Source organism: Melozone crissalis, unplaced genomic scaffold, assembly GCF_028551555.1.
Source record: "Melozone crissalis strain CALT ecotype California unplaced genomic scaffold, PUWL_Pcris_2 ptg000034l_1, whole genome shotgun sequence".
Classification (NCBI taxonomy): Eukaryota; Metazoa; Chordata; class Aves; order Passeriformes; family Passerellidae; genus Melozone; species Melozone crissalis.
Window position 1 is genome coordinate 8,844,205 of NW_026535812.1, and position 247,874 is coordinate 9,092,078.

The 247,874-nt window shown below is 43.3% G+C and overlaps 5 protein-coding genes across 8 annotated transcripts; 2 read left to right on the forward strand and 3 right to left on the reverse strand.

Moving 5' to 3' along the window:
* Positions 1-27,529: 27,529 nt before the first annotated feature.
* Positions 27,530-100,681, reverse strand: PAX3 (paired box 3). Of its 4 annotated transcripts, XM_054282734.1 has the most exons (10): positions 100,597-100,681; positions 99,589-99,824; positions 98,105-98,234; positions 97,314-97,448; positions 82,597-82,605; positions 50,594-50,793; positions 40,450-40,615; positions 39,145-39,359; positions 28,091-28,337; positions 27,530-27,564 (listed from the first exon to the last, which is right to left on the reverse strand). In XM_054282734.1, the coding sequence occupies exons 1-10, from the start codon at positions 100,679-100,681 to the stop codon at positions 27,530-27,532; spliced, it is 1,458 nt and encodes a 485-aa protein (XP_054138709.1). The 4 variants fall into 4 exon arrangements, with proteins under 4 accessions (XP_054138709.1, XP_054138711.1, XP_054138712.1 ...); XM_054282736.1 differs by lacking the exon at positions 82,597-82,605 and having other exon boundaries at positions 50,594-50,799; positions 98,105-98,231; XM_054282737.1 differs by lacking the exon at positions 82,597-82,605.
* A 13,937-nt stretch (positions 100,682-114,618) lies between these two features.
* On the reverse strand, positions 114,619-128,874 carry LOC128941075 (zinc finger protein ZFPM1). The gene is made up of 2 exons (XM_054283000.1): positions 128,796-128,874; positions 114,619-115,983 (listed from the first exon to the last, which is right to left on the reverse strand). The coding sequence occupies exons 1-2, from the start codon at positions 128,872-128,874 to the stop codon at positions 114,620-114,622; spliced, it is 1,443 nt and encodes a 480-aa protein (XP_054138975.1). The 3' UTR covers position 114,619.
* A 2,169-nt stretch (positions 128,875-131,043) lies between these two features.
* Positions 131,044-164,446, forward strand: SGPP2 (sphingosine-1-phosphate phosphatase 2). The gene is made up of 5 exons (XM_054283057.1): positions 131,044-131,253; positions 145,123-145,281; positions 155,405-155,584; positions 157,740-157,829; positions 163,158-164,446. The coding sequence occupies exons 1-5, from the start codon at positions 131,044-131,046 to the stop codon at positions 163,698-163,700; spliced, it is 1,182 nt and encodes a 393-aa protein (XP_054139032.1). The 3' UTR covers positions 163,701-164,446.
* Positions 164,447-171,156: 6,710 nt separating this feature from the next.
* On the reverse strand, positions 171,157-206,162 carry FARSB (phenylalanyl-tRNA synthetase subunit beta). The gene is made up of 17 exons (XM_054283048.1): positions 206,083-206,162; positions 205,028-205,083; positions 203,946-204,100; positions 203,357-203,429; positions 202,959-203,074; positions 202,412-202,562; positions 201,585-201,693; positions 199,274-199,344; positions 197,901-197,962; positions 197,756-197,807; positions 196,172-196,233; positions 195,550-195,757; positions 195,046-195,126; positions 191,983-192,075; positions 191,038-191,155; positions 185,731-185,883; positions 171,157-171,418 (listed from the first exon to the last, which is right to left on the reverse strand). The coding sequence occupies exons 1-17, from the start codon at positions 206,138-206,140 to the stop codon at positions 171,267-171,269; spliced, it is 1,770 nt and encodes a 589-aa protein (XP_054139023.1). The 5' UTR covers positions 206,141-206,162; the 3' UTR covers positions 171,157-171,266.
* Positions 206,163-207,185: 1,023 nt separating this feature from the next.
* On the forward strand, positions 207,186-227,624 carry MOGAT1 (monoacylglycerol O-acyltransferase 1). The gene is made up of 6 exons (XM_054282753.1): positions 207,186-207,363; positions 216,094-216,272; positions 216,678-216,879; positions 219,417-219,591; positions 223,021-223,220; positions 226,121-227,624. Exons 1-6 carry the CDS (start codon positions 207,270-207,272, stop codon positions 226,273-226,275), a joined length of 1,005 nt encoding a protein of 334 aa, XP_054138728.1. The 5' UTR covers positions 207,186-207,269; the 3' UTR covers positions 226,276-227,624.
* The last annotated feature ends 20,250 nt before the right edge of the window (positions 227,625-247,874 follow it).

Sequence of the window (247,874 nt, forward strand, 5' to 3'; positions counted from 1 at the left end):
GCAACAACAAAAGGGGGGGGTCCAGGGGAGAGAATGTGAGCTGTTGTGGGTCCCATTTAACAAGAACTCACAGACTCCATGGATTTCCAGGGCAAGGATCAGCAAATCTGCACTGGGGGTTTTTTGTTAATGTCAAACATAACTATAAATTTCATTTTATTTTCTCTTCTTTTTTTCTGTTTCATTATGGAAAAATGCTGCTAGGACTAAAATCAACCTTTTACAAATGCCACTGGAATTCTATCAAAAGTTTTAACCAAGCTTTGGTGGATGATGGGATTGGTGCGATTGCTTGAACTTCAAAATTTCCATTGTGGGCTAAATTTACCCCACATACTTGGTCGCCAGACCACATTCCTTTTTCTGCTTTCATTTCCATCTCTCATATCATCGCTGTACTTGTCCTTGAATATTGTTGCAATTTTGTAATAAGTTTCTGTGGCTTTTTCTTAGGCCACTACTTCAAAAATGTATTTTTTGTGGTCTCCAGCCCAAGATGAAGCAGAACAGGCAGGATTCCACACTCACAGACAAACCAAACACTGAGCACAGAAGCTCATGCAGAGGCTCCACTAAAGTCAACAGAAGCCACATGTGGCCATTCACCTATGACTTTGAAAGTGTTTACCTTAATCATTACTGGGGTCAAAGCAACATAAAGGGCCTGCATTTTTCATAGAGGAGCTTCTAGCAACACAAAGGGAAATGCTGAATGTGTGACAATGACACCTACTCGAAGTGTCTGCTCAGATGCCACTGAGCAGCCCCTCACTGCCATTGCACTCAGTTACTGCTCCTCCATCCTTAATAGGGTGTCTCACAACTCAAGTTTCCTTTCAGCGTCTCAGAATTTCCACTCAACTTAGGATATTTAAACCAACAAGTTTGGTTGACTTCTGGCCTCAGTAGTACTTTTGTTTCATTTAGGTTTTTGAAGAGAGTTAGAAATTAGGGGTTTTGTGAGGGAAAGAATAAAGGAAAAAAATATTCTTTTTAACATCTGTTCTTTTGAAATCCAGATAATTAGAAAAGCTGTATTGCTGAGTGTTATTTGTCTGCTGTTGTTTTTCCTTAAATATTGTTAGCTATTTTCCATCACTTCCCATAAAATCCTAGGCCAAAATATCACTCAAAGCATCTCAGAACTCGTATGCTGCTAAAAAAGATGGTATCTTTTTTAGCAGCACGCAAATTTTCCTTGCAGGAATAAAAAGATTGTTCTGCTTCTCACATGTGTGCACAGGCATAACAATTACAAATTAATAAATTGAATGAGGTGATATTTCAAAGGAAATAACATTTGTAGTAAGAAAATGTTTTATTACCTTCACTCTCTTGAATTGGGTCTGTTTTCTGAAACCAGAAAAAGGTTAAATGCACATCTCCAACAGGAGAGTGGTTCTTACTTAAATAAATTGTTCAATAGTCAGGAAATCTTGCTGTCTTGAGATGGATCCTGACTGATACCGAGATCCCCATGTTACAGTGTGCCAGCAGTGGGAGGGGATTGAAAATTAATTAAAGTGAGCTTCCTAAATTGATTTATCAAAAATGAGCAAATTAACAAAAGTAATTAGGAAAAAAAAAATTAATTTTCCTTTTAGTACAGTGTTGAAGCTTCTTGAAGGTTTTGCTTTGACAGGACTTCCTACACTCCCTCAGCTTTTCTGTCAGGGCTCACCAGGTTTGCAAGTGTCAGCTGTAAAGTCAATGGCAACAATACCATATAATAATAACCATATAAATAATATAATAATTAATAAATACCATATTAATAATATAATAAGAATAACCACTCAGGGTCTGATCTGCCAGCACCAAAGCCTGACTGCCCCTGGACATGTGACACATCAAATCCAAACCTGTCATTCAGCAGAGAGGAAAGCTTCCTCATCTCACTGTATCCTGGCTACCCGCCATGGTTTGCAGCACCAGCATAAGGGGTATTCCTGCAAACATGGAGAATTTTGCAGTGAATTTAGAGTAACAATCCCTTTCCACATTAAAGACACACATCTCTGCTGAGTGACAGGCATTGAGTCTAGTGGTTGTTTGTCTTAGCTGTTTCTTACTGACTTCTATCCCAGCTCAGTCACTTAGATGATTTTCTTACAAATTTAAAACACAGAGAGCATCTGAAATCTCTAAATTTTACTGTCTATCTTTTGTTGTTGAATTTATGAGAGATAAAATTAAAAAAGCAAACTTAGTCAAGCCATGAAGCAAAGAGAGACATCAGTTACAAAGATTACATCACTGGCTGATTTCATCTTCCCAAAACCAGAGTGTATTCGATTGAGTTTGATGTGCCAGGACCAGAAATTGGGAAATATATCAAAACAAATATTTAAAAAGCAAATACACATTGTTGCTCTGAGATAGGATTGTTTAAAATATAAACAGCTATGCAAATAGGAAACACATTGCCTGGAATACATGACATGCAATGCACAGTAACCAGCAAAAGGAAAATTGGGATTTGGATCCTCACTTGCTGCTTTGGCATTGCGCATTGGCTGTACCCTTTCCACATGAAGTAAAGCTTTGGCCCAGATGTGAGAACAGATAAGGTGTGACTGCTCTTGGGCAGTATTGGAAACCTACAGTGCCCAGGAAAACTGCTGGTCTGCATTTGTGCTTTCCTGCCTTGTGTTTTGTTGTTTGTTTTTTTTTTGATAAATTATGATTTCTTCTCTCTGCCCAACAAGATTCCCTCAACTCCAGCTGAAACACAGCCTGAGATCCACAGTGCATCCATAGAGCCAGTCAGAACAGCAGGACCTGCTATCATTGCATTAACCCCAACTTCAGCTAGTGACATTGCTGTTCTCCTGAAAAAAACAGTCACACGAAGGCAGAGCTGTAAAAGTTAAAGCTACTCAACCCTTCTCTCCACTGTAAACCATTTCTTGGGATTTAAAACTCTGGAAACACAATTCCTTTAGGCTCTGTAAATAAGGAGGTGTTGGCATTGTGGAATGAACCGGAGGAAACCAGGGAAAAATTCAGGGTTCTTTTAACTGCAGCTTCCTTGGAGCTGTGTCTGATGGGCTGAGCACAACACAGGTGACAGTCTCAGAAATGTGTGTTCAAGCCTGATTTGACTGGATCAGCACAGAGAGCCCAAGACAAGAGCTGCTAGAAAGTCACTAATCTCCTTTTCTGTGCTGCCCACCACTGTAGCTGATCTCAATTGTCAGGATGAAAGTGGAATCATGAGTGTGGTCAGGTCAGGGTAACTCTGCAGTGAAGTTTTATATCGGCATGTACCAAAGTCTGCTCCAGAAATGAACATGCTACATGTGCATTAAAGGAATTTGACAAGTTGATATCACTCAACTCTTTGAATTAAGCTGTTGCCAAAAAAGAAGGCAGCACAAAGCTAAACATGAGGCTGTAGCAAGGGACAGACAAAATTTATCCACCCATCACACAGCTGAGTTGAGAAACAAATGAACACACTCAGCAAGGAAAGTAAACAAGGATGGTCAGTTCAAAGAGCCTTGGATCCATGTTTGTGAAAGAAACCAGAAACTGCAGGCACCAATTGAACTTGTTAGTTCACAGTGCTGATGGATTGCTTGATTAGATTTTTTCCGGGTTAATAAGGGCAGGCCTCAGTGGGTCAATAAGCTCCTCACTTGTATATTCTAGTGGGAAGTCAACTAACAACATTAGACAGTCAAAGCGGGGGGGGGGGGGGGGGGGGGAAGAAAAAAGTGATTAGGCTCTTTTGTTCCTCAATACCTGCTTCCCCTTGCCATGAGGCTGATGTGCTGAATCTGCAGCAAAGCCTGAATGTAAAACTGTGGAAGGGTGAAACATTTCGTTTTGACCTAAGCACATTTGGGTGGTATAATGATGAAAGACAAGAAGTGAAAGTCAAAATGAAAAGCAAGGAGACAACTGAGAAATGTAAAAGCCCAAGGTCTTCACCTCTCTCCCTTTTTTCTGAGCAATGAAAAAACAAGTCACAAAGAACATGACACCATTCAAAAGAAACATGTCCCACAGTGCATCGGGGGAATCCATTTATTTTACTGGAACCTTGCCTGACTGTAAATGGACAGAGTGTGAAATCAAAGCAGAACTGCAGCAGAAGATTCTCAAGAGAGACCAAAAAGGGAGAATATGCAGAAATCATTTACCTAAGAGTGATCAAACAGCCCAAAACTCAGACCTCAGGACAGACATCCTTGCATCCTCCTTGGAGACAGGCCAGAAATAACTGAGGAAAGGAGAGACTGAGGCAAGCAGGCTTCACGTGGGTAAAAACCAGCAGAAGGTGCATCCTCTGGCACAGAGGGTGAGGAGAAAACAGGCACAAGAGGGGAAGGGCTGAAATTTCTCTCTGGTACAGAAGGAATAGCAGGTGGTAGACACCAGCCTGATCCTTAGAGGATGAAAAAAGGAAGTCCAGGCTGATTTTTAGGGAGAGGGGCACTGTATATGGCTCTTCAGTGGCAGAATCTGCCCCTAAATTGAAAGTTGAAGCCCAGTCAGGGTAAACAAAACTTTTCTAACTGAAACCATCTGCAGTCCTGGGTAACACAAATGGACTAAACAGATTGCATGGCTCACAGAAAGTGTGAAACTGCAGGGATTTTCAGAGCCCCACCTGAGCCAACACTTATCTAATCTATTCTTAAAAGATTCCAGAGAAGAGTTTTCTTACAATTTTCTGTTAGCAGAACTGCCCCTCATATTGGGAAGATTTTCAGAATATGCAAATCTTTCTATTAAAATCAGAGAGCAACAAAACTTGACATTCACAGTCTAAAATTTTACAACTACAGTCTAATCACCCAATCAGCTACTTTTAAAAGACTTTGTATTAAAGGAGGAAGCTCTGTCTTTAAATAAAACTCTGTAAAAAGTAAGTAGATTCAGTAACCACACTTCCACAGTTGATTCCAACTTTCTGTAACAAGGAAAGTGTTCCTGGAAATATGATTCTTATTGTTACTTAATGTTGATGAGTTACTCAACCAAAACTAATTAGTTCTAGAATGGAAAAGTTGTACATGTGAGTTAGGCATGGTCTGTGGAAAAAAAAAAGGCAGCACTGTAGTAGATTAGCTCTCCTTTGTGGAATAAATGCAGAAAAGGCAAACAGTATTTCTGGAGTCTGCAAAATCCATCTATGTACAACTGTGCCTTTACCTTTGCACTCTTTATTAATACAAGGAGAGTGGTCATTGCAGTGATTTTTTAAAGGGCAGGCAGCAAGAACAAAAGAATTTCTTCCTAATTTCAGAACAGCCTTTGAAACGAACGTTTGTGAAATGTAGGTCATGTCCAACTTGCCTTTATTTAACCTGGGCATCCCAGGGCTGGTCTATTCAAGTGATTTATGCCAGCAGGTAGCAACAGCCAATTCAGATTGGTACCTGCTCTGGCCTTGATCACACCATTGACTCCGTTCTATTTCAACAAAACATGCAATAAGTTCACAATATTCTGCATTTTGTCCAATTATGGTGGAATGAAGAGGCATGAAACCAGGCAACAGCTAATAGATATTTAGTAAACCCTCCTGTAGTAAAGATGCACTGTCAGCCCTCAAGAGCTAAGTCCCTACAAACCAATGATCGACCTTTCAGAACAGAAAACCAGATTAATTCCCCAATTAATTGCTGCATCTATTCAGCTTAGTATATAAAGAAATTATGACTATGAAGAAATCTCAGATAAAAATAATCTTCCCTTCTAAGTGTTACATACTACTGCTTGCTCTTTCATACGTAAAATTCCTTCCTATAATTTGATAAAGTGAAGTAAATAAATGTTAGCCTACCTGGTCAGCGGGCCAAGATACACCAGAAGCTGATAGACCAGTCTTAAAATAAATTTTTATATAATTCAGTCTAAATGCCTTCAGGAAGGCTCCTATTTCACTTCATTAACCAAAGAGAGTTAATGCTAATCCTCAGCCTTACTTGAGCACTTCTGACTGAACTGCTCAGTGCAAAGTACAAGACCCATCTAAATTTACCAAAGTAGAAAAAAATAATTAGGGAGGGAAAAAAAAACCCACATCACCAACAAAAATTTTGTGGAAAATCCAAAATCTGCAGTTCAGTCATCAAGATGATGATTCAGGTTAACTCCTGTACAGTGCCAGCAATGAGGGGATGCTTTAACTCAGAACAGTTTCTTGCATGTAAAAACATCATGGGAACTGCAAGGAAACATTTTATAAATGGCAAAACTTGCTACAGGCAGAGTCATCAATTGGCAGCCTGACCCCATCCAGGGACATCTAAACCCTAGAGGGAGATGTGATTCAATAAGTTCTGAGTTACCAAACCATTGTTACAGCAATTCTTTCTGGCCCAAAAGTTTTCCATGTGTGGGTTTTCCACTTTTCAGCAGGTTTGAAAGGTTTTGTTTTCATGGCAACCTCCCACAAGGGCCAAGGGGGTGAACACTTCTATACTCTCTCACTGCAAGGAAGGAGACAAGAGAATTTTTTTTAAAAAGCCCAAAAGATCTGGACTGGTTTGGCTAAATTTAAGCATGGTTGAATTACATTACATCATTGACTCACTGTTAATCAAAGCAAAGTTTCCCCAAAACAACCAAGAGAGATCCCTGAAGCCACAGCTCTGTTTCGTCAAACACCAATTCCAACATGAAGCAGCATTGTTTGAGGGAGGAGTGAACACAAATTTAAAGTCCCAGAGCTTAGCATTTTATCCAGCAATAACATGAAATATAGGAACACCAGGACTGAGACATGCAAACAAGGGTAATGTCCAAGTGGAGGAAACTGGTGAGGAACAAAGGCTACAGAAATTAATCCTTTTTCATCAGAAACTAATGGGATACAGGCAGAGAAAGAGGCCTGCACATCCAACTGGCATTGAACTTGGAATTTGGAGACTTTTGAAAATGCTGACTGTCCAAACCCAAGCTCAAAATAAATTGAAGAAATTTAATTCAAGAAGTTCAAACAAACAAAGTACAGATTCTCATATTTTTAATTTGTGCAAATGCAGAAAAACACCGTGAAATTAATCTGTTCTGCAGTGGGTGGTACCCAAGTCCCCAGAGCTTTGAGCACTTTATGACCAGTCTTTCGGTAAATTACAAAAATTCAGCTCACAGTTGGCTAACAGGTGTCCTATTTTCTGACTGAAAAATGAATTAGAGATGAAGGAAAGAAGGAAGAGCTGAGACTCAGATTAAAAATAAACTAAGTAATAAGCAAATAAGTTGTTCTTGCAGGAATTTATGGAAAAAATGGAAGTAAATAAAAAACAATATCCAAAGTTTTTCTTTTCTTTCCTTTCAACAAAAGCCACACACAATTTAGAGTATCCCACGTACAAAACAGTTAACTCACTGGAAGTGAAGGAAATGTCTTACAAAAATCAACAACACTGGACAGATCCTCAGCTGGTGCAAACTGAGGATGCAAGGTTGACTCCAGGAACAGGAGACTGATTTGCAATAGATGTGAGTGTGTGAGATGTGAGTAAAATGATAATGGACACAGCCCTCTAAATTTTTTTTCTACTATTCCTCTAGTAGGTATTTATAAAGAATGGCATTTTTGGTCTATGCTGATGCAAAATTAATGGTCAACAATAGAACTGCGAGATTCAAAACTAAAACAGATCAAATTCCTCCCTCAGTCACACAACATTAACTGAAATGACAAATGTTCTGGATTTGGAATCCTCATGCTGTCTGGTACACATAATCCCACTTATTGTCTCTCTGCAAAGTACCAAGTATTTCAAAATAACGTACCAAAAAAAGACAAAATTTCCGCTAAATGCAGCATAAGAGAGTAAGACAGACACAATCTCTCTGAGGCTACACTGTCCATTCCAATAGAAATTTTGAAAATTTAAATCAAAAGAGGGGAAAATAAAGTGGTTCATAGACAAAAAAAAGCCAACTAAATGGGCCCAATGACCTCTTGATTTTCATTGGCTCCATTGTGTGCAGCAAAGTCCAGCAATCAGGTGACAATAAGAAATGAGGATAATCAAATCCAGTTAATTGACTGAATAATCAATAGCCAGTCCAACTTCAGCACACTTGACTGGTGAAGAGGTGGCAGTGAGGGCCCAGAGTGCTGCAGTGGAGCTTTCCCATGAGCAGGGCAGGGGACAGAGGTTTAAACCTGCACAGGGGAGCCAAACCAGCAACACAGCCAGCTCTGGCACACATAACCAATGCTTGCCAGGATCTCTTCATTCCAGAGAGGACCTGAAGCAACTCAAATCTGATAAAAGACACCTAACCAGTAGAATGTGCAAGCACAAAACTGTGGTCACACACAAAGAGGCAAAAATCCCATCCAGCCAAAACACCTCTTCTTTACAGAGTGTATAAATTTTAATCACAAGTCATGCCAGGACATAAACACTCAACTGAAAGAGAAATCTGTTGTTTAAACAGCTCTTGAGAGTGGCTGAGAATATGATTAGAAGTGTTGGGATGTTTATCCTTTCTTCCAGTGCAGTTGTGCAGTCAGACACAAATCATGGGTGATACCTGTGTGATACCTCCCACTCATCCTATCCAGCTCATTCTCTTCAGCTAAAGCAAATTTGTTTTCTGCATGGCACAATGGTGTAATTCAGAGCTGACACAACATCCTGACTACAGCTTTTGTGATAAGCTTAAAACACTAAACACACTCCAATGAACACATCGGCACTTCAGGTGTGCTCTTCTGAGATTGGCAGCATTTAATTTTGACTGCAGTAAGTTTCAAGAATGAGCAGCTGAAAAACTTTTATTCCCTGAGATTCTTTTAATGCAGAGTTTGCCTTTTTGATTAAACTCATTGATTTACAGCTTTCTGTGTAGTTGTATAGTAACTGTGTATAAGAAAGCAGTTCAAAGTATGTCACATGGTGCAGGACACAGATAATTTTTAAAGCATTAAAATACAAATAGTTATTAAAATGCTGATATAAATAAAGATTTATTAAAGAAAAGCACTACCTGTCTACCAGAAGGGATATATTTAAGTTTAGGTCCCAGCTAGAGATGTGAATTTGGATTTAGTGTGTTTATCCTTTAGGGTCACTAAGAAAGAGGAACAGGTGAGAGCTGCAGCCTTGCCCCTCACCAGCCCACTCTGCTCAGGGCCTAAAGTTGGTTGCTATGAGCAACTTCCCTGTGCCAAATTTAAATGGTTTTCACCCTCCTCAGATGAGCTGATACCAATATAAAGCTGTATGAAAAAGCTGGCTAATATCCTCCACATCCTGATCTTGCAGCAACGAAACAAATCTACACACAGAAGGATACAGGATCAAAGCATACAGCTGAAAGTTAGAAAAACACATTTTTCTTTTTTCCCTCCTTCCCTAAAAATAAAATTTAAAAAAAAATCTTTTATAAATTCTACACTTAAGCAACTTGAGAGGACAATTAGGGGAAAAACAGTTCCCATTTAGCTCACAATTCCAAGACTGGAAGCAAATTTCAGCATTCAGCAGGGGAGTTTTCTTCAAATGACCACAAAATGAGAACTGTCATTTTCTAGAGAGCTCCTGTGGAAGCCAGGAGCCCTGCCAGGCTGACAGTGCTCAGTGCTGAGGACAGATTACACTCCCTCTCCTCCAGCCCATCGGGATCAGCACTGATAAGCAAACATGAGAGGAGCCATGCGAGGCTCTGACAGAACCACTCCACTGCAATTAACTCCCTCCCTCAGTGCACAGCAGTCTGCATGAATCAGCAAATACCACAGAGATAGAAGAAAGAAGAGACAGAAAGGGTTTTGACAGAACTTGTGTGTATAAGTAAAACCACATGACACTGCATGACCAAGCTATTTATGTGATTATCTAATGATTCTGTGCATCAAAAACTTCCAAAGATTTCTTCAGTAAAAATGCTCTGCTGAAAATAAAACTAATACAGCTTTACTTAAAGCTATTTTATTTAGAGGGAAGCAAAAAAAAAACTAGAGTCTTGGCATTATGTCAAACAGATTTTTTTCCCTTCTCCTAAAATTCCTGTGGAACTCATTGGTTCATCAAGATCACTGGACCACACAGCTTTTACATGTTTTGCTGAAGCAAAGCCCATGCTCAGTGTGAGGAGACTAGGAGCACATTACCCCTCATGGGGTGTCCTTTCCAGATCACAGATTTGGATCTGTCTGTAAAACCCCCAGGTTTTATAGGTTTTTTCCAGGGTCTAACCACCTCCCAGTGAGCCTGGGCAGCCACACCATGAGCTCAACACAGGTTTGACTCTGTTTCCACACTGACACCTCAGTGACTCTAGGCAAAGGACAAAGCCATCACTCAAAAGCTTTTGACACTTATGCCACCAAAGTTACATTCAAGTTTAGTTCTCTTCAAACACAGAGGTAGGAATTGTGTAATCAACATGCAATACAAGGTAAGGAGTGCTTAGGGCAGAAAACAAGGACAGCTACCCCAGCAAACATTCTGGGCCTGACCACAGACTTCTAAATGAGCCAGAAGAAAGCACAATTTTCTTTTGACTTATTGAATATACATTAAGCATTTCCTTGTACACACAAGGACACCCAGCCACATGACCTCAATTGGCAGAATATTTTGTGTTAATTTTATGACCCTTTAGGTTGTCCTTTGTCTTGGGGGATGAAAGCAAATACATGGCAGGGAGGGGGCACTGTCATCTATATTTACTGCAGTTTCCTGTGCTAGGTCACATAGCATTCCTAGGCTGCAAAAAAAGGCTCTGTTGTGGAGAATTTATAAAACAAGCTGAAGGTAGTGTGCAGTTATACTACAAGAAGTTGTCAGTCAAGGCTTGTTGTGCCTTCCAATTTTTTAACTTGTTTTAGAACAGCCAAAAAAGATGGAAAGTCTCCAACTGTGTCATTCTGTTATGGAGGAAAAGAGTCTTTGCAGGGCTCACATTAATTTGATTCAAAACAAGCCCCCAGAATTTACTTATTCCCAAAAGTATCAATTCTATTAATTTACTAAGCTTACTTACATGGCAAAGGATTTCCTATTACACATCCCACACAAAAAAAAGAAAAAAAAAAAATCAGGCTATTTTAGCTGCTAAAGTTTGTAGTACAGATTGCTGCACTTATTGAGTTTCCCAGCTCAGGAGAACACAGCAGCATGTGTTCAATTTCCAGCATGTGCTCTCCAAGCCTCACTGCACTCATACACATGACTGACAGAAGATTTCAGGGTAGACTTGTGTGCTCCTCTGAATCCAGGCCAGAGGTACTTGAACAATTCCACAAAGTCATTTTATGTCTTCCTGTGACAAGAAAAGTGTTTCCTTACTAAAGATCAGGCTCTTTTGGTCTGTGCACACAGGTATGCTGCAGATGAAGAGCCAAAAGTTTGCAGCATCTGCCGTGCTAACTAAACAATGTAGAGACATATACAGTGCCAGGCTTGCTTTAGTTCAGGCACACAACTTTTCCTGCAACAGCAGTTCCTGCCATGAAGGACTTTGTGCATTTGTAACTACAGCAAAAGAATGCTTAATGTCTACAGCTGCCTACAGGCTGCAGGAACACTTGGTCACCCAAATGTATTTTAGGCTCCACGTGGGTGCAGAGAACTTCATCTGTGGAGTTCAGAGCTTTAAGTAGTCAAAATATACCTATAAGATTCTGCTCTAGATGTAGCAAACACCAGAACTTACACAGCCAAATCAACATACTCCAGATTTACACCAGGATGAGGGCACCACAACATATCTGCCATTCCAGCTGATTCAGCTTATTTGTCATTCAAAGGAAGAAAAACACTAATACAGTAAAATGTGCCACAAGGGTATACACATAGTCAAATAAAATTAGAGAAGACACTAATATTTCTCTGCAGGAGTTTCATCAGAAGTAGACCTTTTTACAAACCAGTCTAAGAAAGCTGCAGTGCTAATTCACAAAGTCTGGGTGGAAACTGCAACATGCCTGCATTTCAGTGAAGCCTTTCCTAGAGTATCTCAAAATGCTCAAACTAAATTCAAAGTGGACTCCTCCCCAAAAGCAGCCCACACACTTCAGCTGCAATGTGTTACAGAGGGCCACAAGAATTAGCAAAAAGTTGGGGAACTAAAGCAAGACCCATGATCTAAGTGGTTTTAGCATGTTTCTTACGAGCAAGGAAGGAGGAACAAGAAGGTTCTTAGTGAGATTGCCAGATGAGTGATGCTAATTCAGAACACCAGTAAGCAGAGAGAGAAAAAATATGAACCAAACACAATTAATGAATCCCTCTCTTCTTGCAATGCTAAAACTTTTAAACGTCAAGGCACTTAATAGCATGTAGGACTGAGTCTCGATACCACAAACAGCTCTCTTACTCCATTTCCCACAGGCACCACAGCAGTAATGCCCTCCCTTCCCCAGCGCTTGGCCTGGAGCATTCTGGTTATCTCAGAGGTGTAAATCATACTTCACAGCCCAGAGCTCACCATTAATGGAGTTATTTTGGCTCTCCTAGTCCTGTTTCACACCCCACACACAAAAAAAACTGGAGGTGGCTGTAAAGGAGACTGACAAGGTTACACATCAGAGGGTTCTGTGAGCTCTGGAAGCACTGCACTGGTTTCATACACAGCAGACAGAATGAGATGAATAATTCTCACTTTATAGGCAGTGGGTTAACTGCCTCAGAAGTTTCACATCATGGTGTGTGTGTCAGTTGTTCCTGTCCTTGCTACCCTCACCACCTTCTGTTTCCAGAGCAGGCAACCAACATATCATTCTATGGAAGCACCAAAATGGCAGTGCCTTGTCACATAGCCTTCTGCTGAGAGAAGGATATGTACTGTCACAGCTAAGACACACAATACACAGAGTATCACCATACAACTTCAGAAAGCTTTAACCCACCCAGAAAAATACCTTACCTCATCAGAAGGCTTCAGGCTTCTACCCACACAGAGGAACATCAGGTCACCACAGAAGGCTGCAAGCATCTGCCCTCCTTGTTCTTTAGCCCAGCCTTTTATCCCCTGCTGTTGATGCACTGCACCTGTGTGCCCCTCACTGTGAATGCACTGCACCTGTGTGCCCCTCATGGTTCATGCCCTGCACCTGTGTGCCCTCTGCTCCCTTTTGTGGTTGGTCAGTGCCCCTGGGCACTCCAGGGCTCGTTATCTCCAATAGGAGTAACCTGCTGCTCACAGCTGTAGCTCATTGGGGATGAGGCTCACACAGCCCCATCCCAATCGCCACAAACTGTGTGCCTACAATGTACCTTTTAACCTCCTTCTTTATGCACACCACTGGTCAGACAGGGGTCTTGCTTGTCCTACAAAGATGGCATTCAACTCCCAAGGCTGCACACAGATTTTGTGCCACACTTCCAAACCTAAAGCTTCTCCAGCAGCACCTGGTTCATGGGATAGTTGGGAGGGCAGAGGGATGTGGCTGCATTGAAGGCTCAGAAATGCTGTCATGGCTGAGGATCTGCCTATGGAGCTGCAGCATGGAATTGTCCTTCTCATGTGTTACTCATAAGGTCTCCTGGGCAGGGATGAACAGGCTTTGACACACAGAAGAAAAAAGGCCAATAATGCCATCAACGTGTCTAACATTGACAAAGAGACATTTTTACTACTGCACAGAGATAGGACAGGAAAAAGCTTCATCTCATTCACACACACACACACACATGCACACAGGCACAGGCACGAAAGATTTAAAATTGCTTGAAGAACTTTCGGTCTTGTTGTTAAGCGAGCTGTGAATGTTTCCAAAAAGCCTAAACTCCAGACAATGGCAGCACATTGCGAAGAATGTTTAAGGGATTTGGGCAAATCTGATAATTGCTTGGTAAGACACAAGCAAAAACAGCTTACAGAAATAAAGGACATGGATTTGAAGAAAGTTTCTTTAATTTTTAAGATTATATAGCATACAGTGCAAAGAATAAAAAACACTGACTACAAGATCAAAACAGTAAAAAATCTTCTGTCAGGAGAGCACATTTACCCAGCCTTTCAGACCACAAAAAGAAGCCAGAATTCTGTGCTTGGAAGAGTCCATCTGCCCATTTGCTCCAAGCCCTAACAAGCCACTTAATTCAGAGTGATTTCAATTTCACATACTCCAAAGTCAGGAGCATGATGTGAACACAGATATCTTGAACTTTCGTTTTTCCACTCCAAACTCTGTAGATGGAGCAGCCAGGACACGCATAACATAGACCAAACAGTGATTTGTGCAAGAACTGCAGCTCTGCTCTTGTTAATATAGTCAAAACCATTTAAATTGGAGTTGGATGGATCGAGCAAAAGTACATCTGTGAACATTTTCTGGCCTGTTAAAAGCTTGTGTTCATCCCTTCTACATAAGTGTTCTGCACACATCCCACCCTTGCATTTAGGGAACAGGAGTGGCCTCTGCCTCAGATGGCCTCTGCTTGACCAACAAATCCTTGAGGGCTGAGCGAGTACAACTGTGAAAGCATCATCTTATTCTTCTTATTCTTCTTCTTATTATTATATTATTTTTATTATCTTCCTTATTATCAGAGACAGAGCACTCTGAGCTGAATCAACACCTACATCTACAAACATTCATGCTGGTAAGCAGGAAGCAAAATATTCATTTTATGAGAAGGGGTTATTCATAGCATCAACCTCCCTGCTTGCACACTCACCAGAACACATCCCACCAGGAAACAGGAACATCTGAACATTTAGCCCAGGCTGAATAGATATAAAATCTTTCTCTGAATATTGAAAAAATTAAAAATCTACACATCCCTAAAACAGTTCATACATAATCATGAACACCACACACTTTAGAAAAACCAAATCCTTAACCTTTTAATTCCACTAGCACAAAAATTTAATACATACATGGAAATTTATTTGCCCCACTTTGGCTTTGTATACATAGTAAGGAAAAATCAGAGCCTACCTACTGCCTGGAAATGATTAGCATGCTCAGAGAGGCTCTGAGCAGCCAGGGGCTCTGTGGTGCAGCCTGTGTGTAATGTATCCAAGCAGTTACACACAGGATACAAGCGGAGAGCATTAATGGGAGACCTTGGCTGAGGGGGACTCACGTTAAAGGCTCAGAAGATGAGCACGTGTGCTATCACAGAGCAGTGTGTCATGGCACAGGCAGGATACCACTGAGCACTTCAGCACTGCTCTTTTGTATTAAACACAGCAACATGCTCTGTATCAGAACTCTTCTTTTTTCAATACTTATTAAGCAGGAGAAAAATTAATAAATCAGATGTAGGCTGATGTGTTCAGCACAACTCTGAGCAAAGCTTGTGCAATATTTTAGCAAATGTTTACTGCAGACACAGAGAAGCCCTTCCCATGTTAGGTTTGTGATCAGCTGTATTTACCATTCTCTACAAATGAAATGTACACTTCAATTAGAAACTGGTGAAGAATAAATACATACAAAACATGGACAAGGCAAGGACTCTAAACTCCCTGAACACACAACCTGTTTTTCCTCTAGATGCATTTTAATTACATTTTGCAGATGTTTTTTTTCAATCTTTTGCCATAGCATATGAAATTAATTTTTGAGGGGAGGGAATGCAAGAGGAGCTTTTCTATATTTACATGTTAAACAGTATTTGCTGGTCTAGGCAAAATGCATTCTGCTATTCCAGGGAGGCACTTCCCAGGGATACTACACTCCAGTTCCCAGGTCTGAAGGACTCAGAAGCAACAGCATTCCACCGGAGTGGGTATATGCATAGTCCTTTGTCTTAAATTCAGGGTCTCTGTGTAGGATGGATTCCTATTCTTGTTGCACCAAAGCAGAAGCAAAAGCCAAAAATGTCCACTTTTCACCCTCATTTTAAAGTTTATAAGATTTCTCCAAAATTTAGAAAATATATATTCCAGCAACAAATGGATTACAAGAAAACAAAAGACAGAAGATTCTTTTTCCTTTACCTATTCCAAGCAATACTCTGCCCTATTGTGAGGGTAACGGTTGAGCCAGATAAATGTGTAGATCTTCACTTGAGATCTTGGCAGCAGAGACAGCCTGGTGCATTTTGCAGAGTATTTTGGTTTAAGGAGTTCAAAGAATACTTTCTTCTTCAAAGTCAAATTTCATCACCGCTGGCCGGGTCATGTTCCACTTCTTATTTCGATTCCTGTCCTCGATGAACTCCTGGTAAGGATCTTGCTTTGAAACCGCTTTCTTCGAGCGTACATAACCAAAGAAGACAGTTAATGCCAGGAAAGAGTAAAACAACATGACAAAGAGGATGAAGAAATAGGCGTTGTCATATGGTTTGTATTGTGGCTCTTTTTGTTCTGTAGCATTTTTCCTCGTGTCCAGGTTCCTTTCCAGAAGTTGCAGAACACATTGCGAGATGAGAGAAGCTAAAGCTGTTCGGTTCATTTTGGGGAGTTCAAAAGCATGTCAGAAAATAGAGGGGAGTGAGCATCCAGGGGCCCCAAGTGATGCTTCATTGAAGTGGGACTCTGTCCACCGGCTCTGGCAGAGTTGGATCTGGCCTGGAACCATTTCCTCTTTTGGTAAGGAATGCTGTTAAGCACTTATTGGGTCTCAGTCATTTGATAATGAGGCATTTGGCTGATAAGCCTGCCTTGTCTGCCTCTGAAGTCTATGAATAATAACAATAATTGAACAATAACAAAAACCTGAGACACTCATCTGCCAGAAAGTTTAAAATGTGTGATTTAATTTTTTATTCCCCTATCCCCACAATATTTGGGCAACAAATCTGCTCAGGTTACAAGGGGAAATGACTTTAAAAGCACCAGTGGGGGTTTAGGGGAAGAAGAAAAAAAAAAGACATTTCAGTCAACTGCTATCTACAAGTCGAACATGAAAACTTAAATTTGTACTCAAATTTGACAGCCTTGGAGCTTAGGTGTAAAGTTGAAATTTTTAATGTGTTTGCATTGAGCGTTAGGACTGGTAGTCTGTAGCTGTGTGCTGCCAAAAATACGTGCCACACTGGAAATATTCAAGAGAGCAATATCCAAAGAGAAAAGAACTGTTTATAAAGTCATTCTGGAATATGAAACCTCTGACTGCCACTGACAAGTGGACTACACTGAATATTATCAGACAAGGAGCAAGGAGGTTAAGTCTTCTCCAGTGCGGTTTGTCACAGGTCATGTCTACTTGCATAATAATAGCAGAGCAGTGCTCCGTGGATTCCTGCTTCCTATTGTGTTTTACAGGCTGGGTCACTCTAAAGTAAATTGTTGTTTTACAAAGTAGTGAAACCTTATCTTGCTACAAAAAAAAAAAAAATCCTTACTGCCACAAACGACAATACCAGCTGTTTCTTTCTGTGATCTGAATTCTGGGGAATAAGCACCATGACTTTGAAGTGGAGAGCACATCACCAGACTAGCAGTTTGCCAACTCTGCACTGTTTCTTTAGGCCTGACCCCCTGAACTGATTGTATGATGACTAATTCACATGCTAAGATTGCAGTATATCGGTATCACTAAACAGCCTGCGTTTGTCATTAAGGGTTTCTTGTAAAAAGAAAGATGAAAGTGAAGTCTGTAATTTTATATGAGCAGCAGACTATGGTATAAGTACATTTAGAATATGCAACTTCTAGAAGAAATGCTCAGATCCACATTTTAACTCTTTGTTTTAAAATCAGCCCTTAAAAAAAAAGAAAATAATAGGAAGAAAAAAGATTTTAAATTTCAATAAAGAGCAATGCCAAATCCTGTTCTTGGCTGGGGCCAAGTTATAGGAGAGATCTAATTCACCTATTCTTGTTGGTAAAGGAGAAGAGATTCAGGGGACTGAATCTTGTTTTGAGGCAACAGAAGAAAAATTTTATCAGCAGTCAAACTACAAATAAAAAACATGCATTAAATTAGTATAAAATATTCAGGGGAACTATGCCCAATTTATATTCATATAACTGGAAAAGGATTTTCATTTAGGTTTTGTAACTTTTCCAGAACTCTCTAAATTCTTACTGTTTGTTTGTTTTTTAAGGAATTTGCTTCAGTAAAAGAAGCCTGCAATTCTGTATAAATTAACTTGGACACATGTTAATTCCTGTAAATTTCTTGCCTGCTTGAGAAACACATAACCTCTGTTGGCCAGTTTCTGGGGCTTTTGAGATTGGCAAAATAAAATTTAAAAAAATTAAAGGAGGTTTTGAGGGGTAGGACACCCCAATGGAGTCAAGAATTGAGTGACAAAAATCCCACCAGTGAATTCACAGTGGCAGTTTTGGGTATGCAATGAAAAAGGAATGCTGTGCTTTTCCTTGCCTGTTAAAACAGCTTCACCTGATTCCTGAGATTCATACTCATTATTTCCTAGAAATAAGTATTTTAACTCATCTTATGCTATGCAACGCACTGGTATTCTCACATATCTAAGCAGTTTTTTAGTGCTTGACAAAAGGCACAAAAAACCTTCTTTTCTCTAGCATTCAGACAGTCAGAACCACATCAGCTTAAGCCTGGAAGATAAATTACTATGCTAACACTGGGCCATGCTGGTATCTCCCAAACCCAGAATCCTGGCCCAACAAACTCAGTGCGACACATTCCCTGTCCAAACTGGGCTGTGACATGCCGAGGTCACCCAGAGGAGAGGCCACTCAAGGCCACCCTGAGCAAAACTGATCCTGCATGTCACCAGCTCCATGTGGCTGCTCCCAGACCACCTGGGAAAGGCTGCTGCACACACGAACACTTACTTGGGGTGGTAATGGTGGCCTTTGCAGGGAAGGTTTAAGGGGTTTGCATGCCCACAGCACAGCTCATCCCCTCCAGACTGGGAGGAGCTGCTCAGGGTGAAGCACAGAGCTCACCTGTCCTGCTCTGCTTGGCCCTCCTGAAACGCCCTTGCCCCAGCACACCTCCACCAGGAGCCAGGTGATGGGTCCAACCCCTGTCAAAGGCAGATTCTACTCATCTAGAGTAGCCTGGTCTTATTTTAGCTTGGGGTGGTTCCAGACACTGTTTCTGCGTCTTGTGTTCTGCTAGGTTCCACAAACAAACAGGGCTTTTAAAGTTGCTTTTTCTCTCCTTTTTTCACCCTCCCCCCAAACAGTTAAAAGTACATAATGGTGCTTTGAACAAGATCCTAAAGAGCTATTTCCATAAAGTGATCCAATTCTTTTTGGAGATGTAAGTACATGAAATTCTTCAAATGCAGGGGGACAATGAGTGAAGATTAAAAAGAAAGTAAAAGATTAAAAGGAAAAGACCATAAGAAAAACTCAAAGGGGGGGAAAAGATCAAAAAAGAGGATTAACCATGTTACTTGTTGTTTTTCAGAAATTAAAGAAGTATGGAGGATAAGGAATTTGTTTCCTTTTGGCCCTAGAAAAATGCCAATTATGGTAGCTAAATTGCCAGGATCACATATCAGTATGCTTTGGAAATGTGAGAAATGGATGGGAAATATAAACACAGGGCAATAGCTTACAGTTATGTTATGAATTAAGCCACAAAAATATCAAGATTTAGTCACTGAACAAGCTGCCAAAGTTAATCTTTCCTGATGATCTTGAGCAGAATCAGAATAGAAGTAACAGAACTGTAGTTTCACAGATTAAAATTGCCTTGTTCTTTGCTATCTCTGGGTCCCCACACACCTAAATTTTCCACTAAAAATCAAAGGAAAATGGGTGCACATGGGCATAAGATTTAGCTCCTTATCTATTCTGTGTAATATTTTTAGGAATTTTTTTTTTATTTAGCAGTAAAAAAATTAACAACTCCAAGTTTCTCTTTGGCAAGAGCGCTTGTGATGTTATCCACACTAGTAGAGATATTTTCCTTTACATGGGAGCTTGACAAAATGCTCCCTTCCCGATCCTTCAGCTATGTGGCATTTATGGAGCCCTTTATGAATAAGAATTACAAAAGGAGGCGTGTAAAGGTTTCTGCCACAAGTCTGATGCCTGTCTAAACCCCAGGATGTATTTACAGAATCTTCAGGGTTATTTTAGCCAAACCAATACCCTTACTGAGTCTCACAGGTGGTTTTGCTGTGCTTGGTTCTCAAAGCAGGGCAGGCCAGCCCTGCAGCCTGTCCCTGTCCCCAGGGTCAGCACCTGGCTGGGACAGGCAGACACCTCTCCCCTGAGGCTCCACCACTGTCTCAGCACAGCAGGCACAGTCTGGGTCATGGCTGGCTCCACAAAATGCTCTGGAACCAAACCAGGCTAAGGTGAAGGCTCACAGGAGTGACAGGGCAAGTGCAGTGACAGAGTAAACCCCCAGAGAGCCTGGTCCCCATCATTGCTGCTCCCACATGGATCACCTGGGACCTCTGCAGCACTGGCACAGCCCTGCCATGTCCCAGCAGCACCTGAAAGGGATGGGGGTTTAATTTTCACAGTGCTCCATGCACCAGGAGCCAACTCCAGAAATGGCACATGCTGTTCCCAGCCATTCTCAAAGGATAGACTGAGGCCTGACCCAAGGCAGCACCTCTGGGAACATCTCTGCCCTGGCTGCTCCCCTCAGCCACCCCTTGCTGACCCCACACACACAAGAAAAATGCACTTTTAGGGGTCACAGCACCATCTCCCCTCCCACCTAGTAGACAGCAACACCCCTGTGGAAAACTGAATTTAGGGGCTAACCCTCAGCAGAAAAATCCCCTCAGGTTTCTCAGAGGATTCTCAGCAGGGCTCCTGCTGTCTCTGCACCCACCCACGGGTTGAGCCGGGCTGTTTCCTGCACATGCTGGCACCAGAGACTCCAGATGGCCGCCACACACCGAGCCCAGCCCAGCACCCCCAGCCCAGGCCTCTGTGTGTGCCCCAGGCCCAGCAGGCCACAGGCCGCTCTGGGCACTGGCTCTGTGCTCCCCTCACAGCTGTGAGGTGTGGGGGTCCTGGTTGTGGGTTTCCCTGGGTCTGGATTGAAGGTACTTGAGACAGGAATTCATGTTCTGACTCGGGTGTTTATTATTTCTTATCAGTAAAAACGTCTCTCTGCTGTGAGTTTGGCAGCTCTTTATTAGAAGGCACAGAATGGCCAACAATCTCTTGGTACAAGGTCTTTTAAGACTAAACTGTCCAATTAAGAACTGACACCTAGATTATTTTCCCTTTTAACCCAACAACTGATCCCAAAGAGCCTGCAATGAGGACTTTTCTGCTCAATTACAAAATGCCACCCAAACTCAAGAAGAAGGAAGAAGCAGCATGAAGAAGAAACCCAGGACAACACCCTGTGCCCTCCATCTTGCTTCCACCCACAGCACACTAAAAATCCCAAAACCTAAATTTCTCACCAAGTGATACACCTACACCGCTCTCTATAATCTATTTCACGCTTTTGTGTGTTCCAGTCTATCTTGAAGTCTGGGAAACTTTCTCCATGAATGAGGGTCAAAGTCAGTGCTGCCCTGGGGGTCAGGGCACCCCAGAGCAGACAGAGAAATATCCCAGTGCCCTGGGTTTGCACAGTGAGGGCCGTGTTTTGGCTGCTCCCCACATACTCTACAGTTATCCCCCTTGACCCCATACCATCTCAGCCCATGCCTGGCATGGCTGCACTGCCCTGCGCTGCACTCAGAAACCCTTCTGGGCTCTAAAGGAGAAGCTGAGCTCCACCTTGCCTTTTCACACACATTCATCATCCCCTTTTTCAAGTCAGGCAGCCATGACTGTGCAAATATTTCCCTCAGGGTTCAGTGCCAGGTGAAACAGTGATGTGACTTTTTGGGAGTGCTGCAGTTGGTGGTGGTGCTGCTGGTCAGAGTCCCTGGGAAGAGCAAGGGAAGGAGAAATTCTGTTGAGCTGATGCAGGCACTGGGATAAAATATGTGGCTATTGGACATCTGCAGAGTGGCAGGACTCAAGTTTGTTGGAGAGCCACAAGGGAAAGGGATACAATGAGGAGAAACCATGATATTGAGGGCAACATGTGTCTTCCACCACCTGGAGATGGGGATGGTGGAAAAAGGACTCAGTCAAACACTGTATCAAGAACCCCACAGAGGGCCAAGGCCCCAGTGATGCTGTATGGCTCATGTAGTGCAGAACCAGATGGTCCCTGCAAGCCACACCACCCCCAGCCCTGACAGACCCTTCCCCAGGATAAATACAGCCAAAACAGCATTTAAAAACACTCAGGAGATTTGTACCCTTAGTTGATTATTCTGGTACTGACCATGGGGACACACATGATTGTGGCTCCAAAAACATTTCTTCCATTTCTGAATTATAAAACATCATTGTTTGAGTGTGCAGAGTACCTGTAACCATCAGCCTTTTAAAGCTAAAATTTTAAAGGTACGTACATTTGAGATCATTATGAATAAATGCATATATATATGGGGAGAAAAATGTTTGTGCAAATAAAACTGAGTCTGTGAGGAAAAAAATTGGATAATTGTTCAGAGCCATGAGAAGAACTGAGACCATAATTGTGTACAGCATAAGCAAAGATACCCGTGTGAGCACTGAAAGGAGGGGAGTGTGGGGAGAAACAAGTAGCTTAACATTTGGTTACGGCCTAAGGGACAAACTTTGCTGAGGATGAAGACATTGAATGGTTAATAAAGTTTCTGAACTGTTTCCAATTCTCAGACAAGGAAGCAATAGTTCCGCTCTTACCAGCAACTGCTCTTTCATATTTGTGTATCGAGCTGGCTTTATTAAATTATTCAGCAAAGGTCAAATGTGATGTGTCTTCCTAGTTTTATTATGATTTTTCATGACATTGCCTGAGTAGCTGAATAATAAACAGTGCATATCAAAATGCTGCAGTGCCCAAGCTGTCCACAACCACCCTGGGTTAATCAGCCACCGGTTCTGAGGCCATGTAAATGCACTAAGCAAAGATTTAAACTCTGTGTGAACACTGCAAAGTATTTTTGTGGGAACCACAATGGCAAAACAGAGCCAAGCACTAGCACTGTGTGCACATCCTGATTTCGAAGCCTGCTTATATGATAGATACCTGCCAGTTTTGAACCTACTAATCCTCTAGCTGTAGCATTTTGCTTTCCAAGACTGATGAGAATTTCCCAGCGTGTGATGAGCTGCCCAGAAGTGCTGGGAGTGAAAATCTGACACATCAAATGGCCTCTCCCCTCCATGACCACAGAAGCAGACTGCAAGTTGTATTATTTTACAATAGACAAATATCTTGAATAGGTTCAAATCAACTCATGTGCTTCTTTAAATAACCCTAGGACTCTCCAGTTGCTCCAGGGAATATCTAGATGTTATTGGAAAAGTGAAAATAAATTTAAAATGGGATATTCTAATCAGGATTCAGGTTTCCTTGCAATTAAGCAGAACATTGAAGTGAGCAATACAAAAAAGTTTATAAATTCAAGCTGTTCCAGGTTTCTGATGGTCACATTGATATTGCCTTAAATTAATTTCTTCTTATTTCATAAAAAGGCATCTTCTAGTAATCCACTTTATAGACTTTAGGCCAGAAGACTTTATGGATAGCAAATGTTGAGAATGTTCATGGTTACTAAAACAGCAAAAATGTATGCTTTACACATCAGCAGTAACCAGAGATAATGCATTTCCTAAATGTGCAAGGATAAAGCCCAGAATTCAGACATAACAAATAGTTTACATGCTGCTGTCTGCCATACTTCTGAGAAAATGCAGACATCCTTGCTACCAAAAAATATTAGTAGCATGTGATAATTTGGGTTGGGGTTTGGAATTGCAATTTAAGCAGCTTTATATTTTTTCATTATGTTTAGAGATACAGGTTACAGACCTGTAGCCAGATATTTTGTGTTTGAATTTGCACAGACCTTAACCTAGGAATTAAAAACCTAACTCTAATACCACATAGGTACAGAAACAGATTTCTGAGGACAGGCAGAACCTGTTTGATAGTCAGCTATTTTTAGTGAAGATTTGTAGATTGGGATAGGCATTTTGTGCCTTTCAAAATAGCCCAGAAAGATACTCTGCAACAGCATTTGTTATTTGGATAGATTTTTGAGCAATACTGAGTAGAAAACCCTGTGAGATTATTGGAGAAAAATGTTTATTTCTAGCTTTTATTTAAACAAGAAACACTGAAATATCTAGGGAAAAGGATAATAGGTGTCATTAAAAATTATTCTTTTCCTAGCTCATTCATTAATGCCTGCATAAAGGAATAGCAAGAGATACTAAAGTATGGCAAAGTGCATATACTAGGTATTGTGATGGGAGTAGAAGTCATTTCTAGATAAAGGAAGACTTAATAAATTTAAAATCATGGTTGTTACACAAAGAAATTTTTTTTTATGAAAACCTGTCTCTCAAAAGCTTCCCATTCTAATGAGATGACAGACAGTTGGTTAAGCAGCTGTGGTGATTTATTTCCATCTTGTAATATATGCACACTCACACACAGAAAAATAAGAGGAGGGACCCTGGGACCTGCCCTTTCTGCACTCATGAGTGGGGCTTGGAATCCATTGCTGTGAGCACATTCCTCCCAGCTTTTGCATGGCTCTTCTGTCAAATGCAATATCCATGGCAGGCTCATTCCCCTTTGACTTTCTGAGCATTCAGGATTCATATCCCAAAAGCACATGTAGTTCCCAAGAACCTCCTCAGTCTTGACAGTGATAACAAGAAGGGATCAACAGCTCCCAAGTTATCCTTATAGCTCTGTCAAAGATTTCTGCAGCACATAATAAATCAGATACTGCTCTGCCCAGGCTCCTCCCTTCCCATGACAAGAGCTCCTCACAGTTCTCCACAGCATGGTGTGACTGTGAGAAGAATGGATGATTTTCAAAGAATCATAGAGTGGTTGAGGTAGGAAGGGACCCTAAAGATCATCCAGTTCCAACCACCCCCCATTGGCAGGCACAGGGCCTTTCCTCCCTACCTCTCTTATTTCCAATCTCTCCTGCTCTGCATTAGGCTCTCACACAGGAAAGTGCTTGGGGCACCCTTGAGAAGAGGATGGAGCAGCCAAAATGCCCAAAATTCCCTAATGTGAGGTCAGTGAAGCACCTCAGTGGGATTGAGGGGATGGGGAGAAATCACAGCTCCCCCAGCCCTGCAGCTGCTGGAACAGCAAAGGAAGGTGACATTTTTCACTCACCCTGCGACAAGGGTACGCTCCTCTTGGAAAGGAGCACTCATCACCCAGTTCCAAACTGTGCAAGCAAGCAGGATTCTATCCAGTGGTCTACAGAAAAGGATTGCAAGTGGGAAATAGATGGCCTTTGCAGCAAGGACGTGAGGGCCTTGCCAAGGGCCAAGTCCTTGGAAGCAACATTGAAAAAAAATCATGAAAAAATAGCAGTTTGGAGCAGGGAATAGGTGTTAATAAGACAGTTTTAAATTTCAATTGTCTCAGAAGTTAAAAAGTGTATCAGAGAAACAGAAATTGCAAAGGAAAAAAAAAGAAATCTCCTTTCCCCTTTTTAAGTGTCCTCTGTTCAGGAAATATGTTCCTTCCTTTTCTGAGGGAAAAGGGCTAGACTTAAAAGAACAAAATAAGAACAAAATGCACACAGAAAAAAAGGCAGAAAGGAATTAAGGTGGTTACATCCCCTACAAAATAGTGAGGAAATTAAATGTTCACCAAGCCTAGGGTGAAGTAAAATTCCCTTGCCCAGTGATTTGGCACTAAAATTTACTTCACCAATTTTGAAGGGTCTTCCTCATGTTACAAGCAGTTTGTGTGTAGGCCTATTAAAAATTCTCGAGGTTTCTGAGGAAAAAAAAATATAATTCAGGACAGATACCACCCATAACCAATTACAAAGTCCCTACATTTTCTGAAGCCATCCCAAGTTGCCCTACTTTTGCTGGGTTTAAACCTATGCTATTCCCTTGGGCTTTTCTCTTGTAGGGCAGATGCACTACTGGTACCCACAGCACTCAGTAAAAGCAAAGTTCTTTATCTCACCCACAGCCAGGCACACACAGAGTTCCACATGGCACACAAGCAGCACCTGGGCACAGAGGCTGCCCAATGCCCCCCCAGGCCAGCATGTGTGCAGAATACACTCATATAATGAATACAGGCTGCATCGAAGATAACATGGTTTATTTCTTCATGATATTCAGATTAAAATGTATCAATGTATTTATCACAATACTACATTTTAGGACAAAATCATCAGTGCTTTGAAAGTCTTCATAATGTTTATTCATTATAAATAGTAAATATTTACTGAACTTTTTACATGAAAGACATTTGTTTTTTGTTTTCTTTTTTTGATTTTTTGTTTGTTTGTTTGGGTTTTTCTTTTTTTTACAACACATTTTGTTGTAGAGGCTGCAACACAAAGATAATATTTCATTTTTCCATCACCCTTAAGACCGTTGTGTGAACTAACCTCTGTACTGAACCTAGTCTAACTCACTACTTCATAGTCCTTAACTCTAAAAGGAATGTATTTGTGTTCTGCCTCCCTCTTTGTTCCAAGAATAGAGAGAAATAAATAATCCCACCTTCCATTGTCCTCTTCCTGTCAACATCACAAAACACAAATTTATTGACATTCTAAAATGTCACAATGCAAACTTCTTGTAAACCTTGGTTCCTATAATTATACTGTCTATATTGGATATTGCTGTATAATTTAAACAGATGTCTCAAATACAGGTCCATCTCTGTCTATGTCCTGTACAGCACTAAAAAACATGTAAACTTAATAATTTCTTCCTATTGTTTCCTGAAGATGACCTTTAAATCATGATTAGCAAGCTGGATTTCAGTAATCCAGCAGACTGCAACATTTCTGTATTTTATCATCAGGAATTATGCACTGCAAAAATAAAAGTACCTGCAAAAATATAGTTCTGATTCTATATCTACGACTTTGGATGATCCCAAAGTTTGTGTGAGGTACACAGTATTGCACATTGCTAGGCAGTTATGAAAAATCAGTCGCGTTGTTGGTGGGGTTTTTTGTCTCCCATATTTGTTTAAAAAGGTAAAACACACTGGGAAAACACATACAAAAAGGTAAAATCTGGATTTCATGTTACACAAGATCTCCTCTCTTGGTAAAGCCAAACCTGTGAGTGACATTTATTGACAAGGTGATTACAAAGCACAGCAAGGTAACCAATGAGTTGCTCGGGAAGTCTTTCACACTTATCCAGCTTCCTAGGGACTGTGGCGTTTCCTCTTGATGGCAATTTCCAGTGTGTACAGCGAGAGGCTCTTCCAACCTTGCTTCAGAAACTGAGCTGTTTTAAAGTTAGACTAAAGTCAGCACTGGATGTCAGATGAGTCAGAGTACACAGAGCTCAACTGCTCTAAGTTTAGTTTCAAAATGTTCCATTTGTCCCAATCAATGCACATTAATTTCAACAACAACAAAAAAATGGAATGTTTGCCAGGCTGTGATGTTAAATACTGCTCTGTTTTGTATACCCACTCATAATGAAGCATGTCACATTTATTCATTATTGCTTTTGGCCTTTGTCTTTCTGTATAGCTTTGTCCAGCCTTCAAAAGTCTACTAAAAGCTATGACTGGAGAGAATATAACAAGCTTGTTTCTCTCAGTGGGACTGCCCCAGTTTAGGCTGCACCGTGTTGAGAAGATCCCTCATATCCAAGCCTTGGAGTGAAACCGGAAAACAAGACCAGCTTTAACTTGAAGTGGACAGTTCATTTATGCAATATCTGGCTTCAGATAATGAAAGGCACCTGCAAAAAAGCAAAAGAAGCTTTTTAAGTCATGCTGTGACAACCTCACAGCATGGGGCCATGCCAACTACAGGTTGACAATGTCATATTTAATACTGATATATCAAAGGAAAGGGACTAATATTTTTATTCCTAGGACAAGTTTGACAAAACTCTATGTATCTGGGATTATATACTGTAATGATTCTTGAGCTGACCTCATTAAGAACATGTGTTTCTAATAGTGGAATGCCAGCGGTTATTTCATTTTGGACAACTCTTATGTTTTACCTAATGGCAATCAGGTTTCATGTCTCAACAATTAATAACATCAAGATGTTGTTGACATCACTTAAGAAAATAATTATGCAGCAGAAATCCCGCTCGAACAATCAGCTATCTCACCAGTGCATGGCTTGGAGGAGAAGTAGCAGTGAGCCCTGAGGATCTCTGCTCAGAACTCCCTTCCTCACAGACAGACACACAGACAGACAGCAGAGGCTGTGGGCAGCTCAGTGCCCTTCCCAGTGCAGTGTGCCATACTCACTTTGGCCGTACTGGCCGTACTGGTAGCCCGTGACGGGGTCCATGCTGTATCCCGTGGTGCTGTAGGTTGGTGGGCAGTAGGACTGGGATGTGGGCAGGCTGTCTAAGCTCTTCATGTGCTCTAACCTCTGGCTGCAGCTGGCTGACACAGTGGTGGTGGGCTCCAGGCCCCCAGTGAGAGGGGACAGGGCATAATCAGTTTGGGGCTGGTGAGGCACACCACCGTGGTTAGTCAGGAGTCCCATTACCTAGAAAGTAGAAAATTAGAAAGAGTTAAAATAGATTAAGAACTCCATTGCTTACAGAATCACAGAAGTTTTCAAATCTATAATTTGATTTCCTAAACCAGGTAGACTTGATACTTGAACTGTGCTTTGAGTAGCTAATCCCAAGAGGAAGCAGAATTTGGTTGCATCATCCACCAAAAGAAAATCTGATGGCTAGCAAGCAATAAGAAGTGATACTGGGGCAAATAAGGAATAAATTTTTTTTTAAACTTCTATGGTTTTAGCATGCCTGATCCCAGCCCCAGCTGGGAGTTCTGCAGATGTTATTGCTTGAGGATGAAATTATAAGAAAATAAAAAGAGAACAAAGTTTAACCATGATGTCCTGCATGACCTACAAACATTAAAAGCCGTGAAAAAGCTGACACAATTTTCTTCTCCAAGATCAGCAACCATTACAGTGAAATCAGTTTGGAGCATATCCCAGTAGCACTGCTGGTGGAGGTAACAAAGAACACCACAGAATCCCGATGTTCTGGGGTTGGGAAAGGGGCAGAGCAGCTATACCCCCACTGCTGCATGCCCTGTGAGCTGTAAAGAAGTGAGTGTGCAAGAGTAAAGTGCTGGTTATTGTCAAAGCAGTTACTGATTCCAACATCTGAGTTAGAGGACACAACAGAAAGGGTCAGGCACTCCAGAGCAACTTCAAGTCAGCTGTGACTCCTTTAATAAACTGCTTCTACAGGGACAGTTACGAAATCAGTAGATGGAAAGAGTTTAGTGGAAAATACATGCTTGTCCCTATAAAAGCCCAGCCCCCCGGGCCATAATTTCCAGTAGAAGAGCAAGAAATAATTTCAAAAGCATCTGCATTTTTAAGCACAAAACTACAGAGAAACTTGTTGTTCAAAAATCTCTTCCGCTACAAGCTGGTTAACATTTCCTCTCCTGGTACACCACTGTAGAACATTTTAAAAATATGTGTATGACTGAGATTTGCTTACTTTTTGCTGAATTAAAATTGCACTTCAGAGCCTGACAAGCATTCTGCAGCTTCTAATGGATGGGTGACATACAGCTTCTGCCAAAACTGCATATTGTGATAATTTACAGGCTGTTCTTGCTCCAAAAAGGCATTACAATTATCTGACATGTGCTATTTGATAATAATTTTGATTTGCAGCAATTCTTGCCATAAACTAAAGAAAGTTTTTTTAAAAATGGAGTCTATTTTTTATAGACTAAATTAAACCTCATAAAAACAGATCTGTTTCCTGAGGTTCTGATGCTCCTCCTGAAATTGTACTTATTTTCCATCACAAACTAAAAAGTATTGTTATTGCAGGGAGCTTGTGTTTCCAACTCTGAGTTGTTTGCTTTTTTGTTGGCTTGGGTTTTTTTCTTAATAAACAGCTGAAATATGATCCAGAGATAGTGCCTTGGGTAGGAAAGATGACCTACCCAGTTTTTACACATCTGATTAGGAAAAGAGCATGAGGTAGAAACAGAGCAGCTCAAAAAGAGAAACCCAGATCCCTGCATTGAAAACTCAAAATATGTTTGCATCAAATGCACCCAAGATATCTCACTGAAAAAAAAATGCTAAGAAAGAAGTTCAGTTACTACACATAGCACTGGAATGTTCACTTTTGATTCACTGGGCTGAAAAACATGAGTTTAACCAGTGGTATTTGCTGAATGTTTCACAAACTGAAGTATTCATGCAAAAACAAATTACAAAATATATCTAAAGACTGCATTCAGATATTGAAATCTTATGACGTTTAAATGGTTTTTTATAAACTTTTGTTTATAAAAACAAGATGAATTTGGATTTAGGATGTAAGATATTTTCTATTTAATTCAACAAATACAGTCAATGCCCAAAACCTGTTAAAAGATAATATCTTTTCTTAATAAATAATAATAAATATATAAATAAATAATTATAAATAATAATAAAGATAATAATTGTGGTTAGTAATAAAACAACTCTGAAATCACCACAGACTGAAAAATCATGTTATCTGTACATTTTGTGCCAAAACTCCCCAAAAGTTAAAAATACTGGGCTCTCAAGTTTTTGTTCTAATAATTCGTTGTGAAAACTTTAAAATTTCTATTATTTTAGCAAGCTTTTCTCTTTGAGAATTTCAAAATATTTTTCTTATAACTTTGGAATTTGATATGGTCCAAAATGTAGCATGGTTAATGACCTGACATGCATCAGCAGGACACAGCATTAGAACCTATGTTCATTCCAGTTATATTAATCCTTGTCCTTTGAAATTAACACTGGTAGAGTTAAAAGAGAAAGAACTAAAAAAAAATAAAGGGATAACTTAAACATTTACATTGAAAATTACTACTTTGGGAAATATTTATGTTGGCAGGAGTATAATGGTTTTGACTACGGTTTAAATTGCACAGGGGTTTGTCAGAAATCTCAAGTGCACAACCCTTTGCATTGCCGTGCAGGGCCAGTGTGACACCGATATTTGCAGGACTTCCCCACGTTTTGCTCCAAGTTCAAGAGCAGAGAGAAGGGGCTGGGCTGGGCTCATGTCCCAGGGGAGCTCCTCTGTGCCTCAGGGCTCTCATATCGCTGCCTTGGCTGCCAGCACTTTTAGAACCAATTTCTAATTTGGGTAAATGACTATTTTACCAACTGCGGATTTCAACTAGAGGTTTGTTTCAATTTAATGTTTTCAATAGAATAAAACCCGAGACAAAATTTGGACTTTGCCAGCAAAAAGAGTGGGCTCAAAAACTTTCGGATTGGAAGCTATTTTAAAATTGGAGATTTGTCTTGGAATTTAAACTGAGTCCATACAGAATCTCAAATGTCACTCGAACATCAGTAGCAACTCTATTTGGATTGAGATTTCTTTTCTTTGGCAAAATGAAAATTAGCATTTAGTGAGATTTACTTTAACTTTTTAAATTAGAATATAATTAGGCATAATTTTATTAAGTGGATGTGCACCTAGTAAATATTCTGGAGCAGAACTCGCTGAGCTGTCTGTCTCTGAGCTGGAGGAAACTGAAGTCTGAACAGTAACCAACTTCCCAGAAATATCTTCCTCAGAGGCCTTCAGAATCATCCTGCAGTTGATTAGTATCTAAATAATTCGATTTTTGGTCATGTCTGTTTTGAAAGCTCCAAGGGAAGTAGCCCCAGGGCAGGAGCCTTTGCTACGGTATGTGCCATGACCTTCTCACCCATACAAGGAGTTACAGGAAGGGCATGGCTAACTTTCACCTAATCAATTAGAAATCCATTAACGGGCCATGTCTGCAAGTTGCTCAGCATCCTCAGCTTAGCTGCACAGGAGACACACAAGGATCTGGATTTCGCAGCTCACATCTTCTGTGGGTATGAAGCAGAATAGTTCCAAGTAAACGGATATGATTGCTTTATAATAGTTAAGGTAGAAAATAAAGTTATTCAATCTCTATACCATCCAAATTACTGGAAAATATGTGCTTCCTTCTAAATCACTTTGGGAAAGCTAAATTAGTAAGCATCAGCCTCACTGACCCAGAATCCAAGGGCTGAGCTAACACTGCATTAAAGTGATACAATAATTACTCTATTTCTTTTAGAGAAAACTCTCATAAATGCAAAAAAAAAAAAATCCGATTTAAGTTTTTTAGCTACATATAGTTTGTTCTCGCCTTTTACAAAACACACAGAGCAATGTTAAGGCACAGTCTTTGTGCTTATACAATAAAATACAATATATAATTGATTAAATCACTCTATTAGAAAACAAAAGTGAAATTAGGAATAGGTACACGGAACACCGTGGACTGCTCCAACCAAAGTCTGCAGGAAAGTTTTTAGAGAACACATCTGAAGCAACCCAAAATATTCATTAGGACAAATCCCTTGCTGGTGGAGTCAGCACAGAATCACCAGCTGAGGGTACCATCGAGAAAGAGAACTCGAGGGATGAAAGCCTTAAAGGCATGAACACAATGTCTGGTCCATTATCAGCTGCTGGAAATAATTCTATTATCGCCAAAAGAAAGGCCATTAAACTACATTTTTAAAAAGCTTATTTTATTGAAATGAAGCATTCTGGCTATTAACATGGTTAGTATTTGAGAATGTAGGACCCTCCATAGGCACAATAAAATTCTCATATGTTTTAATTCATTTACGCATGCTTGTGTTTAATATGCTTTGTGACCATGCCTGCAATTAATATGATTTATGAGAAAAGAACATGTGCAATATTTTTTTGGGTACAGTGATACTATTTTTCCCCTCCTGTGAATGAAAGATTTAATGAAACAGCTCAAGGAAAATGGTTGGCAGTTAACATATTAAGTTGAACTGACAGAACCATGAGTAAACTTTAGCACCGTTAATGATATCCTCTTATCTGACCCTGACACATTTGCAGCATGTAATTTACAGAAGCTCTGTCCAGGGAATCTTGACAAATGCTCCTAACGATGTCAGGGCAATGTTCCATTCTAATGTAAAACAGATGTGGGTCAGATACCCTCATTCATCACTAACACTGAAAATTTTAAACTCCTTCGGAGATGAATGGCATTACCTGCTGGTAGCTCTCTTCACTGTAGAGAAATCTCTCAAAAAACAAAATATTGCATAAGAAAGAACACAAAAAAAGGATTGTTATCACTCACTATAATGAGTGGTTTTAGAGGATTAATTACAGTTAATTAGCTATATGGATCTATAGCTATAGGATCCTAGAACCACACTGCTGATTCATTTTATATATATGAATATTTCTATTGAATACAAGAAACCTGACAGAAAGCAATTTTTTGCCAAATGGCAAGACCTGGCAACCACATACTTGGTTAATCAAAATAAGAGCAAATCTACTGACTTTGGACATTGATGATCTCACACTCTGCATACTCATATCAATGAGACCTGATACTGATTTCACACCACCAGGTACCACTGGTACCTACGCTGGAATTAGAGAAGGTGCACTGGTGCTCATTTAGGATAATTAAGAGGATAACTTGATTCTTTCATCAAATACATTTTTACCTACAGACAATTGCCAATTTTCAAAGCATTATTACAGTCTATCACAAAACTCATGTCTTTTTAAAGTGCTATATCACAGAGTCCCAGAACTTGGTACATCACGAAAATAATTCTAAGATCAGCTAATTCTTGAGCCCCTGAAAGAAACCAAAGATCACTGAAAAGGCAAAACAAAGCTCAAAGATGAACATATAATTTATGAATATATAAGCATATCTATGCGATTAAACATCTCCCAGCTTTTTCAGGCAGCCCCAGAGACTGGAGTCTCGTGACTTTAAATGCTCAATTGTGGCAATATTACTCAAAAGAATTCATAACAAGCCTAAATTTGGTATTAGGTTGCTCTTTGCCTGTGTACTCTCCACCTTCTATTCAGCCCCAAACACAAAAGGAGGATTCTGGCTATTCTGAACACCAGCCCAGCTGTCACTAGCTCAGCTCTCACACACCTTCCCTTAACAATGGGGATATATGGATTTGTTATGGCTGAAAGCAAAACAAACCAAAAGAGAAAAGGGGGACATTCAAAAAGATACAGTTTAAACAGTCACCTGTTTATTTTTCTGCTATATTAATGTATTTAGTAAATATGTTATTTACAAATATATACTTCTATAAAATATAGAATATTTTATATAAAATGAGTATATAAAATAAATAATAAATATAAAATAAATAATACTTGTAGTTATTTTTTACTCACTAACAATTACAATACTATTGAATCTCATCTATTTTGCTCAGAGAAACAAAAAATAATAAACCCCATTGTCTGAACTTCAAATTTAAAAAAAGAAGAAAGAACAAAAACTTGTGGTCATGAAGATTATATCATGTGAATTAACTTTCTTACTCACTAAGGAATCCATGCCCTGTCTCATGTTCTTGGGTCAATAAGCAAAGAGCTCTCGAAGCCAAGTGCATCGTGCCAAAGATCATGAGCTTCTCATTGCTGTGGGACTTGAACCCAGATGAAATGTTTCTGTGGGCAACCAGCTCAAGGTAATCCAACAGAAGGTATGGGGAAAAATATAATGAATTAATAGTTGCTTTTTTTCATTGCTCTTGTCCCCCTTAATGATGGAATGAAAACTTTTAGCCCTAGTTCCTGTGGCTCCCCTAAAAACAGAGTTAATAAGACAATATGAACATATCTAACTGATTCGACAGCTGCCATCAGTTCCATACGTCAGGTTAATGAAAACCAAGTGCTCTCAAAGACTTTAGAGAAGCCCATTGCCTAAGATCCACCTCACCAAAAGGAGTTACAGGGTAACTCTTAAACTCAGGCAGTGAAATGTTTTGACAATAGAAGAAAGAAACCTTGAAAGAGCTTGCCTCTTTACTACTGTTCATGGAAAAGTTTGGGATTTTCTTATCAAGATTATTCCTGAGTTCCAGGTAATGGCATGAAACTGCAAACTTTGTTAAAGACTGTTATGATCTCCTACACAGACAATTCAATATTCAATCCACTTCCCATTTTCAAACTGCAGCCTTTAAAGCTACAGGTTTGATTCAATTATGGGGGAGAAGGCAAAGAAGAGGAAACAGTAGATCTGAGAAGTTTTCTAAAGGACAAGGAGGAAAAACAATTATGCCTAGCAGGAGACAGGTTACACATGTTTGTTCTTCTCCTGGTAAAATCTTAAAACTGAAGTGCTGTTTAAGCCTGGATTATCCTAGGTTAAACAGGTTAAATATCCTACAGGTTAAGTATCCTAGAAGTTAAATATCCTACAGGTTAAATACAGGAAGCACACAAACTCACAAAGCAGCAATCCCAGCAGAGTATTGCTGCTCCACCTGGATCCACAGCAGCCAGAGCAGCACTCTCCAAACCAGCAAACTGCCTGACCTGGTGTAGGGCAAACTCTGCTGGTCTCACACTAATAAAAAGCACATGAGGAGGTCAGGGGATGCTGATGTACACCGGAAAAGTCTTTTTCCTTATCTTAAATGAAGCAGTTCAAAATACTGATATCCTGTCTTTAGAACAATCTGCCCTTCACCAAGGCCATCCACCTGCAGGTGGGAGACAAATGTTTCTGCAGTCACTGCTCTGCTTCAGAGCAAAAAGCCAGTGATGGCCACTAATCATAAAGTGCCATGCCAATCCAAAAGCATGCCTAAGTCCTGTGTACATACATTAACATCCAGATATGCTGTCCCCTCATAATTCTGAGTTAAAAAACATTTGTTAAAAGAAAATTCACTGAGCAACTAAAACCTAATTTGAAAAGGAAATACAATATTGCCATAAATGTATTCATGAAAGGCAAGAAGCTGCATAATAGGCATAGAAAACATAAAAATATGCAATTTACATATATTACACACTAATAATCTCTTTTCTGACATTATATTTAAAGAGCCCTGGCTGAGATGGCATGCTTGCAGTTGAGTTGCTTTTTCATGAAATACAAACACTCCAGGCTGCCATCTCCCCAAGACATTAATCCCTGACATTTTTCAGCAAAAGTCAACCCATTGCATGCCTGCAAGACAGAGGTTCTCTCACCACATCCAGGTAGTAATGAATAAACCAGATGAGCAAGGAGAATAATCAGCCATCTGAAGGACAGCTGCAGATCTTGTCTTGATGTTAAAAAGTATTAAACGAGGCGGAACTCTTTCTGTTCTCTTATATTTTTAAACAAGATCAACAACTTTTCAACACCCGGCTTGCAAGACAGGTATGTAGTGGAGCATTTTTCTTCCTAGAACTGAGAAATATAGTCCCCTCTCATGCCAAAATTCAAGGCCAACACAATAAAAATAAAATAACATCACCCTGTGTGATGTTGGTAGGTGTCTCTGATTGTCTGCTACCTTCATCAGTGATTGCCTTAAACACCATATTTGTCCATCATATTCGAGAAAAAAAGTCAGAATGGAACCATTCTACATAGAAAATAAAGCTTCCCTGGTGTCTGTGTCAGACCCCCATTTGTAATAAATTGATGACAAAGAGGAGAGAGAGGTTTAAGTCTGCTAAGAATATGATCCTGTGTATCTTAGTATTAGATTTCATTCTGTATTTTCTAAGGATGGGGTTTTTTATCCACAAAATATTATCTGGGCTTCAGACAAAGCCCCCCTTCCCCCTCCCTGCTACAGCCACCATAAATTCAGTTTTAGACTCAGTTTGTCAGGAGCACTTGCCAGCAAGAGACACATGGATGGGTGGAAACATTATGTTAATTACTCACATACCCAGATTTATTGTGGTCAAAAATGCACTGGCTAGTAAATAGACCCTCTCTCTTTCTCATCTAAATTCCATGCACACAGGCAGGGCAGTGCATCATGCCCACTCAGCAGGAAAACTCCTCTTTCCCTTTTTCATGAAACCCCAAATGCAGAGCTGGCTTTCAACTTTACCTTACCTCAGCCTCTGTTCCAGCACCTCAGGAAGAGCCCTGAGGAAGCATGGAGAGGGGATGCACAGTGCCACACCCCACAACTAAGGGACATTTCACACACCAACATTGTGATCAGCAGCTCAGGCTCCTTTGGGCATCAAGAGTTTCACTGGTTTGCTACAGTCCCACAATTTGTTGAACACAATTTACATGTTTCAGGCTGTATTACTGCTTTATATAAACACAAAATCTGAATGTGTCACTTTATACATCTCTACCTTTTAGGCATGTCTCTAACTCATTCTTTAGGCACCAAAACTGATATGGAGGAATTGTTGGCAATGCCACATGAATTCAGGTCTGGGTTTTTAATGTGTTTTCTTGATGGGAAGATTTTTAAGATCTGTTGAAGGTAATCATTTAGTTGCCAAGAAGTTGTTCCAAATCTAAATGGATATAAGTAATCTCCTCTATGCACTGAGCAAGGAAAGCATGAGGTCAATTTTAAAGGGGTCAGCATCCCCTAAACCCAGCTGTACCTGTTAGTAGAGCTGCTGGACACAGCCAGAAGTGCTAAGCACTGGGTTAGAAAAAGGCTTCAGAAGTCAAAGGAAAACAAATAAACAAACAATAAAACAACAGAAGTGTCCTAGGTAAAGACAGGGCTAGGTGTAAAAAGGACAGAATCTCCTTTTGATTACATCAAACCTCAAATCAGCAAGACTTTGGCAGGAGGAGACCTGGCCTCACATTTTTGTCCCATTTCACCCAGCCATCACAAGATTTCTTTGCTGTTGTTGTGCTCCACTTCTGCGTCACAGACAATAAAAGCTTTGTGAAAGGGGAAAAAAGAGATCACATTTTCCATAGCCAGAACCAACACACATTTAAACTGACACTAACAACTTATTTTTATGGATTAACATTGAAAACCCGATAGATAATTATGTCAAAAATGTGGAAGTCTTGCACACTATGAAACTAGCCATTAAAAAAAAAAAAGAAACAACTAATATAATGTCATGGATTTTGATGAAGTTTACATTTAGAAATCAGAATTCTTTCAAACAAAATCTATTCAAGTTGTTAGAAGTACATCCATTTGTTTTTCTGTTGGCATTTTTTTCCTGAGGTTTCAAGCCATGAAGTTTTGTACCACACTCCATGCTATAGGAATCTGTGAATCTTAATTACATTTACCGTTACAAAAAAAGGGTTTATGAACTTTTGCCTTTGGGCAAAAATGTTTATTTCATTGCCTTTGTTATTCATTCTTTTCAACTCCAGAGCCTTTGAACTTTTCAGCTGCACAGAGTTATCACTGTTGCACAGGAACCAGGAACTGCACTCCCGAGATGCAAACCACAAGTTGAAGAAAACGAAGGAGGCAAAGATATACGAGTCGTTATTTTGGCCACCCTTTGTGCCATTAAAATCTCATTTTCTGCCTATTAGAATGCCCTCTCCCTGCTTAGGCAGTGGTGATAGTCAGTGATTAGTGTGTAATTGAGTATAATTGTCTTTTCACTTTTCATTTGTGTCATTCTGAGCTTCTCTCTGTTTTTCTAACCACTGAGAGGAAAAAAGGGTAGAAAGCAGATAAAGCTGTTAAAACTCTCACTTTCAGCCCTGAAGAGATTCCTGATTGTAATTATAGATTGCATCTTCTTTGTGACTCCTCAGAATTTAGTGGACATCTCTTTCCAAGCACCTGGGCAAAGCTCTTGTTAATAAAATAGACTACCATCTATTCAAGCTTTAACTAATAATGTCAGCTTCAGACAGATGCCGTGTGTAGGAAAATGTAACCAATCTTTTGACACTCAATTATCAAGGCAATTTGTTAACCTGATTTCCTTAAAAGAGCTCACGCAAATTAGAAAAACAATTATGGTATTCATGCATTTATATATTGCCAAAGAGCAGTAATACTTCTAATTTATGTATTTATAACTCGATTACAGCTCATCTCAATACACATTGCTCAGTCCTTGGAAGTCTTCTCATACAACTTGCCCATAATTTTCCTGGACAACTTGGTAAAATCTTGATGATGTTATTTTAATGAGATATTTTATTCACAGAAAAAATACAAGCTCTGTTTTCTGTACCTAGCCACGGATCTGCTGGAGAAGAGCAGTACATTACAAATGCTCGACAGTTGAATGCAAACATGAAGTCTGCATGATTCCATTATAAATCAGTTGAAATTAAATATAAGCTATGACTCTTTATTCAGCCAGTAGAAAGAAAAAAAATTAAAACAAAAAAAAAAGGAAACTAGCAAACTGAAATCATGTGGCTTATATAAAGAATACATTATGGTTTAAATTTGGCAATTCATTATACTGTGGCCTGAGGGAATAGACTCTTTGGTTCTGGTATACAGCAAATCCTCTGTCTGGAAACACAGAACTGACCTGAGGTGAGAGGCCATTGCCAATGGCAGGGTTCATGGGATTGGAGGGCCCGGACGGAGGCACAAAGCTGTCTGTATAGCTGGAAAATCCGTGCCTGGTGCTGGGCAGGCAGTAGGCAGAGCTGCTGTCGGGGTTTGAAGGGAGGCTGCTTTGGTGTACAGTGCTTGGAGGGAGAGGCTGAGGTCTATGGACGGTGCTGCTTGGATCAGACACGGCTGGAAGCAGAAGAAATGTTGATATGTTTTCCTCCTTTATTGTGGCATAATAAGTTCATTATGTGAAGCTCAGCTTAAGAGAACCGCATCAGAACCTGCATCTAAATACTGGTTAAGTAGAAAAGTAAATCTATAATATTGCTGGATATTTAACCAGCCTGTGAATTTATACAAAAAATTCTTAAACAGATTGTAAATATCATAAACAACAAGCATGCAGTTTTCAGACAACCCTTAGTGAGCACATATTGTCAGCAGTATTTTTTTAATATGTCTATATATAAAAATAAAGGAAAATATTTACTCATAGGACCAGCTTTCCCCTCTTGCTCACAGCTCAGAAACCCCACCATGGTTTGTATCAAGTCAAGAAATGGATGGGAAAAGCCCTGGGCTTTGAAAAATTCAATTCAAATTCAATTAGAACCTCCACCAAGAGTTAGGATGCAAATCTCAAGGAGGAAGCAAGAGGACACAACTTCTTGTATAAAATATCACTTACAAGGTTTTTATTTAATACTAAAATCTAACAAAGCCTACATTTGAGGGTCTGTTCCCTCCCACTCAAATCCATCAAAGATCACAGAATTTCTGACAACATTAAGAAAAATTTTTACCCTGCTGAGACTGACTACTGACTGATGTGAAACAAGGTGGTCTGAATAGCTGTTTTTTCCACACCCACATAAATATTCAGAGTATTTACAGAAGTTCCAATGCTCCATCAATGATAGTCACAACAAAGACAGAGTGCACCTTTCTCCTTCTACATCACACCAGACGTTTCCAGCAAAGGAGGCCAGTGCAGTGACAGGACAGAAATGAGTGTCCATTGCTTTACCAAAGCTGCATGTCTGCTCAGAAGGTGATTATTTCTCTGGAGAGCACCCTTCCCATGGAACCACCCCTTTCTTGTAGCAAAACAAATCTCAGTTCTTACATGCTTAAAATAAACAGGCTTGCAGAGTCCTCCCTGAGTCAGACCATAAATTAGCCAACTCATTAAAAAAGAAAATATTTCTACATTAGATGAGCACAGGAAACCCCCCCAATGACACTATTTTAACCAAGTACCTGTGGGCTACTGTACCTTGGGGTATGGAGGTGGGTTGGTAGGAGGGCTCAGAGAGCTGGTACGTTGGCAAAGTTGGCATGGCACTGGGTGGGAATCCTCCAGGGATCAGATGGTTGAAAGCCATCAGTTGGTTGGCTCCTGCCTGCTTCCTCCATCTGGCACGACGATTGCTAAACCAGACCTGCAAATGTTTTAAACATGAACATTTGATTTCTGCTCATTTAGTACAGATGTATCAGAAAGAATGGCATTGCATTTCAAACACAGGCAGTGTCTGAGATGAGAGATGCAGAAGATGCACACTGAACTTAGTGCTCCTAGACAAGAAAGTTGCCCTTGGCACACATTTCCATGGTCCAACAGATTCAACACAGGAATTCTGATCCCTAGTTTCCTCTCAAATTCATTCTCTCCTGAGAAAAAAAGCTGTCTACTCTTTCAAGCTTTAGTGGTTTTAATCACTATCATTACTGCTCCAGATTTAATGACAAAGGAGAAACTCCTCCATTTAATCTAAGTGCCAGTCAAAGCTATTTCATCTGTACTGTATTGTCTTTAACTTGCTGACAAGTTAGTGGCATCGCTTAATGCACTGTTAGAAGGTGCACATACTTATATATTGGGATAATATATTATCCTAATGACCAACAGAACTTCAGGCTTTTAATTAGAAAAATACAAGCCCCATGTACAAAATACACAAATCCCTCCCAGCAAGTTTTCATCTGTTCACATATGTACAAAACAGTAGGTCAGAACTTCAGTACTAGATTAGCATTTCAGAACCACTTTGAAATCCGTTCCCAGGACAGCACACCAACCAGATGGGGTTTGGATTTACGGGATATTTTAGCTATAAATCTCCTTTTCTTCACATCATTCTCAGTTTGTGTTTTAAGCTTTCCAAGTCCTGCATAGTTCTTACTACATCCAAGATACAAAGAGGCAAGACATCACAAATGCAGACATAATAGGAGTTGCAAAACACATTAATTGTTAATTTTGATATTATAACAATTTCGCACATCACAAATTGGAAGGGCAAAGAGTGCAGGAGTGCCTGGAGAAGGGTGAGGCACATTGCCTTGTGGGGTCAGAGCAGGCTCCTGACTACAGCTCTCAGCTCCATGGTGGAGCACTGAGGGAAAGAATGGTTGGTTCAGGTAACAGAGACTGCACACACTTGTAAACAAGCAGCCAGTTGCTCATAATCCTACACCCTGAAGCAGCTCTGGTGCTCATCTATAGATACAATTCATTAGATAAGACCTCAACTGAGTGTTAATACCTGATAAAGTAGATCTGCAAAGCCTGTAAGGCAACCTGGCCTGAAAGCCACTGAGGCACATTAGCTGATGAGGCACTTATAGGTGTGTTTGTACAAGATGGGACTCAGATCTGCAACCCTTGAGCAAGCAGCCCTTGCTGGCTTATGAATCAGGCCTCACAGACTGGGATTCTAAGTGTAGCACCATTTATAAACCATGAGTGGCCCTCACACTAGAGGGCAACAACCTTTTGGGCTGCACTGTGGGCTTCTCCTCTGCTTGCTATTTCATGACAGGAGTGGTGGGACTCACTGGGCCATCTGGTTTCTGCCATAGGCCATCTGTCACCATGTAGTTTGCTCTGACTTCATCCTCTTTTCAGAATGAGATGCTCAGCTCACACAGCTGCCTCCTCCTTTGGCTGCAACATCTACTCCTCAATTATACACTCCCACTCCAGTTTAAGATCTAGGACAGAGGGATAGGTGGAGCCTGTGTTCTACGTCACAAATCCCCCTCTTGTTGTCTTGCTGTACATACTGACCCCCCTGTCTCCACATGAACCATTTCTGAAAGCAGCTGCAAGGGACAAGGCACCGGGGTGGAAATGCAAAACCTGCCATGAGCAGTAGCTGAGGATGGGTCCAGATTCAGCCTGTAGAGCAAGAAAGGGACCTTCCTAAAGATCCAAAGAACACTTAGGAAGGATAATGGAGGTCAAAGAGTGACCAAGGAACAGCAAACCCTTGTTGTAATTAGCTGACCCAGGTCATTAACTCTGGCTTTTTGCCTTGACACTCTCTCTTCTTCAGGTCAAGAGGGTTATCTCATGATCTCCAAGTGCTTTGGGAACAAGAGCAGAACTACGCTACATGAATAGATTTCACTCAGGAAAGTGAGGTAACAAGATTTTATTTTCTCTACAGATAAGCATTTGCCTTCAAACTCCAGATATTTATTAAAATGAGTCAAATCCCAAACTTTAATTCAGTAGTAAGCAATTTGCCTAAATGACAAGTTTTCTTTTTTTATTTATGGTCAGATTTTTGGCTCATTTTGTAGACTCACATTTTTTCCACAACTGCAGCTGTGTATTAAACATCTCTGAAAGGAACAGACTCAACAGTATCAAAAAGTCTGCAGCAGCCACACAATGGACATCCTTGCACAGAGCTTTGTTGCCACCTGGAGCCCCATTATACTTAGTGGGACTCTGCAGGGGTGCAGAAACAAGGCTGTGTACTGCCACTTCAGTCCTGTGTGATTGGGATGTGCCAAATGAGTGCTACTTGATGGGCACCCTGGTCACATGGCACTGGCACAGTCCTCTGGCACGGGCCTCTTGCTTACCCTGGTGGCAGGAGGGCAGATGGCACCTGACTAGCGCCAGAGTTAGTCCAAAATTAACTCACCAAAACCCCTTTAACAAGTTCAAAACTGCAGAGGAAGCCTTACTGCCACTAATACCACACAAGTTCATCACTACAGAATGGTAGAGGCACATAAGAAAACAAAAATAAAAAAGCCACCAAATCAAGAAAAAGTTACTAAAAAATAAATAACTGAAACCTAAGTGTTTTATTTACATTTTATGTAATACTTATTAAAATTAGTCAAATCCCACACTTTAATTGGAAGCTTGAACAGAATTGTGAATGCTGAATTCAGAACATATTCAGAATGTCATTTTAACTAAAATTATTGGGGTTTTTAATCATAATATTTCCCTTAGACTATATATTTCCCTCAGTCAGTTGCCTTGATCTATTTCAAGAGTCCAGAATTTTTTTCATTTCTTAAATCCTCATGTAACATGAAAAATTCATGTACAAGTCTACCACTAAAGAAATCTGGAAAAACTTTGCTAATCTCAAGCCAAGATATAAAAATAAATTCAGTCACCACAAGCCAGTGTGTTGGCTTAGAAACATATTGTAAAAACCTGGGGGAATATTTTCTTTTGTTTATACATTTCCAATATGATTTAAATGCAATGTCCCCTTATGTGCAACAGATTTCAACTTCCACCAACATAACAAAATTCTCATCTTATGAGTGGCCTTTTCAAATATAGCAGGCCCCCATAGGATGCTCCTTTCTCCCACAACCTCCATTTGAGGGGCACAATCATCACCTGGCTGCAGGGATGCTTCCAGTACAGAGCAGCCCCTGGAGGAGATCCCAAGAGTCATCCTGTGAGAAAGTGCCACCCTGCAGTGGGCACAACAGAAATCAAACTCTAAACTATCTAAAAATGGACAGAGGAAACACAGCTTGGCTGAGGGACCCAAGCATCCAGAAACTATGTCTGCACAGAAGCCAAGTCACACTCACTGTAGTGAGGCTTGGACTCCTCGGTTCCTATGTCACTTTCAAAGATGGAATGTAAATGATCCAGATGATTTGGAAACAAACTTGAATCTCAAAGTCTGGCCAACATTTATAGATCAAAAATAGAACTGAAGAGGATGAAATGCAGAACAAAAGGGGGGGAAAGCAGCACTTTAAGTACTGGAAGCTCCAGTTTTCCAAACACCTGGGACTGGACTGACCAAAAAAGAAATCTCTCTGCCACAGAACGTAAAAAACTGTATTTTGCACCAATGTAGATGGATAAGGTGAACTAATAGGTTTCTTCCATCTCTATTTCCTTATATTTGGATCCTGCCTCTTATTATCATTTTTTCTTAAAGCAGTTTGCAATGATCATGCCAATATCTTATTTTGTTGATCTCAACAGGATATTCTTTAGAAGATGCATTTATTCACTTGGGAACACACTAGTGTAATTAGCCTTGACATTTCGACAGTCTGATCATAAACACAGAGTGCTCTATGTGCTTTTAAGGCAAAAAGATCTCTGATTCAACAGGGAAAAACATTCAAGATGTGAATGTTGCAAAAAACCCGTGAATATTTTGTTATACAGAGTCCTGACCATTGCAAGCACCAGTGCCAGAAACACAAAAGTCGAGAGACTGATATATTGTTAATGGCACTTCTAACTTTAGATGGATTCTAGATGGGGGGAGGGAGGAGTTGGTTTGTTTTTTTCCTCATGATATTTTTCATGGTAACTGCCTCCCCCACCCTACTATTCCCCACCTCTCCCTTCCCACAAAATTCATGTGTTCAAAACAAAGTCTGACCATCCTGGAAGCCAGAGTCGGCAGATGTTCCACCAGGGAAAGAATGTGGGCTGTGCCAGAAGCAGCAGGGGTGCCTTGGGAAGGGAGGAGGCTGAAGAGGAAACTGCAAACACAGCTGAGCTCCACCAGCCCAGGCAGAGCTGACTTTGCTACCTTTGCAAAACACAGCAGGGTGACTGCTACAGACACCTCCAGGGTCTGCTCCTGCAGTCCCTAAGATGCCAGGCCTCCCTTACTTCAGCAGCCCTTCAAGGGCATGCAGAGGAAATAAGTTTCTTATCCTCCCTTTTCTTTGTTTTTGCACTAGGGTGAGTTTCCATCCTGGCTCACCAGGGTATCAGTACTGTGAGCTGCAGGGAGAGCACTGCCAGGGAGCAGCCACAGGATGAAGAAAGAGTAGAAACAGAATTGCATTTTAGCACAACTAGTTGAAAAAATCAGCTTGACTGTGACATCTGCACACCCCCAGCCTCATAGGGATAAGGTCCACTGCATACAGATGCACACCATGCTCCCTCACAGCATCCCAAAGCCTGCTGAGAGCAGCCTGCCATGGCCACCAGAGGGAATGTCACAAAGCTGGGGCTCCCTGCCTGTCAAAGCCTGCTCTTTATGGGCATGGGAAGTGATGCTGTTCAGGACACTATGAGTTATCAGTGTGCTAGAAACCAGTGTTCTTTGAAAACATACAGGGGGGAGGGAGAAGAGAATAAAAGGGGAAAATATACCAAACAAACCCCAAAACAAAACAAAGAAAACCCCACCAAAAAAGAATAATCCAAAACCAAAGAAAGTCAAAATGAAACCCGACACACCACACACAAAATAAAACAAACAAAAAAAAAAAACCATAGACTAAAAGTCACTAGCCTGTGCCAAAGGGAATAGGGACTTCCAACCACCTCCCAATGTGATCCAACATGCTCCAATCTCTTAGGTTTCTTTGAGAAAACTTTGACTCAGTCCTACAAAAATACTTCTAAAACTCTGCAGCAGAATAGTTCTAAAAATGATTGAGTAATAAGCAAATTGAGCTGTGTATTTATAAGTTAAAGTGACACTAATTAGAGCCCTTAGGCAGCAGGGACCAGAAAGAGACAATCAAAATCACATCCCTCTTTTCCTTTATATTTAAAAATGGGCCCACATATGAATGCAGTTGGTTAATTTACCCATAAGAATTTCCCCTTTAGAGGGGAGGAGGGACCTGCAATTACAGGGTTATCTACTGCAATAATACACACAGCATTTTCTTTCTTTAGCCTTTTTATGATGCAAGAGATTCAGTCACAAGAAAAGGCATCAGAAATCCTCCAAAAAACCACATTAGGAATAACTAAAGATCTGATGAAAGTGAGCCTTGAGTGTTCTTGAATCCAGCCTGCATTCCTTTGCCCCATCTTCCCATAGGACTGGGCAGTTCAGTGTATGCTCAAACCATTTCAGAGGTTTGAGCAAACTAAGACTTTTCTTTGGCATAGATTCCCCCTCCCCAGTGATTTCTCAGAGAGTGCTTTTCACTGTTTTCTACTGAGAAAATACCACTAAAGCTGAGAAATTGGACTCCAGAGCTTTTAAACTTTACTGCTAGCCCAAGAGTCATAACTTCTCTCACCTTTCCCCTCACTCCTCTCCAAACTCTTTCCCTCCCAGCACCACAGTGAGGCAAAGAAAATAATATCCAAGCGCAACACTTAAAATATATTTTTTTAATAATTCTTCTTCTAGCTACTCGAGACATCTGAGCTCTTGGGACTTATTTGTTGAGGTTATAATAAAGTTTTTACAATAGCTAACGAGCTGATTACAAGCTCGACATGGGAACATTCAATTCCATGCTAGTAGCCTGGAGAGATGTGCCTAAATTTTCAGACATGCTCTGTTGATAAACAACTTTTTTTTTTAATATGTCTTCAAGCAAATCAGTTTAAAACTGGGATTTGGCTGAGAAAGAACTCTTCAGGGTGGGAAATAGTCATGATTCAGAATTATTTCTGACTTGCCCTTCTTTTTCACCATTATTCATGGACAAAAAAGAATCCAAACAAATTTTTCCTATTTCATTTTGGAATTAAACAGGGGAGCCATGTGCCAGCTGCTTCTCACAGCAGGGCCTCCTGCCCCAAGGATCCATACAGCTGGGGCACTCCTTAACATGGTCCAAATACAATCCAATAAATGCCCCATATTTCTGGCAATTTGGGATGCCTGCCATCAACACACAGCCCCAAAAGATTTGCCAGCATGGCCAGCCCCTGTTGGCCAAGACAGGTTCCTGGCTAGCCACAGGACAAACCTGAACCTTATTTAAAAATCCTCGGCCAAAAGATTGACGTAAACACTCCCCACCATCGATCTGAAACAGGCCCAAGCTGCTGCCAAAGCTTGCCCAGTTTGTCTAAAACAAGCCTGCTGTGGGAATCAAAGGTGGCCAGAAAAGATACTACCCACTTCATTCCTGATGCCGTAACTCCACAGCTCAGAAAGACCCCTTGATCTACACTAGAGATAAATTCACTTTTCCAACTTGCCTTCAGATTCTCAGTAAAAACAGGCCACAGACCTTAAGGGCCTGCACTGCAACATAATGATGGTTTTAAACTGGACAGGTAAAGTACTACAATTTTTGCTCAAACATGCAAATCTTTAACTTCACATTCCCAGAGTATCACTATTTTTTTTTTATTTTTAAAGGAAAGGTCCTCCTTTGGGACTGTGCTTATCTTTCTGAATTTTATCTGATAATCTCACAAGACCAAAGAATTCTCCTCTTCCTTCTGCTTCTAATGTGCAAACAAGAGCAAGTGCCTTTGGAAGAGGCAGCAGAAGAGGTTTTCTTGGCTTATATCACATCTAGGTTCAAACACTGGGGGAAAAACTCGATGGTCCTTGAGTGGAAAGGTGCTGCAGGAGGAATTGCAGGGAGTATTTTAACTCATTCTTACACCCAGGGTTGAAATATTTGCCATGATTACAGTTACACATCTCGTGACTCTTACAATGTAGAGTTTGTTGGAACACTTCTTTCCCCAAAAGCCTTTCCTGTTCCCATGATTAGGTACACAAATAACATTCACAGTGTAAAGTCTGTTTTCAGTTGCTTGTTGCTCTCAAAAAATTCCCCTTAGGGGCTGACATGTTCTACTCTTGATCCCAGACCAGAGGCAAGTTTTTTCCTCCACGTCCAAGCAACCAGGTTAGAAACATGCATTTGGTTACCCTTCAGCAGTGGGAAAGTGAGGAAAACCACAGTTCAGTGGTGTAAGACTCTTCCTTTCACGAGAGTAATAGACAGCCTCAGGGAACAGAAGGAAAGGGGAAGCACAGGGTGACAGAGTAGAGAAAACAAAACATGAGATGCAAGTACTACACAGAGGGACTGAGGGAATAGCAAGGTTGATCCAGTTGTTACCAACTAAATAACTGCCTAAGCAATATAAAACTACTGTACAGAATTGGACCTTACAGCTCCAAAGGAAATAAATAAATAAATTTCTGGGCTTAGTTGGATTCAGGCTGCAAGAGCCAGCTCTTTTAGATAATGCTTTATTGGGAAGCAGTCAAAGAGACCTTTGTGTATATATCCATATAAAATTTGGTATCTCTGATCTCTATCATAATGTTACCAAAAAAGAAGTGTGACTAAGAAAGCCTGAATGCTACTTCAGTATGGCTATCCAGCCCTCTCAGCCTCAAGTCTCTCAGGGTTATTTTCTTTTCACAGGTCGTCTTTTATTTCATGCCCATAATACGTGGCTATTTTAAGGGGCTATAGAGAGGTGCTGAATGCTGATAAGGCAAATCCTGTATCCCTTAATCCACTGCTAAATCATTCTGCCAGCCTTCAAGTGTACCAGACAGATGGAGTGCACTAGGAAACTGCCCACAGGCTGGTTACTTCAACCCCAGCTCATCTTTAATCCAGAAAGGTTTTGTTCTGGTATTTTAATCATTGATTGACTGGGAACTCTCTTCCATGCTGGGTTAGGTAAAATATCCATGTCAGAGGTACTGGGGAATTCGTGAGGCTGTAGATCATACAAGCGGTGTGAGACAGGATGCGTCTCGAGGGAACCAAGGAAGCCATGAGGAATGCAAAAAGTCACAGGGTTAAAGCCACATTAAGACAGCTGTTATGTTAATGAGAGTTCTGCTTTTCTTCTAGCTGTGGGTCATTGATTTAGAAAAACATGAACAAGGTCTTTTTCATTTTATCATATTTTTCCACTGAAGGTAACATAGACCAAAACATCATCTCCGAGATCCCATTCGTCTTGCTAACAACACTTGTGAAGCAAGTTATCTTTGTTATGTTTGTGTGCAAATGATTCCTGGGGCTTGATTTGCTCTTACCTGGCCCAAGTCTATCTATGGAGCTGTTTTGCAAGCAATTCACTCAGTAAACATGTTAAGAAAAGAGTCATGCACAACTGAATTTGCCTTCCAGACAAATTCATCCACACATCTGATTTTCTCCCACAGTCATACTAAACACTTACAAGAAATGTGGCATGAAGTTTTCTGCAAAAACATTTAGCAGGTAAAAAGTCTGAGCCTTTCAAGACAGACACTCAATAATACAGCTGTGCTGCAATAGGTGTGATTGTCTTCAAAAGTCAGAGAGGTGTTTTGTATTGCTTATTTCAGTTTGCACAGTCTGAATGTCTCAGGCTGAGTTTCAAAGGTCAAACCATAATAAGAGTTTTACCAAAGAAACCAAATTCACCTGTATCCTTGGTCAGACCACAAGTCACCACTCATTTCTCTTCCTTTGTTAGATCACATGTTTCAACATCTTGCTTGTCACCCAACCACATATTGGCTTGGAAACACTTGCAACTCAGACTGATTTAAAAGGGGCATACTTTTCCCAGCAATTTGTAGATGTCAAGTGGTGAAAGAACAGCAGAAGATTCTGCCTGTAGTATTAAACTTTTCACAGCATATGTTTCATTGATATCAAACAGGAGAAGTCCTAATCAAAACTTGAACTCTGAGGTGCAGTTTATTCCAGGATAATTTGGCAGCTATTTTCCTAGGTTTAGACAGCTAAAAATCCAGGCACATACTTTTAAAAAAAATTTAAATCAACTCCATGTTACTGCTGTGGTACATTAGCTTGCTTTAGACAACCCAGATATACACGAGGCTGTGAAGACTTACAAGTTATTTGAGAACTTATTCTCTTTTGAATTAAATTGAGAGTGGGGATAAAAAAGATATTACAGAATTTATACCAAGTCAACTTCTAACCAAAATCTAACCTTAAAGTGAACTGTAGATTCTGCACCAGGCATCTTTCTGACTTGCATGGCTCTGTAGACACATTTTCCTTTAAAAAACGTTTTTCTCTCTTTTTTTAATGCCTGGAAGACCCAGACAACAACAGATGAAATCAGTTATGTTACTATAAACTGGCTGAGCTGTTGTATGCAGAGTGCTGTCAAGTGCATAAAGCAAACAAGTGGAGATATCAGACTTTTTTTCTTCCTCTTCAAAGATTCTATACTATATTCATGGTAAGTATGGAACAATTAATGGAAAGACACAAAAGTTTTTTCAAAGCAGTTCTCTTAAACAGTTAAAAAAAAGTCCATGTACAGATGTAAAAATTCTACAGCTGTAAAGTGTTGCTTCACATTTTCCTTCTACTGTAGAGCAGGATCATGTAGGAATATAAAAGGACTCACATGCTAACAGAAAAGAAAACTCCTTTCATTAGGCAGCTTGTATTATACATACCTGGACACGAGCCTCTGTGAGCTTGGCTCTTTGTGCAAGTTCTTCCCTGGTGTAAATGTCAGGGTAGTGTGTCCTCTCAAAAGCTCTTTCCAGCTCTTCCAGTTGCTCTGCTGTGAAGGTTGTCCTGCTGCGACGCTGCTTTCTTTTTAAAGGCAAATCTGGTTCAGAATCAATGTCAGAGCCTTCATCAGACTGAGGTGCTGATGCTCAAAAAAGAAACAAAAAAAAGGCAAAATTAGCTTTAATTAAGGAGAAAAAATGGCAAAATATTGAATCAATCAATGACATCCTTTCTTATCTGTCTTGGACCAAAGGCCCCTCACAAACCCTGAGTGAGAACTTGAGAAAAGTCAGCAAGAAACAAACCACATACAACATGACCATGTACCAGGAAAGAGGCTCAACTTTTACAACCAGCAGTTTATAGAGAAATCAATATGGAAGCTCCTGGACTTCACAGACATGCAGATAGGGAGGTCACAGACAGGGCCAGACAGATCCCAGCAGCCCTGCTGGTTTCCCCTGGCCATCAAGTGAACTCCAGCCAGAGCTGAACTCAGAGCTATAACTGTGAACGCAGCACAACCTCTTCCAGTACCCAACCACACTCACTCTTCTCTCCAGTAAATGGTAATGAACCAAAAAAGTAGAATTTCAAAGCCAGTCTTCACTTGCACCAGCTGCTGTCCAGGCAACCAGCATTCCTTCTTGCCCGAGTCTTCAAGGGAAACCACCTAAAGAGGGCAGACACTCCCCAGCGATGCTGAAACTGCTTGTTCAATGGAAATACAAGCACTGCTGCTACTACTTCAGCAATGCCAAAGAAATTATTGATACAGACATTGATTTAATATAATCCTTTTAATGTAATTTATTTGGAAGCAAACTGTTTCTCAAGCTCCAGCTAAAACCCCCCACCAGGTTCATTTCTAGCTATCTCACATTTCCAATTTCACTCAAGCTGTTTGAGCTAATAAATACAGCTAATCTGTTTATTTAGAGCATGAGAAACATAAAGTGCTTTTTCAGACAATTCAACTGAAAAGTTTATTAATTTCTGCATACCAAAAAAAAAAAAAAGAACAATTACTTCTAGACCAGTGGCTCTTTTGTGAAAGATGTCTTCATTTTCCAGACAGCATCAATATCTTGGACCCCGCATACACAGACATAAGGAAAAACTCCTGTGGATCTCAGCATCAATATACTGAACAAACACCAGCTCCCAGAGTCTTGTATTTGCAGCGAAGGTTTGTCCCAAGACTGGACTAAAAGGTTCTCATTCTTGAGAATATTTTTCTCTAGAACAAAGGAGAATCAGCACAAACATCCTATCCTAAACAGTTCAAGTCCAGTCCTTATTAAATAGGCAATCTAGATTATCCTAAAATTAATATTATACATTGTCTGAATTAGTGACAAATTCCAAATCTTCTCAGCTAGGGCCCCAAGTGACACCTGTCTTCCTCAGCAACTGCCAAGTCCCAACCCTGCAGGATGGCTCCACACTGTCATCCAGGAGCAAAAAGAAATATAGGCTATTTTAAATGTAGTTCCCCAATGACACTCTGTGATACAAATCAGCCATCTTAAGCAGAACAGCTCTTACTGCCCAGCTGGGCTGGAGGAGAGCACACCAGCCACACTACCAGGGTCACACTGGCTACCACTGCACTCTACCCTTACCTGATGGGGAGAGATCTGAAACAGAGCTCAGAAATGTCCCTTTTGGAGAGAAGTTCTCTGACAAAAACTGCCTTTAATTGTGTACAATGAGTTAAAAGAGAAGGAAGTTGTCAGGAAGGTGTCAGGAATACTTTCAATGCTCTTACAGACTCCACATGTATGAGTACAACCTCTTCACACATCTATGTATTTGCCTATAAAAAGCCAGCTTAAACAGTGCATTTTAAAGGGGATATTTACTGCTGAGTTCCTAAAATGAACTCCCTCACCAGCTGAGGGGGAAGTATGAGGAGACATATCATTAACTTTTTAAAAATGTTTTATAAAGACTTAGCAAAATCTTGACATGTTTCCCTATGCTCTCATTCCTTTCTGCAAAAGAATGTAGAACTAAAACTCCAACTTCATTTCATTTTCACTTTATATTTCATTAAGCAGTATATGAAAGGCACAAAGGTAAACCAATTGTAAAAAAACAACTATAGTACCTAAGAGTCCAGAACAATACATGTAATCAAGGGCAAAAATTAAAGAGAAAATAATAAAGTAGGGAGAAAATGTATATAACGTGTATATCACATGAAACTACTTTCATATCTATCTGTTTTCATTGACATCACCTTTTGCCAGGCCTGGCTGCTATGTGCAGGTTTATTGAAAACACTGGCTTCTTTTGTCTTATTTGCCCTGTAATAAGAAAGTCAGACAAATATAATCTCAAAGGATAGCTACATGTCTATACTAGAAACTGTACTGTTCTTATTCCTCACAAAGTATTCTTAAATATCACTATCATCAAGGAAGCCTTCATTCTTATTTTTTTATATTAAAATATGATTATTAGACTTTTGTATAGTGAGAAGGTTCAGAGTACTGGCTAAGCACAAAAACTGGATATACCTCAGCCTTTAGACAACCAATATATATATTATATATGTTCAACAGTCACAGTGCATTGCCCTCTCTCTAAGCAGTATCTCACTAACGTTTCTACTGACTTCCATGATATACAAAGATATTATTCAGCACTGGCAAAGCTGGTGATATTTTAGCTGGGTTATTTCTATATCCATCACCTCCACAAACACAAAACATGCATATCACTAACCTTTACACGTGTCCTACTGATCCTAATTTTCCAGCCCCTCAAGTCATAAATAGAAGGAGACTCACTGCCATGGGAGATTGCCTGGCTGGGCTCCTTGGGATCACCAGAACCCCTCTTACTATACAGCTCAAAATAGAAGAGACAGCCAACAGCATTATCAGCTGCTGAGCCACAAAGAGTAATTTTAAAAGGAATTACAGAATTAAAGAGAAATTATTTGTCCCTTAACTGCTCATGACCTATCTGGTGGCCTAAGGAAATGCTGCATGCCGATTATCGCCACAAATGCACAACCCCACTGCCCAATGTCACAGGCATTTGGTCACCTGGAGTTCTGCAACCATCCCTTTTCCAAACACTGTAAATAGACACATGGGGCAAAAACCCAACAACAAAATGACACACAAGGGGTCACTCTGTGGGCTGTTCTTCCTCCCAGCAAGACATTTCATTTGAATAATTAAATAACAATAACATGACAACCATTTAAAGCCCAAGCATTAGGGCTGCAACAGAGTGCACCTGACAGAGGCAGGCAGAGGGATTATCATGGAGAGGTTATCATCTGTGACCCAGGGAAGCAGAATCTCTCTCACAACTCTTCACACTCTGTAACATTTTTTAATAACATATTACACACAGTCTCTGCCTCCTAGTCTAACAGCCAGAATGAATTATGTCTAGGTAGGGATCTCACTAAAATAAGGCAAATTTAAAAAATTTAAAATAGCAAAGGCCAGGGAGGGGTTTGGTAGCAGTTTATTAGCTAGCTACCCGCCACACACCCATCTTCTCAGTTCTTTATTTAAGCAAGATGATTTTAAAGGGTCTTCCCCCTTGCAGCTCTGGAGCTCCCCGGGGTGTTCATTCTACTGGCCCTGGGGCTCCCCGGGGTGCTCTCTGCCAGCCTGGGGCTCACTGGGGTGCTCTCTCTGCAAGCCCTGGGGTGCTCTCTTGGCTGGCTTGGGGCTCCCCAGGGTGCTCACTCTGCTGGCCTAGGGAGTTCATTGGGGTGTTCACTCTGCTGGCCATGGGGCTCGTTGGGGTGCTCTCTCTGCCAGCCCTGGGGCTCACTGGGGTGCTCTCTCTGCCAGCCCTGGGGCTCACTGTGGCAGCAGTGGCTGCCGTCGCCCGTCTGATCCCCGCAGCCATCGCGGCCGAGGCGAGGCGAGTGACCTCCTCGTGTTTGCTCGGGTGCAGGCAAGGGGAGTGCAGTGGGGCCGCCACCCCCACACAAACCCACAGCAAATGACAAATGACACTTTCTCTTTGTGATCTTTGGGATTTTTGTTGACTTATTTGGAGGCTTTTGTTGGGTCCTAAGAAATGGCCTGTGGCTGAGGCCTATTGGGCCGATTTCCACGCTCCATCTGTGGTATCCATCAGCGGGGCCTTTGCCCGCATTCAGGGCTCTGACACCTGCCTGGCAGGATGCGGGAGGCACAAAGGCGGCTGCCGTGGAGGCGGGGGCGCTGGGCCGGGGGGCTGGGGAGGGCAGTCGGGTGAAGGGGATGCACAGCAGGGGTTAATCCAGCTCCCCCTCCCCAAACCTCCGCACCTGGAGGCGTCCCTCCAGCACTGCCTCCTCCAGCAGAGGTGAGGGTCTCAAACAGCCCTCCTCACACTGAGGGGGACTTTAGGAGGAAAGGGGAGGGAGAGCAGCAGAAGTGCCCCAGGATGGGGGTGTCAAAGGCACCCGAGGCGCTCCCCAAACACACGGCTGGTGCTGGCTCCCCACCGTGGAGCAGTTAGGCATTCCTGCCTGCATCCTTGTTTGTGTTAGGGTAGGCTTTCAGCAGCTGGTTTTTAATAGTCAACAAAACAGAAACACACCAAGCATCCTTTTCTTCCTCAAAATAAAGTCCGCAGGAAGATAAAACAGCATCCTTATCCCTCTCCTTCCCTCTCAGCAGTCCTGTTTAGGGGCAGGCTCTTATATCCATACAAAATATAATGAAGGTTCTGAAGCACCTCTCCCAGCACATCAGCCCTTCGTTTTTCTGTGTTTGCCTGAGGAAACATGACGCCAGGCTCCCCCCCCCACCCCCCTCCTCCTCCCAAAACCTCACTGTCACAGCAAGGAGCCATTAAAAAGAAAATACGCCCTGCCAGGTCTGTGCTAATCAAACCAGGACAAATAAACTCTGACACTCAACAACTCCCCAAGTGCCTGCAGCCCGGGGAGGAGACTACAGATTAGTTATGAATATGGCAGGCAGCAGGGGACGAGCTCAGGGGTCCCGAGTCACCCCACAGCCACCTGTGAGCTCTTTAGACACAACTGAAGCTGTGTTTATCTAAGATAAAGCATGCTTCAAGGAACAGGAGAGCACCCCCAAAATTTAGGTTCTCCCCCCAAAGCACTTTTGGGCAAGGTTACTGTTACTCAGAGCTGCAATTTTACCCGATTCAATGTTCATTTTCTGTGCTTCAGCATCCATGGGATAAGAGGACAGAAGGGAAATTTGGACACCCTAAGTTTCACCCTATTAAGTCACAGCCCAAAACTTATCAACTGGACTCCTTTTCTTTGAGGCGAGAAACAAAATCAGATTTCAAGAAACAAAGAATGAAACAAGAAGCCACAAGACTTCTCAGATGGGTTTACAATAAAACACGCTAATGCTGCTGCTACATGCTTCTTTTTTCCTATTAAAAGTGAAAATTTAGGAATCAGCAAATATATAAAGAAATTCTCAACCTTGCTAGAAAGCAGCAGAGTACCTGATACAATGGGAAATATCCACGTAGAAGAATTGCTTTTAACCAGTTCTACTGGCATTTTCACTATGATATATCAAAGAAGGAGAAATGAAACCAAAAAGAAAGCCTCTGTTCTAGACAGGAATATCGCTCATCTAACAGGGATTAAGTCACACTTCAATTACTCCTTTGAAAACCGCTGCTATTTGTAAAGGGCATACTTACAAAAAAAAATTGTAAATGACTTTAACTCCACAGGCACTTAAAAAAAAGTCTGCAGTGAGAGAATGAGAGAAATGTTGAGAAAATATGTTGCTACTTAAGTAAACTCGTTAATAAGAGCAATTAATCTGTTGCTGGAATTGGAAAAGATCAAGCCCATATCCTGTGAGCTCTAAGCTGAAAAGTCAGCACAGAAAGGAAACAACCACCACAGCAGTGATAAAAGTGATCTTCTTGAGAAAAATGGATGGTATTTTTATTTTGTTTGGGCTGATTCACATAGAGAAATGTGCTTTGTACGGCAAAGTGAAAAGGAAAACAGTAGCTGCAGTAAAAGGAAAAGGCCAACAGTGACTTTTATTTACAATTACCAAGAGACAGGCTATTATTGACCATATGTGCCACAATCGCCCTCCTTATCATGGGTTGGCCATCATGTCCACTGGGAGCTGTTAATGAACTGGGTAATTGAGCTGCTGACATGTGTTACCAAAACAAAACAATAGGAAGAAGAGACAAATGAACATTTTATTTGCCAATCAGAGTAGGTTCCGCTTTTCAGAGAACTGTGCCTAAGTAAGTGGCTGAATACATAAAACAGTGCATTGAAGGCAAGCAGATGCATGCACAATAATGGTTAACTGACAGCCTATGGCCCATCTGTGCTTAACATTTTGTTAAAGAAATTACTTGACTTGCTAAAGAGACAAATCATACAGCTGCCCCAAGTGCTGCATTATAAGAGATAAATCATTAGCTAAACTGTTTCATGCTTAAAATGACAATGCATATTAACAGTTATGCAGGGACATTTTGTCAGCACAGCTTGATGCAGTTATAAGTGACAAAAAATGTGACAGCTCATAGCTATTCAATGATTTCAACTTAGAAGAGAATGACAACACTGTGAAAACAATTTCACCGCATAAACAATAGAAAATTCACAGGCTCTTCTTTTTTAAAAATATATTAAATTTTTTTTTGCAATGATGAAATAATATGGAAAAGAAAAAAAATGCACAGTGTCTAACTGTTCTGCACCATTAATCTGCTAGCATGTACTTCATTCAAAATCACAGAGCATCAAAAAGGAACACATTCCATTTTAAATATCAAAGACTGCATCGCCAGCACTAAGAATAAATGGCTAATTCTCAACTGTGCATGAAAGGATAAAGAATTTCTAGAGTGAAAGGAAGGGAAAAGGAAACTGCAAATACAACTACAAAAATCTCTTCTTATTCCCCCACCTCCTCTGCCAAAAAGAGATTTGCTTTGTTGATACAAGTAATGCTAAAGTACTTACCAGCTTTGCATGTGAGTCTGATCCCAACTTTCATTGCTGTAAATTTGCATTGGGGGATTACTACTATTATTACTATTATTGTCATTATTATAATTATACTTATTATCATTATTTACATTACTATTATTAATTCTTATTACTTACCTTGAAAACTAAATATAAAGGAACTGCAGTTAGCACTTAGATCCTATGTCCAGGGAGTACATACACACGTATAAAAAAAAAAAAGTCAAATAAATACTGTGATTTGGTAAAAGTCATGTAGCCTGTGGGAGGTTTCCCTGTGGTTTCAGAAGTTTTTACTTATATAAGGGTTAGCTCAGGTTTAATGACTAAATAAAATTTAAGTCGCTACAGTTTTCCCCACGAAACCAAGACTTCCTCGCTGACTGCGCAGAGTTTCCATCCACTAGCCTCAAAAGACTGCTCTGCTGTTTCTAGTGGTACACGGGCACAGCCGGATCCAGGCAAGCTTTGCCCCTTGCTGTCTGTCTGTCCGTCCCTCCTTTCCCGGCGGGCCCGGGCAGAGCGCAGCGAGCGGAGCTGGCGCTGCCGCACCGAGCGCGCCCCGCGCCGTGCCCGGCCCGGCGCCCCGAGCGGCTCCGCAAAAGCGGCAGCACGAGGCAAAGGCTCCGCTCGGGGTTTCCCTCCGGGAGCTCACGAGTGCCCACGTCTGGGGGCTTTTCCAGCCCTTCCCACACGGAGCATCCCTGGTAACGCTGAGAACTGTGTGTAAGTGTTGCGGCATGTCGTCTGTTCACTTACGAATATCAGGACATTTCAAGGAAAGACTTCCAGAGGATTAAAGAACTTTGCCTCCTAAATTTTAAAAAACTAAGGAAACCAAATAACCTCATTTGGATTTATGTTTCTCTCAAGAAACTTTAATTTTAGGTGATATTTTAATATAAGACAGGGAGACCTAGGAGGAAAGTGAGATCTCTTGCAGAAATCCCACAACATATTAAGAAAGGATTGGTATCATGTCTTCAAGCCAGTATCAGCTGATGGAAGAGCTGATTGATAACCAATTAAGACTGAAAACGTTGAGTATCCTGGGAGATGGAATTTGTCAGCTGAGAAATTAAATAAAGCAAATAAAGGAGTCTCTGGATAAATAATGAGACTGTATTAGTGAGTTAAAGCACTGCAAATAATTGAGTTGTCAGCAATCTCTCAATTGTCTAAGGCAATGTGGATTTTTCAGAAGAAAAAAAATCTATAAATTATATTTGCCTCAATCCTTTGCAACAACACCATGCAAACAGAACTCCTAAAGTTATATGAATTGATCAAACTACTGATCACACCAAGATAGAAAATGCTTACAAGCATTTTTCAACATCAGCTCTGTATCTCTTCACTACTTCCACTTGTAGTAGTGCTAAAACATTTTTGAAGAAAACAAAAACTGTACAGATGGCTAAAGTAAAAAAAAAAAGAATATTTTAATAAACCTCCTATTTGTCTCAACTAGTTCTAGCACCTGAATTAATAACATTCTTGATTACAAAAAACACTAGCAGAGCAAGCTGTTATAGATAGCTTCATCTCCATGCCATGATTACAGTCCTCAAAGTCTCAGTGGGAAATCAAGTTTATCATCTTTTCTTAAACCCACAGCTGCAGCCAGACTGCCCCTCAAGCCACTTTTACCCACTACAGAAGTACACTGAGTATTATGACCATCTCTATTTATCGCTTTCAGGACTAGGAATGGCCAAAATATTTCCAGATTTTTTTTTCCTTAAATAGAATATTGGTTTTTGTCATTGAATACAACTCCATTTCCTCTAGAAATCACTTAACTCAGCAGGAGACTTTTGTGAAACAAAACTAAAAGTACTGACATTTTCCCCTCCACTTTTCAGATTTCAGTCAATAAAAATACCTTATTTTTCACCAAATATTTTTCCTATGATTGATTTCCAAAGGCACTACCTACTCCTGCAAAATACTTATTTTCCAGCCAAAGCTGTTAGTAACTCTAGGTCACTTCCATCACAACTACATAAGAATTGGGGTGCTGACCTCAAAATCCATCATCTTCTGTCATGAAACCTGGTCCTACTGGGTATTGAGCCCTCCAGTCCCACTGGTCAAAGGCAGCCCCTGCCTTTATGGTTGTTGCAGTGTTTGGGATAAAAGGACCCTACAACAGGATAGCAGCAGGGTGCTCCGTACCTCTTTGTGTTACTCCCTGTGGGGTTTCTCATTCCAGTCCCTACTTTGGGTGCCAGCATGGGGGGGTGCAGGACTGTGCCCAAGACTCCCTGAAGCACACAATGCTCTTTCATTCATTACAGTGCCTGTGATGCTGTTACAGTAATTACCTTGAGTCCATCCAAGAACTGGTCACCTGCAGGTGCTCCTTGTTCCTCACCCTGTGAGGTTTGCATGCCCATGAGCTCCTGGCATCATCCGTTAATTACATTTCCTGGGGACTGTCCTCTACCAACCTCACAAAAGCTATTGGAGCTCACAGATGTCACCTGACCAGAGCACTGCCATAACACAGACACTAAACAAACACAAGAAAATAAAGCACACACACAGTGCTTTGAGGACATGGACCCTGGCTTGCTAATAATGAAGCAAGGTATATACAGATTGCTATCTATTCCCAAGAAACAGGGGGAGCTTCGTTTCCAAAGAAAACTCACAATTTTTCAGTCCAATTTAAAAAAACAGAACAAAGCCCCCACCAGCTGATCTCAGAGCAGTCAGTAAAAGGGAGTGATGGGCTGTGCTGGGCTGCAGCCAGCCCACAGCACCTTTATAGCATGGAAAATGTGCCTGCTGGGAGCCACTCTGGATCCAGTCTCTACACCACAGACATATGTAATTCCCTCACATTTGCTCTCATTTACTGCTTGTTGACAGATGCTGATAAATGCTCTTGAAAACCTGCAGGAAAGATGGTTGCTGGTGAATGCCTAATGGCAGAGATGTCAAAAATTATTTGACTAAATATACACATACTTAATATCACCAGCTTTGAAACCTCTACATATATTAACCAATTTATAACTGTCTCTCTGAATTATTTGCAGTCCCAAAACTGAAAAAGTAACTCTGCACCAAATTTAGTGCAATAAACACACTGGCTTCTCTTAACAGTTCACCATACACATACAGCAGGAGTGGCAGGATGCCTGTTGATGAGTCCTGTAGGCTTTGCTTGGACACTAACATTACAAAATATATGTTCACTCATTTCCTTTTTTTCTGCTCCCACAGTGTCCCTACAACACAGGCATCCAGAATTCCAATGACTTAAAATTATGTGATTGTCTAAAGAGAGTATTTAAGTGATATACAAGGTATAAAACCATTCATACAACTTATTTGCTCCCTGCCATTCCCAAAAAAAGATATTCTGGAGAATCCAGCTCTACATTCCCAGTATTAAATGCAAGCCACATTGTGTCAGTGGTCTTTGGATCTACCCTTGAGACTCAGATGTAGCTCTCACCCACCCTCAGGCATCAGGAATGTTCACACTCAGAGAACACAAGGTTTTTACTTTAGTTCCTTTTACCCAAACAGGGAACCCAATGGAAAAACCCTGCAGGTTATTTTTGGAGAATGAAGAGGAGCTCACTTTCTGATGATCTCCCACAGACTGAAAATCAATGGTTTCATTAAAATTGATTATTTTACCCTCCAGAAATAGGGCAAATTCTCAAAGATAACAGTGAAAGTGGCTCCAAATCAGATTTGCAATATTTAAAATTAGAAGGGAAAAATTGCCAAAATACAAACAGATGAATCCAGAAAAGCTAAAATACAGTCTTTCATCTCTGTAAAATCAGCTATCTTAAATTGTTAGGCTGTAGGGTTAATTGATAGCATCTATTTAAAGGCTCTCCCTGTTTCCCCAGAAGTCCTCAACATTTCAGTGGGAAGCAGGAGAAGGTCTGGGAGAAGCTTCATGTCATCAGTAAAAATCCTGGCTCCTGCTGCATCTTGCCTTTCAGTGCTCTGGCACCACACAGAGTTCCTTTTTGCTTCCACTTGTACTCAGCCAACAGCACCACAGCCTACAAGCACTCTTATGTGCACTGCTGGGTATGCAGGAACATCAGAAGTGAGAGTCCTAAAAGCTACATCACAAAACACACAACAAGAGAGTTTTCTTAGGTGGGAATAAAAGTAGTCCTCCTTGTTTCTAATTTCTCCTGAAAACATCATATTATAGCACATTCAAAACCAAGAGGTCTTCTCAAAAGCAGACTCTGCAGAGTGCTTGGCATTTTCCTGCCACCATATGAAAACATAATAGGTCCTAAAATGGAAGCTTGAGTAGCTCATCTTGTAAATCCAGACTGAAAGAGAAATACCTCCATGATGAATACTGGAAGAACATCAACCACTAACACACAGCCTGCCTTCTCTGCCTATGCAAACATGCAGCACATATTTTGCTGGGCTTTTCTAGGAAGCTTAGAAAAGACAAGCATTCAAGCCCAACTGAATTTCAGCAAAAATCATGCTCTTTCTTTTTATTTGACAGCAAATTTTTAAAATGCTAATTTTTTCCTTCAATTCATACCCTATGGATTGTGAGATGTGATTCTCTGCCTGCTTTAGGTCAAACCCTGCTGAGAGCCACATCAAAGTGGTTAATACAGATTAGGAAGTCAAAACTTGGCCTGCAAGCCAGCCGGACAGAGCCCGAGGAGGGGCCTGACAGATGCCCCAGATGCGTCCAGGGGGAGGCTGCCAGAGTGAACCCTGCACAATAGCAGAGAGACAGCAAAGAATAAAAGCTGCACACTGCCAGCCAGCCTCCTGTGTCTGCAAAGGAAAACCAGCATCAACGGACAAACCAGCTCTTGGCAGCTTTTCTAAGTGGCTTCCTTTTTATTGTTAGACAAGCAGGACAGGGAGATCCAGGGTCCCAGGTCTAATCCTGCCCAAGGGGATCACAAAGCACAGAAACAAATGCAAGAGGGTTGCCCTGTGAGGGCAGTGGACTTTTTGCCTTCGTCTACTGTTGGCCAAGTAATCAATCAGTGTTCCTCTGTGCCTGGTAGCATATAAATGTGTCTTTGGGCTCAGAGCAGAAGCCTAGAACATTTGTTGTCTCAACAGACATCAAATGAGACAGGAATTCTAGAGGGGCTTTGCTACTGTGACAGCTTGCCATCACCTGCTGCAGTTTCTGGGTACCAGTGAGCTGAAACCAGTGCTCATCATAGAGCTCAATAGCCTCCATCTCTACTTAAAAGTCTAAACATGTCTGTGCACCTTCATGTGCTTACATCACTAGGTCCTTTTCACAGAGAAATCCAAGAGTTGTGTTGGTACAGCTCCCAGCACAGTGGCAGTCCATGAGTAGGGCTCCTGTTTACCATAAAAATACAAATAACAAGAAGTGGCTGAGTGACAGATGGCCTGGAAACATTTCTGATGTTTTCAGTGACAACTGCCTATTCAGGCACTCCAATCAGACTTTCCAAATCACAGTCTAAGGGCAGTTGCAAACAATATTTTACAAACAAACTTTGACCCAGGCTGTGTTCTGATGAACATCCACTTAATTCTAACATACATGATCACATATAAATGGATTAGCTGATATGTGCAGTGGAAAATTTCACAGTGAATGCTCAGATTGGGATCTTCAAAGAAGAGCCTGCACCTGCCATTAAAATTAAATAACAGTCATTCTGTTCTGCTCAGGTACTAGAATTTGTATTGCCAAAGTCCTTGCACTTTTTGAAAGTCACCTTCAACTTGAAAATTGTTTTGCAAAATTCAAACATCCAGAGTTTTGGGTTTTTTTCCTGACTACTCAGGAAAGGAGTTTGCAAAAAAGTGTTTCAATCCAGACAAAATCTCATCCAAGCTTCCATAATTTGTTTTGCATTTTTAATCCCATATCACTTCGAATTATTCCTATAGTGTTCTATATAAGACACGAAACCACTAGAAGTGCCATTAAGATTTTTTTGGGGGGGATCTAACCCAAGAAACCTAATTACAACCAGGGTCTGTGTAAGGAAGGGTCTAGACCATCTTCTGTCTAACTTTCAGCAAGTGGGACATCATTGCCTGCCTCTGAACAGTAACACATTTAACTAGAAAGACAAATATCAAGCATCTTTGACTGCAGGAATGCCATTGCATTGGAGACTTCCATTTTCATTATAATCTGGGACCATCAAGGTTCAGTAGGAGGTTTGTGATCTTTCTAAGCAAACCTGGACTTCGTTTTGAATAAAAAATGGGCCTATTTATGGTTTTGCATCAAAGTCATGTGAAATGTCTGGTTTTGCATGGATTCAATTAGAGACAAGCCTAAGGCACAAAAAGTTCAGATCCTGATCAGGATCCAGACCCACCCAAAGCTGAGGGACATTTAGACTGAGTGACTTGGTTCTTGTCCATCTCTGATTCCGCACGAAAACCAGGTGGGACTTGCAGCAAACCCCCGATTTTTCCAGCTTTGCTAGCTTGGCATGCCAGCAGCAGCAGGAGGGTTCCTATGACTTCTGATGGGATCTGAAACCCATGAGACACTGAGTCCCTGCAAACCAAAACTGTGGCATCTTCCCAGCTCCCACAATTAAGCTTTAAGCCATAAGAAAAAAGAAAAGCCAAATTAACAGCCCTATTGACAGTTTTATAGACCCCTGAGGGCTCTGCCAACATCCAAAGACAGTGGGGCTTTTCTAAATTAAAGTGAATTAGCAATCAAGTTCCTAAGAAGGATTCATTTAATAACTTAAAGGGCATAATTCAAAACAATTTCAAAAGTAATCCCTTGACTACAAATCATTCTCTGTACAGTGGGAAAATGGAACATTGTCATTCTGATGCTTGTCTTAATTGGCATTCAGTTGTTTTCCTCTTTTAAAGTTATTGTTTATTATTTTAGTGGGCACCATCTTGTAGTAAACTAATGCTGCCATAAGCTTCATTAGGAACACGATAAACTCAAGTTACTTGGTTAATTTTTTCACCAGAATTAGAAGTAAATTTGATTGTTAAGACACTGAAGGAAGCAAGATTGCCACAGTCCTCCTTAGCCTTGGAGTTCATGAAGACACTGAACAAACTTTTAGCTTTCTGAAATCTGTGCCACACGTACAGCATGGTTTCAGGAGTCTGTTCCCATGACACAGCTCACATTTTTTAGCAGAACTATGTCAGGACCAGGCTCTAGCACAAAGTATTTTACAGAGTTTCAACTCTCAGTTTAGCAGAAAAGATATTCTCACAAAGTTAAAGTCAATGCCACATATTTCCTGAGAGCTTATATCAAACTCAATGCAGCTACCATTAGAAGTGACGACTTACTGACTCCCAAAAAGCCGTTCTCTTTAATGTGATTTCCTGTGGTAACACACAATTCACTGGAAGGCCTTTGCACCTATTTAGGAACAGGCAGACTTTCAAATTAACTTCGGTGGAGCCATGACAGATTATAGCAGCAAAGGTTCAGCTGCTCTGCTTTTTGGGTATGTTTCCAATTGATGTCATTTCATGCTTTCAAACCATGGTTGCAACTTGGTGAGAAAGGGAATATTTGCCCTTCTCTTCATTTCACATTTCTCCTTCCAAGCTTTCTCCCCCGCCTTCCCAATTCTGTACTAGCGGAAAAAACCCTAAAATCTAGTTAAAGTCTTTTGTGAAAAATGGAAAGAAAGAAGGAGTCATTTGTCTTCTAGAGGGAGAGGCATGTGGTCATGGCAGTCACTCAGGATGCTTTAGAGCGGAGACCAACAGAACAGTCTAGGAGACCAGTAGCTCCTTCTATATTTCCACTCTTCAGAAGGTTCAATGAGTGCTTGAAAAAAGACAGATCATAAACCAACCAAACAAAAACCCAACACACATCCCAAAATAAGCCCCAAGCATCTGAGTTTTACTCTCTCACACTCCAAACACCCAGTACAGCATAGCTAAACCGATGAAGTGGAGGCACTTGGAGGACCTAGAGAGGTCTGGTTGCAGCTTTTACCTCAGTGCCAGGGAAGCACACTCCCTTCCTAATGCAGGGACATGCCCTGCTCATAGCAGACAGGACAGGCACTTTCTCCCTTACTCCCAACCAGGAATTCCATCCGGAGTCAAGAAACTTCTAGCAAATATTATGTGCTCCCAAAAAAGTCAAGTTTTTTCCGACTGCCAGGATCCAACAGGAAAAGCATTTTGTCTAAACAACATTGAAGTTTGTTACAGCTCAAGGCTTTTTCTTAAGACTTTCCTCATATATTTTACCAACACAAAATTCAGAAAGATTTAATGAAAAACTTAATTAAGAGGCTGGGACTCTCTGTAATAACTGCACTGAAGAGCAGCAAGTACATGACTGTTTTCCTGAGCATGCCAAGGCTTTCCATTATGCTGATGTCTCTGGAGCTGAGGACTTTCTAGTGCACAACATGTGTACTAAATGCACAATTCAGGTCTACAATATTCACACTATACAAATAAAGGTCCAACAGATAATCTCTCTTCTGTCACCTCTTGTCACACTGGTTCCCAGAAATACTCCGTTATCATTGCACATTATATTCCAATCGCCATTCAATGCAAACATAATGGGCTTTAGTGAACACTCATATTTATTATTCCTACAACCATGCCATTCTCTTCCCCTCCCAAAGCATAAGCAAAGTTGCACCGTTCAAACACATCTCTTTAGAAAGTAAGGCAAAGTGCTCCTAAAGGCATCAGAATAACAGTTTTTAAAAGAACCGTATTCCATGTTTTCTTCTTTCTTTTGGCCTGTTTCAATGGGGAGCATCTTAGCGTGGAACTAAAATAAGTCAACACCACGCAGCACAAAAGATTGCAAGGATTTTCTGCAGCATGGGCTTGTCAAAGCAAGTAGGCAGCCTTTGTGTGCTCCGGCACAGCAGGAGCATTCCTCCAGGTCTGAGTGGCGGAGCGCCCCCGGCCACGGCTGCCCTGGGCGCCAGGGTTCCCACACCCAAGGCGGTGGGAAGAGGAGAAAGCAGAGCTGCAGAAGCAGCGTTGTAAATGGGATGAACTGGTCAACACGCTTCTTAGGAAATCCATGGCTTCCAGGAAGGATCACGTGTAAAGATTTACAATACCTCCACATCAAAGGGTTTGACATTGGCTATACTGGTCCTTTCAAAAGAAAGACGTGTCTGTCCCCTATAGCATCAACTCTGACTCAGGCAAGAGTGCAAAGACATTGCTGAGAATCCTACATGTCCATACAAAAATTAAGTTTTATCTTTGGATTTTAAAAAGAATTGAACAAAAAATACTACCAAGGATAATTGAAATAAAACTCCTATTTCCCTTTGCTCCATTAAGGATGCTCAATTTAAGTCTTAGTCTTGCAAAGTGTTCTGAAAAATCACCAAGTTTTCACAGTTTTTCTATTTTCCCTTTACACCTTGCACCAAGGCAGCTTTAAGGATAACGCCTGTGTTAGAAGCATGAATGGATGACCCTCCCGTACACACTGACCCAAAGATAAACTTTGACCTGATGTTTGCTAATAACACTTCTTCTTAAGATGCCTTGTTTCTTTTATGAACTTCTGCTTGACTCTAGGATCTAGAAGCTGACACGCATTAATATACATCTCTGGGTGCCCTTTGACTTGGCCATCAAGACCCTTTGACCCCAGACTTGATTCCTAAACCCTGTCAATTGTTTTCAAGTGGAAAAAAACTTATTTTCTAGTAATAATTAATTTTAGACATGTTTTATTAAGCATTTCTTGCCTCTTTTAAACTTGTTATTTGAATTTGAGTAAAATTGTTTTCTTCATTTAATACATTTCCAGATGAAAAAAAAATAAACCTAAAGATACTCCTTTGGAGTTTAATCTTTTGTTTGCAAGCTTTGTAAAACTCCCAGTAACACTCAAGCACTTTGACATTACAAAAACCTGCCCATGAATGATAATATATTCTAAAAAGCTTCCTTTCATGCTTTTCAGGTTAGTCTGTGTATTTCTGCAGCTTCACAACTTTTTTCAGATCACTTTATGGCATTTTTCAGATGCAGTCCCACCGCCAAAAAAGCCGAAGGCAAAACTTCCATAGATTCCCATGTCAGCAGGATCCAGCCTTTCAGCTGAGGCACTCAGAACCACTTTCTAGCTAACACTTGGTGGTTTTAGACTTAATTCTTGGAAGAACTTTCAGAGTCTACAGGAAAAAAAACAGATCCATTCATACAGACATGTATCCCTCCCCTCTGTAGCCTCTGTTCTTGCAGCCATACACACACACTGTGCACTAAAAGGAGAGACTGAGGAGCCCACAACCAGCCCATCCCCGCCAGCACAGGGCGTGCTGCTGCTTCCTGGTACATTCAGAGTTGGAAATTTCTAATTCCTGGAATCATGTTACATTATGGCAGGAATTGCTGCACTTCTGCCTGTTTTACATCAGGCCTGAGAGACTGCACAAAGGGAACGAACACTTTCCAGTGCTTAGATGATGTATCGAGTGTACGTTGCGCACACAGCACTACAGCAACCAGCATCTGTGAAGGAGCATCAGCAAATAAAAGGCCTCCAGTCACCAGAAGCCCTGGGACACAGCAAATGAGGGGTTTTAGCAAAGCAAAGAGACTACCTGTTATTTTTGTTCAGAAAATGCAGTATACCCTCATATTCTAAGAGCTGGCTTTGCTTTCTTGCTAGGCAAAAATATTTCCCAAAAGCTCTGAGAGAAAAGCAGCTGAAAATTAAGTTTTGTGTTTATAAAGCTAAATCCACATAGCACAAACCAACACTCACTGAAGAAATGAAAGATGCTGGGCACATCAGGTACTTGCACCAATGAGGAAAAACAGGCTCTAGTTAAATGGAAAAGATGCTCGGGTTCTATCTCTTGCCATGCAGCTAAACTAGACTTCAGTTAAATTGGGTGGCGGAATAGCCAGATAAGAAATTTTATGCTTTCAAGCATCCAACTACCCCCTGAGGGATGCATCCCAAGCACCCACCTCACATCTTAGGTCCCCTGGCTGACAATCCGGAGTGGTTCAGGGCAGTGTCCAGCCTCAAAGCACACTCGTCTCATGGACAGAGGGGACTCAGTCACACACACAGCACCTTGGAAACGCTACCAGGCAAGCAGCAAAAATCAAGGATTGGGCTTTTTATTCAAACCTTATGCACATCTGAGAAGACCTAAAATGTTCTTTCCTCCTTCCAAAAGGGCAAATACCCGGGTTTGGAGCAGCCTTTTTAGTGTTTGGGGTTCGATTGCTCCCTTGGATCAGGCAATTGGACAGATTTCTGTAGGACAAAACCATGAGTAAGACAACTGCAACAAAGAAAAAAAACCTGTTCCAAGCAAGGCCCTGGCTGCAGCACCTGTCCCACCAAGGCATGTTGCAGCCAGGGCCCACTTGGTTTGAAACCAAAATCTAAGGAGGAAACAAAGCTCCCCAAAACTCATGCACATGAGATTTGGGCAGATATCCCAACTCTCCAAGTTTCCACAGAAGAGGGTGTTCAAACCCCAAGGGGTTTGCAATATGTTCGGATAATAGATAACACATGTCATGGGACTTCAGTGCTTTCTGTTTCCTTTTGTCAGTCAGTTGACTCCATCCAGCCATCCTTCTTTTGCTCTGGTCACAACATGAAGACTACTGCTTCCTTTTGCAATCCTACCCTCCCAATTTTACCTTGGCAGAGCCCATTGAGCTGGTACGCTATCCAGCAGGAGAGGGAACCACTCCTCTGGGACGTGCACTGACCTTCCTTGCTCTGGGCAAATACAGCTACCCCAGGGAGTGAGAACAGTGCATTTTCCATTTGCAGCAGAAGAAAGAAGTTTAGATAATAACGAAAACAGCTAAAATCAAAGGAGACAGATGATGAGAACAATGAGAACAACCCACTAGCCAACTACACCTAACAGGACTGCCATTGCCACGGATCCTGGTCCAAGTCCAGCTGGAGATACAGGCAAGGCAGCTTATACCAGCTCAGGCTGTATGCTCCTTGTAGGAACACTCTCTATTTTCAGCTGATGAAATAATACTTTGTCAGTCTTGATATATTCAGAGGGACCCTTATAAAGCCTTATCCCTCCTGCAAGAGGAGGATCTTTTAAAACTGATCTAATATAATTTATGGCTTTGACTCCAATGAACTACAGCTAAAACCCTATGGGCATCAGGAGGGACCCATACAAAACAAGGGTCATTGGTTCTGTACAGTTATTCCAGCTGGAATTCTTAGACAGTGAAGTGTTCACATGGTGCCATTCTTTCTATTACTATGTAACTTCAAAACAGTGCTATGCCTAACATATACGAGAACTCCTCTTTCTTCTGCTCCTAAAAAAGAAAATACAGTGGCCACTATAAAAGAAAAGATGATATTTCTTCTTGTATGATGGCAAAACCCTTCATACAAGCACAACCACACTGAATAGCCTTTTAGATTATTTGTTAGACTGAAGTTCAAAGGAGGGTGCACTGTAGCCAGGAAAAAAAAAATAGTCCCTCTGGTTAAAATTTAGCATGCAAGATCTCAACAAAAGTGATTTTTTTTGACTGTGCCAATGCTTTTGTTTTCTCAATAACAGCAACAAAAAATTATTTCTTCCTTCTCCTCCGCAGCAAACCATTACCAGCTGTTGATGGAGTATTTTTTTAACATGCGTTAAGTCATATTGTATATTGTCCATTTCATGTGTGTGGAGCATTTTTTGCTACAAATCCTTTACCATGTTAAACCAAGTGCACCACCCAAACTTGCTACACAGCTTAGGGCTTGCGAATACAAGTGGGATCCCACCAAACAGGACCGTGCTGGAGACTGAAGCTACATTTACACCAAGGTGACCACAGCAGAACCTGCAAACTGATGCAAACCTGTGCAGTAGATTTCACCAGCACAAAGCAACAGCCACTCTTTCCAATTAAAATCCATTCACATTAAAAACAGGGGGGAAAAAAAGGAAAGATAAAAATATCAAGACCAAAAATGCACCTCCAAGATGCAAGTAGCTCGGTAATGTTGCAAAACTTCACACATTTCAAGATGGCTCTTGCCACACACTTCTGCTCATATTTATTTACAATCTTTTGTATCATCTGGATCAAGGCCAGAACACTTTCTCACATTGCAAATTCATTATTATTTCCTTGTTTCAATAATTTGACAATTTATTGCAACTATGAAGATAAGTTCAGGAATCTCTTCTTACGCCAGGACTTTAAAATATGCCTGTTTATGGGCACATCCATTTGGGCAAATAAAACAAAATGCTTTTCATGTGCAAATTCAGGCCAGTGGAAAATCAAGCCCCATGGGGATAATTTGACCAACAATACCAAAAAAAAATCGTGAGGCAAATGTGAAACTTTGTCCTTAATTTACCCTGTTAGGGCAAAATAAGGCAGGAATCTCATATACCATGTGCGCTACATCGCTTAGGTAAAACAGCATATGCTAAGTTAGGAGAGTTGCAGTCTTGGCTCTTAATCTCATTGTTTATTGTGGTTTAAAGTCTGACCCTTCACATTATGTGTGGTTTAAAACTATATTTGGAGGGAAGATTGAAAACGACGCTCCAAGGTCTGTAAATGTGTTTGTCTTTAAGGTTTGTTCCAGAGGAAACCATGCGTGTCTTAGCTCGCTCCATAAGCAAACCCTTACACGATTTTAAACATGCTAATGCTCACATTCTGCATCTCAGGTTAATCGAGAAGGGTTTTTTGTTGGTTTTCTACTAGCAGCTTGCCTACAATCCACCAACCCACCACTCTTTATGTATATATGTTGAATAATTATGAAGCTGTGAGTATTTATCACCTCTTCTGAGCAGTAAGCAGAAAGAAATACAATACTATTACTTCCAGCTACTGGCTTTCCCAAGATAATTAGGTAACACAGTGGACTGAAGCCTTGGTTAGCCCAATGCTGTTCAAGTTAAGTGATTGACATGCCTCTGTCTGGCTGCTCTATTAACTGTTTCATTTTGTTGCTATTTGCAGTTTGCTTGGCTAATACTTCGAACAAATACAGACTGTTTCTTTAGCCCCTTTTTTCTCTTTGACCTTCTCCTGCCCATTTTCTTTGAGTCACTTCAAACTGCCTTGAAAAGGCCTGTTGAATGTGCACAGTCCATCAGAGTCCCAGGTTCATCCCATTCCTTGCCCTGAATGCTCTACTTCAAAGATGGGCCGCATTCTTTAATTGCCCTTTGAATTAATATCAAAGGGTCACAATGCGAGTGCCAGAAGAGAAAGAGGCTTTAATGAAGCAAAGAGCTGCCATTCATTTGCAGATAAGCACGTTTTTATGCCTGACTGGTCACCATGGCTAAATGCTGGGTGAAGAGGAGGCAGGGCAGGCAGCGAGGCTTTTACTTAAGTGGTGATTAGTTCAAACAAACAAGAGTAAACAAATAAAAAACAACGCAAACATCCCCACAACAGAAAATAAGTTAATATGGCTGAATGTGTTAAAAAAGCATCAACATCCCATTGTGTTCATAAGACCTTAACCCTTGGCAAAATGCTGGGGTTCAGCTCAGGCTCTGCTTGCTTCCCTTACCCTCCACAAAAAAACACTTCGGGATTTAAACTTTCACCCTTAGACTCAGACCAAAGAAACAAATTGTTTTAAATTTTTTTTTCCAGGGTTATAAAGAAAAGGAATCAGCAAGTTAACTTTGCTTTTTTTTTTTTTCTGAGACAAAGCACATTCAGTAGTTTGCATTTTAGTGCCTAAGGAATAAAAAAGTCTTTACTTAAATTATTACAGATTTAAATTTTCCTAATTAATTCAGTACTGTGTTAAAATGTGCAGCTGTTCAACTTTCTTAATTGCCTAAAGGTCTCGAATATTTTGTTTTAAATTACAATGCTTGGGGATTTTGTCAGGTTAACTTGATAAGTTTTGATTATTTGAGACTTAGGAAGCTGCACTAAGAAAACTTGTTGAACTTCTTAATTCTGCCTATGAAGTCTATTTTCTCTTTAAAATAGCAAGAATACACAATTGAAATGAGAAGCTTCAACATATAATATAATGTAACATAATTACAGCCACAATGCAAGTACATAGAAACAAGAAGTTCCCAGGTGTCCTCTTTATAAATTCTGACTTATTATTTATAGACTCAGACTTCTCTTTACACAGAAATAATTTACTTAACAAATACAAGGTTGTTTCCTTGCAGAAGAATTACTCCCCCATGAAAGAGGATTAGCTATACTCATAACAGTGTAAAAGTGACTTATGAGTGCATTCACACCAGGAATTGTGCTGGTATCTCCCATAACTAAGAAGGCTGTAGGAGTACAAACAACCTGGAAAAAACACAGACCACATTTTCAGCCCCGCTTCTTCAAAAAGGTTTTTTCATTAATATTGCATCTCCTCAAGCCTAATTCTATGTGCAATCTGCCACAAGTCTTTCCCTCACCAACACTTCCTGGGATTTATTTTTTTTACTTCTCTGCAGCTACCCTACCCCTGCCTTGCTTAGCAAGAGTGTTCATCACCCCAGCCCTGGATCAGAATCTTTCTTGCTCACCAGAACATGGAGAACTTTGACCTTAAACATCCAGCTGGAAACTCAGTGCTGACAAACTCTGGAAAAGCATCTTGCATTTATGAAGGGAAAGAGAAGCAGCACAGCAATGAAAATGCGCAACAGAAGAAAAGGTCTCAGCTGCAGAAGAGGGACAGAAGAGACTTGGAGGTTTCACTGCCAGCACCAGCATGGTTAAATTGCTCTTTTTTTGGAATACAAAGCCATATGTTGAGCAGCCTGCTAGAAAACTGCTCAACTGCACTGCATTAAATTAACGGTTCTACTGAAATTTGGATGGGGTTTTTTGAGCTACCCTGGTCTGCAATCTTGCTTTAACATTAGTCAAGACCCTCAAAACTCTGGATTAACTCAGAGATTTATTTCATTTAATGTTAAACACCACTGCTGCAGTGCTTCTCCAACACCTGATGCTCTTCTGTTTCAGAAATGTTGTATTTTCTAATACATTTTTCAAAAAATATTAGCTAATTTATTTTCCCTATATTTTCCATACTTCACATTATTAATTTCACTCTTCTTCATATATTCACAGGCAGCTCTGTACATCAGGTTAGATTAGACTGCTAGCCGTCAACATAAAATATTCTGCCCCACTTGGATTCCTCTTCTAGAAATCCCAGCCTCGGAAGGGCACTGGCAGTAAAACTGCATCCCAGTACATTTAGAAATAATCATTTATATGCCACCTCCACTCATAGAGCAGCAATGTTTCCCAGATGCAGTGCACTTCAGAGCAAGGCTGTGGGTGCAAGTTGTTGGGGACAGCAAGTTGTGCAGCAGCCTGACACATGGCAGGAGCTTGGGGCTGGAGATGGCAAAGCTGTTCCCAAGGGTTGCTCCAGGCTGAGGGACTGCTCGGCCAGCTCCCAGCCCTGAACCATGCACCCAGCAGGCTCCTCCATGCCACAGCCCCACAGAGGGCAGAGCAGCAGCCCCAGCCAGGGGCCACCAGGTTGGTTTGCTTCACAAGGCAAAGGGGAGGCTCAGATACAAGGTGGCACAGCCCCAGCCTCACCTCCAGAAGGGATGAGGGATCTCACCCGTGACAGACGCCACAGTGGCATTGCAGGAACTGAGATCTGCATTTTGATCCCATCAGGTCACAGCTAATAAGTCAAATCTACACACACACCAATTGCCACAATTATTACATTATTGAAACAAGCACTAAACACACAGACTGTCCTCTCTTAACTAGCAGTACAGTTGGGTTTACAGCCTGTAGAGATCTTTGATACAAACTGCTCTTATTTGTTATACACAGTCTAGAAATACAGCAAAGTGCCACAATAATTCCCAACTATAATGTATAAATTACACATGCAAAGCTACAGCACAAGTCTCCAACAAGGATACATAAACTTTCCATTTGGAACATGTTAAGAATCAACCCAATAAAACAAAACAAATAGCTTAGATGCTTTCAGTCTTTCAAATTTTGGTAAATTGCTTTACCCTTATACATTAACCCCCCCAACACTAAATTGGGGGAAATATTTATTTCCCTACTAAATTTATTCTGTATTTGTCCAATCTGTCACTCCAGCCTCTACCACTACATAAAACATACACAGTGTTTTGATAATAGTTCTAGAATAGCCTAATGCTGGGCAAACCAGAAAAATATTAGTCAAGCCATCTTACATATTCACTACCATAAAAACAGATAAATCACAACGTTTTTTGAAGCAAAGGGACCATTGATTATTGTCATTATCATTATTGAATTATCAAGAACCACCATAAAATTTGAAACATAAGCAAATGGATTTGTTTTGTATTACATCAGTTCTTTGGTGATACAAAGCAGAACAGAGCCATTCATAGAGACAAACCACTTCTCACTGGACAGGGGCATGCACACAAGCAGCCCTGCTCCCCTACAATTAGCTGTCCTTCCAGCACTGCCTGGGGCATGCGTGCTCCTGGACAATATTCTCCTCAAGATCGTGTGACAAACACCACAAAACCGTTTTGTAATAACTGGATTCAGCTATTCTCTGCTTTTTGTCATTTGTAATATTATTTCTGGTTTTGGTTTTCATGTAAATAGCTTCACCACCACGCTTGAATGTCTGATTATCCAGCTTTTCTTATTATCTGCAACTTCAGTAGTAAATCCTACACAAAGTAATTTAATACTGGCAGTGGGTTTATTACTGTTACTAAACAACAAAAAAAAAAAAAAAGGAGGGAGGGAAGAAATTATATACATAAACTGAAAAAAATTAACCAAAATACTTTAGAGCTTAATAAGCACCATTTAATCTTATCTTCAGGGAATTGACTGAAAGTAGCCAACTTAAACTTTGAAGAACAGCATTCCCCTACCATCTATGTCCTGTGGGTGGGAATACTGTCCCACAAGTCAGATAATCTGCTCTTTGCTACCAAGAGTGCCAGCACTCCTGGGGTTTATGCAGAGCCTGATGCAGATGGGCACATCCTCCTTCATCTCCTCCCTTCATCCTCCTTCCCTACCTGCTGCCAGACATTTTACCCAAACTTTTAGGTTGTCTTTAACAGCCCAGGATGTTTCTGGACAGAAAATCAATGAAACCAAGTCTGGAATTTATTTTTTTTTAAGAAAAAAACAAAAAGAAAAATCTTGAAAGATTACTGAAGCCAAAAATTAAATTGAATCTTAGAAAACATATAAACTCAGAGACAAGTTTGAATTTCCAGCAAAACTCCAATCCATGGGAAAGCACCCAGATAAACTGATCTGTGCAGTGGCATTCCAGTTCCTCTGCAGGACAGCTGCTCTCCTAAAGCTGCTAGTTCTAACTTCACAGAGTTCTAGGAAGCACCAAAAGACTTTGGACATATTTTATGAAGTTTTCTGAACTGAATTTTTATTTCATAAATTTCAGTCTTCCTATTTAATTTCAAGACATTCTAAAGTTCTGAAGAAAGGGATTTACGTGTGTTTATTTTTTTTTATTTTTTTCCCCCATACAAGTTTCATACTACATCTGCTTAACCTTAAGACTAAATTAACAAAAGGGTTTGGAGGTTTTTGGTCTGGAAATGTTCAGTGGCAAACTTTTCAGAAAACAAACACTTCAGACAGTTACAGAACAGCAGTGTCGAGCTTTCACACATACAACACAACCTAATTTTCTTAAAGGAAAATTAAAAGCTGTACAGTAGAAGGAAAATGTGACCATATGTTAATTCTTTAATCTTAAAAGACCACTGGTATGGCCCCAAAGCACATGCTCAGACATAATCTGTCCCATGCTCAGCCCAGAGGGACCAATCCCACTCCCACCACGGCAGCAAGAAGCTCACATTGACCTCAGTAAGAGGAGGATTCTCCAGGAGCAGCTCCCAGACAAGGATGGCTGTGCTGAGATGCTCTTTCACCATGTGTGAATCCAGAGAATACTTCATTTTTCCCTGTGCCCAAACAAAGCCATCATTTGAATCACCACCATTTGAAGAGGTAAAGGAGAGGCAGGAGAAACCCACCTGAAAAGCACTCATCCACTTCCTACCCAAAGTACAGGCATTTTGCATCAACCCTACTTTTTTCTTCCACTATTAGACCCCAGCAGATCCCAAAACCTTGAGGTCACTTTTTCTTATACACCATAAAGAGCAAGCAGCAAGTACTGTGCAAGCTAACAGAATTTAAATAGCAAAATAAACAGGATCCAAAGATTTCCAAACAGCTATCTGCTGAAGGTCTCAATAGAAAACATTTGTCATGAGATTCTAAGAATTTGCATAATTTTGGGGAATACTTTGTTTTCAAAGTAATTCTCTTTTTCACCTGCTTAGGACTTGACCATGTATGGCTTTAGTTAAGTTTTGTTGATGGCAGCTCATGTTTAACCAACTGTTTTTAATTTACAAATTAAACTTGTCAGAAGTAGAAATCCTTCCCTTGGAACCCTTCCAATATGTCAAGAATTAATTCTAATGAAAACGGCATTGCCTAAATGCAGGATGGCCAGTTACTTACTTTATTTACACAAAGTCCTTCTCAGTTTCTTTGATAAAAGCAGCTAAATCTTTTTCCTCTTTCATGTTTTGTCAGCACTTGATTCCTTTTGTCCCCTGGCTATTTGCCTAGCTGTGGACAATAAGGCAGGAAGAATAGAAGCAGATTGTTGGAATGGCCCTCAATAAACCTAATTATGACATGTTGACTGCACTCACCATGACATATTCAGGAGATCCAGGCTTATTCAATTACCCTTGCCAGGTTTCTCTTTCAGACCTAAAGTTATCCTTTGACTGTTTGTATTTCTGAACAGTATTCATGTTCATTGTGAAAGAAAATCCCCTGGACTTTGAGGGGTTTCTAAGTTGATGCTGTTATTGTAGCTAATTTTTATTAACTGAATGATAACATGATAAAGAAATAGACTTTTGTTATGTAATAAGAACAAATCAGTGTGTGCTTAAAGTTACACCTTTCTTTCCTTTTTTTCCCCCCCTGCAGGAGACTGGCAGCACCCATAACTTGAGTTAATAAACAAACTCATTTCTCAACCTGTGTTTAAATTTCAAAGGCACTATATATAGCCTCACAGAAAACTTCTGGCAGCCCCAGAAATCTTCCAAAAGCAAAAAAACTCCACATCTTTTTCACCACAAACCTTTTTACCCCCAACATCCAAAAGGCACAGAGACGCTCAGTACTGCCAGTACCAGACCATCCTTCCACTCACACCTTCACACCAACAGATATTTCTTCATCTGTTTGAAACAGTGCAGACAGATCTGTTAATTAAAATCGGGCTATACACTGGGGGAGCAATTTACTCCATGGAAAAATTGTTCAGGGATCATGCCAACAGTTTCTGCAAAACCACTTTAGAGAGGCTGTGTGTCAAGTGGACAAAAGAATGAAAAAATGAAGGAATGCTAAAGGGAGAGAGAGAAAGAAGCAGCCCAAATCAAACTCAGCTTATACGTCAAGCAGCTTTAAAAGAATTAATATTCATGTCTCTATTCCAAACCACTGCACAGTCATAATTAACTTCCTTGCTGCTAAGTTGTCTGCTATTTCCCTCAACAGCTCCTATGATTTTAAATTAATAAAACGATGCAAAACAAACTTAAAAAGCCATTACAGTTATTGCATAAATCACTTCTTTCTAAGCTAAGTGCAAACCAAATTTGCTCAACACTAACACCGCACAGGAGGGGAAAATCTGCTCCTCTGGTGCAAACGAGTACTCCTACTGTTTGCTGTGACAGCCTCTTTTTCCCTCTGAGGGACTGTCCCAGCTGGGGAAGGCAGAGCTCCCACTCTGGGTCCCTGCTGCCAGCTCTGGGGCTGCTCTCCCTGCGCTCAGCAGCACCACAAAAACCCCTCCTGTTCCCCACCCTGCCAGGGGCTGCCAACTTCTGCTCATCCCACGGGCCGAGTGACCTGGGCAAACCAGAGTCTGGGTGCTGGGGCAAGGAAAAGTGAAAAGATTGTTTCTGACAATTCTTCTCAGCCAGCTCTCTAAAGGACATTTTGTGGAGTGAGAAACTGCCCCTAAAGAGTTTGTGTCTCAGCATTTGTTTTCATTCTGCCTAAGAGAAATCTAAACATGCCTCAACAGTAGAAAACTGCAGGGGAAAATTGTTTTTTAAAGGCATTCAGAATAATAATCAGGCCTTAAATCTTCATTTTCTAAGAATAAAATTTTTTAAATTACAAACAAAATTTTAAAATTAACAAACAAAAATATTTTGTTCTGCCAAATTTTGAAAAGAGTGATTTTATGTAGCCTGAATTCTTCCTTTTGTTTTCTTTAGAACAAAATGTTGCCATAACTGTCATGATTTGACAGAGCTTCACATTCAATGGACTTGTATCTTCCCAGCAGAAAAAAACAGTTCTGAGATCTCCAGAGCAGCACAACCTCCAAACAGTATTTAGAAAGACAATAGCACCAAGTAACTCAAAGGATATTAGCAGTGTTCACATGGAGGGGTGCCAGAGCAATGTCTTGAGGATATAACCTACTTTCCTAAGTTATCTACCACACAGAGCATATCCATAGGATTGGTTTTGTTTGAAATTCGAGGGTTGGAGGGGGTTGCGTGTTGCTCTGTTTGTTTTATTTTTATTTTAATTTGGAGACTTTAATGGGTGCTGACAGCAAGCCCTCTGAGCAGTAAAATAAATGCTTCTTAATCTGCATAAAATCCTCCACTTGCATTCTTTTACTAATAAAAAGAGGTACAGCTTTGCTTAAATAGTTACAAACTCATCTTTTGTACCAAGTACATGAATTTCTCCTGGCTGCACAAACAATGTGCCTGGCCAGACCTAGCTCTGAAACCCAGCTTCACAGTTTGTATGTATCTGCAAAATGTGTGTGAAATGTGACACACATAGAACAAGCAGAAGTTACTAAGCATCATTCCTCAAAATCTGCAATATTCCTTAACAATACATTCAGGAGACTGATACCAGTAGGCACATACATCACACTGCAGTGTGCTTTACCATCTTTTTTACCGAAGCTGCATTGAAAGGGATCAGAAATCTTTCAGATTCTCCCCAAAATAGAATATTGTTGGTTCCATAACTTGTTTTACATTATTAATTAGAACGAGATTCTCTCGTTCTACAGCTATTATCCCAAAAGAAAAATTAGAAAAACAACGTAACCTCACAAAACAGACAATCCAATATCTGGCTGTGCATTCCACATGCCCTTGCTCAGGAAAGAGTCCTCAGTTATTCCAACTACAAAATGTTCCATTAGCCAAGTTGAGATCTCTTATATTCCTGGAAATCAAGGAACTTCAACAAGGAACCACTCTGATTTGATGCATGCTCCAGGATCTGATCTAAAAATATATTCTCTACTGTAGCACTATTTCCTGGCAGTTTATTGGAAAATCTACCTGAAAATACAAATTTGTAATTCCTCAGTCCACTATTGCTTGTTCCACAAGAGTCATTAAGACAATACCTCAGATTTTGTTGTTTTATTCTTTGTAACCCATCAAAATAAACAAGAGGACATTAAATTTTTTTCTTTTACTAAAATTCAAATCAGGGACACACACAGCAACTACAGAAATATACAGGAAAAAGCAGATAATCGCTGAATCTACATGGACTGAAGCTGATGCTGAGCTCCTTACTCAGCTCTCCTCCACATGCAACAAGGGCAGAGACAGATAAATGCCCAAACATCTCCTGAATATTTGTGTAACAGAAACTTGTTAGACAAATTTTCAAGTTTGTATTCTATTTTGATGTCTTTAAAGATTGATTCTACAAGTGCCTGCGGCACTCCATGACTGATGAACATCTGATGAAAAGTGGCAGCAAAATAAGAATTACTCCTGGTTCTTAACTTTCCCTATCTCAATCTCTAGCAAACAGAGACTGCTTTAAATTTGGAGAAGGAATAGGGTAAAAATAACACCCTGAATTCATCTAGAATTTTTCCAGCAGGGAAGTCAAAGCACATTTATTATTTTATAAAAACAAGCACTTTGAAGATGAGACTACAGAGACATTATCATGGTCAAAAATGTTCCATTTACATTGCAAGCGTCTAAAATTGTTTCAGGAAAGCAGTAATCAAATTCTTTAATTTCCCAAATACATTTCAAGCTCTGTACAGATACAAAACAAGGACTATTACCTGATTTCTACTAATGGTCTAAGACTGTCAGCCCACAACACAACAAAAATCCAAAATGCTCCTCTTTCCCTTACTTATGAAAAACTAAAATCCTGCTGACAACACTCTACCAAATTCAATTCTATTGTCCTGTTTTCAGCTCTAAATCCTATTTATTCTTTCACCCTTCTCCTGAAATGAAAGATAAAATTCAATTTAAGTGAATGTTTATATACTTGATTTTCAGGGAGTTAGGTGGCATTGGGTTATGCTGAAAGTAAAAAAAACAAAAAAAAAAGATCGGTTGCAGGATCTCACATTTTGAAATTTATTACAAAGTATCATAGTTTCAAATTACCATTTTCCACAATTGCATGTCTTCGTTGTGTGAAACACCCTTTGCTTTACTAAATGAAATTTTCTTAGCAGGGAAGCTGAACTCACCTGAAATTAATGCAGTGGGAACCCAACTTTTTTTCACTTAAAGAATGCAAAGACTTATACAGAAAATTTAAGCCAGCCAACAGTAATCTGGCTTTTCTGCCACCTTCCACGGCTGGCTTCAAAGCAGCTCACAGGCTGTGTCTAGATAAGTCATGAAATGCACTCCTGGAGAATATCACAACTGCTGCTGCTGTGGGCAAATCATTTATTCTGAACCCAACCTTCAGAGAAACCCCATCTCCTTCAAACAGGCTGACTGAAGCCAAGGGTGCCTGAGCACGTCGGGCAGGCTCGAGCCAAGAGTCAGAGCATGCAAGCAGAGATCTCCCACATCATCCCAAAGACTTATTTTCCATTCTTGCAGCCATCAACTCAAACACACCATGAAACAGTTACTGGAACACAGCATTGCCAGCTTGCTCATAATTACTGGTTCTTCTTCCCTGCCTAATGCATAGCTAAATGAATGAGGGCTGTCATGGAAAGGGACTCAAATATAAAGTTTGGCAGAGCTGGATGATCAGGACAGGAACACAGAGAAAGCACACAAAAACCCCAGAGCCTCGTCTTTGCAGCAGTCAAGTCCCAAATCCAGGCTTGCACCACAAACACTTTGAGAACATCCTACGTGGCCCTTCCCTGAACCTCAGGAGAACTGCTACAAATTTCCTGAGCAAGGACAGCCAGCCCTCTGCTGCCACAGCTTTGCTTGGCCCCTGCCCTGTGGCAGCACAAGGGGCACCCAGGGATGCTCACACACTGCTCGTGGCCACGGCTGGCAGAGGGGTCACCCACCCACCTGGGCAAGCATTTCTCAGATATTACAGACAAGGTGCTGCAGGGTTTCTTTTGTCACAGAAGGGGCCTGGCCTTCCCTACCCCACCCCCCAAAAAGTGAATGGCACTGTGTGCATCAGCAGGAGCATCAGCCCTGTTTGGGCTGGCAGCACAGACTGCTCTGCTTTGTGCTCCTGGGAACTCACAAGAGCTGCTCTCTCCATCAGACATCCTCTGGTTTCTCTGTTGTGTCTGCCTTTAACAAAGACTGATGTGACACACACAGTCCTCTAGTAGTGCCTCTGAGCACAGCCTCACAGGTAACACTAAAACTGCTCCTTAAACCCATTGTAAAATGAGATAAATCACTCTAGACTGCAGTATTTAACATAAATAAATTTCCAACCAAAATAAAATATTTTAAAATTCATAAAATTAAATTATTAGGTCAAGTTGAAGAGATTTCTCTGGATGCTATTTGGAGTTTCTCTTTCCTATATTAGAGAAGCATCTCCTTTACCAACCCTGACACTCTCCCTAGACATGTCTCCATGTCTTCTTGCAGACATGAAGCTTGGTTGCTATTTTAATGCACAGCAGTTATACCCTTGGACCACTTATATTAAAACACATTGGGGCTGGTTTTTCCACCTTAAAAGCAAATTACAGTGTATCAATAATGAGACTTTTTGGAGGCAGAGAAATGGATCATCTTCCCCCTCCATCTGGCATGGTGCCTTTCCAGCAAGGCAGAAGTGGAATTTGAGACTTCTTTATGAATAAGCAATAAAAGACTCATGAAATGGGATGGTTTAGCAACTTCCAAAAAGACAAATCTGGCAACAGAGATGGCTGAGGCTGGTACCTCAGTATGCACATGATTTATTGCAGGAGGAGAGCTCTGGCTCCCAGCACAAACAGCTCTCCCCATCTTACCTCAAGAAGAACCTGTTAGGAAAGAAAGAGCCTAGCAAGTGTTCACATTGGCCTTTGAAGTTCTTCCTTGGCTGACTGATGCTCATCCATACATAACTGGAAGAAAAGACTTCCATTGTGCAGCTCTTTACTCTGACTGTATTATTCTCCAGACAAAAGCTTTCGAGTCTTAACTTTTAAACACACCTCTCTTTAGGGTGCACTGTTTCTAACCCATAAAATCTTTTTCTGTTCTTAAAAAAAAATAAAACAAAAACCAAAACAGAAATAGACAGTTTTCTCCCCCCAGGCAATCTACTCTGCTTGTTAATTTAATGCAAAAGGATGCCACAGAGCAGCCAGCAACAGAACAGCCAGCTCTGATTCCCAGAAATACAGTATTTTTCTCAGCACTGTCTCTCATGGCTCACCCAGCCCAGCTTTAAACATGAAATACAGGCATTGTAGGAACTCCCTGGTTTCAGACAAGACTTGGTGAATAATCACCCTACTGAAAACATCTCCAACATCTGGCAACTTGCTGCTATTTGCAGGGTCTGAGCGCTGGGTCAGGCCGGGATGCAGGAGCAGGGCAGGGGGTTAAGCAATGAACATGCTCAGCACCTGCTTGCTCTCTGCCTGATTCTAATCAGTATTCTCCTCTCATGCCCAGGAATGCCAGAATTCCTCAGTTTCCTCAGAAAAACTCAAAACTTTTTCTGCCTCAAGGAAAGGAGAGGGGGCAGGGGGGGGAAGAAAAAACAAAGAGAGAGACGGGGAAAAAAACCTTTCTGTTTAGGGTCTGACCAAATTTCTTTAAAGACAATGCAAGTCTCACTATTAAATTCAATAGGCCTTTTTTCAGATTTATGAGCAATCTCACATGCTTGACACTATTAATTAGAGGAATTAGTGGTGCTAAGAAAGAAGAAAAACACACAAAACCAACCTATAAATTTACTGTTTAAGGAATTGACTAACAATACAATTTTCCAGGAAATTTTAGAAATCAGTAAAAAATATTTGTTTCACCAACTCTAGAAATCAAATCTCGCCTTACTGCAAGTTGTACTGCAGTTTTTATAGATTTAAAACTTTTATTTAAGACCTGTTGACAAGTTTAAGCTGCAACTGGCTCCCTCTATTTTTGTCTCATAACTTCATGTCCAAGCTGCTGGACTATTTCTCTTTGTCAAGAATAATGCTTATAAAATAAATTACAGACTTCATTTAATAAAAGTTTAAAATCAAACCAAAGTAGTTTATCTCTAGTCAGCCTGTGTAACACAAAATCCCACCACTGAGAAATGCATTCTCTTGCATAAGGATGGAAAGCTACAGTTTTAAATTATAAATAGTATAATGTGCAACAAAAGAATGCTTAAAGCATGATTGTTGTCTCCTTTTTCTGCTCAGTACAAGCTTCTGTTTTAACAAGTACAACAGTAAAAAATAAATATAATTTTAAAAGAAGAAAAAAAGTTTTAACAGTTATCCAGGAAATACACATTTTTAATATATGCAAGAGCAGTTGTAGAAGAGAAATCAGTGTAAGACCTGCGTGCCCAGTCACAACCACATAAATTTCAAGCATTGAATACTTTCTTAGAACCAATAATTATTCATACATATTATTGAATAGATTTTTCACACCACATATTTGAGAGAATTGCAGGGTATTCATGGGAGACTCAGCAAAACCAGCAAAAAATATGTATCAATTCCTGCTGTACTCCAGTAAATACATGGTGGCTCAGAGCCTCAGTGTAAATTGAGGTGACACCTCTAGATTCTTGGACTTAATCCCAGCCCACAGTAGCTACTGATCTGCTTTAGCTTTAAAAAATAGTGATAAAACTACTAAAAATAAAGGTGCAGAGCGTTTACCACTTCACCAAAGCACAACCCTGCTGCTCTGTGCATCTGGTGAGTTAAGTGGTTCATGCACTGGACCTGAGGGTACCCCTGTCCCTTCTACAAACACCCCCTGGTGTTCCCCAGCTCTGCAAACCCCAAAGCTGAAAGCCCAACTGCTCTTCCAAGGACAGGCTGCAATCCTCTCTAGCCACAAACATTCACTCTAAAGTATCATTCCATCTGGATTTGCAGTTTCAGCAGATGAATGATGACAGCTGAACCTATGGAACACTTTTGATTCCTGGACACCAGACATTTGGAAATACCATCGAGGGAGGAAAATATCACTGGTCCCATTTCTAAAAAAAAAAAAAAAAAAAAAAAAGCAAACCAAAACACAAAACAGAAACCACTAAAACCACTAAAAGAAAAAACCACCACAGATACAAGTAGCAAATTTAACCACAGAGGAGCAAGAGACCAGTAAGAGGGAAGGAGGAGCAAGCAGTCCTATCTCAGCTGGCTCCAGGCACAAGCAATGCAGAAAGTCACTGCAAGAAACACAGAGCAAATTCCAATTCCAACCAGTTTTCCCTCAAACTAAAGCCAACTCTTCCAGCACCAATTTTGCTATAACCACATTTTTGTTGTTTGTTTGTATAGGGGTATCACTTACTTATAAACACATTAGTCACTAAGATCACTCCTTGCTACTCAAAAGGGGTATTAAACAAGACCCCTTAGCCCAATTCAAAGACACAGAACCACACTCACCAGAGCCCAGCCAGAAGAAAGCCAAAGCCTATGGAAAGAGGAGCTGGGCAGCCCCTTTTCTACAGCAGCAAACCAGCAGCAGCTGTGCAAGGGTGGGAGCAAGCCCTTCAGCCCAAACGCCAGGGGCCTGAGGCACCCACTGCAACAGCTGAATATCACCAAGAGCAAAGCACCACCCGCAAAGCACCACTGTGACCCCCCTGGCTGCACCTCAGGAGCACAACGGTCCTGTGCAAGCTTTGAACCTCACAGTAAACACAAAGAAATCACTTGCAAGCCTCCCGGAAGGAAAGGGCAGAGTGAGGAGCTGCCTGGGCTGCAAACAGGGCAGCCCCAGCTCCCACCTGGGCTGGGAGCCAGCCCTGCACCCAGCCCTGCACCCAGCCCTCAGTCGCAGGCACTTGCTCACTGCTCCAGCTCACACTCACAGAGGCACAATGGCTCTTTCAGCCAAAGGACCTGGCCCTCAGAAGGGGCCCAAGGCACCCCAAGGGCACGGCACTCACAGAAACCCCGAGGCTGAAACAGGAGCAGCAGCACAGAGGTGCATCCAAAGGGGTTCCCCCTTTGCCAGCCTGGGAAGCCACTGCTGCTCAGGCCCCCCCTGTGCTGCCAGCAGCCAAGCACTCAGCACCAGCTGGCCTGTTTCTTTAATAGGGGTCACCTTTCTGCATGGGAACACTCAAGAATAGGAGCAAGTGAGTCCCCTCAACACTTTCATCACCTGGAGGACTTTTTTTCCCCCTCATAACATTTTTCTAGGGTGTTTTATTTATAACTATCTTTACCAGGATTCAGACACTAGCTATAGTTATGATTTTTTTAATATTCACTTTAAATTTCTGTCTTCCAGAACTGAAAATTCTGTTTCTGATATCAGATTAACAGAAGTATTTATGTCATCAATCATCACTCCATCTTTTTGACTGCAAGTACAGGAGAAGCACAGTAACACTGAATTCTGATTTAAGTTCTTCCTTGGCTAAGTGGCCTCTTACAGCCTGGGGACCAACCCTCTTTACAGCCATCATAGTAAAAGATTTGACAACCATTCAAATTACATGGTGTCCTTCCAAATATTTCATTTGTTGTGTCGACTGGGACCAAGGACAGGAATGTTGCATATGGGGACAGAGTGTGCCTCCCCTCCTGATACCCTTCAGCCAGGGAGGAGCCAGAAATCAGAGGGAGCAGCACTGCCTCCCACCCTGCCAGGACTGGTGGAGCAGATTGGTTACAGAGCTCCTTACAGCAGAGAGCTGGGGGGGTTCTTTGCTTTTTTTTTTTTTTTTTTTTTGCTAAATCATATAGAAAAATTAAGTGCCATTCTCTAAAGCAGCTTTTTTTAATTTGCTCTGCTTGCAGCATTTTAACTACACTTACTGGCTGTGTCAGGTCTTTACCAGCAAAAATAGATGTTTAGCACTACAAGGTCTTGCTAAGTCTGAGAAAGTGAAGGCATTCCCTCAAATCTGGAATGTGATTACACTTTCATGCAGGGCCAAATTCAATGCTAAATAACCTGCACAGCTCTGCTGAGAGCACAGGACTGTTCTGATGTAAACGCCAATGCCCTTTGGTCTCAAGAAACTTTTAAATCATAGAGATGGAAAAAACAAAAAGCCTGAAAATATGTCTGCTGTATGCAGCCATTTTGCATTTCCACCAGGACATGTGAGCATCCTGAGACCCTGCAATGCTCCTGGCTGCCTCAGCCCCTGCCCCAGTGCACACACACACAGCTCACACCAGTCTCAGAGCTGTTCAGAAGAGGTGGACAAGCAGTTCGCTTTAAGGGGTTTTCAAAAGACAACACTGTATTTGTTGGAAAACAAGTTGCGGGTACTAAAGCAACAGGGGTTTGTGTGGTTTTCTATGCAGCTGCCAAATGTTCGAGCATTTTTGCTTGAGCCTGTTGATTTAAAAGAGAGCAGGTCAAATCAACTGTGCTAAAGCAAGGATGAACCCACAGGGCTTTTTCCTAACTATGACATGTATTGTATAATCTTCTAAATAGATTCCTGAATGTTTTCTTCTATTATTTTCCAGTTCCACAGACAAAGAACACAGTGAAGTCATATACCATACAGGGAATAGCCACCACACACAGCAAGGGAGGTACACATGATGCCTTTCTCTGCACCACATGTGTTAAAATTCTACTGAAAAAGTTTTGTAGGTCTTCATCTATAACATCACACCATAAAGATTGGATCACTGCTCACTTATACCATCACTCCTTAGCTAGCAGTTGTTTGGAAGTTTCTCTTCTTCTATGTAAATACTGATAATTTAATTCAGCATTCACTCACACAACAGCATCAGTTCCCCATCTGCAGTGGAGTTACTTGATTTATCCCTTGATAAATGGAATTCCAGAGATTTTTTTTTTCAAAATCTGTACTTTTCAGTATTTTATTGTGAAACAGTGTATTTCACTTCCCATTTTCTTTAGCTGAATAATTTCCACTTCCTTTGGTTTTTTTAAAGCACCTTCCTTCTGAAAAGAACTTATTTTTCTGTTTGTGAAACTAGCCGAGTCCTGACTTCCAGCTAGTTCTGTGTGAGGTTTTTCTCAGCACTCAGCCTGCCAGGAGGGGCTGGGTAGGTGTCAGAGCATTTACCGGGGCACAGATCCTCCCACCCCACGCTCTGACCCTTCAGCACTTCACACCAGATCAAACAGCCAGCCCCGAGGTCAGAATGAAAGGGAAGTCCTGCCACACCATCTTCAGTAAAAACGGATTTTCTGTGGAAACATCCCCTGCTACTTGCTAGCCTGGTTTCTGTGAAGCCTGTCTGTACTCATCTCCACCCTCCCCGGGACAGTTAAAAACAGAGATGAAAACCAGTTTTAAGTACACTTTGGTTACACTGAGTACGGTTGGTGCTACTGCCTCGCAGGGGGTAGATGGGTTACATTTTTAACAAAGTGCAGGGTAATTTTGCCAAAAGAGCTGCGGTTGCTATTGCTTTTCCAGGCTAGTACGTGGAAGAGATTCTGATTATATTGGCATGAACAGTCCTGTTCATTTAAGTAAGGTGAATAAGATTTGACAGGGGCTGAATAAGCTGTCTGCTTGCAGAATTGTCAGCCACAGAGAGTTTATTCCTCATACTATTCAAAGCACAGCCATCTATGTGACAATATATCTGATAAAGAAATTACTGCATAGTCATTTTTAGATCAGACATCCAACACGAGGCATATCAAAAATATAAAAATCCTTAAGACTGGTCCTTATATGGGCTTGTGCATGATATAAACATTGATTGTGTTTGCCAGAAAGTCTATAACCAGGCAAAAATCTGTTAAAAAAAAATCAAAAGTAGCATGGCTATCACTGTGTTCACCACAGCTCTCTATGGGAACAAAAAAGATGAGTGCACAGACTTTGAGGAAATTTATATCTAAAATGCTTTCAAAGAGTGGTAGCTCTTACCCTGGGACAAAATGTCTCCTAAAGTAGCTGAGCACTTGCAAAGCATGCATGGACTGATATTTTAATCAGCAGTAACCAGACAGAATGGAAGCAGAATGTATTTAAGAAAGGGAATGAGAAAATGATTAAAAATTTTGTCTTATCCTTCACTCTGCTGTTTTTCACAACAGCAGAGGAGACCCACCTAAAAATGCAACACCAGGAGAGGCTTTCTGGTTTCACCAGGCTTCTTACTACTGTGTGTGAAGCTAAATTCACAAACTGTGTCTGGTGGACGCAGTGGGACCTGGATCTAACACTCCCACACCTCACAATTCAGATGAAAACTTGTGTCATAATGACAAGAAAACTCATCCAGATTGCACAGCCTCTTCTGCTGAGGATGTGGTGGGATTCATTTTACTGTCTCTGAAATAAATATAGCTTTCTGCCATGCACAAGGAACTGATTGTTCTCAAGGGCTCTTGCTTGTTTTTCTGCGCAGCCTCGTCGATCCAACTTCCCTTTTTTTGGGAGAAGGCACAGCACAACTATTCTAGCTGAGGCAAGTAGGGGCCACAAAATCCAAACTGAAGAAAATCACCAAACAAATGTTGCAAGCTTGTTTGCGTCCCCTGTATTCCGAGAGCCCAGTCTGGAGAATGGGCTGGCTTCTCAAGCTCCCTTTCTTTTATTGGCAGCCCTGGACTATTTATCTCCTCTCTGATTTGATATACGAAGACAACTTTTTTTTTTTTTTCCCTTTAGGCTACGCTTATCAAAAAGATTATATGCAATAAAAATAGCTTTAGTAAAATTCAGTTAAGTACATTGTATTTTACCTGCTACAATACTAACATTTCAATGCACTGTATACTAAAAATAAAGTGATTAAAACAAAATCAAATCCAGTAATGCTAAAGAAAAAAACAAAACAAAAACACAAAACTGTAAGAGCATACAGTGTATACATTCAACAGACCATGCAAAATAAGGATTCCATTCAAATTTCACATCTCATTAAAGACAATTTGGCCATTAATCCATACGGGTTTAGGAGCAAAGGAGGATTTTCCAGGACAGATAAACTGAAATGATCCTCCTTTGATCTCCGAGGTTAAGAATCAGCAACAATGGAAGATGAACAACAAGGGGCAGAACCACTGGCCTTTTTATGTGCCACAATGGCATCAGCAAACAACTACTTAATCAATATTTGGCCAGGGACACTGAAAACTTTCTTTTCAAATTTTAATTCCTAGTTGTAAAACAACTGTAGGGCAACCAGCAAGATAAGACATTAAACTGACTGCTTAATTGCCTTTTACTGTCTTACTAGTTATATATGCACATTCTTAATAGTTCGTGAATCTTTATTTACTAGGATGAATAAACGACCTGTCAACAATTACATCAAACTCCCCTAACTAAATAATCTCAGCACATGACACACTTTATCTCTAATGTGTCCTCCGTGAGTTTTAATTTCATTAGGCTTCACTTTTTTCTAGGCAGAGTCATTTAAACTGAATTAGTTTAACAGCATGGGGCAGGAGTACTCCAGGGCAAGTAAAGTAAAATGCCACATTCACACTAGGCTGAACAAGGTCTTGTGGTGAATTACATTACTGTACATCATTTTTATTAGCCAGAAAGCTCAGCGTTCAGGGACCACTTGAAAGTATCCTGCATTTTTATTTCTATATTTTGTTCTTTCTCTGGCCATATACGTTTGCTACACAGGATTTTAAGTGACATTTACATCGAGAAATTCACATTGAGTGGCTTGCTCTGATTTATTGCTTTGTGTTTCACTCAATTTCTTCTTAAATTAACCAGAGAGCACTTTGTAGTTCTGCTTCATTTCCCAATGCAGTTTTATTACACAGCTCTGGGGACTCATGATAATTTATCACTATCAGCTTTACTGGCTTCCCTCTCCTAAACCCTGTTCCAACCCTTATCAATAAGTAAACCCAAACCAAACTAAACGATCCCCAAAAGTGTTAGATAAAAGTGTTGTATTTGCATGATATAACAGAGAATCACTAGTCAAGCTCAGACACGAGAAATTATTTTTTTAAGAATTTTATCGGTATTGGCTTTTACTTACAGCATTAATTCCTAATTAGCTTTTTATCTAATTAAAACCTCTGTCTGTCTTCTGATTCCACTGCTACCTCTGCGTAAACTGAGACACAAAGATCCCTGCCCTCAGTGAGAGTTTTGCCCGGGTTTCACTCGGGATTTAAGTCCCACTCTGTGCAGTGGGTACTTTCACTGAGAGAACAGAACAAATTCGGGCCCCATTGCAGGCTGGCCCAGCCCACATGAGCAGCGCTGCACACATGAATAGGCCCTTTGAGGGGACCCCCCGGCACAGCATCTGCAGGGCTGGAGAGAGCAAACCCCTCTCACATCACATCACATCCCAAACCTGAGCGTTCCCCCAGAGCTGCAGCTCCTCAGCACACCACAGAGCTGGTGCCGAGAAAAGCCTGATGTCTATTAGGGTAAATTCCTACTGACATCACAGATCCTGCAATCACAGGACAATCTGGAAACCAAATACATAAATCACACTCTCAGAGGAAGTCCTAGCCACACCGAAGTCAACCAAGTGTTTGTTGCCTCTGCCTTTCTGGAATGACACCCTTTTAGTCTAATAGATGAAGATCTTCAAAGCAACCAAATAAGGTGCTAACTCGGGTACAAATTCAACTTAATTGACTGCTGTGTGTGAAGCAATCCTGACATTTGCTGAAATAATGTTCAGCTTTGTTCTAGATATATGCAATTAGGAAAACTGGAAAGGATGCCCACAGCAAATCTGCTTGAACAGGCGCTGACTCCTAAGTTGAAGAAAGCGTCCCTCAGATGGCAAAACATTCAAAGCCACTAATATAATCATGATTTCAAGCCAAGGATATGATGTGTACATGTATTACTTCAGAGAGTCGCTGCTAGATTAACACCCTTTCTTCCCACAGCTGGAAATATTACTGGTGCTTTTGTCAGACGATTAGCCTGCAGTTAGTCTGACAATTAGCACTCTCCTCAAAATCCCCCACTTCAAGACAGGAGGGAATGGGCTGCCCCCGGCAGCTCTGGAAGAGCAAACTCCACTTTGAAGTCACCCTAAAGTCAAACATTTAGCACCTTTCTAAAAATGCTCAGCATGCTGGGACATCACACTCTCACTTGATGGTGAGGTCATTATTCACTGCTGAGGTCATCCGTTGTTATTATTACTATTATTATTACTATTATTATTACTATTATTATTACTATTATTATTGCTATTACTACTGCTACTACTACTATTATTACTATTACTGTTATTACTATTTCTTCAGAATAATTATTTGGGAGAAAAAGCCTGGCCCAGAGCCCCACAGTGATGATGGGTCAGGCAGAAGAAACAAAGCTGTGTTGGGTTTGCATGGAATCACCTGCACCAATTTGCACCTGTGCAACACCTGGCTCTTCTACCCAGGCCTGGACTCTCACTATTAAGATATGAGGAAAGAGAAGGGGAAAAGACAGACAGAAGAAAATATAGTTGGTACTGTCTCCCTTGAGCCAGATTCTGGACTCACTAGGGAGTTTTTCTTAATTAAGTGCTATTTTCTTGTCAGCTCAGAGAGCCCCAGAAACAACACTGTTCTAGTGACATGAGTTGATTTCTTAGACCTGCTAGTGACTAAATATACCGAGTACTGTATGAAATTTCAGTTATCAAGGAGATAACTGCCTGCAGCCACAGCCATCACATCTCACTCAATAAGTGAATCTTTTCCATGAACACTGAGCAGGGGAACAAACTGCGCTTCCCTGCCCACAGCAGCACTTCACACAGCACCTAAGTCCTCCTACCACTGCACTTTGGGACAGGACACCAGAATAAAACCAAGACAGCCCCTGCAACCAAATTCTAACTCAGCATCTGACTCATCCCATGCTCCAGCCGCTAATCCAACAGTCTACTATGTAGAAATGAATGACTCAAACTGATATCTGGTGCCTCCATGTTAATCTTCTCCCTTAATAAAGTGTCTTTATTACTTTAGCAATCTAAAAATAACTGGCTGCATGATACTGACCAGCCCTAATCAAAACATCTGCCAGCCCATCTAGCTCGAGCTACCCTTTAGATCATGTGCCACCACTTCAAAGCCTCCTGCATCAAGTCAGTAATTGTAACATTGCATCTAAATATTTAAGCTAGGGGCTGGTAGTCGCGTGTCCCATTTACAGTCAGCATCTGTCCTCTAATTCCATTACAGTACAAAGCAAAAATGTTTCCCAAAACTCACAAACAGGAAAAGCATCACACAGCTAGAGAGGCAGCAGCAGCTTGAACTTTCGAGCTGCTGAGCAGGGCTTTTGTGCTAAGGTTCTTTTTTTTCCTACCCCCTCAAACTCCCCACATACACACACTAAAATAGGGGTGGTGCCAAAATTGTATTAATGTGAGCCTCAGGCACACAGAAAAAAAGAAAAGAGGAAGGGGAGGGAAAGGGGGAAGGGTTTGGTCCAAGATGAAAGTAAGAAGAAAATAAAGGAGGCAATTTAGTCTGCTGTAGCCTGAATTGCTCTCAGTAGAGCCAAGGGTAGAGGCTTGGGATGAGTAGGGCCCTTTTTGGACGGGTGCGCATGACTGGGGGAGGATCCGCGGGACAGGGCCCGGGGGCCAATTCCGCTGGCTGGGAACAGAGGCCCCCTTTGAGGCCAGGAGGGGGGGTCCCGGCCCCAGCCCCCTCCCCAGCCCGCTCACAGCAGCCTGGGGAGCAGCTCTGCCCCATCCCTGCGGTGCTGAAAGCCGCTGGGTGCTGCCAGCAAACAACAGCTATCTTATGGAGGGGGGGTGATCGGATTAGTCAGCAAACCATGCTGCACAGAACTGCCCCCAAAGGTACAAGCAAGTCCCTCTTCCATAGTGGTCATGCTAAAAATAAGCCCTGATGTGTCACATAAAGGCACAAAAATTTCTGGTGTTCTATATTTATGGCTTGTGCCTTTCAGAAAAAAATTATCACATGTGCAGAAATACAGATATGCTGTTATAGAACTATCAGCCTCCTGATACACACTCTGACAATCAAGTTTTCTTTAAATATATCCCCAGAAGCAGAGCTGAGGGTGACACTGGCAGAAACACCGAAATGCAGCACGTACAGGGCTGCACATGTGGCATCTGTAAACGGTGTGAGAATCACATGTAAGTGTCCAAGAGGAGAGGATGAAACGGAACCACACCAGGCATGCAAAAGTTTACCTACACCCATATATGTGGTGGGAGAGATCCCAATGATTCACTGTTTCTGTCACACATTTTTTAAAAGTATCATGTTTCTATTCTCTCTAATCCCACTCTGCTGTGAATACTCTCTAAATCTTGAGTTAGTACCATTAAAACGACAACTCTTGTCCTTGTTCTTGGAAAAAATGCCACTCCTTGAGCCACCCAAAGGCCCATGGTGAGGAGGGGATTTCAGGCAGCGCCAGCCAAAGTCCAGCACTAATGTGTGCTCCCGAGCAGAAAAGCCATCGTGAACAGCCTCAGCAGTCACTTTCTGACCTATCCCACAGCCTTCCCTGGCACCCAAGCTCCAGGATACCTCAAGCCCCCAAGAACAGAGCTACAAAAACTCCTCATATTGCACAAAACCCCTCACTTTTTTCCCCTCTGTAACACAGAGCACTCAGCACTGAGCTGGCACTGAGGGTTTTGCTGCCCAGCACATGGACACCCTTGGACATTCTGTAAACAACCCGAGTGTCAGAAGGGCATCTGAGATGCATTGTCAGCAGGCACCCTCTGCCACAACCTTGTAGCCAAGCTGGTGGGTGCTGGCAAATATGATCCTGCAGCATCAAACTCCTCAGGAGTGCTGCCAGTTATTTTAGTAACAGACCAGGATTGTTTTTATAGATGGAGTGAAATCAAAGCTCCTCGGCTGGCAATGGAGTTGAGGCAGAACTTTTTTTGGTCAGATACAGAAAGTAGTGGGCTTCTTTTATGGTGATTCTTTTCTTGTAGTGGTGTCACTGGTGTGCTGTGGCTATAGAACCACACTCCATGCAGGACACGAGGGTGGCAACAAATGTTTTCTGGAGCAGCAGCGCGCTCGCACTGCAGCATCCCAGCACTCCAGTAATGAGATTAAGCAACAGCTTGCTAGTCAGGGAGGGGGAGCAGCATTGCTGTGGGGAAGAGCACACTCTCCCTCACACTGCCAAGCCTTCCCAGCCACTGTCACAGAACAGATGGGATTACCAAAGCTGCCGTTTCCACGGAACTGTCCGGTCACGTTCACACAGCAAAAACCTGCATGCCTAGGGCAGGGGAGGACTGCACTACCCCATGTAATCAAGGGGAAAATTGCTACTGATTGAACTCAAAACAAATAAAGTTAGACATTCACATCCACAGAAAGTGAAAGAAAGGGTACGTTGCAGCCTCCTCCTACGACTGTGCTGGCAGGCACGAGCAAGCCACTCCTGCAGCAAGGCATCACCAGCCCCAGTGGCTTTCCTGCAAGAATTCTGGGGCTCCCCTGGGCTGGTGGGAGGCAGCCATGCACCCAGACATTGATTTTTAATAAATCAGGAGCCTGACTTTAAAGGGAAGACAGTCAAAGAACAGGAAGACTGTTTGAAAGAGAAACAGAAGGATGGGTTCTATCGATAACAGTATTTTTTCTCTTGCTGTCTCTATTAACCACTCCTTCCATAAAGCAGCGATATTATCAAGGCTCACTTATCTCCTGTTTCTAATCTCTGTCAAGAAATTGAAGAAGGCAGCAAAACTAGACAACTAGGGCACTGAATTTAGCTATTTTTCCCTTGGTGCACATCCCTCTTGAAAAATCCTCTGTTGAAGGAGCTGCTGGAGGGAACTCTGGACCCATCATATGGAGGCAACTCGACCAGGCAATCAAACTGTGCCTTGTGCCTTAAAATCTCTAATTTTGTTAGCGTCTTCTGCATGTCTGTATTACACACCTCTTTGCAAACACAAACACACAGAAGATGAGGCTTCCCTGAAAGTTTTAATAACAGTTGAAAATTAAGTTTTAGGAGGGTTTAGGGGTTTGCTCTAACAAAACAAGGACATGTCCTACTGACAAAGAATGCATTTCTGTTGTCCTTGCACAGCATCAGCATCCCTTGATGCTTAGAAATACTATAAACATTTTCTCTCTAAAAACAGCTATTTTTTTCCACATTTGAGAGTCCATAAAACTGTGTGGAGCATCAGCTATTAGGGGCTCATTGAATAATTCATCCCTCATTGCAAGCCCATAATGTCTTTTCTCAGCCTTTTGTGGGGCTGTTTTCTCTTCTTTTCTCCTTGAATTATAAAAAGGTTGCCTTCTTTTGTTCACATCAAGCTGCTGCTAGCTGAAGCTTTGTCTGTGCAAAGCCAAAGTGTGAGTTTCAATGGACTCCCCCCTCTTTGTTTTCCAAGTTCATCTCCAAGTGTAGATTGTGTATAGAAGGCCTTCTTTGTAAAAGCTGGAAAAGTTGTACAAATGTTTGACCAGCTCATTTGGTACTTTTGTCTCGCCTTCCCCAGCGCCTGTGCATGTGCTGGGCAGCGAGTTCCCTGCAGAGGCGGCCGGGCCGGGCCCTGGCCTGGCGCTGCACCCCGGCCGGCCGGGAGCCAGGCTGTGGCGGTGGGAGCAGCAGCTGTGCCCCGCAGCAGCCCCTCACCTCCGCCTCGGGCAGGGCGCACCCTCCTCGCAGCCCGGCCAAACACCGGCACATGCTCTCCCCAGCAGTTTTAAGAGCAGAAAAAACAAAACATGTGTCTCCCTGCCCTGTTCACACTGCAGAGACTTGAGGCTCCGCAGGCTTTTGCTGCAACTGCCCGTTCTGTGCAGCTGCAGCCTTTTGCTGGGATTGGGAGAGGAGCCCCTGCACGGCCGTGGTGAGGGGCTCTGTGGCTGTGGTGGCCCCAACTCTCCCTGGTTACTGGAAGGCAAAATTAGCAGTGCCTCCCATCTTTGTTCCAGCCCCTGCGCCATTCCCACACGCTGCAGGGTCGCTCTGCTGGGGAGTTGGGGAGTGGGACACGATGGGACGTGGCAGCCAGGCTGGCAGGGCTCACTCGCCCTGCACCTCCCGCTGGGCAGGCCCAGGACAGCCTCTGGGAGATGGGGAGTGACAGCCACCAGCTCCGGGCACCGGGGAGTTGGGGAGTGATAGCCACTGGCACTGGGCACCGGCGAGATGGGCAGTGATAGCCACCAACACCGGGCACCGGCGAGATGGGCAGTGATAGCCACTGGCACCGGGCAGATGGGCAATGATAGCCACTGGCACTGGCCATCGCAGGGCTCCACGGAGGGCAGGGGCAAGCGGGACTTTACCTCTTTCACTGAGGATGCCGTCAATGCTGTGCTTGGCCTTCTTGTCGCCTTCCTCCACCTCCTTTCTTTCCAGCTCAGCCTCCTCTTCCTCGCCTTTGCCAAACTTGCTCCGCAGGATGCGGCTGATGGAGCTCACTTCGGGGGGCAGTGCAGAGCTGTGACCGGCTCGTCCCTAGCAGCCCCCCGCGGCTCTCGGGCCAGCCCGGGAAGCCGAGTCCCCCCTCAGAGCCACTGGCCTGTGTCCCTCGGCCACCGCCAGTCGGGACTTAGGGCAGGCAGCCTGTCACTCCCGTCCCCGCGGGGGTTTCACCGTCCCGCACCGAGCTCCAGCGCGGGCACAGCGGCTCCCGGGAATATTTCGTTCTCGAGCCCGCATGGAGGGTGATAAAGACCCCCGGAGCCCTCAAAAACACTGCTCCGGCTCCATGTGCCCCCTGCCCCATCCCGCGAACACCCCGCCGGCACAGGGAGCTGCTGCCCATCTCCTGCTCTCCAGCTCCGCGTCCCCGGCGAGCTCCGAGCCCTCCTGCGGCAGCAGCCCGGAGGGGACGGCGAGGAAGCGCCGGGAGGAGGAGGGGAGGGGGAGGCAGTTGCGATTTAATTGAAAACACGCCGCGGAGAACAAGAATCCTCCCGGGAGGGAGGCACGGCGTGCTAACGCCGGCCGCTCCGTGGGCACCGCTCCGGGCTGCCCGGGGCTCCGATCCCGAGGGCACGGGGCTCGTCCGGACACCGCGCTGCCCTCCCCGGGCCGCCCCCGACCCTCCCGGACACCCCGAACCGCTCCGTACCTGACGGCACCGAGTTGCGGTCACACACGCCGTCCTTCAGCAGCTTGTCCCGGATCTCCCAGCTGAACATGCCCGCGTTTTCCCGCTTGTATTCCTCTATTTTCTTCTCAACGTCCGGCGTCGTCACCTGCTTCAGTAAAGACAAGGCGAGCGGGCACAGTCTGTGGGGCCGGGGAGCGAGGGCTGCCGCCGCCACAGCCCCGGGGCGCTCGGGGCCGCCCGCGCCGTCGTCAGCGAGAGCCGACACCGGCCCCGCTCGGAAACGCCGACACAAAACACCAGAAAGCGGGCAGGGTAAAGAGAGAGGGACACAGAAGGCAATAATGGGCCGTATAAAACGAACACACCCCGCGGTAAACGAAACGTCCCAGAAAATCCTCCGGGGTTGCCGGGAAGGTGGGACACAGCCTTCGGCACGGAAAACCCCGCATTAGGCAGCACCGGCGGCCGTGCGGCCGAGAAAATACCGGGCTGCGACCAGCGGAGGACTCCGGGCAACGAAGCTCCAGGTCAGTAAAGTTTCGGCTGAACAAAGTTTGCAGTTCCGAACAAAAACCAGCGTAATAAAAACGCGGAGAAGTTCGAGTACCGGCATTTTTCTTCGGTAGCCTCGTGATTTTAAAATAAATCTAAAAACCAAACAAAAAGAACGATCTCCCGGCTGGCAACAGCCTTACGTTTGAGTAGCACGCTTATAAAAAATTACTCCTAACACAGAAAGGAAAAGTTCGGGCATCGCTTCGTTACTTTAGAAGAATCAAAGAGGGAGGGGGGGAAGAATCTAGCTACAACTTCCAATAAAAACTCAAGCTTTTACTTCGCTTTAATGGGAAAGAAAAGCTAGAGAAGGAGAAGCCTAATCTTGGGGGTAAATTTCGTCTCCGTTATTGTTAGCGCAAACTTTTCGGAGGCGTAGCTATAAATACACGCAGCTCTAGAGCAGAGAGAAAAAGTAAACAGAGCAGAAGGAGCAGTAAAGACAGAAATACAGCTCGTTTTGTTGCGCTTTCAACGAAAGCGGGGAGGGCCCGGTCCAGCCGTGCTGGGTCGGCTCCAGCACCGACCGACCGCGTCCCGGTCCGTCCCGCAGCCCCGAGCCCGCCCGCGCTCCTGCGGGGAAAACGAGCGTGGGGCACGCGGGGCTCCGGGAAGCCAAGCGCTCAAAAAAACGCCCTTTTCGCCCTATTTTCTTTTTTTTTTTTAAATAGAATTTCCTTAATTAAAAGAATATTATTTCCAAGAACTCCAACAATATTTTCTAAAACCTCGGGAAGTTTGAGAGCAATAGGCGGGGACACGGCGGGGTTGCTGTGCCCCATGTGTGTCTGCGCCCACCCCCGGCCTCGCACGGTCCCCCCGGCCCTCCCGGGTGTCGCCGTCCCCGCTGTAAACCCCGGTGCCAACCAGCCTGGGCCCGATGGGAACTCGCTCCCCGCCACCGCGCCCGGGGTTTGCTCGGCTCCGGGCGGGCGGGAGAGGCTCACCTTGGGCTTGCTGCCGCCGATGGCCCCCGGCCGGATGGAGCCCGTCTCCTGGTACCTGCAGAGAATTTTGGAGACGCAGCCGTGGGACACTCGCAGCTGGCGGGAGATGACACAGGGCCTTATGCCATGGTGGGCCATCTCCACTATCTTGTGCCGGATATGGTTGGGTAAAGGCCTGCCATTGATAAACACTCCTCCGAGCTGATTGACTCTGCCCTGGCCTAGAGGGGTAGAGACTAGAAAAGGAGGGAAGGGAGGCAGGGGGATAAATGGCGTTAACGTCTCCTTCGGATCCTGCTGCGTCTTTTTTTGTTGTTGTTGTTGTTACTATTTTTTTGTCGTTGCTTTTCTATGAAGCAACTCACCCCCGCCCGCCCCGCCGCGCACCCGCGGCCCGCAGCTCCCGGCGAGCAGCGCAGGGAGGCGGCCGCGGCTTCACCTGTTGCACTCAGCCGGAGCCGGCTCTCAGAGCCCGCCTGACCCCGGCGGAGAAGGGGGAAGGGCTGCGGGAAGGCCGCAATGCCCCGGGAGCAGCGGTGGGAGCCGCGGCCGCCGCCCGCCCTCCGTCGGGCACGGGCCTGGCAGCGCCGGCCCCGCGGGGCCCTCACGCCGCCGCTGCCTTCAGAGCGGCACTCGCAGCGGCCCGACCCACGGCTCTCAACTTCCTTTCAATTCGCATCGCTTTTACCCGAATTTATTTTTTTCCTAACTTTTCCCCCAACTTTGGGCTCCCCAGATCACTCCACCAAGAGAACCGGGGCCGGCTGCGCTGCCGAACTCCCGCTGGCGGGCCAGGCCGCTCGGGGGTGCGAGGCCGGAGCCGCAGCGGTCCGAGCCGTGCCCGTCTGGGGCAAGCCCTGCTCTGACAGCGCAGGGGGAAGCCGGGCAGCTGTCCTGGAGGACTCCGTGCGTCGGTTCTGGCGGGCTGGGGGGGCCGCTTTGTTCCGGCATCCCGGCACGGAACGATTATCCCTTTCCCGACCGGGAGCGGCACAGGCGCGGCCTTACCTTCCAGCGGGAACCCGCTGCGGGGATAGTTCTGCCCGGCCCCGGGGCGCATCATCCTGGGGACAGCTCCGGCCAGAGTTGTCATCGCAGCGGCAGCGGCCGGCAGGGTTATATCCAGGTGAGGGCTGATCTAGGGGAGACCCGCGCTGTCAGCGGGCCCCGCCGAATCAGGAGCGGTCCCGGAGGGGGTGGGGGATGCCGCCGAGGGGCGGGGAGGAGGCAGCTCCGCCGCTGCCCCTTTGTCAGTGACCCGCGCTGCCCCGCACCGGGAGGGCAGGGGCCGGGCCGGAGCCCCGCCGGGCTGGGCGCGGGGAGGGCGGGCGGGCGCGGGGCGGGGGGCGGCGGCGGTGTCCCCGGTGCGGCGGGGAGCGGCGGCCGCGGGGCCGGGAGCATTTATCGGCTCCGTGCCCGGCGCGGCTCGGCGGCGGCGCCGCCGCGATTGGCCACCGCCGTCCGGCCCGGCCGCGCCGCCCCCGCTGATTGGGCGAGCGGCGGCTCTCGCCCATCGGCCCGGCCGGCGCGACGGCGGCGCGGCCCGAACGGCACCGGCACCGCGCGGCTCGGCTCGGCACGGCACGGCAGAACACGGCACGGCCCCGCGCTGACCCCGCGGGCACAGCCGCGCTGGACCCTTTCCTCGCAAGCCGAGGGCGGCCGGCGATGGGGATCTACTCGGTTCCCCGACGGCCGCCCCAGCCCCGGGAGAGAAGCACCGACCGGGCCGGCCTGGACATCGCATCCCTCAGGACCCCGTGTCACTGCGGGACTCCGCGGGATAGCACCTGCCTGGCTGCCACCAAGCGTTTCGTCTCCTGGCTCCGTTCCCCGAGCATCAGCGGCGGGGTGGGGGCAACAACATTTTTAATTTTAAAGAAAAAAATACTTCTTGTTTTATTCTTTCCTTTCACTTATTTACTTTGACTCGAAATCTTTCTCCGTCCAGAAGAAACATCTCTGGAACAAATGGTGCTCACTGTTTGGAGAGGAAGAGCTGCCAGTGAGATCTTCATGGGGATGTCTGCCTTTAAAAACCGATGGGACAAGAGTGTCCCTGCGTTTCACGCGTGTGCGTGAGCGTTTATATGTGCATGGGTGCGAGGCGGTGCATGTTAAAGTCTTACTAACAAGCGTTTGTTCCCAGGAATTTATTGTAGTATTCAAACTAAACTGCTGGAAAAATAAAAGAGGTAAAGTCTGCCTCGGAGCTGGAGTGCCCACAGCAGGATATGACGCCAGGAGTGTTGTAAAGACTGTCTGTCCTTAGAGAAGGTACCATTGTGCACGGCCTTTTATTTATAACTTGGTAAGTGCCAGCAAACTCGCCTCCTTTACACTCCGAAGTGCCAGCCCGGCTTTCCACAGGGCTCTTTATTTGCAATCGTCTATTCAGGAACTGTCACTCCCGAGCTTCAAGTTATTCAAGACCTTAATCAATCAAAAGGATGAGAATCGCTCAGGTTTCCTCCTTTGAAATGAAGGAGAAAAATGTTTTCTGGGCTCCCAGTCCGCGTTCCCTTTACGAGCCGGACGATGGTTGCGGGGCCGGGGCCGGCCCCAGGGTGGGCGGGGGTTCGCGTTATTTAGGCAGAAATCCGGAGCCCTAATAATAAGCGAACCGGCCGTCGAGGGACCGACAGCAGCACGGCGCGGCCCCGGGGAAACTCGGGGTTTGCGTCGGGCTCCGCTCCGCAGGGCGGAACGAGGGCTCTGCAGGAGAAGCAGCACCACAGCACGGGTGGGTGCCTCTGGCCCGTGGTCCCGCTCTCCCCCAAGCCCCAAGCGCCGGCCACCAAACCGAGTGGTTTCCCTCGCTTTCAAACGCACACAAACACCGGCTGCTGCCCGGGAACGCTCCCGCACCCCGAGGAAGAGGCCGGCAGGAAAAGTTCACGCTCAGTGAAAGTCAGCGTGTGTTTCACAAAGCGGTTGTGTCCTACAAACCCCGCGGTGGCCGGAGCTCTGGGAAACCCGTTAGGGCGCCCTGTGGGAGCCCAGTCCGGTGAGAGCGGAGCCGAGCCGGGCGGCGGAGCGCCCGCACAGCCGGGGAGCGGCCGGGCCCGTGGCGCGGCAGGAGCCGGGCGGGCCGAGCCCTCGTTCCACGGACCACGCCGCGCCACTCGCCACGCGCCTTTAGCTGGAGGGAGGAAGTCGGTATAAGTGTTACTTTAAAAAAGAGATTAAACTACTTAGGGTTTAATTCTCGCTCGGGAACCCCCGGCGGGGAGCAGGGCCGCACGAAGTGCACCCGGCGCTAAGAGCATCCCCGCGCCGCCTCACTGCCCACTGGCGCCGCTGCGGCCCCGAGCACGGGAGCAGAAACCCTTGGTAGCCATCGCCACCGGTGCCATCGTGGTGCTGTGGGCAGTAATCCTCGTCCACGCGAGGAGGGGTGCGGACTGGGACTGTCTTGACCCCTCACCCTCGGAGGAGGAGCGGAGCCCCTCATCCCGGCAGGAGAGCCAGCCTGGGCAGTGTTTTCCAGCTGCTCCCCCCTCCTTTAACGCCGCGCCTCCGTGTACGTGCCGCGTGTTTTTGCGTGGAGCCGGTGTCGCGCCCGGGGCCGCCCCAGGCCCATCCCGCGCCGGCCCTGCCGCAAACCCTCTCGGCAGCTCCGGAGTCGCTCCCCGCGATCCTTCGAGGCTGGAGCAGGGCCTGGACGCCTCCCGCGACAGGGCTGGCGGCTCCCGCAGCTCCGGTTCCCGTTCCGCGCCCGGCCCCGTGGGGCTGCCGTGGCCCCCGCAACCCAGCGCGTACCCGCAGCCCCAAAGCCGAGCCGCGCTTCCCCAGGACAGGATCCCCGCCCGGGCTCGCCTGGACGGCAGGGGAAAGCCATGTGAAACCCACCTAGTCTCGCCCTCGCGGTCCTGCGCTATCAGACACCAGTGCCCCGCGATGAAACAGCCTCATCTTCCCGCACGGGAACTGTGAAAAATTCAAGGCAAAAAGATTAGGCACGAATGCCTGGCCCCGCTCCTCCCTCCCCTCCTCGCCCCCACCCCCATATTACAGTCCTTTAGGCCAGCAGAGATGATTTCACGGTTTTCCAGTGGAAATAGCTAAAAACGCTCCTGCTAATTACAGAGCTCTTCCAGGCCAGGTGCACTTTTAATTGGATTAGTAAGTGCTCTATATTAAACCTGCAGCACATCAAATGGACAGTGAAAATTAGAGCTATTAAGAACACAGGCAATCATTTCTGAACGATAAACAGTGTTGGTCTCCCCTCTATTAGAAATAAATCAATTACACTGTTTCCGGTTTTGCGTGCACAGATTCATTTCTCATACGGGTTTCGAAGCGAAGTCACCGGCAATTTCCAAGGGAGGTGGAGAGGAGACTGCACAGTTTGATACATAAAAAGTGTGCTAAGGAAAGGAAAGGAAAGGAAAGGAAAGGAAAGGAAAGGAAAGGAAAGGAAAGGAAAGGAAAGGAAAGGAAAGGAAAATGAAAGAAAGAAAACCGAAAAACACCAACACAAAAAAACCCTAAGAAAGAACGAAGGAAGTCAAGACTGACATAACTATTGAGTATAACGCCTGTAGCTGCTGTTTCGTACTCCACTCTGTCCTCGCCATAAACACCTAAAAAAACCCCTCTGGGTTTGGGTCTCCGGCCGAGGACACCCTCGGAGCTGCTCTGTTCAGCTTCCCTCTGCCTCACGGCTTTCCCTTCACAGAGGCTTCCCTCTTTCCCCCTGCCTCGGAGCGAGCGGGTGTGTGTGTGTTTGGGGGACCCTCCGCCGCCCGCTCACGGCTTCCCGGACGGGGCAGAGCCGGGAGCCGCTGCCCGCCGGAGAGGAGCGTGTGCCCGGCGGGATGGGCAGCGGGGCTTGCGGGGCTGCGGCTTCCAGGGACCGCTGTCCAGCCCCGGCCGTGTGCTCCGCGTTACGGGGACCCTTCCCCACCGCAAGCCAGGCGTGGGGACACGCGACCGCTGCCCCGGACCAGAGGCACGTTAAACCAAACCGGTACCGACGTGCTCGGACCAGAGTGACCCCCGCAGGACGGCGAATTGTAAAATGCCACGGAAGAGAAACTTCAATACTGTTCAAGAAACTCGGCATCAGTGCAATATGAACGGTTATTGAATCCCCTGCTTGGAGAGGGGACGCGATGGGCAGTGTCGGGGGCGGTGGGACGGAGCAGCGGAGCAGGTAGGGAGGCAGCAGGTGGTGGCATCCCGCGGCACGACAGCCACGGCCACAGCGACAGGCAGCGCCGCACAGCCCAGTGCCAACCTCAGATACCAGCTCCGCCACGGAGCCCTCCGAGGGAAGCCGCTCTGTGCCCTGCTATCGCACATCACCCCTCCCGGTTATAGACACGGGGCGCTGGGACCGGCGGGACGGGGACGCTCCCCCGGTCGCCAGGCTGTAAGGCTGGAGGGAAGCTGCCGTAGTTTAGAAGGGGAAAGCACCCGCTCGGACACTTTCCCCGGCCCCCAGAGCCCCGCGCTGCGAGGGCAGAGGGGCCCCCAGAGCCCCGGAGAAGCCCGGACCGGGGGCGATGGACTGGGAAAGCCCGAGATGGGAGCGAGCAGGAGGGGCCGGCTCCTGGGCCGGCACCTGGGCCCAAACCTTAGCAATAAATAGAGACAAGTAGCCTAAAGATTAATTATTTTTACTGAGGGTTTTGTTCTGTTTGTTTTTTCTTGTTTTATTATTATTTTAAAATTTTGTTTTGTTTAATTTTGGGGTTTTTTTTGGTGGCAGAAACATAACACTATTTGGCAAAAAAAAAAAAAAAAAAAAAAAAAAAAAAAATTACCAGCAAAGGGCCGGGGAGATTAACATTTGGAAACTTATGAAATGTAATCTGCATATCCAATTGATTCCCAGCATATCAGTTGAAAGGATAAAGATGCGTATCTCCATGATGGATATTGCATTAATAGGCACATAAATAAAGGTTGAAAAGTCATCACTGAAAGCTTTGAACCTTTTTCCATCGCTTTTATGTCCCATCCGCACGTTTCAGCACCATCTTTTTTTTTTTTTTTTTTTTTTTGAGTTGTTACGTTTTCATTAATTTACAGCCACAGTACGCCGGGCAGTCGGAGAAGGGGCAGCGAGAGGAGGGTCTGTAGAAGGCCAGGAATAGGGGACAGAACACCCTGCCCCTGTCACTCCTGAGGAACAGTTTCCTCCGAGAGTGCCATCCTCGGGCATCGCCTGTGCCAGCACCACGGACGGAGAGAAATCTGGAGGGGAACGGCAAAATATTTCCGTGGTGGGAAGATCTGAGGCAGAGCTCATCCCAGGGGCCCCGAAGGGAGCCGTGAGAGGGAGCAAACACCCAGCGGGTGAGAGGTGGCCCCGGCAAGGGCCGGAATCCATCCCCCCGTCAGGCTGCCCGTGGGCGAAGGCCGCCCTCTGTCTCCCTGTAAACTGCAATAAATACAACATGTATTTCACCAACTCCTCACCTTTCTGATTTCTACCAGACCCTGCAGTAAGCGATAGCACAGCTGCCACTCCGCGCTGCCACGTGCCCTCCGAGCCAGGACAGGGACACGTCTGCGCTCCTGGCAGCGGCTGCGGGCCCGGACCGCAGAGCCCGGGGCTCCGTCAGCGGGCTGGGAAGGGACCGTCCTTCCCTGCCAGCACACGGGAGGAAAGGCGGTGTAACCCATTTATTTATGGCGTTAAGGGTTACCATCGGGCTCGGGTGCGTGTCACAGAACGGTGGAAGCGCTGTGTCCCCCCGGGCGGGCAGGGCCGGGTCCCGCACACGGGCGGGAATCGCCGTCTGCCGTCCGCACCTCCTCCGCAATTAACGGCCCCATTTCCAACCTCGTTAATTACCTGTAAAAACACCAGAGATTATTGATTCCAGCAGTGTCACCATGGATTTCCGCCGGGAGTTTCACTGCAGCAGAGACCATGAGGCTGCAGGAACGCGAAGCTCGGACCATCAGAGATACATTTGCCTGCGGAACAGGGGGTTTGCACAGCGGCTGGAGAAACGAGGGACACCCGCGGCCCTGCGCGACCCACTCCGGGTCTGCCAACAGACAGGCACTGGCAGGCACCCAGCACGCCATCCCAAAGGTCCCAAATGTCTCCCGGGACATTCTTCCTTCCCTCCCTGCTTCCTCGCCCTCCGTCCAATACGATTGAGCCAGGAATTAACGATATTAAGGGAGAAGCGGCCCTTCTAGCACAGACATTGAATTCATTAATCGGTATTTCGCCCACAGCTATATGATTTCACCGCTTATTCTTTTAAAGACGAACTGAATTAAAATTTGGGAAAGGATAAGGAAAAAGAGAGTGAAAAAGAGAGAAAATGAGAAAGAGCAAAAGAAAGAAGGAAAGAAGGAAATAATGAAAGAAGAAAGAAGGAAAGAAGAAGGAAGGAAAGGAGAAAAGAGAAAGAAAGCACGAAGGAGGGGAAAGGACCGGAGAAGGGTGTTGCCGGTGCCGGGGCTGCGGCCGTGCCCTCCGCCGTAGGAGCGGGCGAATCCCGGAGCTGGGGCAGCGGACAGGGGGAGGCCAGCTCCAGCCCCGGCTCCATGCTCGGTTCCATCCCCCGGCTCCATGCCCCGTCTCCATCTCCCGTTTCCATGCCCCGGCTCCATCCCCCGGTTCCATCCCCTGTCTCCATCCTCCGGCTCCATGCCCCGGCTCCATGCCCCGGCTCCATCCCCCGGCTCTATCCCCCGGCTCCATCTCCCGTCTCCATCCCCGGCTCCATCCCCCGGTTCCATCCCCGGCTCCATCCCCCGGTTCCAGCCCCCGCTCCCGCAGCGGGCACTGCCCATCCCCGAGAGGGGCCGGGAGCCGGCTGATTCCGCTGGTTTGCCTTTTCCTTCCCCGCCACCCATCCCTGGAATACAGGGATCCCGCTTCCCAGCTCCCGTCGGTGCCAAGCGCTCAGTTCCAGCGCCACAGCATCACCGGGTTGAGCACAGCACAGCGGGGCAGACACAGCGAGAGCTGCGGGGCTTCGGGGCACCCTCGGGGGCAGCTCCCCGTCACAGCTCCTGCAGAGAAGGGAGAGCTGCTGCTCGCCCTCGGGCCACAATTAAACAACTGCCCACAAAATATAAAGAACTTAGAGTGTTCGTTTGTTGGTATTTTTTTGTTTGTTTGTTTGTTTGTTTTTTCTGTTTGGTTTTTTTTTTTCCTTTTCGGGGTCAACACACCAAATTAATATCTGGACTAGTATATTAGTAATCATCACCGAAGACAGACTTTTCCCTCCCCTTCAGAAGGAAAGCACAAGGAAATTCCAAACTAGAATGTCACCTATTTTCCGACCAATGTTGATTCTTACATAATGCAGGGAGAGCTAAATTTATTGTCACATAGAAAGGTTTGCCACCTAACTAGAAGGAAGTGTGTTTTCTATTTTATGGCGTCGTCTAATTTACTTCGGAGTTTTCAAAAGTTTCAGATTTTTTTTTTTTTTCACGGAGGAATACTTTCTTTCTCCTAATATTAACTGTCCAACTAATAAGTCCTTATTTTCCACATGGAAACCAAGCTGGCACTATTGTTCGCTATCACTTTTTCTAAGTCACAAAAAGTTTCGTTCTTCCCATTTTAAAGGAAAGCAAATTTTGATCTTTATCTCTCTCTTTACTCCTCAGATTTCTCTCACGAAAACAAACAATTAAACAAACAAACAAAATCTTAACTAAAACTCAAATGCTGTTGTTGCTATTTATTACTAATAAAAATATCACAAAATAATAACTACAATGGATTTGTCAGATTTTGCTAAACAATCAAACAGTTTAGAGGAAGGATGAGGAAATGTAGCTTATATTTAGACTTGTAATGAGCTGAAGTCTAAAATTTAGGTTTCCTGACAAATCAGAAGTAGCTTTGGGGGAGAAAAAAGAATAAGAATAATTCAAGTTATTCCCCTCAAATTTCATAATCCAATGAGACTAATCAACCTCATGGTATTTGATTACTGTAAAAATCTTCTTAAAACAGCTGAAATATTTCTGAATTGAAGCTATTTGTAAGAGATTACGATCACCTTGATGCCAAATCTCTCAATCTGCATGACATGTGAGCAGCACGCTGGGACAGCTCAGGCGAGGGGCTGAGGAGCCGGTTCAGACCCAGGTGTTTTCAGTAAGACCAGACACAGGCAGAAGGCCAACCCTGCTCCTTGCCTGAACACAAGCAGGAGTATTTTATGCTGCACTGATCAAAGATCAGCCTAGTTGAATGTGTCTAGTATGAATGTATGACTCCCCCATGACACAAACCATATTTTGTTAATGCAGTTGAAGCATTTCTTCCAGCTATCTCCATTTCTGCAAGCACCTGGATAAAATGTGAAAGCAGGCTAAGTTGCAGGAATTTCTAGCTTTAATAAAAGTGAGCCACCAAATTTAAATATCCTTCAGAAACATTAGGAATAATTGCCATGAAAAACCCATTGTTTCCTTGACCTGTTTGTAATGTGAAGGAAACACTTGTACTGTGTGTGTGAAGATTTTGCACCAAGGGACAACTGACAGGGAGCTGCCTCTGATGTGGTTTAAAGGAGAAGAGATGAACACAAGCAAATACAACATTTATCTTTTTCTTATCTTTTTTCTTTATATTTTCTTTATTTTTTAGACTCTTTGGCAATAAAGCATGATAAAAAAATTAACTAACCTCCAGTCAGAAAAGCTTCGCCTCTGGATTGGTAGAACAGACAAGGACAGAAGAGATACAAAACATCCATAACAGAGGGAAAAGGGTCACTGAGCTCAGGAGGGTTTAAGTGCACACAAGGAGCTCTGACAAAGTCAGACACATTTAATTTCACTGAATTTTAGGCTCTCAATTTTGTGTCCATAAACATATTTCACCATATTAATAACAAGTGCACTGTTTATGCTTAAGCTGGTGGGTCAGAGATGGCTAAAAACCATTCCCCTGTACACATTCATGTTTAAATATGGGCTTCCCCAGCAGCTGCTAAAATTTTGAGTGATGCAGAGAATACACTGTTATGGGAAAGAGATGGGATTGAACCAGTCATGAGCATGAGCAAGGGTGCAGAACAGCCCCTTCCCTTGGGATTCACCAAGAGCTGAGCAAAGCTGTGAGCCCAGGGTGGATGCACGCAGCACACACACACAGAAACTGCACTTCACACTCACCTCAATCCCCACTCAGTGCCTTTTGTGTGTTTGCACAACCACTGCAGCCAGCTGGAGGAGTTCTCCCACTTCAGTGGCAGGATTGAAACAGGGAATCCACATTGACCCTGTAATTATACCTGTACCCCTCAGCCCATGGCGACTGTCTGTGGGCAGAAACTCACTCTCCTATCACACATAAAAGGTGTTTCACCTGGTAACGCGTTGTATGAAAGAGATAGCTCACACAGTGAGCTACCTCGGGATGCAAGCCTTGAAAACACACCCTGTGAATGATGATTTGAGCTACAGAGAAAGAGCATTAAGGTAAGAAGCAACAATATTTCCTTTGCACTTGTCCTTCACCATATTTAATTTTTTTTACAATACAAGGAAAAAATAATAGAAATTTATTCTTTTCTGCTATTTAAAGTATAAATGCCAACAGAAACTTACTTTTCAGAGTAATAAGGTTGAAATTCTCAGCCCACAGTACTATGATTAATTATGATTTTCAAAATATATGTCCAAAATGCTGTCTCAACCCAGACAAAACTAGATGGGAGGCAAAATACCAGTCACTTCAGGAAATACAGGATATTGCTCTAATTGGAGGGATGTACAACCCAATACCCACTGCTGTTAGCTACTTTTTTATTATTTGGAGTTGTGCTAAATTTCAAATTATCATAAACATGAGAGTGACTGTTATGTTGTTTTATACATAAAACAGAAAATTCTATCCATAAACAGGCCTTTTAGCCAATCAACTAGACAATATTCCTTCCATTTATGAAACACTCCAGTTTTTTTCTGTCAAACCTGCCTTTCCAAGATGAATACACACCATTGTATAAATGAACATTGTGATTCTTTACTGCTTGTGGGCTAGGGGTAAAAAAAGGAATATAATTTATTCTCTGCAACCACAGGATTTATTAGAGACACTTTCAAAAGAGAGAGCAGAAATAACTGTGTCACTGAAGGTACAGGATTAACATTAAAACCATAATTGTTTTTAAAAAATTGAACTCTCAAGCACAAGTTACACAGAAGGGCAACATTAAAGAAGCTGTGGCAGTGATTGCCCTAATGCATCTCCACATATTGTCAAAGACAGAAGCTGCCCACAAATAGCACATATTGATATTTCTCCTGCAGCTGCTGTTTGGTCCAGCAGAAGTTGCCCCCTGTCCCAGGTGAGACAGAAAACCCCAGTTTGCAGCACACGATTACTCACCCAGGCTGTGTGTGGATTATCTGGGCTCTGCCCTCCTGCTTGTCTCTCCTTCTCTCACTCTAACATGACTGACATCTGGCAGCCTATTCCAAATCTCAAACCTCACATTTGATCTTCCCTTTTGGAGTCCAGTATGCTTCAGTTAGGCAGAGGAACTGGGGATTATTCCCGCAAAAACGTTAAGATCTTTAGGCACAACAGGAAACTACAGATCTTTCACAGTTCACCCAGACTGTGATCATGGAGAGGTCAAAAATTTTTTGAGAAAGCATCAGACCTTTGTTTCTTTTCTTGGTGTTTGCATTTCTTGTGCCTCAGACTGAGTAACACAGGAAAATACTGCACAGTAGGGAAAAAACCCCCAAAAAACTGGCAAAAGAAAAACCCCCAGGCTGTAGCTTGTATTTCCCATGATTTCTCCCATGGTGTTGAGGATTACCCTGTCTACCCTGCTTTTCCACAGAGTGCCCCAAAGTGACACCTCCTGCAAGATGTGTGGATTGTGTGACTGATGCACACTCCTGCTGCATTTCTCTGTGTGGTTTTAAACAACCAGAACACACAAGTGTTGTGACTGAAATAGCTACAACAATGAAACACCAGCAGCCACGCAGATTTTATCTTTCTCTATTTTTACTTAACTTTTTTTTTTTACTGAAACTTGAGCACAGTTTGGCTTTGGACAAGCAATCTGTACACTCAAAGGAACCCAAAATACAAATATAATACTGGGAGTCTACAGTAGCCAGAGATTTATACAATGCATGATTTTTTCTGACTGGTACTGTGATGTGGATCCAGACTAACGCTCCTGAAACCTGTGGAGTTTTCCAAAATTTGTGTAAGCAGAGAGAAGGATTTGGCATAAGCTCAGACTGTCCATTTTCATTTGGGTCTGATACATTTTTTAATATATGAGTAAGAACCTGATATGTAATATGATCATTCAATGTGAATAAGCCTGAAAATCCTGTTTAGGCCTGCGATCTTCAACTTTTTGTAACGTGCCAACCTCTAAATGCTTTAAAGTTGACCCTCACACAAAAGATTTAAGTTTCTGATGATCAATTTGCTTTTCTTACTTACCTTTTGCAGCTCAGTCCATGGATCCCAGTTGAAACCACTGGTTTAGTCAAAATGGCAAATACTGTTTACAGAGAAAAGGCAAGAATAGAGCTATGATGTGGGAAGTAAAGAAACAGATGGAGTATACACTCCTTGCTGTAATCAGTATTTCAGCTCCATAACACCTTCAGTGGGACAGCAGCTCCCACACACACACATTCCCACCTGGGAGGAGTCACTGGCGTGCCCACAGTGCTGCAGCACCCCGGCACACCCAGCAGCTGCCTGCAGGACCGAGGCAAAGCAAAGAGCAGAGCTGTGCAGGGAGCTCAGGCTGAGCTCCAGGAGCACTCAGAGCCACCCCTGATGTCCATGAATCACAGTGGTGACACTGGCTGGGCTCACCTGGACCGCCAGGTACTGCAGCTGGCCCGGCTGAACAGAGCTGCAGACACACACACTGCACTTGCAGGAGAAGCACAACAAGGGAAATCAGATATTGGTGCATATGATGTACACATGTACATATTTTATATATTTATTTTTCTTAGAAAACATTGCTGCTGTTTATGTCCACTAATTTACATATATTTATTCCTACTACAGTATCATTTACAATAATACTTTCACTTCTATAGCACCTCCTCTTCAAGGATCTCCAATTGCTTAAAAACATTAATAAATAAAGCCTCACATCTTGCCTGTGAGGTAGGTCAATGCTATTATCAAACTTTACAGATGCATTAACTGAAGAACAGAGAGGTTAAGGCCCAAATTTTCAAATATTTGTACCTGAAGTCAAGCACCTAAATTCTCATTTAGATGCTTAAATAAAAGTCTTGTGATTTTCTTTGGTGCAGAATATCTACAACTACTGCTGAAGTCAACAGGGGCTAACGGTCAGGCCTGATTTTAGGAGGCATGACCTTTTAGACAGCTAACAAGCGACTCCAAGTTGGAAAACACTGGTCTAAATACACAAATCTCAGTCAGAGCCACAGTTGATCCCAGTAATTTATCTCCTCAGGGCCTTTATATTATGGTATACAACTTTAAAAGGCTGGTGTGGATCTTTTTCAATAGACATAAGTGACACAAAAATCGTCTACTGTTTCCACAAACTGCGTCCTTCATCAGAGTCTGTACAAATACTGCTTGGTTTGTGGGGTTTCTTGGGTGTCAGGGGGTTGTTTTTCACACATCTGTGATAATCAAGACATTGCACAGCACACACCACTTGTGCAGTCATGAAACACATCACACATCTTCACCTGCTGTCTTTACATTTCTACAGAGTCAATTTCTTTGCACTTGTGATAAACAGAAGTGGTCAAGTAAAGGTCTATTAAGAGGATACTTGTCAGAATATCATGCAGACAGCTTGCAAAATACACATACTAAAAGATCACTTTTAAAATTCTTGAATTGTTAAGCACGAAAATAATTACCTCATTCCATTACAGTACTGTGTAGAAACACGGAATAAGCAGCATTATCTTATTCCCAATAGAATAGATTATAACAACTAATTAAGTTTAAAAAATTCAGGCACCAAATGAATTATCCTGCAACATAGAACAGTATCTATATAGAGTGCTCTCCTTAATATACTACAAAACCAGCTGTATGGCAATGTTTTTCCATTTCATATTATGAACATCTTGTCACGTTTCAAAGACACCTTTGATGTTCCAGCCTCACAGAACAAAACCGTTTTCTATTGTCCGTTACAGAAACTCCCAACACAGAAGATAAACTTGCCAAGAGGGAAACCCATTGTCTTACTGCAGCTACCTCGACCGAATTTGCCATCACAAATTACACTACTGCATTCCACTTTTACACTGATGCTGAAAGTCCATACTTTAATGTGGGCTCCTCTCACCGCATACAAATTGAAATCAGTGAAATATTAATCCCTGTGACAGGAGGCTCTTAGCTCCAATTTAGAGCTCCATTAATTAAATAATCTTCCATAAATTGTTTTAAGTGCTCAATGTAGTGTTTCAGTCTCCCACATTAAATTAGAATTTCAAAGAATTAAATAATACAGCTTATTTTAAGCAACCATCAGAGGGCTCAACAGCCTTCTAATAAAATTATAATGAAACCATACTCAGTACACTGTAGGAAACTTTGGCTCAGTCTCTTTTAAGATAATACACTTCTGTTACAGCTTCTTCTATATGTTAACTTGGTAACGTCATAAAAGGGAAAATACAAAGCGCATTCAACACCGTGCTCCTGTTCTGCTCCTAACCACAGCGAACCTCTCCAATTATCTTCCAGGTGGGGGCAACAGTAAGCCAGTTTTGTGTGATCGCGGCCGTGTCCTTCTGCATCAGGAGCTCAGCGCGCGGGGATGCGCTCCCGCAGAGGCGGGCACCGCGCACACCCCGAGCTCCAGCTCCCCAGGGAGGCGCTTCCAGCATCTCTGCGGGCGAGGCGCGCCCTGCCCTCCCCGCCGAGCGGCCGGGTCACCCTGCGGCCCGTTCGCACCGCCGCGGGGCCACCGTGACGGCGGGGCCGCGGCGGGGCCGGCACCTGTCACCCCGCCCCGCCCGTGCGCTCACCCCCGCCCGGGGCTCCCGGAGCTCGGCCCGGCCCCGCTGGGCCCCGCCGTGGTTACGTGTCGCTCCTGCGGGCGGCCCGGCCCCGCGCCGAGCCGTTGGCCGTGGCCCCGCCGGTGCCCGCCTCGGGCCGGTACTTGAGCCAGCAGATGAGCCATGTGACGACCACGGAGAAGAGGGCGAGGATGCTGGCGACCGACAGGCAGATGGGCCCCACCGGCGAGGGTGATGCCGCGGCGCCGGGCGCGGCGTCCCCGCCGTACTGGTTGACGAAGATGAGGCCGGTGAAGAGCAGCACCACCATGGAGAGGAAGGAGACGACGACGCACACGCAGCCGGCGCTCAGCGCCGCCCGCTTGCAGCTCTGGCAGCTCTCGTAGCCGCCGCCCGAGGAGCGCGGCCCGGCGGGGGCGGGGGGCGGCGGGGCGAGCGCGGCCGCCGCCTCCCGGGCGCGGGGCGGGCGGCGGGGCGGCAGCGGCGGCAGGCGGTCCTGCGGCACCGGGTCGCGGGCCCGCAGCTGCGGCGGGCAGGCGGCGGCCAGCTTGGTGTTGACCGGGAGGCCGTGGACGCGGTGGTCGGGCAGCGCCGTGCGGTGGCGGCAGAGCGGGCAGGCCAGGGAGCCGCCGGGCGAGCGCCCCGGGCCCGGCTCGGCGCCGGCGGCGGGCGGGTGCTGCGCGGCGCGCAGGTGCAGCTGGCTCAGGCACTCCTGGCAGAAGGTGTGCAGGCACTCCAGCAGCTTGGGCGCCCGCCGCTCCAGGTCGAAGTAGTTGTAGCAGATCTTGCACTCGTAGTCCTCCGAGCTGGGGGCGGCGGCGGCCGCCGGCGGCGCCGCCACCGCCGCCTCATCCTCCCGCCGCCCGCCCTGCCCTACGCCGCCCGTCTGCGCCGGCTCGGCCATAACATCTCGCCGGAGGGGGACGGAGAGAGCCGCGGAAAGGCGGGGAGCGCCGGGCCGGCCCGCGGGGAGCCGCGGCAGCCGCGACCCCGCCGCCTCCTGGCCGCGCCCGCGGGCTGCGGCGGGGCCCGGCGGGGAGGGCGGGGGACGGAGGGAGGGCCCGGCCGCCTGCCTGCGTCGCCCGCCGCGCTGGCGGTGCCGGGGGCTGCCGGCGGCTGCCGCGGGCGGGGGGCGGGATCGGCGCCGCCCGCCCCCGGGAGCGGCCGCCGGTGCGCGGCGGAGGCTGCGGTGCCTCTGTGCTGCCCGCCCGGCGTGCGGGGCACGGCACGGCTCGGCACACAGCACGGCACACGGCGCAGGGCACGGCACGGCCTCGCTGCTGGCTCGCCGGCGGGAGCCGCCCCCGCAGGCCGACCCGCCGGGCTCGGTGCTCTCCCGCAGTCCCTCCGCCCTGCAGCGCTGCGGGGAACACGCCTGGGTGCCGGGCAGCCCTTTAATCCCGGAGTGCGTGTTCTTAAAGCGTTCTGCGGGTTTTAACAGTTGACGAGGATTCCCCGCTGTCAGTATGCTTTGAGACCCGCAGTTACAATGACATGACGCTCGTTAGGCACGAACACGGCAGGTGAAGGGTTAATATGGGAAGGCAGGGTGACATCTCTTTCATACACCGCAGCTCACAGGCTAACTGATATTTTACTGCTTTTCGGAAAGAACATTTTGTGCACCGTGATTCTCGTTCGTGGTGCACGCTGAGAAATAAGAGGTGTTTTATTCCGGAAGCTGGAGGCCGAAGGAGCTGCTAGTGTTGTTATTTACATCCTGACATCGCTATACAATTGAGAGCTTTCACCCAGTTTAAGGGAAAACATCCAAACAGTGAGATGCCCACAGCTGTAATGTTATATGTTAAACAACCTGATAGATTTCACTACATCAAAGCCTGCGCTGCCTCATCAGGGAACTCTCTGGAGAAACTCTTTTATCTCAGGTGTAGCAGAGGCCATAACAGTGATTATTTCTCTCTGCAGTTCTGAGGATAGCTCTAGGCAAGTAAGGCCCGTGTTTCAAGTACTCTGCTTTGCCTTGCTGTCTGGCTAAAGCTGCATCTTGGGCAAATCAGCTCTGGCCTGAGAGCTGTGTCATCTTGGATGCTTCTGCCCTCCTCTGCCGTGGGACATGCTGGATCAGGTGTGCTTCACATCAGATGCTCTGAAAGCTCTCTCCTCCTCAGTGCTGTCTGTGCTGGGCTTTGTTCTTGAGCTCTGAGCGTTCTTGAAGAGCGGGGGAATCATTGTTTAGAAAGACTTACTTGTTGGAAAGATAAAAAGCAACGTATTTGTAAACTGTGATGACAGATGTGATGATTGTCCTGGCCAAAGGGGGAGCATATCTCAGCTTAGCATAAACTGAAATCATGGGCTAAAGTCAAACAGTGAAAAGTAGGAATGTTCTCTGTACAGAGAGACATTGTTTTATAATTTATCTATATATAAGACTAAGAGATGTCTTAAAATCCTTTAAAAGTGTTGGTTGTGCCTCTAAAAAAAAGAAAGGTGACTTTTGTTGTTACTGTCCATAGTGCTGCTTGGTCTGTGCAGTCAAAAATTACCCTTGTTTAAAGGCACACATTGGTTTGCAACCTCAGAGCTAATCTGTCTGATGAACTTGGACTTTTTCATCTACCTCTGGTAACTTCCTTTTCTAAAATGAAATCTCATTGTATTTAGTCATACATCCTTATATTCTAAAATGTATGTTTCTGGTAGTTTGTCTGTTTTGGTTTTGGTTTTTTGTGTGGGTTTTTATTTTGATTTGATTTGGTTTGGTTTTTTTGCTTGCTACTCTTTCCCAGTTAGCATCAGCTTCCTATTTAATTAGTTCCCTGTTAAAACATGTCAGATTATCCCAGGCAGTGCACTTTTCTTTAATATTACTGCCACTTTCATAACTCTACAGCCTCCAACAATTTTCAAAACACGTGAAAGTCCTCAGATCCACACAAATATGAATTAATATTTCAAGTACATTTTTTTTTGAGGCACTGTATCAAATGCTTTAATAAGGTCCAGATACATCAGCTGCATTTCTGGTTCAGAGTGCTTCACCCCTGCCTTTTGTGTTCTGAGTTTTCTTATCTGATGGATATCTGCCTTGAGGTCAACTGAAACTCCATCTAATAAGTATGTGAAAGTCAGCACTGGAAAAGCTTCCTGTAATTCAGGCATGAAAACTGCACAGGATAGATGGGGAAGTTGAGCATAACTGAAAAAATAATAATCATTAAAAACAGCTAAATGCAAAATTAGGATAAAATTTACTCTTTTCTTTGCTAAATCTAAGAATGGGGAAAACTGGTGAGTGGTCACAGAAACATCCTGGTCCCCAATCACCCCTGTGAGCACAGTCCTGGATAACTCAGTCCCACTCAAGCGAGGTTATCTTGTGCTGTGCAGTCCCTAGAGAATATTGTTTAGCACAGCATGTAAAGTGCATGGGCCTCACTGCTGGTGAGATGTTGCTTTATTCTGGACCAGCACAACCCCTCTTCACCTCTTTGTGTCTCTAGTGGCACTTGCAGGTTCTGTCCTTGCCCTTCTGCTGGCACAGGAACTCATGTGATGACACGGCCAGTCAGCTTTTGGAGACAATCCAGCTGAATGCTTTTTACTTTTTAAGTAAGTTTTTTCTGCTGGAACAGCTCAGGGAAGCAGGTTGTTGCCTGGGTGCATGAGGTCTGCAGCCAGTGGGAGGAAAAATGCCAGAGGCTGTGTGGTCAGGAGAGGAAATGAGGTGGGACCGCAGCGCGGCTGATTTACGTACATTTACCTTCCCATGGAACCAAGCCATGAATGATTTCAGCCCTCCTGTCCCAGCCCAGCATCCTGTCATGTGTGTGTTACAGCTGGGTCAGAGGCAGGCTTGGCAGCCCCTGGCAGCCCTGTCCCTGCAGCACAGTGTCCTCCTGTGGCTCTCTGGGAGGCTCTGGGTTCCCATCTGCTCCCTGTGCCCGCTGCTGCCCTGGCTCCTCGGTCCCTTGGACAGGGAGGGTGCCCAGCCTGCAATTAAAGGTGGCTTCTTACCTGGATCCTTCTGGTGACTGACCCTGTGACTCTTCACAAGCAGAGGAGCTGGGCCATGAGTACTGGAGAATACCTCTGTGCTGAATTTGAAGACCTTCTCAGCAGGGAATTGAAGAGATGAAATATTTTTTCAGATTTTTGGAAAAGTTGCCATATTTACAGAGATCTAGATATATTATCTCTTTTAGTCACTTTAATGACAATGAATGTTTATTTTTTGGATTGTCAGGTTGTAGGGACTGTTTTTTAGTGGGAAACATGTATTAGTTATTGTAAGAAAGCCCCAGAATGTGGCTGAGCTGATTCTGAGGGCTGACTTTTGTCTGAAACACTACAGAAGACTTTGGATGTTATTCAGCAGAAGTTGTGTTAGAAATTCAGAGCAAAAGTGGCAAACAACCCTTACAAAAGACACATTTTTCCACTTAATCTGCAGCTGGTAAGAATTGATTTTTAGTGTGGTAAATATCAGGCCTAATTTATCCTGTGCAATGTGCCAGTTTCATGCTGGTGCAAGCTTTGGTCTAAGAAGAGTTGTAACAGTATAAATTAATAAATCAATGAGTCAAGCCCAAAAGCTCATAGAAGAATCCTCCTGTTTTTCATAAGGGACATATTGACATACACCCCTGCAGCAATAATGTCATGTTAAGGTATTTTAATTCCCCAGAAAGTCTGTGTTCTTATACAATAGGTGTTTTTCACTTTTGATGGGTGGCAAAAGATGTCTTATTTTTATGCCCCATCATTGCATAATAGGATGCTGCATCATCTTCTGCTTTCTTGACGTTGACATTTTATTTCATATAAAGTATTTCTGAATAATTTATAATTAAAGTGCTTTTTTACCTTTTCTGTATTGGAACTTCTGTAAAAGCCATTGCATGTTGGTCTATTGCATTCAGTACTGAAAGGAACATTCATTTTCAATAGTATTTGAAAATAGCCATTTCAGGGAGCTGAAAAAGCGAAAATGGATTACAGTTATGAGCAATTCTACATCAGTCACAGCCATATAAAAATATGTTAATCTCTTAATGTATGTCATAAGAAAGATGCAGAAGTAAATGCAATGTTTGACACCACTCTCCTACCAGTAAAACCTTTATTGTGTTTTATCTGCTAACTACTGTCCTATTTCAATTGGCTCAGGAAATTAGAAATGTCTGAAGGACAGACCTTTGCTGACCACTCAGCTCTTTTCTCCTGGGTTAAGCTCTCAGCTTCTCCTCCTCACACAGTGTTCACCTGCAGCCCCAAGCACAGAAACACTCTGGCTGGTGTCAGTCTCATGCCAAATTTTATTGGCAATAAAAGGATGAGGGCCTAAACCTGGGGGTGATGTATAATTTCTGATGGGAATGATTTCTTGTTGTTCCCATCCATGTCTTTTCCATGATGTGTTTTCAGCACATCCCTGCATGACAACTGCATTACAAGCTTTTGTTAAGAAATAATGAGGAATTATTTGAAATTGCGAGGCCATGTCCAGCAGGTGCCTCTCCTTCTCCAACAGCTAAGCTTGAACAGCATAAAGAGATCCCCACAGATGTGCTATCCACAGAAATGTTTGAGCTGATGGCAGATATGGGCTGGCTCTGCAGTTTGGGCAGAGGTGGATCTGGGGTCCCCTGGCTTTGCTCCAGCCCATGGGAATTTCAGGTTGGATGGTTTGGGCTCCAGAGCTCCAGGAGAGTCCCCATCTCCTGTGGTATGGCACGTTATTGATCGCTCCTTGGAGCAGTGACTGTGTCAGGGCAGATCTGCCCTGGGTCTTTGCAGGGATTTTATAAATCTTATACATTTTATAAATCTTTTAGAAAACAGTATTTAAATTGGTGCAGTCTTCCAGGTTGGCTGCAGCTTTTGAAACGAATATATTTGTATAAAATTTATCTTCTAAGCTAATGGCACTTCTTCAAACCGTGTGGTGATTATATAATTGAATCAAGAATCCAGGAATTCATTCTTGGATTAACTGTTGGGGTTTTTTGGGTTTTTTTGTTAGTGTTTTTTTTTTTTTCCAAAAAGAAACAAGCTAAAAAGAGAAAAAGAGGGAAAGCCTCAGAGAAGCCTTTTGTTTTAGCCAGCACTGTGTTTTCTGCACTTGAGAGTAATGGTGAAAATTTAATCCAGCACTGGGTGCTGGATGCAGTGTGGGGCTGGCAGAGCCTGTTGGGGCTTGCCTGGAGCAGCAGCCTCTGCAAGGAGAGGGATTTCTGTGGAGCAGGGCATTTTTAGATGTGGAACTGCTGGGGCTCAGTGGCACCTTGGAGCTCAAAATTATGGTTCTGTTTGCCACAGTAAAGCAGCTGGGTAGGAAAATGTATAAAAACAAGATTAATAATTATTATTAATTGTGATTAGAGTAATTAGTGAATGCCAGCATGGCTATTAGCTCTTGGGCAGTTACTTTATGCTGCCCAAATTGTCCTTGCACTGCAATGACACAGCCTATGGAATCACTTTAACAGATTACTTAGTCCTTTTGGGAACTCTGCTTAGAAGACACAGTACACATTCCAGTCACTGATTTTATTTCAGGATATCATTGGTAACCTTGAGTTAAAATAGGGATGGTTATCTCTGAAGTGAAATCCTGAGCCAGTGAAGCTGGTTAAGAATTTTTGTCATCAGCTTCAAAGTGGCCAAGTTTTTGTCCTTGATAATGACAGGGACATTTTTTTCTTTTTAAGACAGCTTGGAAACAACTACTATTGTTCAGACCACAATATTATGTATATGTGCTTGAATCAATTCAGAATGAGAAACAGATGCAGAATTTGGGATTTTTTTGCATTCATACTATTGCATATATACAGATATTAAAATTATAATTTGTTTTTTTGTTTTGAGCTGAAGTGAACACATAGAAATTGGTTTGTTGGAGTTTTTTTGTTGTTTTTAAATAAAATTTAACATCTTCTCACAAGAAATAGCAAATTTAAACATTGCTTGACATGACCCTAAAACCTACCTGGGTCTTTGCAACCCTGGAGAAGCCCAGCCTCTGCTTTTAAAAAAGGCAGAAAAGCAAAAACCAAGTGTTAGGGGTGAATTTGGAACAATCTAGATTCTAACAGAAAACATTGTTTTGTTGCTGTATAAACCATGTACTGAGCACTGTGTGCCCTTTGGTGCCTTCCCTCTAGGAAGGAAATATTGTAAAAATTCCTGACACAGGGAATTGATTGGCATCTGACTCCATTGCTTCAGAATGCTGAACACTCACTTTATTAGAACTATACTATATTGTAATAATACTATGTTACATTAAAGAGAGATACTAAACTATACTCTATCATATCATGCTTACTTCTACCTTCCTTCTAACTTCTGAAAAACCCATGACTGTCAGCTGATCCAATTGATCACCTTGGGTAAGCAATCTCCAGAGTACATTCCACATCTTGGGTAGATCATTGTTAATTGCTGCTTTGAGATGAGCAGGATGTCTCTGTTTCGGCTTGTGCATCTGAAGAAAGAGTCTGAACTCTTCAGTTTTCGGTCTTGAGGTTGTTTATTAATTCTTATCTATAAAATTTTCTTTCTGCCCAGCAGAGATCTGCTCAGCAGGGCAGCCACAGGCACTCTGACCACCCCCAAGGCGATGCTGTCTTTTTATACTACAAACTACGTATAACATATTTACACTTAATTCTCAGTACTTGTCACTTAAGTTAGACAGTGCACTTTTATTCTAAACTAATCTCAAAGTGCTAACATCACTGCAGAAAATGGAGAACAAGAAGAAGAAGAAAGGCTAGACGCACTTAAGTTCTTCTATCTTGTTCTAACTTCTATATCAAAAATCTTAAAATCTACATTTTCACTCTGTGATAATTTTATTATTATACTATTCAAACTTCTGTGACTTTCAGGTCTTCATACAAAGCTGGTAACTTGCTCTAGGGGTCAAAATCAAATCTCCATGTGTTCTGAGCTGCGTGCCAGGGTCTCCGAGCCCCCCGGCGGGGTCCTTGGCAACTCTGGACACCTGGAGGAATGCACTGAGTTCCGACACAAATGAGCACAACAAGAAGAGCAGCACATGAGATAAGAATTGTTTTTTCTTTCTCTGAGGTTCCTCACTGCGATTCCCAGGAAATATCCTTGGGAATTGTGCCTTGCTTTTCTCTGTGAAGAGAAATGTGGCCACAAGGAGATGTTCAGGCAAGGGCAGGGACGGGGAAGATCTTGCACGTGAAGGAAACCCCACAGAGCAGGACTGCACAGCCTGTGGAGGAGGATGCTAGAGCAGGGCAATGGGCTCTGCTGGACCAGCCCAGGGACTCAGACACCGTGCAGAGATCTCCAGCACCTCAGGGGGATGGAGGCTGCCAGGGGGTGCTGCCAACTCCTGAGCTGCCCTGCCAGGGGGACTGTAACCCCAGGAGGAGAGGGATATCTGATTTGTTCCTTGGCATCTCCCGCTCCATTGTCCCTGCTGCTGGCCCCTCATTCTCACAGTACTGGTGGGGAGGTTGAGAAGCTTGGTTCTAATGGGCTGATTCGATATTAAACATTTTGTAACAAAACCAACTAACCACTGGGATGTCTTTCTGATGGGGGTGAGAACTCAGGATGTAACCTTTGGAGAGAAAATTCTTCAATTAGCTAAAAATGAGTCCTAGCTGAGTCAAGAAAGAGATTCCTTCATCCCAATTTAAAATCTAAATTACATTAATTGAAGAGTGTATGGTTTCTGAGTTTTATGAGTAAGAATAAGTGAAAATTGATTAAATTGACATTTCTTATTCACAGTTGTTTTCCACACAAAAATGTGGACTAAATTTGTGGACCCAGTAGTAAATGCCAGTTTGGAAGAATTCCACTGGATTCATTGTTGCACCTTCCTTAGCCAGTACAGAATCAGACCCTGCATGCACAAGTTTTCTAATTTAGACCTGAGGGTATATAATCAGGGCTGAGTTTCCATTCCAGATCAAGTCTTTCACATGCAGACTATAAAATCAGTAAAAAACAAGCTTAGTTTGGCAGGGACTTCAAAAGAGACCTTTGGATGATTTTATCAACAACAGAAGAGGCAATTCATTCTCCATGCTAGAAACCAACATATATCTCATTTTAGGAGATGTGATCTATACTGACTGGTGGCTTTGTGTAGAGAGAAAAATACCATATTTGAGAGAATTTTTCTTAGGACCACCTCAAGTCCATGTAAACACTTCAGCCTTCAAAAACCTTATCTCCTAATCTCAGAGAAACACTTTTGCCCAACATATTTAGATCAATATTTTTGGTTTATTTATTTATGTTGTCTTGTCTTTTTGATTGTCTAAGGCTTCAAACAAGATTTTAGAAGTTTATCCCAAATTTCTGTATTAATTCTGCAGGAAGATTGAACATTGATTTAAGAGTTGTGGTTTGGATTTGTAGATGCTAATGCAAGAAAGCTCCCAAGGAATGCAGCTTCTCTCAACTCTTGCACTGAAAGAGACATCAAAACCACTAAGGAAAGGAGCTAAAACCTGATTTTCTCTTCAGCCATTGCCAGGAAAGCTTCCAGCCAGATAGATGATCCGTGATGGATGGTCAACAATCACAGTTAAAAGTTCTGTGTGCTGCCATTGCTTTTCAAAACTGCATATTCCCCAAAAGAGCACAAATAAATAGAGAGATAATGGGGTGGGCATGGGTGTCTTATCTAAAACAATCACTTGGATTTCTCAAGTCTTGTTGGGTTGCCCTGTGTGTGTGCAGGAGCCACAGTAAATGCTGCCCTGACATCCCCAGGGCAGAGGGTGCAGCAGCTCCTCTCAGGTGTGCTTGAACACCTCTCAGAGCACATCTGACATTCAAAAACTTGATGCAGAGGAAATATTTTACTAATATACTTTAAAAAAATTAAAATAACCCTCCATGCAGTTGACAGAGTTTGCATTAAACATGACCAATTATGGTCATATTTCTCTCCTGCAAAAAACAAAAGTTCAAACTCCCTTCTGCCCCCCAGCCAGCCATTTGGTGATATTTAAACACATTTCAACAGCAAAATGTTTGGTCTGGAACGAGGTATAGTAGAAAATCTCTCCTACTATAAGTTATTAGAGGTGAAGGATCATATTTATGATCCTATTCTGCAGAGGGAGGAGGGAGCTGCCCAGACAAGACCCCTGCTCTATCTGCCTGCCCCCAGTTCAGTGATGTCTCCACAAGGAGGTCTCTAAATGGAGCTTAGCCCTGTATTTCTGTCTTCCATCTGGGCCCTTTTCCTTTTTTCCTTCCACTGGTCCAAAGATGGTCACATTTTTAAGGGTTTGCAAACTGCTTCAGAAAGGAAGGGCAGGACAGGCTCAGGCTCTGGAAACACACTGGTCACACCTAAAAAACTTCATTTTTTCAGTTTCATTTATCCACATGGAAGGACAGCAGGGCTCCTGCTTCGTCAGCAGCTCAGTAGTAGTTTCTAGAATCAGGGCTAATTCACAGATTATTAAAGGTTTTTCCCACTGCCCTGTACAGTTAATTTCACAGCTTCCACTATTTGAAGTGGATAACTTGTATGATTTTTAATGAATCCAGGTAAATGCTGTCAGCCCTCCTAATGGTTGTTTCTATCTACTATCCCTTAAAAAATGTATATATGCATCCTTCTTGGTTTACTGCCAGTCAATCAATGTCACAGCATTGACAGATGGATGTGGGATTTTTTGCTGTCTTTAAAATAGGATCAATGACATTAAAGCTTGTCATGTAAATAGTAGAAATAAAGCAGAAAAACCCAAGAGCTATTTATGTTTTTTAGGATGACATCTGTAATGTGGGTGGCATAGAATGAAAAGTAGAAAAATTCAAAGCTGTTCATAATTGAATGAATTGACTGAGCATATATTTTTTTAGCATTTTAAAAGGCATTAGTTCTGCAAAGTCCATGCACGCAAACAAAATAAATGTATGAACTAAAGATAAACCTATGAACTGGTTGCACAAATCTCAAACCATTTATTTGCTCATTCTCTATTCCCAGCCTTTTTTCTCTGGACTGTTTGCTTCTAAACAGACTTTTTGCTGAAACTCAGAAATTGCCTGAAAAAACATAATTTAGGAGGTCAGCAGCTCCCAGCAAAAGCCTCTGCTGCCCTTCACAGGATGCTTTTTGTTGGCTGAGGCTCTGCAGGGACCAAAAAACCCTGCTGGCCAGGCTGACCTGCCCTGGCAGAGCCCAGCTCCATACTGCAAATAGATTTGAGACAAAAGAAAAGAGCCCTACGTCTCTTGCATTCCAAACAAGTGTTTGACAGCAGTGACTCATGCTGCCGTAATGCAGGGATAAACACTTGGAAGACATAAAGCTGCAGCTTTAGGGCTGATGGCAGGAAGTTTGATGCATGTAAGATGTCACAAAGAGAGGTTTAAGGGGAGGGCAGAGAGGTGCCTGGCTCTCAGATCCATCCTCTGCTCTGGGCAGGAGGAGGAACCATGAGAACATGCTGGGTACAGAGGGCATTTGGGAGTGCTCTCTGGCATGGCAGGGTAAAGCACTGCCCCCAGCCCTGGGGAGTGTCAGCTGTGCCCCAGAAGAGGAGCAGGATTGAACTCAGCAGCTCCTGTCCCTGCTTTTTGTTCAGATTCCCGTGTGCTGGCTGTGAGCTGCCCATTATCAGCTGACTGCTCCAAGGCTGCACACTGTGCTCAGGCTTCTGCTGTGCTTGTGGGCTCAGACCAAAACTGGCTTCTCCAGAATAATGGATTTCTTGAAGGAAAAGGCAGCTGTAAAAAGCAGGGTATTACTCTGTATTTGATAATAATTACTCGAGAACTGTAATCTTGTCTCCATTCCTACTCTTGCTGAATGAGTAGAAGAGCCCATGCCAGGAGATGTCTCAGAACAAAGCCAGCAAAGGGAAAGGATGTTTGCCCAGCTGTGCCCCTCCAGCAGAGCTCTTGTCTCTTCAGCAGAGCTGCACTGCCAGCCTGGCCATTTCCAGGGGAGCTGGTTGTAGGGGTCTGGAGCTGCTCACCCTTAGCAAAGACCCTCCCAGGCCCTTTTCCAGCAGTGATTTACAGAACCTGCTGAATTCCCTTGTGTTTCAATTCCCTTGTCACTGAATCCCCTTCAGTGCAGGCACTGAGTGCTGTAAGCAGAGATCACCAAACAGCAGCATGGGAACTGCTGCAAAAAAAAATATTAAAACCCTTTCCACAGCTTCAAGCACATTGGGGCAACACTCAGCCCAGAGAAAGAGAAGTTTTTACCATTTTAAGCCTAGACTGTTGTTGATAAAATCAGATTTTTTTTTTTCCAGAGAGCTTGTATATGATATTTTAAATCAAAACAAGTCAATTCTTATGATAGTTAAGTTTTAAAAAATTCTTAGGGGTTAAGTTCAACATTTCAATACAACGTTATTCATTCCTCTTCTGCTGTTGTCTCCTAGAACACTGCAATAGCAAAGGTAGCCTACAAATAACCAGAAACATTGTGAACACCTCCAGGAATTTCACAGTAGACATACATGCAATTGAAGTGTCCAAGTGATATGGTGCAGAATAATTATTTAAATAACACGCTAATCTTCACTGGAAATTAGCAATACCATTTCAAGCAATGCAAATCATAAGCAATTACATGGAATTATCTGGTTACTTACACTGCAAACAGAAAAGTTAATTATTTCTGCCCAATACAGCACCCACAGCTTCAGCACATTCCCTTTCTTGCAGTTTTTGGAGCTTCTTTCATCTTCCCAAGTTTTAAACTTTGCTTTGCTTTTGTACTTGCATTCTCTAAAACTGAAAATGCAATCACATATATATAAAATAAGCATATTTTAATAAAATTATGTGATAATTATTAACAAATGGGTCTACAGTTCCATTTTCCCCCGTGTCTAAAGTTGTAGGACTTGGTGAGCAGTTTGGAGCCCAAAGGACTGATGAATTTAACACACATTTTGTGCTGAGGCTTTACATTTTCTGACCATCTGTGACAATTGCTGTGTTCAGTGCCTTGAAGGCTGCAGAGGGATCACAGGGTCCAATCTTTCTGTATCACTCAGCTAAACTAATGAAGATATTGGCATAGAAAACATTTTCTCTTAGTCAGAAAAGGCCTACAAAATGTGCAGACTTGAGACCCATTACAGCTGTGCAGACTCCTGTTGAGATTCTTTCTTTATTGACCTTTCCTGCAATTTTTTTCTCTAAAAACATTTATTCAAACTGGATTTTATTTGACCTTTGTTAGGTATTAAATCCAAAGCAAAAACTCAAGTGCTGTGGAAACCACAGTCTCTCATGTGTTGGTTTCCAAGGGCACTTTCTACAGATTTTTTCCATCTCTTCACCATATTTCAAAATCTTCAGTTCTTCCAGCTAATCTGAGTAAGCTCCATTTTCTTGCCTGCAAGGTTAGTGGGTGGTTGGGTCTGACATTCAGTACTGAAAGTCTCAGATCCAAAATAATGTGTTCAGTAGCTTGTCAACTAAATATAATGAAAAAGCAAAAGTACTTGTAACTTGTAGTATTAAAGCATACACATTTTAATGGTTTCTTTCTCAGCAGAAAGAGTAAAAAAATGCAAATTGCCAGAAAATGGTGAAGGAAGATGAAATTAAGAGTCAGGCTCTGAGTATGCTGAGAAAATGTCAGAGGAAATGAAAACACGTGGGATGAAGCTGAGGAGAAAATTTGTTCAAGCCTGTTTAAATACAATGCTGTGGCACTTGGTGAGTTGGTGGGATTTTTGTCTTGACTTATGGCCAAAGGATGTCTGTGTGCAGGATTTCTGAGTGCCACCCCTCCCTCTGGCACAGCCACATCTCACTGCCACGGTCAGTGGTCCCAGGCCACCGTGTGCTGATGTGTGCAGCTCCGCCCTGCCAGATCCTCAGCATCCCTCCAGGTACCAGGGACACTGCCAAGGCCTCTCCCTGGCACCAGACACATCTCACCAGGCAGTGGCTCTCCACCTACTGCAGCAGCTCCAGCAGGGGCTTCAATTTGTTCATGCTCCCGTCACTTCGGTGGATTTTTGCTTGGAAAACCACAGTTCTGACAGTGTTTGTAAATCATAAGGCACAGCCTCCTCAGAGGGATCTCAGTGGAAATAACTCTGAGTGTGAGCTTCCACAGTGAAATGTGGCTGCTGTCTGCAGAGTGACAGCAAAACCTGTGCTCGTATTTTGCTCCTCCAGACCCATTCTCTCAGCCTGGGGGAAAACAAGGCTTGTCTGGCTGTCAGGATTGCAAACTCAGGCTGACATCTGAAAACTGAGCTGTGCTCTCCTACCATCATCATCCACCCCCAGCCCTGGAATTTGTACTTCACTCTTAACTTTGTTGATGCTGAAGGCAAAATTATCCACCATCATGACAATGACACCCGTTGTTGTTGAGGAAATGCCTTCAGCACAAGGCACTATTCTCAGCTTTCTCAAAAGTTATCTTTTGTATTCTCATCTTTCATGCTTTTCCTCAGCCCAGGGGTGATTTTCTTCCCTTGTGAAAATGTAGCTAAATACTAACCAGCTATTAGTGAGATATTTTGGCTGTGGATGAGGCAATTTCACTAGATAAAGCTCTAAAAGCTTTTTTTTTTTGCTACTGGACAGTTTATAAATGACTTCTTTTAAACACTGTGAGAATCATACTCATGTAGACTTTTGCAGTGCCATTGATTCCACTGGCATATTAAAATTAACAATAAGTAGAAATTTCCCCCTTATTTTTTCTCTCTACTAAGTTTAGAGTGAGTTTGATTAATAAAACCAGAATTCTCATCAGCTGGATGCTGACATCCTCACTGAGACACATTCCCACTAACCTACGTGTGCACCTGCAGAGGAATTAGGGAGAAGCTGGCTGTGAATGCTGAGTTCTATTTAAATACCTGGGAAGTATGATAATGACATAACTATGTAGGCAGATCAGATAAATATTGACTTGTGGTTGACAAAGAAATGTTTTAAAATACCCACCGAGTGCTGGCTCCAGCCATGCACTTTCATTCCTGCTTTCCTGCTTCCCACTGTGTCCCTGGATGAGATCCTATCCCACTGGCATCAGTGGCAAGGCTCCCAACTGCAATTTTACTGTAATACAGCCCTGTAAAGGGCTGTAATTTTACCCTTCAAATAAACATGTTACAAATTTTCGTGCATTTTTCACACATCTAGGAACAGGAAAAAAAAAGCAAACATTTCCCAGGTACATATGAGCGCATCTAGTAAATGTTACAGCTGTTAAAAAGCAAACCCAGAGGCAAACAATAAATAATTCCCCCAAGTAAAAGTGTACAAACACATAACCTGCTCAGGCTGCCTCCCTCCTCTGAGCTGGTTCTAACAGGGGAGCCCTGTCATCATGGCCAGGGCTGAGTGTGTGCACACACCAGCAGCGAGGAGAGCACCCGACACAGGATGGTTGGGCAGACCTCTGCTGACAGAAGATTGTTTTGGAGAAGATAAAAGAAAATTAATCACGCAAACAATTAAATGAGACCTTTGGAGTCTGCCCCAGATTGTGGATGGGGTGATGAAGAGCTGTCCCTGGGATTCCTCACAGGAGCCACGTGGCCCCAGCCCAGGCTGGGTGATGAGATGGCTCTGCCATCTCTCATCTTGAGAGTACTCATGGAGCCTGGGTGAGCATCTCCTGCAGGCAGCCCAGCCTGTGGCACAGGGACACACTGACTTGCTAAAAAAGCAATGGAATATGACTTTGGTTCTAAGTGCTCTGGAAAAAAAAGCTTTGATGCAATCTTGCATAATTTAGGGTATTTGAGAAGGAAAAAAAAGTAACAAACTTTAAACAAGTGTATGTTGAGCAAATAATGATTGTGCAATCCTCGTATAAAATATATTTCTGGGAATATAAATGGGCTGTTCTAAAAAGAAAAAAATTGCACTGGTGGAACTAAGGTGCTAAATGTTTCAAACATAAGAATCAGCAGGGATCACCTGTGGCAACGTTTGCAGCCCCAGAACTTCAGGGGCATCTTCCAAGGGATAACTCCTTTTTTTCTGTAGGAAACTCCACGGCTGTATTTAAGGGAGAAAATATTTAGAGATGCATCCCTATATGTGTATGCGTACACTTGATGTATACAATGTAGGTGTGCAAATATTTGGGAAAAGAAATAAAAGCTGTTTCCAAAACTGGACAAAATTAAACTGGGGACAGCTCAGGGTGTATTTTACATAAGGTAAGCCCATGCAGCATGGCATCCACGCTTGTTTTTCCCAAAGATCTTGGTGCAACTTAGAGCATTCTATCTTCAGGAAGAACATCATGGCAGGGAGAACCCCAAAGAAAAGGAACACGCTGAATGTCCTGTCCTCGCCGCGGGGGGCACCGCGGGGTTGGGAAGCGCAGGGCCGGCAAGGGGCGCTCCCGGGCGGGGCAGCGCACCTGTGCGGGGCAGGGAGGGGCGGGGCAGCGCACCTGTGCGGGAGGGGCGGGGCGGGCCATCGCACCTGCCCGCGGCCCCGCGGCCGGCGGGGCGCGCTGGGGCCGCGCAGCGCGGAGCTGGCGGCAGCATGGCCCGCCTGCTGGGCATCCTGCGCAGCTCCCAGCCCGTGGCGCGCTTCCAGCGCTCCTGCGGGCTCTTCCCCGCCGCCGAGGAGGGCGGCGGCAGCGGCGAGCCCGCGGAGGGGCCCCGGGACGGCGGCGTGTGCAATGGAGCGGCCGCGCTGCGCCGCCCGGCCGGCGCTGCCCCCGGCGGCGTGCGGAGCGGCCGCGGCCCGCAGGTGAGTGCGGGGGGGCCCGGCCGTGACTCAGCAGAGCCGCCCCCGGCACCGAGCGCGCGGGGATGCCCCGGGAGGGTCCCCCCGCTGCCTGCCGCCCGCGGGAGGGGAGGAAGGAAGAAGGGTTGGGGCTGGAGCGGGGAGCGAGCGCTGTGCGCTGCCGCAGCCCGGCTGCATCCCGGCCCCGCCGGGCGGGCGTCTGGGGGCTCTCGGCGCTCCCTCGTGGCTGAGCCCCCGGGATGGGGCGCTCGGTGCGAGCGGGAGTTGCCTGCGGAAGGGCCGCGGTGTGGCCCCGGGATGCGGCAGGGAAGGAGCAGCTCTGTTCTGTCTCCGAGCGGGGCGCACCTGCCGCGGTGCTGCGCTCTGCCCGGCTCCTGTCCCTGCCCGCTGCCCAGGGTGTGCGGCTGTGCCCGGCCCCTGCCCGCTGCCCACGGCTGTGCCCGGCCCTTGCCCGCTGCCCCTGCCCGCTCCGAGCGGCTGTGTCCCCAGCCGGGCCCGGCTCTGCCCGCTCCGGTGCCGGTGCCGCCGAGCCGCCGATGCAGACACGCAGCGCTTCCCGCTGGCCAGGCAGGTCGCGGCGTTTCCCGGCACAATCTGTAAATCCCCTGTGTATCAGAAGGAACAGGGAAAGGTATGATGCAAGCCGTGTGTACAGGTCGGACGACCTGCTTTTTGCCTTACTGTAATGACTCGAATTCATTAGCAGATCGCTTTGTGGTGCCTTTTGGAAAGCAGGTGTGATAATGGGCTTTCAAATGCCACCTGCAACATAAACATGGACCAGCTATGAATGTCACAACTCTACCACTCCTTCCCTTCCATGCCATTTTACTCTTCCCTGTTCCACATCTGGTGCTCAGATTCCCATTTCAAGCATCTAAAATTCTTCTTTAGCTGCTGCTTGACTCTTTCTCGATTAGATGTAGTTCAGTCTGTTCACTTCTGAACTACAGTAAGCTCTATTTTGGGTAAACTATGCAGATAATTCATTAAAAGATTTATTGTCACTGCTTTCTTTTGAACAGTGACATAGTTCATGTGGTGGTGTTGATACTAAATCCTGTCCAAGTTAATGCTCCATGAATGCAGCTGTTCACCTTGAGCAATTGTTTTGGGATTCATGAAGCAAGGCACAATTACCTTTATGTGAAGGGTGAATGTGTTCTGCTTGAGACTCCATGAAACTTGGAGATAGAAGCAGAAGGATTTGTTTCCACAGAATTATGGCACTCACTTCTGAAACATGAAAGTTGGATTCCAACACCCCCAAAATGGAGATGGGAGAATAGATTGAACAGTGTTTCAATGAAGTGCTAGAATTATAAAGACATGCTCTCTGTGTTCCTTTTTATCTAAACTGGGAAGGAAAAGTCCATTTTTACAAGGAGCATCTTCTGTAGCATGATAAGAAATGTGAAAAGTTAATTTGGATCTCCCTTAGGCTAAGGCTCAGACCCCCTGCTTTGTTGCTAAATGACCTGGGGTTACCTTGATGTATCTGCAAGTAAACAGGTTTAGGAATCTCATTTAAATAGCAAATTCCTTGGCCATGAATTCTCTATGGATAGTGTCATTTTCTTGCCATTAGCTGCAGGTGTTTGCAGAAAGGTGCTAAAGTGCTGCTCCTGCATCTGCCTCCTGGAGCCTTGAGTGGCTCTGTGCTCATCCATCCCTTCCTGAAAATTGGGAGTTTCAAAATCCTTGTCATCAGGACAGTTGATTTCTATAGGGTTGTAACTTCCACACTGCTTTGTCTTTACTGTCACAAGTGTCTTAAAGGTCCTCAGGTTCTCCTGTGTAAGCTCTTGGACAACCACTGGGTTATACCTGTAAAACCAGAGCCTTTTGCATGCAGTGAAGATGTGAATGGCTTACTGGATGAGGGGACTGCACAGCTCCAAGCCTGCAGGACATCCCCCCTTTCTTCAGGGCCAGCTCTCAGGCCCCTGCATGTGACCTGGATTGTGTGGCAGGGTGGCCCAGCTGAGGGCTGGGGGCAGTTTGGGAGAGGATGGACACACCTGGTAGGGAAAATGCCATACTGCATGGAGAGGAGAGAGGATGTCTCAAAGGGGTAAAAAGACAGAACAGCTCTTCCTCTGGAAGGAGGAGGCTTTTAATTATTGCAAACATTTGTGCCAGGAGTGCTGCTTGTGATTCATCATTATATTCATTTATGTATAACCTGGGCATGAAGTGTGTGTTTAAAAAAAAAAGCCACAATGCCTGATTACAGTGGCCAGCAGCAGCATGAGTGGCTGTGTTTCTGAATCTGTGTAAATCAGTCCTGCCTGCCCCACAGGAATTACCATGAGATTAAACAGGGAATGAAGTGCTTAGATGTGACAGCTGTGGCTGTGTGCAATTCTTAAATGTTGAATCAGTCACCTAGCCAGTGTGCTTGATGTTCCTTGGTTACCAGATAATTCAGAATCATTTTTTAATATCTCAAATGCAAATTCTGGTGTCTGTGGATGATACACAATGGTGCTAGTCCAACACACTAACTAGGTTTATGTCCTGGCTTGGACTAGGTATTGAATCTATGGGCTTGTAGTGGAGAACCTGTCTGGGTTTATTACTACAGAAGGCAAGAGAGCAACTCCTTATAACTATCCTGTCTAATACTAGTTTATTTTCTGTACTGCTTTCTATTATTAGTTTGTTTCACCAGAAATTTATTTCTGGAGCAGCTGAAAGGTATCTTTTCCTGATGCTTTGTAGGAAATCCTCAAGCTGTGCTCCTAAAAACATAAATATACTACCTGAAGCTGGTGTTCTGTGAGTGGCCAAATAAAGGCCATATATATTTTAAAAGTGGAGCTTTGCTTATCTCTAATCTCCTGGTGGACTTTTGCTCCTGAAATTGATAGCCTTAATGAAAGAGTATGAAAGAAAACAACAGCCTTCTATTCAAAGTTCTTTGTAGAGATTTGTTTGTCTTTCTCCACTCTTCCTCTCCCAGATGCTTTATCATCTCAAGATCTGTCTTCCTGCCTTGCAGAGAGTACAGTTCATGTTTACACTGTAGTTATTCCTTAACTGTCAGAACTGCTCTGAGCTGGCACAATGCTTACAGACCGCCTGATGCTGTTTAGTGATTGTATGGTTCCTGCTCATGCTGTAGGTGAGGAGGATAATAATCAGGATCACAGGCAGGTGATGGTAGCAGAAACAGAGGAGGTAGGTACAAAGTGCACCTCCATCTCAGGTGTATTACAGTCCCCAAAAAAGTGGTAAATTACTTGCAAGATATAGATGAAAACACTGGTGTTGCTGTGATGGGGTTGGTAATTTGAAGTGTGTTTGCTCTAGAGCCTGAGTCAAGGTCTCTCTTCTGTGGTGGTCCCTTGCAATGGATTTTTGCATCAGCCTCAGAGTATTGCTTTTTTTTTTTAATGGTTTTGCAGGCTTACTTTGTTTCATGTTGTTTCCCTTTCCATGCAGCAGTAAGTTGGTGGTTGCTGAGATAGGAGAGGCAAACCCTTGTGAAAAAAGCCCATGAGCACTGCAAGGACAACAGGCTCTAGTGCTAACACTTTGTGCCCCTAGAGAATACAGCTGAACTTTTGGAAGCTCCTCAGTTTGGAGCTGCAGCTGGGGAAACACGAGCTGCAGTTTCTGGTTTCAATGGGCTGAGCACAAGGCTCACATTCCCCAGCATCGCTCTGGCACTCCATGGTCAGATCTGCCCTTCCTGCAGGTGTCCAGGTCTTGGTTTGAGGCACTAGCAGCCAGTGAGGGATGGTGTTCATCTGAATGAATGAGATGGTTTCATGGAGGGTTTTGGCCAGCCCTGAGTGAGGGTCCTTTGGAAGATGACAGCAGAATGACAAAGATTCGGATAGTGAGTGCGTGGCAGCCCTGGGAGGATCTGTCAGCCCTGGGTTTGCCTCTCCTCAGGGAGCAGCCTTGCATCCCCTCTGGAGAACAGGCTGCAAAGACAGCTCTGTGCTGGTTGTTACCATCTCATCTTCAGGATCCTGGAGATGCTCCAGGACCCTTCAGGATCCACAGGAGTTTGTGAAGCTTTGCTGATTGCAGTAGATGCCCTGTGTGGTGCAGAGAGAGTGGATGCTGGCACAGGGGCACACGAGGGGCTGTGCTGGCAGCCCAGCTCCTTACATTGATGATGATGATGATGATGTGCTTCATGACTCAGTGCTTCCTGGCTCACAGCCTGAGTCATCTTTTTGGAGGCCACTGGACCTCATAATGAGGAGCTGTCAGGATCCCAGGATTAATTCCAGTGCTTGGAGGTGAGCCACTCACTGCTTTATAATTCTGCTGGCTGTCTTGGGCCATTACTTCAGATATCAACCAGAATAATAAAAGTTAATCTGCTGTTGTTTTTCTCGTTTGGGTCTCTGGAGAACAGGAGTACATTTAACAAACAAGAACCAGAGAAAATGTGTTCTGGAAAATCCCTTTGGACAGCCAGTTCTTTCAATTTATCTCATTTTTATGCTCTGCAGGGAATGTGTAGGGTCATCTGGGCAGTGGAAGGGGACTAATGACTCCTATAGCAAGTAAATCTGAGGTCTAGAGGGTACAGGTAGTGTTGTCTAAACCATGATTTTTTTATTTAAAATGTCTGTTCACATTCCTGCTTTAAAGGGTTTCATATCAGTCCAGTTTGGTGAGCACCTGTAACTTACTTTCCCAAGGTAAGCTGCTATAGGTCTAGATGTAGAGGAGTGTGAAGGCTTTAATATTGACCTAAATTGCTGATTTATTTATTTATTACTAAATTTTGGAATATTTATTATTAGATAGAAACATTAAAAATATGTTTAATCCTTCATTTTGAAGACAGCTGGCAGTTGCAAACCACTGTCAATAGGGTTCCCTGAGCCTGTGGGTTCTGGCACACAGGAAATGGTCACTATCAACCCTGGTCAGGTCATTTTTATCCCCTTTGCATCTCGCTCCACTGTATGGAATTGTGGCTGCTTACTCAAGTCAACCACTTTATGAGGTGTAGTGCCTTTAGTGTCCCCCACTGCCATTTTCTTTGCCAAGTGAGAGTGTTGGGGTACCTTATTTTACATGAGGAGTCAGTGTCAGACACCTCAGTTGTGCCACAGGAGCAGAGCCTGGATGTTTGCAGTGGGAAGGGCCCAGAGGCATTGGCAGTGAGGAACCTGTTCCCTGACAAATGTACAGCCCACCCACCAGGATGCGTGGCATGCAGCAAAGGGCAGAGCAAGCAAAGGACTGAAAGAAAGGTCTGGGGAGGAGAAAGGAGTCCCCATGGAAGGGCAGTGACACCCATGTCACCTGCAGGTGTGAGGTGCCAGGGTGAGTTTTGAGCTGGGACTGACTGAAGTGTTAAAGCTTTCAAGCACCTGCCAAAAAGTGCCACCAGCTGGTGCCAAGCTCTGCTGGCTGGGGGAGTGCCAGGGGCTGCCCTCATGCAGAGGGGCAGGAGAGCCAGGCCTTGCAGCAGCCCTGGCAGCATCAGGTTGGTCTCCTTGTGTGTTGCTCCATCAGAAAGAGCTGACATCAGCATGGCCTGCACTGAATGCAGCTAATAATGAGGCAGCAGGTGAATGAAGGACATCTTATCTGCAGCTCTCCTCCCCGGGCGGGCTGGCTGCTGAGCTCTTCTCCCAGGTGCCTCTCCACAGCCACAGCTGCAATTTGGACACATCCCTTGTCCTTACAGGGCTCTGTGCCTTTTGGGAGCTCAGGGACAAGGCACCTGTACACATGTGATGGTATTTAACCCAAATTCTCAGCACTACCCTAGGAAACTGCTCTTTGACTCCAGCCTTGGAATCATCTGCTGGCAAAAATGTCACTTCACCCAGTGCTGGTGCCTGATTGTAAGAGATTAAAACAAATAGTTTAGCTGGCTGAAAATGATATGGTGTTACTCTGTTTGTTCCAGAAGCCTTGCTACTCTGTGCCTCTCAGAACAGACCTCTGCCATGGAGCTAATCTTTGTGCAAAATTAGCTGACTGGGTTCACGATGCTGCTGTGTAGAAAAAGTGATTAATCTATGGTGTCTATTCCAGGCTAAAGTTAATTTCTTAAAAAAAAAAAAAATCTGAATGTGAGAACAAGCTTTTTGCTCTGCAAAGAAATCTAACAGTGAAGTCCTTGTTCTCCATGGTCATTAGCCACACCTGCAAGGTTTTCTTGGGTTGGATTAGGTTAGGTTAAGTGAAGCTTCTCTTGAGGATCTTCTCAGACCTTGTGTGCTGGGGCAAGAGTGATAGGCTTCCCATTCCTCCCCCTCAGTCTCTCTGCAGAGCACCTTGGGTATCCAGCAGCCATGCAGGCCCTAGTAACACTGACTCATTTGCTTTTGGCAGAAAGTCAAAACTAAAAGAAGGTGGTGCTTGAGGGAGATGGGTGGGTGTGTGGGCAGGGTGACAATCTAATGCTGTGCTGCTGGAAAACTGCTGTGCTGTGGCACATCTTTCTACTCAAAACCAGTTTTAGTAACACTGTACCTTTGGAAATATGAAGTACAGTAATTTTCAGAGGAATCTGATATCAGTTTTGAAGCTGGAATCCCCTTTCTGAACTGCCTAAAATTTGCTTCCTCTGTTTCTTAATTTGCCTTTTCCTCCCTCTGTCCACAGACACTGATGCTACCTAATCCTTAAAACACCTTCCTCAGACATTTCCACGTGCAGCCTCTGTGTTGCACCCCACAAAATTGCAGTCTAATTCTCGTAAATTAAAATGCAATTAAATAAACCTGTTCTTCCACTGTAAAACAGGGAAGAAGGAAGCCTTTTCCTTCTGCCCTTCCCCTGCCTGCCTCTCTTGCCCTGTTGTTTCCACATTGCACAAATTGGCCAGTTCTTCCTGGAATGTGGGAGGATGCTGAAGTGCACTCACCACATCTGTCAGGGCAGCTGAAAGAGCCCACCCTGCCCAATCTCAGCCTGGCAAAGCAGGGCTCAGGGCATGAAGGAGGTGAGCTCATCAGGAGGAGAAGTGCAGCCCTATTTGTGCTGCTGGTGTGCAGCTTTCTTGGCAGAAAAATGCTGCAGATACACATCAGTGATTTGTAACAAAAGTGTCAGAGCTGGGCTCCTGGAGTTACTCCAGCAACTGGAATGACCACGAGAGGAACAGCTTTCCATAAAGAGTGGGCAAGGAAATAAATGCAGAGCTGTTACCCTCCATGCTGGAAAGGTGCCTTCAAGTGTGTGCTCCAAAGTCTGAAGATTATGGTGGAAGGTAAACCTATTGGAATTCCTCAAAATTATACTGCAAGAAAAGGGGTGAAACATAATTCTGATGCCATGACACCACGGTGTGGAGGGAGGTCAGGCAGCCTTGCCTTTTTAATAGCAACAAGAAAAAGCTCCTAAGTATATGAACTGGTAGGTTTGAGGTTTGGCTAGAGGATCTTTAAAGGTTCCCTTCCAACCTAAACTATGATTCTCTGAATCATGGATGTCAACAAGGATTCTATGATTCTCTGAATCATGGATGTCAACTCTCCAGGCCTCTGCTAAGAAAGGAATATAGGAAGTTAAATGGCCTGTGAGTTTGAATGTCACCATGGACACCTTTTGATAGAAAGTGATGAGAGTCTCTTCAGAACAGGTTTCAGAGCCATGTGGAAATCACCAGCTGGAAATGCAGGTGTGAGAGACATGATGCCTGTGAGATGAACTCAGAAGAAGATGCAGATAGGCTGGAGGACGAGAATTGAAGTCAAATAGTCTTGTCAAGCTGAAGGTATGATTGAAAAATGACTTCTATTTAATAGGTGCAGGTACTTATTGAAGAAGTAGGTGTAGACTAACTGTAGAATGGAGCAATTTCATGGAGGAAAAGAAGTTGTTTGAAATCACAGGTTTGACATAATTCAGTGGTGACAAACCTCTGAAAACTGCCCACAAAATGAATGACATCGTGCAGGACTGTTCCTTCAGCATTGCTGCAGTGTCACATCTGATCTTTGGGCTCTATAATTCCAGACAGGTGCTGTGTCTGCAAAATGCTCAGTACCCCCTGTAAGAATTACCAGGTGTTTAGGGAGTGAAGGAGTTATTTTTTGAATGCTTATAACAACCTTCTCCTGTGCCAGCCTTCACAGGAAGGAAGCAATTTGTTCCTTGTCTGCAGTAGATAAGAAAATAGCCATAGGTTTCAATTTCAGCAAGAGTTTCAGGCTAGATGGCAGGAGAGCAAAGCTCTTGGACGTGGCCTGGAGCAAGCACTGGAGTTTCCAGCTCTGTTCAGTAAGGACAGGTTAGACAAACTTCCACCAGAGTGGTGGGAGTGTAAGCCATCCATCCCTGGTGGACAAGCTGGACCAGCCTTGGTTTGGGCTGTCTGTCAGGAAATGTGAGGCTGTCCTTCCCAGTGACTGCAGGCATGGTCCTCCACAAGCAATCTCAGCCTCCTGAGCAGCCACTCCCCTTTCTGTCTGAAAGATACTTTGGTTTCTATAAGACAGCTTTCTTTAGGGATGACAACATAATCAATTTTTCCTTCCTTGATTCTTCCTTATTGTTTAGGCAATTATTAATTGCCTAAACAAATGCTCTGTCAACACTGCTCTTATGTTATTCCACTTTATATTTAAATGACTTGGCAGGCTCTGTTACTTCTACATGTGTTCCTTCAGCACAAGGAAGGAGGCTCATCATGTTCCTTCTAGAGCAAGATACAAAAATAAAATCTGGAATTCAGTCTATCTCCCAACTATTAATCAGAGTGGAAGGAAAACAATATGAAGATTAAAAAATGAAATCTTCCCACATTAACTGCAGTGTCTTAACTGTGTTCTGGACCCATCCCAGCTTCAGATGTGCAGATGTGTGCATCTGTCTCAGCTGACCATCCCTTACAGGCTGAAGGGAGACTTTGGATGAACACATACTGATGTGTGGTGACTGGATGGGCATTGTGCCCAGGGGGGCAGTGTTGGTGAGAGACCTGCATGTGCCTTTCCCAGAGTCTGTCTGGGTGGGCTCAGCCTTTGGTCTGGCAAACCACAGCCCCTTTCAGCCTGACTCCTTCCAGCCATCCCTTGTGCTGCTGGCTGTGCAGCACTGCTCTGCTCCTGTACCTTGCTGAGGATTTTATCTGATGGCCTTTTGGAATGTGTTAAGAAATTGCTGAAATGCTCCCAGGATCCTGGAGTTTTAGGCTGCCTGCTGGTTCTTTACCTGAGCCCACTGAAAGTGCTGTGACTCTGTGGCTTGGAGGCTGAGCATTGTTCTGTCTCATGCAATGGTTATCTTGATTCTGCATCAGCTGATGGTTCCAGGCCACATCCCTGCTCATTAATCCAGGAGTGCCTGCTGCTGTCTTTGCTTGCACAACAGCCGGGAGCTGGATGCGTCCTCTGTGTGCTGCACAACAAGGACCCGCTGCAACAGCAGAGCTGGACAAGATTTTATGACATTTAAGAAGGATTTTCTTGTGATTTCTCTTTGTCTCCATCCCCACATTTCTGAGGTTTTGGTTGGCTCTAGGTGTTCCTCCAATAACACCCTGTAAACCTGGACAGCTATTGAAAACTGACTGCCTAATGACTAAAAAAATTAATTCCTTGTTTTAAAGCATTTAAACAGAGTGGGAAGCTGCACATATGTATGAGTTTGGTTAGGTGTATTTTTGTTGCCCTGGGGCTCCTTGTGTGTGCTTTGTGGGCTCTGTGTGCTGCTGTCCTGCCTGTGCTGTCTCCTGCCATCCCTGCAGTTCCTCCCACAGCTCTGTGCTGCTCCTTTGCTGGCTCCCTCACCCACCATGGGTGCTGTGCACCCAGCCAGGGGCTCATGGCCACACCAGGATCCCACTGGGGCACAGCCCCTGGCCCTGGCCACCCCTTCCTCCCTTCCTTCCTCATGGAGCAGGGTTGGTGCTCCCAGGGAAGGGGAATGTGCTGCCCCTGCTTGTTGCATCTTCAGGAAACTCAATGTGTGTGACTGCAGCTGTGCAGTTGGATGGAAGAGCTGAAGCTTTTGATAATCATGGGTTTTGCTTTTCCTTATTTTCCAAAATCTAATTACCAATATCTAATTTTTTGTTGTTGTTGTGACTTGATAGGTTCCTTTTTTAACTTGATACAGTTAATAAACATAAAGTGATGTCAAATTGTCTGCTTATGCAGAATATTCCAGTGCAGAAGGCTTTTCCCACTGGTTTTACTCTAAACAGTAAAACCCCCACCCCGTGGGGCTGATTTGTGTGATTTATACTGTCTTTGTGTACAGCTACATCTAGACTGGAATTTTTGATTTTTTTCTTTTGTGCCTGATTTTTGGTGGCTTCTCTAAATTTAGAACCCTTTTTTTTACAGCATTAAAAAACCTTAAAGTGAAAAGTATGTAATGTGTTAATTAGGGACTTTGGGAGGGAAACTCCTAATCTTTTGCAAGGCAATTCTGTTGAAAGGGGAGTAAGGGACTTCAAGAACTTCAATTAAACATGTACATCTTCTGAAAGATCCACAGTAATTGAGAGCTGAGAACAGAGTGTTGGTTAATGGGATCTCTGGGTCACACACTAAGCCTTAGAAGTCTGATGCTGCACAGCTTGTCTCTAGAGACAGGGCAGGAAAAGCTGGGGCCTGTTTTGCTCTCTGACAAGAAATCTCCCAGATGAATTGCAAGGAATACTATCTTTGCACAGCTACTTTTTTTTCCCCCCAAAAATACATTTTTGGGAATGTACAAAAATACATTTTTACATTTATTATGTTAATGGCTCAGCTGCTGTTCCTTTGCTTCAGCTTTGAAGGCTAAACACTATATATATACACAATTTCTGAAATGATGGATTCCTCCTATGCTGTGTCATTGTGTGTTGCTGTGTCCCCAGAGCCACCAGGGTGTTGGTTTGCCCTGCTCTGCTGGCTCTGTGGGAATGTTTGGGGATGCTCCCTTGCTCCAGGGTGCTGTGGCAGCTCCTGGTGTGGGTGACCCACCCCTGTGCAGACACTGCAAACGTGGGATGAATGCAAGAGCCATTTCTGTGCCAACAGCTGGGTAGTTTATTTATGGAGACTCATACATCCAGGAGAGTTTCTTGCAGTCTGAGCACTTGAGGTTTTTCAAATCAGACATTCTACAGTTGGTGAGAAGGGTAATTTTTATGAAATTACCTGTTTCTGTGTCTGTGAATGTTGAGGCTTATTAATCTTGCTTTGGAAATGCTCTAAAAATTCTAACTTTATCTACAGCCTTAATTGCTGCCCATTAAAACCTCTCTGATCCAGACTGAGTAGCAATGGAGATGGATGGAAGAATGATTTGCTGAAAGGGCTTCAGGCATTGTGGAAGGCATCAGGTCACTGCAGTACATTAAGAAAAGCTAATCTAAAGATAGGAGTTACTTTAAAATTAGAGATTGAATAAATTTCTGGGAATGTTAGAAGATGTTAACACAAATAATGGATTTTTCTGCACTGGGGTTAGCATGAGAATAAAAAGGGAAGGCACTTGACACAGCACTGTACTCTGCCTTCTGCAGAAGCAGTGGGTGTAGATAGTAAATGTGAGCTCACTGCAGTCTGAAGGTGCATGGAGGAGGCTTGCTGTACCTACAGTGCTTTGGGATCACAACAAGTGCAAACATCACTTTATTACCATGCACTGCCAAGCACCAAGTGGAGCAATCCTGTGGCGCTCTGAGTGCCTGACATGTGGCTGTGGCATCCTGTCACAGACAGGCTCTGTTTGTCCCCTGCCACACACAGGCTGTCACAGCTGCTGGTGTAGAGTTTAAAAAAAGGTGTTAAAAATCCAACCAAATGTGTGTGTGATTTCTGATAGAAAAGGAATGGAAGAAAAAAAAAAAGAAAGGTTTTAAGAATCAGAATGTGGAATGACTTGGACCTGGAAATATTTTTTTAGCTCCACATTTCTTTTAGAACCTGATAAACATGCTTTCCCCCACAAAACAGTTACTGGAATCAGAGGGTTTTATCCCTCATCCCATGAGGTTGCAAGTATAAAAGCATTACCTTAGGGATGTCTCTGATCCTCTCTGAGCTAAAGCACACATAATTCCCAATACCATAGGGATTAATGCTTAAGTGAGGAGTTAGTGGTGCCAGCAGAGAGCTTTCTGTGGGGCCAGGTTAAGTGTCACCAGATACAGTTCCAGGATCTCAGACAGGAGCATTGGAGCTGCTAATTGCACTGGGGGTGTTTTCTAAGTGGCAGATGAGAGTTGAGACACTCAGACTGATTGCTCTGTCACACAGCCAGGCATAGAGCTGTTATCCTAAAGGGATGCCAGTAACTCATCTGTGGCCTCTGCGACTGAGAGATGGGGAAACACCTCTCTGACCCTGGCATTTCCAAAAATGGTGACTCATCTTTTCTGTTCATTGGTGCACAAATCAATTCAAGTTGTGGGATTTTTTATGGTACTTGAATGGATGCAAGTTCTTTCCATCTTGCTTTTGTCATCTCCGTGCAGTTTGCCTCATCTCTGCACTAAAAGCAGATGAAGAGACTGGAGCTTCTAATGGCTTTTGCAGTGAGTCACAAATGCATGTCTAGACTCCTTAGACAATTTTAATGTATTCTCACTAGCATGTAGGGTGAGAGTTTCTCTTTAGTAAACTAGTTACACAGCCAGCTCCAAGCATAAGTTTTCCTACTTGGTGAGTTTCACAAGCTTATGTCAAAGCTGTATCTTAACTTGGTGTGTCTGTGCTGAAACCTTCATGGTCCCTCCTCAGTTCCCTTATTTAGGAAGTTCTTTCATCTTGTATTTACACAGCCAATGTACATATTTTTAATTTTTTGGGGAGGATGGAGTGAGACTAGATTGGCTCCTTAGCTCTTCCCCTGAATCAAAAGTCCTATCTGTCTATCTTCCTATTTTCTCAAGTGACAGGTGTAGCTACAAAATGTGATTCACTTGCCTGTTGCTCCTGCTAAGAGTGTGAGGTTTCTTTGTGGTGTCCTAGTCCCAAATGGCAGCAGCAGCAACAAGCCATTTCTAGACACATTCAACAAGTGGTCAAATCATGGCCAAAGCAATGTGTGCTGCTGTGTGGCTTCCTAGCTCTGCAGGGCTGGGTGTCACCTTTTGGAAGAGAGAAACATGTTAGGTGGGGTACATCTAATGAAATAATCTAGCTACCAAATCCAGACACCGAATGAAATTTCATGCAGAATAAAATTAATAAATGAAGTGCTAAAGTGTTGCTGTTTGCAATGTATCTACTGATAATGCTTAAAAAGACAGCCTTGTGGTTGTTACTTAAAATGTTGGAGTGAAAATCTGGTGGTGACAGGTGCAGCTCTCTTCTCTGCCCACTCAGAGCCTTGTGTTGCCCTGACCCTGCTCTGCAGCTGTGCTTGCTGAGCCCAGGCCCAGGCAGGAGCTGAATCTTCCAGCTGTGGCACCTCTGTGTGGGGTGATCCTGTGAATCCCCCCAGGTCAGGGCTGGAGGCGCCTGGAAAAATTCAGTGTTGAGGACTGCTGTCAGCAGCACCTGGCAGCAAATTGCAGGGACTATAATGAGGCAAATTTTAAATGAAGTAGTTCAGTAATTGCAGTTTAAATTTTTCAACTCAAGATGAATTTCCAGTGAAAGCAGTGGTGGCTTTGTCTACTGATGTTGAAATTTCAAACTTAGCATGTCAATACCTTTTATGAAATACACCTGATTACCCTGGAGGAAAGGCTGATCCCATCTCTTAGAAGTCTTTGTCCTCGTGACTGCTGCCTTAGTCTGAATGGATTTCTGCTCTGCAGGAAATGTGGTTGTGCTATCACCACAGCCTTCATTCTAGTGCAGAAGTTGAACTTCATTTCTTGACACTTCCTATAACAAACTCCTTGGTTTAAGGACTGGGAACTGTATAATATTTTAAGTGCTTGTTATATTTTTCTACTTCACTAAAACAATAACATTCTCTCATTTCCAGGGTTGCACACAGAAGTATATTGTGAAGAACTACTTCTACTACTACTTGTTCAAGTTTTCAGCTGCTTTGGGTGAAGAGATTTTTTATATCACTTTCCTTCCATTTACCTACTGGAATATAGATCACTCTGTGTCTAGAAGAATGATAATTGTTTGGTCTGTAAGTATTTCTATGATTAATTTCAACTTTAATTCTGTATTCATAGCAATTTAATATTTAAGAACAAGAACAATCCTCCAAATGAACAAAATCCCTTCAAACCAAAGAAGCATCAACACTATTCATGTGCAGCTCATGTTTAGGAAGAAAAGGCATTGCAATAATGAGAGAGGAGGCGAGAGGCATCATCTGACTCAGGGTTTCTTCACCTCTGCCACATCTTGGGCTGACTTTTTTTCAGCACAATCACTGACTGAGCTGCTTTTGATATAGTTTGCACAGAATAGTTGGGAAAACACTTCCTTCCCAGAGCATCATAGTATTTCAAGTTTTTCATCACTTTAGGAAATCTTTCTCTTATTCTCATTTTTTCTGTGTAATTTTATATGGTTCTGGCTTGGCTGAAGTTACTATAAACCTGATAGTAAAGGGATATGCAGGCTGCAGTGGAATAAGCAGGGTGTTTCTGCAGTCACTTGAGGGTGGAAAGATCAGATGGTCTGTTGAAGTCTAAGGCTTGAAAGCATTGATTTTTATTAATAGATAGCATTCACAAATTAACTGACTTCAGCATTGCTTCAGCATGGGTTTGGGGTATCCAGAATAATGCATTTCCATTGTAGTACTGAAAAACAGGAGATAACCAGGTACTTCAGGCCAGCACTGGCTGTTTTGTCACTGCCATTGCTCATCTTGTTATTCAGATATTGCTGCCCAAATAAAACCATTTTAGAATAGAGAAGGGAGGTAGAGAACACCTCTGCTAGGTGTCAGAGCCTGGAGGTTTTACTATCAATCTACACTGACTTAAGAAACTGAATCTTGGTAAAAACTTAAATATGATATCCAAGTTTATCTATTTACAGTGAAGCTTCTCCGTGATCTAGTCAATTCTGGTTAATAATATTTTGTCTTTTGACCAAATAATATCATAAAAAAATAATAAAAACAACTTGAATTGAGTCATACACTTCAAATACACCTGGTCTTGGACAGAATACATCAGTTGCTCTGTGCCAATAACTTTAGTCAGTACATTTTATAAAGAGAACATGAAAAATAACTTGCAGATGAAATTTAGAAGTAGGTGGACACAGTATAACTAGAGTTGGGTTTTGGCCAGGTGTACACCTACAGCTTCTGGAAACGTGCCACAGAAGATGAAAATTGGTAGTCACTGCCTTCTGGGTTTGCATATTGCTCCAAAAATGAGCCTTTGGAGTACTTTACATGGATTTCTCTAGATTTGCTTTGTCTTTTCCTTGCAAGGAGTTCATCTGGGTATTAGTCAGATCTAGTCTGACTTAGAGTATTCAAGCATCTGATATGATGATAATTAATATTATTTTTCATTTACTGAGTTGTGGAGCTGCACTTTATACTGAAAAGGGGAAACTGTTGCAAGCACCATGCATTTAAAACAATCTGTATTTTTAAAAGATTAATTGTATGTAACTGTGAAATGGCTAAAAATGTCCTTGCAGGCCATGTGCTAATGCTGTGGCATGCTCAGCTGGGAGGGTCTCTGCAGGTGAGCAGGGAGTGGCACTCACAGTGCTGCTCTGGTCTAACAGCCATAAAATCATACAATGGCTTGGCTTGGAAAGCACCTTAAAAATCACCTGTTTCCATGCCCCTGCTGTGGGCAGGGACACCTTCCACCAGACCAGGCTGCCCCAAGCCCTGTCCAGCCTGGCCTCAGATGTCTTGGTCATGGATGTGACATTTGTCACAGCTGCAAGGGAAACACCAAGGTGTCAGTGGGACAGAGCTGTGCTTTTAACTGAATTGGAGGTTTTTGGTGATGGAATTTTGAAGAAATGTTTCTGAATGCATGATGATGTGTGGCTAAGAACTGTGTTAGATGACAGTAAAAATCCAGGCAGCCTGACAGCTCTGACAACAGCTATGAGTGGAGGGCTGGGAAGAGCATGGAGGGATAATTGCAGGACCCAGGCATGTCCTGCAGACGGCTCTTCTCCATCTGGGGAAAGGGGCTGGTATCAAAGGAGAGCCCCAAGGGAAAGGCAGGAGCAGTTCTCCTTTAAAGGGGGTGCTGATGATGAGGAGAGGTTGTTCGTGAAGCTCCTCAGCAGGGAGAGAGAGTGGACCAGCAATGGCTTTTTCAAGAGCCTGGGACAAAGCACGTGGGTATGCTGGGAACATGGCTGGCAAGGATGATGGTGACACAGAGGGTGACACCGCTGGCCAGGAGAAGTGGCTCTGGAGCATGAGGGTGCTGAGGGTGGTACTTTTGGGCTGTTTCCCACTTAAACTGTGAGTTTCTGCTGCAAGTGGGAAATGACAATGTTGGTCAGGATGAATCATGGGAGTTTCTTCCCTTAAAAATTAAAGCAGCATTAATGGTGTTTACAAAGACTTCCTGCCATCTTATCTGTAATAGTTTATGCAGAGCCAGTCACCCCCTTTTGAGAAAGATAATTTCAAATTGGAGCAGGGCCAGGGATGATTAAAGAACACACTGTTTTCTGAGCAGAGACTGAAAACTTAGATAAATCCCGAGCAAAATGAAGTTGGAGAGAAAATGGGGCTGGCTGCAAAAACCATGGGAAGGAAGGAGCTTCTTAAAATAAAACTACAGTCACAAGAAGAAACACGCATAAGGCAGTCATAAATAATTTCACTTGAAGCCAAAGGTTGTGAAATAGCTCTAGAAGGGTGAAGGGCAGAAAGAAAAATTATAAAGAGTTTATTTCAGCAGCAGCAGAGGAGTGGACTTGGAACCCAGAAATGTCTTCTCCTGCCCTGGGTCCCCAGAGCCAGCTGCTTGTGCTTTTCTGTTCAGGTGGATGGCTGTGGGAAATGCTGGTTTTGCATCCAGATGCTTTGGCAGCCTAAAGCAGCATGTTGTGCTTCCATGGGGCCTCGCCCCTGAGGATTCAGGGTATATATGCAGGCTTTGGCTTTACCTTTGTGAACAGATGGAGGAAATAACTGCATGAAACCTCTGAGCAAGGTGCTGAGTCAGTAGTGAAGGTCCCCTGGTGTCTTTGCTTCTCTTCTCCAGCAATTTGAGGTAAACACTCTTGAAACTGCACAGGCAAGGCTTTGATGCCTGTGACTCTTGCAATTTCAGCCAGGAAGTGCAGAGATGAGAAACAGCTTCACACAGTCCCCAAATGTACTTTAAATTTACTGCACATCTCAGCTCAAGAGGTGAAAGCTCACTTTATTTCTGTTTGTTTGTTTTTTACTTTTTGTACTGCTTCAAGTTTGAAATCTTTATTTTGGTGTGGAATTTCAAGGGCAGAGACCTGGAAAAAATACTTACTGTTTCAGTTTGCTCTTCAACATGTCTGGAAATCTCTTTTTCTGTGTTTTTTCCTCAGGCCACACCCCTTCATAGCCTATAAAACTTTAATTTATGCAATGTAAATATGAGCTGGCCAGCAAGGACTTTGTTGGGGCAGGTGTGGGAGCTTTTGGCATGTGACAGTGATAAGTGCTGACTCAGGGCTAGGTGGCACCTTGAAGGGAGGCAGGGTTTGGGTGTTTGGTGATGCCAGGCTGTGTGCGCCCCCCTCGGGGCTCCCTGAGCAGCACTGGGTGCGACATCTGCAGCAATCTGAGCAGGCTCTGGGTCTGAATCCATAGCAGTTCAGCTTTCCATCTTGCTTTTCTGAGGAACAGTTTTCTAAAGGCTGTCAGCGCTTGGTTACTCAGCAGTGAGGAGCCCTGAACTCCCTCTCAGGGTAACCAGGAGTTTCCTCACCAGCAGGAGTTCACCTGCAATTGTGATGCCACTGATATTGCTGTGCAGTGATTGAAAACACCCTTGGAAGCAAACTTTGGGTTTAACAATTCTTATGTTTGTTAGTTTTAGTACCTTTGCAACACTTCACTGAAACAAGCCTAGAGCTGCTGACAAACACAGTCACTTGAAAGCCAAGCTCCAAATATTGCACAGCACAAGAACATGTAAAACTGTATTCAGGCACATGAGTAACTACATGTCAGCATACAAAAATAAATGGTGTGTGCAAGTTGATAAAGTGTTGATTGAAAGGGAATTTTGCAAGAGCTGGCAGCTGTACTCCACCCTTGAAGAAAAAGTGCCAATAAGGCTTTCATAACTGAGACAAGCTCTGAATCATTTAAGGTGAAGTTTCAACTGGAAACCTTTTGTATTTCAATAGAACTTCTAGGTGTAACAGTTTACAGCTTTAGATGTTAGATGACAAACCAGATCAATGTGACAGTACTTTTCCCTGCTGCCAGGAGCCTGGACCCAAATTTCCCTCTCTAAGCCTATTATAAGACAGTCAACTACCTTATAGATTTTGTCTAAAGGCTTCTTTTAAAGACAGAATGAATGTGTGAGGGTGTTGGCTGGTTGTGCTTCTGGAGGCTCAAGGTTCTGCTAATCTGGTTCTGGTTTTGTGTTTCTGGAGCCTGAATTAAGACAAAGTCCTCCTTCCTTTTATATATATAGATATAGAACTTTTTTGGAAGCTGCCCATGCAGTGTCTTCCCTGTCCCCCTGCCTCCTGCTGCTCTGTGCTGTGAATGCTGTGTTGCTTGGTGGGCCGGAGACCTGCCTGTTGGATTTGCTGTTGCCATGGTGGCTGGGACAGCCCAAGGGTTTGAGCATCGCACCAGCTGAATGTGACCTTGAATGTCCCATGGGCCCTGGCCAAACCCCTGGGAAACGCAAAGCTCCTGTGCAGCCAGCTCAAGGTTGATGTATTTTCTGGGAAGCAATACCCACACTGGAAATGGTGCTGGAGCTCCAGGAGAGCCAGCTGCCCTCTGCCAAGGTGCTGGAGCTCTAGGAGAACCAGCTGCCCTCTGCCAAGGTGTGTGGGGCTCCAGGAGAGCCAGCTGCCCTCTCCCAGGGTGTGTGGGTCTCCAGGAGAGCCAGCTGCCCTCTCCCAGGATGTGTGGAGCTCCAGGAGAGCCAGCTGCCCTCTCTCAGGGTGTGTGGAGCTCCAGGAGAGCCAGCTGCCCTCTCCCAGGGTGTGTGGAGCTCCAGGAGAGCCAGCTGCCCTCTCTCAGGGTGTGTGGAGCTCCAGGAGAGCCAGCTGCCCTCTCCCAGGGTGTGTGGAGCTCCAGGAGAGCCAGCTGCCCTCTCCCAGGGTGTGTGGAGCTCCAGGAGAGCCAGCTGCCCTCTCTCAGGGTGTGTGGAACTCCAGGAGAGCCAGCTGCCCTCTCTCAGGGTGTGTGGGTCTCCAGGAGAGCCAGCTGCCCTCTGCCAAGGTGTGTGGAGCTCCAGGAGAGCCAGCTGCCCTCTCCCAGGGTGTGTGGAGCTCCAGGAGAGCCAGCTGCCCTCTCTCAGGGTGTGTGGAGCTCCAGGAGAGCCAGCTGCCCTCTCCCAGGGTGTGTGGAGCTCCAGGAGAGCCAGCTGCCCTCTCTCAGGGTGTGTGGAGCTCCAGGAGAGCCAGCTGCCCTCTCCCAGGGTGTGTGGAGCTCCAGGAGAGCCAGCTGCCCTCTCTCAGGGTGTGTGGAGCTCCAGGAGAGCCAGCTGCCCTCTCTCAGGGTGTGTGGAGCTCCAGGAGAGCCAGCTGCCCTCTCTCAGGGTGTGTGGAGCTCCAGGAGAGCCAGCTGCCCTCTCTCAGGGTGTGTGGAGCTCCAGGAGAGCCAGCTGCCCTCTCCCAGGGTGTGTGGAGCTCCAGGAGAGCCAGCTGCCCTCTCTCAGGGTGTGTGGAGCTCCAGGAGAGCCAGCTGCCCTCTCTCAGGGTGTGTGTACCTCGAGGAGGGTCCCATCCCTGCTGCTGGGGTTGGCACGTGGGGAGCAGCCCGGTGCTTCAGGAGGGGATGGGGAGCAGGACACAGTCTGAGGGTGGCTTAGGGCCCCAGGCTGGTGCTGTCTGGGGCTCCTCTGCCCTGCAGGGCTTCCTCCAGCTGGGCTGCTGCCAGGGCAAGGGGCCAGCAGGGCTGCTCAGTGACTTCCATGGTGTGCTTTCCTGGAGTCAAGCCTTAGCTCTTGGCATTGACTGGGGGCAGGAGAACTACCTCCACAAGGACAGGCTTTTCCTTGCCCTGCTCCTCTTCCCCTCTGAACCAAGTGATGCCTGAGGGACACAGTCACAGCCAGAATCTGCTGCAGTGTTTATCCAGATAAACTAGGGGGAGGCTGAGAACAGGACAGTGCAGGCTGGGTGCTTAGCTTAATTTCTGTATGGGAAATCAAAGTCACGCCTGCCTCAGCAACCACATGCAGTCTTTACTGCTGCTTGACTAATCTGCAAATGTTTATTAATAGTGCATCTTTCTTTTTTTTCTTCAATATGCTTGGTCAGTCCTATCAGTGCACAGTGCTTGTGAAAGAAACCCAAAGTAACATCATTTTCAAACTGTAAATTTCCTTTCTGGGAAGATGACATATACTACTGCAGACCAGAGTTTCTAGAGCCAGGTTATAGAGTTTCTGTTTTGGAGCTAAACCAGCAGATTCAAAGTCAGACTGCCACACTGTGAGTCTCAGGAAAGAAACTGCCAATGCTATTTGACCATATGTCTTCTCTAGAATTTTGTCTTGTCCTTTTAACAGATCAATAATGAAGATAAGGACAGCTGCAAAATCAGAAGCTGAAAACAAATATGATCTGGTTCCCCTCTGTTAGCTGAAATATTTCAGAATAAAAAAAGAATTGCTCCTCCTGACCTTCATATGCCAGTGGGAGGCTCAGGTGTGTCCATCCTGTGCAGGGGTTGTAGCAGGGCAGGGATGAAGGAGGATGTCACACACAGCCCACCTGCAGCACTGAGCATGTTTTCTCCATCCTGCCAGGGCTGGAGTCTGGGCAGTTGCCACAGGAATTTTCCACAGGGGAAATTGCACTCTGTGGCAGTGCTGCCACACCTCTGCACAGGGCTTAGTTGTGTCTGCCTGCACTGTGAGTCTGCACTGTGGTGGTAAATCTGCCTCCAGAGCTCTTGCTTCCTGTCATGGGAGTGATGCATGTGAGGAGTGAGGGGAAACCATTGCAAATGCTGGACAACACCTGCAGGTGATAAAAAAACTCCTCTTACATGGTTGACTTACACACCAGAGGCATGGGAATGTCAGGGAAACAGGTCACTTCATGGCACTCAGGTGCTCAGAAGGAGGAGAGCAGCCCCTCACCCCAGAGGGATCTCCTGCAGATGTTAGAACAAATGAAGAGGTATCCACACCTGTGTGGATGCTAATGCCTCAAATTTGGTTCTGCAGCTGTTCACTGAAGCAAAATCTGTTCAAATACAAAGATAGGTTTGTCTTGTTTATCCTGATGCAAATGCTCAGGTGAAGAAGTATTTTTGGAGATAGACCATATATATGACTCAGAGCAAATGAAGAGGAAGCTCTCAGAAAAAGACTACAGAGGCTGTCTTGCTGCTATAGCAACTGCCAATTGCCTTTGTGTAGTAAAATGCAATGCTCTTCACCCAAAGTGGCAATAAAGCCTTGCCTTTGCTTCACCTGGAGTCCTGGCTTGCTGTAAAGGGTTGCTATTGCCCTTAGCACAGGCCAGCCGAGCTGTAGTGGTAGGCACCTGAGTCTGAGCAAGGTCTTGGTTTTAAGTTGCTTATGGTTTTGGAGGTTTTTTTTGTTTGTTTTTTATTGCTGCTTAAATTTTTTGCAAGGATTTAACCTGGCAGAGTTCAGAGCCATTTCCACTGCATTGGGAAAATACTGATGTGCATGAGAGAAGGGCAGGGGTGGGCACTGCCCACTGGGTCCCACTAGTGCCACTCCTGCATGGGGCTGTCCGCAGGGAGGGCGCCCACTGCCTGGGCCAGGCAGCTCTGCCAGGAGCTCTGTTTGCTTTGCTGTGCTGTGAGCAAAGAGCCTGGGCAGAGCCTGGACAGTGCTGTGACCCTGCAGCCTGGGCAGTTCTGTGCTCCCCCAGCCCCTGCAGCCTGCACAGAGCTGTGTCCCCCAGCCCCTGCAGCCCATAGGGTGCAGGTGACACAGCCCCACCTGTGCAGGGTGGCCTTTAGCAATGTGCACCTGCTGTTCATTCTCTTGGGCAGCCTGCCAGTTCAGCTGCTGGGGGGTGTTTTACCCCACCCACTATGCCATAATTCAGGATAATGTGTGTAAAGTCATGTGCACGGTACCCAAATGAGCTAAAGGCAAAGGTGTGGTGCTTCAGAGATCAGTGCTTAGTGTGGGCATATTCTGGAGTCCCCTGCATGTTCTATGAAAGTCGTCTCACCTCTCCTTACTGCCTATACAATTTGTTTCCAAAAAGTAGAAGGGCCAGACTTTAATCCGGGATGCCAGGAAGGGGAGGGTGTTGCGAGGATGCCTGATATTTTCACTTACCCATCCCACCTCCAACATTCAGTCTGTTTTTCACCATCACAGGAGTCCTAGCATAGCCTTCATTTTTGAGATGACTCATTTCCTTTTCTGCAATGCTCTTATGTTCTAGTGCTAATAATACTTCCACAAGTGGAAGTCATTATTATAGAGGAGTGCTGATAAACTGGCTCATCCTACCTTGCCTCTCAGATGGTATCACAAATGGCAGCCTCAATGTTTTATGTTCTGCCCGAGAGAGCAATTTTTCTTTCAACCTTGGAATTTAATTAACTTCCAAACATCTGCCTGCATCCATTTGGAAACTGAAGGCATTAACTAAATAAACCCACACAGTAGGTTTTTAAAAGATGTTTGTTCCTTGAGTGTTTGTTTACTGTGCACAGTGTGGGACAGGTTATTCACTGCCTTGCCTGTGCTGTGTGTGTCCACAGGAGCAGCCAGGTGTGTCCCACCTGCTGATAATGAGGCAGTGATGTGATTCACATGATGAGGGATAAAGGATGCAAAGGCACCAGCAGTCACTTTTCCAGGCCCTGGTGCTGGCTGTAAGTCTAGCACTCTCTGGCATGTCTGTACTGTAGAGAGAAGGATGAAGGAATGACTGGCTTTTTCCTGGTCCTGACTTGTGAATCCTGAATCCTGTCATCTTTCTTTTAATGTGAAACCATTTTTAAAATGGCTGATGGGAGAGAGGGGGATGCAGTGTGCCTGGTGACAAATGTGGCAGTGGGTGATTGTGTTGCTGTTCCAGCATATGGCCAACACCAGTAGCAAGGGAAGGATGTTATTTTAAGCCCCCTCCTTTGCTGGTGGAAGCATGAGAAGCAGAAGTGTGAGCTGTCTCACACAGCAACTGAGCTTTCATGGTAGTTAACCTGATTTTTGTACTAAGGAAAAAAAATGAAAAAAGGTTTGCTTGGCTTTGTTTTAAAAAGTCTCCCCTGCCTATATGTGGCTACATTATGTAAAGGGAGGAGGGCTACAACAGAAAGCAAATACATCCTACAGGGACAGCCTGGTTAACTTTTCTCAAATGTCCTCACTGTGGATGCTGAGAGCCTACTGCCTTTGGGAAGAGGGTGCTGAGGAGCCAAGGATGCCCATGGCTGGATGGGCAGCACCTCTCAGGGATGCTGGACAGCATTGCCCCTTGCCTCTGCTTCCCTTGCTGACCTGAGAATGTGACATTTCCCCTAAAAGTACTGTGGTGCTGTGCTCTGGAGCGAATTAATGAAGCCCTTGCCTAAACCTGTGGTGTTCCAAGCAGGGAATAGAAGCCTTTTACTGGGGAGTTAGGCAGGAGAACTGGTAGCTCTTGTTGCCTGTCCAGTTTTCCCTCTGCTGCCTCTGTGAGGATGCTGAGGCTGTCATTTAATAACCACAGGGGTGCTGTGTCCCAGCAGGGCTCCTGCAGCTCTGGGTGACTGGGAGCTGCTGGGCATGGGGGAGCTGGGGCTGGACACAGCTGTGATTTGAAGGTGGGGTGGAAAAATTTCTCTTATGGCTGCTTTCTTTGCAGGAGAGGGGCTGTAAGGGATAGGGAGAAAACTTAAACTTCTCTGGCATGGGGTGGGAGCCAGCTGTCTGTCTCAGTGTCCTGTATTGCTGAATCTCATCAGCCAACCCTCCTTTTGGTCCCACTCCTGCTCAGGTTACCACAGAGTGCAGCAAAACCACCACTTCCTTCGCTGGCTGAGCTAATGGAAACCCCTTTAATAATTCAGGGGATAAATTCTCCACTTGGAGGGCTGGATTCTGCAGGAAAAAGCGCAGAAATACAGGTGGTTGTTGGGTGGGCTGCATGGGGATTGCCTGTGCTGACTGACAGCCTGTGGCCTTTGCTGTCCCCAGATAGTGATGTACATAGGCCAGGTCTCCAAGGACATCCTGAAGTGGCCTCGGCCCCTGTCACCACCTGTGGTGAAGCTGGAGATGAGGACGAATGCAGAGTATGGGATGCCATCCACCCACGCCATGGCAGCTACAGCCATCTCCTTCTCCTTCTTCATTGCAACCATGAACCAGTACAAGGTAGGGGTACAAAAAGAAAAAACAGAAGAAGAAAAAGAAAATACATTAAGAAAAGAAAAGGCTTGCTTCCAGCAAGCCACATAAAGCTTGCAAATCCAAAAATGTTGCTACTTCCAGAGGAGTTCTGTATTTATTTTCACACATGTGTATTCTTCCCTGTGCTTACCTGTAGCTGGTCAATAATAGACACAAAAAGAAATTTAGTGTTAATGTCCTTTTTTGTGCATGGACTCCTCTCAGAGCTGCTGGCAGGCTGCACTGCCCTGCTGTAGTTTGGTGGGGTCACTGTGTTTTTGCATGTGGGTGACCATGCAGGGAAGGTGCCTGGCAGCCAGCATTTTGTGTTCACCCCACGCCCACCAAGTCAGTGCTGCACACTGGGACAGGCTGGCTCCCAGGGAAACCAAAGCAGCTCTGTGCCACATGGTTTCTGTATGAAAGGAAAAGCATTCCTGGAAATCCCCTGGCCTGTGTTAGACTAACAGCACACAACATGATTGGGAAGAGGAGTAACACAACACGCTTGTCAGAGGAGTAACAGCAACTTCACTGCACTGTAGGAGCTGCAGGCTGCTTAGGGAAGTCTCATCATTTTTCCTCATCATCTTCCTAAAATGTTTATTTCCTGGAAACTCATTTCTCCATGATGATTATTTTCATTCCATTTAATGAATCCAAGCCTGTGTTTCCTGTACTCTAGCAATAATAACTTCCTGGCTGCATTGTATTTAAGAATGTTTCTCAGCTCTCTCAAAGGATAAACCCATGTGTGGTAACTGGTCAGGGCAGCTTGACAGTGACATGGGGACAAGGAGCCATAAGAGGGAATATTTGTAATATAATAATATTGTCATATGTTTGGAAGCCAGATCCATCCCATGTGTCAGGGCTGCCAAGATGACCTGGTCAGCATCACCTTCCCCTCAATCCACAAGTGACCAGAGGGACATGCAGCTCTTCACAGGCTGTCTTGTGCTTCCTGGAAACTGCCATGAAACTATAAAGCTGCTCTCAAATAATTAAATGGTTTAATTGCCTCTATTAAGATGGAAAAATTTCCCAGTACATTATGCTGCTATCTTCTCAACATGCCCTAATAATCATCAATTACTGATCTGGACTAGCTTGAAGGCTGCCTGCTGAGGGAGGAGTCAAGTGGGTGCAAATGCTCCAAAGGCTTAGAGACATGAGGAAAAATAGTGTTTTATGAACTGGGAGTGACATCTGCAGCTGGGTCTGAGCTCTTTATTCAGCAGGCTGGAATATGCCAGAGGAAAGGGTCAGAAGAGAACTGTTATGCTTAGAATTTCCACAGAGGCATTTTTGTGCTGACCTGTGGCCACCCTGGTCAGTCATAAGCCTCAGGCAGAAGATAGAGACTTTGTGTCAAATTGGATGAATTAATTGCATTTATTTATATTTTGAGTTGGTTTACTCTTTAAAGAAAAATCTCCCTTATGGACTGAAAGGAGTCCAGCAGCCCACTCAGTTTCAGGGTTTGAATGAGTGAATTAAGGGCTAATATGTTAAGCTTATTCTTTACCAAATGGAGCTTTTTAAAATTTTTTAATGTTGATTTGTTTAAATGGTTCTTTCCATGTTTTTAGGCTATTCAGAGGGGGTATTAGGCAAAATGAGCTTCATAAGAAGATAATTAAACCTTTAAGTGTCACGGGGAAGAGTGGTCCTGACTGCTTTAATAGCTGGATTGTGGTTTCAGGCCAGACATTGATTCTCCCCACTCAGCCTGCTGCTCGAGCACTATTGATCACACTCCTGGTCACACTCTGCAGCTGTCACCGTCCCCTTGGCTGAGCTCAGGCTGCAGTGCTGCCTCAGCCATGCCTTGTACAACATGCTGTGCCTTTTTCCTTAAGCTCTTTAACACTAACATGGGGTTTGCAGATAGTTATTGTAGAGAATGATTCTGCAAATACCATCTATACCCAGATGTCTCCACAGAGAGACCAGACCTTGCAGAGGATGAAGTGACCTTCCAGCAGGGTTGAGTGTTGGTTGAGGGGGCCTTGTCTCAGGTCACATTCATCTCCTGGGGAAAGCAGAGCTCAGGAGCCCCTTTCCAGCACAAGATCCTTATGTCAGTCCAGCTGCTTGGTTTAACGATGTATTTAATTATTTTTTCCACTTTTCACAGTATCCATTTGAGCTCGGCCTCGCAGCAGCGTTCGTGTTCTCGACGTTGGTGTGCCTGAGCAGGCTCTACACAGGGATGCACACAGTCCTGGTAAGGATGTGCCTCCAGCTCTGCTTCCCTGCAGCTCCCCAGGCTGGTGGCCGTGCCAGCACAGGGACAGACAGCTGTGCCGCTGGGTTTGGGGCTGTGCACCGAGGGGAGCTGCGGGAATCCCTCTGGCTATCGCAATTGGAGTCCGCATGGGGTGATTCCAGCGCGGGGAGGCCGCAGCGCCTGGGCCGAGCCGGGTGAGCCCTGCCTGGCACCTCAATGGAGCTCTCCATTTCGAAAGTTTAATTGCGAGGAATGCTCTTGGGTAACCACGCTGCTCCTTGGCAAAGGCCTTTGTGCAATAGTATCGCTGTTTTCAGCGAGAATAGCCGGGGCTGGCTCAGCCTGGGAGTGCCGGCAGCAGGGATTGCAGCCCCGTGAGTCACGGCTCAAGCGTGGCCAGCGAGCTGCCCTGAGGGCCGGCCGCAGCAGGGCTCCTGTCAGCGGGCAGGCACCCAGAAATGACAGGTTTCTTCTTTTCAGCTGGAAGGAAATGCTTCCCAAGGGACTGAGATGCACAAATAGTTTGTCTGAAAATAATTATAAAATAGCTGCGATTTTATATGACAGACTTGTTGGGCGCAGTTGCTTAGAGACGTCGGTGCTGCTTTAGGAGCTAATTTCAGTGTGCCTGTGATAGCTGCTTCATTCCTGACCAGAGGAAACTTTATTGATCTGTTCTATACAGTGGACAGATGGGCAGTCCAGCTTCCCAAATATGGATAAAAACTTCAGGCTATTTCCTCACAGGAGTTTGATATGTTGTTGGTTGCATATGCATAAATAATTGAATCTTTTTTACTAAGTAATAATTAGGTTTATAATGAGACTTGATGGCTGTAAGAAAGGGAGCCCTCATGAGATTAAGGTTAGCTATAAAATATAGCTTGACCTTCCCTTTCAGTCCCAGTGGATCAAAACAATATCTAACATGGAGGCTGCAGACACCCCTTCTGGGATACTGACCTTAAGTCAATCAGTAAAAATTCTTTGCATACTTTTCTTGCTGGCCCATCACAATGAAAGACCCTTCTAAATTTAGATGGATTTTAGGGTAAAGAAGAAAAAGTTCTTTGTGCTTTTGACATGATAGAAAAGGGCTGTAAAATAAAATTTTTTTTAAAAAAGCTTCTTAGCTGAAGTGTGAGCAATGCTGCCTTCCAAAAGGGCAAATGTGTTTGGCTGGGGTCTTTATCCTGTGTGAGCCATGGTGGGGATGGGGCTGGGAAAGGCCCAGTGATCACACACAGCCCCTCTCTGCTGCAGCTTGTCACCACAGAGAATGGCTCTGCTGTGCCACCTGCAGCGATGGCTCTTTGGGGAAGAAGTTCAGAGCTGTTTGTATCCTTTGGTGGGACAGCTCCTGCCCTGAGCTGTCATGTCACCATGCTGAGGCATAGCAGTGCCAAGCCATCAGCTGAAAGAGCCTCTGGGGTTTTAACTGAGGCCTTGACAGAAAGGATGGAATAATGTATTAAGTGGTCATAGCATTTTAGTAAAGCAAAGGAATGGGTAACAAATATCCATGGACTTGGTGTGACTGAATTTTTTCTGTTTGAGGAACCAGAGGAGGAGTGACAAGGGCAGTTGCACTGTGCTTTCCTGCAGGTCCAGTACAGAATCTCACCTTCTGTAGTCTCAGCTCTACAAATCTGTTTGTATTCTAGCACTGCTGGCCTTGCTTTTGAATGAGGAGTGGTATCAGAAAGTGCAGTGATGTCATTAGAAGAGATATTACCATTAAAGACCTCCTGGAGAGGCAGTCAGCTGGTATGGGAGCTATCTGCATCCTTCCAGCTGTGCCAGAATGAATATTATGCCCAGGAAAAAGGGAACAAACACCCCTGGCCTGGGCTGTTACCAGGAGAGCATCACCCAGCCAGAGGATGGGGTGGCAGCAATGCACTCAGACTGCTGACAGACAATTGAGTTACAACCACCCATCTCCAGCACCTCAACATCAGTGTCCCTGTGTGTGGAAAAGGAGGGGAAATGCAGGGTTCCTTTTTTTTGTAGGTTTCAAATGATGGAGTCTGAGAACCTAGTAAACAGGGGATCTGGAGTTACCTGGAAAAGGCAAAGTAAGAAAAAAAAAAGTAAAAATTTGGACACACTTTGAATCAGGGAATCTGTAAGGTTTTAGAGGTTATTTTTGAGAAACAAGAAGCAATTGGAGATGATATGAGCCATTCCCTCCAAAGCCATAGCTGATGTGGGGAGAACCTTGCTGGCCCTGCAACTGCCCTGAGCTACAAGCAACAATGTCCTGTGCTGACCAGCATGGTCACTCTTTATAACCAAAAAACCCTGAAGGGCTTTTTCCCCCCTGAGATATACCCATTTAGTGCTGATGCATTTATTTCTGATTACACTTCCCACAGGGGGAGGTGGGGGTGTGTGTTCTGAAGCTCCCCCCTGCCCCTATGCTGGGCTGTATTTCAGGGTTTTTCATACTACCATTAATCCTGAAATGATCTTAGATATTTTAAAGGTGATGAACACCCAACGTAGTCCCAGTACTTCACACACTGTGTATCACAGTCCTTAGGAGTGGAGTTTAGGAGCATAGGTGGTCTCTCACAGTAAATGAAATGTAAGGGGATGCAGGCAGTAAGGGACCCTATACCAGACAGAATAGGAAAATTGCTGTTTCTGCTCGGATTGGCAATAGCAGGGAAGCAGGGCAGATGTTTGGGGCTGTGTGGGAGCAGGGCTGAGCTGCATGCCAGCGGAGGGGCTTCAGGGGGGGTAGATGGAGCCTGGGGATGACTCGTCTGTGCCAAAGCAGCTGGAGCATCCCAGCAGGATGGATGAACCTCCCAGCAACCGGAGGTTTTAAATTCTGCAGGTAGTTCTGCACCTTGAGCAAAATCCTTATTTAAAAATTCCTTTATAATTGAGGGCTTGGCGAGAGGCTAATCTGTTTACACAGGCAGACGGGCAGGAATGCGCTTCCTGGGCGTGCTAAGAGCAGCTCCACACCCGGGAAAACTCAGCTCCTGCTCCGGGGGCACGGCAGGGAGGGTCTGCAGAGTTCTCGCAGAAATCGGAGCCATCCCTCCTCTTGCCATCTTGTCCTTAGCTGTAAAGGCAAGGGGAGACATCATTCATTCTGCATTGCTAAATGTAGGTGTTGATATGGATCTTGCCCACCTCCTCTGGGTGTTCAAAAAATCAAACCTGCCCATGCACACCGGGAATGAAGGGACCACCACAGACTGCCAGGCATGTCCTGAGTCTCCAGCAGCTTCTAGGGAGGAGTTTCCAAAATGAGAAGCCCAGATATTGATGGATGGGGGAAAAACAGAGTAAATAAATAAATAAATATACGTAGTATACATGTACTGCCGTACTGATACATATATATGTTTATATATATATGCTTACTTAGAAATTATATACATGTGCTACTGTACTGATACATGCATTATAAAACACACAAAATTAACAAATGTAATGATGAGATAAGCATTACTTCTTTAAAATGCACGTTTTATTTTACTTATGAGCAGTGCAAAAAGTATGTTCTCCCCCCCAGCCCCATGGGTTGCTTTGTGCACCCAGTTTGGAGACCATGGGTACAATGCCACTGGTCAGAGCTGATTGTCTGGGTCCTGCTTGAAACTTCCAAGAGCCACGTTACTGTACTGGGGCTGAAAGGGAGGATAACAAAATGCAGAAAACTTTAATCAGGTTTGTAAATAGGAGCTGTTTGCAATTGGGTTGGGAACTGCTGGAATCAGCTGGGTACATCTGAGCAAAGCTTTTGTGAGAAAATGTTAATGTTTGGTTAAATTTCTTTAATTGGAACAGAAAAGCATGTGAACAGCTTTTGAGTTTTGCTCCTTGATCACTCATAGAGTGGTAGTGAGGACTTTTCCTTTTAACATGAGGTGGACAAACATCTGTGTGGGAAATTGATGTACAGAGTGGGGATGGGATTTCTGAACATCAGTGCTGGGAGCAGCCTCCAGCTCTTTTGTATTGAGGCAGTTGCTTAGTGTTGGGCCAAAATAAGCTTTGTATGTAAAGGTGTCATCTAAGAATTTACATCAAACATGAATTACTGTGAAGCAAAGGTATATAATATAATGGTATTTTACAGTACTAGGTATCTATGATCAGGTTTGTGTATTTCCATGGCTGGCTGGCCTCATGTTTTGGATGAGGGAATAAATGGAAATTTGTATTAGGGATATGCAAAATGGCTGTAGGAGTTGTTTAAAACTAAATGTGCTGTGAATCTAATGGAAGTTGTAAACAGCTGAAGTTCAGCCCTACAGGAGTAATGTATTTACCATAGTGTCATTAAATATTTCTGTTCTGAAGAAGTCCCCTCATTCCTGCCTAACTCAAAGTGAAGCACCCATAAATAATTTTTAGACTGTGACCAAGCATAGTAGTAGTCAGCTGTCATGACTCATGAAGATACAATCTTAGAAGAGAACATTTCTGTCTGTGCCTAACTTCAGCTTTTGCACAGCTTTTTGTGGCTGTACTAACACTGCTGCCTCTATGTGACACTGGAAGGGTGGCACAGGGAAACTTGTTTTATTGCTTTTTACCTGGCTGCTCCCATACAGAGGGCTTTTGTTAGGGGCTGCCTCCTGTCTCAGCTTCGTGGCTGACAGCAATCAAGTTCTCAAAACACCTTATTTGCCTCTGTTAATAAATTAGGGTTTAACTATATGCTTGCTTGAGGCGGTGTACTGAAAGCCAGATTTCAGAGACTTGGGCAATGAATTTCTCCTTGCTGTATCCCTGCCTGGAGGTGCCTCCCTCCCACTGCTGGCAGAAACCATGGCACACGCACCATGTCCCACAGCTCTGCACTTTCCATCCCTGGAGCTTGTGTTCCTGGGATGGGAGCCTGTCTCTGACAAAGGACAGCATCTCCCCCTTCATGCAAAGCAAGCAAGGGAGAATCACACTGATGTGATGAAATTGCTTGCAGGGTTACCAGGAGGCAGAGGGTTTGTGTGAGGGCAGGTCTCTGCAATGTTGTCCGTGAGATGGAGTTGTGCACGTGCCTTTTCCCAGGTCATAGGTGGAGAATGCCCTCAAAACATGGGAGCAGGTGAGGAGGAGGATGTGTGTCCACAGACACATGCATATGCATAAGCTGAGGTTGGGTTTGTGGATTGTCATGCTTTGTTTAGCCTGTGCTTCAGGTTTTCCCTGCAGGTGGATAGTGCCATCACTGGATTCTGGGTGTTCCTCCACTGCTGGGCCCCACCAATGCAGATACTGGTGGTCTTTTATCATCACCCAAACACCTGGTTTGCCTTCCAGGTCTCACAAAGGCTTTTCAATGTGATTTCTTTACAGGATGTGATTGGAGGAGCACTGATTTCGGCCGTGCTGCTCGTGCTCTTGTATCCTGCGTGGGACACAATAGATCACTTGCTGTTGACCAGCCCCTTCTGCCCATTGGTTTCCATAGTTGTGCCTCTTGTCTTATGCTACAACTACCCCAAACTAGACTATTACAGCCCTACCAGGGGAGACACCACTACCATCTTAGGAGCAGCAGCTGGAGCAACTGTGGGATTTTGGTTAAACAACCAGTATGCTGCTCTAGCCCACCCTGGCACGAGTACTCAGCCTGGGCTTCCTCTGGCCAGCAGTGCAGTGGTGTTTGTGCTGGCCAGGTTCTTCACAGGGATCTTGGTTGTGCTGCTGACCCGCTGGCTCACGAAGAGCGCGGTGCTGGGCGTGCTGGGCTATCGCTACCAGTTCCCCATGGGTGACCTGCAGGCCCGGAGGCGCCTGGAGGTTGAGGTGCCCTACAAGTTTGTGACGTACTCCTGCGTTGGCTTCACGGCCACCGTGCTCGTGCCGCTGCTGCACCAGCTGCTGGGGCTGATGTGAGCCCAGCTGCTCCTCACTGAGCCCCCTGCGGCACCACCGCTGCGGGGACAGGACACTCCAGGCTGCTGACTCGACCAAAAAGTGTTTTTGTGCCTTTCTGCACTAGTGTGGTGGGTTTGGCTCTGGCTGCATGCCAAGGGCTCACCAAAGCTGCTCTGTCACTCCTCTCTCTCCAGGGAGAGTATATAATGAGAGGATCATGGCTCAAGACAAGGGCAGGGAGAGATCACTCAGCAGTTTTACTGTCACAGGCAAAACAGACTCGACTTGGGGAAATAAGTTTAATTTATTTTCAAACTAATCAGAGCAGGATAATAAGAAATAAAACCGAACATTTACAACCACCTTTCACCTACCCCTCCCTTCTTTCTAGGCTCAACTTCCCTCCTGACATCTCTAGCTTGTCCTATCCACCATCACAGGGGGATGGGAATGGAGGTTACAGTGAGTTCATCACATGTTGCTGCTGCTGCTCCTTCCTCCTCAGGGGCAGAACCCCTCACACTCCTCCCCTGCTCCAGCATGGGGTCCTTCCCACAAGACAGCTCCCCAAAAACTTCTCCAATGTGAATTTTTCCATGGGCTGCACTTCATCCAGCATGGGTTCCCTGAGGGATCAAAAGTCCTGCCAGGAGCCTGTTTCAGTGGTGGTCTCCAAACCCTTCTTAAGGCATCACCCTGCTTCAGTGTGGGGTCCTCCACTGATTGCAGGCGGATCTCTGCTCCAAATGGACCTCCATGGGCTGCAGGGGCACAGCTGCCTCATCATGGGCTGCAGGGGAATCTCTCCTCTGGCACCCAGAGCACCTCTTCCTCTTCCTTCTGTGATCTTGATATCTGCAGAGTTGTTCCTCTCCCATATCTTCACCTCTCTGTCTGCCTGCAGTTGTGCAGGTTTTTCCTCCCTTCTTAACTCTGTCATCCCAGAGGTGCTGCTGCTGTCCCTGATGGGCTCAGCCTTGGCCAGCAGTGGATCTGTCTGGAAGCCAGCTGGAAGCCATGGCACAGGGGAAGCTTCTGGCACCTTCTGGGAGAAGTCACCCTTATAGCCACCTCCCCACCACCACCATGCCCTTGCCACACAAACACAAAGCAACCGGCCTAAAAAATCTGACTTGGAGGAGTCATGGGAATTGCTGTGCACAGATAACTTTGGGTTAGAAATCACTGACCCTTCTGTGTCCCATAATTAGACACCCTTTGGCCAGGCAGCTGAATGTGACAAGCACACAGCCAGAATCCCTGCCAGAGCAGGCTGTGGGGTTGGGGTTGCTGGGGAGCAGGGCTGTGCCTCTGCCTGCCTGGCTGTGGGGCTGCTGCTGAAGCAGTAGAGCAAGCCAAGGCAGGGCTCAGGTTTGGGACAGCAGGGAAAAAGTGGCTGGTGCGGCAGGGGAGATGTGGCCAGCCAAAATCAAAATGCCATCATTGGGCAGAGCTCATAGTGTCTTCTGATGGCACTGCCAGACCAGGCTGCTTCTGTGTGGAAGGTTTTACTCATTATTAAAATCTAAAATAAAAAAACCAAACCCAAAACATAAAAGAGAAGGAAAAGCAAATACAAAATGTTAATGTGATTTGCAACAAATTTCCTTGGATATTAATAAGAAAGCCTCCACTAAAACATCCTTTGCCTACAAACTGAGCAGAGTTATTAGCACAGCACTGAGGCTTGAGTTCAAACTGTTTAACTCTTAGTTCCCCTGGCTAGAGGAAAGGAAAAAATCCTTCCTGTCTTTCAGGGGTGACAAGCAGAGTCCATAAACTGCGTTGTGGAAGGAGCTGAGCAGTGACTCTGGTGACTACAGCGTGTGACAATTACAGATGCCATCATTTTCTGCTGCTGCACAGCGCCACAGTTGGTCTTCCATGCATCCTGCAACACTTTGTGTACACTTGTAGAATAGCAGGGAGGTGTGTCCATAGGAAGGGCATCCCTATATCTCAGGCTGCTTATTTAAAACAATATATTTCAGCTGTTGGACCAATGAGCTGTTGAGAAATACAGCAGTGAACGTGGTCTGCTTGGCTAGGAACATGTACAGAGCTATTGCTGCAGAGCTTCAAGCATGGCCCCCGTGCCTTGCCTGGCAGAATGTACAGTGAGAGCCAGCTTTCTAACCATGTCCATTTGTCTTCCTGGCTGTGAGAAAAATGAACCTGAAGAATGTAAGAGGAGTGCTTTGCCATCTATTGACTGCCTGGATTAACATAACCAATTCCAAAACTGGAATAGCTGGGAGATGTCTGAGGAGTGTGAGATAAAAGAGCTGCACCACTCTAAACCCAGGTTGCCATTCTCCAGAAGAAATGCAGGTAGAAATTGTAACAATTTTAGATTTTCTCAGGCTGTATGGACTTCACACGTGCATGCAAAGAGCTCCAGAGAGCCTTTCAGCAGGGCACATGGCCACTCACACCTGCCCCTGGGTGAGGGCTGGACATGGCCCACCACAGCCACGGGGTTCCATCCTCAGCCTCTCTCCCTCCCATACACCACAGAAATTCTGCCATTAGGTTTAAAATACTTTTAAACACCTTGTGCTAAGAGAGCTGCATGACACACAGGTGCAGTGCACAACTGGAGCCCTGCAGAGGGGCCACATCACAAAACTGGGAAAAAACTTGGCAGCAAGGTGAGCATTTAAGCTGGGGATTGGAATTACTCCCAAGAAAGGCACACTTTGACAGGGACATTCATGCAGCTTTATGTGTAAAATTTCTGTTCTGATTCACAGCTATTTTATGCTATGAAGATTTTATAAATTATATATAAATGCTGCACAGGTATTTTTATAGTATTCACCTGCATGTGATTTATGCAATAAATGCAAACTCTATTTGGTTCAAATTTTAAAATAAACCTATTTTGCAGAGTTTGTTGTCTGTCTGTCTGTTTTGCATCCTCTATTGATACTTGTAAATGACTGATGGAAAGGCAATGAGTCCCAGCCAAAAGAGCTTCCCAAGTGCAAGCACCCACTTCTCTTCCCAAGCTGTCCTTCTTGTCTCTGCTCAGTCTAGCTCCATGCTTTGGCTCCTCCAGAAGGATCCTGCTTTTTAAAAAGCATATTAAAAAGAGATTACTGGTCGACTAATGGCTATTTGTTACAACATTTGCAAATGTAAATGAGTGAGTTGCATGTAATTAGTGCTGGGGGATTTTTGGGCACTGGAATCTCCTTCACCTTCAATATCTGCTTCTAATAGACTGAACAGTTAACTGGAAGCCAATTTAATCTGTGCAATAGCATGACAGCTCATGAACTGCAGAATATTTTGCATTAGTTGAGGAGCCTAACAAGGTTTTGTGGTCAAAAAGTGTATTTGAAACCAGATAGGGCCTCATCCTCCTCTCAGGATCACATCCTGCCTGGAAGTGGTGTCACTGCAAGTGGCCACAGCTGATCAGGATAAGCCCAGTTGCTGCAGCATCCCTGGTTCAGCTGGGTTAGGCAGGGTTCAGCTGGGCTCTGTGCTCCTGGGATGCTCACAGGACCACAGCCACTCCTGCAGGGCCAGGCTGGGAGAGGCGAGTGAGACACATCACCCTTTCTGTGTTTCATAACCTGAAGCACCAGCTCCTCACTGCAAATCCATGTCTTTGCTGTCTTTGGAAATGCTCTTCATCCCTGCAGTGCAGATGCCTCTTCACTTCCAGGGTGGTGGGAGAGAATGAGGTTATGTGGGGGGTTTGCTGGCCATGTTCTTTACTTTGTAATACAAAGGCAACAGCTGAATCCTCTTGAGTAGGCACACTTGTGCTTTAGAGTAAAACACTGCTTTTGGTGTGAATGGAGTGGGAGGTGACTTGCAGAGTATCAGCCTGGGCTGTTGTGTTCTCAGTACTGTCTGTGCTGTCTGCTCTGCTCCCGTGCTGCAGCTCTCCCTCCTGTGCCTGCCTACAGCTGGAGGGCTGATGCAAGGCAATCTCAGCTGCCTTTGTTATGCCTCAGGAGGGATGTAGCAGGCACCTCACCCACAGCTTAGCCCTCTCTGTCCTGCCTGGAGGCTGCCTTCTCCTGACCAGCTCACTTTGCAAATGACTTTCTGGGCACGTGGTGCTGACCCAGGCTTCCCCCTCTCTGGGGCATCTCCGTGTGCTGGTGCCCTCGTGCAGAACCAGCTACTCTGTCAGAAGTCAAATGGATATTGCACCTTTTGGCAGGGATTAAGAGCCAAGGCAGCAAGCACTGAATTTCCCTGCTTTAATTTTCCAGCAGTAACTTTGTCATCACCCCAGTCTCCCAATCCATCCAAGTTCCTAGGCAAAATCACAAACAAGCTCATGAGTTTCTGGATGTAGTTGATGTAATTCAGGGAATAGAAGAAAACAGTCTCAGTTTCACTTTTGACCCTTCTCAACTGTGCTACAAGGAGAAGTTAGAAAACACAGGTACCTCTCTGAACAACAGAGTGGAACTGTGGCTGGGATCTCGCACATTTGCTGAGCCATGAGTAAAGCAAGGCTCTCCCTTGCTCCCTGCTCCTGTTAGAGCTTCCCTGCTGTCTCACTGACTTCCCACCCGCCCAATGTTCCATGGCCACCCCCCTGTCACCCCGCTGCCACCTTGCCCTGGCAGCAGCTCAGTTTCAAGGTCACCAGGCAGTCAGAGGTGTCACCTGTGCCAGGCCATGATCCCCTGGCAGCCTCCTGGCAGCACCTTTGCCCAGCCTGTTCCATTCTCACCTGCCAAACCAAGGCTGATTTAAATTTCAAGCGAGCACAGTGCCAGCCTGGAGATGGAAACAGTCCCAGGCATCACCTTTACATAAACACCCTTGTGCAATAGCAAGGGTAACCTGCAGGCAGCAGGGCCCGGGAGCTGCAGCCAGGCTGCCTCAGGGTTCTGCTCTTTGCAAAATCACCACTAAAGCACAGCAAGGACAAACCCCGAGCTCAGAGCACGTGTCCAGCAGAATGGAAACCAGCAATTGCTCAGACATCACACTAAACCAGCTCTGATCTCTCTGTCACTAGCTCCCCAACATTTCCTGCTTGTGTTCAGATCCCCAGCAATGACCCAGTACCCACAGGGAGCAGGAGCAGGCCAAAAGTAATCCATAATTGAGGAGCAGTGGTTAAAAATCCACTTCAAACTCTTGTTTAAAAAGAAAACTCAAGTTCAAAAGATGTTTAAATACTGCTCAGAAGCCCCCACCAGCAGCAAAGGTTTCCTTTGCCAGAGCCCATGGCTACAGCAAAGGGTAAAAGCAAATTTCAGTGCTCAGTGGCTGGCTCCAGCACGAAGCTGTGTAGTAACTACCTGAGTACTGCACCCAGCTATGAGCAGGCTGTAAATACCAGATAATTGCTTTGGAGCTATGAAAGACAAAGCCTTGCAATAAATACACCAGACTTATATGAAGTGTCCCACTCATCAGGAATCACAGTTAATCCTGAGCTCAGCACAACAGCAGAGCTTGAATTTCATTGCAAGGCTGCTGGCACCATAGTTAACTGGAGGGGTCAGGGACTCTGAAGAGGCTTTTTAACCTTTCTATCGATTCTCATCCTCTACTTTTACCAAGTAATGGTACTTACCTGGGACAAAGCTCGAGGTTTTGGAGCATTTAGCTGCCAATGCACGAGCAAATGGTATGAAAAAGAAGTGATCCCTAAAAGCCTCACAACACATGCCACTGCAGCTCAAGCCCTTAGCCCCAGCTTAATCTAGTCTTTACACTCAAAGGACAGCTAAATTCACAGGAGAATTGGGACACCCAAAGAGTCAGAAAATCTTGTGCAGAGAAATATATTTAGTGCACGCAAATATGCCTGCGCTCTGCTGCAATGCAAATCTGCCTCATTGTCGTCCTAATCCCCGTGCCTGACACACCAATAAACAAGGGGGGGCTAATGCTTTCCATCTGCCTTGCACATTGCTTCCCACACTGAGAGCCTGCTTGCTTACAGTTGTGTAGGCATCGTGGAGAGAGACATCCTGCAAATGCCAAGCTGCCTAATCCCCTGGGAGGTTTAAAATGTGAACTGCAGTTTTCTCACTCTCCGTGGGCACTGGAGTCAGCGGTGCAACGTATGGCGAGAGCTGCGCTCTCATTTCACGTCTGTCATGCAGAGATAATTAAAATCTACACTTCCATCTGAGGGGAACTGTAGGGTTTCCAGATGGGTAACTGTAGTGCATATTTCATACTGGATTATCACTTGCACCAAAAAGCCTTGCCTGTTGCCTTCCCACCTGTTGAGATTATTGATGGGGCTGCCATTGAAAAGCCCTCGAGGGCCCAGTGATAGGGGTCTGTGCAGCTTACCTCACACTGCACATCCCTGCTCAGTGGGCAGTCATTGTGCCACCCTTCCCAGATGTCCACTCCTGGACAGCCCCTCCTGGCTCTCACAGCAGAAAGGAGCCACAGTGCATCGGCCTAACACAAAATCCTGGCTGTTGTTGGCCCGCAGCATTAGCAATGGTTATAGTATTGCAAAGGAGGGACAGCCAGCTCCACAAGGCTGCCAGTCAAAGCTGCTTCAGTGTACTGAGCTGGCCACCCACTTGGTGACATTCCTGCAGACAGGAAGGAATGGCCATCACTATGCTGGATGGAGCTTCTCAGTTTCAGAGAGAGCAGAGGCACAATGCACAGAGCTGTGACACAACTGCTGCCAGAAAGCCACCTAAGAAGGAAAAGCCTGACCCATGAGAGGTTCTCATGTACTGGCAGGGGTAGAACTGCCAGAAAAGTAACCCTGCCCAAAGCTGCATGGTCCTGCTGCACAGCTGGGGTCCAGAAAGCCCTGGTGGGGCTGGGAGTGCAGCGGGCCCACGCTCACTTGTGCAGACAAACATGCCAGCCTCAGGCACACAAAGGCTTTGATAGTTTTCTGCTACTCATGCAAAACACCACTGGCATATGCTCTTAAATGCACTTCCCCATTTGGTTTGGAGCTTCAAAAACCGCTAGGCTGACATCAACAATGAAAAATATTTAATTCCACCCCCTCCCCTTTCTGAATTTAGAATGATAAAGGACCAACAGTTATGTCTGGAGCAGGGAAGCAGATATTATACACATCTTGCTTACAAAATAGCTCTGGTTTTCATGAAATAAGTTTATTTTCCTCCCCCAGTCATTGATGAGCACATGACAACCGTATAGAATAAAAGCTCAACTCCTTAGTTCTGCTCACATTCACTCAACATTTGCTCTAATCAATTATCTTATTTCATGCACTAAGAAAAGAATGAGATTCCTGTTATGCAGCCATAATCAGTTACAGTATGAAGCTGTGTCTGTGGAACATTTCTGATTTTGAAAACTAATCATGTGCTCTGCCATTACATTTCTCTTGTAAAACCCTGGGCTTTGACCCAACTTGTTTCTTCCCCCCTGCCCTTTGAAAACATTGAGGGCACAGCCTCGTCTGAGATCCCACATTCCTTCCCTGCAGAAGCCAGCCAGATTGCACTGCACACAACACAGTTACTCAGGGAGACAGGGTCTGTTTTTCTGGTTTATTGGAACATAAAAGCATAGGAGGATGTCCCCTGGGAGCAGACAAAGAGGAGAGGGTGCTGCACGTGACAGTGGAGAAAAGTCACATCTTCACACGAAGGGCTCAATATTGATCTCCAGGACAGAGCAAGGCATGGTGAGCTCAAACTTGGTGATAACGTCAGGGTGTACCACTCCAAGTTTCCCAATGCTTTGACCTTTGGCAAAGACCTCAGCACAGCGACCAGGAAAGAAAGCAGAGCCTGGAAAGAAAGTGAGAGAAAAATCAATATTTCTTTGGGCCGGAGGAGTCAATAGGCATTTAACGTGCAGAGCAAAGCTCTCAGTATTAAATGGTTCTCTGTGCTGAGATGCTCAAAAGGGGCTCTCACATTCTTGCATTAAGAGTTGTCATGATTGATAGAGAATGAGAAAACAGTGAGTTAAAAATAAAATGTAAAGCCCAAAGCATGGGCATTTTTCACACTCAATTGTTTTGACTAAGTTCCTCCTGCAATAGAAATTAGCACAGTTGAGTCAGAGGGCTACTGAAATGAAGAACTTTTGCAGCCTTCAGGCTATTTAACATTTGAATGTCTCCCACCTTAGTCTGTTGAAAGAAATAAAGCTTGCTGTCATCTAAATGGTAAGTAGGCATGTCACCCTTGTTTGCCTATCACATAATTAAAAACAACCTGCATTCCTCAGCTGGGGAAGAGCTTTTTAATCAGTCTCCTATACACCATAAAACTGTGAAACAATGAACACTCAAAGAAAGCCAGATCATCTTCCTCTTACCTCCAACCAGGTCCCAGTTTTTAAATGTTACATGGAAGCTTTTTTCTAAAAAAGTAGCTAGATTTGCCATGAAGAACTTGGAGCAGCTGTGCAGACCTTTCCATGGAAAGACTTTCCTACCTGGGAATTTCCCTGTGTGTGGTGGCTCTACCAGCACTGTGTTCAAGCTTGTCTATTGCAACTAAACTTGCATTTTTTTGGCCTCTGTCCTGACGTGAGTGGCATTTGTATCTGATAGCCCTTCTAATGACAAAGCCAAACCAGACCAGGCAGTTGCTCCTTCTGAAAGCACCTCTTTCCAAACCAGTGTGTGGAAGCCAGGCACAGTGTGTGGGACATCCTGTGAGCAGTGCAGCAGGCAATGCTGGGACATCAAGGGGAAGGGGAGAGGGTGAAACAAGGCCACTGAATCCTACAGGTTCTGAATCCTCACAAAGCTCCTCCGCCCTGCTTTTAATGCTGCTGCCTTCAGTGTCCTCTGCAAAAGGATCACAAGAATTTCCTGACAGCAACTTACTCACTGGTTGCACCAAATGCTACTTAAGGTTCAGGATCAGCCCAGGACATTTTACTGTGTGTACAAGGAGCTACTTTAAAAGGCAATAATGTCCAAATGAACCTCAAAGCTCAGGAACATTTTCATGATCCTCTGATCCCTAGTGGTCAAGCCAGAGATATTCTCTGTTAGCTCCCCAGTGGAAATAATTCATTTAAGAAATGTCTCCTATGAGGTTTGCAGTTGTAACTTGCAGCTACAAGAACAGCAATTAGGTCTTTTTCTTGCCTGAGTGCTGCAAGTGTAAATTAACTTCAATGTCCACTTCAATTTTGGCCACCTTGAGAAATCTGACCACAGTAACATTGCTTAAAGGCTGTTTTAAAAATATCCACAAGCAGAATCTTTTAAATTATCCAGTTCCAGTCTTAGCTACAAGCACACCACCAGCTACTTACACTGGATGTACAACAGTGAAATTACCTCACCCTGGATGCTACTGGCACATGACTGCAGTCACAGAGACACTTGCCACTGCCAGGCTGCACTATTCAAAACAAGATGAAACAAATTTAGAAAAGAGTCAAATGTCACACATACAGATCACTCTGCAGATTGTGGGTGAAAACATAACCTAAAAATAAAGTTGCCTTTTACTTAGTGGTAAAGGCTTTCCTATTTGTAAATAAAGATGGTATTGTACCAAAGATGTGAGCAGCACACAGAGACTTTCTTTTAGACACTTGACTGCAAGCTTGAACTGGCACAAGAGCAAGAGCCAAGCAGAAGTTCATAATGTTGGTGTGGTACCCCTTTATAAATCTACAGGAAAAAAAGAGCTTTGACAGTTAAAAAGCTGTGAGTCTGACTTGTCTGTTCTTCTGAGCTTCCTTCTGTGGAGTCTTGGGAAAGTTATTTTATCTTCTTGCACATCTAGACCCAGCTATGTCATGAGACTTAATTGTTTTTACACTTCTTGCAGCTATCTGATGGGGTCTAAAATAATACTGTACTCAGTCAATCTAACAAGGGCAGTTTCCCAGATCTGTGCCACTTCCCATTGTGTGAAACAATGCTGTTTTCATACACAACAAATGCTCTGCTGTCCATCACCACTTGTTGGTCTCCTAGTCTCAGTGAGTTCCAAATATGCTGCTCCAGGCTATGGGTTAGAAGACACTGAGCAGAATTTTCCATCTCATGCAGCAACTGATGCTGGACCATGATGTTACTTTTCTTTGCACTTCCTTGCAGCTAAGAGGGGAATATATAATTAATACCAAGGGGGAACACTTAGGTCCCCAAAGTGCAGGAAATGGGACCTTCAAACAACATCTCAATTTCTAGTTAAGCTGACCCTGAAATGTTGGGCAGTCACCAGTGTGCCCCATGCTCTGCAGACATGGCAACTGCAGGGCACAATGCTGTGGCTGGAAAAGATCAGACAATAAGCAAATAAAAATGAAAGAACCTGTTAAAAACTTTAGAGCTCCCATCTGTCCAGCCAACACATGGCTCTTGCACCAAAGAAACATGAGCTGAGAAACAGGTTTACAGAGAGTTTATGAACTCTGGTTCATAATGGAACCATTATTATGGTAATTGGCTGCACTACAGAATGCTTCAAAGTATATTCCTGCCTGCCAAGAGGGCCTCCAGACTGCATCCCTCAGGGGGATCTAAAGCCTTCCTCATCTTAGTGACTCTTCCTTTGACCACACAGGTGGTGAGGGAAGGAGCTTGGCTCATGCATTGGACTGGGTGCTGTTGCTCCATGTGCCTCTGCCATGGAACCAGAATTTGGAGCAAAGGTAAACTCCAGGTTAAAAAATTCAGACATTGAAAGGGAAGCAAAGAAGGAAAAAAAATCTCAGAAGAAACATGAAAAACCTGAGCAGGAAGGGGGAAAGAGAAACAATCATTTGCAGCTGGGGGAGAGTTTTGATTGAGGGACCAACCACAAGCATAAAAGGAGCTACAGGAACCTGCTGTGCTGGGGTAAGAAAGATAGGCTGTAGGAGGGCCTGAGGAAATCCATGGAGCAGGGCAGCAAATGAGGAGGGTCATCAAAATAAGCAGGAAACAAAGGTAAGGACTCTTTTCATCCCAATTTGTTTGTTTCTGGTATTATCAAGTAAATAGCAATGGTGGTTAGGATTTCTAACAAAGCTTCTGGTTATGGACAGGGCAGTGTTAGGTGACTTGAAGTAAAGTAGAAGCTCCAGAGTGAGAGTCAAGGCTGTATGAAAGACATGTGCTGATGCTACCTGCACACATGGGAATCAGCAAAAAGTGCACACACTGTTACTCTGTTTGTGTAAGTCACACCAGAAGCTGAAGCCCAGCACTCTAAAGCTGCAGCAAAGCCTTCATGCCAAAAAGAGTCTTTCCAGGATCACTGGCAGTGTGAGCTGCAGCTTGTGAGCAGGAGTTCACCACAGTTTGTCCTGCCTGTCTATGCAGTATCACCCAAGAACAGCATCGCTGTGTAGACCATGGTGTTCCCCAAGAAGCTGTCCCTGGTCAGGGAGGCATAAAAGCCCACCTGGAGGCTCCACTCTGAGCAGCTGTGTTAGGAAGGGATTGTGTCTGCTGCTGCTGCAATTATCCTGCCAAGCTGCCCTTGTGGGTGCAACTGGTTGGTTGTACCATCAACTACACTGAGAGTAAAAATTATTTTAAAATTGTAGTTTACTGTAACTTCTGTTTTAAGGGCACCAGATTTATCCCTCTTCACATAGTAAATCCTTTCTCCTCTGCACACAAATAAACTTCACCTTGAAATCTAGTCAGAGATTGCATTGTCCTTGCTGACAGAGACCCAGACAATGGCAGAGGAAGCCTGAAGGTCTAGCAGTGGAAATCCACCTCTTAATGTCAGGTGTGTAAGTGGTAGTTAGGAGAAGGGGTGGGGTGAAATCCAATCCAGCTTCCTAAAGAAGGGATGCCAAAGCCAGCCCTGCCTTATGCTGACACACTACACACAAGGCAAAGACAAAAGCTGCTTCTCGTGGCTGCAAGTAAGAATTTAATTTCTAATGTTCAGTGATGTAGAAGTAATACCTTTAATTAAAGCTTCTGTAGCATGTCCTCAAAATCTGTAATTGCCTTTCTGTATTCAGGCAACAGGGCCACTTTGATTGCTTTGGGGTAATTCTTTGGCCAATAATCCAACAGAGCATGTAGTCTTTAGCACATTTTCTGGCTAATTGACCCTCAAAGAGCCCGGAGTTCCCTGCACTCTTTGTTGTCAAACACCTTGCACAGTTTCTTTTCTCTACCTTACTCTCCCTTCATTTCAAGAAGAAATAGATTAAAGCTGTATTATACGCCTGCAGTTGCACTAAGCCTTCAAACCCACTTGTTAGTTCCTGTAATTTGAAGGAACACTGGAAGCTGAGGCTTAAGGAGGTAACAGAGCAGAGCTTATCTGGCCTCAGTGCCTTTCATCTTCACTCTCCTCCCTCTGGTGACCCCAGCTGCCCTTTCACTACCTCACCCCAGCTCACCTGGGGAAGTGTTTTGCCTGTGCTACACTGGATGGAATTTAGTTTTGTCATGTTAGATGTTGGTTTTAGGATCAAGTTCTTCACACTTTGGACTGATTTCCTTCTTCTGGTAGAAAATGCAAATCAAATGCAGAGTCAGGGGGCACTTTCAGCCCAGCCCCCTCTTTCTGCCCACAAACACAGCACAGAAAGGCTCCCAGAACCTTATGCAAACCAACAACTTCAAAATCAGATCTTGTCAAGGAGTGATCTACCTTCAGCTAATTCTTAAAATCACAGACATCTCAAATCTTCCATGATTTCTGGAACAAATGGAGAGACCAATTGTTCTCATAAGTTGCACATTTTCAGCATCTCTTTTCCTTTATATTCTCAAGACCACACTTTGGGATCAGTGGGGTATTTGTCAACTTTAGTCTCTTGATTTGTAAATCCTGACTAAAGCTGCGCCAGAATCACTGCCATTTCCCCAGATCACACCTAACTGTAGTGACACACCAGGAAATTGAAATTAGTACAATTAAATTTAGGCATGTGCTTTAATTACCCCTCTCAAGAAAATAATTAACACTTGACAAAAATCACAGTATCAGTATCTGTGTGATGTGAACGAATATGCCCTTGTCTAAAGGGCATCTTTCATTCTGATCTCTTCCTCTGTTTTTCCAAAAGCCTCCTCACACAGGGCAGAGCGGAAGAGGGTAAAGTGACAATCAATTATTTACCTGGGCTGCTACACTGGATATCCAAAAATAGAATATTTGAGTCCTTGTGCAGACAACAAGGCTGGGAACATGGAGAATGAGCCACAGATCTGCAGTGGTCAGTCAGTAAATAATTTTCTCCTATTACAACCAAGTCAATGGCTGAGTTCCTCTTAATTTGTATTTCAGGGAGGGTGTGAGGAAAATTCTTCTATCTCATCAGAACCCTCATTTACAACCCTATAAGCTGGATTTGTTTTTCATTCTTGCTGTGGAGTGTCCAGGAGCTTTAGCAGAGGTTGTTTGGTGTTGCTGGATGTCAGAAAGTTGTTTAAGAATGCCTCAAAGAGGTTTGAGGCACCTCTTTATTCACCTGGGTTAGCCTCAGACACTTAAAATTATCTGGGTAAAATCACTGTGTACCTGCCCTTCCCAATGGAAGTAATACTTGGGTGGATGCTGAGGCTGAGGAATGCAGGTATTAGGGGTTCTCTTATTAAATACTGCTTCCAGAAAAAAAAATTAAGTAGGAAACCTAAAAATAAATCTATCAAATTCAATTTATTTCTCTAGAAATCAGTATTTGTGTCTAAAGCTCAAATTTGTCTTTATGGGGCAGCTGTGAGAAACAGCAACTCCACTGGAGTTTAGTTGCTTTGCAGAATTACCATTACACAGCTAATCTTTGCTATTAGGCTGGTTTATCTGATTTATCCAGATTTATCTGAAACATTATACTTTGCCTAAAAGTCCCAAACCTAAGCTGATATTCTGTCACAGCTATTTTGTCTATAAAACTAAGGAATTCCAAATCCCAAGTAAAGCTCACTTAAAAAAAAAAATCTTGCTATTTCACTTGAGCTAGAGAACACAAAGCTTTGAATATTAACAAACTTAATTTATTTGTGCCCCATGAGTGTTTTTATCGCTTTTTGAATATCTAGAGGAATGATTCATCCTTGCAAACAACAGAATCTGTCAGAAGCTAGGAAACAATAAACCATATGCTTTCTGGCAGGGGGTATAACATACCCTGTGTGTGCACAGCAAGGCAGCAGCTTTTAGCTTGTTAGGCTCTGCTTTCACACAGGCACTAGAGAATAACAAGAACCAGCACTAAGCCAGGCTGCAAGTCTGCTTTAGTGTGTCACATTTGGTTTGCCTGTTGTTTAATCACTCCTGTCCTAGACCAAGCTGCCCTCCCCTCCCAGTGACTTGGCTGAGGTAACCAAGAGCCACCTCATGTTCTGCTTTCACAGCTCCCCCATTTCATGCCTTTCAGAAAACACCCTGGCAAACTGGCAGGGAATAATACATGGTTAAACAATGAATCTCAGCAGTCACTGCAACTGTGCATCACTTAGTTTTAGCAGCTAAGGCTTATGCTGCAAAGCAATGCCTCGTGGCTGAAGCAGAAATGCCTCAGCTGAGGGTGTGCTCAGCATTTCTCTGTACATCTGTTCTTTCCTAACACCACAAGTAAAGATAAAATCAGTTCCTCCACCATGGGCAACAGGTGTCTTTGAAGCCTGCATTCACACTGATCTAATATCTTGCAAATTCATGTTTAAAATGTTACTGCAGAAATAAAAAGAAAAAAAAAAAAGGAAGATTAAATTTGAAGTACCACCCCTCTGCCTTCATATCAAAGTTGAAAAATCACACCAGACTGGAGAACTGCTAAACTTCTATATAAGTATAAAATTGACATGCTCACATTTGGTGGCATTATTATCAGTATGGCAGAGAAAATGAAAGGAGATACAGCCACAGCAGGCTGAGCAGATGAGAATAGAATTGGAAGATGGAGCTGTAGAGATGGGCAAATGTAGCATTTCTTCAGAGAAGCCAGAACTTCACCCTGAGCTGTGCTATTGCTGCTCTTTCTGCTGCTACTTTGGATTAATAATTTCCTTTATAAAGAAGGGTTTGCAATATTGAAAATATAGTTGATGATTCAGAAATAAATTTCTATTTAAAAATGTAAAAGGTTGGGAAAAGGAAATTACCTAAATCTATAATTATACAATGCAAAGCTGTGCCAGACATTTCAACTTCTTGATGCAAGGAAGACTTTTATCTGTTAAGACTTGCTATGATGTGTGATTAAAAGATAGTTGCCTTTGGGGGGCAAAACCAAAGGAATTAAACTCTGAAGAGGCCCCTCCAGTAAAGGAACAGAAGAGCAAAGAGTTGTCAGGGAGAAGACATTGACATCTTGAGCTCAAGAAACACAAATGCCAGTGATTCAGATGGTTCTGGTTGGCAAAAACTGATAGAAAATGAAAACCCTGAACTGTCAGGAGAAATGCTACCACTCCTTGGAGCATGCCTAACCTGTCAGAATAAAATGCAATTTTATTCTGAAGAAAAATATTGTAATCTTTAATAGTTAATGCTTGCAAAAAGAGGCACAGAAGACAGCTTGACAGTAAAAGATAGCTTCTGTCTCTTTCCAAACTCACTTGACGCCTTTCTTCACAGTGTTTTTGCAGTTGCCATAGATTTATTTCCCCCTCCCACTACAGGACACATAGTTCTAAATGAGTCAATTAAAAGGAGTTTCTCTTCTAAAATAATCTCCTGGATTTGAAAAGCTAATACTTTCTTTGTTCTCTAATTGAATTTCTTTTATTTCATATGTGGGGAAAAAAAGTGTGTCAAACATAATTTGGTGATGAAAGTTTAAAAGACAAAGAAGCTTAAGCCTGTCAAACCTTTTATTATCCCATGCTGTGCTAAAATAATGTACTTTAACTCACACACCTTTCTGGGGACAAGGGTTGATACTTGAAGGGTACTGAGAAGGGACATTGAAGAAGTTTAGAGAAGAGCTGAAGTGACCACAGGAATGGAAAAGGCCCTTTTCAAACTCATCTCTGAGAGCCTCTTTTTATACTAAAAATCAACAGTATAACACAAAGCTAAAGAAATGAGACCTATTTCTAAAATCAAACTCTGGGTTTTGCCACAAATTGTGTTGTTTGGCCTACCAGCATCACTTCCAACAGAAGATACCTCTGAGGTGTCCAGTGCCAGAGTGTGCTGCCAAAGTTTGATAAACCAAAGTATTTAGAAATACTCCACATACTCTAGACTCCCACTTTGGCTACATCAATAATACAGGCAATCATCCTATTTCACATCTTTCCTGGGTATCTCCTTGGGTATTAATGCAGTTAAAATCAAATTTGAGGCATTAACACCAGAGTGGGAAGATGCTTGATAGAACAGAAATAAGCTTGGCACAAATTCATAGGGACTTAGTTCCTATAAATCTGAATACCTGTATTACAGAAAGGAGAGATCAGAGATAAAAGACAATTAAAGGGACATAAAGCAAGCAGCCATACCCACTTTGTTAGATAATTTAATGCGATTTTGAATTGTTGTAACTGTTATTCTTCATGTAACTAAGTTCCCTTGATGCTACAGAAAAATCTGTTCAAGAGCAAAGGATGAGAAATTAATTAGATCTCAAAGTAGTGGCCAACACTGGAAAGATAATTTATAATTAAGCCATTTTAATCATCACTGCTGGCACTTCTGAAACCTCTTGCAGAATTAGGGTAATACATTTTGAAGTACTAAAATCAGTCAGGTTAAAAAAAAAGGCACCTGTTCTTACCTCTCACTATTAATTCACTAAGCTGTCTGGGAGGTAGGGAGAGAAATAAACAGAAACAGTGGAAGATCTTCAAGAATATTTGATAAATGAGTACTAGCAGTTTCATAATAAAAAAGAAGAATGTTTTTGTCCAAAACCCTATTCATATTTAGTGCTGAAATGTATGTGGTCAAAAATGAGAAAGTTCCTCAGAGACAAAAATGAGAGAAATATTTGCATTTCAGAAAATGTGATTATTAACAGTGGCTGAAATTCATAAAGGAACTGAAAAAATTAGGAAAGATTAGGAAAGATTTTTTACTGGCTACAGTAAAGACAGCATTCAAAAAAGATTTAAGGATATTAGAAACAAATTGTAGGTAGAGCACTTTCATTTACTAACAAGACTGGCTAAAGATACAGAAATGTTTTAAGTTGTTAATAAATATTTCTTTTCATCTGGGGTGGGGGGGGAAGTATTATTGAGTAGAGTAAGTGTTGTCCAGTCCACTGACAAAATGAAGAATATGGCTGGTTACATCTACCTGGATGTTTCTAAAACACCAGGAGTCCAAGGCATCAGAATTGTGGTGCAGTTCCAAGAGCAAATATCCTGTCTGCTCCTGTTAACTTGGAGTTCCAATACTGCAAATTCAGCAGTACTAGAAAAATGTAAATGTGGTGCCAGTATTCCAAGGTGGATGATCTAAGTTGATCTTTGGTGTTAAAAAAAATTGTGGGGTAGTGGCAAAAGTGAAACTAACAGGAGTGGAACACAGTCAATTACCAGCTGATGTGTTTTATTAAGAATGGATGTTTTCAAACAAATGTGATTATCTACAAACTTGTAATTTGAAAGACTATGCAATGGCACTTATAAGAATGCCAGTTAAGTGGACTAAGAATGTCAGAAATTGTATTTGGAGGCCTACTAAAAAGAAATTGGCACATTTCCTTTAGTTATCTATGAGTAAATAGACAATTATTGACATTTGTGACCAATGCAAAGGCTGCCAAGACAGGTAGCTGAAAGGCCAGGATTGCCATTAAGAGCAATCAAGCTACAATTTCTTAAAATAAGGCAGATATTAATAATGCCAGGCTCAATACAGGCACTAAATATCTGCATATAGCTCAGTCTCCCAATTTGAGCTGATCACTAGAGATAGATGTTGCAGTTCAATTCCATACCTCTAACTTGGAATTAGTCCCAGACTTCCCTCCTCTTGTCTTGTGAATTGAGGTTCATGGTGTAAATCTTCTTTTAAAGCTGTTTATTGTGTAATTATTACTATAAAAGCCAATGTTTATTGATGTTCTTAGTTATGGAGCTAACTATTACACCTCTAATTTCACAGCTGAACCTTACTAAATGGGAAGCTATTACTATGATTTACTGTGGAATTAAAATTTTCTACACTTCACCACACCTTTCATTTAATTAAATAAGGGCAGTAAAAAGAAGGGAGTGCAACTTCTTCTGGTTTTTTTTGGGGGCTTTTTGGTTTTGTTTTTTTTTTTTTTTTTAAGACAACTGTCAGTTACTGAATGAAACAGTGTTTATTATGTACACATTTCACACTGAACACAAATAGGCTGACTTCCCAGCTTTGCTAAGCTGATCATTACCTTAAAAGAATGAATAGCATGAACATTTAGTTTAAAAAATTAAATTAAGTTCAAGAGTAGCTGAAATCCCTGAGAATCAATACTGTAGGAAAAGGAAGCTCCTGTCACAAGCTGATTCTCTTTAGGGGTTGCTTGTTTTCATGAGACTGCTATTTCAGTTTTGTCAGGAAGGACAGGGGAGCAGACAGGGGAGAAGATTCTCTGTAACATTTTCTGTGAACCTGTCAAGTTGTTTCATTTTGATTAAACAGGGATATCATCTTCCCTTTTCAAAGAGTTTGTGCTCAGTTAAATTCCATGTGCAAAGCACGGAGACTGCTGAAAAGTACTGCCAAACCAGGGGTTTCCTCCTTAAATAAGGGACTCTTAAATGTTACATTAGGAGTGAAGATAATTACACCTTCCACTTCACACCTCTCCTTTGAAGGTTCTGATATATAATCCACTGTCAGGATTTCCTAAGCCCTCCTTTATTCTTTTCAGCCTAAGTAAGGCTTTACTCTGGCCCCAAACCCCATGATTAACATCACCTCCTGTGATTGTTGTCCTGATCTCTGGAAGAAAATTGTCACCTCAGATGGTCATGCAAAAGCACAAGATCACTAAAATATTGCAGAAAACGCTGAAGAAAACTTGAAATTAAGAATATATTCCAATATAATAATGTCTCTAGTTTTCTGTTCAAGGGAGCTGAAACCAATGAAAGTGAACTAAAAATTAAATATTTTTATGAAATTACCTGAAAACATATAACTAAACTTGTTTCTTTCTACCTGTATTTTTATATTTAAAAAATTTTTTACCTTCTAATCATGCACATCCATACTGTTATTTACATTTTATTAATGCTATGGAATGGTTAAGTCTCAAAAGTTTTATGCTTTTCTTTATTATGAAGCACATACAAGTTTGAGGTTGATCATTGATCTTTTCCATCCATATTTGATTATGGATGCCTATGCCATAAAACAAAGATAAAAACCAGAATGCTTTTCTAGGCCAGTAGGATTCACTGTCAAAAAGTTAATTCTGTGCATTTTAAAGCAATGGGGAGCATATTTCAGACTTCTGGTTTTAAAACTTTAATTTTGTATGTTTAGTGGCAATAAGTAGGCCCCATTAGTAACTTTTAAGAAAGTGGGAGGCATTGAGTGTCAAATGTATATTGAAATCCCCAAATTCAGTCAGTCAAAATTCAGTCTTCCTTAAGGCTGCTGTAAGCAGCTCTTCTCCATTTATTACCTAGCTCAGATTACACCAAAGCACAGTGCAAAGGCCAGGGGAACATCACAATTTCACCCATATTTTCTAGCATCTGTACTTTTTTTCCCAGGTGTTGCTAGAGAGGCAAAACCACTCTGACCTTGAGGTCAAATCTCAGGGCACTGAGGTGTTGGCAGAACAGAAGGAGCTCAAATGACCATCACTGCACATATGGACCAAGCAGGACCCCAGCACAGGCATTTCATCCTGCAGAGGGATTTGGAAAAGTGTCAAATATGTGCCCAGCACATCTCTATCTGTTCTCTGCTGCTCATTTGAAGCTAGATTTTATTCCCTGTATTGTTTTTCAATAATCAGTGGAACTATTTTCATCAGTTACACAAGGAGTAAAAATAACTGGCCTAAACCCTACCTTACACTGCTGCAAACTGGTCTCAAGATTTGTTTAAGATTATGGACAGAGACAATACCTCTAAATCTCTCTAAATCAGAGCCCTAGGATAAATCTATTTCTCACTTTACAAATTTGTAATTTGGCACAGGCAATAAAACAGCTTGGTGCAGATGCCTCTAAAAATCTGTGCCCTGTGTAATGTCCTGATTTCAAACCTCTGAAGTAACTGGCACTGCTCTTATGAATTATTTCAGTGTCCTGAGGTCTCTTTAAGATGTTACAGGGTATCTTTGTTTCACTGAGCTTTGTTTCACCTTACTCCATCATCTGCTGGCATCTCTCTCACACATGCTTAATTGACAAATTGTGAACCTTAAAAAAAACCCTAAAAATAACAAACAAATAAGCAAACCAACCACTAAAAAACCAAAACAAAATTCTCCAAGTTACTCTGACTGCCAACCATCTCGGCAGTAAAGGTCTCAAGCTAAGGTTGGTGCAGTGACACTGCATTTGCTATGGCACCAGAGTATCAGCCATCTGCATTGATAGCAAGGTTAAATTCCAATGTCAAGACAACTGCAAGGAATCCATGTGCATCTCAGGAGGGTTTCTGAATCACTGGTGAAACAGAAAGTAGTAAATGCTTGCTATTTTCTTAACACAAGCCACAAACTGCTTGTAATATATTGCACATGACAAGGCATAATCCACCCTGTGCACTAAATGTGTCTGGAGCAATGTCATAGGAATGCAGGGATTTTGAGTGAGCATTGTAAATCTCACAGCATCAGGAATACTGAGCAGCACTAATAGCTAGAAATAACAACTTCCCTCTGTTAGGATTATTTTTGAGGCCCTTTTCCAGTTTCTTGAAATCAGCTGTCATGTTACAACACAGAATATAAAACACTTGCAAACATTTTTCACCCCCCCTTCCAAACAAGAGGCTTTGCTATTACATGATAGAATTAGAACCAGAAGTATAATTCTATTAAATATTCTTCTGGTCAACCTGGGCATCCTATTAACAATATTCTAACAGGCCCACTGAGAGTCTGCCTAAATAATACTGAGCAAAACAGCACTTTTTCAAAGAAAGCAAGGGAAAAAAGCATCAATATGTCTGCCACAAGTGTGCACTCAAGTGCCAGAAGACCACTTAGCTCAAGTGTTCTGTTTGGCATCTTGGCAGCACACTGCAGAACAGGGAGACACCTAACAAACTTCCATTAAAGTTCTCTGAACAGCAGAGTTAGGTCAGGCTGCCAGGGCCCCTGTGTCAGTGCCACTGTTCTGGGAAGTGCAGAATGGAGGCACTTCTGCAAGCTGAGTCAGTTTGAGTCAGTGCCTCATCTCTCTGAGCAGCACTGCATGGCATGTAAACAGAATCATCGCTGCCATCCCTGCAGCCGTGCTTTTCTATTCTGCATTTTCTACACTCTTATTTTAGGTAGCAGAATAGATGAGTTGCTGGTGCTGCTCTCTGCCATCAACCTGTATTTCTGCAATGAAGGAATCAGGTCAGCCTGCTTGCTTTCTCTCTTACGTGTACAGGCACATACACAGAGGAGATTCTGCATTTAAGGATGTTATTTTTAATTCATGTGCAGCTCACCCTGTATGGAGAAGGAAGAGGGCTGTTATACAACTATCTAAGCAGCAGGGTCAGTCTCAAAGATAGCAGCTCTTTGAATCAAAGATATATAAGGCATCATGAATGTATAAATAAAAGGTACCTATAAAAAAAAAGCTGTAGATAAAGCTAGAAACCAAAAGATAAGGTGTAAGAAGTTGCCTTTTCCAGGCTCTGTTAGCCAAGGAGGATACAGTGGGTGTCTGGCATGTGCATCAGTTCAGTGATTTCCTATGTACCCTGTTGCCCTCAGCAGATTGATTAAATCATTATAAGCAGCCCATGAAACTCAGGGCATGTGCTGTATTATAAATTCCCTTGAAAAGCTGTGAACTCACAAACTACATTAAGCTACTCAGGGCAGCTCACACAAAGACAGCAATCCCATTTTACAATCAGTGAATGCAGACAATGCCTTGTCACTATCACTCCATCATGCTGCAGTATGACAGCACATATAATGATATTAATCCTTAGTCTCTATAGCTGGGAAGAACCAAAAATTCTCCTCAGATTGTAGAGGAATATTTAAGTTCCACAACAACCTCAGCTGTACACTGCAGTTCTTTCTTCCTTACCTTCAGCTGCCTTGATGGTGTAGCCATTCTCTTCATTTGGTGGTACTTCCAGGACCTGCATGACTCTGTCCAGCAAACCATGGATGATCTCAAAGCCCGGGCTTTTGTTGTAATAAATAGCACATAAATGTCTGTAGTTTCTTGCCCCTACATCTGCAGAAGAAGGAAGCAATTATGTTACCTGGGAAACTTTATCACACTTCTAACCAACCTTGCCTTTTGTATCACTTTTCTTCTGTCCTGTGAGGCACTTGTGGCTGAAAGGAGAAATAAGTATGTAAAATGGTTTCTCTGACAGACTGCAATGTAGCCTGAGGAAATAATGGCATTTCTTTAACCCACTGGACTCTCACAGTCAGAAATGTAAAGAAAGATTTAAAGTACCCTATGCCTTGAGCAGGAAAGAGGGTTGCTATATACAAGGATCTTGTATGCAATGGCAGGTACCAAGTGTAAAGCTAAGTGTTGAAATTTAAAATAGACAAGCCAAAATGTAAATATCCAGCAGGCATGGAGAATATATATAATATATATTAGCTTGTGATGCTAAATATTTATAGAACTCAGCTGTAGAACAACTACCAGCACAAAACAACCAGCCCACAACCTGAAATGAGTGTAATAATGTTAGCATGAGGATCTGTGAAAAGTTTTTAATTGATAGAGGTTCCCAAATCACAACTGATGCTCTCTGGGATCATCTTGGCCATCCCTGCAACCAAGTGATTATGAAAAATGTGCTGCACTGCACAAACTCAAGACAGTGACATGAGTATGTCCCACCTGGGACAAATCCATGAGTCAAACCCCTTCCTTATGTCTTCTGACATTATTGATTTCAGCATAATGTTTCCCTTTTTTTTTCATTTTCAGAATGAGTATGTAGTAGCATGTTGTTACACTTGTACCCTGAGGCTACCCCACTGCAATGCACACTGTCTGGGATTAGTGGGGCTTTTGAGGCTTTCCTAATCATGGCTTTGAGCATTTGGATCAAGTCAACAGGAACCAAGCTCAGAGAAACAAGAAAAGGAATGGGTTTTTCAGGCAGCATAGAGTTAGGCAGTGAAACTTCTTCACCACAGGATTTTGTGGATGCCAGGAGTTTGCACAGCTCTGAGGAGGCAGATGGGGTCCATAGCTGATAAATCCACTGCTTCTTACTACAAAGAATCACATTTATGCTGGGAAATCCCTGAGCTGTTCCTGGCCACAGAGCAGGGGAGCCCTCTGGCAGCATTACCCTCTTCTGCCTCAGCAGCTCTCCTGCTTCTGCCCTGACAACCTGGAGGTACAGGCAGGGCATGAATCTACCACATGAGAAATTAGAGATTAAATGAAATTTACATCTTGTTTATTTGCTCCAACTAAACACTTAGTGCCAAAAAAATCTGTCAGGAACTAAACAGGAAAACATTTATCAAGTGACCAGAAATAGACAGGTTAAAACACAGGAGCAGAGCCTACACACAAGATGAAAGCTCAGCCTATTTGAGGCAGGAATCATTCAAAATTTCTAGGGCAGCTACTCAGTACCACAGCTGCAAGTTCTCTCATCAGTCACTGAAAGCTGAACTTACTGAGGCAGTAAGTCTGCAATTTGTCATTCAATGTTTTTTTCCTGTCATTATAATAAAGTGCAGTGTTAAATAATGCTGGAGAATCCAATCCTGAATAATGGCAACACAGGAAAGTAAAGGCTACAGGGGGGAAATGTCAGTAAATGCAGTGTCTGTTTTTGGGTCTGAGCACTCTGGCTGCTCTCTGTGTGTCACATGTGTCTCTGTTTCCCAGCTCTAAGATACCAACAAGTAGTGCAGTCATAGATGGTCAACAATTTATTTTCATGTTATACTGAGCAATAGAACAGAAAAATGTGGTTTTTCCTTCCCTAAGACAGCATGTTCTTTGGACTAGAGGTTCAGTAGAATGGTTTCTTTATTTTGTGAGTAATTATGGTAGCAGATGTTGTGACAATTATCTGAATTTTAATTTCATTATGATTAAGATAGTCAATGGTCCCTTCAGACCAGAGTTCTTAACTAAAGCATCAGAAATAAATATACACAACATTTTTTATACCTCATGTTTTCAATTTTAGGAATCTTTGGTAAAGGGAAGGGTTTTCTTTCAAGTGTTATAAAATTTACTCCTTTACAGAGTTCTATCACAACAGAGGAAGTTCATTCACCACAAGTGATAGGGAGGAAAAAAGATACTGGGATTTGTAGGCAAAAGCTGGCAGATGTTAGAAATGCTTCAGTTCTTTATAAGTCACTTAAGAGCTCTCATGTCATGCCATGAAACATTTCTATTTTTCAAGTGAGCTTGCCAAGTATGTCAACCCAAATTATACATAAATATATATGTGTGTGTATATATTTCTGAGACTTCAAAGCACTTCCTGGGGATGCTGCTGAAAAACAATCCAAAGGATGGGCAGCTGCTTAGGAATATGTGAGCCAGAAGAGTGCAGAGCAAGATAAAGCACTGCTGTACACTGCTCCCTTGAAAATTAGAGCTGCGTCAGAAAAATGACCTGGTGATCTGAAAAGGGACACCTGCTCATGCAAACTTGTCTTTTAGCCTCCCAAACTATTTTCTGCAGAAAACCAACACTTCCAGACAGTTGGAAATATGCTTCAAAAGGTGGCAGCAGCTGTATTCACAGATGATGTAAGTTGTGGCAAATGTGTGCTACCATAAGCTTGCCAGATTCTCCAAGATCATTGGTCAGAGATGATTTTCTAATGGGTTAATTTCTTTTGTTGTGGTGAGAAAAAGGGTATTCTCTCTTAGGCCTGGTGGTAAAGGTGTTGATTTATACCCTAAACTGGTGTAACCATCCTACAGAAGTGATTACCTAGTGCTACAAATTACCCACACAAATGCTGTGCAACATATTCAAAATCAGCACATTTCCTCCTGCCCTGAGAAAAACCATTTTTGCTCAAATTTGGTTCCATTTAGTTATATTAAATCTGTCACACATTTTGCTAATTTAATACAGCAGAACTTTGTGTCAGGTAAGTCTGAAGAGAAATATGTTCAGTTCACCTTGGTAAGCACAAGTTCTGTGTACTTTATGAAAACCCAGAGTATTTAAAAGAGCTGGTTCATTCACACCTGGATCACTGCAAGATGTCATTTCAAATACAGTTCATGTCAGTACTCTTTTGACCCGTATTTTTGAAATTATTAATTGGGAATTCTGCATGCCAAAATCATGAAATAATAAAATTAAATTAAGCCAGTCTGATGACATAAGCCTTGTGCAAGAAATCTCATTCCATATGTGAGAGGACAACCCCACATTTTCAATGTTTGCCTTTCTCCACCACCTCCCACCTCCAAACTTTTTATTAGGCAAGGTTAATTTTGGAAGTCAATTTGGGGAAGACAGTAATGATTCTAAACACAAGATTAAAACCCATTTCAGATACTGCTCACAGTCTGCAAGGGCTCAGTCCATGAGAGGGCTGCCCAAGAGCAGACAGCACAAAGCTGCTGCCTCAGAAGTCTTTGTCTGTTGCAATGATTCCCATCAAAATTAAGTACACCCTAAAATCATTCTTTATAAAACTGTTAAGCAGCCATCTACATAAATGAAAGCTTTCAAGAGCTGCACTTGACAAACCTGAAATAAAATTAACAATTTAAGTCATCAGCTTTATAATGCCAGAGTAAATGTGCTCCTTAGTCCAAGATAAACAGCCCCACTCTTGGTTCTAAAGAATGCTGATGCTATTCTGCCATCTGTCCCACGTTTTTTGCATTCTAGCTAACTGCATGCCCAACAAGGAATGAGCTGCACCACCAAACTGTCTGTATTTAATAAAAAAGAGCCTACATGGTTTGCTAAAGCTGCTTGTTTTGCTTGGCAAGGCTCTTTTTTCCTTCAAAAAGGAAAAAAGGTAATCTACCAAATAAATTCATCACCAAGGCAATTTACTTGCCATTTTGTTTAGGCCTTATATAAAACTTTGGTTTGCAGATTCCAGATACTTAAAACACCACCATTAAAATCTGAGACTAGATAATGAAACACCAGAACCATTGCTACCACTGAATTTAAAGTAATGTCAGCCTTTTTACTGAGGCAAAACTTCATTCAACTCCTCCCAAAATTCTTGGGCACTCCTTTTCTCTCAATATACCATAGAGAAAGAATTGAATCAGTAACATTTAGGCTAATTTTTAACATTTAAAAATCTGTTTCTACAGTTCATTTTACTGTGATATATTTTTCCAGATAAAGGTAATTTGAAATTTTGACCACATGCAGTGAAATCAGTGCAAAGAGGCCCCAAAACACAGGAGGGATTTCACTGAGGCTTTTGGAAAGTGAACCAGCTGCTTTGCCTGTTTCACTTACAACAATTAAGGCTACATGGTTAGGGCAGCCATGCTTTCTGAGCATAGCTGGATGAAGTAGAAAAATAAGGATAATAATTTTATTAATGAGAGAGGAAACTTTATACTGTGGAGCTTTTTATTTATGAATACAGTTTTTTACACAGACTTTTCCATTCTCTACCCTGTATCTCTGCTACCAATCTCATTCTTCATATCAGTTATCAGCTTCTCAGAAAATAATTTGGGAGAACAAACACAAGCAATCCTGTTTAAGGATGATGGAAAAGGGATTCCTGTTGAGACACACTGACCCCAAAATCTTCCCCTGAATAACTGATATCTATAGAATCTGCCTAGAAATAAAACCTGCTCTTCCCAGGCTGGAGACATTCTGCTCTCCAGCTGGCACAGCCCTGCACATGACTGCAGTGGCCTAAGCAGGCTCTAGAACTGTACCAGCAAAATGCCTCTGGTATTTCTGCTTTCCAGGGATGGTGCCCCTTGCAAACACTGCCAGCAGGTTCTCTCATGAGATACATCCCTGATAAGAATACCAAGTACATTCCTGATAAGAATACGAAGGAGCACTAGATTAAGAGCAACAAAAATTTAGAGCAGATTATTTTTTTTAGTCTTGTTTATGCTTGCAGTTCTTCAGTATCTGTGACAGATTTTCATGAATATTTAGATACCTAAAAGCAGTTGCAGTGTATCTCCTTGTAGTTTTGAGAGAGCATCTAAAATGAGCAATGTTTCCAGCCACTCTAAAATCGAGCCTGAAAACCAAGCTCTTAAACCTTGTGCTGTGCACATTAATACAAATGTAGTATGGAATTACTATTATTATGGAAATGCCTATTTTAAAGGAAATACAGATTTCCTTTACTATTGCTATTTGGTATGTTAATGTATTTCCATTATCAAAGATTTTGAGGAACCTTCTCTTCTTACCTGTATTAGGATCTTTTACTACAATGTCAGAAATCTCAAAGAGTTTGAGAGGCAAGGGCATCTTTCTGTTGGCAGCAATAGTTTTCAGCAGCCCAGGAAGGAGGGTTGTACGTGCCACCTGCAGGACAAACAGAGATGCTGCAAGTCAAATACCTTCCAAAATTTCTAGTTTTCTTCTTTTTTGTTTTGTCCATTCATAACAAGAATTTAAAAGTAGTCGAATGCAAATACTGCACTTATCTCTTATGTTTAAGCAACTTTGATTTAGAATTTTTAAACATGGAAATGTACGTTCTCTCCATATTTTATATATTGCATTTTCTCAAAGAGTTTATATGTGAACTTATGAACTGGTATCATTTCACAGGTGGCTGAGTTGCAGTGCAGCATAAAAAAAATACAGAAAGTGAAAAAAATTCCCATACATTTACTCTCACTTATACAAAAGGCAAATTCTAAGTTTGCTTTAGCTAAGATCAAATGATCTAGAAAGAAGTATTAAAATACTTAGAGCATCACAGAATTAAAAAAAACAAACCAAGAGTAATAATGCTCAATATTTAAAAACAAACAACCCAAATGTTTCCTACCCAAAGCTCAAGATGTTTAGAGATTGCCAAGTCTAATAGTTCCTTCTATGCTGAATAGGTTTTTAGATAAGGGAGCTGATCAACCATCTGGGATTTTCTGAAAAAGACTGCTCAGTTTTGCCACATAGAGCATGGTACTTTTCCTTTTGAAAAGCTGATAGTACTTCACAGCAGAAGAAAGACTTCTCAGTGCAGTAACAGAAAATGACACATTCAGCACATAAATATACACAAGCTCTTTAATGCAGGAAATGCAGCTTATAGTTTATAAATTTTATTTCCTGTAGGTTCCTTTCTCTCCTTTTTAAATACAGAACCCATGACAATATTGCTCTCAGAGTGTAAATGATGTCACCTGAAATTCTGCTGTTTTGGGGTTTGCTATGCGCACGGCGTTTGTTGCAGAGATGTCCGTGCGAAGTTTATCTGCAATATCTTCTTGAGAACACTGAAAATCAGACAAAAACATATCAAGGTCAAGTGGTTAAAATAGACAGCAAGCCAATGATGAAATCTGATCTCAAGAATGAACAATAGAATTGTAGCACTGCCCCATAATACAGCCTCTCACACGTAACACTCATAATACAAATTAAGCCCCAGCCTTAAACCAGTTTGTCTACTTAGTCTTATTTATAAGTGTTAATTACTGAATAAAATTAAGATGGGTTAAAAAAAAAAAGCAAGTGTTTATTTAGGCTTCTGTCATGGATTGTTATAATTTATTTTAAAAACAGGCTCAGATTCTGCAGCCTGACTTGCAATGGGTGAAGTATTTTATTCTGAAAATAGCACTTACTGAGGGACTGGTATCTGTTCTTTCAAACAAAGTAAAACAATCCCTTCAGGGACACTTACATAAAGTACAATACTGTCTATGAAAAACAGCTTGTAAGGCCAAGTCTTCAGTTTTCAGAGCTGTATATAAGATTCTTGTAGTTTGTTCAATTTTGGGGGCTGAAGTGCTTTTAAAGCCTCTATTCTAAAGGTGTATTTTGAAGCTGGTCAGTAAAACAATATGCATTCAGTTTATCAGTGATAAACTGAACGCATATTGTGCACATACTGCAATAGATGCTACTTCTAAGATCCACACTTCAGATTTCCAGAATTTATAGCTTTATTAGAGTAATAAAGAAACCAGTAGCAGACTAGGCATGGAATTGAGGATTTGCTTGTGTACTGCAGGCTCCCAGAAGTGTTCCCTTTGCACTGGCAGCACTCACACAGTGTGTTGATACACCAACTGTGAGAAAAATGAGCAGATGATACCATCTGAAAAAGTGGATTATTGAATAATCATTTTTAAAAATCCCAAATAACACAAGGAATGCTGAATTTAGGAGAAGAGAACTGTGTTAAACAGTTTACAGATGTGTACCTAAACTTCAGCATGTTACTGTGATTTAACTACATGGATTCTGGCTAAACTGGAGCTCCTCACAGAAGGCAACATTATTGTGTAAAAGTGTAACTTTGGGCTCTATCCAAGAAATAGACTGAGTGCAAAAATACATAAAGAGTGTTTGTCATATAAGATTGGGGTACAGAATGTTGTAGTATAAATTATATCAAAGTCCTAAGCCTCACTTAAATAAGTGTCACTCAGACTGTGAGTTTTATCCTGCCACAGCAGAAATACAAATAGGAAATGTGATACCATGACACACTGCATGACCTTCAAAATTCTGCTGTTGCAGTTCATGAAGGTTCTCAGTTGTAGCAATGTAATGTATTAAATATTCCTATTTATAGGAATAGACATATAACCTTTCTGGTGCTGAAAAAAATGAACTATGTGTTCAAAGAATCAAGTAAGAGTGCAGCACTCAAAAACTAATAATGAATTAGGAAATATTAATTTTGGATTATAATATTAATGAATAAAGAAAAACTTTAAAAACTGACTATATGTACTATTGCCTCAACATGGTAGTAACCACAGGCCTGAATACCTCTGTCAGATATTAGCACTGCAGCACAATACTAATTATTGTCCTGGTTACTTAAATGAGTTAATAACCAAATATTAAAACCGGAATATATTTTTCAGAATGAGACCAAATTTTGCTTTTGAAGCTCTGTGAAATCTGAAGGTGTTAAAATTTTATTCAGTCCATTCAAATTAGCAAATGTGGTTGCAATATCTGAACCTTTCAACTACCAGAAGTCTTTTAGGAGCCTGAAATTCTGCATCTTAAAATATTTGAGTAAATTAGTAAAAAAATATCTGTGAGCAGATCATTCTCTCTTAAGAGGTTGTGTACTTTCAAGGATTTATACCTCTGGCCATCTAGTAAGTTTTAGGTTCAGGAAGAAGTTGGGAAGTTCCACAGAGATTTTTAATAGAATATGTGATGGTAGCTCCCCATATGCTAAAATGTGCACAAACTGGACATTTAGGCAAAGGCTTTGATCTTGCAACAGAAAGGATTTTTAAAAATGTATATTGTATTTTCCATAGCTGCCTATGCCAGTCTCCATACAGGGACAGTTACCACATACATTTGGAGGGCATAGGAGCATATTTAACTTGTTTGTTTTTAAGAGCAGATCAGGTGCTCTGATCCAGTTCACAGCTAAGGGGTATGAGCAAGTGGCCATGACAAAGATGTTTCCTGCTGTACATTCTGTTTTAGCACATTATCATGCTGTATAATTGACATAGTACAAATTATGGCATCAGTTAGTACCAGAGTGGCACTTGCTGCTGCAGAGTCCTAATTCTTGGTCAAAGACTACTGGCATGGCTGTAATAAAGAACACCAAAAACTAGTGATAACAATGCTATATTTTTTATCTATATTTATCTATGTACCATATATCTATTTGTTATCTTTATTCAAAACCCTACCTGTGGTGAAATTTAAAAAGCATGTCCCCCTAGTGTCTGTATAATGTAACTTTTTAATGAGTATTCTTAAAATAAGCTCTTTGCAGACTGATTGCAAAAGAATCGTGGGCAAGTGACAGTACTAAAGAAAAATACAGAAATAGGTAAATCTCAATACACTGTAGAATACCCACCAGAAAGTACTAAATTTTCATGTTGTTTTTCCAGATTATTGAATTATGATGAATTTCACATCTGGTGACCAAAGTCTTGAGAGAGATTTGCTGTCTTACAATTTCATCCTATCAAGTTAAACTTAAACCAGTCCTTCAGCAGCTATTTCCCTCTCTATACTTAGAACTGCATACCACATTAACAGTGACTCATTTAATTTCTCTGACCTACAAACTCTCCAAATATTATACTGTGATTCCAAAGCCCTAGTAAACAATCAGCTGCCAAAACAGCACTGGATGATACTGATACATTTATACAATAACATATCCTCAGACCACCCTCTGCAGTTCTGATTGCATCACTGTTCAAACATGCAGTTAAGAAAAATATGAAATCAATGTAATATACCAGGGCAAAAGTGAGTGCTTCAGTGAATCCAGCAGCTGCCAAGTCCAGCCTCAGAAGTTCTGCAAGCTTATTGAGGGGGAGCTAAAATGAAACAAAACAGTTTTCAGCTTCCATCTAAAAGCATTTTGCTATTCTTTCCCGAGGTGATTCTGCCTGTTACATGATGGTGAATTCACTAGGGAGGGACTATGCTTGTGTGCTTAAAATTTTTGAAAGCATTAGCCAGCTGCCTTTAGGCTTGCCTGAGGAAATGAATCTCCCAATTAGAGATTTAATACGGGTTCCCTACTTAAACCCTGTCTTTTTTCAAGTACCAGCAACCACTGGTCTTAGACTTATTCAAATCAGCGGGGCATCTGTTTTGTATCCCATCCATGGTAAATACTTCTCAAGGCAAAGCATGTCAAAATATTTAATTCCTAGGTTCTGTTTTCCCCAAAGCCCTTCTGGCATGCAGCAGTCATTTACTGACAACAGAGCATTCATTTGAAGGGGCAATCTTACTTGATTAGCTATGGTGTACGTTTTCGGGATCAGCATCTGAATGTTGTTATAACCATAAGCTATTGCTGCATCTTCTACGATATCACAGGCATGGATAATGTCTGCTCTGGTAGGAGGGATTTCAACCTCTAGATGGTTCCCATTCCCTGTGACGTGGGACTTCAAACACATCCTAGTCAGCAGCTTTGCCAGGCTTGATGGAGTTTCACTGAAACAAAACAAGAGAGTGGTAATTTATGGATTTTGCAATGTATTGACTGGTTTTGTAAAGTAATCAGTGTTTTTTCGGCATTGCCTCATATCCTGGACAATCTGTAAGTGCTTTATGGACTGTACACAGATTTAGCATTCAAACAGAACCAGCTCAGATTCTCATTCATGAGATGGTCATTTTCCTTTACTTCATGACAGTTGTGGGAAGCCATAAAGAATCATTCACTTTCTCTGAAAGCAGGGAACTCTGTTACAGAGTCAATCTAATTACCCAAGATAACCCCTGAATTTTTGATAAATTAAAAAAAAAATCACAAAGTCTGAATATTTTAAAAATAATCCAATAATCAATGTCTTCTAGTACCTTTGTCATGGTTAATAAAAACTGTTTTAATTTGCAGTAACACACCTGATTCCTACTTTCTTGTTAATGTATTCAGGTTTCACCTTCTCTGTTCGATAAGCCAGCTCCTAAAAAGAAAGACAAAGATTTTAATATACATATTACATATACAAATTTTAATATACATATACAGTGCCTGCTATTTCTACCTGAGAGGATTCAATCTCAGTAATCTAGCTTCTAATTTCTATACTAGAATGACACCCACAGAAGACAAATGTGGAATATTAAGATATATTTAGCATTCTAAAGTGAACAGGACTGTTGAAAATATACTCTAGTATGTGATACAAAAGCTGTTCTTGGTTAAGCTGGAAGGGTGAATGCAGCATGAAATCCCTGTTATTGAAACTTCCGATAATTCCTGATATATGCAAGTATCAGAGTCACTGAAAGTTTCTGGTGAGTTCATCCTAAGTCAAAGCCCTAAAGCAGAGAATGGTCATGCATGAGATCTCATGGTCTTGTACAGATCAAATGACCTTTAAGAGGAAAAGGAAGGAAAACTTTCTATTTCCTTATTGGCACACAAATACCTACCAGTATTTTACTTAGCAAGTGTGCAATGTATTTAAGGAAGATATTTTATATGTATTTATGTCTTCTGTGTTTTTCTAATCCTCTTGATATACAAATCCTTAAAAAACACAGCATCTGAAACTCGTGGGTTTTTATCTAGGGAAGCTCTTTGGTTACTGCAGAAATTTATATTTTGTTGGATATCTTTTCAGGATTCTACATATTTCCTCTGGTGATTAAAACTGACGTTGAGAAAAGAAAAAGCTAAAATGACACTAGAAAACCTCTCAGCAAAAAAAAAAGTTTCTTTCCCTCTAAACAATTTGTACTCCCTTGGTGTATCTGATTTTATGAACTCAACCAGAGTTCATAACTCAGAGTTCACAGTTCATAACCAGAGTTCAACTCTGTCTTCAGTTACTTTCAGGAAACAGGAGGAATTGCTTTCTTTATACTTATTAAGAGAATAAAAATGTAAGACTGCATTACTGTGAACAGATCTGTCTGGGGCTCTGAACTGAACTTGAAGTCAATATTTTGCTTTTTAGACCTTTACATAGTTGGTGTCTGTAAAGTGAGAGACTGAAAAATGCAGTGTTACAAGGTTATTTCAACAGAAGGGCATTAAAGCTTCCAGATCTGATAAGTACATTATGCTGAGGCTGATTTCAGTTGTCCATAGGCTTAAAGATATCTTCCTGCATTCATTTTTCCTGATTTGGAACATGTAGGATTTAAAAGCTTTAGACGCAGATGATGACCTTTGATTGCAATCTTTACTTGTTCCTGAAAAAGTTCCTTCACAGACATGCTACACCATAATAGTGTTTTTTTTAACCTCATCATAATTCAATGGAGCTTCAAAATTACTTTCCTTGACAAGGAGAAGCTGGAGCTGGCGTTATTTTTTGTGGGGTTAGAGGAGGTTCTGACTCACTGGGTTTTTACACTACACCTCAGAACCAGCAGATGTTGCCATAGCAGGAAAAGAAAACAATGTCACTGTTCCCAGACTTTGTGTAAATCAGCCCTCTCCCTAAGGACACAGAGATATCCTCGTGCTGTGCTTACCGGATAGATGTGGGTCTTCCCATTGGGATAAACCACTTCCACTGCTTCAACACTGAGAGAGAGAAAAATTTATGTAAAACTGGTTGTAACACATGGCCCAAATGTGGAGATTTACAAACATGTGGCCCTGGAGACTTATACTCACGTGAATGGCTTCTCACAATATTCACTGAACATCGTGACTATAATATCAAGAACAATTTTTGCCTAAAAAACAAACATAATCACATTAAAATTTGTCATCTATTTGTGTTGAAGTAGACAAAATATCTTAACAAGAAACAGGGAAAATATCTCATCTTACACCCTCTTCATTCTATTCTAATTTCCTAGCAGTCTAGAATATTAGACTGAATTTTAAAAAAATTTTCCTTCTGATGCAGACATTTGTGCAAAAGCTTGAAAATCTGATTTTCAAGGTTCTGAAAATACAAGATACAAGAAGATACAAAACCTTTGTGTATCTTTTCTAAACTGCTCTTTAGAAACACAGGGTTTTTATTACCATTTGGAACTGGGTCTTCCTAACCTGTCTAGTTAGTAATTTCACTGAAGTTCAAGTGAGAATGGAGAGGCTGAAGGACTGCATTGCTTAACAATATATTATCAAATAACCTCATTTGCAAATTTTTTTGTTTTAAAGTTAATATTTTAATAGATTAGTATAATGAAATGTAATAATGAGATTCAGATGAACTTCTCAATCCACAAAGGGTTTTTTTTGATGCCTGACAGTGTAATTTCCTTCATGTAAAAGAACAACATTTTATTTTTACTATCAAGACAAGCAGTAGCAAGAAATGCTTACTTATTAGTTTGCTTAGAAGCCACTCCTCAACATGCAAAATTATTTGTGTTGTTAACATACCATTTTGTAGTAGAGTAAGTTAAAAGCAGTTTTGCTGTTAAGCATGAAGTTACACACTTTAGGAAACTATCAATGAATGCACAACCCATATTCAAGAACAGGCAATTATAGCTCCATGCCTTTCATGCTTCAGCTTTGAGTTACAGAATTTGCATATGGAAAGACTTGAATTTAGCAATTATTTGCATGGCATCCCTGCTTGATAAAGATAACTAAGTAGAAAAATCCTTGTCTTTCTTCCCTCAGCCCAAATTTTCAGTAGGAGACAAAATGAATCTTTACAAATAGTATTCTGCCAAAACAGGAAGTCTTAGTAAATTTTACTCTTTTCTAAGTCTTTCAGATTTAGAAAAAGTGCTCAAAAAGAACAAACAGTCTCTAATTTACTTGAATTATTTTCTCATACAAGCCGAACACTTAGTGTCAACACAAAGATACAGTAAAATCAAAATTTAGTGAAAACACAATGCTGTCTATAGAGCAAGCCTGAAACTGTTTCCAGAGAATTCCACTGTCCTACAATTTTTGCATTGGAAGGCTGGCTCCTTACAGTAAATGCCTTTGGATGTAGGTCTTTGTATTGGAGCTCTATTATCCAAAGGGAAAACAATTATTTTAAAGCATATCAAAAGCAGGAAAGATTAATTTACCTTGGTAATATCTGTGCCTGTACATTCAATAAACACATTTCTGGTATTTAGCGTTATTTTTGTATGATCTCCTAAAACATGTGAAAACAAAAACATGTTAAGAAATATTAGTTTTATTGCAATAGCACTGATACTGATTTTGTGTCAGAAAGATCACTGTCATTTTCCACAGCTTAAAAAAGCCACTATCTACTGCACCAACATTCACAGTTGTTGGCAGAATTGCAGCTCTTTTTATATTTGAATTTATGAATCAAAGAATAGGAAAAAGGCAGATCAGACACACTGACTGGATTATGCTTCATATTGCAAGACACAGGGATCTTCAGTATCCTGGCAGCCAGCTGGGAAAGCCAGCTAACAGAACAGTGGCCATCTGCTGTTAGCAAAGGGCTCTGCACTGCCACAGCATCCCATCTTCCCTGGGCTTAGTCCCACATTCCCATCACATGTGTGATCTATGTCACTTCCTTGGGCAGGAACAAATTAAATGGGTTTTAAAAAGTGATTTAGACTAATGACTATCAATAGTCATTCTGTGCTCTCCTGACACTGTCTGCTGATACCCTAAAGGTTGCTCTGTTGTGGTGATTTAGGTCCTAGTATGGGTCCCTTCTAGGCATGAATTTGCTTTGTCTGTACTGGGAGTTATGATGTGTGCATAACCAAAGCACATCCCCGTTGGACTCAAAAATTTTCTTGTCTGGAAGAAGCACCTGAAGTGTCTCTTTTGCAAACTGGATGTGAAGGTCCCCAGCAGATGGTTCCCTACAAAAGTGGGGTCTGTTAGTAAGGCACAAGCAGTCTGGAGCAGCTGTACAGAGATCTCATTCTGCCTGTTAGGCACAGATGGGCAGTGCCCACCTGGAGTGAATCCATGGCTGGGAACCACGCAGGAATGGGCACACACAGTCCTAGATCCATGTGGGATCATGTCAAATCCAGCCTCTTTGTCCTCCTTGCCTTTCCTTGCACCATTCATTAGTGCAGCTGCACCAGAGTCAAAGAAAACACTAGGATATACAAAGGAATTCCTGCTTGCTTTGTTTCACCCTGACTTAGCTTCTCTGGTTTAGTTTCCTACTGGGAAATGAGGTCACAGACAGACTGGGAGTTAGGTGCAGAAGAGAGCTCAGGACTGAGGGACCTTGTCCTCCCTTACAGCTGTGCTGTCTCTTTGCACATGGAATGTAGTCAGCATCTCTGGACTCCCTTCAAAGCAAACACAAGCCTTCACTTCAGTGCTTGTAGATAATCCAAGCAACCAATTCAGATGTTTACCTTGCATTATCTGTTTAAAAAGCACCTCTGACCTGGAAACCTCACTTAGATACTGTTCTCTAAAGCAGAGGCAGGTGTTAAATTTAGCTCAACCTTTTTAATTGGTAAAATATAACCAATATGCAGTGCTCATACATGAAGCACCCCCAAACTGGAATGAGCTTAACAAAGAAGGATCAGGCACAGTGGTTGACAGCATCTTCAATTCAGAACAGTTACTGTTACAGTCTCTGCCAGAGAGTTTGAGCTGCCTTTTAAGAAGATTTGGGTTAGCTGGATAAGGTCTATTAGGAAGCATACATCCAAACAGATTATCACTGCAGATTTATTGGTCGGTGCAGGGAAATTTACTGATTCCTCACCTATATTTCAGTATACAGACATACTGAATTATCTTTCTTAACAAGTAATTCTTGACATGTCATTAAAGGGCTGCAGTAAACCTGGTTCTCAAAAATCACCCATGGTTTCTTTTGCATTCAGAGGAAACCCATATTTAGAAACAATGCAAAAAAAAAGGTCAAGACCAATTTTTTCTTTTTAAGAAATTAAAGTCTTCTGAAATCACTTAGTGTGATAACAATAGGAGTCATAAAAAACTAGTTCCCATTGCTGGTAAGTTCCCTGCTGTGACCTCATAAAATGGAGTACAAAGTTGCAGTTACCAGTTTACAAAATAACTGATTGCTGGCTTCTTTTAGCTTAAAAAAATGCTTTCATAACAAAAATTCCTGTCACAAGGAACTTTGTTGAGTTGGGGAAGAGCATGAGAATCACAATGCAGAGGTTTGCAGTATAATTTTTACACCCTTCTGATGAAGATGAGAAAAACGAGCACTAGAAGCTTAGGGAGGGAGCAAAAAACCTTACTATCTTTAAACTGAAAGAAGGAAAGAAGACTTAGGAAATTGTAAGTGAAACAATTTTAAGAAAACATAATAATCCCTATGGCACATCAGCATTTCTGTCAGGCACCAATTCACACACAAAACAGCAGTAACAGTACAGAGCAGTCACAAATTAATCTTACCATTGATGATTGGTGGCATGGACAGAACAACCCCATTGCTGTCATAAATGACAGGGTAACGTGGCTTGTTTTCAATCAGGGGCAGGTAGTGCCGAAGGTGGCTGTCAGTCTGGAGGAACAAAGCACAAACTGAACTCCCCTTCTGCTCACAGGTGAACTTCCACAGAGCCACAATCCTTTGGGGAGTGATTAAGGGGTGTTTTGAAGGTGGGAAGGATTGGGTTAGAGTTAGGTACTTTAGTAACAAAGTGCATCTGCTCCCAGCAGCAGGAAAAGTCTGAAATTAAAGAACTGGATTTTTGGTTTTCTTCAGAAGTGCTGAAGATTATTTAAGAATTCTCTCCAACATGTGTAGGCCATTCTGTCCAAATGATAGTCTTGTTCACCACAGCACACAAACATTGCCAAATATCCTTAGTCTATAGGAACTCTTCTTAAAAGTGATTAAAATTAGCAATGTAATACTTTTAGTTATAAATTGCTGGATACTGACACATACCTAAATTTGATTCAAAATTTACTTTTTTTCTAATGACATTAAGTCATAAAGTATGTGCTGTATCAAAAATCTGATTTCCTTTTAGTCTCTCTTGTTTCTGAGCTCTCTTATTCTTTAGTCAGAGGCACTTGATGATTTGTCTCCAGGGCCAGTGTGTGTTTTCCAACATGACAAGCAAAATATGGCATGTCCAATGGCTGTTAAGCTACAGAAGACAATTGTGTTTGATTTGTAACAACAACTTCTAATAACAAGGATATGAGAGACATTTAGCCTTGGAAATTTATCCTCCTCATTTAGTGCAACGAGTCTGAAAAATTCCACTTACCCTATACAGATCCATAATTTGTGAGGCTGTGTACTCCTGGGATTGATTCAAGGGCTTAAATTTAATTTCAGAAGGTGCTTTGGCTGTATAAGTAAATGGACCAGTGATGGTGTCCAAGTCATGGGTACCTATTGCTACTAATGCTCTTTTCCTAGAAATAAAGAAGGCAAAATAATGTTTTTACTAGTAATACTTGGGAGTTTCTTGCAGTATGATGCTTTATGAAAAAAGAGCTTAATGAAAAAGCAGAAGGATAATTTTGAGAAGCTTAGAAATTATTCGATGAATAACATTTTAATAAATATTATTATGAATAGCAACACAACTGTCAAGGCAAATCCAATGGGAATGTTGCTAAACACTTCTGTCTCAACTGCTGAATAAACTGCAACAGCTGAACAGGCAAGGAAATGAGAAGGATCAAGAGAGCTCCTATCAAAGATTTTCCTTGGCATAACCATAACACCTCTCTGCAACAGGGATGTGCAGTTTTAATGTGATAAAATCATAGACACAGACACTACACACTATAAATTTAAGCACTGACCTGCAGATATTCTGGTGCAGCTTCTCCTGGAGGTCGATGAAGCTGTCGTAGCGGTCCTTGGTGAAAGTTATGTTCCGCAGGACGGCGGCCACAGCGTGAGGCCGGACCTGGGCAGTCTGCAATTCACAACAGCAGCTCCTCAAGAGATCTGATTTCAGCTGCATCTGAAACTTTGATTTGATCTGCTACTAGGTTCACCCAAAATAATCTGTCTATTGTTCCTCCCACTCCTCATTCCTAAGAATAGATCACAACTAGTAGAGATATTTAAATGTCTTCAGCTCTTGTTCTGCAAATAAGATTTCCAGTCTCACTGCTCTTACAAAATCGTACTGATATGGATCTTGCTGCTTCAGCAACTCTCAATGCATTTACAAAAGTGCAGTAAACAATTTTACCTGTTCAGTGATAATCAGCCTCTGACCTTCACCCTCAGCTGGTATTATCTTTTCAAACCTAGGGAGATTTATCCTGAAACAAAAACAGAAGTAAGTCTGTAGCTGAAATGCAGCAAACTCTAGAAATGGAGCAGGAATTATATGTAGAAAACTTCCTTGCTAACATTTATTGGCATGTAATAAGCTAATTGTGCAGAACTTGTTTTTTATGGGATGGTCAACAGATTACTGAACAAGAAAGGAAGAACTCAGCAAGATGAAGTCATTGTAGAAAAGGGAAATAAATTATTTGTTTTGGTATTTATTAGAAAGGATCACAAGGAAGTTTCTCTGCAGGAGTTCTTTACAGAGGATAAGTCTCAAATGGAACAGCAATTGAAAACTTTTTAGAACAGATACAAAACCCAGGAACATTCTAGTCTGGTCTTTTTAAGTTATGCAATAGATCCTCTCCAGAGGAACACCTGATGAATCTCATCTACACACATAATCATACTCCAAATGCAAGCAAGTAGAAAGTTTTGTTTACTGACCAGAAATGGACCCAAATTTCAACAAACACCACAGAGATCTCACAACTCTGCCTTACCTTTCCTTAAAGACCTGCAGTCCTCGGACCAACCCTTCCAGGCAAAGCAGATCATAGCGGTTGGCAGGAACATCAATTTTATAGAGAATGACATCAGAGGCACCCTTGGCCTTTTCTTCACCCTTTTCTTTACTTATAATGTCCTTCTCAGATGTCTGAAATCAAGCAAAAATGAGGGTTTAACCTGATATATCTTAACATTGACAGCAGTATGATAGTGATACGATAGGAGAAACTGTATTAATAAGAAGTTTAACACTATAATTTGCATTTATACAGCAAACAGACACACCAAATACAAGGGATGACATAAAACCTCAAATTCAGAAACTATAAAGCAGTGTACCAAAAGAAAAATTCAGTATTAAAATTTTAAGAAAAAAATGTTATAGAAGCTAGAACCTCCAGGCTGTCAGATCCCAGCAGAGATCTGAGACATTATTTTTGGCAATAGATTGGCAAATGACATGTCATAATCAAATTTATTCTGAAATAAAGCATAACATATGACATTCAAATGTCTTTTGATAAGCGTCATTAAAAAGCCAATAAACTAAAATTAAATGGCAAAACCAAAACAGGTCTACTTGAACAAGATTTGCATGGATAGAGTTATCAGGAATAGCAGATCTCCACAAGTACAGAACCGAAATAAAAATGTTAAATATAAATTAGTTACAACTCAGCTAACAATGTCCAGGACAAATACAGTTTTGTGGATATTGCACAGATGACTGTATATCAAACAAAGACAAGCAGATATTGTAAAATATGATCAATATATGTTCTGTGGCCATACTTATGCTGCTAAATAAAATGGTGCCTGAGATCAAGCAGTACGGAGTGCTGACCTCCAGGAAGTATTGCAATATGCCATCTTGGAGGCTCTTGCTTCCAAAGCAGTAACTTTTGTATGTCTGAGGGTTTTTTTCCCAGATTCAAAACATCTGTGTTAATACAGTGCATTACACCATTGCAACAGGGGATATACTGGAAACAATGCCATACAAACTCTTACCAAAAATCAATGCTGTCAATATGCTACATCTACTCAAAAAGCAACAAATAAAAACATTACTTACAATTTCATCAAGCTCCAAACCAAACTCAAAGCAAAGTTCATCAAATTCTTCATCCGCTGTGAAGGAAGAGGGTGAATTTTGGTTAATAAGAAGACCTCAGAGCTAATTTTTGTGTGTTTACAATGTCTTCAAAGAAGATAATAAATGTTATTTGGGGAAAAAAAAAAGGTAAAAGTAATTTGAAGATTTTCCCTTATACTTGCATCTGAATAGCAGCTTCTTTAGTATATATTTGATTTATTGTCGTGGTATTCTTACAGTCACAAAGGAGGGCTTCTGATCTTTGGAGCTCAGCTCCTCAGCCAGATCTGTCAGAGCAACTCTGGCTTGAACAGACAATGAAATCAGAAGGGAATAACTGGGCAGCTTCTGCCAAGTGCTCCTGTTCTGATCAGACAGGTTGCTCTACAGAGGTTGCATCAACTGCATCATCAACACGTGAGTAACGCAGAACAGCCCCGTTCTGACAACGCAGATCTGACAATGCCCTGCTCTGACAATGCACCGGGCTGTCTGCAGAGCCACAGCTTCCGTCTGCTCGAAACCACTGCATGTCCTGAACGCTCCTCCAGCCGAGCAGATCTTAAATCCGCATCGAGAGCCAAGATGGAAGGACTGAATAAACCCTCGCTATTCACCGCTCGCTTTGCCTGCTCCCCGCTCTTCTCCCTCCTCCTTCGTTTAACCAGATCCTAACACAGACAGTGAAACTCCCAACAGGAACCGCCATGCGGGGATGCGCGGTTGCACTTCCCGAGCGATCTGGGCTCTAGCAGTGCGTGTCAGGGCAGTGGGCTGAAGGGGCCGAGGATGACACATGGCTGTGCCTGGCGTGCCGTGCGCAGGCGAGGAGCAGGCGGCAGGGGAGCCACCGGCGCTGATGCCTGAGCTTCCCCGAGAGCCCCGGTGCAGCCCCGGGACACGCGGCCGGCGGCACCGCGCGCGCACAGGGCGGGCAGCGGCGGAGGGGCCGCGGCGATGGCAGCGGGCGGGCGCGGTGCTGTGCGGGCGCGTCCCGCGGCACGGCGGGGATGGCGGGGATGGCGGGCACTCACTGTAGCGCCTGCCCAGCGCCTGGAACAGCAGCTCCCGCTTCACGCTGACGGTCGGCATGGCGGCCCGGGCCCGCGCTGCGCCTGCGCCGCGCTCCCGCCAGGCCCCGGCGCGCTCCCGCCGCGCTGCCCGAGGGCCGCCCCCAGACCCCCGGCCGCGCCCGCCGCCGGCCGCGCTCCCCGGCGCCGTGACACCGCGCCCGGGCGGCCGTGGGGCTGCTCCGAGCCCGTGCTACCCCTGGGGAGGGACCGGGCGGCGCGCAGAGCCCCGGCAGCGCGGCGGGCAGCTACGGCGGTGACATCAGCCCGCGCCGGGGCCCCGCGCTGTCACCGGCGCCGGGCGGGAGAGGCGGCCCGTGTGAGACCGTGAGTCCCGGCGGAGCCAGTGTCACCGTCCTCGCGTGGGGACCGTGAGTCCCAGCATTATCCCTGTCCCCGCGGGGAATGGTGAATCCCGGCGCTGCCGTCGTCCCCATGGAGAGGGGTGTCAGCTGGGGCAACGCTGTACAAGTTTCGGGGGGTGGTTTCTTTTTCACACCGAAGTTTTATTTACTGACGATCCCTGTCACGGACGCGCCGGGCGAAGCGCCGCGGGCGGGAGGAGGCTGTGCGTGTGCTGGTGTAATTAAAAACGAAACGCTTGACGCCAAACACTGCAGGAACTCTAAGTCCTGGGTCAGCTCCATAAGCTCTTTAATGGTAAGAGCCTTAAGCACGCCCCGGAGTGCCGGGTCTCCGGGCGCTCCGAGGGGAACAGCCCGGCAGGGCCGCGCAGGTGCTGTGTGTGAGGGCGCGCCTGGCTCCGCAGGCGCGGGGCTCGCTCCGACACAGCCGCGGTGCCTCCGCCCGGTGCCGCTCATGTCGAGCGGTGGCAGCCGCGGCGCTCCGGGCCGGGGGACCCGCTCCAGCCGCCTGTGGGCGAAGGGGGTGTAGCCGCCGCCAGCCCCCGCAGCCGTGCCCGGGCTCTGCCCGCTCCCGCTCCAGGATCAGGTTTCCCGCGGCCGGGGCGGGCGGCACCGCCTCCCCGTCCCCGCCTGCCGGACCCGCGGCCGTGGGCAGCGCCGGCGGCGGGAGGGGCGCGTCCTGCCCGGCCGGGGCCGCGACAGAACGGCGCGCAGCGGGCAGGTGCGAGGGCTGGAGCCGGGGCTGGAGCCGGCAGCTCCGTGCCTCCCGCGCTGCTCTCCGTCAGCATGAAGGTCGAGTTTGCCCCCATCAATATCCCCCTAAAGAGGAGGATCCAGACAGTCGCCGTTCTGCAGTGGATCTTCTCCTTCCTCCTGCTGGGTAACAGCCTTCCTCCTTCCTGCCCCTGCCCCTGAGAGAGAAGGGCGAGAAGCGGCTTTTCCGTGACCGGCGCTACCCGTGGGCATCGCTCGGTGCCAGCCGTGGCTCCACGTGGGTGCAGAAGCGGCCGGGGGCGAGCGGCTCCCCGGGGATCCCCGGGCGGGCTGGAGCATCGCACTTCTTTCTTCCCTGAAAGCTTTGAATGGTTTTTCCCCTCTCATGGGTGTCTGTTTCTTTCTATGGGTTCTGCTTCAAATATGAGCCTAAAAAGGTAGTGTCTGTGGCTCCTCATTGAGACGCCCAGTAGGTTTCTGACAGCAACTTTTTTTTATCGAAGATGAGCATAAGGTCTGGAACATGACTAATGCTGTTTTCATTCATAATTTCGTTAAATAACTTTATATGCTGTAGTTCAATAAATTCTCATTTAACAAGGTAATGAAAAATAATGGGCATTGTCAGTGAATTGATTCAAATGCAGACAGTTCTGTAAGTGTATGAAAAATATCCTCACTGGCTTTAAGAAAGTGTTACTAATTCTGCTTGGTAATCTTTTTCTGCTGACTGTTCCTCTATAATTAATTTTCCTAAAATCTTAATAGACACCTATCATTAAGCACCTATTCACAGCATCAAATTGTATTCACATGGGTGGGTATCTTGAATTTGATGAAATGAATCACTTGATAAGATAAGATGAGACTCTACTCTCTACACTCTATGAGACTAAATTCATGGACTGTATAAATTGGGAAGTGGTTTTTGAATAGTGTCACTGGAAATGCTGTAACACTTCAAGATTGTCTATGCTGTAGGATTTACAAGGTAAAAAGTAGTGTGCACTTATCTTCCCTGTATGTCTTACAAATATATTATCCTACAGGTGGTCTGATGTCTTTCAGGTGTTTTTTTTTAGGTTGCTAACCCACACATGAAAAATTTGAGGGATGTATGGAGGGTATGAAGCATCTTCACGGATTAATCAGCAGTTGTTCTGCTACCTCAAAATTGTATATACTTAAATGATAAACTGTTTCTGTTTGTGGCTACGTTGTAAGTAGTCTGTTCTTTTAATTTTCTGTTATTGAATTAGGTCTTGGCATGAGCCATTATTTAAGTCTCATAAAGCAGCGGATGTTCAGGGTCAGTGGAAGAAAGCTTTTTTTTTGCCTTAATGTAGCAATACTGCTGCAGAAAACCACATCTTCCTGTGCTTACTAGAAGTGATCAGGATGCAGAAAATCCCCTCTCTGTAGTTTAGCAGGCAAAGTACGGAGCTGTCACCTGCAGCTGGCACTGCCTGGGAATGTCAAGGAAAATCAACTCAGAAATGGTCTTAAGGCTGGTTATGTTGAGTGTCATGAGTTCATGTGATCATGAAGAAATGGATTTGCAAGAATGCTTGATTAACAATGTGATTCTAATAATAAGTACCTGCTTGTGCACCATGGGGATGTTTATCTTTAGAGCTGACCAGTGTGACCTTGTCATTTCGTAGGCGGATGCTTTCAAGTGAAAGGGCAGCCAGTGATCTGGCCAAAACGTTTCACTTAGCTGCAGGAAAATTCAGGTGGATGAATCCTAAATGACTAAGAGCAGTGAGAAATGGGCTGATTTCTGATGTTCTAGACTGTCCCTTTGTCTGGATTTTTCAGCCTTTTTTTTTTTTATGAAGACATGTTGTTTGTTTGTAAGCTTTGGATTCAATAGTGACACTTTGAAATCAGGGAGGGGATGCCTTGGGAGAAGTGAAATACTGTGTGAGTTCATCACAGAATAGGTTGGAGGTTTAGGTGTTCTTTGGGGGTTTGTGTGTGGCTGGAACTAGTTTATGCCAAGCATGGTCTTGATTGTCTGTCTTGTGTTACATATCTGCATGTGAAAACTTGAACAGATAATGCCCTATGACAGCTAATGATTCATGATATAGATAGAGGGATCCTGTTTAGAGTGGTGAATAAATGGGGTACTGGCTTAGCTGCTGAAGTTGTCCATCTAGGTGTGTTGTAATGTGCCATAGCTTAGTAAAATGAACTGTAGGACTAATAGATGAAGTAAGATAACTGTAAATTAGTGCCCTGAATTGGTCAATGATATGCTTCAAATCTGGGGAGTGACGTGTGAAAAAGTGATTTCGTGCACTGAGTAAGCTGTAAGGGGAATGTGAGCTTATTACAACTTAGAATTCACAATGTGACTTGGATAAGACTCTTGGTTTTATCTTCCCGGCTGAAAAATGTAAAAAGCCCTTGCTCTCCAGGCTTGCTTTGTTGTACTGCTGCATGGTTTTCTGAGACTGTGGAACTGATGACTGAAAATGCCCTCTTACTTGTGCAACTCACAAGCTGGCCTGAAATTCAGACATGCAGTAGTTGTTGAAGCCTAAATCTCATCCCCACTGTAGAAAGAGTGAATCAGTCTGCAAATACTGAAGAAAACAGCAGCAGAAGCCTGGTACAAGCAAAGTTCTGCTTCTTCATGCAGTGTACCAGCTTGGGCTGGATCTGCACTAGAGATCTCTTGCTTCTGCTGTGCAGTGTAGGCAGAGTAAACATGCCTCTGTCTCAAAAAAGCTGTACAGATGTGCACAGAATTTCATTAGATACAAAAGGAACCTCTTTAAAATTCTGGCTGTAAGTTCCTGTACTTCCTTGTTCTGTGCTGCAAGCTGCCAAAGTTCACCCTCAAAGGGAAAAGACAAGTTTTCTTTGTAACAGTGATTTGCTTGTTCTTTATCCAGGGGCATGACACCGGAAACAAAAATAAGTTCTGAAATACTGGGAGGTGAATATAAGAGTTTCTGGATTAGATCAGAGAAATGCCCATTGGTAACAGATTCCCACTGTGTGCTGACTGAAAATGCCATGTGGTTTTCTATCTTATGTTCTCCAAGTCAGCAGACCAGAAAAGTTTGGATATAAGTTCCATGAAAGAGAGAAGTATTTTAATTGGGCTTCTGTCTTTTGAAAGACAAGTGTTACTAGTCTTGAGTCCAGAAAACTAAAGCTGTTAAAACTGAAAACTGGCAAATGCTATTTCTCACTGTGTTAAGCACAAATCCAAACCAGCTTCAGGCTGAAGTATAGTGTCAAGCCATTAGTGTTTTACTGCTGAAACAGCAGATACATGAAATTTTGCAATCTCATATATCTACTTTGGATAAAAGGCTAAACCAGACAATTTTTACAGATGGTAGTTTTATGTCTGTAATTGCAGTTATTTGGGATTTGTTTGCTTGGCCGGGGGCTGACAGTCCTGGGGCAGGTCTGGCCCTGTCTCAAGTCCATGCAACACCCACAGTATGTCTGCCTGTGAGCCTGTGTGCTGGCTGCTCTTGGTCACTCTGTGCCACTGTCCAGCCCAAGCCCAGGCAGAAAGTCACCTGGAGAAATAACATCTCCAAGCCTGTGAGTGCTGCAGGACTGACAAAGCAAAGAGTTTACATAGCTCCAATTTTTCTATCATAGGTTCATTGTGCATAAAGGAATTGTCACTGGATGCAATGGATGTGCCTGTTGTTTGCAGGAAATCTTTGTTTTTAAGCTTGGAAATATTTTTCTAAAGAACTTTGAATTAATTTTGCTGCATTTACCAATATGCTTGATAGCCTCTTATTGGGAACAGGTGTAGGTTTTCTGTTTCTCACACAGCAGATGGGCATTTATCCTTGGTGTGTGCTGTGAGCTGTGTGCCTCATACTGCACATCTGTCAGTGAGGGTCACTTTGTATCAGGAGGTAGAGCAAAGGGCTCATTTAAAGGCAAAACCATTAAAACAAAGAAAAATCAGTCAGATTTGGTTGAAATGCTGCTTTCCCAGTGCTTTAGTCTTTTGTTTTCCTTTCTTTCTAATGTACACAAATCAAATGACAGCATTTTTGAAGAAAGCAAAGCTAGAAGGTGAGTTGGTGAGCTATGTGCTCCTGCTAACTTCTGTGCCCCTGATGTGAAAATGGACAGTGGAGTTTGAACATGTACAAAACCAAATGCAAAACTGAGCAGCTTGGGTGGAGTGGTGGTGTCTAGGGCCAGACAATGAGAGAAGGAAATGAGAGTTTAATTCTTCATCCAGCCAGGATACCAGGGTTTTTCTCTGAGAAAAGGTGATGGTAGAGGAGAATAGTGCACCTCCTAAGGCCCACTTTTGGGGCATTGTCTCTGGTCTCCTCACTGGGGATTTAGGAAGTGACTGTTGTGCAGGTACCCCTAATTATTTGCAAAACCCTTAATAATGCAAAATCAGTATATAATATAAGGTATTCTTTAATATGCACAAAGCCACAAAATAATATGCTGAGGACATTGGTATATGTTAAACTACATCCTGTTCTCTAGTGATTAAACTTCTGTGCATGTAGGATGAAGCAGTCTGTTAATTGAACTTGCTGGAGACAGTTTTGAGTTGTGGATCTGGCTTCCCCAAAAGAGTAGAAATGATGAAACGTTTGCCACAGAGTGAGAGATTGCTGCTGGAATAATAAGTGGTTTCTGTGTTGAGAAAGAAGGTGTCAGTGTAATGTGCTAAAGCAAATATTAACCTTTCTTGCAAACATGCCACAAGGGTTTGTTATCTGGTGCTGATTTAATTCATCAGCAATAGCTAGATAACTAATATAGTTTTGTTCTTCCTCAAAGTCTTTAAAAAAAACAAACTCTTTTGATGCTTAAGAAAACTCAGCTAAGCTCCATGAGCCTTTCCTAGCAAGCTGGCTGGTATTGCTACTTGATTTTGTCACTCTGTACTCATCTATCCATGAAATTTATTGGTGGCCTATGGGTAGAAGTGTGATCACAGAGAATAACAGGGTTTATTACTGACTAGTATTTTTAGGAATGCTGCCTCTGTTACCTACATCTTAGGGAGGGAATTTAATCAAGTATTTGTTTGTATTTGTGAGTATTTGTTTGTATCTCTCAAAAATACTAAGAAAAAACAGCTGTGCTGTGTCAGGCTAGAGACCCTAGCCTGACAACCCTTATGTGAACATAAGTGACAGTGAATCCCTAAGGGGAAAGAAAAGAAGTGGGAAACATATAGATTAAATTTGGCATGCTGTCTTGGGATTTGGCAATTAGTAACTTGGGGATTTATGGTATCCAGGCCACTCTTCCTCCAGGTCAGTTGTGTGTAATGCTCTCTATCTTTAGTTTATCAGTGTTTGCCAGTGGAAGGTCTTGGGAACTTGGAACCAAATTTCAGCATCAACAGGCCTCTAAAGCTTGGCATCTGAGTGTTTGTGTTTGCTGTCACAGCCCTGCTGAGATACAGCTGCCTTGGCAGGAGTGCTCAGGTGTCTTTGTGGCTCCCAGGTGTAACCAATAACCTGACAAAAGTCTTCACAGGAGACTGATCCAATCCAACAAAAGCTGGCTGCCCAACCAGTTTTGGAGTGAGCTCCTTTGCCTGGTTTTTGGAGCACTGCAGAGAGCCTGTAGTGCTGCTTGGGGTGACACCAGCACCCCTGGCACCAGGGACACACCTGCTCTGCCCACGCTGTCCATGACTGCTCTGAGCGTAATGGGAGCTCTCTCCTCAAGGGACAATATTGCATTTGGTGGCTTTCACAACAGATATTAATCAAACAGTTTTGATGCCGTAGTAACTCCAAATGTGTTTGAAACTTCCAATTTCCAGATTCAACCTGTGCTGTTTTCCTGCCGCCTATCTCTGACATTTAACTGTTTCATACATTTGGTGCCCCCAGTTGCAAACTCAGAGCCTGATTAATGATTGAAGGATCAGTTGTGCAAATATCATTGGGCAGGATGGCTGCCAGTGCTGATTGCTCACCCTACATAGAGTGGTTTTCACCATTTGTTGCAAAATATGAGTATGCATGTGTTGCAAATGCAAAATGGAGAAGTAACACGCCAATATTGGTTCACAAACCAAATGTTCAGAGTTTCCTGGCAGTGATTTGTCTTTTAGTCTATATTTCCTTATCTCCCCTCACCTACCCTCAAAATCCAATACATCACAGAGATACTTTTCAAATCTCTAATTCAAGTTCAAACAAAACATTACACTTAGAATGTACACTGGAACTACATCCAAAAACATGATGCTGAAGAGTGACAAATCCCAAGTTATTCACCTTTTGCCTGGAATTTGTTTATGAATTTACTTAAAAAGGTTGTTATTTATTTACTCACTGTCTTGTCTGGAGGAGAAAACATCAGGTTTGTGTTTACAGTCTCATTGGTTTTGAGTCATCAGTGTTTAGCTCATCTTGCAGGCTGCTAATTCGTTGAAATAATGAGGAGGTATGGCAAAAGGAATTTGCCTCACATGTCTCATTGGGAATGCAGTAATCAACTTTGTCCTACAAGATGCTGAGCTCCCCTGAGGAAGTGCTAGCAGCATACTTATCTCCCCACACCTTGCCAGCACTCAGGAAGGTGTCCTAGCTAAAGCAAAGCAGGCAGCTTGTTGATGTGGAGATGTTTGTCTGACCAGGATTAAGTACTGCTATCTGGGCCTTCTCAGTGCTGATGAAATTAGCTCTCACAGCAAGGATGCTTGGCTACAAAGCACTTTTCAGCTGCTTGCTAGCAAACTGATAGTAAAAAGCCATGTGATTGATTCTCTGTTAAGTCAAAAGTGCTTCTGAAAGGAAGGGTAGGAAATTTAAATACTTATTAAATCTTGCATAACAAATCAATTGATTTATAGCTGCTAAAGAAACTTCTCATACTTGTTCAAACTAAGAACCTTGGCACCCTGTCCAGATTAGCATTCCTAGAAATTTCTATAGTTTCAGGAGCTCTTCTTCAAGGACCAGGTAATGACTTTTCCTCAATAGACTTCTGTGCCCTATTTTGGAGTGATGCTGTTGTGGGTTTCCCTGTGAAATTCCTTGTAGAATTGAGGTGTCATATTTCATCTGTGTTACTTGTCCTGCATTAATGATGTTCCTTAGAACTGATTTCAGTTCTTGTGAGTTTTCCACATTGACTTGGGGGTCTGTGGGCCTCAGTTAGCTGTGGTGTTTTCAAGAGCTCTTGCTGAAGTGCTTTTCTGTGCAAGACCAGGGTTGCTTGCTTGAGGAAGCAGCAGTGAGCTTCTGTACTGAAGAATGCAGTATCCTTGAAAATGGCAGGTTTTGTCCTGCTCCTGCATTTGTTTATGGTAATCTCCTTCTCCCTTCCTCAGAGCAAATGTAATTCCTTATTTTTCTGCTCATATTTCTGCTGGAAATGTAAACGTTCATCCCCTTCTAGACAAGATATCCAATTCTGTTCTGAAGGCACAGTCAAACTAGGCTCAGGAACAAACTGGTTGAAGTTCAGGAAAAATTAAATATTCAGGTTGGAGAAAATGGTAATGTGCCTGTAGACCAAGCTGAGATCTCAGCTCAAAACCTGCACAGTCTAGGGAATCTGCTGACTTTTCAACACCCAAGTAATATCTCTCCTGAATGAAGGTGATCTCTGAGCTAGGATGAGTGGGTTTTACTCTTGGTTCATCTCCTTATTCTGAAGTCTTCAATTCTGGTGATATTTTACATTGTGCGAGCCAAATTATTGCCTGAAGTACTTCTGTTGTTTGTTTTTAAATCTGCTCTATTTAGTGATGTATTTAGCTCAGTATGTTTCACTGGTGTAACTTCTAGGACTTCACAGGATATTTCCCTCATGAAAGCCAGTCAATTTTGAGACATAAATTACTGCTTCTGCATTGTAAAATATCTCTGAAAAACACTGGGCTCCTGCAACTCTGCCCATTGAGTCTTCAGTGAGAGCTAGGTCCTGTTTTGCTTGCCACTGTATAAATTTATGATGTTAAAGCCCTGGCTCCCTTGCAACCTGGACTTCAGCCTCTGATCCATGAGCCTGATGGGGTTTGTTCAGGAGGTGGCAGAGCAAGCAGGCTGCTGCAGGGGTACCACAGGGCAGAGAGCAGCAGCTCCTACTCCTCAGACATCTCAGACCACAGCTCTTCAACACACTCCAAAACTAAAATTCTGCAGGTTCTACAAAGATAAAGTTTCCATAGGATTTCCCTGAGTAATTATTTCAAGGCTGAGCCCCAAGTAACAAAATATATTTAACCAAACAACTTTTTTCTGCTCTTTGAATTGTGTATAATACAATTCTTATATATCACAATTGTAGCAGGGTGTTACAATTCTTTTTTAATTGGGTTTGAAAGTATCAGGGCTTAGCTGCTGTTACATTCCCACAGCAACACTGAACTTCCCCTTTGGCTGACGGGTTTAGTGGCTGAAGTGGAACCTCTCCATGTTTTGGTCTTGTCTAGTGCATCTCCTTGGCCAGTGACAGCACTTTTGGCTGGGAGTGGAACTATCACTCCATACTATAGGTAGAGAAGCTGAGAAGGAGAATAGAAAATGATTGCCCAATATCACTGTAATTAGAAAAGAGAGGTTGCTGTGGCTTTTCCCTTCTTTGCTTCCCCAGCTTTCCTTTCTTCTCACTCCCTGAAGCATTACATCCTTGTTAACTCTTGCTGTCTCCTTTTATTTTGCCTTAGGTAAACCAGATGCTCTCTACCAAACATCCAGTTGTGCAGTAGAGGGAGAAATAATAGACTGAGATGATACAGCCTTGTAATGTTTCACCCTCACTGTAACAACACCATGTGGAATAAGCTGAGTTCAATTTGTGTGCATTTTGAGTAAATCTCTAAAAACATATCAGGGCTGGGCATTCTTAAAAGGACACAGATGTGATTAATGCTTGCTATGCTTTCACTTTTTGTCTCTTGTAGCAGAGTTTTGCTGTGGATTCTTTGTGATCCTGATCCTGGGCAACTTCTGGTTCCTTGCTGTCCTGTACCTGCTGTGGCTGTACCTCGACTGGGGAACACCATGTGCTGGGGGCAGGCGGTCCCACTGGGTCAGGAGCTGGACTGTCTGGAAGTACTTCAGGGAATACTTTCCCATTCATGTGAGTAAAGGGTTTCTCACAAACACCTTGAATAGCCAGAACCATGGACAGACATCTAAGACTCATCTTTGCTAAAATTCTAATACTCTCACTGGGGTGAACGTCTTTTTAAAACATGGGAAATCTGAGATTTAGTGACAAAAGGGGACAGGGCCTGGTTTTCTAGGTGGACTGTTGGGTGACGAGGTGGTGCTTCAGCACAGTAAATCTGGACATGGTATCCTGACACATCCATTTAAGCTTTGTTTATCTGTAAAGCAGGACAGTAATTTTAAGTGCTCAGAAGGAAATTCATTGTTGTTGCTTCTATGTCCTGTCAATCTTTTGCACAATCAATGTGCAATCTCCATAGCTGTTGTTTTTGAGGTAAATATCATAATGCCTATCACTGACTCTATTTTTCAGCTTATAAAAACTTCAGAACTGAACCCAAATCACAACTACTTACTTGGCTTTCACCCTCATGGGGTCCTGGTTGCTGGAGCCTTTGGAAACTTTTGCACTGATCCTCCTTTCAAAAATTTATTTCCTGGCCTTACTCCATATCTCCATATCATGCCCATCTGGTTTGGCTGTCCCTTCTTCAGAGAATACATAATGAGTGCTGGTAGGTAAAAGCAGAATGTCTCAGCTGTTGCTCCATATTTTAGCTTCTGTTACAAATGTAGAGTCTATTCCTCTACTAATATATGGTAAGTAATTTCAGAAGGATCACTGTTGGTGCTAAATTTAACCTCTATTTTGTGATGAACTGTTGTGGAAAAACAATTGGAAGGTTTTATTAATAGTTTTGTAAACTATATTACTGAGTTGTTTTTTCTTTCTGAAAAGAAATTGCTGCTTTTCCTTTGAACTATCAGATAGCAGTCCTGAGTACCCAGTATATACAAGAAGAGAAGGGCATAATATTTTGTAATTTTATTTAGTCATTAGCAGGCAATTATACAACAAATTCAGGCTAATCTCTTACCTGAAGGGCTTAGTGTTATACATTGCAAGTATCTTTATACTCAGAAATTAAGTGCTTGCTTCTGATTGAAGTCCTATATTGCAAATTTGTGTAATTTTAATTGAGATGTAAACTCTAAAGAGAGGGACCTTTTTTCTCTGTTCTGAGAAGCATTTGTTCAGAAAGGAGTGATATTCATGACTGGTACTACAGCAATAAAAGATAAAAATAACAAGCAATTGAGTTGGGGGAACTGAAAAAAGAGAAGAATGAAATAAGTACTAATGCTCCCTCCCAGTGGTTTAATAAATGAGTTATTTTATTTAAATTCACTCAACCACAGCATTTAAGCATGTTCTGATGCCCACGACTAAGTTCAGGAGACAGAGATCTAACTTTATTCATGACTGCAACACAGACACTGCAATCTCAGAGAGGCTGTTCCACTGCTCCATGCACAGAAACATGCCTAGGATGTTTCCCAGATTGATATCAGAATTACTTATCTATGTATACTTCAACATATCAGAGAATGCCTTTCCATGCAAATGTAATTTCTGAGGGCGTCTTTGAGGCTTGCAAAGTGGTACCTGGCAATGGTAGAGCATTGCAGTTTTAAACCCTGTTGTTTAATCATTGTCTGGAAGTCAGATTTACATGTTTTTGGCATCTTGACCCATGGGAACAAATATTTACCTGCAGAATGAGAAAGAGCTGCAGTAAAAAGCACACTAAAGAAGAGCCAGCAGTGGAGCTTGGTTTTCACAGGCATGCAGCTGATAAATGAGAGGGGACCCTTTGGTATAATACAGATCACCACTCCAATCATAAAACACTTGCAAGATCTTCCATGTCCTGAAAGCCACGCTCCTGGCACAGTGTTTCATGTCCCATTCTTTCTCTGCTTGTCTAGCACATGCAGTTGTTGCCTCTGGCAGTGCAGCTGCAACACCCCTGGGCTGCGGTGTGAGCATGCAGGGCAGCTCTGCTTCGGCAGGGGAGACATTTGTCCCTGGGAAAGGCAGTGATTTCTGCTCTTCTTTCCAGGGAAAATGCATGCTGACTTGAATGAGCACCACTTGAATTATTTGTGAGTCCCAGGTCAGCTGCATTTTCAGAGTAACAGTGACTGTGAAGGTGTTTGAGGCAAATGGATGTAGCTTTTTACTGAGGTCTGGACTTGCTCCAGTTGCAAGCTATTCCTCTTGGTGGCCAGCTCTCAAAAGCAGATCTTCTCTCTCTTCCCAAATTTTTATAATCCACATTGTAATGTCCCTATTGGTAAAAAGACCAAGCAGGGAGCAGAACATCCAAAAGTGCATTTTGATACCAGCTCTGTATAACCAACAATGTAAACTAGACTTCATCTCTAAATTGTCACTTAGATTATATGAATTCAACACAGTGTAATTAAACATAGCTTCTGGGTAAAAGGAACCTTTGAAACATTAGGTGCTAGGCTGTTGGAAAATGAATTTTTTAAAGCATCAAGTCCAGAGCAAGATCTAAGGAGATGATAAAGTCTTGTACAGCAGTGTGCCTGCAATTAGAAGTATCTATATCTGCAGGAGTACCAGAAAAGCTTCAGATAATCTGCTATGTTAGCCTAAATATTGATGAGTGCCTGGGCCTGGTTACTAGAGAACGAGCTGATGCAGTTATTAGGAATGGTAGAAGTGAGTCTTTTCTGCTTCTTCTAATGCTGTCATGCCATTGCCTTAGATGGAGCTGCTGCTTTATAGCTGTGAAAAGAGTGGAGGGATCTTCTTGGCACTGTAGCTCCATGTTTGAGTTAACAAGTCCTCTACACATCCTGTTAACCCCTCTGTGGCTGTGTTTGTATGCACCTGCTGTACAGCTTTAGCTGCTGCCTCTCAGCAGTATCTGCTGCCATTCACCTCCTGTTCTCGGGCACAGAGGCTCTCTGAGGAGGAGTTAAGTTGCCAGAAGAGCACACCCAGAAGAACTCAAAACTCTTGCAATAGGCAACAGCATTTAACTCATCAGTGTGAAACCAAAGTACGTGCCCAAAACCAAATCTGTTCCAGAGTAAGGAGCTTGACCCAAAACTTTGAAATCTGGTCTGTGCTGTTGTAATTTTGAAACATCAATTATATATTCAAAAATATTCTTAAATTCCACTGTACTTGTACATGAAGATCCAGTGGTCACTCTCAAAATGTTTCCTCCTGAAGGAATGGTTTCTGCATCCAAGGAAAGTGTCTCCCATGTGCTGAGCAATAAAGGAGGTGGCCATGCATCTGTCATTGTCATTGGAGGAGCAGAGGAATCTCTGAATGCACATCCTGGAAGTCTCACCTTGAACATCCTCAAGAGGAAGGGCTTTATTAAAATGGCCCTGAAACATGGGTAGGTCTTCCATGAAACATGCTTTGAATGCAGATTGATTCTTAAATATAGTTCATATTATATAATACTAGAGAATTTGAAAGAGTTTAAGTGTCTAAGAACTTGCAGATATCTGGCACAGGAGCCAATCTGTCCACCTAGATCCACTCTGGGAGTGTTGAAAATTCCTTTTGACTTTCATAATTTGTAACAGTAGGTTTTGTTAGCATATCTTGTTTTATTTCAGTTGTTTCCTGCACTAGCAAAGAGTAAGAATTATGAAACAATATTAGTAAATCTTGACTGGTTTTCTGAGTAGGGCCAACATTCTGCTTTCTGTTCTGTAAATTAAAGATACATTAAGGTAGAATTTTCTTATCATTTTAAGCAAACAAACAAACAAATTGGATAGCCAGGCTCTGTTTCATTAAATCACTGAGAATTATGGTCTAGGAAGATTTGTTTTCTAAAGACTTTTGAATATTGCCATTTGCAGAATTAAATTCCTGGGAATTTTTGGTGAAAATCTCAAGAAAAACTAGATAACTTTTTACTATGAAGCAGCCATCAGTGTGTTACTAAACAGAGATGGTATCAATGTCTTTTGAGTGATTTACACAGTATAAGTTATTGTGTTTGTTCTGGACTGGTCTAGATGGTTTGTATATTAGAAATATTGAAACCAATGTTCTGTTCCAGGTACACTTTCTGAACAGCTCCCAGGATTAAACATTGACATGTGAAGCAATGAGAAAAAATACTAGTCTTGAGAAATCTGTAGCAGCTTTTTAAGCTATTAACTGGAGAAAAAGTGGTCTCTGAGAAGAGGGGCTCTGCTTTTACACAGAGTGCAAAAAACTAGCAACTGTTCTGTGCCAAAATTCCAAGGGTGTTTCTTACACATATCACTAGGATTCTCATAAAGAATTTTTTGTGCCAACAGAATCTAACATTCTAGTCTAATTTGTAGCCAGAAAAAATATTTGTTTCTTTGAATTAGGAGTTTACTGACTACATGAGTCCTGAGTCCAACTGTTGATTAATTCAGTGGGATCCTCAACACTCACTAGCTTTTATTTGTTTTAACCATAAAGATTAGAAGAATATTTAGATACTTTTTTTTTGTTTTTATTAGTATGTTGGTAGATGTCTGGTCTGTCATATCACAAAGGTTGGTGGTGATTATCTCTCATCTAAATTGATTTGGATTGAGAAATCAGATCCACCTGTGCCTCTCAAGACATTGATTTCAAAAGTATCTCCAACACATAACAGCAAGAGTGGGACACTTACAAAACACAGGAATGGCCCCTTTACCTCTTCACTTACTTAGATTCCAGTGATGGTCCAATCTTTCTGAAAGGGTCATGGCTGCCTAGAGCCCTCCTCTGGGTGGCAGTGCCTGTCTCTGCCCAGTGGCTAAGGGCTGCAACACCCATGGTCATGTAAGCAGCAGGCTCCAAGTTATTCCTACAAACACCAGCACCAACACCTGCTTCTGTGGCAATACAGGAATTCTGCCTGCTCACCTGTCCAGCAGGGCTGGGGGACTGTGCAAGTCTAACAGAGCTCTTGCCCAAAGACTTGGCATCCAGTAACTGCTTCTGCTTTTGAAGTCTTGTTTTTAACAATTAACAAAATGGGAAGAAAATTTCCAACTCAACTGGAAATGAAAGGGCCAGGGAGGCTTGTGGGATGCAGATGAGAAGCCCCATCTGCCACCAGTGCCTGCACACATTGCTGATGCTCATCATGATCTGCAGCAGCAAATACCAACTGAGGAAGGAAGGGGCAGTGCAGAGGCCTGTGCTCCCTGGCCCTGACTCCTGTGCTGCCAGCACAGAGAAGCTGTGTTCCTCAGCTAGGAGCTTGTCAATTGTGGCCTGAATATGTCAGCAAATGTCCTCTGCACTTTTGCAAAAGACATTTTGGTCCAAGGTAGTACAAATATCTGATACAAAGTGAAGAAATCCTAAAGACACAAAACAAATGATGAATCAGATAACTTATCTTTAATTTCACAATCATAAGTTACTTATTTCTCTGTCTCAGCCTCCTACATAGCATCTTGCAAAAGTCTTCACTAGATTAAAACAAATCCCACAGTGTCAGGGCACCAGAGCTATTGCAGCACAAGATGTTCCTGTTTGTCTTAGTGTTGTAGTAAAAAGTGTTTACACAGCCACAGTAAGCACCAGGCTTTATGATATTTCTTTTACAGGTGGCAGGGTGATACATGCACTGGAGAAAGAAACTTTGAGCAGACACTAGTCAGAACAGTATGTGGGAATGATAGTCAGTGTGAGTCCTCAGGCTAAAGAAGCTGTTGAAGCAGCTGATTTTTACTGTGCAGGTGGATATTGACAGAACTCAGTGCTTCCAGCCAGCTCTGTCCTCAGTGCATCCTCCTCAGGCATTCACAGCTCTGCACATACTCATCCTGACAATGTTCTAGCAATACTGCTATTTTACAGTAAGGTTTTTCTCAAAGGGAGTGGGGACAGAATAGAGCTAAGATACAAAAACTAAGATTTAAGTAAAGAAAACATCCCTGAATCCTTCAGAGACTGCTTAGGATTACCCTGCTTTTTTTTCTCTAAACTCTGTAGAATAGTTAATGAAACTAAGAATCAAAAAGCAGCCATGGTTTTAAATACAATGCTAGATTTACCTGCACTGATTCTATCCACTCAGGCTGTTTGTCCAGGAGCTAGGCAGTGCCTTTGCTCCCAGGCCAATTCATGAACTGAATGAGAATTCATTAGGCTGTGCAAGAGCCAAAGTGGGTTCATGTAATTTCTGTGGGCAAGATGTGACCTCTGGTAATAATGGATTAGGGCTTCTGTTTTCTAAGAAGTCCAGAGGAAGCAGAGTTTGGCTGGGAATTGGACACAGAGAAGGAATTTGGCATTGCACTCGTGTCTGTGAGGGTGTCTGGTTTTTATCAAGGTTTTTGTGCTGAAATCAAGGGCACACATTACTCCGGTCAGAGGACAAGGGAAAGCCAAGGTCTGGTTTTGATGCCACCCAGCTGGGAGCATTATAAAGTTAGTAATGAGGCTTCTGTGCTTGCCAAGGGAAAAAATGTAGTGGAACAAGGGTGGACTTGCTGAAATAGTAGTGGATAAAGACATACTTATGATATATGCAATAACTCATTTTCATAATTCCAAACAGTCACAAGTTGCAATAGGTACCAACCAACTAAATACTGCCAAAAGCAAGTTGCTAGTTGTGTGCCAATCACTTTTTTTTTTTTAAACACCAACCAGCCAAGGCATCCAAAAAACTGCTGCACATGAGAGGAGTTGAATGCCTGTTGCTGATGAAATCCAAAGCTGCTGAAACTCTCTATGCTGGTTATTGTGAAACTGTTTCCATGCTGCTGATGTGAACTGCAGTGCAAATGCAGGCTGATGCAAAATTCTCAGTGTCCTCTTTGTTTTACAGGGCTCATCTGGTCCCAGTGTTTTCCTTTGGTGAAAATGAACTGTTCAAGCAGGTTGCAAACCCCAAAGGTTCATGGCTCAGGAATGTACAGGAGAAGTTGCAAAAGATAATGGGCTTTGCTTTGCCACTGTTTCATGCTAGAGGAGTATTCCAATACAGTTTTGGCTTAATACCTTACAGGCAACCTATTCACACAGTTGGTAAGTTCCCTGCACCTTTTCTAATGTGTTTGCAAATGTTTAAAAATTCATCAATGTGCTGCTAATATCTGTAAATTTATAAATCTGTTCTAACAGAATTAATTAGTGTGCATCTAAAACAAGCATGTGAGCTTTACTGTCCTTCCCAGTTAAAGGGGGCAGTTCTTATCTTCCTTTCCCTTTTCTGGCCAAATATTACTCTTCATTCTCAGTTATCCATAGGCTCCTATCCTTGGCAATCCATGAAGAAATCCAAGAGTTGTCCAGTTTTTCCAAGAGGGCTGCCACAGCTCTGCAGCTGTTGCTGTGGGTTCTGATGTTTCGTGTGAAGCCCAGAACCTTAATTTCTTAGCTCTGCAGAGAAGTCACAGTTGGATGCTGCAGCTGAGGTACAGCAGAGCTCTGGAGCAGGGCTGCTGGAAGGGTTTGTGTGGTGCTGAGCTGGTGCTCATCAGGCCAGAGGGAGAGATGCAGGAGGAAGGGGAGAGGACACCTTGTGGTGCCACAGCCCTTGGGCAGGCTCCCACTTAGATGGCTTTGCAGCTCTTTAGGGTTTTTCCTTCCCTCTTGGCTTTTTCCCTTGGAAAGATCCTGTCATGTTTAATTGGAGTGTGCATGCCACATCAACTGGCAGTTTGGGAGAGTGTTCTTCCCCAAAAGCTTTCATTACTGCTCATCTACTCTCACTGGAGTGTGGAGCTGAACATATTTTTCATGGTTTTATTGACAACCACACCTTTACAAAATAGGTGATGCTGGGTCTCATGCAAAGGCAATAGCTCTTTTTTGGTAAATCATTTTTAGCCAGATTCTGACCTGAGAGAACTAAAGAAAATTGAGCTTTTCTGGTGTTCCACAAGGGACTTTGAAGGTGGCCCTCCCTTTTTATGGGGTTGATTCTATTATAGTATTAAACAAATAAAAATTTTTAAGACAAAAACATAGCTCTTTTTATGCTAAATTTCAAGCAGATCTGTGTTTTATCACTTCATGCAGTTGAATATTTTGAAAATATTTAATTTTTAATGCCTGCATTGTTCACAGGCAGGCTAAAAAAGCCACTTATTTTAAAGCCAAAAAGTTATCAAATTTATGGAATGAGCTGTATTGGATGAGATCTATAATCTGCTTTTTTTTTTTTTTTTTTTTTGGGCTGATAAAACCAGGGCTGTTCTGAAGCTTAAAATGTCTTATTTTATGAGGCATTTCTTCATCATGACAAAAGCACAGGAGTGCTACAAATCAGCAAGACCAGAGTCTTGCAACAGAACTTGTAAGATCTCTCAAGGTCCTTTGCCTTTTGTGGATCTTTCCCCATGTTTGAGAACATCACAAATGTCCCCATGTCCTTGGAAGTTTGTGGGGTGTTCTTGGCTTCAACATGGCTCTGAAAGCATTGCCTCAGCTCCTGAGAGCTGCAGTGAGCTCACCTGGGGTGATGAGCTGTGCTGCCAACGTGGCCAGGTATGGCTGATTCCAGTCCTGGTTCAGAAGCCATGGGTCCAAGAGCCTTCAGCCAAGCCAAGATCTGTGGATTTGACTGGTTTGGGCTTGATGAGTGCTTTTGGTTTTCCTTTACTTTTTTTTTTTTTTAATTACTGCTTTACAGAACTAGAAACAGCCCTAAAATATCAAATTAAGCAAGTTCCTTAAAGCTGCACATAATATTAGAGAGATGAGTGTAGTTTTCCATCCCACAAGAAATCTTCACTCTTGGGAGAAGAGACTGTTGCAGAAGGGATTGGGGGCTGTTTGCTGTTTCCAGTCCTGCCTCTGGAAATCCTGTATTGTATGTATATTGATTTCACACCCCTCTAAGGTATTGCTCAATCCAGGCATGGGTTCCCACCCCAGCTGTGCAAAGTCTGAGTTTCAGCCCCACACAGGCCTGAGAGCTGGTGCAGCTGGAGCTGCAGCAGGAAAATGCAGACTCAGCTCTTTGTGGTTCTGGCCAGGCTTCCCTTTAGTCATCACCATCCAATCTGAAGTGGCAACATCTCTTAACAGGAATTTTCAGGTGCCTTTGGAAAAGTCCTGAGGGTGCTTTTAGCTCTGTGTTTTTCTAGGCTTCCTCTGTAATCCCAATTGGATCTGTTAAGGTGTTGGTGTTTCCAGTGCAAGAATAGCTGTCAAAATCTGGTGACTGAACACCACAGGGACACTGAGATCATGGGAAGCTTCTCTTAGCAACCCACTTTTTAGCCATAGCCTCTTGTGGAAGAGAAGGCTGCCCTCTGGATTTCCATGGAGTCACTTCCCATGGAGCAGGTAGCAGGCATTGCCCACAAATGTCACATTTTGGTTCCAGTGCCATTTGTGGGCAATGGATGGCTCAGAGACACCTCACAGGGTGTAGGGGGTCTACATGCTGCCCCTCCCTAGGCTGAGGTCACATTTCTGGTGCAGTGATATCCATTTTGAATAAATTGGAAGAGAAATATTTCCTTCAGTCCTGTCCATGTGACAGTGTGGTTGAGGGCACCATGTCCTCTTAAGCACACCTCACATTGAGTGGTTTTATTATTCACATCAGAAAACAGTGAGAAAGTACATTTTTTTAAAATACTGTGTTGAACTTGTAGACAGCACATAACCCATAGGATTGAATCTTGAAGTGTAAACTGCTTCTTCAAGTCAGAGCTTATCGCTCTTCTCATTTGCTCTTCTGCTGCCAAACTGAAATGTTGAGGGGTGGGGGTGTTAATTAATTTTATCTGAACTTCAGCAAAAGTCAGTGAAAAACCAGCCCAAGGGCTCAGGCTTGTGAAAGGCAGGATCAGGCCCCAGGGTAAGAAAACTGTGCTGTGATTCTGCAATCTGGATGGGAGCTGTGGTGAAGCTCTTACTTCTGCTTAAAAAGAGATGTCAATGAAGCTAATGCTGTTGTTTTTGAATTACAGTGGGAAGCCCCATCCCTGTAAAACAGAACTTGAACCCCACCACTGAAGAGATTGATCAGCTCCATGCATTGTATCTACAGAAACTAAAGAAATTATTTGAAGAACACAAAGGCAATTATGGCATCCCTGCGCATAAATCTCTCATCTTCGAGTAGCAAATTGCAATTTGTAATTCCAAATCTCATGCAAAGAAACAGTGTCTGCTCAAAGATGTCTTTCTTGCGATCCATATTTTGCAATCTGTAATTATCCTTATGTAAGGAATACTTTTAAGAAGGGATTATTAGAGGATTTAATGATTTTTATCTTATTCTTGGGTGGTGGGGGGAGGGATCATTGGGATGTAAGCCTTGAAGCCAGTGCTGTTTTGATTGTCCTTTTAGGTTCATGTGTGCCAGAAATGTGAGTGAGAGACTCCACACAGATGTTCTTACCACAGCTTGAGGACAGGCAATTGCCCCAGCATGAGATCAGTAGCAGAAGCATAAATCAAAGTCTTTGATTAGAGGTTGAGAGGTTTACCAGCATTTATCAAACATGACATCAGGTTCTCCTCTGAATGTCAGAAACCCCTGCTGCTCTTCCACAGGAATGAAGGTGTATGTTTTCAGCAGATGGCTGCTGTAAACCACTTACATGAGAATTCAAGAATAAATAGGAGTTTTCAGCCCTACCCAGAATTGGATATTGGCAAAAATGGTATGTCCAAGTCATGGAGCAGAGCAAACCTTCTGATTGGAGAACTATGTTGAGATTTTTGTGTGCATGTGTGTGCTAGATGGTGGGAAGCACTGAATGATGTGACTTTTCTGGACAATCTGTGCTTTGGATCATAAGTTTGGAAGATGAAGCAGCTTTGGTAGTTTCAACCTCACAAGAGATGACAGGCACAGGACAGGAGAAAGAGGGAATCATGTGAACTCTTCATCCTGTGCAAATTAAAAATAATCCTGTGTCAAGCACTTGCACAGAAGGAAGTGGAGCCCAGTTTCTTCAGTCAGTTTAGAAATTTCACCAAGGAAATTGTACTTGATAATTCCTTTTTTTCCCCACTGACAGATGTGGGGATGTGTTAAGCTGGTGCTGCAGGGTGACACAGCTGCAGTGCCAAGGCAGTGTGAGCATAGCTCAGCTGCAGCAGGTTAAGAGGATGCATTGTATATAAACCAGGTGCCTGGATTTGAGAAAAGGTTTATCCTAAATGTGGAGATCCACCTCAGAAAAGAAAAGAAAAAAATCTTAGCCAAACTCTTTTTCAGTGAAAATGCCTGGGTCTTGGAGATTATTGTGTATGGAAAGAATTTTAATATATTACTGAATTTTTATGAGATAAATTGTTGTATTTGCACATACTTTCTGACTGCCTGCAGACTTTGCAGTCTGATGTTAGTGAAGAGTTTGCTCTGCTTTTAGTGGTTTTGGTGCCTGAATTACATCAGTGAGGGGCTCTGACAGGTCAGGCATGGGCTTGTCAGGCAGCCTGGGCATCTGCAGCTGGCTCAGCTGGGCACAGAGGTGCTCCAGGAATAGCAGTACTGGACACATTGTGTATTCCATGGGCTGGAGGCTCTTGGGAGAAACACACCTGGGCCTTTGAGAACAAGGTAGAACTCTGGAAAGAAAGTTCCAGAGAAATTCTGGAAATCCTTAGAAAGAGGAAGGTGTTTATAGAAAAGAGTGGAAATGACTTCTGTGGAGTGAACTCTGACTGAACCAACGCCCCAAAGCCAAACAAGTATTTGCCAGACAGAGCAGATGTTTGTGCTCCAAAAAACCCTCCAGCAACAAGTTGGTTTCCTTAAGAGGGCTCTTCCTTCTTGTCATCCTATTGTCATCAGGATGTAAACAACACTGAGTCCTGTTCTCATTTTCTCTGCAATGACACAAGCATTCTGGGAGCCAGGGCTGGAATTTGCAGTGCCTGAAGAAGCTCCTCTTCCCTGACAGACTGCTGTCAATGTGCCCACAGTTCACCTCTACCTGAGCTTTCTTTCACTGATGATCACTGTGGTGCAGGCATCTTGCTTCCTCACTTTCTGCCCACCTTTCCCTGGGTTGAGATCTCTGGTCTCTGTGCATGGAGAATACTGAGTGGTGACTTATCATTCAGCAAAAATGGGGTTTAGGAGCAGGGTTTGAGAAGAGGAAGCACTGTGCCTGTGCAGGTTTGACACCAGCTTAAGGTCAGGACTGCTTCAGCTCTGGAAGGGCATGTTTCTAGGGAGGTCAGGCATGGCAGGTTTGTTACCTGGGGAGAGGTCTCAGGGTCCTGAGGATTGTATAAAGCCATGATCCCTGAGCAGTTGCTCTTTCTTAGCCAGTTATGTGAAATTTCCTTTGGATTTGACTCTTTATTACCCGCACTGATGAGTAGTGAGAATTATTCATGAAAGAAGGATTTGGAGTCTGTCAGACTGTGCTCTCCTAGATCACCTGCTCTAATGAGATATTTCCTCTCATTCTCAGTCTGTTCTTTTCCCATTACCTTAATGATACAGAAAATCGAGCTATAAATTAAAAAATATTAGCATTGGGTTGAAGATGGAAGGTAACAATTTTTTTTGTTGATTAAATTAATCAAAACTTCTAGGGAATTTGTGGATACTGATTTTGGGACAATATCTGGTCAAAATATATCCTATAAACAGGTTTTCCTCTGAATTCCATGAGGAAATTATCTGTGGGCTCTGTACCATCCCTAACTGGCTCAGGTAGAACAAGTAGGGATTGTGTTGCTATGGCTACTGATACTGTCATTGCTTTATAACAATGGAGATGGTAAAAAACCCAAAACCAAAAACCCAACAAAAAATAACAAACCAACAAAATCTCCGAACAACTCAAATATTTACTGTTGCTCAGTTACCACTGCATATTGCTTATGATGGTCCTTTCAAACTACCTTTTATTAACCACTTGTCTAGGGTACAGGGCTATTTTAAAATAGAACTTCTGCCTGTAAATGTGATAGACATGGTGTCATCTGAAATATTTACCTCTGTGTTAGTGTGGATGTATAAAGCAGCCCTGCAATCCTGAGCCACAGACCTATTTTGGCCACCACAGGCACCAATGCCAGCCCTGCTGCAGGCAGAGGAAGCTGCCCACGTTTGCTGCAGCAAGAGGCTCCAGTTGCAGCTCATGCTGGACACAGCCAGAGCAAGGAGCTGGTAGGAATGGTGACACACCCTGCCCCAGCTGCACCTGGAAGAGCTGGGCAGCACTCACATTCCTGGTGGGATGCCACACTGCCTGGGGCCTGCCTGCTTCCTGGGGTGCTTCTCTTTGTGCCTTTCCATGCCACAGGTAAAGACAGCCATCCATCAATAGGAGAAGCTGTGCCTCTAAACCTGCAAACACTGCCTGCCTGACATGCTCAGGATGAAGTTCCTGCCTGTTCTCCCATGTGTGAGCACCTCTGTGCCAAATTCTGTTGACAGAAACTCAACCCTTGAGTATTTTTACTCTGTGAACTACGCGGCGTAATTTACACTTTGTAACTTTTTATGGTACCTGTAAAATATGGATGTCAGTTGTTTCAATGATAGCTGTGGCAAGGAGGTGTGAGATAATAAAGGTTTGTACCAAGTGAGCTTGTGCTGACTGGAATTCAGGTACTGGAATTCACTGCTGTTGGATCCTGGCTGAACTTGAGGGGTCACATTAGCCTGGCTGTCAGGCTGTGCTCACATCACACTGAGAAACCTGGGTGGATTGCTTGCTGCAGGCTCCTGAGGAGAACCTGAAGCTAGGTTCCTGGTGGGGTTCCAGAGGGTCTGAGGGAGAAGTGACCCACAGCAAGGGTGGGCTGGGCTTGAAGAAAGGTTTGAATTTTAAGTGAAAGTTGCATGGAGTCCAAATCTTAGTACAGTACCCTAGAGCAGAGGCTCTGCTTCACTCTAGCAACTGGGGAGCTAAACAGCTGCTTGGAGTAAAAAATGGATTACATTTGTCTGTTGGGAAGAGGAAAACCACCCACCTGACAACAGTGATGTATTTAATAGGATTTGATTGTTTGTTTTTTTTGAAGTACAGCAGCTTAATGCAGCACTAACAGCTGTAGTGACAGCTATCAATTCCAAAGACTGGCAAAGGCTAATTGTATTTTGTTACTAGCTAAATGCTTTTTAATATGGAATGATGCCACCTTGCATCTCAGAAGAGTAAAGAGAAAAAAATGGGTTAAAAGTGGCCTTGGATTGTTGTGAAGTAGCCCCATTATTTGTAAATGTGTACATGTGTAAATTGGAGGTGTGTCATGGTTCATCAATGGATCAACATCACATCCTGGTTTTGCTGAAATACAAAAAAAAGAAGCAAGTTATACCTGTAAAGCAAGAAATGCAGAAAAACAAGGAACAGAGAGGAACTGGACATTCATGCTTCCCAAGGTGCTGCAGCAACACCCATCACATTGCTTGTGATAGGTGAGTGATGTTACCTCCTCAGCCAGGTGGTGGGTTCTGAAGGCAGCTGGGTGGCCTGAGGGATAGAGATAGTGTTTCAGCTGAGGGTTCTTAGGGTTGGTATCAATTCATGTCAGCTGACTGCTCAAGCAGTGCCTACAGTGCAGATCCCAAAATTCCCTTGTATTTTCCCAGTTTAATAGACAGAATAGAGCTGCAGACAAGGATGAGGAGAGGAAAAAAGATGAAATAGATTTTCTTAATATAGTCATATGCTGAGAAATACACCCACTTATAAAAGTAAGGTAAGAACCATAGATGAGGAACCATATCCTTTATGGTTGCTTTTCATACCCTAACATTGAGTTTTACAAATAGCACAAGCTTGAGAAAAGCCTTTTCCAGTGCAAAGAGGAAGAGACTCCCTTAAAGCATTCTGGGATCAAGAAATACTTGTTGCCTTATTTGGTTGACATCTAGCCTGGATCCCTTTGCATCTTGGACAGTAATTACAACTGAAACTGTTGGCCAGCTGACACCTGTTTGTCCAATATATTTTCAGTTAAATTTCCCACTGGCACAAATGGAGCCCCATTGCTTTTTGGAATGGCTAAGATGAAATTTAATGAGCAGTCCAAGAGCCTGTCAATTGGCTGTGAGTTTTCCTTGAGCTTTCCTTGGCTAACATGAATCGGCAGTGGGCTCACCTTTCCCTCCTGCAGCCTGCAGGTAGTATTTAATCCTAGGGAATAGGCATGTTACCTGGAAATCTGACATTCTCCTATTTACAGAACAGAAACTGTCCTCTAGAGAGGAATTATAGTGATTTCCAAGGGAAATCGTTTAGGACTAAGTCTTACATGCAATAATATGGGTATGTAAGTGCTTGAAAACACACTGAGGTCCACGTTAGAATGGAAGCCAGGTGATGGATTTATTGCTAAAATTTATGCTGTTTCTCATTTCAGTGGTGCTTCTGGAAAGTGACACAGAATTGACTTTTAAAGTTTCAAAAACCTTGGGCTGGGCGGGGCGGAGCGGAGCTGCGCGGCCCGGGCGCAGGGAGCTCGGTGGCCGCCAGGTGGCGCCGTCGCGCCGCGGCCCCGTGAGGGGAGGGCCCCGTGAGGGGAGGGCCCCGTGAGGGGAGGGCCCCGCGAGGGGAGCCGGGCCCGGGGTGCTGAGAGCGGCCGGTGCTCGGCCCCAGGGGGCGGGAGACGGATGGTGCTATGCTCCGTCCCTGGATATCAGGATTTAGGCACACGCTAACGCGGAGGGACGAAGTCGTGCCCGACAGTGCGCGGCTTCACAGTGCTTCCCTGCGTCCCTCCGTCCCGAGCAGGAAGGGGAGGCGGGGGGATGAGAGGGGACAGCGGAGGAAGGGAGCTCGTCCTCCTCCTCTTCCTCCTCCTCCTCTTCCTCCTCCTCCTTCTCCTCCTCCTCCTGCTCCTCCTGCCGGAGCTGCGGCGCTGGGGCTTGCTCGGGCTCCGCGGAGCCAAAGCAGGCTCTGCCTCCGGTGTTCCGTGCTTGGAAGGCGCTGCTGCTCCGATGCCTTTATTCCCTGCCTGCTTTCCTTCTGATTGTGTGTCTCACCTGAAAAATATTCTGTCTGTGTATGACTTTATAGCCTGATTTTAATTCCTGAGGCTGGGAGGAGGAAGGAAGGCACAGGAAAAGGAACACAACTATTGCTGCTCTGGAAGCTTCTGAAATATGTGACTGCTTTTTGATCTTCAACAAAAGGAAAAAAAAAAATCTGTGAAAGAAATGTTTAATCTTTTAATGTCTCATCTTTTTTGCTTGCAAAATCTAATTTTTCAAAATACAAAATATGTAGATTTCTAATGTAAACAAAGGATTGATGTTATTTAGACTTGATTATACTCCTTTAAAAACAATTATTAAATTTTACTGCATCTGTAAGTCATGTGGAATAAGAAGGGCTTTTGAATGAAGTTTAGTGTCCCGTGCCCTGACTCTCAGCCAGTGGCAGACCACCTTTTCCCATATTCTGTCATTATTACTTCCATCAGTCCAAGTTTTATCAGCCATGAACCAGAAAGAGAAAAATCTGTAATTTGACCGTAAAACCTGCTGAGGTGGAAAATAATTGCTTAACTGTCATATAATGCATGGGTTGGGAAATGGATGTTAGTGTAGCTGGGTTACCAAAGGTGTCAGGTGAAATGCTGTACTCCTGGCTACCTCTTACAAATCAAGACTACCCATATTATTTCACTCTTTAGAGCAGAACAGGAAAAGCTGAAATCCTGAAATACAGCATGCCATTAATTGTTGGGATTAGCCATCAGAACACAGAGTATTTGCACTCTTTCAGGGAATAAGCAGCCCCTATATAAACACACCTTGCTGCCAAAGGGCATTTCACCTGAGTAATGGCTGTAAATTAATCCTGTTAGATTGGACTCAAGTGGAGAGAAGTGCAGGTTCCCAGGAAGGTCTCCCTCCACCTTTCCATCTTCTCCTGCCTGGAGGGACAATAGGCCTTTCAAACCGGACAGTTTTCTGTGACCTCTTGATGTTCATTTTGAAGGAAACATGTATTAGGATTTTTTGTTTGATATGTAAGGAGGGTCTGGTGGCTTGAGTTCACCATGGCTCGTGTCTTGATGCAAGGATGTCTTTTGTGCATCTGTCTGCTGGAACTTAAACTGTTTCATCACAAGGTGCAGAAGTGGGGCATGGGGTCAAAGCTGACAATTTGCTCTTGAAATGAAGGGGGTGATACCTTTTCTAAACTTGCCTGGTTTTCATGCCCAGCTTTGTGCCCAACTCCTCCATTCTACAGCAGCTGGGGAGAAGCTCAAGAGATTTCTGTTCCCAGCACTGGTCAGCATCTCCTCAGCATCAGCATCTCCTCTGGTTTCCCTGTGGAAGGGCCAGCCCTGTTACATCAAGTGCTCTCCCTGCAGTAGCTGACAGCACTAATCTGCATTAGGTGGGATTAAACGGGCACAGTAATTAACTTGCATAAGCTCTTTAGCAACTTTCGGCCTTTGAATCGCAGCCTGTCCTGCATATGTGGTGTAGGGCTCTATAGGCTGGGCACAGCATGGGGGGAAGCTGGGGAGAAGCAAAGGAAGATGAAATTTCAGCTAGAAACAGTGAGCAGGAGAGAGGAAGCACACAGGGTCACAATGAAATAGTGTTGTCATTTTTTCAGGAGTCAAGGTGTGCTGAAAATCATACAGGTGTTGAAAAGGCAGGATGGGCACTGGAATCCACAGCTCTCACTGAACCCACACAACTATGGGAGCAATATCTCTGTTTCTAGTCCTATGTTGTCTTATTCCTATGTGAGAAGTGAAGCTGTACCTAGGAATTTATTCCTTCAGTTTTATAGTTTTTACTCATCAGGAATCCTACCTTTAATCCTACCTAATTCTTACTGCTATGCTTGGGAGAATCAGTGCAAATGTGCAACCCTAAGCTGAACCAAAATGTAGATATGTCCATAATCTCCACTGTCCCTGAGTGCTGGATTCTGGTCAGTGGCCAAATGTCTGATGACTTTAAGGCATCCATCCCAAGAAGCACTATAGAAATATGTCAAAAGCAATGTGCCTTTTCTTTTAAATATATCTGATGCAGCCAGTTCAGATCTGCTTTGAATCAGAGGAACAGCAGGGAAGGCTGAAATGCACTGGCCTGTAGCAACTTCTCTTTCTTTGAAAACGTATGGTGTCAGGGGAAAGGTCTCAAAGTCAGCAGGAAAACTTGAGATTTCACTTTCCCACTTAAACAGTGTCTTATCCTGGGTCTTGTGTGGAGCTTGTTTTACTTTTAATGAGACAGAAGTGAGGAGTCACCAGCAGGTCAGCTGAAATTTGTACACCTTGAGGAAAAAGGTTTGATCCAGTCTGACTCGAAGATCATGTGGGTTTCTTGTTTGACTTGCAGAGTCAGGGTCCTCCTGCAAACCTCACAGGAATGTGTTCCCAAGACCTTTTTGCCTTTCTGGGTGTGTTGTCTTCAGACATTTCAGAGCAAGCACTGCAAATTTTCTCATCACCCAAACAGTTCCATAGCAGTGCAGATGCCTTAGGAACTATTGAGAAATGTGCACTGCTGATGTAAACAGAACCCTTAGGTATGATGGACCTCAGAGCAGTGTCACAAACCCTGTGGGCATGAAGCACACCAGAGAGGCATTCAAAACCTGTAGTGCCCTTGGGAGAAGTTACTACCAAGGAATAATCAGCTCAAGAGGATTCCACTTACAGGTGCTGATGGTGCAACAATTTGCCTGAAGCATGTGAAAGCAAATACAAAAGGGAAAATTGTCCTCAGTTCTTTAAACCTGCTAACAGTAGGTCTGGCCCAGTAGTCTAGACATGGTCTAGAAGTCAGGTCAGTGGGTTGGCAAACAGGGAACAGGTTGACAAAGGACTAACCATTTTGTAATAAACAAATCAGAGTTTATTAACTGATTGCCTTGGGATTGGGAATGGACCCTCATCCTCTGTGCCTGGGTTAAATTCTATGGCACAGCATGATTTCTGCTTCCCAGATAGCTACTGCTGCAAAGGGCTGGAAGTTTATAGCCAGATCCCAAATCCTGCTGGCACTCACTGGCAGGAAGGGCTGTGCCATGGCTGCATCCCCCATGGCACCTGGAGCCCCACTTCTGACAACAGACTGTACAAACACTGGTGTAAAAACTAGAAGAGAATAAGGTATTTCTGAATTTGCTTGTCTCCCAAAATCCAGTGCTGAAACCCTGACCCTCGCTGCAGGGCAAGCAGCCCTACCTGGGGTATCTTGAGAAACTCATTCCCCTCTGAAGAAAACCACTCTTGGGTGTGAAGTGTTCTGATTCTTATCTCGGTCTGAGCATGCTGTCAGTGGAGGTAAAACTAGTAAGTGATACTATCATCAACTTGGATCTTCTTTTCTGAGTGCTGAAATTTACTTTCATAGAAGGGAGAGCTCCTAGATTCCTCTTTTTGGCAATAATTTTTGTTTTAAAATCTGGTATAAACTCCATATATGCTCTATTCTACAAGAGATGGAAAAATTAAGTGAATACATTAATTACATTAGTAAAATAAAATAGTACAAGAAAATGATCCCCACTTAAAAGAACAAAACCAAAAGTATGAAAGTAATAACATGAAATGACTTTGAAGTTTAACTAATTGTTTTGTAACTGGAATACTAAACCCCATGTCTTGTTTCTACAAGAATCTCTTCACCTAATTTTGTTTGATGATAGCCTGGCACTCTGACCTTTTGGGAAAAAACTTAACTGGTTTGGATACCTGCATGGAAATTACCAGTTCTAAAACTGTTTATTACACTATCTGGCTTAAGTCCTTCATGGTGGTAGCTGAATAATAACAATGACCTGCTTGATATTTGTATGGCATTATTAGAGATTTGGCTAACATACGTGATGTATCCTTTTCAGTATTGGAAGGATATTTTAATATTGCTCAACTGTATTGCTCTTTGCTATCTAGGATTTCACAGTGCAGGTGTGTAAGAGCTAGAAAATACAGAGAAAAGCATGAAATTGATCCTTTCCCTGTGAAATTGCTAATCACATGCTATTACAGTTTTTACACAGTTTCATCAAAAACATCTGATATTGCTTCCAATGAAGATTCATATTGCAGGACCCCTGTGACCCTTCCTGATATAAATACAACTTCTTTGCTTAATGCAGAGTGGTATTTGTGGAAGGGTGTCCTTTTAGCTGTGTGCTGAGATTTAAGGTGCCCCTCAAAGGCCATCTTGGGTATGATGTTTTCTGCTTCATTCACAATTCCGGCTCAGCCTGCTGCCACTCCTGACAGGAGGGCTGCTCTGCCCTGTGGTGGTTCAGGGTCAGGCACAGCCTCCCCAGCCTGGCCTGTCTTACCAAGGCCTCTGGATTGCCCTGCCATGTGCTGTCCCACTGGAGTCACCTGTGCTCCCCGTCACAGGGTGGAGTGGGACTGGGGCTGAGCCGGGCACTGGCAGCAATGGGACGTGGTCTCAGTGGGCTCTGCAGACTGACTGGCTTTACTTAATCTGGGAGAAGGCAGAACCAGCTGCCATTGGGCAGTGCAGAGGGACAGCTGTGCTTTAATCACCTGCATTAAAAAATATATGAAAATTAATGGGAGTATTAGTGTACAACTGGCCCCAGCTGTGGCTCCTGGGCTCCACTGTGGCCACCTGCTGGCTTGTCCCCTCTCCAGCCCCGGCTGCAAAGGAGGATTTGATTCCTTCTCTGCTTTAAGCTATACCCTTGATTGCACATGAAAACTGCACCCTTGGCCACTGTCCAGAGTTGTAACCTTGTTGCCAGAATTTGTTAAAAAGCCCCAGCCGGTTCTTTGTATCACTTAATCTTTTCTCTGATCATGAACAGTACAGAGGTGCCTTTGTAATGCACCAGCGCTCTTTGATATAATGCCAGTGCTGCTATGGGCTTTCGTTATTACTTGGGATAACTTTCAATTAAATTTTCAACAGAAAAAAATAGCTTTTTATTATGTGTTCACTGGCAATATATTTGAATTTATCAGGTATTGAAATAAACAGTATTGTTTAAAAAACAGTCCGAGCTTAGGTAAAACATGATTTCTCTACAGCAGTCAGCTACATCTCCTATTTCAATAATTTATGAACATTTGAAATACACAGAATTAGAACATAATTCCCAGGTCCAGTTAGTGTTTGAAAAGGGATGTATAGCCCCCCTAATTTTAGATTAGGGGATTGCAGCAAATGAGCTACAATGGATGTGAGATACAAAAAGTTAATTAATGAGTAAATAAGTAGTTCTACATGCATGTGTGTGCATATATGTAATAAAATGGCAGAACCTTCTGTAGCTGATTACCACTCCTAATAGCTCTTACAAATTTTAAATGATGCTTTTCCTATCTTGGGTTCTCTTAATTCTCTCAGGAAGCACTTAAGTCTAATTTACTGGAGTATAAAACAATTTGAGGGCTGTGATTGCTCTACAATAGCTCAGATCAAATTAATACTGAAGGCAGGGTTTTTCATTTAAATTGTGCATTAGTTCCATCAGCACTCTCATCATCAGTCCCAGGTTTGATACATTTTTTCATATGAAGTGCATATCTGGATTCTCAAAACTATTGCACTTAGTACAGCAAAATTGATAACATTAAATGGAGCATTTAAAAATGTATATATACACAAAATTCACCTGGATTTCTGTTCTGCTCAGATACCCCAAACATTTCCTGATTTATCAGTCATTTCAAATAAATGTTTGCAACAGAAGAAATAGGCATGAAAACCCGGAAAAGGGGTCTGACAGAGGTTTTCTGATTTTAAGTTTGAAGAATACACACCTGAAATCTGACTTCACACCTGAAACCCATGTGTAGTTATGTGACCTGATGCCATGATTTCAGCTGCTTTCAAATGATTCCCCTCCTCTAAAAGCAGGTGAATGAGGATTGAACAAACGAATTCAGTGTGACTGATTTTGGCTTTAATTACCTGCGGTGTAAGGTAATGACACTCTTGGGCTGTGACAGCAGGGTGCTGGTATCCTCACTGCTCACCTGCTGCTCATGCCTCTGCCCCAGGGAGGAAACTCCATTTTGTTTATTCCCTGAGCTGAATCATTCCACAAGCCTGGCTGGGGAGGCAGCCATAGCCAGAGGAGCTGAAGGGCTGAGCAGAGCTGAGGGCACAGCAGCTGACTGGGGTCTCTCAGGAGCCCCACACGCTGCAGGAGAAGCTTGGTGGAGCTGAGCCTCAGATGTGGGCCAGGAATGCTGCAAGCAAGCTGAGGAGCAGCGTCATGGATCTCAGCAGGACAGGAGAGCCACCCCTGGATCTGCAGCCACCTCAGCTCCAGAGGTATTTGGATATAGAGTGAAGTCCTTATCCAAGAGATGTTAGCAGAGGTGCTCTGACTTGTGGGGGCAGGGGGTTTGCTCATGCTGGGTTTAATGCTGGGAAAAGGAGTGCCTGGCTTCACTCTGGAGCTGGCCATCACTGCCCAGGGGTATCTCTAATGTCTGTCAGCACCTGGCTGCTGCTTAGCCCTACAGCCCAGAAAGAGGTTTCCTGAGCTAGGTCTGGAAACCTAGAAAGGGGCTGGGATTTGGTTGTTAGTAAATACAGTGTGTCTTTCTGTTTTGGTATGTAATCTTTTTATTTAATGGGCAATAATATTGCATAGGGACCTAGCAATAAATTAAAGAAACCTAACCTGATAAAACAGTTTCACAGGAAAAAACCTCCTTAGACGTGTTAAGAGCATTTTTTACTTGTTTTCCTTATTGCAAGCCCCTTCATGTTTCTAAGACCTTGTCTGCAATGGGCTTTTAGTCCCTGCTTGCATTATGGCAGTGATGCAGACTGCTGGTGTAGATGTGCTACCACCAAGTTTGCTGGCTGGTGCAGCAAATCCCCACTGAAATGCAGAGTATGGAGGGAAGAAGGGAATGGAGCATGCATGGAGCAGGCTGTGAAGTGTAGAGTCTAGTGGTAGCTTCTGGTGGTGTGTTGGTTTAATTTTGCTCAGGAGATGAGTAAGAAGAAGGCAAACAAGCACCACTGTGGCATGGCGGTGCCAGGCAGGTGGTACAAGTACAACAGATGGTGCGGAGTCACCTGCCCTCCCACAGGCAGGGATGCCAGGCCCTGGCATGCAGGGAAGTGTCTGAAATGAGGCTGCTGTGCCTCTGCTGAAGCAAACAGGCACACAGGGCATGTCAGCCTCCCAGGTATTTACCCACATACCTCTGGCCAGGCTGTGAATTCTTCAGTTCAGCAGCAGCCAACACCCACTGAAGGCAAGAGCAGTCTGGCTCAAGTGAGAGGGATGTGATTTTTGCCTTTCAGTTACCAAGTATTGCATCTAATTGAACCTGCAGGGGAGAAAGGCTGATCTTAAGCTGATAATTCCTTGTTTAGATGTGACTTAAAATAACTGGCTTTGGGGAGCAGCAGTGCCTCCACTGATCCCAGTGAGAGCTGTCACCCTGCCAACACTGGCTGCAGGTCCCAGAATTATCTCTGCCAATGACTTCAAAGGCCCTCTGTCCTGTGCTCCTCATCACACACTGAAGGACTGAGTGAAAACCAAGAGCAAGAGCTGCTCAGGGCCACCAAGCCCTGAAGAAGCTGGCTCAATTTTAACTCCCCTCCTTGTCTCATTTGAGCAGGAGCTGCCAGCCACCTCCTGGCCAGGCTAAGGGGCCTGGAATGCAGCTGAGGAGAGGTGATCACCATCCTGTCATGTAGAGAGGCTGTTACCACAAGTAGTGCTGATGAAACAGGACACACATGCATGAACTTCCCATTTTTTTATGTAGATATCTGGCTTTCTGTGAATAACTTGTCAGTTCAGGACATCCATAACTAGCTTGTACTGCCACATTTTGAAATTTTAGCTCATGATAGCTAAATAAAAGCATGTAGGGGGAGGTGTCACTAAAAACAAGTGATGAATCCTGGCACTGTCAGCATTTTGGATGATGTGAACACATTTCCATGCACTCAAGAGCCAGTGATCTGTATCCTTGTTACTCATCATCACGTATCTAACCATAACTATGTTTTCTGTTACATGGCAGCAGAAGTATGCACATTTTTTTTCAAGTATGAAAAGGCCTTTTCCTGGTGACTGGAGTCCCACATGGTAATTTTCCTGCTGCTAGACTTTGATCCTAGTCTAGCACAACTGCTGTGAGATCAAGGGCTGTGTTCCACTTAGCACAAGCACTGGGGACATGCAGAGAGGGGTTACTGCAGCTGAGTTGTGTGATGCTGTGAGTTACAGCCTGCTCCAGAAAAAGTTGTACTTGATGTCTACAGCTCTTGCAGAAAGGGAAAAGCCAGAGCTTTCAGGTACCCAAACATTTCATTTAACAGGAGGATTATCTGTGTTTTGACCTGCCCTTCCCTGTGCCAGTTTTGCTGAGCTCTTGCTGAAATACAATATCTTCTTGAAATACCAGTACCAGTTCTCCTGCCTGCATTTCCAGCTGGCCACAGCTGGCACCCTGCAGCTGGCACCTCAAACATGACTTTTTTGGGACTAAGGTTAGCCAGTCTCCTATATATAGTCATAGCATATATATATATATGTCCTAAACCAAGAACTGGCTTCTGTAGGCAATAAGTGTCTCTTGAAAGACCCGCTGCAAGCCTCAATCTAAAAAAACCCTTTACATGCACTTCAGAAAAAATTGAAAAATATTAATAGCAAATCTGACAATCGTCCTTCTAGATTCAAAGACTGTCATAATTTCAGACTTTGTTTATAGGAACACCAATGTCTTATCTGCTGGGATTTTTTTAGGTGAAGATTAGTTTTTCTTTTGTACTTGTCTCTGGCAAATGGAACATAGGAAAACTGTGTGCTTCCCCAAGACAGACTGTGAGGGCTAGAAAAGCTTTGGGAGTGGTGTCTTCAGGAGGCTGGGAGATAATTTGATTCCTTAAAATTGAAAGAGGCTGTTTAGTATTCCTCTAGGCAAAAGACATTACTAAATATAATATCAAACTATTAAATAAGAGTGATGGGGTATAGATCTGTTCTACACTGCATGATCATGTTTGCAGCATTTTACCAATTAATTTCTAAGATCAAACTGCAAGCTGGATTTTTTCTCACTTAAAATATAACTGCTCCTTTCATGGTGTAATGACTGTGATGTTGGTTGTTACCTTCAGTGCTGGGTACTGAGGAGGGGATGGATGGAGCGATAAAGAAGTATAAAAGGCTTCATGAATTAGTATTTCAAGCTGTTAAGTATAGAAATAAAGATGGAACATTTCAACATGTTTTTTCCAGGAGTTTTGTCCTTTCAGATAGTCAGAGGAAAGTTAACATTGCTATAAAATCTGATATCCCTTGCACAAGTCAAATAAGGAAGTAGTAAGGAAAGTAGAAAGCATTTTAAAGTAAGTTTCTTAATAAATACTAGTTCTTAATGGTTTGTACCATGTTTTGTTTGCCTCAGATAGAACAAAGCAAATAACACCTACTGGCAGTTTCTTCTGGCTGATCCTATCCTGAAGGTACCCAGATTTCACACCCTGATTTGTAATTCCACAATCTACTTTCAGCAGCAACACTCATTATTCACCACTACCTTTATATCACAGTAATTGCAGTGTCAGCTGAGTAGTCTACTTGTCTATTGCAGACTTAATATCTTGAAAAAAATCTGCTCTAGTATATATTAAGAATACTGGACAATAAACTGGCCCTATAGTTTGCAGGCATTTTTAACACATCCACATAATACAAACCTATGGCTTTATTCTTTAAACATAAGGGATTAAATAGAACTTTAAGTGTATAATGACTCAACATTTATCAGACCTGAGATTTTACATCCATACATCTTTGCAAATAATTAACAAGACTTTTATTTAGGTGTCCAGAAAACATCATTCATTTCTGCTTGTTTACATAAGAAGCAATTATTGCCAAACCCTCCCCTGGTGAACAGAAATACCTTACTTCAAGCAAAAGCAATGCTGCTGCTGTGTTAACGTCCTGTTCTGGAAGAGAAGGGAGCTGACTCAGTGCATGCAGTCCAGCCCTCAGAGCTGTCTTCCCGGAGCAAAACAGGTTATGTGAGATTATGACCTTGGTGAGCTGTGCTAATGACTGTGATTTAGAATTCCAGGCCTTTGTCTCAAGTAGAGAATTAGATGAGACAAAATGCCTTTAAAGCAACATGAATTGCACTAAGCAAAGTGCAGATACAATTTTAAAAATTTACCGTGAGTAACTGGGTGATCTCCAGCTAAAGGATGCTCAGTTTTCCCCGAGCTGGTGTGTGTGGGAACTTACTGTACTGAAGCACAGAATGTGTGTTTGCAGGAGGTCCCTTGAGTTCCTGTGCTGGGGGGGTGCTGGCTGACAGCACAGGAGCACAGTGCTCACAGCCCACACCCACTACTGAGCACACTGGCCCAGGAACTACCCTGGCTGGCAAACACCAGCCCCAAGAGTATTTTGTGAGGGATTGTTGTTGTGAGGAGAAAATCATGTTCATTTTGTTCCTGCCAAAGGTAACAGCTATTTAGATTGGTGTTAGAACTTCTTGGCGTGGGCTGTCTCCAGAAAGGTCCAGCGTCAGCATCAGGAGCAAACACTGCATGTGCTCAAGCTGGACCACATTCAGAATAAAAGACTTCTTTGAATTGTGGTGTTCTCCTGTGAATGTAGCAGGGTTTTGATCTCATATGTGAAACATTAAGGAGATAGCCCTCAAAAAATATTCACAGCACATACAAAGCATTTGTTGTTTCCAATTTTTACAGATTTCTGTATATTCTACATTCATTTCTTGGGAAAGTTCATGTGTTTGAAACATCAGAGGGGTGAAGAGGTGCGGAATGCAGTGTCTTCAGGGACACACATATGTTCCATTAGCTGAGAACTGAACATTTTGCAGCACTGTAGATCATGGTCTGTGTGTTGTTTAGCAAGCATGGTTGTAGTCTTCCTCACACATAAATTGTCTGCCTTAATCTTAACCCTTCAATCCTTAGACCTTTCCTGTGTCAGGTGAGGATGAATGCTCCATGTGCTCCCAGCTACCACTGGCCTAGTTTCCCTAAACCCAGACCACCCTACATCTGAACTCAGTGCTGGATCACTTTAATCAGCAAGGAGATCACACAGCCTTCACTTACTTATGCCTTCATAGATTTACTTCAAAATAATGCCAAGGTGTAGGAGGATTATAAAATCATACTTTCATTATTCCACCTTCAGCTCAGAAATCCTGAATGAGACTTTACTCTTACAATCCTCCTGGCTTTACCCTATGCATATTCTTTTTTTATTTTCTGTGTATTTTCTGATTGTACTTGTTACTGTGAGTTCTCAGTTCTACATGTTTCTAATGCTTTCTAATATGTTTTCATGGTATAGAATAGAATGTTAATGTATGAAAGTATATTAGTATTTAATTTTAGATTTTTTTAAATCAGTGATCTCTTTCTCTAGTATTTCAGTGGGATAGCCTTAAAATGTATTGAATTTTGCAAGTACTATTACTGAATTAGGCCATTACTTTATTTAACGTACAATTATTTTCTTATGTATATAAAACTTATCTGCTGGGGAAGCTCTGTTTCATAGTCTGTTGTTTCTGATACCTGATTTTGAATCACTAAGGAATTGTAATGAAGCAAAGGAGCATGTCCATCAGCCAAAATTTAAATGAGCCTCATTTTATCATTACTGAGGAGTGATTTGGAGAGTGAAGGTTCCCTTAAGAACTAGGTTGTGTGGACTGTCTGGTACAATCAGTAAGGAACACTGAAAATATAAAATTGAGCAGATCTGACATTCAGCTCAGCATTTCCCAGAAGAACCCATGGACATGTAAGCCCCTAAATAATCCCTGATTTAACACATGTACAAATGTCCTAAGTGAGGCTTTCAGGAAATAGTTTACTTTTTTCTCCACTCTGTTTGGCACGTCTTCTACTCCACTCCTGCCTGTGCTGCAGGGTCTCCAGAGTGCTCTGCAGAAGGGTGATGGGCAAATGGCACTAAACAGAACAAAGCACTGCCCTGCAGGGGCCAAGCAGGAGACAGCCTGGCCTGATCAGCTCAGCCTGCCAAATCAGACACCCCTGCTACAGCCCTGGCTGTTTGAATTCCCTAGTTAAGCTTACTGAAACTGGGATGGCTTTGACTTCCTTTCCATATCTCTGCCCGAAGAAAGATGTTTCCTCCTTTATAAAACACACTGGAAGCCATTCTTCTGACAATTTTATGGAAGCATTGCTGTACTGCACTACAAAGGAAATCCAAGTTTGTTCAGTGAACTTAAGTTTTGCTGACTAAATTTCAGGTGACTGATTTTTTATCCCAAAGTGAAATCAGATGCAACTATTAGGATGCAAGCAACCCCAAACTCAAAATCAGCTTTATGTATGAATCATAATGCAGTTTGAATAGTCATTCCCTGAGTGTACTGACTAACAGCACCTTAGAGTCTGTGAGTCACAAAACATTAACAGTTGGTTTTTGCACAACAGATCTGGAACTTATTGCAATATCTTTCTTTTTATAGTTTTGGCTTTTACACACCCAGCTGTGAGGGGCAGTTCCACCATGAATGTGGTTTGCACAGAAGACAGGATAATTGGAGGATGTTCTCCCACAACGTGGCTTGGGTACATCTGGGCACCCACCTAAGCCATGGCATTTCTCAGGCTGCCAAAGATGTGGTATTTTACCTCAATTTTCTCAAATAACCCCAAACATCCTTTCTGCACAAAACCCAAATTTCAGCTTCTGTTTTGGAAACCCTTGGCCACGTTTGTTTTCTGGTTGAAGCCTTAGACAGCAAAGTGGATTTATTTTATGAAAACATTGTACAGTAGTTGACTAAACAAAGCCCATTTAATAAAAGCAAACTATTGGAAGCTTTTGCAGCCTTCACCTGGTAGACCAGGAAAGCACTCTTGGATTGTTTTGGCCACTCACTGTCATGTTACAGTTTATAATGTGCCATCTCTATCTGTAACAGTACTTGTTTACCATGTTTATTTATTCAGCATTTCAGAAGAAAGCAGATCCATCCTGAGAAGGGGCTTTTCTCCACCCTTCTCAAATTCCAGGTGCACACAGGGTAAATCCAGACAAACCTGCTGAGTCTTACTAGGGTGGTCTAAAAAGCAAAAGGGCTCTGTGCCAGTGCTGCTTGAATGAAGAAACACTCTTAAACCTGTGCTGCATCAAGCTGGGAGGGGTGGTGGTGGGCTGGGCTCCAGCATGTCCTGTGTATCCATGGGGAAGCTCAGTCTGGGCAGCTGCTGGGGTACTGTGTGGAAAGCTCAGACATGGACTTAGGTCTGGGCTTGGATGTTTTTATGGTCTATTTGATGATTCAATTGTGTTGTGAGATTCTTAGATACCACTGTCTTTGGAGCCTGTAGGGATGAATGTTTTTCTGCAGGTTTGAGCCACCATTTGATGATTTGATCCCTCTTGGCTGCCTTTGACACTCAGCTCCACTGTAAGGTTTCCCTGGCCTAGAAAATAACAGGCAGCTTTTGAGCAATAAAGTTCAGGAGCAGAAATAAATTCTATTTTTAATCCTTCCCCTGATTTTCCGTGGGTGACAGTTTCTCATGGCATGGCAGTTCCAGAGTGTGGCACTGTTGCCGAGTGTGCCTTGCAGCCTGTTTTGCAGATTTAACCCGTTTACATGCTTTCCCCTAATTAGAAATTTCAGGTTTGTGGGGTTATCCTACTATTAAATCTGAATGACACCCTGATTTATCACAGTGGGTTGGTAACAGAGCTGGAGGATGAGAAAATACAAGCCAGGAATTTAAAGAAGTACTTTAAGCATTAACAAAGCTGAGCCTGTGTCAAGTGGTGATAAATTTTCCACTATACCCTCAATCACCTTATTATTAATGTCATCAATCTCTCTGTGAAAAGTGGCTCTGGGCATGCCCATATGACCAAGTGTTCTACTAAATAATTAATCATTGGGGCACGCTGCCAGAGTTTGCTGCTTTCCAATTTAATCTTAGCAACTTACTCATTTGTTTCTCTATTTGGAAACAAAAAGCTTCACAGATAAAATGAGTCAAATGTACTGATATGTACATGAGGACTATTTAGCATTGAAACCTCGTGTTGCTTGGTCTAGAAATGTTTTTCCATCTTTTAAAGCAACACCCCAAAATTTACAGCTGAGAGAATGATCACTTCAGGAACACAAGCTGATTTTGCTGCCAGAACCTGCATCCCAGCTGGCTCTACCTGCCCCTTCAGTAGTAGCTCAGCCCTCTCTATGTTTAAAAGGGCATTCAAATGCCACACTAACAGGACATCTTAGATATAAATTATTACAACAGCAGTTTGAGTCTTTAATTAAAAATGATCATGGATATGAATCCCTTTGTTGAACAGGTTATTGTTTGTAACTAAAGCAAAATAACTTCTAATCAAACTGTTTAAAAATGTTATATCTTTAGTTACAATTTATTTCATTTAGACTAACACTGATACAAAGTTGTAGCATTCAATTATTTAATGAGTCATGAAGACAGTTTTGTAATTTTAGAATCATTCACTTTTCAGTTTTGAAAGCACATACTGAAATATATTCTGTTGAGAGCATGAGCTTTGTTCCCCTTCTTTAATGGTTTCTGTTATTTCACATAAGAACTCAGTTTGATTTTACTTTAAACATAGGTACTGTCCTGTACTCCTGAATTTTGTGTGCCTCCAAGGATTTTTAGTTAAAAGCTCCCACATCTGTTGTATCTGTGACACTGTTGGGTTTTCCCCCTCCAGCTTCTTCCCAAGAACAGGTGGGCAGCAGCCTGTTCATGAAAGATCAACGCCAACCTTCCACACACATTTACCCATTCCCAGACTCTCCTCTTTCAGTGTGCCTCGTGGTTTTGTTTTTAATAATTCCCCCTGGGTATTAGCTAGAATTGGCCAACTATAACATTGGCTTGCTGGTCTCTTTCCTGATGAGTCAGTTGACTGTACCTCCCAATCAGTATTTTCATAAGATCACTTGCAATCTTCCCTGCTATTTACCCCTTGCTATTCATTCTCTGTTGTTGAACTAAACATATGGCAATGTTTTTTTCCCCTTGACTGCATGCCTGAAACTCTTTGAAAGGGAATGTGAGAATAGTTAATGAGCTTCTCCTTCTGGAAATCAGAAAGGACCAAGGCAAACAAGAGTTTGTGAATACATGAATGTGGTTAGGAACAGCCATGCATGTTTTCCCAGGTACTCCTTCCCTGCCTGAATGCTCTTGGGTGATACAACTACTTCTTTCCTGCCTTTAATTGTGCTCTTGTGCCTTTTAAATGAAAATATAAAAAAGCTACTATTCAAAATGAAAATATAAATAACCTACAATTCAATTTCCTATCATTATGCACAACTGGTGTAGGAAAGGCCACTGTCCCCCATAGTCACTACTGTAGTGTCTTGTGCAGGTCAAATTTCCAATATTAAACATATGTTATTCCCCGATTTTATTGGTGTACTGTCTATCCCCACATTTTTTGGTTTCCCCATGGAATACTCAGCATGGGCTCATGCAAGAAAAGGGCTAAAGTACCACATGACACCAGTATCTTTCAAAGCCCTGCCCTGTAAAATCCACATTTAAGCAAAAGGTGTGGTAATATCACTGATATCATAAAAAGCTTTGCCTCTGCTGTATGTAAACATCAGGAATCTATGAAGAACCTTGTGAGAATACTGCATACATGTAGGAATCTTTAAACCAGCATGCTGTTGTTTGTGTATATAAGTATAATTTCTTAAGCCTTAGGTGTTTGTAAAGTTGAAGTGGCTTTATCACTGTGGGCTGCAGTTATT

What these genes read in the sequence shown, in the direction of transcription:
- PAX3 (XM_054282734.1), bottom strand. Translation starts at nt 100,681, where the DNA reads ATGACAACTCTGGCCGGAGCTGTCCCCAGGATGATGCGCCCCGGGGCC. An exon ending in TCACAGAGGCTCGTGTCCAG is followed by an intron (nt 40,616 to 50,593) that starts GTATGTATAATA and finishes AAACATTTGCAG; the next exon opens with GTCTGGTTTAGCAATCGTCG. An exon ending in ACCCACCTCCATACCCCAAG is followed by an intron (nt 39,360 to 40,449) that starts GTACAGTAGCCC and finishes TTCTGCTTCCAG; the next exon opens with CCGTGTCTGATCCAAGCAGC.
- LOC128941075 (XM_054283000.1), bottom strand. Translation starts at nt 128,874, where the DNA reads ATGGTGGATAATTTTGCCTTCAGCATCAACAAAGTTAAGAGTGAAGTA. An exon ending in GCTGGGGGTGGATGATGATG is followed by an intron (nt 115,984 to 128,795) that starts GTAGGAGAGCAC and finishes TAAAACCCGCAG; the next exon opens with AACGCTTTAAGAACACGCAC.
- SGPP2 (XM_054283057.1), top strand. Translation starts at nt 131,044, where the DNA reads ATGGCCCGCCTGCTGGGCATCCTGCGCAGCTCCCAGCCCGTGGCGCGC. An exon ending in GGAGCGGCCGCGGCCCGCAG is followed by an intron (nt 131,254 to 145,122) that starts GTGAGTGCGGGG and finishes TCTCATTTCCAG; the next exon opens with GGTTGCACACAGAAGTATAT. An exon ending in CAACCATGAACCAGTACAAG is followed by an intron (nt 155,585 to 157,739) that starts GTAGGGGTACAA and finishes CACTTTTCACAG; the next exon opens with TATCCATTTGAGCTCGGCCT.
- FARSB (XM_054283048.1), bottom strand. Translation starts at nt 206,140, where the DNA reads ATGCCGACCGTCAGCGTGAAGCGGGAGCTGCTGTTCCAGGCGCTGGGC. An exon ending in CTGCAGGTCTTTAAGGAAAG is followed by an intron (nt 203,430 to 203,945) that starts GTAAGGCAGAGT and finishes TTTTTGTTTCAG; the next exon opens with GATAAATCTCCCTAGGTTTG. An exon ending in CGTACACCATAGCTAATCAA is followed by an intron (nt 195,127 to 195,549) that starts GTAAGATTGCCC and finishes GTTTCATTTTAG; the next exon opens with CTCCCCCTCAATAAGCTTGC.
- MOGAT1 (XM_054282753.1), top strand. Translation starts at nt 207,270, where the DNA reads ATGAAGGTCGAGTTTGCCCCCATCAATATCCCCCTAAAGAGGAGGATC. An exon ending in GGGAATACTTTCCCATTCAT is followed by an intron (nt 216,273 to 216,677) that starts GTGAGTAAAGGG and finishes TCTATTTTTCAG; the next exon opens with CTTATAAAAACTTCAGAACT. An exon ending in AGAATACATAATGAGTGCTG is followed by an intron (nt 216,880 to 219,416) that starts GTAGGTAAAAGC and finishes TTCCTCCTGAAG; the next exon opens with GAATGGTTTCTGCATCCAAG.